Genomic DNA, 288,358 nt, shown 5'->3' on the forward strand with positions numbered 1-288,358 from the left:
TCCAGTGAAAAAATGCACACCCAGTGCCTGTCCTCTCTTTCTTAGAGATCTTCAGATCTGGAGCAAATAAAACTTGGTTCTCCTTTGATCATGGCTGGCGGTGGGTGGTGGGGGAAGATGGGGGGTGTGGCAGGGGTTCCTACCTTAGAGTACAGAATTTAATTTTGGATCTGGTAACTGGACTGAGTCCAAGTGAGCTAGTAATCACTCGAGACAGTGAACTAGGTTGAAACAGAAAACTAGGATAAAGCCCAGAGAAAATTAAAATTATTAAAATTAGGAAAAATTACTGCCATGAGAAACATCAAAGAAGTTTGTTGCTTATCCTAGGAAAAGAAAAAGGTTCATCATGGAATATGATATATTTAATAAAAAGTATCCACCCCATAGAAAACTGGTGGTTGATATAAAACAGGTTTTGGGTTTCATTTAAGAATGCACATGGCAGGGATTTTCATAAGGCACTAAGCATAGATTCTCCAATGTAAAAGTGAGTGAAAGCAATGTTACCAACAAAGGTCATGAAGGTTCTTTCTCTGAAGACTTTGGGGAATAAGAGAAGAAAAAGGAGAACTACTTTTCCTTGAGCACCTATTCATAATGTGGCAAGACAAGATAAGGGTATAGATATAGGTTTGCTATGTAAGATGCGGGCATGGATAGATAGATGATAAATATACAGTTAGAGAAGAAGACACAATGATTTCTGAACAATCATTTGAGAATGAAGAATTATCCATCCCATTTTATTTACAATCATTTGAGAATGAAGAATTATCCATCCCATTTTACACTAGAGAAAACTAAGAATCAGAGATATTTAGAATTTTGCCTAAAGTCATACTACTATACAATGAAGGAACTAAGACTCCAGTTTAGGGCTCTCTGATGGCAGTTTCTCTGCTCTTTACTCTATCCCTACTTGCAGGTCTGTTTGAGCTGATTTCACTGAATGCAGTCCTGCCTCCAAGTGAGTGGTAGCATGGTAGACAACCCAAGCTTTTCTAAACTCATACTTAAGATTTTTTCAGTACAGAAGTGGCAAATATTCTCTGTAAGGATCAGAGAGTAAGTGTTTTATGCTTTGCATGCCATATGGTCTCTGTCACAACTGTGCTGCCATTGTTGCATGTAAACAGTCATATATACCATAAATGAATGAGCATGGCTGTGTTCCAATAAAACTTTACTTATGGACACTGAAATGTGAATTTTATTTCATTCTCAGGCATAACAAAATAGTAATCTTCTTTTGATTTTTCCCCAACCATCTAAAAATGTACAAAATATTCTTAGCTCATGGGCTTTACAAAACAGGAAAGCAGGTCAGATGTGGCTGATGGGCCATAGTTTGCCAACTCCTAGAAAAATCTACAGGAGGCCATTGGCCTCTGTGGCTTTTACTGCCTAGTTTGCAGAAAGTGAAAGCAGTCTTCCTTGATTAGGCAGCTGAATAAAATCTGGGCTGGAATCTGCTCGAAAACAAGTAGTTTTAATGAATGGTCTTCCTTTGTCTATGCTTGGCAAGATTGTTTGCAATCAGGCATGTTCTTTGGATTACATTTAGCAGTTGGAGGTAATCACACTAGGCATTGGTTCATTAGCTTCACAATCAGAAGCTTTTGGCATCAAGGATTTAACAGTCCAAAAAAGGCCACTGGTTAGAAAGAATGTGAATTCAGTCTTTAATCCCAAATTCTCCTGGAAAAAAAACAAAATATCTGAATAAATATTATTGACAAGTCACTTTTCAAAAATAAATATATCTGGAGAAAATATGAAGTTCATAAAAATGAAAGTTTGACAAGTATGGGCATGTCTTGAGCTCCTGGGAATTTAAAAGGAGATAGACCATTTTCTTAAAAGGTTTAGGGATTAGGAAAGAGCACATATCAGATCTGAGGTCTTCAGTGGTTTTCAGTTCTTTCAGTTCTAATTCAAACAAAACTTGAGACTAATTATTCTGGCCCTATGGGGTTTACAGCAGGAAAATACTCAGTTTTAGGTTTACCAGTTTGCTTATATTGCAAGTATTTTAGGAGATAATTATTGCACAAATCCTCAACTCCTATTTATATCTCTACCTGTTGTATAAAAGCAACCACCAAGGACAGCTTGAGATTTGCTTCTTCCTCTAAAATCAGAGTCCTGGACTCAAATTAAAGTTTCTATTCAATAGCTGTTGACAGGAGCAGGGGCTACCTACTTTTTATTCCTTCTGGAAAGAGATACCAGGCCATTATTGGCCTTAAATATTCTTGCCATTCATCCAACAAACACTTGTTGAATGTCTATTTTGCTAGTATACACATAAAAATGGATAATACATTTTATTACTAATGTACACATAGCTCATTCTCTTGCATTCAGCAGGTGTCTAATAAATGTCTAAATGAATGATTTAATTTAATCAGTGAATAAGTGACTTTTCAACAAAAGGGATTTTGTCGTCCAAGCTGAGTATTCAGAAGGGGTAGTATCCATATTCTTATGGATCTTTATTTTATAGAAATTCTTATTCTTATACATTTCCAGGAACTATTGGACACTTCCTTTGTGCCAGTAGCTCATTTTCCCTATGAAAGAAGTGCTAATATGATTCTTGTTTTACAGACAGGCAACTGAGACTAAAAAGATAAGTAAATTGGCCAAGGTCATGCAGGAGGGACCAAACTAAGACCAAACCCCATTTCTGTTTGACTCATAACTCTAAGCACTAACTACTACTCAATGCAGCCTCTTAATCCACAAGCTTCCCATTTTTTCCCATTGGAAAGCTGACAAGAGAATGATCACTTATACCCACTCTACTGCACAAAGTACCTTCACTTCCATTCTGCTTCAGAACATTTCTGAGGAAAATGGGAGATTCTCAGAGGCATATACAAATTCAAAATCCAGGAGAATAAAAGCAGTTGGACTGGGCTTCAGGTAAACAAGTCTCAGGAATGCTTCCCTTCACTTTTATTTTTTCCAACCCTGGTATTAACCTATACATGGATTCTATTTGCCAATTTTCAATCCTGTCTTGTCCTTACAGAATGCCTTTCACTGAGTTTTTAGATTTTAAGTCTTTCTTTTGGGTGGCAGAGAATAAGGAGGATGAGCAGTGATTTATTATGCACTTAGACAAGAACCTGCCAAGCCTAGGATCGAAGATGCAAACTGTGAATTAGCCAAATACACAATACATTTTGAATGTAAGAACAATTTTTTATGTTGGGGGTGGAGTATGTAAAAGACAGTAAATGTCTCCTCTTTTCTTAAATATTTTTCAGGAAATAAGCTCACTTTTCCACAGAGGATGGTTTGATTAATGGTGTAGGGTGAACATACTCAAATACAGGTAAGCTAGTCACAAAAGATCATATAGGTTCAGCCAAATAAGAAATCAATAGAGCTTCAGTGAAAAATAAATTTAAAAATATGGTTCCCTACTTCAATTTGTATAAACTCTGAATATCTTTTCTTTGAAATATCTGTTGTATAGAATCTGATTGTGCCTGTATATTCTGAGTATGGATCAAGTATTAAAGGAAAAAGAAAAAAAACCTTCCCCAACAAAGTCAATAATAGTATAACAATTCACCATGCATTAATTATGTAAAACAGAGACCACAAATGTTCAACTTACAGGCTTGTTTAATCTACAGACACATTTTAGCAGGAACAATATTATTTTCAAATATCTGATTTTCTAATGTTTAAACATTCATGTAAAAATGCAATTTGGAGTTTTTAAAACAACTTCTCAATGATAATTTATGTATAGTGACAGTCAGCTGCCGCTGAATAGAGGCTGGTCCCAGTAGACAGATTGTGCATACTCCAGTAAAATAATGTACATTATCTGCCAGGCCCTAAAGAACTTGAAATCTCAACCCACTGATGCCAAAAAGTTGACAACTTTTCATTAAATTATACTCTGTTTGAGGAGAAAAGATAAATCCTTAAAACTTTAAGTTGAGATTTTACACCATAAAATAGTTTCTTCCCATCTTTACCCTTGTCATATTAACTCCCTTCTATGTTAGAATACTTCCATAAAGAACAACTGCTTCATAGGCTGGGCACAGTGGCTCACCCCTGTAATCCCAACATTCTGGGAGGATAAGCAGGGAGGATCGATCACTTGAACCCGGGAGTTCAAGACCAACCTGCACAACATAGCGAAAACTCTGTCTCTACAAAAAAATATAAAAATGAGCCAGGCATGGTGCCATGCACCTGTAGTCCCAGCTACTCCAGAGGCTGAGGTGGGAGGATCAACTGAGCCCAGGAGGTCGAGGCTTCAGTGAGCCATGATTGTGCCTCCAGCCTGGGTGACAGACAGAACGAGATCCTGTCTCAAAAAAAAAAAAAAAAAAAAAAAAAAAGAACAACTGCTCTTAAAGCAAGTAGGTCATACCCTGTGGGTTTATGTGAAGAAGCTGAGAACATCTTTAGATACTCAAAGCAACTGAGAAATGGGAAAATGTGAATGCCTGTTCTATTACATATTTGATATTCGCCTCAGGGATTATTGAACAGAGTTCAGTTGGCACTATTGGTTTACACTGATCAAAGTTAGTTAAACTGATTATGAAGCACCTTTTGACCTAATTATAACAGAGCAAATAACTTCCATACAATAAGAGGGTGACTTTGGGTGGTTGTTTGAAAACTTTTCTAACATAGATGAAATCTTTTCTCCTACAGAATCTTACATAATCTAAAATGTAAAGCAGATAAACTCAATGCTGCTGCAGTGAGGAGGGATTTCACATTCTTTTGGAACAAGTGCACAGCACTTAGGACACAAGAAGTAATTTTTTGTGTTTGTTTGTTTAAGAGACTGAGTCTCAGTCTGTCTCCCAGGCTAGAGTGCAGTGGAAAAATCATAGTTAACTGCAGCCTCAAACCTCCTGGGCCCAAGTGATCCTCCCGCCTCAGTCTCCCAAGGAGCTGGGACTACAGGCACACACCACCATGCCCACCTATTTTTTTTTTGTTTTGTTCTAATTTTTTGTAGAGACTGGGTCTCACTATGTTGTTCAAACTGGTCTTGAACTCCTGGCCTCAAGTGATCCTCCCTCCTCCCAAAGTGCTAGGATTACAGGCATGAGCCACCATGCCCAACCCAAGTAAGATTTTGAAAACCATGGAAAAAGATTGTACATTATAGTTGTAAGTTACTTTCAATTCTAAATATCTATAATTCATTGACACTAGGGTAACTCCTGTTTCTCATAAAGTCCTCTTACTAGCCATATGACCTTGGCAGGTAACTTAATGTCTCTGAGTGCTTTTTTCATACAATAGGATAATAAACGTGACTGTAATATACAGAAGAAAAGAGACATATGTGTGTGTTTCTGTGTGCATCTTGGGTCCATTCCTTCTCCATCACCAACATAATAGGTTCAGATAAGGTTGATTCCATCCCCTGATTCCAAAAGTGACACAAGACACAGGCTGAAGCTAGAAAAATCATATCTAGGAGCTGTCAGCAAAGTGCTGCTTTTCCGGGGTTGCTGAATCAATAAAATGTAGATGATCTGAAGCTATTTGCAGGCATATTTACCACTGTGTGAATAAGAACCTACCTGAGAATGATGCCAACAGAAATAAACACAGAAACAAGGAAAAAAGAGGGAAACCTTGCTGACTGTATTGCTTAAGCATCTGGATCCGCCCATGCCCAGAACTATCGCAGATTTTGTTACATTACATGAGTGAATTTATTTTCTTAATTTGGAGAGCTAGTCCATGTTGATTTTTCTTTCATTTGCAATCAAAAAAGGCTAATAACAGGATCTTAACTATTAGGTAGCTCTCTTAAGAGTGAAGCAAGTAATGGAGATGGAAGCAATGTGTATTTTAAGTGCTAGCTTTGTTTTCCTCAGATTAGGTATTTTATGACCCATTATCCTAACTCAAAGCGAATTTGTATCTATTACCATCAAATTTTACAAATATTACTATTTCTGATTCAAGATGAGTAAAACAACTTGTGTCTACTTCTTAGTTATCTGTTTTTGTTCACAGGTCATACTTATTTCATCTTCTACTAAGCCTTTAATGTGTAACTATTTCCAAACAGCAGCAGTTCTCCCAATTATGCTGTGAAAATTCACTACCAATGTTTGCCATCAGCAAGTAAATCACAGATGACAGATCATTGGAATTTTTCAGATTACTTTTGATTTTCTGAATGCCACGGCCCTCTCCATTTCTAGACTGTGAATGGGTTTATGTTAGTATTCTAATGTATTGTAAAACATAGAAATGGACAAGATCAAGAAGAAAAGCTTGGGATGTAGGACTAGAAAAACACTAAGAAAAAGTTTGATTACCTCAAGGGTAGAGAGAGAACAGTGAAGAGTATTTGAAAAGTAGAAACCTAGTGTTATCATAGAAACTATGGGAGAAGACTTGCGAGTATTTCAAAAGTTACATAAAATAGAGAGAGATGAAGATGGGAAAATGTCCACTGAAATGGTGATCTAAGCTAGAGCATTTTCAGTACAGTTACGGAGGTGGAACTAGATTCAATGGAAAAAAGAATGAAGGAGAGAAGGAAGTGGAGGTAGTGATTACTGACTATTTGTTGAACGTCTGCAGATGGGAAAGAAGGCTAAGTTAAAAGGAATTTTTTAAAAAAATTAATGAACTGATGGAAATTGACCCACTACCATATATTAATCTACTTTCTTACACGTCGTGCAATTAAGTTAAAAACTGAAACATCGATACAGCCTCTGGATTGTTCTGATAATTCATGATTTCAAATAGACTATTCTTCTTGAAGATAGAGATAATTCCTTCTAATTATTCGAATTTTCCACATCACATAACTCTGAATGGAGCAGAGTGGCTGGCTATGGGATTGAAATAACCATGTGAATAAACCAATTAAAAATGCTAATTCTGTCACAATTAATTAAAACTGTTTCAGATTATCTTATGCCTACTATGTGAGAGTTCTTTTAAAGGAAGAAAATTCTGAGGTAATGGAACAAATTTGAAGGATTTTTCTTCTTTAAGCATCCAGGGAATAATAAATTTATAATCAGCAAGCATTAATTCACAAAATATGTTTGACTAGAGAAAACAATGTCCATTCTTTTAATTGAAACACTAACTTTATGCCTGAAGGAAAAGGTTATATGGATTGCATATTAACAGTTTTAATAAAGCAGTATGTGAGGAAACAGTTACAAATCTGAGCATAAATCTTTCTTAGCTACATCATACATGATGTCCATACTGTCTTAGGTCTAGTTTTTTGGAAGCAGAGCCTAAGGCAATAGTATTTGTGCCAAGTATTTAAGGACGTGCTCCTCAGGGAGCTGGTAATGGGAATAATGAAAGCAGAATAGGGAAAGGGGAAAAGCCAAGAAAAGACAGGATTTCAGGCTGACTTCCAGCCTCACCTGGCCTACTTTACTCTTATACCAGCCAATCATTGGTACAGGCCACTGCCCGATGGGCAGTCAGGCAGTCAGTAGGTAAATTCCCAGATGGAGGTTGCGGGGGAATTCCTGGTGGGAGGGAGTGGCTCCAATAGCTCAAGAGTAACCCTCTAATGAAAGCTGAAGCTAGTTTAGCAGCAAAGCACAGAATTAGGGTGATGGGTGCATAAAACCAGTATAAGGGATCAGAGAGGATCTAGAGAGAGCATCAGCACTGCTCATGCTCTGGAACAGCTACTTTGGAGTGGCTCACTCAGCCTCTCTTCTACTCTCATTCTATTAGCTCACTCAGCCTCTCTTCTACCCTCATTCTATTAGAGAAAGCGGAAAGTCAAAAACTTAATTTTGCTGATTTCCTTGCAGCTAAGTTTCTGTATCAGATATAGGTTCTATGAGATGTGGAAAGGGAAACAAGGTGGAGAAATCTTCCTGCAGATTTTGGCTATTGTTGCCATCTAGCAAGGTCATAAAAAATGTGAGTATTCCTGAGTAGTGTTATGATGTGCATTCCCCAGCATTGTGCAGGTCAAAAAGCAGTGATAGAGCACCAGAAAGAATAAAATACTTAGGAATAAACTTAACCAAGGAGGCAAAAGACTTTTACACTGATAATGATAAAATATTTTTAAAAGAAATTAAAGACACAAATAAGTCAAAAATCATTCCATATTTGTGGATTGGAAGACTTAATATTGTTAAAATGTTCATATCAACCAAAGTAATCTGAAGATTTGATGCAATCCCAATAGCAGTTTTTGCAGACTAGAAAAAAAAAAATCCTAAAATTTATATGGAATTTTAAAGGTCCCTAAATAGCCAAAACAATTTTAAAAGAACTAGCATAACTGAGGTATCAAATTTCCGGATTTCAAATCATATTACAAAGCTACAGTAATCAAACAGCCTGGTAGTGGCATAAAGACAGACATATAGACCAATGAAACAAAATGAAGATCCCAGAAACCAATTGTCACATATGTGGTCAAATGATCAATCATACCAAGACTACACAAGGGTGAAAGAATAGTCTCTTCAACAAATGGTGCTGGAAAAACTAGATCTCCACATGCAAAAGGATGAAGTTGAACTCTTACATTGCACAGTATGCGAAGATTAACTCAAAATGGATTAAAGACCTCAACGTAAGACCTGAAACTACAAAACTCCTAGAAGAAAACATAGAGGGGAAGTTCTGTGGCGTTGAATTTAGTAAAGATTTCTTGAATATGACACCAAAAGCACAGGCAACAAAGCAAAAATAGACAAATAGGACTACATCAAACTTAAAAACTTCTACACAGCAGAAGAAACAACAGAGATAAAAGGCAACTTACAAAATGGAAGAAAATATATGTGAGCCATATATCTCATAGGGAATTAATATCCAGAATATTAAATAACTCCTACCACCTAATAACAAAAAAGTTCAATTAAAAATGGGCAAAGGATTTGAATAGACATTTCTACAGAGAAATACACAAATGGGCAACAAGCATGTGGAAAGATGCTCAACATCACTAATCATCACAAATCAAATCTACAATGGGATGTTACCTCACATCTATTAACATGTTCACTAGCAAAAAATAAAAAAAAAATAACAAGTGTTGGTTAGGATGTGGAGAAATTGGAACCCTTGTGCACTGTTGATGGGAATGTAAAATGCTGCAGCCACTACGGAAAACAGCATGGAGATTTATCCAAAAATGAAAATGGAAGTACCATGTGATCCAGCATTCCCACTTTAGGGTATGGATCCAAAAGAATTGAATACAAGGTCTCAAACAGATATCTGTACTACCATGTTCGTGGTAGCATTATTCATAACAGCCAAGAGGTGGAGTAATCTAAATGTCTATCCACAGATCAATGGATAAATAAAATGTGGTTTATAATACAACAGAATATTACTTTGCCTTAAAAAAGAAAAATCCTTTCACCTGCTACAACATGGGTAAATCTTGATGACATTCTAAGTGAAATAAATAAGCCAGTTGCAAAAAGACAAATACTGCATTATTTCACTTATAAGAGGTATCTAAATAATCAAACTCTTAGAAATAGAAAGTAGGTTGGTTTTTGCCTGGGGCTGGGAGGAGAGGAAAGAGGGAGTTGTTGTTCAGTGGGTATAAAGTTTCAGTTTTGCAAGGTGAAAAAGAAATCTGATGTATAGCAGTATGCATATAGTTAACAGTACTCAACTGTACACTTTAAAATGATGGTAAATTTTATGTATGTGTTTTTTACATTTTTTTAAAAAGGCATTGACAATGGTAGAGGCTACTTGTGCTGACCGTCTATTACTAAATTGAATCTCTGAGTGTTCATTCTCCAGGTTCTGGTAGTGACAGGTTGGTGGTATAGCTCTAGCTGCACCTTAGAAGGGCTCCTCTAGAGCAGTGGCTCTCATATTTTAATGCAGCATGCACAAATCACTGGGGATTTTACTAAAATCAGATTCTGATTCAGTTAGTCTGGGGTAGTGCCTGAGATAAACAAGCTCCCAGGTGATGCAATGCTGCTGATGCTCAGGCCAGACTTTGAGTATCAAGGCTCTAAGATCAATTCTGTCATTCTATGCCAAGTTCTATTCTGGGTTAGTGCTAGAATGGTAAACTCAAGGCAAGGTGTGTGTTTTCACTAAGCTTACATAACGTCAGTGAGAGACAGTCAACAAATAAATAAATAATAAATAGGTAGTGAAAAGTGCTCTAAGGCAAGAGGTTGATAGGTTGATCAGGGATGCAGGTTTAAACAGTCACTAAATTTGATACATTTACTAAATTTGATACATGCAATGTATTTGATACATCATTGCATACATGCAATGATGCCTGGGTCTTAGAGAAGGAACAAAGTGAGCAAGGCAATTGTGGTTCTCATGATGGGAAGGCCAGTCTCGCACATGCGTGAAAAGCCCAGACAGGGAAGCAGTGGAGAAGGGTATCTTCTTCACCCTGAAGGTGCTAGTTAGGAGAAGCGAGTCTTAGGACATTTGCCTTAAAGAGCCAGCCAATCCGATAGACAGATGACAGGACTTTGATGTCTAAACGTTTACAGTTGTAGAATATAGGCAGTATGGCAATAAAGTCAATGTGAATCAAGAAAGAAGGGTGAAAGGACAGAAGAGAAAGAAGAAAGGAGGAAGAAGAGGATGAGTTTGAAAAAGAATGGATGAAGAGAAGATTCAGAAGTAATAGTAAAGAGAAGAAAGTGGCTGTCTGCAAGTCACAAAGCTCCACCTACTGATAGGAGAAGTTTCTGCGTTAAACATTAATAGAATCTCTTGCAGGAGATAGAAAAATGATCCAATAAAGTAAATTGAATGGGTGTTAGGATCCCTATATTTCACTCCTAAGTGTGTGACCTCAGGCAAGCCACAACATCAGGGAGCCTTGGCAGCACAACCTGTATAGCCATACTTCCTAGAGAGGGCTTCAGAAAGTATTAGCTGAAGTGGCAAGTGTGGAACCAACGACAAATAAGAGAACTCACTAGGATTTAGAGGCCATTCATTCTCCTCTTATTTACCATTCTGAGTTGACACACTTTTTGGGCCCTATTGGCCCCCAGACAAGCCTTTCCCTGAAGTGGGAGGGTTAATTTTATACTTTGATCAACTGTAATACTGCAACAATCCACATTGTTTTCATTCTCTCTCATCTGAAGTCCTACTTCAGCTATAGCTATGGCACCGTGTAGCACTTAAAACCTTTTTTTCTAGTTTCAAGTAGATGATGTATAGTTAACTTTTATTCATTGACTATATTCCATCTTGTTTCATAAGTATTTCAAGATTGCTTAAAAAGGCATATATAATAAATGAAAGTGTTAACTTAAAAGTAATGTTCTGAGAGTAGAAATTAAATCAAGAGTACGAACACATCAGATTCAGGAGTGAGATTAAAAGTTAATATCATCAGAGCCCTCAGGCTTTTGGCTCTGAGCTTTCTGACAGCCAAATGTATGGCTCACCATTTTCCAAAATGGGAAAGCTGTCTATAAAATGACAACTAAACAATTACTTACTAGAAGAATAGCAGCTCTTACTTCCATGAAAATCTTGCTAGAAAGGACTCTGTGAGAAATAATGATCTACATCCTTAAGAGACACATGATGGAAATTCTTTCTTATACTCTTCAGAGTAGCCTGATACATCATGTTAAAATTAATTCAATAAAATCAATTCTGGGATAACTGTGGATATAGGAACAATACTTCCATTTGTGTTGAGATTTTGTCACACTTGGCTAATTCTTTTAAAGACTGTATAATGGCATTTAATGGGGAAAAGAAGAGTCTAACAGTGAGGCATTTCTGGATTTAAATACCATCCCCACTGCTAAATAACTTTGCGGTCCTAAGCAATATTTTAATGCTGCTGAGTCTCAGCTTTCTCACTTTCGAGACTAAATGATGAACAGGAAAGCAGCTAGCATGGGGCCAGGCACATACTAAGTTCATTTTCTTGCTTCCTTCTGTAATCTTCGCAATGGCTAGCACAAGCCTCTAGAATTAGTAGGCACTCAATAAATATTTGCTCAACTGCATTCTGGCCTCTAGTATACCCTGGCCCTATTAAGTCCCTGAGGCCCAAAGGGACTCAAGGCTAAGTCCCTTGGGCCATCCTCAAAATGTAGATATCTCAGTGTGAGATTCTCTGATTTTTCTTAAAATCTGATGCCATGTAGGCAATGCTGTAAGATTGTAGACGCCTTAGAGTGGGCAGTTTCTAAAAGGGTTTCCAATGACCCCTGCTTCTGGTATTCATGGCCCTTTGTGTAATCCCCTTACCATTGAGTGTGAGCTGTATCCAGTGATTCGTTTCTAATGAATAGAACGCTACAAGGTGACAGGATGTTACTGCTGAGATTAGCTTACAAATGGCTAACTTCCATCTTGCTAACATTGCCTGCCCCCCCACCCTTCTCTCTCTCTCTCTCTTTCACCCCTCCCTACACACACACACACACACACACACACACACACACACACACACACACTCACACAGTTCTTCTTGCCTGCTTGCTCTTACAAAGTTGCCATGTTGTAAACTGCACTATAGGGAATCTCATGTGGGAAAGGAGAGCTACCTCCAACCAACAGCCAGTGGTACTGAAGCCTTAAATCTAACAACTCTTGAGGAACTGAATCCTGCTAACAACGATGTGAGTGAGTTTGGAAATGGATCTTTCCCCCATCAAATCTTTATATGATTGCAGCCACAGTTAACAACACCTTGATTATACCCTATGGGAAAAGCAGATGGCCCAGTTAAACTGTGTCCAGATCCCTGGCTCACAAAAACTATGACATAATAAATGTGTATTGTTTTAAGCTGCTTAATTTTGGAGTATTTTTATGCAGTAATAGATAACTAATATATATATTCCTTTAGCCTAGTGGGCACAAAGCCCCATCTCTGCTCTGACCTAGATTTCATTGTTTCCTAATGAGTACAAGATAATCACAGACAAAATAGTAACAATGGGAAAACAATATTGTACGCAAAGCTAATCTGAAATTTGCAATCCTCTTGATTTTAGCTGGTGTTTTAGGCAGTAAGGGAAACTCTGTGGTTAAGTTTTGAAACCCTGACCTTGCATTTGTAAGTGACTCCCAACTGGATTAATGAAATTTGAGCCTTCATTCCATTTCTGAGTGGTCTTCCAGCTATTCTCCTCCATAGAGCTTCCTGGAAAAGTCCTTAAAATGCAGCTTTAGTGCCACAGGCATTAAGAAAATAGTATTACTATTAGCCTGTCAAATGCATAGAATTACAGATATTAATAAATCAATCCTCAGGACCAATCTATAGAATAATGCTGGAAATAAAAATGCTTCCCATTGAGAAGTGTTGTGCATTCATTAATAAGCAGATTTTCCCTACCACTCTTTCTCTCTCTCTTTCCCTCTGTGAGCCCTAGAAAGATTCACAAACTTGGTTCTCTGGTGACTCTTTCCTACCCTATCCCAGCTACATTCCCCCCAACACACACACACACACACACACACACACACACAACTGAGATTTTACATGTGGGCAAATAACCCTTAGGAAAATGGTGGCATTTTTGACACATTGACAAATGTTTAAAGAATGCGCATTCTTATAGGACGTCCCGGTGATTTCTATGCACATCATACTTGCGAAGCATAGCCCTTACTTCAGTCTCACAGTTCGTCATTCTTTCCTAGTAGACTTCCATGAATTGTCCAGACAATATAGACTCACGAGATTGATTTCTGAATCTTCCTCCATGTTCTTCTTTCCCTATCCCCAAATTGAGAAGGGTTTGAGTAAACACTGTTCCCCTTGGGTGCAGGGGTAGTCAACAATCATCTAAGTTAGGTTAATCTTATGTTCTTAATACGTACCATATATTTTGAATTATAACTAGTGCATGTGGAAAATCTTTAAAAATTGAGAAAGTATTTGGAAAAAAACCTTGTAACTTCCCAGCTAAGCAGTTACCGTTTAGCTATACTGTCTTTGTCTTTCCTTCATGCATATGCATAATATATATTGAAATAATAAACAGTAAATATACAAATTCAGTCCTTAAGGTAGAATTCAATTTATACTATTTACACTTTTGTTTCAACTAATAATAAACAATAAACATTTCCACCTGCATTAAATCATCAAAATGTGACTTTATTGTCACATGGTACTACATCATAAGTTATGTCAGGTACATACTTTTGATTTAAGAGAAACATGCATGTATCCTCCACAAAACTGAGACATTATTTAAGCATTGTCATATTTTTCTTAAGGATAGAACAGTGCTGAGCACGTAGTAGATGCCTTCAGTAATATACCTTGTACTGAAGACAGGATGTCTGGGCACCTTATAAATATTTAATTGAATTTTCCCTCATAAAGAGTTATGTTAACAAAGGTCTTCAATCTACATATAATAAGTAATTTCAAAAAGGTTCAATGACAGATTGTATTCTTCTTTGATATAGGTGTATTTTTCTTTCATATAGGTTTCATGTTTCAAGAAGGTTTGGGACTATTGTGGTAATTCCCAGGGAACTTCTGATTTGGTATAAGTTCAGTACAAAGAGATGCTTTGAGGTAATATCACAAGTGGCAGTGGTATCACTACAATTTGGGTGATTTCTAAATAAAGTTACATATGGTTTGGCTGTGTGCCCCACCCAAATCTCATCTTGAATTGTACTCCCATAATTCTCACATATTGTGAGAGGGATCCAGTGGAGGATAATTGAATAATGGGGGCAGTTTCCCCCATACTTTTCTCATGGTAGTGAATAAGTCTCATGAGAGCTGATGGTTTTATCAGGGGTTTCCTCTTTTGCCTCTTCCTCATTCTCTCTTTGCCTGCTGCCATCTATGTAAAATGTGACTTGCTCCTCCTTGCCTTATGCCATGATTGTGAGGCTTCCCCAGCCATGTGGAACTGTGAGTCCAGTTAAAACTCTTTCTTTTGTAAATTGCCCAGTCTCGGGTATGTCTTTATCAGCAGCATGAAAACAGACTAATACAGAGTTCATCAGATAAGCCTGCTAATTGCTCTGTACAAATTTCAAAGTAAAGTCTTGTCTCTCCCAGTGTCCTACATTTCATCATTTCACAAAAACTCATCTCTGTGCCATCTAGTGTTAAGGAATCTGTTTCATATCATAATGCCCTTTCAATGGCAAACATTTAAAAAAGAATGAGTATCAGAAACCTAGCTCCAACTACTGGACTTGTATCTAGAGAAAGGTATCTCAACCTCAGCACTATTGGTACTGTGGGCCAGACAATTCTTTGTAGTCAGAGAATGGGGTGTCTTGTGCGTTGTAGGATAATTAGCAGCATCTCTGGGGTTTATCCACCAGAGGCCAGTAGCAAAATCCCTTCTCCCCCCAAATTGTAACCAGAAATGTCTCCAGATATTGTCAAACTTCCTCTGGGTGGACAAAATCATTCTCCTGTTTAAGAACGATTGATCTCATCACACCTACCAGGAATGCTAGCATTTTTTTTTTTTTTTTTTTTTGAGACGGAGTCTCGCTCTGTCCCCCAGGCTGGTGTGCAGTGGCATGATCTCAGCTCACTGCAAGCTCCGCCTCCCAGGTTCACGCCATTCTCCTGCCTCAGCCTCCTGAGTAGCTGGGACCACAGGCGCCAGCCACCACGCCTGGCTAATTTTTTGTATTTTTAGTAGAGATGGGGTTTCACCGTGTTAGCCAGGATGGTCTCCATCTCCTGACCTTGTGATCGCACGTCTTGGCCTCCCAAAGTGCTGGGATTACAGGCGTGAGCCACCGCGCCTGGCCTAGCATTTTTTTAAAAAAGGAAAATAACAAGTGTCAACAAGGATGTAGAGAGATTTGAACCTTCATGCATTGCTGGTGGAAATGCAAAATTGTGCCGCCATTGTGGAAAATAGTCTGGTAGTTTCTCAAAAAGTTAAACATAGAACTACCATATGACCCAGCAATCCACTTATGGGCCTATATATAAAATAATTGAAAGAAGGGACTCAAACTAATATCTATAGACCAACGTTCAAAGCAACTTTATTCACAACAGTAAAAGGGTGGAAATACCCAATTGTCTATCAACAGAAGAATGAATAAACAAAATGTGGTATGTACATACAATGGAATATAATTCAATCATAAAAAGAAATGTAATTTTGATATATGCTATAACATGGGTGGACCTTGAAAACATTATGTTTAGTTACATAAGCCAGAAGGATGATATTGTGTGATCTCACCTATATGAAATATCTAGAATAGCCAAATTCATAGAGGCAGAAGGTGGAATAGAGGTCAATAGAGGCTTCAGGGAGAGAGGAGGGGGAATTATCATTTAGTAGGTACGTGTTATGGTTGGGATGAAAAAAATTGGGAGGTATAATAATGGTGATGAATACATAGCATTGGGAATGTATTTAATGCCACTGAATTACAAACTTACAAATGTTTAAAATTATAAACATTGTTATATACCTTTCACAATAAAAAAAACCAAACGAAAAAAGAATTACCGATCTAGAGTAATCATTTACATTTAGGAAAATAGAAAATAAGCCAAACATATACATAACTTTTCATTCTTAAATGTGCACAGCTTTTAAAATTTATTTATTTATGTATTTATTTATTTTAGATAGAAGGTAAATGGGGAGAAAAAAGAAAACGCTAGCCTAGGAAGTTAATACACCTATATTTTTGCCCTAATTCACTGTATAAAGGAAAGCATGTTATTTCACCTCCTTTATCCTCCTTCTCATCTATAAATTATAAGATTTACATTAATAGCACAATGATCATTTGTAGTTGTACATTTCCAGATTTAATAATTCTATGTATGAGCCTGTGAAAATCAGCATTGAATAAATTATGAGAAATCCTGATAAGAAGTATCATAACCTCAAGATACAATTTTAAAGCACTTCTTTACGCAGAAGTATCAGAAAATGGTTAGGCATTTCTGCCTAACTCTATTGAAGTTTACAAAGTGTAATGATCCGAAACCTACAATCTTAAAACAATATTTCCAATGCACAAAGATTTCAGTGTTTCCTGGGGGGAAGTTTATTAATTCTGCTTTCCAACTTAAAGGTATAAGATTATTTAAAACAGCACCCCTGTTTTCTTCCTTTCCCCATTTTCTTTGTCATACACCTTCTTTATTACCCACTTCTCTCTCATGTAACAGAAAGTTTAAATTCCAAAAGTTATATGAGAATATCATTAGAAGTATATTTATTTAGGGTATGTTTAGCTACAGTACTCACAAATAATAATAATGGTGATAATTACTATAAATAATAGCTAACATTCTTGAGTGCTTCCCTGTGTGCCATCTGCATTATTATCTTTAATGCAATATCCTAAGTCTTGCAGCCATCATATTAGTAGATACCATTATGCCTTCCATTTCATAGATGCAGAAACTGGTCTCATAGCTATTGCACAATGAAGCTGGGATCTAAAAACTAGGTATTTCTGAAGATAGAGTCTGAACTCTGAGCTGAGTCTAATGGTTGCCTTGTCTCAAGCCCACGGCCATCATAAGCAAGGAATCAAGAGCACTTATCATAAGTGGAGAGGAAGTGGTATGTTACCCTGTCTGTTTGCAGGGAATGAGTAAATTCATTGATAAATTGATAAATTAATGAATAATGGCTGACCAAATCCCAACACAGGTAATATCTTTCTCAGCTTGAAAAGATCTGTTATGAGAAGGGGCCACACTGAACACCCACTCCCAAGCTTCTTTCTATAACAGAACATACTAAGAGCAATTGCTTTTTAAACTATGTTTAATTGCTCTTAATACTTTAAAAGTATTAAAAATAATACTTTTAATATTTTTGCTTTAATACTTTAAAAGTATCAAAAATAACTTCAGACAGAATAAATTATTTTTAGATCCTTGGCAAAGAAAGGATAGAGTCATTTCATCTACTACACACAAAGCTGGGTGGTTTTTGTTTGCTTTTTTGGTGACTTACAGAAACCACTGCCTTGAAAAAGAATAGAGACCATCACCTTATCATACCACATTTCTTCCTCCTCCCAACTCCACTGGCTAGTTCTGCCCCAGCCTGTAAAACCAACAGACAGAATGCTTCTTAGATACATCTTTTGGTCTCTTCATGGCCTCAAGGTTGGATGTCTTAGGGTCTCTCTTTCCTAATGTCCCCTTGAGCCCTTGTGTAAAGATGGTTTCTCACATCTGAGCAGATATTCTAGTCGCTTACCTTTCTCATCAGTACTCCATCAAATCCTTCCATACTACCTTTTGAATATCAGGAGGATAAGGTTTTTAAATGAATCAGAAAAGCCTGATGACTTAAAGTCTTTTTGAAATATTTTATATCACCAAGTTGCCTGACGACTTACCAACTTACCAGGTTAATTCATGTGTATTTCTGAATCTTTCCATTTCCCCCTAACAGGGAGATAGATATTCCCATGAACACAATTGTATGCCTAGATTGAGATTGGATTACTTTTCAGGCACTTATCCACAGCCTGCAGATGTAAGTAAAAAATATAGACACAGAAAATCATATTGTGTCAGTGGGGTACTTATAGCCTTGGCAGCCTTGATCTTTTAGCACACCTCTAAAAGACTGTTTTTCTCATTTAGGAAGGTTGAAAAAATAGATGCCTTTGAAGCTAGAGACAGATGTAAAACTCCTCTACATCTAACAAAGTTGGCTCAGACCTAAAAGCAATCAAAATAAAATAGAATGAAAGGCTTTAAATTCCTCACCATTTTAGCTCTTTGTTGATAAATCTCTTGGAATGGATTATTTTCCAAGCATAGATATTTCTTCCTATTTTGCTAGAGTGCTTTTTGTCTGTGATTTCAGAAAAGAAGAAAGAAACCCAAAATTAGAAGGAAAAGAATAATTTTCCATTGTATCCAAGATTTAGGCATTTTCTTATTTTTATTAATTTTTATTTTAGGTTCGGGGGTACACGTGCAGGTTTGTTATATAGGGAAATTGCATGCCACAGGGGTTTGGTGTACATATTCTTTCATCACCCTAGTATCATAAGCATAGTACCTGATAGGTAGTTTTTTTAATAAAAACTCACCCTCCTTGCACCCTCCACCCTCAAGTAGGCCCCAGCGTCTCTTGTTCCCTTCTTTGCATCCACGTGTACTCAATGTTTAGCTCTCACTTATAAGTGAGGACATGTAGCATTTGGTTTTCCACTCCCAGGTTAACATGCTTAGGATAATGGCCTCCAGCTTCATCCACATTGCTGGAAAAGACATGATCTCATTCGTTTTATGGCTGTGTAGTATTCCATGGTGTATATGTACCACATATTCTTTATCCAGTCCAATATTAATGGGCACTTAAGTTCATTCCATGTCTTTGCTATTGTGAATAGCACTGCAATGAGCATACACTTGCATGTGTCTTTATGGTAAAATGATTTACACTCATTTGGGTATATAACCAGTAATGGGATTACTGGGTTGAACGATAGATCTTTTTAAAATTATTTGAGAAATCTCCAAACAGCTTTCCACAATGGCTGAACTAATTTACACTCCCACAAGCAATACATAAGCCTTCTCTTTTCTTCACAACTTCTCCAGCATCTGTTATTTTTTGACTTTCTAATAATAGCCACTCTCACTGGTATGAGATGGTATCTCATTGTGGTTTTGATCTGCATTTCTCTAATGATTAATGATGTTGACCATTTCTTCATATGTCTGTTGGCCGTGTGTGCATCTTCTTTTGAAAAGTGTCTGTTCATGTCTTTTGCCCACTTTTCAATGGGGATGTTTATTTTTTGCCCGATTTGAGTTACTTATAAATTCTGGATATTAGACCTTTGTCACATGTATAGATTACAAAGATTTTCTCCCAGTCTAGGTTGTCTGTTTACTCTGTTGATAGTTTCTTTTGCTGTGCAGAAGCTCTTTAGTTTAATTAGATCGCATTTGTCAATTTTGGGTTTTGTTACAATTGCTTTTGGCATCTTCATTGTGAAATCTTTGCCAGGGTCGATGTCCAAAATGGCATTTCCTAGGTTATCTTCCAGAGTTTTTATAGTTTTAGATTTTACATATAAGTCCTTAATTCATCTTGAGTTGATTTTTGTATATGGTGTAAGGAAGAGGTCCAGTTTCAATCTTTTGCATATGGCTACCCAGTTACCCTGGCACCATTTGTTGAATAGGGAGTCTTTCCCTATTGCTTGTTTTTATCAACTTTGTGAAAGATCAGATGGTTGCATGTTTGCAGCATTATTTCTGGGCTCTCTATTCTGTTCCATTTGTCTATTGTTATACCAGTACCATACCGGTTTTGTTACACTAGCCTTGTAATATAGTTTGAGGTCAGGTAATGTGATGCTTCATGCTTTGTCCATTTTCCTTGGGATTGACTTAGCTATTTGTACTCTTTTTTAGTTCCATATGAATTTTAGAATAGACTCTTCTAATTCTGTGAAGAATGTCATTGATAATTTGATAGGAATAGCATTGAATCTATAAATTGCTTTGACAAGTATGGCCATTATAGCAATATTAATTCTTCGTTTACAAAGCATAGCATGTGTTTCCATTTGCTTGTGTATCTCAATTTCTTTTGGCAATGTTTTGTAATTCTTATGGTACAGATCTTTAACCTATCTCATCAGCTGTATTTCTAGTCTTTTTACTCTTTTGTGGCTATTGTGAATGAGATTGCATTCTTGATTTGGCTCTCAGCTTGGATGTTCTTGGTTTATAGAACCAAGATTTTTGCACATTGACTTTGTATCCTGAAACTTTGCTGAAGCTGTTTATCAGCTCTAGGGGTTTTAGGGCAGAGACTTTTGAGTTTTCTAAGTACAGAATCATATCATCTACAAACAAAGATAGTTTGGCTTCCTCTCTTCCTATTTGGATGCCTTTCCTTTCTCTTGCCTGATTGCTCTGGCTAGGACTTCCAGTACTATGTTGAATAGGAGGAGTGAGAGTGGGCATCCTTGTCTTGTTCCTGTTCTGAAGGGGAATGCTTACAGGTTTTGCCCGTTCAGTATGATGTTTGCTGTGGGTTTCTCATAGATGGACTCTTTATTATTTTGAGATATGTTGCCTCATTGCCTAGTTTGTTCAGGGTTTTTAACATGAAGTGATGTCAAATTTTATCAAAAGTCTTTTCTGCATCTATTGAGATGATCATGTGGTTTTTGGTTTTGCTTTTGTTAATGTGATGAATCACATTTACTGATTTGCATACATTGAACCAACCTTGCATCCCAGGGCTAAAGCCTACTTGATGGTTGTGGATTAGCATTTTGACAAAGTTGCTGGATTCCGTTTGCTAGTATTTTGTTGAGGATTTTTGCATCAACGTTTATCAAGCATATTGGCCTGAAGTTTTCTTTTTTTGTTGTGTCTCTGCCAAGTTTTGGTATCAGAATGATGCTGGCCTCATAGAATGAGTTAGGAAGGAGTCCCTCCTCCTCATGACCTTCGGAATAGCTTTACCAGTTCATTGTTTTGCCAGCTCTTGTATCTGATAAAATTCAGCTGTTAATCCATCTGGTCCTGGATTTTTTTTTTTTTTGGCTAATAGGCCCTTTATTACAGACTCAATCACAGAACTCATTATTGGTCTCTTCAGGGACTCAATTTCTTTCTGGTTCAATCTCTGGAGGTTGTACGTTTCCAGGAATGTATTTATTTATTCTAGGTTTTCTAGTCTCTGTGCATGCATAGAGGTGTTCATAGTACTCTGAGAGTTTTTTGATGTTTCTTTTGGGTTGATGGTAATGACCCTTTTGTCATTTCTGATCATGTTTATTGGGATCTTCTCTCTTTTTTTCTTTATTAGTCCAGTTAGCAGTCTATCAGTCTTATTTATTTTTCAAAGAAAAAACTGGACTCAGATCTTTTTTATGGTTTTTCACATCTTAATTTCCTTCAGCTCAGCTCTAATTTTGATTATTTGTTTTCTGCTAGCTTTGGGGTTGTTTGCTCTAGTCTTTCTAGTTTTTTTTTTTTTTTAATTGCAATGCTAGGTTGTTCAACTGAGACATTTCTAACTTTTTTATGTGGGTGTTTAGTCCTGTAAACTTTCCTCTTAACACTGCTTTAGCTGTATCCCAGAGATTCTGGTATGTTGTATCTTTGTTCTCATTAGTTTCAAAGAATTTCTTAATTTCTGCCTTAATTTCGTTGTTTACCCAAAAGTCATTCAGGAGGAGGCTGTTTAATTTCCATGTAATTGTATGGTTTTGAACAATTTTCTTAGTATTGATTTCCATTTTTATTGCACTGTGGTTCAAGAGTGTGGTTGCTATAATTTCTATTTTGGGTTTTTTAATTTGCTGAGAATTGTTTTATGGCTGATCATGTGGTCAATTTTAGAGTATGTCTCATATACAGATGAGAAGAGTGCACATTCTGTTGTTTCTTGGTTAAAAATTCTGTAGATATCTGTTTGGTCCATTTGGTCAAATATCGAGTGCAGGTCCTAAATATCTTTGTTAGTTTTCTGCCTTGATGTAAAGGGGGTGTTGAAGTTTCCCACTATTATTGTGTGACTAAGTTTCTTCATAGGCCTCTAAGAACTAGCTTTATGAACCTGGGTGCTCCAGTGTTGGGTGCATAGATATTTAGGATAGTTGTGTCTTCTTGTTGAATTGAGCTCTTTACCATTAGGTACTTCCCTTCTTTGTCATTTTTTATCATTTTTGGCTTAAAGTCTTTTTTCTTTGAAATTAGAATAGCAACCCATGCTTTTTTTTCAGATTGCTTGGTAGATATTTCTTCATTTCCTTACTTTGAGCCTATGGCTTTTATTCCATGTGTGATGGGTCTCTTGTAAACAGCATACAGTTGTTTCTTGCTTCTCTATCCAACTTGCCACTCTGTGCCTTTTAATTGGCCCATTTACATTCAAGGTTAATATTGATATATGCATATTTTATCCTGCCATCATGTTCTTAGCTGGTTACTTTGCAGACTTGATTGTGTGGCTGCTGTACAATGTTGATGGTCTATGTACTTAAGTGTGTTTTTGTGGTGGCTGGTAATGGTCTTTCCTTTCCATACTCAGCACTCACTTAATATCTCTTAAGACAGGCCTGGTGGTAATGAATTCTCTTAGCATTCATTTGTCTGAAAAGGATCTTATTTCTCCTTTGCTTATGAAGCTTAGTTTGGCTGGATATGAAATTCTTGGTTGGAATGTATTTTCTTTATAATTACTGAATACAGGCCTCCAATCTCTTCTGGCTTGTAGGTTTTCTGCTGAAAGGTCTGTTGTTAGCCTGATGGGGGTCCCTTTATAAGCGACCTACCTCTTCTCTCTAGCTGCTTTTAACAATTTTTCTTTCATTTTGTCCTTAGAGAATCTGATGACTATGTGTCTTAAGGATGGTTGTCTTGCATAGTATTTCACAGGGGTTCTCTGCATTTCCTGAATTTTAATGTTAGCCTCCCCAGTGAGATTGGGGAAATTTTCATGAATGGTATCCTTAGATATGTTTTCCAAGTTGTTGCTTTCTCTCCCTCTCATTCAGGGATGCCAATGAGTAACAGATTTTGTCTCTTCATATAATCCCATATTTCTCAGAGGTTTCTCACATTCTTTATTGTTTTTTCTTTATTTTTATGTGACTGAGTTATTTTGGAGAACTAGTCCTCAAACTCTGAAATTCTTTCCTCAGCTTGGTCTATTCTGCTTCTGAAATTCTTGAAGTGAATTTTTCATCTCTCTCAGATCAGTTTGGTTCTTTCTTAAAATGGCGATTTTATCTTTCATCTCCTGTATCATTTTATTGTATTCCTTAGATTCCTCAGATTGAGTATTTGATTTTCACCTGAATCTCTATCTTCATTCCTATCCATATTCTGAATTCTATTTCTGTCATTTCAGCCATTTTACCCTAGTTAAGAACCATTGCAGGGAAACTAGTGCAATTGTTTGGAGGTAAGAAGACACTCTGGCTTTTTGAGTTGCCAGAGTTCAAGCTCATGAAAACAGCTAAAATTCAAACAGACGAGAATGTAGACCTACTCATACATTGCTAATGGTAATATACATTGTTAAAAATTATTGTATGGTTTTTATTTCTCCTTCACAACTAATAAGCAGTTGGGAGAAACACTTTATAAGAATGTAAACATGCTGCTTCTTATAAAAATTTCTGCCTCGATTAAACATTTAACTGATAAGTTTTGCCTGAAACACTCTTCATTATAATGATTGTAAAATGATTTTCCATACCCCACATTCTCTCTACATTTACCAGTTAGCAAGAACTGTGAGCAGTAACTCCTTTCACCCCCATCTTCCACCTATCTACCTATTTATTATTAAGATAAATTAGTAGATTACTGATTTTTTGATGGTTGACCATTTACTACTGTTGATTATTTTGCACTCAAATTGTCCCAGATTTTGCCAGTAGGAATCCCTTTAAGTTAGCACCTGTGTCCTTGGGATATGCCTCAACATTATTAATTTTTTCAATTTCTTCACCTTTTGACTCTCTTTAAAATGTTTAGCAGCAAATCCAGCAGGAACGCATTTCTTCTTTTTATGAACTCTTTAATATCTAAATCTCCCCAAGCTCTCTTTCATACCTGTCGTAGCCCTCCTACTATACCAACACATTCCCACAAAGGAGAAAATTATTATTGCAGCTTTATCACCAGTACCTATGGCATAATATGCACCAGGTGCCCAAATACACACACACACACACACACACACACACAACACACATTTCCTTCTCTCCCTGCATCATTATCAGTCCCATAAAGGTAGCCATTAACTGTCACATTTCTATTTCATTGGTTCCCAGGACAGTGCTTTTTCATACAGCAGGTACTCAATAAGCATTTGTTGAATAAACTGAGAACATCGAGAGAGAGAGAGAGAATCTTCAAGGATAAATTCAAAAATGTTGGCAATGTTGGGCAATGAGGTGTAGAGTATGATGTGAAAAGACCAAAGCTCAACATGTTGTTTTTCCAATCAACTGTCCATTTTCTATGTGGTAGTGACACTGATTTCTGTGACCAATGCCCAAGTTTCTTGAGTGACTCAGGCTTGTGGCCTGAATATGCTGCCAAGAGCTAATTGCCTTTCATGCTGCTCTAACAGTAATGACAACCACCATTTATTGAGTGCATGGCATGCTCCAGGCAGTGAGATGGGTGGTGACCTTCCTTCAGTCAGTTCCCTGGACAATCATAGGAGCCAAGGAGTACACCATTTATGACTTCAAATTATTAACATTAAAATCAAATTTTACCAGAAAGTAATTTTCTTATATGGAGTCAGTTGTCTTCCCTAGTTATAAAGTTAAAGTCAATGTGGTAATTTGCTGGATGTTGTGTACTAATATTCAGTGTCTTCACCACCCTTCTATGGTTGCCCTTACACCATGGGATCTGAAAGCATTGAAAATGCGTAACTCAGTCTTCCCTTCCAACAGGGAGCTAGATTCAGACAATGACAGAGAATCTCTGGCATGAGTCCATTTTCATGCTGTCGATAAATACATACCCGAGACTGGGAAATTTACAAAATAAAAAGATTTAGTGGACGTATAGTTCCACATGGCTGGGGAGGTCTCACAATCGTGGCAGAAGGTGAAAGGCACATCTCACATGGTGGCAGACAAGTGAAGAGTGAGAGCAAAGTGAAAGGGGTTTCCCCTTATAAAACCAACAGATCTCATGAGGCTTGTTCACTACCATGACTACAGTAGGAGGGAAACCACCACCATGATCCAATTATCTCCCACTGAGTCCCACAACAATGGGAATTATGGGAGATACAATTCAAGATGAGATTTGGGTGGGGACACAGCCAAACTATATCAGTGGCACAGAAGAAAACTTCATCCCTATCACCCAGCACTACTATCACACAAGCACATACACAAGCACACACACCAGCACACACAAACATGCACACAAAACAGAAACAAATGCATACGCATCATCCCATTACTTAAGGGCAAGGCTTTCATTGGCTTGACTTCTCCTAACAGGGCCAGGCAGCAAAGTAGGGTCCTAATTATTACTGAATCAATTGATCTACTTTACTTATCAGAGCAAATTTACTAAATCAAACCATTATGCCAGCTGGGACAAAGTGACCTCTAGAAAGTCATTTTTTTTTATTCAGGACATGTTTTAAGCATACCCAGTCTCACTATTTGATTCTAAATGTTAGTGTAAATTTTATATTTTTAAGGGGGAAAAATCATCACCAAGGTAATTTTTAACACAAATGCTATTACCTGCCTTACTTTTTTCTTCCACAATTAGATAATCACCCAAATCCCAAAAACCTTAAAAGTTGGGTAGATAAAGATGGAGAAGAAAGACTTTTCAGGTTGAGAAACTATCCTAAATAAAAACATGGAAAACAAGGAAAAGAATATAGAAAGGGTTTTTTAGAGGCAGAGAGAAGACAGTGAAACATTTAAATACATTCAATTCAATTCAGATAGGAGTTCTGTTCTTTTAACTTATAGCTCCATTGAATATCCCAGCATTGTGAGAAATAGAAAAGAGATAATACATTCTTCTTGAACTCTGTAAATCTGAAATCTCACTTGTGCAATAACAGCTGCAGTTAGGATGACAAACTCTCAAATTTTGCCTGGGACAGAGGGATTTCCCAAGACATGGGATTTTTAGTATTAAAACCAAGAAAGTTCTGGGCAAACTGAGACAGCTTGGTTCTTCTACCTACAGGCATGAAAGAAAGATTTTAGAATGTCTTCTCAGTTTTACTTTAATAAAAACTCTAGAAGTAAATTATATTCATATAATCCTTTTCAGTTTATCAGAGTGTTTCTATACACATTAACTTAATTATCACAATAGCTCTTGGGTTAGTAATCCTCAACCTCAACTGTGCATTAAAATCACTTGGGGAGCTTTAAAAAATCTAGATGCTTGAGAATTACTTCATACAAATTAAATCAGGCGTCATATTTTGTGAAACTCCCTGATGAGTCCAATGTGCAACTGAGATTGAAAACCGCTGACTGGTTTAATTCTAAAGAGCTCGATTTTACAGAAGAACATAGAGTTTTAGAGTGATTGAGGTCACACAGTTATTTTGTAACAGAGTTGGAACATAATCCCTAATCTTCTACAGTAATAAAGAAGTTCTATTAACAACTAAAATTACTGTAATTCAGATAAATAATTAAGAATCAGAATCCCTTCCATGCCAAACTACAATTTGTCCCAGAGGTAGATTAAGAAGCCAAAGAAAGAAAATGAAAATAATTGGAGGAATATTATGGTTGAACCTCATTGTTCCAGCAGTAGAATTTCTCCTTTGGAAGAGAATTTACTGGGCATATATAAATTGTATGCTTGAAGTGAAAATGTTACCCACACAATGGGTGAGCTTTATTGCTTGTGGGTGACAGTCCAATGACCACAACCAAGGAGGACTTAACAAGGGGATTTTATTACTTTCAAAAGTAAGGACATCACGATAGTCCCCTCAAAGCAGTGCCCTCCTGAATAATGGTGAAAACAGGGCTTTTATTGGGCTGGTTGGCTGCATCATTGCATGAAGAGGTGCAGTAAAGTCGGTATAGGCACAGTCGCAGATCATGCTTCTACATATATTGCATATACAAAGAATGAAGAATAAGCTCCTCCCTGGGCAGGGTTTTTAGTATGGTAATGAGGGGAGTTCCCCAAAATTAATTTCCTACTCAGGTATTTTTGGATCCAAATGAGATGTTTTTGTATTTCCAGGGCTGAGCTTCTTCCTGGAACTTTTTGAAACAACTGGAACTCAAGGTGCAACAGTTACAAATAGGTACTTTTTCACAGTGTATACCCCAAACTGGGGACTATGGGTTACAAAAAGATGAGTTTCCCACCTCTTGCCCTGCTACCAAAGAGCATACTTAAGAAAAAACAAGGAGTCACAGTTTGGCTAATGACTACATTTATGTTTTACTGAGTGAAGTTCATAAGTTGAATTCAAAGCTGACTCACCTACAACAAAACTGGAATTTCTAGAAAGAGAGGCATCAAGTAAAAGCAAGATAAGAGCTATGAGAAAGAATGAAGATGAGTAACAGTCATGGGAAAGGAACCTTGTGAAGGAAAATCGGATATATTTATTGTAAAATCTGATTCTGCTTGCTCATTCCCCCAGAACACTTCAGTAAAATCTTCTTTCCTTTTTATTGAGTGTGGCATTAAACCAGGTTTGGAAGATGCAATTGTGTAGATGGGAGAATTGTCCCACCTGAGCTATATTAGGAATATTCGAACATTTCTATATTCACATAGTATATATTCATTAACCAACTACTATGTACTAGGTACCAGGATAGCCTCCAGAATAAAAAGATGAAAAAAGTGCCTCTTGCCCAGGGGAAGGTTACTTGCAATTCAGAGTTTGATAAGTCAGTCTTTACTTCTTAGTATTCCAATAGAACAAAGGTAGTGCTTCATAATTCCTTGTGAAATTAGAGACTTTTAGGGACTGTGCCACAGTTTCTGATAAATTAAAACTCATACCTCAAACAAAACATTCTAGGTGATACTATGCTTACACAGTGCTGCACTACTTTTATGTGCTTACAGTGGAACATTGGAGAAAACTGAGACCTCAGAAAAACTATCCGCTGAGATGAATATTGACCCATTGAACCTGAAGCTTACATTAAAGATGGGAAACATGTGAGTTACACTCAGCAGGTGGGCAATATTCATGTCCTACATGGTAGGATAGCCAAGGAAAGCTTTGCTGTCTGTGTACTGTGCAAATGCTTAAATGCAGCCAGTCCTCTGCAAGTCTCTGTTTGTTCTCAATAGTTCCTATACCCTGGCTTGATATGCTATGGCAAAAATCATCTAAGCATCTTTCTTCAAAACATGGAGCAGCACAGAAGAGGCACTGTTATGGTTAATGCTGTGTGTCAACTTGATTGGATTGAAGGATGCAAAGTATTGTTCCTGGGTGTGTCTGTGAGGGTATTGCCAAAGGAGATTAACATCTGAGTCAGTGGACTGGGAAAGGCAGACCCACCCTCAATGAAGGTGGGCACCATCGAATCAGCTGCCAGCATGGCCAGAATAAAAGCAGGCAGAAGAACATAGAGAAATTAGGCTGGCCTAGCCTCCAAGCCTACATCTATCTCCTGTGCTGGGTGCTTCCTGTCCTCAAACATTGGACTCCAACTTCTTCAGCTTTGGGACTCAGACTAGCTTTCTTGCTTGTCAGCTTGCAGATGGCCTATTGTGGGACCTTACGTTGTGATTGTGTGAGTTAATATTCCTGAATAAACTCCCCTTTATATACATACATATGTATATGTATGTATATATCCTATTAATTCTGTACATCTAGAGAACCCTGACTAATATAGACACTTAAGGAGCATACTTTCCTGTGTTAGAAACACATTTTAACTCTACAGATCATATCCAGGAGTTTGAATTAAAGGTTATATGGAAAAAACTAAGAGGGAGAATAATTCTTTTCTAATACTTGCAAACATCATTACCACAAAGGAAAATCTTTAAAAAGAAAAAATCATTAAGAGCATTTAAAATAGGGCAACAATAACTGTCAAAACTGTGAAATTAAGAGCAAGTTTAAGAGTTATGGTCCTCAGGAGTCGCCCAAGAGACACAAACCTACTATTTTTGAAGATGAATTTACAAGCCTTTAGTACTTAGAAATGGAACCTGGAACTGCATGCATGAACTTCAAATTTGCCCAGGAGTCACCAAAGGGATCATTCACTTATACACCCCTTTAATTCAGAATTCAGCCAAGATCCTGAACCACGATGATCACGTATGTTTTATAGTCCAACCACAAAGCAAGAAATCCTGGAATTTATCAATTTTAACAAGATGTATTAGTTCATTTTCACACTGTTGATAAAGACATACCCAAAACTGGGAACAGAAAGAGATTTAATAGGACTTATAGTTCCACATGGCTGCGGAGGCCTCAGAATCATGGCGAGAAGCAAAAGGCACTTCTTACATGGCAGCAGCAAGAGAAAGATGAGAGAGAAGAAAAAGTGGAAACCCCTGATAAACCCATCAGATCTCATGAGACTTATTCACTATCACGAGAATAGCATGGGTAAGATCTCATGAGACTTATTCACTATCACGAGAATAGCATGGGTAAGACCAGCCCCCATGATTCAATTACCTCCCCCTGGGTCATTCCCACAACATGTAGGAATTCTGGGAGATACAATTCAAGTTGAGATTTGGGTGGGGACACAGCCAAATCATATCACAAGAATATATTCATGATTAAAAATAAGTCATCACAAAAAACTAGATACCAGAGAGGAGAATTTGGTAGTCAAACTTTCTTTGTGCTTTGTTTAGAATAAATTGTTAAAGAAAGTGAGGGGAAGAGAAAGAGAGCCCATAAAGGATAAGAAACATTAGGGGATTACTTGAAAAGTACTGGAAGAAAACTTATTAAGTCAGAAAATTCTTCTACATATTAAGAAAAGTAGAGCATCCTCAGCAACATACAAAAAAAAAAAAAAGAGTGGGGTGGTTAAGACAATGCATCTTATGGGAATGAGCTTGAGCTTCAAGTTACTTTTCTTGCTGGGAGTGTTGTGAGACAGTTTTATAATCACTGGGTCTCAGTTTCCCTATTGTAAGTGTAGAATAAAATATATAATCAGTCTCACATTCTTTAACTCAGCTCTGGATGAATTTATAAATGAAACTAGAAGCCCTAAGCCACTGAAACAACTGTCACATCCAGTACCTAATAGTTAGCTTAGGTACTGGAGGGGACAAAACCCTGAGCTGGTTGTTAAAATTTGTCAGTAGTTAAGGAATGGGTGAGAAAATATTTACATACAAAACAAATAAATTCTATCTATAGTTATTCTATACAATGTCATCAGAGAGGTGAACAAATCTAAAACTTACAGAGATTTGGTTTAATAATTACAAGGACTTGTAACCTTGGAGAGTTTTTTAAAAAAATTATAGGAAACCACATTTATTAAATTATTTGTTGTAGAAAATCATGTTTGTCCACTTCAAGATGAAAGTACTATCATAGCAAGTTGACTTCACACTCAAGCCACTAACCATAACCTTATTTCAATTAGTGTGCATACATTCCTAAAATTAGGAAGAGAATTAAAGACATAACTTTTTGCAAAAATTTTGTTTACAAGTAAAATTAAGTGACTGTAAAAGACAAGCTTTAAAACACAACACAAAGTCTCGGTTTGCCACTATAAACAGGACTCTCCTTATAGGCCATTAAAAGGATTAAATGAGAAAAATGTGTAAAGTGCTCTGTGTCAGTGTGATACACACCAAGGACTTAGTGTTCTATTACTATGTTAGCTCAGCAACTAGGGTGTGTTCCTAGTATGGACTGAATTGCCCCGCCCCCTGCTCAAATTCATATGTTGAAGCCTTAACACCCATGTGACTGTATTTGGAGACAGGTCTTTCAGAGATAACTAAGGTTAAACGAAATCTTAAAGGTGAGGCCCTGATCCTATAGGACTGTGGCAAGAGAGAGATCTCTCTCTTTCTATCTTCCAGATGAGGACACAGCAAGAAGGCCCCTTTCTATAAGCCAGGAGAAGAGCCCTCACTAGAAACCGAATCAGTAGGCACTTTGACCTTGGACTTCCCAGCCCCTAACATTGTGAAAAATAAATTTCTGTTGTGTAAGCCACCGAGTCTATGGTATTTTTTAATGGGAGCCCAAGCAGACTGATACAGTTTCCATACTACGATACTCCATATCACCAAATTCTCTTTCCTTACACCTATCACCCTTCACTATCATGTGTTTAATCAAACGGTGGAATGAAATAATCTCTTCACAGTAGGAGAGATGCATGGTTTATAATTAGTCCAATGCTTCAGGTCTGTACAACTCCAAGTCTCTCTATCTGAAATGGGCTGGTTTCAAACTGCCTTTCTTTCTTAAGAATCAGTTTCTCAGGTGCTGCTTTCATATTTGAATTCAAGAGCATCCTTCCATATGTGTCTATAGCCCAAGTCTATGCATTGCGCCTCTTCAGGTTGTAGTGAAAAAAAAGTTATTGCTCACTTGGGGTATTAATCAGGGTTCTCCAGGGAGACAGAACTAATAGGATATATGTATATATGAAAGGGGAGAATTGGCTCACACAATCACAGGGTGAAGTCCCACAATAGGCCATCTGCAAGCTAGGAACGAAAGAAGCCAGGAGTGGCTCAGTCTGAGTCCAAAAGCCTCAAAAGCAGGGAATAGGGAGGCTGACAGTGTAGCCTTCAGTCTGTGGCCTTAGGCCCAAGGGCCCCAGGCAAACAAACCACGGGTGTAAGTTCAAGAGTCCAAAGGCCGAAGAACCTGGAGTCTGATGTCCAAGGGCAGGAGGGTGGGAGGAACAGAAGGAAACATCCAGCATGGGAATAAGATGAAAGCCAGAAGACTCAGCAAGCCAGCTCATTCCACCTTCTTTCACCTGCTTTGTTCTAGTCACACTGGCAGCTGATTGGATGCTGCCCACCCACATTGAGGTTGGGTCTTCCTCTCTCAGTCCACTAACTCAAATGTCAATCTCCTCTGGCAACACCCTCACAGACACACCCAGAAACAACATTTTACCAGCTATCTAGGCATCCTTCAATCCAATCTAGTTGACACCTAATATTAACCATGAGATTTGGTAACCTATCAAGAGTTTCATTTGGGCTATCTAAGCAGTTACCACCATCCCTACAAGAAGTGGATCTATCCTGCCTTAAATAATACATCTATTCCACAACAGGCCCCGGTGTGTGATGTTTCCCTTCCTGTGTCCAAGTGTTCTCTAGGAGATATACCTAATGTAAATGATGAGTTAATGGGTGCAGCACACCAACATGGCACATGTATACATATGTAACAAACCTGCACATTGTGCACATGTACCCTAGAACTTAAAGTATAATAAAATATATATATGTATGTATATGTATATATATATATAAAATACATCTATTCATTCAGAGCTTGTCCCTCAGATGCCTCATGATTAAGATGAGAAAGTTCTTGGGAAGAATCTCTAGCTTCTTTTTGCCACTTTGTAGAAACCTATGCTATTTAATTCTGCTCATGTGCTGAAGTTATTTGTTCATCCACTCATTTAGTTATTCTCATTGTTTATTGAATATGTTTTAGGTATAAAATCCATGACAGAGGAAATATTTTTTAATTTAGTCTTGGGAACAAACAAAAAAGTTAAAAGGCAAATATATAATTTAGAATTGTAATAAATATTATAAAGAATAAAGGGCATACTATGTGTGATGGTTAATATTGAGTGTCAACCTCATTGGACGGAAGGGTGCAGTGTTGTTCCTGGGTGTGTCTGTGAGGGTGTTGCCAAGGAGATTAACATATGAGTCAGTGGACTGGGAGAGGCAGACCCACCCTCAGTCTGGGCACCATCTAATTAGCTGCTACCATGAAAGCAGGAACGGAAAGGACAGATTTGCTGAGTCTTCCAGCCTTCATCTTTCTCTCGTGTTGGATGCTTCCTGCTCTCGAACATCAGACTCCAAGTTCTTCAGCTTTTGGACTCTTGGACTTACACCGGTGATTTGCCAGGGGCTTTCAGGCCTTCAGCCACAGACTGAAGGGTACACTATCAGCTTCCCTACTTTTGAGGTTTTAGGACTCAGACTGGCTTCCTGGATCCTCAGTTTGCCGATGGCCTATTATGGGATCACCCTATGATCCTGTGGGTCAATTTTCCTAATAAACTCCCCTTCATATATTCATCTATCCTATTGTGTCCCTTTAGAGACCCCTGATTAATGCGCTATGAGAAATGATGGAAGTTTCTTAGTGGGTCAATCGGAATGACCTCAGAAGAAAAGAGAACACGTGGACACATAGAGGGGAACAACACACACTGGGGCCTCTTGGAGAAAGGAGGGTGGGAGGAGGGAGATGATCAGGAAAAATAACTAACGGGTATTAGGTATAACACCTGGGTGATGAAATAATCTGTATAACAAACAGGTACATGTACCCTTGGTCTTAAAAACGAAAGTTTTAAAAAGATGTAAAAAAAAAATAATAAAGGAGGAAACAAAAATTTTCATGCAAAGACCTAGGCTGAGATGAGAATATGGGGCAGTGTTCAGGCAGACAAACAGCCTATCCAAGTTTCTGCATCAGGAAGAAGCCTGGGGCGTTTGAGGAGCTGATTGGAGCTGAGTGGTCTGGGAAGGAATTAGCATAAAACGATGTTTGATAGATCATCTCGGATTTTGTAGAACAAGATGAGGAGGGTTTTTTTTTTTTTTTTTAATTCTAAGTGCAATTGATAACATTTTGAGACTGTAACCAGGAACATTTTGTAACTACATTTATGTTTTTGAAAATCACTCTCACTCCTCTGCAGAGAGTGAGTTGTTGGAATAAGAAAATAATTCTGTTACCAGACAGCAAATTTGACTGAAATTCAGTAGAAACAGCAAGCTGAACATGTGTTCCCATCATTAACTAAAAAACAGTCAGGCCTGAGTTCCAAATGAAAAAGGAATTGACAGAAACATAAACCCATGGGTAGCTAATGTCTACATCAATGTGTGTATTCAAAAACTGTTGAATAAAGGACCAAATTCCTTTGGTTCTGTGGGGCAAAAAGACACCATTTCCTCTCTATGTTCAGTTACCCCATGAGAATTGGGGAGGGGTGGACTGTTGCCATATTCTTTCCTTTGAATTCCAGAATAAGAATAAATGCGGATTTACAACAGTCACACGTGCCCTTATTAGCAGATGTTTCGTGTATGTTCCAGGGCAACAATGAGTAGTTACATTGGATACAACTGAATAGCTTATTCATTATAATCACCAGAGATTCAGACATGTATGTCTCAGGATTAACATCTTTAGTCTCCAGTTTTCCAGCACATCATAATAACTGTGTTTCACAACTGAGTCAACTGAATAGTTACAGAAACTGTTTTACACACACACACACACACACACACACACACACACAACCATGCAAGTTTAGGCAAACATAACTAAAATATGCATTCAAGGGCAAAATAAACTAAAATATTCTCCTCAATAAGTCTTGAGTAGTTCTTTAAAGTTTGCACTTTCATCCTCTGGGTCATAATTTTAATAACATTCTTGAGAATCTTCACTTTTGAATTTGTATTTATGTTTATCCTTAAAAAATCAAGAATTCTTTTGTGTTGGGGTTTATTTTGATAAATGTATATAACACTGATTATTATGCAAGCAACACTAGACAATGTTTGAACATTAAACTCATTATAAATTCTTTCTTCTAGACCTAAATATCTGTTTGAATACCATAACAACTTTCAAAATATCTCTTCTTAGTGGGCAAATAGCAAGCCATATTTTTAAATATTTTATTAGTAGAAGATTTGAGGTTGACAGAAGCCAGCATAAACAAATTTACACTTACAGTTATGCCAAAAAGAAAATCAACCTCTAAATTCTTGTAACTGTTTTGGCAATTTATTCCCATGATTAACTATGGAGAAGCATCATAAATAGTGTTTTTTCTACAAAATTCCAAATCTTATCAATAGTGTTTAGAAACCACAAAATTTTTAATTAGTACTTAAACAGGTCTTTGAACTCTTCAACTATTTCTGTGTATAAAGCATGAAACCTAACAAAAAGAGACCAGCATAAAAGGTTCAAAAGAATCAGAATCTCCATCAGTTTGACTGCCTGTTTTCTTTCTTTTTAATTAATTTTTTTAAGCTAATATATTAAGATTATATTTCTCTTCAGAGTCATTTTTACCTTTTCTCTGTTAATTCCATCAACAAAATGTGGGAAAAAATGATGACAATTGACAGTACACACCCTCTGGGTATTATTGTCAAGTCATTTTAAATTTAGGTTTATTACAAAAGTTAACTTGAGGGTCTAAATTGTTTAAAAAATATCTAAGAAGTAGCTCTGATTTATCAGTTTCCTTTTATTTAGTGGCTTGGGTCACATATGAAAGCATAGGGTATAAAAGGAGAGACAAAAAATGGGAAGATGATAGAATATGGAGGTGAAAGAAAAATTAACAAAACTATATAGAAACTTTGTGGGGGGCAGAGACAAAAAGAAAGAAAAGAAGAAAGGACAAAGTATTTGAGGGATGTGGTTGTCTAGGACTACCCCATAAATATTTGACAAAAAAGAACAGTGGCTTCGATACCAATTACGCCTAAGAATAAATAAAACATTTAAAAAGAAAAACTCAGGCACAATGTGCATTTAAAGACATCAGTGAAATTATCATTGGTGCTAAAAAACAAACTTGCCAAATTATTAGGTTTCTAAACTACTAACATTCTGCACATTCTAACTTGGCCTTACTCCTTTGGAGACAAAAATTAAAAACCCAACTTAATGAGTTAGAAATAACCAATTCTAAGTAAGAACATTTCACATCTACATTCTTACAGCATAGCTCATCATGGGAGAGGAAAATAAGATCAATGCAAATTATTTCCAATTAAGTTCACCTTGAAGACTTGTCACCAGGGGCTATTTTACTGTCTATCATTGGCAGTTATCATTGGCAAGTGGTCAGTACTTCCTTCCCAAACAATCTTGAACCTATTCAAGAGCTCTCTTGCTTAGAAGGATTAAATCAATGTTATAACAAATGTTATATTTTAATTTTGTAACTAAGTTACTCAAATTAGCCAAAAAAATCTAATTTTTGAGACCCTCATCTGATGGTTACTTAAAAAAAAGTGAGAACTCAGAAAGAAATTCAATATTGAAATGAGAAAATCATTTATTTTCATAAAAATTTTGGAATGACCATGTTTTCATTACGTCTTGCCAAGCTTTATTCTCAAGATAAACATGGCTGAGATTAGAAGGGCAGTGTGATGTATAAGGCAATTGCCTAAGAGCCGGAGGACTGGAGTTCGGTCCATGGTTCCTATGATGACTTGGTTTGTGGCCAGAGCAAATTTCCTCATGGCAGCTTGGACATCACCAATAGAGTGGAGGTCCAAGAGAAATGCCTCTTAGACTTATTCAGTGTTAGTCATAATCATATCAATCATGAGTGGGTTCATTTTCTATCAGATGTGACATGATAGGTTTTTAACGAATTTTATTGTATCAAAATGAGAATTTTTCCCATTGAAATAAAAGTTTACTCCTCATATTGCAATATATTTATTCTTTCTACAAGATAATTGTCCCTCCACAAGTAGAAGGGCATGGTTAAAATTAGTCGCAGGACAAAGCAGTTTGACTTTGACCTTTTCAAACTACTTCAGTGACTAGCATTTCAAAATATGTGCCACTTGGACAATTTCTCTATATTCAAAGATAAGATGTGGAAATTGGACTTGTCAGCCTCCCTTTTAAGCTTCTTACACAGCTATTATTTTATGGGTGTGTTGGGTAAAAGAAGAAATATCTTCTAATTAAAGTTAATACAAGAACCCTTTGAAATAATGACTCCACTTATATCTGTTAAAGGCTTTCCTGATATAAGAAAACAATGGAGGAAACACCCAGAGCCTCAAAGTTGCTTCATTATCATTGCCTTTCACAAGAACTGTAGGAAAGTTGATCAAAACGTCCTCAAAGCACTTGCCCATTTGTCTTTGTTGGTAAGTTTCTAACCAAAGACTTGCTAGCCCCCAGTACTAAGGTGGTTGTATAAGCACAGCAGTGTGAAACCCATATAGCATGAGTAGTACAATCTTGGTGGTGTAATAGAGGGGTACCACTTCCTACCACTTGTTTATATTATGCTTTGTAGTGTTTTCATTAGATTGCATAGTCAACAAGCACTTTTTGGATTTCTGTTATATGTCAAGTGCTGGGACAGGACCTGGAGAACAAGAAGAATAATAGAGGAAACTCCCTATTCTCGTATATTATATACTGTCACAGGGTAGGAGGATAATGAAATAGGCAATTCCAATACTGTATGATAAAGGTTATAATACAGGAAGTTCAAGAGCAACCAGCAGGAATATGTAACCCATTCTAAGAGTAGCAATTGAGGCTTGCACAGTCAATTCCGACTATTAGCAGATTCTGTATTTGCAAAATAATCTATCACTAAAATGTGCTTGGAACCCCAGAATCAATACTTACAGCACTTTCCCATCATTTACAGACATGCTCAAAATGGCGTGCATTTTGACTGCCTCAACTCACATGTTTGCAGGTGAGCATGAACCAGGTGGAACCCTTCCTCTTTGTTTCGGCTCTTATATATACATGAGTAGAAGATGGAGATGTAAGGAATGCACCACCTGGTGCAAAGAGCTCCAACACTGCTCCAGCTGAATCGGGTTTCAATCTCAACTCCGGCCCCTGTTAGTAGGGCAGCTTCAGGCAAGTCACTTAACATTTCTGGACCTTGTTTACTCTTTCGTAGAATAAAGAAAACAGAATCCACCAGGATGAGTTATTTTTAGGATTTAAGATTATAATCTTTACATACATATCCTCTAGGAGCAATGGTTTAATATCTGCTAATGCAGTGTTGCAGCAACTTTATAAAACATAAATACCTTAAATAACAAGAATCAGCTTTAAATAAATAGCTATTAAAAGCCTGCAAAAGACATTAAAATAGGGGCAAAAGATTTCAAAGGCCAGTGGTAGCTTCTGCCTTTGAAGAAATGAAGATTCAGAATGAAAATTAAGCTTCATGCTCAAGGGAGAAAGTGGTAAAATATAAAATCCCAGCAAGCAGGGACAAATTATAAAGAGCTTATTGTGATCTTGAAATGAAGAGCTTGGAATTTATCCTAATGGGCATTGAGAAGCTCAGTTGAAAGATTTTTATTAGGGGAGTTCCACAGTTAGATGTAACCCAAGAAAATTGTACCAAGAGATATAGGTCTGCCATTGAGGAGTTTTGAGGTCTGTTGCTACTGATGGCACCCTTTCAGGAAGAAAGGGGGACTTTTTTGTCTTAAACATTATTGAAGAGAGAAAAAGAAGAAAAAGTAGAACAATAACTCTGAAGAGAACATAATGGAAACTACCAGAGAATGGAAAAGTAGTCTTTCTTCTAAGAAATCATTCCAGGTTCCACATGGTAAAATACAAGGTGAACATAAACAATATGGTATTACACAAAGCTGAAAAATCAACTTCTGGAGAAGCAGAAAATATTTTAGAAGGGCAGGAGAAAGGAAAAACCTGAATAATAGCCCAATTATGTCAACCAGGGTAGGCAAGTGTCTTATTTATTAAAGCACAGTGCCTGACTCTTAATATCTTCTATATATGCTAATGGTTTGCTCAAAAGGGGAGCTGTAGATGAAGTCTAAGTAGCAAAGGTCTTCACATTTTACGTATCCCAACCTCACCAAAAGGCACACATAGGGTCCAAAATTTGTGTGCATTTTGGAGAAAGAAAAGGAGAAATGAAAATACTTTTAGCTTCAGAGACAAAAAGAAAATTAATGTTGCTAATAATTTCTCAATATTAACTTTATACAATGGAGCTATAGTTTTATTATAGTTATTTCTCTGTTTTATTTCTCTATTTTATTTTCTCTGTTTTATTTTAGTTACTACAGGATTGAAAAAAGAGATATGTCAACCTATCTAGATTAGTTGAAGCTTAGATTAGAGAAAATTCGTTAAAGTTTATAATCTGTTAAAAACAGTAAAAATTTGAAGAATACTCTTTGGTCTTCCCCTATAAAACTATGAATTTCTTGAAGGTGAATACTATGTATTGTTAATGTATTCTAATTTTTGCCACCTAACAGTCCTGGCAACGTTGAGAACGTTGTCTAATTTCTCTGAGCCTGAGTTTCCTCATTCTAAAACGGAAATATTACTTAAATTATATGACTGTTGTAAAGATTAAGTGAAATAATGAACTAATGTAATCACTGCATAGTTAATGGTCAGTCAACTTAGATATTGTATAATGATGATGTACCTTTAACACTTGATATAATGTTTAATCCACAAAGGAAACACATGGTAGGTGGAAGAATGGAAGGTTGGATGACTGATATATTATGTTTACTCAACTAAGAAGATCCTTAAGGAATGCCTTAATGTACATTTTGTGAGTGTTTTGAATGAGTTAACTGGTTAATGTCAGCAGAAAATCAACATATTTTAGCTACCATCAAATTTGTCTGATAAGCAGATCCAAGCAATATATTTATTCTATACCAGCAGTAAAAATAAAACCTGGATATGAAATGTGTAAATAACATGGACCATTAATACCATTAATAAAATTCCATTTATTCTCCTAAATTTCCTACAAAGTATTATTCCTCCTCCTCTTAGTAGACCTACTCCACTTAATAAATGAAGAAATTGAGTCCTGGAAAGAGGAAGAAATTGGGCTGACCGTGCACCAGGCAGGTGATATATATGAATGGAGTAGGCTGAGTGTGGAGGAATGACGAGAACTATTGTTGCATGAAATGACAGTCTTCCAACAGAACAGGGCTTCAAACTTTCCAAGAGATTCTGGAAACTGCAGTTTTAATGTGAAATAGCCTAATGTGTACTCTTTGTCCATAAGCCAATGCGGCCACTCAGTGTAGAATATTTGCCTTCAAAAAGTAAGTTGGAGGCTGAGCACAGTAGCTCATGCCTGTATAATCTCAGCACATTAAGAGGCCCGGGTGGGAGGATTACTTGAGCCCAGGAATTCAAGACCAGCCTGGGCAACATAGTTTGACCCTGTCTTTACAAAAAAAAAAAAAGAAGGAAAATTAAAAATTAGTTGGGCATGGTGGCATGTGCCTGTGGTCCCAGCTACTCAGGAAGCTGAGGCAGGACGATCGCCTGAGCCCAGGAGGTCAATGCTGCAGTGAGCTATGATCACACCACTGCACTCCAGCTTGGCAACAGAGTGAGACCCTGTCTCAAACAACAAGAACTAAGTTGGAACAGACCCAGGCACCTCAGACCCAAGCCTTCTGCCTCTTTATTTGGTGTGCTCTTCTTACAACACTCTCCTGGATAAAGACTATATCACAAGTGTATATAGGATACATATAGGATACAGATAGGGCAGCCAGATGGCAAAGGGACCTAACAAGAGAGCTCTATCAACAAGCAGAGAGAAAATAGGTGCTTATAGAAGAAGACATTTTAGACATAACTGTCATCCGCAATAAGATTAACTCCTAACATTTGCTCTCAGGAAGACTCTTTCAATTCGATTTACTTGAAAGGAAAAATTACACAAGAGAAAGCTCTCCTTTCAGTTTCACATCTGTTAAAGTCTACAGCAAAAGGCATTTCAGGATAGAAATAGAAGTAAACAGCCAGGTACCCCAGGGCTTTTTATTATGTGTGTTTGGAGTCTTTATATATTCATTTAATAAACAGTTACTGGGTATTTCAATGAGCGTGGCACTGAGCTTGATGCAGTCAGGCCATGACTTACTGTTTAAGAGGCTTGTGTTTTATGAGGCAAAAGACTTGGTTATAATACAATGAAAGCCAGTATAAAAGAGGTTTGTGCTATGACCAAAACACCACTAAAGTTCTCCCCAGCTTGATTCAACTTTAGAAAGATTTCTTCCTGACTAGAGGCCCCTGACCTCCTTTTCTTAGACCATTTATGGTAGGAAACTTTTAATTGTAAATTCTTTCTTGACTCTTTGAGATGCAAATCTTCTCCCAATCTCCTGCCAGTTTTACAACCCAAGAATGTCTTTCTCAAGGACCTGGGAGCTGTCCCTTTGAAATGTAATTATCAAGAAAGAGAGAGACCCCATCTCCCAGTTTCTATGAGAGAATAGGAGCTTAACTTAGACAAGCAACAGTTAGCAAACACAGATGACCTAATCAAATTGACTAACCACCCTGCTAAAGTCTTCCAGGACTTTTCCACTAGCTCACCCAGTGCTCAAAAATCAGCCTGCTTTTGTTTGAGCAGAATTGAGTTCAATCTTCATCCTCTATTGCAAAAGTCTTAAATGAAGTCTTCCTTACCTGGTGTAGTTTTCTTGTCAGCTTGGAGAGGGAGAACGGAGTCCTTGATAACTGAAGAGGAAGTATACAAACTTCATATCAGAGGCTATTAAGCAGGAACTTTTGAAAGATAAACGTGAATTGCACTCATCGAATAATATAAGATACTTCAAGCACTAAATGTCCCTAGAAACATCACAGAGGCATGAGAGAGGCATGCTTGGAAAATGGCTTGAAATGACTTGTGGGCTGTGAAAAAGCTGACGCTCTTATTGTGAAAGTTTCTGCGGCTCTTATTTCTGCTCTACTTCCCAATTCTGGCTTGAACTTTTCATTTTAATGTAATAGTTATCCCAATTTTTTAAAAAGATGGGATCTGTAATGGCAAGCATTCCCAACAAGAATTCATGTAATTCCATAAATAAACTAATGTTTATTGAGTGCCTACAATATGCCAGGCAAACAGATACAGGTACTCTTGTTATAGAAAGGGTTAAGAGAATGGGCTCTGCAGTCGGTCAATTTGGCTTCAAAGCAGTACTTTGTGCCAGTTGTGTGACTGTGTGAACTTGGGCAAGTGACCTGGCCTCTCACGACTCTTCTGTTTTCTCATCTGTAAAATAGTTGTATATAATTTTCTTAGTTGTTAAAAAGACCAAATGGATTAATACAGTAAAATAATATATAACAATGCCTGGTACACACTAATTGCTTTAAATATTAGCTATCATCTAAAATTTATTAAAACCAAGCTTAAAACTATATTTATGACTAGCTAATGCTCATATCATGAAAACACTATTGCCAAAAGTGAAAACTTAGGAGAAGTCATTGCTTTAAAAAACTGCCTTTTGTATACCTTCTTTCTGAATATTCTCACATTAGAAAGAGAGAGAGAGTTTTCTGCCAATGGATATCCCCAACTTCTACTCTCTCACTATAAACATGCATGGTCCAGGATCTTGTGCTTAGTATAACAATTTCACCTCAACTCTGCTCAGGGTTTTTCTCAGCTTCCACTAAACTGGTTTGCACTTGCTGCTTGGCCCATCAGAGTTAGTTAAGGAAAGACCTGAGTTCACTTTGTCTTCTCATGATCTATGAAATGTGACGTCTTTATCTCCTTTATATTCTATTCCATTCTACAATGGAAAGAGAAGGGAGAGGTAGAATGGGAGAGCATGAGCAGGAGAGGGAATGGTGTGCAGAGAATAAGCATGAGCAAGCAAAGTCAATCCTGTGACTAACCTGGAAGCCAGTTTTGCAACATGGCTAACCTCATAGGTTCCAGAGGTAGGCTACCTGGGTTAAAACCCAGCCCCACAAGCCATGTGACCCTGGGAAAATGACTTACCTCTCTGTTCCTTAGATTACTAACCTGTACATCATGGGTAATAACAGCACTCGTGTCATGTAGTTGTTGCAAAAATTAAATGAGTTACAGTATAATATAAGGCACCTGGAGCTGAACCTGGCACCTTCAGCTCTAATCATTAATCTAATTAGAGTTCCCTGCTGACATTCTTCTCTTCTTCATAAGTTTCCTAATTTTTTTCTGACAATTTTTTTATTTGAAATTAATACGCTGAGTACTGTGCACTGAATGGAAATCTTTGATCATCTTACAAATCATCACACAGACCAAAATGAGTGTTCCGTTATAGTTGTTGTTTATCTCACTAAACCTTAAGTTCTTCATTAAACCTTGCAGTCCCATATCCAGCACAAAGTTGGTGGCCAGTAAATGTTTGTTGATTTAATGATACATACTAAACATACTATGAAAATTTAATTATACATAATACATACTATACTTATTTATAATAAAAATATTAGTTCACAAATACTTTAAAACATCACATTTATTTTAAAAATAGACAAAGTGCATAATAAAGCAAAATAATTCATTCCAAAAAGTATTTTAAACAGAAACAGTATACCTGAATGTCATTTGCATATGAAATTAATTAAAGGATACTATACACTATAAAATGCATAATAATGCTTATTAGTTTATAACATAATATGGGAAGAGAAAGTTTATATCTTATTGTCCTGCCTTTGTTTTGTCAATTCCAGAATTATTCACTGTATCTAGATATTAATGAAGGCTTTCTTGCCAAAGCTTTGGAAAGAAGAAGGGTGAGTTATCCCCTCATGAACTGGTTAAATAACAAGTACTGCTCACAGAGCTGTTCTGATTCCTGTGGAGCCCAAGAGGTAAGCTTGTTACAACACTAAAGCAAGAATGTCCAGTCTTATATGAGAGCCACTATCTTGGCTATGAGGAGTCCTATCTAGATAAGTACTCCTTGAAATTAGATAGCGGCATCTCTAGGTAAGTACTCCTTGAAATTAACAGAAGGTCAGAAATGTGTGCTATTATTAGAATTGATCAAATAGGCTCAGTTGGCAAAGATGAAAAAAAGATTTACAAAATCAATTGCTTCCTCCTAACTCTCTATTGAGTTGGGACTTTGGGAGGGATCAGACAGATAATGGGAACTGGAGAAGTTTTGAAGTGTAACAATAAATAGGTAACTGGAAAGATGTGCCTATGAAGAAAACTTCAAAAGGGTGACATAGAGATAGCACAAACAACCAGCAAAAGTTGTTGAGTCCAAACACGTGGATGAAAAGTAAAAACTAGAGCCTGGCAACTGAAAATTATTAAAGATGAAGATTATATTCAAGGAGACAGAAGTTGCCTGTTTGCGAGAGACACACAGGGAAAATAAATAGATATAAAGTTTACTGGGACTCTGGACCATTGGATCATGCAATTATTTTCTATAAGACTCATGAAAAGAGTAGATGCTCTTTTTCACCAACTTACCTTAACATAAATAGTCTTTCTGAAAATAAAAAATTAAAGAGTCAACATAGGGCATCTATTATTTGCTGTTTACTCATTCTCTTAAAAAATACAATGAGAGATATAAAGAGATAAAACTACTATATTTAGGTCATAAAAGTCATTAAAGAAAAACCTCAAATTCAGAATTCAAATCTTCTAACTATTAATCTATGCCTTTTAAGACCACAATCAATGACTAAATTTTTGTTTTTCACTTAATTTTTTGTCTTCCTTTTCTTTTTTTTTTTTTTTTTGAGACAGAGTTTCGCCCTGTCACCCAGGCTGGAGCGCCGTGACGCAATCTCGGCTCTCTGCAAGCTCCGCTTCCCGGATTCACACCATTCTCCTGCCTCAGCCTCCCGAGTAGCTGGGACTACAGGCACCCACCACCATGCCATGCCTGGCTAATTTTTTGTGTGTGTTTTTAGTAGAGACGGGTTTCATCATGTTAGCCAGGATGGTCTCGAACTCCTGACCTCCTGATCTGCCCGCCTCGGCCTCCAAAAGTGCAGGGATTACAGGCGTGAGCCACCACGCCTGGTCGTTTTTCACTTAATTTTTAACAGCAGTTTTAAGTTCACAGAAAAACTGAGCAGCAAGTACAGAGATACTGCCTCTATCCCTTGCCCCTCCATCAGCATAGCCCCCTTCATATCAACATCCCCAACCAGAGAGGCACATTTGTTGCAATTTAGAACCTACATTGACCATCATTATCACTAAGTCTACAATTTACATTGGGGTCACTCTTGGTATTGTATATTCCATAGGCTTGGAAAAAATACATAATGACATATATCTACCATTATACTATCCTATTATACTATTCCACTGCCCTAAAAATCCTCTGTCCTTCACCTATACAGCCGTCTCATCCCCCTAAACCCTGGAAACCACCGATCTTTTTACTGTCCCCATAGTTTCACCTTTTCCTGAATGTCATATAGTTGGGATCATACAGTATGTGGCCCTTTCAGATTAGCTTCTTTCACTTAGGAAAATGCAGTTACATTTCTTCCATGTGTTATTGTGGCTTGATAGCTTATTTCTTTTTAGCACTTAATAATATTTCATGGCCTGGATAGACCACATTCTATTTATCCATTCACCTCTGAAGGACATTTTTGTTGCTTTCAAGTTTTGACAATTATGAATAAAGTTGCTGTAAACACTCATGTGCAGGTTTTTATGTGGACGTAAGTTTTCAACTCCTCTGGGTAAATCTCAAGGAGTATAATTGCTATGTCATTTGGTAAGAGTATTTTTAGTTTTGTAAGAAACTGCCACAGTCTTCCAAAATGGCTGTACCATTTTGCATTTCCACCAGCAATCAGTGAGAGCTCCTGTTGCTCCACATCATCATCGGCATTTGGTGTTGTCAGTGTTCTGGATTTTGGCCATTCAAATAGGTGTACAGTGGTATCTTATGGTTTTAATTTGCACTTTCCTTGATGACAGATGATGTGGAGCATCTTTTCATATGCTTATTTGCCATCTATCATTTTTGGTGAGGTGTCCATTAAAGTCTTTGGCTCATTTTTAATCAGGTTGCCTATTTCCATATTGTTGAGCTTTAAGTGTTCTCTATATACTTTGGATAACAGTCCTTTATCAGGCACATGTTTCCAAGTTTTAAAATGTCATGTTTTGTATACTTATTGAATTCCTATGACAAGCCCTGTGCTTGTCATAGAAATTGAGCATCATTTATGAACAGAAAGGATAGTCCCTCATAGAGCTTAAAGCATAATGAGAAGACAGATAATACAAAGTAAATCAAGAAAAACCCCCATAATTCAAACTGTGTAAGTGCTATTTATATAACACAGTTCTGAAATAGAGAACACTGAGGTAGATATCTATTTAGATAGAATAGATAGAATAGTCTGGAAAAGTCATTACAACTTAAGCTCTACCCCCTAAAATAAGGAGAATGTAGGCATATGAAGGTGAGAGGCAAGAAAATTCTAGGCAGACAAAAAGCTTTGTAAAAATATTCAAAGACAAGAAGGAACTTGGCCTTAGCTTGTTGGAAAACTAACAAAAAGTATATGTGGTTAGAACCTACTGAGCTAGAGCCAGCCCATGCAGTCCTGTAGGCCAAGTTAAGGGACGGGGATTTTATTCTATGATTTGGGTGTCAAATGATTTGAAGCTTGGAAGTTGCCTGGTCCAATTTTCTTCTGTAAAATAACATTCTGGAGCTATATGGAAAGTAGATTAAAGAGAGCTAAGAGTGGAATTGGGGAAACTTATCAAGAGGCTATTGCAAGAGTTTGGGCAAGAGAATAAGGTAGCCTGAAGTGAGGGTGGCTGTGGTAGAAATGGGAAAAATAAATATACAGATTCAATAAAGATTAAGTAGATAGAATCAAAGGAATTGATGATTGAACAAATAACGGGTGTAGAAGAGGGAAAGTTCAAGGATGTTATCTAGATTTCTGTCTTGTGTCTATGAGCCTATGATGCCATTGACCAGAGATAGAGACTGAGGAGCAAAAGATTCCAAAGAGAAATCAAAGGTTCCAATTCAGAGGAATTAAGTTTGAGGTGCCTGCTATTCACTCAAGAGGAAATGAGAACACATGAGGGCTGGAGCTCTGAAGAAAGGTCCAGGCTGAAGACTGATAATGAGACCTATGTAATGTAAAAAGGCTTGCAATGGACGGAATCTCCTCGGGAGACAGAGTTCAGAGAGGAGAGATCTGCTTTGAGCTTAAATGACCAACAACATTAATGGCTTGTTTTCACTTTTTTCAGATATGACTTCTATTGCCTCTATCCCTAATTGTTTATGTAACCATATCTTTCACTATGAATTTTGCTTTAAAACCAAATTCCCTTTTTAATTTGGATTCTATTAATTCAGAACTCATGATAACTAGGAAATCTGTGGTAAAGAAGTTTACTTTTGCATTATATAATGCAAATAAGAAATGTTTCTCCTATTTAAGTATTTCAATCCTCTTTTATAATTATCTCTAGGCATATAAATTGCAATTAGCCTTTATTGAGGACTTATTTTTGCACCAGATGCTATGGTAAATGTTTTCCATGTATTGGTTTATTTTCTTATCATATTAATAATTTTGTTAATAACACAATGCTATTATCTGGAGTTTTATATGCACAGAGATTAAGAAATCTTACTTACAGTTGCAAAGTTAATATGAAAGCAACTGAAATCAAATGTATAAACTGTAATTCCAGGATCCCGTTTCACCACTGCGATAAGCCGCTTTTATTTAACTCTTATGTCTCAAAATATTTTCAATGAACACTTACAGCTTCCCAGAGAAGTTGGAAATACAGGATATAGATTTTAACATTTTGAGGCTCACAGACATATGTGACTTGCCAAATGCATGATGTTAGAACTGGAGAGGATATTTGCCATAGTGATGCTGTTCATTTATACTTGATTGGGAAAGACTTTGGAGACATCGAAAAGTGATCGGAGGCACGTTGAGGACAATGAATTACAATTGAATACATGAAGCTTCATCTAACCCCCTTTTTATTACTAAAAACTCAAAGCCTAGCCAAGTGTCTTAGTGGTATAAACAAAAATTTTCTTATAAACCTAAATATTCACCTCTCTCCCTAGATTACAAAGCACTATTGTATTCAAATGACTTGTAAATAGCCTCCCTCTCCACAATGGAAGGAATGAAGGAAGAGATGGAGGAAAGGAGGAAAAAAGAAAAGCTCTATTTGCTTCATTAAAAGATTCCTTTCTCATAATAATAATTCACTCTCACTTTTCATTTAATACAACAGAATGTTTCTCAAGGAAATATAAAAAGTTGGCATTGTTCAGTTTTTAAAAAGCTCACCAAAAGGGCTATGTGGTCTGTTGAAGTCCAAATAACCAGTGGATTAATGAATTCTTTCGATCCCCATTGTTTACATGGGCCTTGCATAGATGGGTGATCCTTACTCCTTTTGAAGTTTTCATTTCAAACAGCATCTTTTCTTTTTCTGTTCTTTATAAAATATATTTACCTTAATTTGTAAAAAAAAAAAAAAAAAAACAAACCAGTGGGTGAAATTTTGTAACACGCCTTGAAACTACTGGAAGCAACAACACATTGGGAACTCCCTGGTGTAGCTGCAGCCTGAATCACTCAATTGTTTTGCTGTTGTGTAGACATCGCTTCCAGGGCCAGTGATGGATGAGCGATGGGGTCAGCCTGATTCTTCACAAAATCCATTTTTGACGTGGCAGCCAAGGTCAAAAGACAAAGCTGGCTGGATCTCTGCACCTAATGTACTATTCCTGTTCTTTCAAGGGCTCTGGGGAGGGCCTTCAATGTAGGGGGGCCAGGCCTAATATCAATTCACTCTTTTTCTACTTCCCCACCCAAGGTATGTTGTCACCTCATTTCCATGACAAACTCATATGTTCTGGCCATCGTGTCAAAATGCCACCCATGTTTAGTGCCAAAATAGAAAAGAGGGATTTTGTTTGGCTGAGTTAATATGAATGTATTAAAAATTCCCACATAACAAATGTCTGATTCAACCATTCCATTTCTTCCCAATCCTATTTACTGAGAAGTATACTTTGGCTCAAATGAGTATTAACAAGGAAATCTATGTTTGTGGTGACTGCTCTGAATGGGCCCCATTCTTACAGAAAGTCTTCTATTATACCAAAAGAAGAAAAAAAGCCTGATAGGTTGGGGAGAGTAATTCATAGAGAAAGATGTGCTGACAGCTCTGAATTGAACAGCTTTCCTCCTCTAGAGCTTCAACTCCAGTTGGCCCCCAGGCTCGGGGAACTTACTCACTCACCAGAATCCCAGAACAGCAGTTACATCCAACTAAGTCCTGGAAGTGATTAGAGAAGAGACCTCCTTCCTGAAAATGCAGCTTTCAACTAGCTACATGTGGTCTTTTTTTTTTTTTTTTTTTTTTTTTTTTTAACTAGTGGGTAGAATAAGATGAGGTTTTCAGACTCCAGGTTTTAATAAGTCCCTGATTTCTCTATCTACAATGGCCTCTTGTGTTTGGTGCATGATATGTCCAATGGAGCCACCATGTTGAAATAGTTGTGGACTATTCAAGAGCAGACTAAAAGCATGAAGCCTATGATGAACTGGGATTAAATATTATCAAGTTGTTGTTTATCATGACGACAAAGCAGAGGGATGGAAGATGAGAGCATAATGAGGGTTATTTCCTTGATGTGCAGCATGATGAAAAGCAAAGAGCCATGGTTGAGAGAAATAACCATGTTGAATACAGAGGACTGTATTCAAGTCCTAGGTTGTTGATAAATCTGGATGTCACTTGAAAATGTATTAAGATTAGCTAAGTCTTAGTTCAAGGGAGAAAAACAGGTGCTCCTTGCTGAATTTAGGCACCTGAATTTTTATTTAATTTCATTTAATAATTTCATTCGTTTATTAATTTTTGCCTTAGATATTCTTTACAACATATGTTTGAATGCTTTAGGCACTGGGCATTCAGCCATCCAAAAACAGACAAAATCACTTCTGTCATAAAGCTCAAATTCCATTGCAGGGGATGATGGTTGCAGACAACAATTAAATTAAGCAAGTAATGTGTCAGGAATATAACAGTTATGGCAGAAAGAGCAGTAGATGAATGCTAAATACCAGGATTGTAATTTAAGATCAAGTTATTAAGGAAGGCCTTACTGATCTGGTGGTATCTGAGCAAGACCTGAGAGAAAAGAGGCATGTCATGGGCATATCTAGGGAGAATATGTTGTCAGAAGAGGGGATGCTGAGAGCCAAGGCCTGAGTGAATAATGCATTTGGAGTGCCCTAGAGCAGACTGGAGCTTGGGGAAAGTGGTGGGGATGATACTGGAGAGTTAGAGGAGGGAGGCCAGATGACACAGGGCCTTGTGGCCCATGGCATGGACACTGGCATTTACTCTGAGTGCAATGAGGAACATTTAAAAGGTTTTCTTCAGAAAAGTACAAGACTTCCCCCTTTTTATTATGATAAATACACACAAGATTTAGCATTTTTATCATTTTAAGTGTAAAGTTCTGTTGCATTAAGTATAATCACATTGTTGTACAACCATCACCATCGTCCATCTCTAGAACTGTTTCATCTTCCTAAACTGAAATTCCAATCCCATTAAACACTAACTCCCTGTTACTCCCTCTCCCAGTCCCTGGCAACCACTGTTCTCTATGAGTTGGATTACTCTAGGTACTCCACAGATATGGAATCATACAATATTTGTACTTTTGTGAGTGACTTTTTCCACTTACCATAATGTCTTCAAGGTCCATCTATGTGGCAGCATGTATCAAAATTTCCTTCCTATTTAAGGTGAGTAATATTCCATTGTATACATATATTGCATTTTGTTTGTCCATTTACCCATCAGTAAATTCTTGGGTTGCTTCCACCTTTTAGCTATTGTAAATAACCCTGCTATGAACATGGGTGTGCTACAGTGACTTGGTGTTACAATTTATAATCATTCCATATATTTTGACAATCCTGACTTGTGTCTGACAATCTAATCCCATTCTTCCCATCCTGACATGTAGACGCTATATTAATATCCTTTTCCTACCAATCCCCTCTTTCCCCTTTACCCCTTAAGTAACTCTTTAGGAGATACTTAACCTGAAGTATCCCTGAGCAGACATTTCTCCTGGCTCACCACGGTGCTACAGATGTACTGTTGTCAACAATTAACACTGAGACTCTTATTTATAATCTTTTGGAATCTGGGAAATTTTTTAGCAAAGAATTATTTCCATCACTATGACTACTACTACTACCATTCATGGGAACTGACACATATTTGTGAAATACTCAGTAAATAGATAAATGGTAACCTGGATCTATTCCCTCAATTATATACATGGAACAATTAAGCAAAATTTGTCTTAATTTGCTCCTTGTAATTATTGTCATTAGTAACAAGAATCTCTTTTTATTATTTTTCTTTTTAACTGACACATAGTATTTGTACATACTTATGGAGTAAGTAAAATATGATATTTCCATACATGTGAATAGAATAGCAGTTACCAGTAACTGGGAAGGGGAGGGGGAAGAGGGGCATGGTAAGAGTTTGGTCAGCAGATGCAAAGTTACAATTAGAAAGAAAGAATATGTTCTGGTGTCCTATTGCACAGTGACATGATTATAGTCAACAAGAACCTCTTAATTTTACAGAATCACTTTGACTACTGTGTTGAAAATACACTGGAGGTTGATAAGTGTAGATGCAAGAAAGTTAGAAAGGCATGGCTAAATCCCAATGAGCAATAATGGTAGCTTGGATCAGGGTGGCAACCATGGAGGTGGTGAGAAGGGAGCAGATTATAAAGATACTGTGATGGTAGAGCCAACAGGTTGCTAAATAATCATGTGGGATGTGGGAGACATTTCCAAACTTTTTAGCCTGAGCAACTGGAGACATGGAGTTGTTATTTACTGAGAACAGAAAAACTGAGAAGTTGGTATGTTTGGAGAGAGGAAATCTGGAGTTTCTGACACATCAATTTTGAAGTAATTATTAGACATACAAATGGAAGAGTCAAGTAGGCAATTGGGTATTGAAGTCTGGAATCCAGAAGAGAGGTTTAGGCTGGAGACTAAGTTTAGAAGTTAGTATTTTTAAAGTATTTGAAACTGCCAGACCAAAATAAGATCAGCTAGAAAATGAGTGTAGATAAATAAGAAAAGAGGTCTAAGGACTTTCCTAGGGAGATACGAAGACAACAACAAAGAACTCCCTGTTATCTACCCAAAGACATGAAAATCTATGCCTGTGTCCACACAGAAGCCGACATGCAGACAGTCGTCACAAATTTACTCATAATTGCCAAAAATTGGAAGGAACCAAAATGTCATTCAATAGGTGAAGAAGTAAATAAACTGTAGTACATCCAGATAATGGAATATTATTCAGTGCTAAAAAGAAATGAACTATCAAGCCAGGATAACACATGGATGAAACTTAAATCCAACTTAAATTACCAAGCGAAGGAAGCCAATCTGAAAATGCTACGTACTGTGTGATTCCAACTCTATCACATTCAGGAAAAGGCAAAACTATGGAGACAATAAAAAGATCAGTGGTTGCCAGGAATTGAGGGGAAGGAGGAGTGAAAACAGAGAACAAAGGATTTTTAGGGAAGTGAAACTACTCTGTATGATGCCATAATGATAGGCACATGCATTATGTTCAAATCCATAGAATGTACAATGCCAAGAATGAACCATAATGTAGACTATGGGACTCTGAGTGATATCAGTGTAAGTTCATTGATAACAAGTGTATCACTCTGGTGGGGAATGTTGACCATAGGGGAGGCTATGCATGTGTGGGGCAAGTGGTTTATGGAAAATCCTTGTACTTTCTACTCAGTTTTAGCTGTGAACCTAAAACTGCTGTAAAAAATAAAGTCTACTTCAAAAAAGAGTATTGAGAAGTGATCTGTGAGTTAGACCCAGGTGAAAGTGACATCCCAGAAGTGCAGTCATGGAAGTGACTAAGATATCCAGCTTCAGTGTAACTTGCCTGACTCCCACTCTATTCATCTAAATCAGAGTTTATCAAACCTTTTCTGTGAAGGTCCAGAGAGTGAATATTTTCAGCTTTGTGGGTTATATGGTCTGTTACAACTGCTCAACATTGCCATTACAGTGCAAAAGCAGCCACAGACAATACGTAAATGAATGAGTGATATGGTTGATATGGTTTGGCTTTGTGTCCCCACCCAAATCTCATCTTGAATGAGATATCTCCACATATCCTCTATAGTTGATAATCCTCATGTGTCACGAGAGGGACCCAGTGGGAAGTAATTAAGTCATGGGGGCATTTACCTCCATGCTGCTGTTCTTTTGATAGCGAGTGAGTTTTCACAAGATCCGGTGGTTTTATAAGGGGCTTTTCCCCCTTTGCTCAGCACTTCTCCTTGCTGCCATCATGTGAAGAAGGACGTGTTTGCTCCCCCTTCTGCCATGATTGTTAGTTTCCTGAGGCCTCCTAGCCATGCTGAACTGTGAGTCAATTAAACCTCTTTCCTTTATAAATTACCCAGTCTCAGGTATGTTTTTATTAGCAGCGTGAGAACAGACTAATACAATGAGCATGGTTGTGTTTCAATAAAACTTATTTAAAAAAACAGGTAGGATGCTGGGTTTGGTCACAGGGCTTTAATTTGCCAACCCGGATTTAAAATGGTGGATTTAGGCCAACTGATTCATAAAGCATTAAATTATACCCTAAAAGTGTGCAGGGTCTCTGTTTCTATCTAAGACAGCCTAAGAGTAGTTCTAAGCAATTTACATTTGGATTTAGAATGTTGTGAGAAACAGACATACACATCCAAACACACATTTGCTCTTCCTATAACAAACCTCAAACTCCTCTTCTATCAGTCCTAGCATCAGAAAATATATAAAAAAGATCCTTTTCCTATGGGTGACAGTTACAGAATTTTCATTTTACAGCTCTATTCATTTGGCAAATAATCCAGCTGATGTCCCACACTTCCCAAGAATTTATCATGGAAGACACATTTGTACTATCAGAGGAAGAAAGGTGAGAGGTAGAAAGGTGAGAGCCAGTGCCATATACAGATCTCTGCTTTGTTATTTATCCTTAGGCCTTAACTTATCTGAAAGGAGACCTCTCTATTGAAATGACACATTTTCTTGTGAAAAACTCGGATATAAAAATGATATGTTCTTACTTACTCCAATCTCTCATCTAAATGATATCCATTTTCAGGAGACTCTTTAAGGAGTCTCAAAATTTCCCCAAGCTTCTACTTAGGGTTTGGATAAAGAATCTTTATAACTACAGCAATGCTTCAAGTTCTGCTCCTACCTGTCTGTCATCAGTCCACTACACTTTTTGTCTTGGGTTTTACTTGGGCTTCCTCTCTTTGTTCCCTTGAACAAGTAGCAATTTCACCAGGTCCACCTGGCTCTGATTTAGTTCTTCCTGCTGGAGATGCTCTGTGTGGTAACATTACCTTGGCTCCAAATGAGACCATGGCAACATATCCCTACACTGTCCCAGGTCCCCCAGACATGCTTCCAGGACTTATCTGAAGAGGATATGGGGCAAAGTGCCAAACACAGTTCAACTCTTCCTGGTACTCAAAACACAGTGACGCATTGCAGCATTTCAGTAGGCTTCTACACATTGAAATGTCCTTCAAATCATCTTACAGTGTTATTCAACCTCACCATCCATCCTCCTCCCTACATGATAAATAATGGAATTTCAAATTCTCCTTTCTGGGCATATGTCTCTCTCATTAACCATGCTGTATAGACCATACCCAAGGACAGGGCCAGGGATGGCCATGTGAGTAGCAGTAGTAAAATGACCCCTGGTGGACACAAGAACTGAGGAAGTGAAAGAAATCCAGAGAAGGTAGATCTTGGAAATAAGAACTCACGTGGAGAAAAATCAAGGCTCTTAATACTGTTTCAGTTTCAGTTTGTATCAGCTGCACAAAAAGCAGACAGATGGCTTTTGGCAGTTGGGTGTCCCAACTGAGTTTAGGCCAGCACTTAGAGTGTGATGTACTGGAAAGGATGGTCTCCTATTTCTTTAAGATGGAGATGATAAATGGGTCACATTGAGGGGAGATGCTCTCCAGGTACTTCTCCAAATAATTTAAAGACCACTACAAAACAGCCCTAGATGCCTGTGGTGTCTCTCATGTTTAGGTTTGTGTTTGCGAGGCTAGTGCTCAAAACCAGCTTCCTCTTATTTGAGCTTCGGTTGGGAGTAAGCATCCCCAAAGTGGTATCTTGGTTGGGGCAACAAGGTGCATGGCTAGGAAGCCAGACCTGGATTCAAATCTCTGCTCTGCCACTTTCCATATCTGTGGTTCTGAACAAGTTGCCTAACTTTTCTGAGCCTCAGTTTCAACCTTCCCAGGAAGGGGATAATGTTGTCCACTTTGCAGCAGTTTTGAAAGACCTGCAGGCAATATGGATGAGATTCCTGTCCCATTAAAGGGGGCTATGTATTACATAAAAGTAGTACTATTTACAAGGACAAAATTGTATGTAAATATTTATATCTCGATCTTAAAACGTACATTTGAGAAATGCACATTTTAGAACAAAATATAAATAAATGTCACTATGTTGGCATTCATTAATAGACACAATATTTGCTAGATCCAAACAGTTTCATTCTCTGTTTAATGAAACATGGCTATCTCCCCAGCTTAGACAAGAATTACCTTACCAGGGATTCTCTGACTTAGAGTTGAAAAGTCCCCAAAGTATGTTCACACCTCTGGCATGCTTCTAAGTATCAAAAAAACCCAGGCTTCCAGCACACAAAGAAAGGGCCTTCAATCAAGGTTAGAAGCTTATGAGTTATATTTTCACCTTTTTTTTTTACCTTTTCCTTAGTAATGTATCCTTCCCCTCCTTACATATTTAGAAAACCATAACATCTCATTCCTATTTTCATTACTATTCTCTTATAATTTTCCTTCCCTTGACTTACTACTTGCATAATGCATTCTTGTAAGGATGTGTTACCTAAGGACTTATATTATGCAAAGCTCACATCGCTCAAAGCATGCTGAGTATTTCTGTTTACCAGCTAAGTGGGAGCAAGGAAGTAAATACATTTTACTGTCTACTGAGTCCTTTAACCTTGGAATTCTCCTCTTCTCAGTGAATTTTTAATTTGAAAGGTTTCACATTATTTCTAGTTGTATACATAAAACAAGGCTTCCCTAGGGCTTTTGTAATCTCACCATTTCAAATAACATGATTCAAATTAGCATAAACTTGATTGTGTTGATACTATTTGGAGAAATTTCTTTCCAATGACCATCCCCTAACTATGTCAGAGAAGATAAGGGTAAAAATTGCTGGACTTACAGAGACAAAAGGAGCTATAGTCATGACTCAAGTTGTCACCTTTGAGCAGACACAAGGCAAGAGGGAAGAGAACCCTTTGAGGTGTCCGTAGTTTGTTCCCAAATCTTGCCCAGTCGTGCTCTTATTTTTTATTTAACTGAGTTCGGGTTCAACAAACATTTATTACGTGTTTACTATATGCCAAGTACCCACCAATTACTTTCACATGCATTAGCTCAGACTCTATTATTCTCATTACACAAATTGAAGAAAGAGAAAACAAGGCAAGTTGAGCTTCATAACCAAGATCACACACGTTATAAAAAAGCAGAAAGATATTTAAAACCCATGTTTTCTAAACCCAGATCTTTTCAATATTCTACATACTCCAGCAGCATTTTTTAAAATCTACACAGGAATGAGATGTCGGAGGAGGGAATAGAAGGAGAACAGGGGAAATTATAACAGAATGCAGTTTTGAAATCAGAATAATTTATAGTTTTGAATAAAGTATTAGTTGAGAGGAGAAAAAAATCAAGTTGGTTTTAGTTGTTCAGTAGTTGTGATGAACTATGTAGCTCATGTTCCAGCATGAATGTTTTCAGTGTTCATCTGGTGGAAAAACACTATCATTCAGTATTTAAGTCAGATATTTATTGTTTTTTATTCATTGCTCATTGGGTCAGTTGGATGATCAGCTAGCTGGCTGGCTGCCAGGTGACTTGGTGTAAGTCATTCAATTAAAAATAGCTATCCTTAATGCCCAGGGCTATCTCAAGATCTTAAGGATTATTACAATAAGAGACCCAGTCCTGGATAGCACACTATGCCCACATCAAATAGGTAGATGATAGAGATAGACAGATGATAGATAGATAATAGATAGATAGATAGATAGATAGATAGATAGATAGATCAAATAAAACAGCCACAGGGCTCAATGAAGTGAAACATTCTGTGTTTCCTTCCTTCTTCACCTTTTGAATATAGTCCTGCTTAGTTAGGACAAAGTTTTAATAATGATACCATGCTCTTAAAACCCGCTCATTCCAAATAACTCTTCTAGCCTGGCCCCACACGTTTCACGAGTTTCACAGCCATATCCGCTCACCCAACAAAACCACTCCCCAAGAAACATATGCAGGAGGACAGTGAGGAAAGAGCGACCCTACCATATGCACAACTCCAGAGGGCAATGTTAACATTGCAGTCAGTGAATAGGCCCCTAGAGTAGTGAAGGACAGAGGCTGCATTACCATAGGCATCACTATAGCTTCCAACTGGTCCCCATGGCATGACTCCAAGAGAACATTACAAACTGGATAGAATCTGAAACCTAGAAAGGATCTAAGCAATCGGTCCAATTACCAGACTAAATAGGTGAGGAAATGGTGGCGCTCAGATAAGTTGGATGAGATTTCTAAACACCGTATACAATGGCAGTGCAAGGGCTAGAACCTATCCCTCTGTGTCATATTCTTCCCAATTCAGACAGTATCTAAAGGGGCAACAATTAACATGCAATTCCTGTGTGTATAGTTTATCGACTATTTCATTCATTTTATCATTCAGGATGCCTTGTTTATTAAGTACTAACATACTGGCAATTTAACTTGAGGAGCTGTGAGGATCTTCTATGCACCAAGGACTGTAGCATGGCGTGATGGTTAAGAGTGTGGGAAATGGAGTCATACAGACCCGTGTTTGAAACCCGCCTCGACATTTACTAGCTCTTTGACCTTTGGCAAGTTCAACGTCTGAGTCTTAGTTTCCTCATCTGAGGTCTTGATGAGCAAGCAGACATTCTGTCCATCCTGTCTGCATGTACATGTATATCCCATCTGCTTCATCATTCCAGCTCTACTTCCAACCAGTTCAAGCCACAATTAACTCTCATCTGGACTCTTCCACCGGCCTGCATTCTATACACAGAAGCCATGATGCCCACCAGATTATATAGTTTCATTCTAAAACCCTTCAATGAATACTGCACTCCGAAAAAAATACAAATTCTATATTGGCTTCTAAATCTTGCATGGCCGGAAAATTTGCTTCCATCTCTGTCTTCACCCACTGTTTCTGCTCACTACCTCTCATTTCACTGGTCTTTCTTTGTTTATTGATTTTACAACAGGCAGAGCACTTCTCTGTCTTAGGGGTTTTGCATATGTTGATTTTTCTTTCTAAAACTCTCCCTCCAATTTTAAAAAGCTAGTACGTTTTCATCCTTCAGCCTCAGCATCCTCTCCCACCACATTATCTAAAGTTGTGCTCTATCTTATCACCATGGTTGCCACATACATAGTGCAGGTTGTACCTACACAAAGGATATTGTACAAGTTTTACCTATACAAAGGACATTATGTAGGTCATACCTACACAAAGAACATTGTGCACGTTGTACCTACACAAAGGCATCCAACCAAGGGAGGTCAGCAGGAATTGAGCTCTAGCCCTCTGCTCCCCAAACTCTGCAGCATATGCTCAGAGAAAGTGTCATATTCTAATTTCATTGAAGAGGTATACCATGGACCAACAGTGGCACTGTCCATCACCTAATTTATTTCCTCCTTAGAATTGTCCATATTATTTCATTTATGACTTTATTAGTTATTAGATTGCTTTCTTATTTATTGGTCTGCCTATTTGAATCCACTGCAGGCAAATAATGATAGGTCCTATATGTTTGTTTCATTTACCATCACTGAGAATGAACACAAGGGAAATGGTGTTTGACAGAAAACACCAACAGACACAATGAAACTCCTCTGATGGAGGAAACAAATGGGACAATGATGGCTACACAGAGCAAGAGGCACAGACGCCTAGAGCTAGTGAGAAGAACAAGTTTCCCTGACTTCCATGTCTCACGGAAAACATGAAGCTGACAATGAAACTGCTTGAACAAAAACAAGATCTCATTAAAACAATTGCCAAATATAACAGTACATTGTGCTCTTATTTATTAAGTGCAGAAAACTGTGTTGTTTATCACCACCAACCCTTAACCAACCTCCTCGTAGAGCCACAGCTCCCCTACCATGGTGTTTGCAGGGTGTCCCAGCATCCCCACTCTGCTGTAAGGCCACCCAGTGGTTCCTCTTTTTTGTTGCTGTGGTTTGAGCCCTCCCACTTTGATATTAGCCTCATTAAAGCAAAGGAAAATAAACCCAAGGTCCTTTTAAGTCTTCGTTTGAGATCACCACTCTTAACTGCCTCCTGAGACTGTCTTCCCAGCTTTTCTAAATTAATCTCATTAAGATATACCATGTCTTCTTTGGAGAAACATCTGTTCAAGTTCTTTGCTCATTTAGGAAAAGCCAGTCACTGAAGGACAAATATTGCATGATTCCTCCACATGAGGTATCCGTAATAATCAAACTCATGAAAACAAAGAATACAATAGCGGTTGCCAGGGGTGGGGGGTGAGGATGGAAACAGAGAGTTGTTGTTCAGTGGATATAAAGTTTGTCATACTAGAAGAATAAGTTCTAGAGATCTGCTGTACAAGACGGTGCCTATAGTTAACAATAAAATATTGTATACTTCAAAATTTATTAAGAAGATAGCTCTCAAGTTAAGTGTCCTTACCACAAAAAAAGAGAAGGTGTTGGATATATCTATTACCTTCATTGTGGTAATGGTTATCACAAGGATTTGGAACTGTCCAAACTCATCAGATTGAACATATTAAACATGTGTACTTCTTTGCACATAAATTATACCTCAATAAAGCTGTTAAAAGTAAAGATGTACTATGAATTTGTCAAGCACCTAGAATTGGAGGTGAGGGGAGTTTTGCAGATAAGTTTTTATATTATTTGCCATTAAAGAAACTTTATATTCTTAAATCCTGCCTATTGACATCCTTTTGACAACAGCATCACTTTACCCACTTACAAGGGCCTGGAACATGGTGGACACTTAATAAATATTTGTGGAATGAATAGACCGTAAGGTGCTTTTAACGCCTAGGCCTGGAAGTGGTGCACATTACTCTACCGACACTCCATTGGTTAAAACTCAGTCATAGGGACACATTAACTGCAATGGGCATTGAAAAATGTGTCTGGCTTCATTCCCAAGAGAAAAAAGAAATTCATATGGTTACGAGCTAGCCAATCTTTGCCACATCCATGCCCCCTGGTTTCACCTTCAAAATCCCAATTGGCAAAAATATGTACAACTGTTAGATATCAGAGAAAAAAAACTCCCCTTGAATGTTATTTAACTCTATTTAATTCATCAGGTTTCATTCAAAAAGGTGTCCTATGCAACTTAAATGTCATCAAAGAAATTGAAATTCCCTATTCTATTAAAGGAAATCACATATAGGTCAACCATATTGGGAAAACAAGCCCCCGCCTTGTTTGAAGAAGTCAAGGAAGTCAAGGGCTGGTGCAAAATCAACTATTAACATCTTAAAGAGCTAGAGGAAAAAGAAAAGTAGATAAAAATAATCACCAAATATAGTTTTAGAATTTGAAAACAAAGAAATGGCATAAAAATCACTATAAATATTCTGTTGTCCCTCTGAAGAAGATGCACACAAATATATTTATGAGGAAGATCCATATGTTTTGCAAAAAACAATGAAACTAACAAGCAGTGTGGCGATTATGTTGTTTTCCTAGGCTGTTTCTTAGATTGTTTTCCAGTGTATGCATCTGAGCAAGGATTGGCACATTTAAGCACGGAAAATAAGACAAAATAAGGATCAACTCATAAAAAACAGTTATTGTGAAAAATACCAAATGAGTCAAGTGGAAAAGTTAAACTCAGAGTCCAATGATGGGATCATGAGGCAGCCTACGTGACTTCTGTATTCCCTAGGCTTTCCCAGCAGAAACTAAGGTGCAAAGGGGAAAGCATCACACTTCCCATGGGGTATTAAGTTAAAATTACCTCGTGGAATGGATCACACTGGAAGCCTTAAGGATGACAGAAATCATAAAGTAAGAAGTAGCAAAACGGTGACGAGAGAGAGCACTGGTCCAGGAGTGAGGAGACGCAGATCCTAGCCCTTATGCCTACCTGATGTATAATGTTGAACACATTACTCACCCTCTCCAGGTTTCACATGTGGATTTAAATAACTTGAAAGCATCCTTTCAGCTTGACCTTCCATGATTCCAAGAAAACTTTCAACCTTCTCAGGTTGCTCTGAATCTTGAAGCAACTATTTTAGATGAATAAACAAGTGAAGTCATTGTTGAGACAACTACTTTAAATAAACAAATGAATCAAGCCATCACCACTGTAAACATTGCTGCTTTAAAACGATGTTTTTGTTCAAATATATTATTAAATAGAATGCTTGAACAGAGGGAGCAGGACAGAGATCAGCTTGGAAATATTATAGCCTTATGAAAATAATCTGGAAGGATTTGCTATTTATCCAAATAGGAAAAAAAAAATAGAAGTTCAGGTAAGCAACACCAAAAAGAAACAAATGAAAAAAGATCCTGATTTTGCTCCAGATAGTGACCTATCATATGAACTAGTTTTGTAGACTAATGGCAGTCTCTTACCATCCCTCATGCTTAAATTGGTGAAAGGGAGGAAAAAGAGGAACACAACCATATCCAAATTAGCTGTGCATCAGAATCACCATGGTGTTGAGCATACAACCGTTTGTAATAGTACTTTTGTGTTTGAACACTTGAAAATCACTGAGCTAAAGTAGAAATGTTAAAAAGACTTGATAGGCAGATGTACTGTTGGGGAATTTTCTGTCTTTTAAGGTAATTATTAAATCTCTAAGGAAAGTTAAAAAGGGGTGGGTAGTTTTAAATTGTTCTTGCTCTCCTGAAAGGTTTACCCTGTTCTGCTTTTTTGGCAATAATAAAGCTTTGTAATACAAATAATTTAAAAGATATGTTGTTTTGTGAAGATGGAACAGCTCTAGAGACTACATGTGTTTCAAGTGTCTGTACATGTATAATTGTATATGTATAATTCTGGGGAAGAGGCCATTGGGAAGTCTAAAGTCTAATAGTGTAGGGCATAAATAACTATTTCATTTAAAATTTTCAGGAAACCTTTAAGGAAACAGAGCCTCAGAGATGTTAAACTAGCCCAAGAGCTAGTTTTAACATCTAAAAGGTTTTTGATACCAAGCAGGTGCGTCCTCAGCAGCATCTAAAGACATGGCTGCTGCTGAGGATGCACCTGCTTGGTATCAAGAACCTTATCAGCTGCAGGTAAAACCAATGAATGCCCCTTGGAGAAATGTTCCAATCTCTCTCTCTCTCTGAAACTCTGGTGCTAAAGCTTACCAAAAAAAAAAAAAAAAAAATTCCAGAAACTTTCCAAACACCCAATAGTCTGATTCTATCAAAAGGCCCTAAAATTACCTTACCATTCATTCTAGGGATTTCTTGATTCCTAAAATAATAAATAAAATCACTATTTGCAAATCTCATTTATAGAAGAGAAATGCCTCATCTACTACTTCAAAAAAGGTTTGGTTTAAACACCACATGTTCTCACTCATAGGTGGGAATTGAACAATGAGAACACTTGGACACAGGGCGGGTAACATCACACACTGGGGCCTGTTGTGGAGTTGGGGGCTTGGGGAGGGATAGCATTAGGAGAAATACCTAATGTAAATGACGAGTTGATGGGTGCAGCAAACCAACATAGCACATGTATACCTATGTAGCAAACCTGCATGTTGTACACATGTACCCTAGAACTTAAAGTATAATAATAAAAAAAGTTTGGTTTTAGTAAAATATAATTTTCTTATTAACTACTAAAGGAAAGCCTCTATTCTGTCTTAAGTGGTTCACGGTGAGGGTCTCGGAAGGCCTAGGCTATCAGAAATTACAGCAGTAAATCCCAGGAATTAAAGATAATTTGTAACTTAAAGTACAAAGTTTTTGTACGAATAGGTTTATCACAGTTGTTCTTTCTGAGATGTATTTCACAAAAACAAACTCATTTCTTTTTGGTAGTATGTTCATAATTTTGTTCAGAATGACTTCAGCAAAGAGACTTACAGCTGAAAATGTGCTGAAATTATTTATTACATGAAATGAAGAAAAAAACTAGATGGAGAATAAATAATTCCATTATGAAATTTTCTTTTTACTCCTCAAAGTCAAGTCAGTGAAGTACACCACATCAAAAGTGTTAAGGTTACTCTTTGAGTTTTGTTTGGGAGACAACCCAGATTACATAAAATGCAAAAGCAGAAGAACCAAACGAGCAAGAATGAAATTAAGTGGAAACTGTTACAACATAAATAATGACTGACTCTGCATCTGCACAAAGGTTCGATAAACATAGGAGAGTTTCGATTAAGCTGAGGTGTATAAACACTGGGTTTTAGTCCTACGTTCTTTTTTCATAATAGATATGTCACTTTGAGCTGGTCACATAATCACTGTATTCCTCAGTTTCTTTATTTGCAAAGGAAAAAAAAATCTTCCTATGTGATAGCCTGTTTGTTTGGACCAAATGTGGACTTAAGAGTGCTTTGTAAATTCTAACACAGCATAAAACTGTTCTCCTTGACCACACAGTGTTTCCAAAAATTAAAAAGTGAATGAATTGCTATCATTTAAAAATTGGTAGGATAAATCTAGAGATTTAATGTGCAGCATGAGGACTGTAGTTAATAATATTGTACTGTGTACTGAAAATTTGCTAAGAGTAGATTTTAGGTGATCTTAACACAAGGAAAAAGAGGTAATTATGGAAGATGATGAATATGTAATTTTGTTTGACTGTACTAAGCATTTGACTATATGTATATGTGTATATCAGAACATCATGTTGTAACACCTTAAATATAAGGCAATAAAAAAGCGAAAATAGAACAGTGGGATGATATCAAACTAAAAAGCTTCTGTACAGCAAAGGAAAACATTAAGAGAGTGAAGACAGAACCACCCCCCCCAATTGAGAGAAAATGTTTGCAAATCATATATGTGATTAGGAGCTAATGTCAAAAATATATAAGGAACTCAAACTACTCAATAACAAGAAAACAAATAGCCTCATTTAAAAATGGGCAAAATAAAAAAGAATGAGATCATATCTTTTATAGGAACTTGGATGGAGCTGGAGGCCATTATCCTTAGCAAACTAACGCAAGAACAGAAAATCAAACACCTCATGTTCTCACTTATAAGTGGAAGCTAAATGATGAGAGCTTATGAACACAAAGAAGGAAACAACACACACTGGGCTCTTCTTGAGGGTGGAGGGTGGGAGGAGGGAGGACAGCAGAAAAGAGAACTATTGGGGACTGGGCATATTACCTGGATGATTAAATAATCTGTACAACAACCCCGCGTGACACGTTTACCTGTGTAACAAACATTCACATGTACCACCAAACCTAAAAGTTAAAAAAAATAGAAATTAAAATTTAAAAAATAAAGTGGGCAAAGAAACTGAATAGATATTTCTCAAACGAAGATGTAAAAATTGCTAACAGGTAAATGAAAAATGTTCACCTTCACTAATTATTAAGGAAATGCAAATTAAAACCAAATGAGCTATCAATTTGCACTTGTTAAAATGGCTATTATCGAAAGCACAAAAGGTAAGCGTTGGAGAGAATGTGAAAAAGAGGGAACGCTTGCACGCTGTTGGCAGAAATGTAAATTAGTACAGCCATTTTGAAAAACAGTATGAAGGCTCCTCAAACAAACTAAAAACAGAACTACCATATGATCCAGCAATCCCACTTCTGGGTATATATCCAAAGGAATTGAAATCAGTTTGTCAAGGAAATAACTGCATTCCTATGTCCACTGCAGCATTATTCACAATAGTCAAAATATGGAAATAACCTAAGTGTCCATCAACGGATGAGTGGATAAAGAAAATGTTGTGTGCATACCTCATGGAATACTATTCTGCCTTAAAAAGAAGAAAACTTGCAATAACATGCATGAACCCAGAAGACATTATGCTAAATAAAATAAGCCAGGCACAGAAAGACAAATACCATATGGTCTCATTTACATGTAGAATCGAAAAAAGTCAAACTCATAGAATTGGAGAGTAGAATGGTGGTTACAGAAACTGCAGGAGGAGGGATAGGAAAACAGGAGATGTTGCTCAAAGGGTGCAGAGTTTCAGTTAGGCAGGAGGAATAAGTTTTAGTAATCTATAGCACAGCTTGCTGACTATTGTTCATAATAACATATTGTATATTTCAAAATTACTAAAAGATTTTAAATGTTATCACCACGAAGAAAACTATGTGAGGTAATGGATATGTTAGTTAGCCTAATTTAATCATTCTGCAACATATACATGTCCCACAACATCACATTGCACCCTATGAATATATGTAATTATTATCTCTCAGTTAAAAATAAAATATAATTTGTAAGTGAAAAAAAGAATATTTTAAAAATCAGAATATTTCATATAAAATGTGTATTTCAGCCTTCTATTAAAAAATCAGACATTCTAGCAACACTGGCACCATATTCCTGTATAGCACAGTTGTCTGGAAGTGAGTATTAGCTGCTCTCTGGGAACAAAATTCTCTTCAGTTTCCTTAATCCCTAAAGTTCCCTATAATCTTACTCAGAGGCCATCCACATAACCTGATGGGGCCTTCAGGTATTAAGTTTACCTGCCTCCCCAAACCAAATAAATAAATAAATAAATTGCAAAGGAAGATTAGATGTTAAGGCAAATAGTTAGTAGATTTCACTATCACTACTTATTTGGAATTCTATTGCCTGGATTAGAGTTTGAGTCTGGGCTCATTAAAAAAATATAGGAGATGATCCATATACCACCCCTATACAATGAAAGTGTGTGCCAGTAAAAACAAACAAACAAAAAACATGCTGTTTAGAATGTAGTTATTCAGGCTACCAATATTAGGAGACAGATGACTCCTAATGACTCCTAATTAGGAGATGGATGACCAATATTAGGAGACAGATTACAATATTAGGAGACAGATGACTTTGCCAACAAGCATTGCCACAACTTTCCCAAATTTAACTGCAATTGTCTTTAGAGAGAAAATGTTAAAATCTGAAAAACACACACTATGTAGTTGGGAAATTATTTAAAATCTCTATGCAAGAAGGCTTAAAGCAAGCATCAAATTTGAATCAATAAGACATTTTAACTTGAGAATCTTAAAAATCACTAGATATTGTTCTAAACAAGCTAACCCCCCAATTATAACTTTTTAAACTGCAAATAATATTTTTATCTTGGAGGTAGAAATTAATTATTCAAGGCCCAAGCCAAGCCCTTTTGACTACTTCAGTGACCAGAAGAGGTCAGGTTGCTTAGACACAGACAACAATATGCCATCCAAAAATGGGAATGCCATTAGGAAACATTTCAAATTCAAGAGCAGAAATTAGCCTACTTTCTTCTTTTCTAGTGGGGAGGACCCTAGTCATTGTGAGGCAACAGACTTTAAGTAGAGGACCTTAAGACTATGTATAAGATGAAGAAGGAAATAGAAGACTATAGGATGATGGATGCCCTGGATAAGAGAGTTACCAGTTTAAGAAGGCAGACAGGCAAGAGTTCCTAGGAGCACATTCATCCAAGTCTTATCTGACTTCAGATAAGACAGAGTGCTTCTGGCTTATGGGACCAAATGGAATCAATTAAAGGGAAACACACATATACGTGATACTAACTTATCTAATGGGATTGACTGATTGATTTTCTTTCTTTCTTTTTTCCCTCCCTGCCTCCCTCTCTCCCTTCCTTCCTTCTTTCTTTTGTTTTTTGCACTGCTCATTTTCAAATATTCTTGGTTCCAAATGTTAGTTTCCATTTGCATAGTCAGGCCATGGGACAACACAGATGATCTACCTTCTGTGTGAGCCTCTCTGTCTCTGACACCACTTAATGCCAGAGAAGCCACAGTGTGCAACTCAACCCTTTCCTGCAACTGGACAGTAGGCTTCACCTGGTCATTGCTTTTTTTTTTTCCAGTCTAAAATGGATGGACACAAGGCCTCAACCACTTTTCTGTTCTCAATTCTAAAGCTTGTTTGTCCAAAAAAATCAGCTCCTCTACATCTAGGTACAGCTCCTGGATCTAGTCAAACAAATCAGAAGAGACATTGCCACAGACCTCATGATTTCCACAGGCTTACTTCAGTAGAGTTTGATTGTCTGTCAACTGTCTTTCTAGCTGGTGGTTGGTTGCTTCACCAGTTGGTTGGTTCGGTTAACAAGAGATCTTTTCTGGTTATACATAACCTGAAAGTTATTTTCTAGAGAGAAAATCGAGAAGGGAATATAAAACTTTTCCTACCACTAATGTGTAGTCGGGAGAGTGCAAAATAGTGAGAAGTTCTGATTAGCAAGGGGGAAGAACAGAGACATCAGTTTCAAGAGATAGCAGCTTTGAGTTTATTTTGTAGAATACAAAGTAGTTCTTAAAATGTGGGGATCATGGACATCCTCTGAAGACACTAAGAAAACCATGAGCCTTCTCTCTCTAAAAATGCACAATATTAGGCAGTTAAGAACTCTCTAACCCAATCCATATACTTTAAGACATACATGGACCTCAAATGAAAATCCACAGTGAAGAATATAAATAAACATGCATCTGTTTTCAATCAAAATCTTGGTAGAAACATCAGTTATACTATCTAGTTAACAGAAAATCTGTAAGAGAGACGTTTGTCATATCAAAATATCATTTGGCATACTACAAATATATATAATTTTACTTATCAATTAAAATTAAATTAAGAAAAATCTTAAAAGAAAAATGCATCATGATCAACCAGGAGTGCAAGGAGAGCTTAATATTTTAAAATATATCCAAATTTATCACATCTGCAGACCAAAGGAAATAAACCATATGAGCACCTTGATTACTGACATTTGATAAAGTTAAACAATCAATTCTATACATATATACTTAAAAAAAGAAGTCTTAGAATCTAAGAATAAAAAAATCCTTCTTTATCATGCTGAAGAATGTCTATTTCAAATGAACAACCAACGTAATACTTACTAAGTGTTCCTATGCTTTCAAGAATTAGTCAAATTTTCCACTACAACCACTATCATTAACTATTATTTAAATTTTGGAGACAGTCACATCCAATACAGAAAGATAATATAAACAGAGAGAGAGAGAGACTTTTGGGTAATTACCAACTGAAAGATTAAAAATTTAGTGCAACTTGGATTCAAAATGCTCATGCACAGGAGGGATTATTATTTATTTTTCCTATTTTACAGATTAGAAACTGAGGCCTAGAAAAGGTAAGTTGCCCAAGTTTACTGGCTAATAAGTAATAAAGCTAGAATTCTAATGTACCAAAAATCTATGTTAATGGTGGCCTACTTGTGACTCACCTCAAAATACATTAATGTATACTCAGCAGGGTTCATAAGCAGTAAGATTTTTTTTCTCTTTACTTTGTAAAATCACTTAATCTACATAAATAATTCATATCTTGATTGACGTTCACATGACATCAAAAAAAGTGAAAAGTTCTATAAAAGGCAGAAGAAGAAGGAAGACTATTTTGTCTTCAATCAAGATAAGACTATTATTAATTTATTTTTAAGACACTGACTAAATATGTGATATAATAATAAAAAAAAGCATAAGGGTGTCTGGATCCTTGCATTCTTGCTAAATCTCTATCAGCTACTAGCCAAATAACTTGCCTGAGCCCTCATTTCCTTCATCTGTATACTGAAGGTGCTGACATAAATATTTTCTAAGATTCTATGAGCCTGTGACTCAAGTTAGTGATAGAGAACTTTGGAAGGCAACCTAAAGTTTAGGGTTCTGCTAACATATCATTCCAAGGACTTGTCCCTAATGGACCAAGACTGGGCTGGGTGTCCCCTCTGTGTTCCCTTGGAGTCCTCTACTTCTAATACAACACTTGTTACACTATTTATGTGATCATCTTTTTATCTTATTAAAATGTAAGTTCTTCATATGGACACAGGGAGGGGAACATTACACACCGGGGCCTGTTGTGGGGTGGGGGGCAAGGGGAGGGAGAGCATTTGGACAAATACGTAATGCATGCAGGGCTTAAAACCTAGATGATGGGTTGATAGGTATAGCAAACCACCATGGCACATGTATACCTATGTAACAAACCTGCATGTTCTGCACATGTATCCCGGAACTTAAATTTTTTTTTAAAAAAGTAAGTTCTTTGAACACAGAGGCCTGAGTCATTTTACCATTTGTTGGAGAAGCAGAATAGCATATGGGGCAAGAGCACATACTCTGAAACAACACTGCACTGCCTTTCACATCCAGATCCACTGTCTCTAGCTTTGTGTCCTTGGGAGAGTTAGCCAACCACTCTTTGCCTTGAAATCCTCATATGCAAAATGGAGATAATGATGACACCTAACACACAGAGTTGTTGTGAGGTTTATGTAAGCTACGGCATGCAAATCATTTACAAGAGGAATTGTCACGTAACAGGCAATAAAGTCAGGTATTATTATTATCACTGGTGTCTGACTTTTCTGGTATGTAGTAGATACCCAGATATTTCTTAAAAAAAAGTGAAAGATTAACTGTTTTCACAACATTTAAGATGTGAAACCAAAAGACTTCAAATTAATAACAAATGCCTATGACTTTGGTTTAATACAAAATGAGGTACCTCTATTACCTAGACTCATACTTTATGTTATTTTAGGATGTATTTAGGAGCACTGTTGAGTAGTAACTCAAAATGTTCTGTGGCTGCTTTAAGGTTTTAAGCTCTGGTAAAACCCTGCCCAAACTTCATAGATGAGAGGTTATGGCAAAGGGAATCATCCCACTTGCCAACCATCTACCTTGGGATATATACATGAACAAAGACTCCAGTGGGATTTGCTCAGATGAGAGACTTGGAAGCGCTATGAAAAATATCTATGGCATGACATTTTCTGACGGGAGCATGGCCTCAACTCTTCTTTCTAGTTAATGAGCCTTAATTTATGAAAGCTCCTGTCTTGGTAGGTTTTGCATCATTCTTCACTGCAAATCCCTTCATTCTGTTTCCACTCTGTGCCTGGGTATGTGATCATAATATTGCCAGTTTTCCTAATACAATGCTGCTAACTCACTTATCACAATAAGCCCCTTTAGAATAAATTAAGCTTGCAAAGCATGTTTTGGTGTACCACATCTTTAGCTAAATAGACATATATATATATACCCAAAATAACTTTTAGAAATCTGTTACCGTGTCACTGAGATAAATAGCCCCATATTTTAGCTTCTCTGTGCTCAGAAAAAAATAAAATCCTAATAGCAAGTTCTTATTAATTATTTCATGAACAGGACAAACATTTAAAAGGGAGCATTTTTTAAAGGTATCCAAGAGATATTAACTGCTGTTTCTCCAAGAAATAATTTCTATGCTTCATAAAGAAAATTCTGTTTCATACACATTTAAGCTCGATTTTCTTCAACAGATGCTGGAGTAGAAAGGTACCACCCTGCTCCATGTAAGCATAGATTCTTAACTGTGTACTCTCTAGAATTTTGACCTGAAGTTAGGGGAGATAATAAAAGTGGGGGGTTGGGACTCACCTCCTTGAGCAAGTGTCTTGACCTCTCTGAGCTTCAGTTTTCCTGTTAGGTAACCAGAGGACTGCCAACTTACCATTCCACTATAGTATCCCATAATCCTATAATCTCACCTCTGTTGACCATTAGACCAAGTAAAATGATTTGCCTTCTTTCACTCAGTAATAAGCAAACTATACTGACAAAATACATAGCATACATCTTAACTTTGAAATATTTGGCTTCCAATGTGGTTTCTTAAAACAATAATGATGCTATGGCAGTTTTATTTGTCAGTAGGTTGACATTAAATTGTTTTCTCAGCTGTGTTAAGCAACAAGAATCAGTTCCCACATGTTTATCACATGGACTATGATTTATAATTCCCAAAATAAACTTGATATTTTCTTTCACTTATATATTTTTAAATTTTAATTCGAATGCCATTTGAAGTCTTTTGGTTTCACATTTCGAATGCCAAGTATTACTCCTTTAAAAGCTTTCTTAATGACTATATCAAAGTACAAGAGGAATCTTCAAATATACTCTCTTATGCTGCTTCAAAATACATTCTTTCCAGTTGTAGAAAATGAAGCAAATAACAATGAACATATAATGCTGCATATGCACTACGATGAAAGAACTGGCAAAGTTGCTTCAAAAAAAGCTCTTAACAATTGGTCTGTACACTGTCACCAAGGCAACACCAAATGCTGACAGACAAAAATGCATTAACTTTCAGTGTGAACATATTTTAGGTAAGCTTAATTGTGAAAGAAATTAGATCAGAGTCTGATTTTATGAGAAAAGGCAGAACCTTACCCAAATTTCCTCCTGCAATGGGATGTGGTCTGTTTTCAGGGGTTGAACAATCCCTAGACTTCCGTTCAATAACTCACCATAATGTCCTGCAAGACATATTCATCCCAGCATCATTGCCACCACCAGCTACCACAATGCATGACTAGTCCATCAAGAAATAAGAGGCCTGGTGAAATCAGGTGGTTAGCTAAAAGAAGTAGAATATTCCCAGGCTCTTTTACACATATCTTTTAAACTAGATTTCTTGAGATTTTTCCCAAGGCTAAAATGGAAGACCGTATCATGTTTTCTAAGGAGAGTTTCTTTATTAATTTGATTACTAATAAATGTAGCAACTGAAAATAGATTATAGAGGACAGGGGTTGACACTTTTAATAAAATAGTACTTTAGAATAACCCATAAAAAATGACAGGGTCAGATAAGTTTGTTTGGGGAGAAAAGTATTGTTTGGGATGAAAAATACTGTTTTCGAAAATAATCTACACGTGTAGCGCTTTATAAAGATGTTCTGTGTCCTGTAGTGTAATGCTAGCATGAATTAATACAAGCAAATCAAAAGGTTGAAAGATGATTTTATCATTGGATTTGCTTCTAAATGTACAGCTAAAATTTGAGTCAGAGTTTCAGTTATTCTGTTAAAACTAAAAGCAGTGGTTCTAACCTCATATGTTGTGAACATGCATTAGATTATCCACAAGTGTTTCTTGAATGAATGATGAAAAACTGAACATTGTTTTTCTATTCAAGTTATGTCTAGATACCTCCTGCAGTCTGAGATTGCAGTCAAGGAGCAAGATGCTGATAAACATGCTGCTTACATAAACATAGCTGAGGCCCATGAGAAGATTTTTTTTAAAATTATACTTTAAGTTCTGGGGTACATGTGCAGAACGTGCAGGTTTGTTACATAGGTATACAAGTGCCGTGGTGGTTTGCTGCACCCGTTAACCTGTCATCTACATTAGGTATTTCTCCTAATGCTATCCCTCTCCTTGCTACCCACACACTGACAGACCCCGGTATATGATGTTCCCCTCCCTGTGCCCGTATGTTCTCACTGTTCAACTCCCACTTATGAGTGAGAACATGCAGTGTTTGGTCTTCTGTTCCTGTGTTAGTTTGCTGAGAATGATGGTTTCCAGCTTCATCCATGTCCCTGCAAAGGGCATGAACTCATTGTTTCTTATGGCTGCATAGTACTCCATGGTGTATATGTGCCATATTTTCTTCATCCAGTCTAACATTGATGGGCATTTTGGTTGGTTCTGAGTCTTTGCTATTGTGAATAGTGCTACAATAAACATACATATGCATGTGTCTTTCTAAATTCTACCACAGGTTCTGTAACCAATTAATTGCATAAGCTGAAATTTGTGACATAAAATCACAAATGCATGTTTTACCTCTCTCCGCAAGCCTTATCTCCATCTCTACACTTAGATAAAAATTCAGGAAGCTCCATAACTTAAACTTAAAAATCTGCATCTTTGCCTGGCATTTTACTTTGATATTTCATATCTATTGGATCCAGTTGCCACAGTTGAAATTTTGAATTCAATATCTCGTTACTTACCCAGAGCTTGTGTTTCACTTTGAAATTTTTGTTATGGAAAAAAAAAGTGATGCCTGCATTCTTTGGGGAAAATGCAAAACTTGAGTGAGGAGCACGGGGGAACAGAAGAAATGAGTGGAGAAAAATTTTTTAAAAATAGAACAGAGTACAGTGAGTTGTCATTTTTGGTGTCATACCACAATCACATGGATTACTTTGACTTTCGATAATTGTAAAAATAGACCAAATATATGTATGTGCTTGCACACCCACAACCATATACATACATTCTACTTACTCTTATAGAATTAAATAAGAAACTTGTCTTCCATAATTATTTATGTTTTCAATATGAACTAGATCAGTGATGTAAAAAAGTGAGCATCAACATACCAGATAAAACACAAACAAGTGATAGACTCAAATTTTTAAAAAATGAATGACGTAGCTATTTCTACTTTTATTCTATCTCCACAAAGCAAACTTAAGAATTCATTTAAAGTGTGTTCTACGGATTTTATACCAAAAATATGGGTATAGAAAATAGTGTGTGAGGGCCTACTATTCAATAATAATGCTGTCAGAGTACTGTTGCCTGGACGTTCTCCATGGTGGCTTATTTTCTTTATGTTAACATAGGATTATCTGACAGAAAGCAAAGCTTTTAAGGAAAGCAATGCATTTAGCTGTTAATCAGACAACCACATCTTAGTGTGCACCAGAGTACTGCCTGTGTACCACAATTGTTTTTAGTTTTTTTTTTTTTTTTTTTTTTTTTTGAGACAGAGTCTCACTCTGTCATCCAGGCTGGAGTGCAGTGGTGCCATCTCAGCTCACTGCAACCTCTGCCTCCCAAGTTCAAGCCATTCTCCTGTCTCAGCCTCTAAAGTAGCTGGGATTAAAGGCATGCACCACCACATCCTGCTAATTTTTGTATTTTTAGTAGAGTCAGGGTTTCACCATGTTGGCCAGGCTGGTCTCGAACTTCTGACCTCAGGTGATCTGCCCACCTCGGCCTCCCAAAGTGCTGGGATTACAGGCATGAGCCACTGCACCCGGCAAGAATTGTTATATTTTAGATAGCATCCTGTGTAGAGAGCTATAGCATTAAGTGCTGAGCACTGCTTAGAATGAAGGTCTAGGAAATTAGGAGTGGAAAAGTACAAGGGATGGATGAAGATGATGAAAGTGGATCCTAAATATTTCTGTATTTAGTAGGCATCTCAAAATGATTAAGATTAAGCTAAAATACTTAATTTCCCCTACAAAACTCTTCCTCCTTCATTCTTCCATCCTTCTTAAGTGGCACTATCAGTTACTCACCAAGTTACTCAAGCCAAAAAATCTGTGAGTCCGCCTAGATTCCTCTTTCCTTCAGCCTCCACATCAAATTCCATAGCACATCCCGTTGTTTGACACCATCTCCATATAATATCTGAGATCCATAAACATTTGTTGAGTCAATCAATGAATTCATTTTGGTCTGGCTTAGGCTATGCCTATATGATGCTAACATACTTAGGAGCAAAGTAAGAAACACAATCAATCGCCCAGATATTTTATGCATGGAAGATTTAACCTTGAGACACTTGAGGATGTGTAAATAACTTGGTTTTCTACTGAGTAACCTGAAAACACAACAGCAGAGATATGCAAACTTAGATTTTCAAGTTCTCAGAGACTGAGTCTGTGTAAGACTTATTCTTCTTAGTCAATTCTAAGTATAGATCAGTTCATACATTGAGTATTAATTGTAACTTATTGAGTGTCTGCCATGTGCCAGGCACTTTGCTCAAATGTTCTTGAGAGCAGTAAACAAGACACAGCTCTTGCCCTCATGCAGCTTACATTCAGGTGTTTACTTTGTATGATGAAGCAGTTGGAGAAAATAAACACAGTAATAAAAGTAAATAAGTTAACATACAATTATTTGGTTTACTAGAGCCTTTATAATTAACCGAGAATTTTTTTAAAATGAGATCCATTAAGAGTTGTTTTATTTGTTTTTAATATGTATCTTCTATGTGCCAGGTACTGTCCTTGGTGCTAAACATACAGAAAGAAATGAAGTACCATTCTGCCTTCTAGATGTTCACTAATAAGGGAAATTGTATGTATATAAATAAGCATTTTACACTCAATAAATTAAGAGAAATACACATCCAGGATTAACTAGATTGAGAAGTCATCTCTTCCTATTTGAATATGAAGAAAAGATTATGAATAACATTAACTATAAACTAATGGATATCTGCCAATAAAAATTGTGGATTAGCATGAGAACCTAATAATCATTTTGCTAATAATAATGATTTACATGTATTGAGTGTTCACACACAGTGTCAAGTGTTGTTCATATATTATATAACTTGATTCTCATTCATTTTCTATGAGGTAGGTATTATTATCCCCAGCTTACATATGAGGAAACTAAATCTAAAAGAACTTAAGTAATATGCTGACACTAAACTTACACAATCTTTAAGTGGCTGAGCTGGGATTACAAAGATAATTCAGGCATTTTCCCCACAGTAGGGTCACCTGAGGTGGTCTTCAAAGAAAAAGTAATTTTAGACATTCAGAGATTGAAAGGAAAGGCATTCCAGGTATAACAAATAGTTTTTACTTCTAACTATGGTTGTGTATGGGCCTGGCCCAGAAGAATGGAAGACAAATCTTCAGTAATCAGTGCTGAAATCAAAACCACGTGTATTTACCTACATGATTATAAGCCCCTGTTCAACAAAGAAGAGAAATATACACAGGATTTTACATAGATTTTGATAGATATTATAGTTTTTATATTGAAATTGGCTTTGGATATCCAATTCTTGTCCTAGGTTTACCCAAAGCCAAGACTGAAAAGTAATGACATTGAGGTAAGAAGGAGTAAACATTCTGAAAAAGAATTAATCAGAAAACAATGGGGAATACATTTGGTGAGGAAACACAAAGGAAGCTCCACTTGCCAAAGAGACTTAAAAGTAAAAATATGTTCCCACAAGGCATAGCATAAAATTGACAAGATTTTACTCAAGATTATGAAATACCTCAAACCACAATATCAACACTGAGAAATACACAGTTGAATCATCTGCTTTTCTCTTAGGAAAAAACAAACAGACTAGGCTTGGTACATCAGGAAGAAAATGCACAAATAATAGAGAAGATTTCAGACAGACCACTTATGGCTAAGGCAAAACTCATTGACCATATACAGAAAATTATGAGACATACACAAAATTTCAGTATCTTAAAAGATTAAAGATTTTCACATGGGGATGGAGTGTTGTATAGTTAATTACTCATATATTTAGAGTTTCTACATCATAACATTCTTGTAGTTGGGTGAGAGTCATTTTCATAGGTAATCCGATCAACTATTTTGGCCAAAACTCAGATGATTATTTTCTTTTCGAAGAGACCATTACCACATCTTCCAAGAAGGAGTTGCCCAACATCTCAGAAACGAACACAGATTAAGTTGCAGACACCTTCCAAACATCCATGTAAATTATGGAATTCAGTCTTGGTTCCCTAAAATGGGAGTTTTCATCTCTGAAAATGTAATAGACAAAAAGCTTCTGTTCACATATATAATACCTTGCTCTCTCCTACCCAAGGGAAGAGGGCCAACTTAAAACCTGATTGGTGAGCCTGGCAGACAAATATGAACATGTCTAGCTCAGCAGCCTTTTCCCTTCTGTTGTGAAATCTACCTATTCATGAAACTAATGAATTTGGTTCTGGACTTTACACTGGAATGTAAGAACTCATGGGTTAGGGCTCATCTGCTGAGCATTTTATTTCTGTGATTACAATATTGGAGTTTCTGTACTAAATTTAAGGTGCTGTTTCTGCTTGTCTTCTCTGCAGAACTCAACTCCTTCTACTGGGTTAACTCTATGTCTAGAATTAAGGAGGTAACAATGGAAGGCTCCATCTTCTTGGTGAATCCAAGGAGCATTCTACAATTCACTTTTACCAATTATAGAGCTAACATTTCTAAATCTCTATCTCTGTGACTCTTGTATCTTTTTATTAATTTGTTCCAAACACAAAAGGAACAGTCAGAACCATAAATAATTATCACTCCCCTAACCCCCAAAATAGTTATCCAATACAAAGATTCATAGTTAGACCCTAGCAACTTTAAAAATCAGGCAATAGGAAATAAGTGCCCCTTGGGTTTTGCCACTTGTTCTGGACTCTTATTTTGGTGCCATCTCTTAAAAATCACTATAATCTCAAGCAAAGACTCACTCCTCTATAGTTTTTTCCTCATCTCTACCAGTAGGATAATAATACATCAAAAGTTATCACGGGGCTTAGTTGAGCTAAGTACAGTGGCTGACACATAATACATACTGGAAATCTGTTATTAATATTAAGAAACTGTGTTTCTGTTACCTGAACAAACAAAAATTCATCATTAGTCTCGGGGATGAAAGAGGTAAAGAACAGGTACTAGAAGCATATTGAAGGAAAACAAGAGTCAATTTCTAAAATTGAACTCAATAATTCACATATAGACCATTAAGAGTACTACATTTACACCAGAAGAAATGTATTTATTTTCAAAGAAAATTTGAGTTATTTCAGACCCATAGATCTAAGTACAGCTGAATATTAAATCAAAAGACTTCGTTAAACAAAACAAATGGAATTTATTAATTCGTCGTATAATTATTGTGTCTCTCTAAAGTGCCAGTTACTGTTTTAGCTGCTGAGGATACAGCAGTGAACATGACAAATATGAGTGTAAACACGCACAAAGTTAACTGCTTGTTAATGAGCTATTCCCAGTACAATACAATATGCTTTATCTAATGTCATTCTTATCCATCAAACTCTAAAGTTGCCTCTAGCTTGTAACAAAAATGTGTTTATACAAATCTGTTCCTGCCCTTCCACTACTGCCAAGGAAACACTTTCCAAGGCCATGTATTTTTCCTAGCAGTTATTTAATGGTTACAACTAACTGGGGCAGATCACTACAACTACTGTGCATACATGGGTTTTTTTTTTTTTTTTTTTTTGCTTACTTCAGACACGCTGCCCTTTTTTTATTCCAGCAAAAATTTTATTACAATTAGCATGACTAATTAAAGTTCAAGAAACAGTATGCTTTCTTTTTCAAGTTCCTAAGATGACAGCATCCTGCATCCACTAAGGAAAGAATCATCAGAAGCCAAATGCTGCTACCCAAGTTGCCTTGCTCTGGCATAATTATTCCAGCTGTGAGTTTAAAAAAAAAAAAGGACTTTAAAGGGGAATAGACATAAGGAAGCTCCTGGGTCTATTATCTGGAGACATAAATATCTTAATCTTAATATCTGTTTTGTGTAACAAACTAATACTTAGTGATTAACACAAAATAGCATTATTGTCTCCCATAGTTGTGAGATTGATCTCATCTGGACCACTTGTGCAGTTGCAGTCAGGGGTAACCTGAGGCTGCAATAATCAGAAGTCTTAACTGAGTTAGACATCCAGCCATTCACTTAACTGGAAATTAAGGCTGGTTATTGGCTGGCAGCTCACCTGAAGATGCAGACTAGCTTGCCAAAACATGGTTTCTCCATGTGACTTGCACTTCTCATAGAACAGTGGCTTGGTTCCCGTAGTAAGCATTCCAAGTGATCCAGAAAGAAGATACAAGACTTCTTAAGATCTAACCTCACAAGTCGCAAAAGTCACTTCTGTGGCACATTATATTGGTTAACAAAGTTGCTAATTTCATCCCAGTTTCAAGAGTACAGGAGAAGTAGTATGTGCGGATAGAGGAAAAAAAAAATAATGGTGGCCATCTCTAGATGTTACCTACCACAGCCATGCTCTGGCCATTACAATTCATATCCATCATATGCAAATCACACTTGCTTTACTCCCAAGACCTCCAAGGTTTCATCAACTCAAAGTCCAGGATGATGTCATCTAAATCAGATTCGAGTTTAGGTGAGACTCGTGAGTGTAGCTTCTTGGTTTCAGCAACTTGAATACAGTTTCTCTCAAACTCTGTGAACTAAAGACACAAATTATTTCCTACATATCTATCTAATGGTGATAAGATAAATACAATAAACACATGCATTCAAATTCAGTGGTGGGAGGGGAGCTGAAAGCACATAGAAGTCACTGCTTCCTAGTAATTCTGAAGTCCAGCTAGGCATATATCACCATTTCTTTGATGATGATGCAGTCCTGCTGCCTGGGACTTTGTGATTCTTGACTTTTTACTCTGTCATCCTTCCTTTTTTTTAAACAAATAGCTTGTGTTTTCAGTTGAATAGGTTTTACAGCTTTCTTCTTATCCAAGAAAAGTTTGGAGTCCTGAGAGCTCTTTTCATTTTGAATTGTCATTGTCCTTTTAAGTTCAATCTGATAGAACTTCAACAATATGGTTCTCTTACAAAGTGCGTGGATCTCCTATGAATCCTGTAATTTATTTCAACAGACAAAAGTTATACCCACAAATCTCTTTGAAACTTTACCCTCTCTGACCTGGGTTGAGAACTAGGTTGTTGAGGGTCAATACCCTTTATGATGTATCTAATTGAAGAGGGTCTCTAAGGCATGTCCTTAAAACTTTCTGAAGTCTCAGTAAAAGATCTTGCAACTATGCCCTTAAGTTAATCTTTGCTTTCAAGTCATCTCTTATTTTAAGAACCTTTTACTCTGTGAAAAGGCTGGGAATAGAAATGGTTGTATTTTAAAAACCATAAAGCCATGGTTCATTTACACTTCCCCTAAATTCTACTTGAAAACTAAACAGTTCCTTTTGTTAGTCCATTTCTCTCTAGCTTTACCTTATCATAGGTGCCTGAAAGCAACCAGCAATGCCTTGAATAGTCTGCCTGAAAATCACCTTAACAAAATTCACCAGTTCATTAGGTATGTTTATATTTTCCATGTTACTTTCGAGGACAGTGTTGTGACACTTTCTGCCACACCATAACACAGTCCTTTCTTCTCAATTTTCTAATAACAAGTTCTTTGCTGTCTTAAAACCTTCACTTATGGGCTCCTCAAGGCTCTCCAAGCTTCTTCCAGCCACCTGGCTCCAAAGCTAATGCCAATATGACTTAGATTTCTGTTACAGCAGTATCCGGTTTTCAGTATAGCTTCTGTTGTGGCTAACAATTGATACATAATAAATGTCTCATAACTTAGTAACTTAAAAATATTTGACTATCTCTCATGGTTCTGTCAGTTGAATGGCCTCAGTTGGGCAGAAGCTGCAAGGATGCTTATGACTTTGGACCCTAGAAATCCAAGTATTAATTCCTTCTCACTTGATTGCTCAACAAAGTCACTAAAACCAGCACAGGCCTGGAACAGTGGCTCACACCTGTAATCCCAACACTAGGAGGCCAAGGTGGGAGGATTGCTTGAGTCCAGGATTTCCAGACAAGCCTGGGCAACATAGGAAGACCCTGTCCCTACAAAAAATAAATTTAAACAAAATAGCCAAGCATAGTGACACACACCTATAGTCCTAGCTACTCTGGAGGCTGAGGCAGGAGGATCATTTGACCCCAGGAGTTTGAGGTTGGAGCAAGACTTTGTCAGGTAAAAAGAAAAACAAGCCCAGATTCAAAGGGAGAAACTAGGTCCCACCTCTTAAGGTAAGAAGCAGAACATACACACAGATAGAGAAGAGACTGATGACAACCATATTTGTAGACCATCTACCACAAAATTCCTTTATTATAAACACATTTTATAGCATAACAAATAGAGCATAGAAACTAACTGTGGAATTTTTAAAACCACTACAATCAAATCATATTTATTATATTGTTTTAATCTGTTTCCCCAAGCTCTGTTATTTCCCTTCCCTTGCTTACTCATTATTTTACAAATGCTATTATGTAATACTCCTAACCAGATTATTAGACAGTAGAAGGTAGAAATTTGTCTTGTAGTGTTTTATATCTCTGGCACCTAGTAACCCTCTGGATGTAGTCATTCTTCAAAATGTACTCAGTAATTACATGTTCAAGCAATAATTAAAATTTCCTAGTTTTATATATAATGTTGCAAAACATTTTCAGGTACATTAGATTATATACATATATATCATGATTGATATCCATAGCAATAACCTGCAGCTACCAATTCTTTTGCCAAATAGAGATGAAAAATCTAGTACTGGAGGATATTGCAGCAGCAATGGAACTTAGGCTTATCCTGAGCTCTATTACTGCTCATAGCTGTTTTCTTCCCCAATTTCTTCTAGTTGATTTCAACCCCTAAAGTTGGTTACATACATTGCTTTGTGACATGATACTCTAAACTTGTGTAAGCTATAAAGCACAATCAGAAAAAGAAGATGAGGATTCCTTTACACAGTCGTTTTTCAAAGAGTGACCACTGCCCATTTTCCTCAGCAATATAAAAGCAGGAGTTATCATAGGGAAATTGCTTCTTAGGGATCCCTTCCACAATAAAAAATGAATATTAAGTTTCTCCTTTAAATTTTTATGTATACATGACTGTATCCACACAGTCCCCCACTGGTGTTTTTAAAAGAGCAGCTCTATATGAGTCAATACAACAGGGACAGAAGAAGCCGTGCCATTTTCAAAGCTGAACTATCAAAGTAATTGCACAATTGCTTTTGCACCAACCTAATATTAGAGTTCACCATCACCTCTCTGCCCAGTTTCCTGTCACTAGATGATCAGCACTGACTGTTATATGCCTTATCAACAGCAGCTTCTGTACAGCACCATGGTATTCTTAACCTTTGCTAATTATTTTCTGCAAGATATTGTCCCATTTTCAATTTTTTCCATGTCAGCCGCAGCCAGGGCAGGGGTTGAAATGATTGAAAGGCTTCCTTGGAAGCAGAACGAAGTAAGCAAAGCTGTAACTAGATGATCTTCCTAGTAGAAAAGATAGCTCCTCACCAGAACAAAGATGGTTTTTCAATGAAAATACTTTTTCTGCCATTTTTTATGACTTATTAAACATATAGTGATAGAATTCTGGAAATTCATTCATTATCATTTACCCAATCACTTGTTGGTGCTAAAGATAACAAATGTCCCTTCTTCTAAGTTCCAGGTATTTCTACATTTCCTTAGGCCCCAAGTTTGTACGCTTCTCCTTGATGCTCTTCCCAATCTTAGAATGTATCTAGATAGATAGACAGGGAGATGATAGATAGACGATAGATAGATAGGTAGGTAGGTAGATAGATAGATAGATAGATAGATAGATAGATAGATAGATAGATAGATGATAGAGATACATACATATATACACACACTTGTGTGTACGTGTGTGTGTGTATGTGTGTGTGTGTGCATGTGTGTGTGTGTGCTTGAGAGAGACAGTGGGATATACACATATTTTTTTCTAGGACTTCAAGGGACCACAGCCTTCTATTTGTGATTTAATAATATTAAGCTGTACATAAGTAAAAAGGTCTTTGACCTTTAAGTAACAGAAAATCCAATTCAAACTGGCATAAACATCCTGAAAAAGCATTAGCTCACAGAACTGGAAGTCCCAAAGTTAGATGACTTGTTTTGCAAACTTAACACAAAGGCCCTGCCAACTTCTGTGTGTAGTCTTTATTGTCAAGCTGATAAAATGTCCTCAGCTGTTCCAGACCTCACATTCTGACAACATCCATGTAAAGGAAGATCATTTCTTCCTTTAATTCCTCCTTTAAAAGCAAATAAACTTCTTGAAAGCTCCAGCTACCTTTCTTATAAGACTCACTGGCTTGAATGGGGTTATGGGTCCATCCTAAATGCATCCCAAGGAATGCATTCAGGCAACCCAAGGAATGTCATGTGATAATTGGCTTGGCCCTGTATTCCTGAACCAATCATTGGAAACAGAAGATGAGATTATCCTAAGATCACTCAGATTCACCTATAAAGCTGGGCAAGGGTTGGCTTCTCCTCAGGCATGAGACCTGAAATCAAACCAACATTTTATGATGGAGAAGAAAGGAGAATAAAGTCAACATAAAAAACAAAGTCTACCAGAGCTTGGTTGGGCTAAAAACTGATTTGCAATGGATTTCATAAAAACATCCATTCAATCACAGAAACAGTGGACATATGTCTATTTTCTCATTAAAAATGGTTGGACCCCAGCCAAGTAGGTCTGTACTGGAGACAGTTTCAGACTTGATCAGGAAGATAGTTACTTGAAGCTTTAAATAAAGGGTGGATTGGGGGCAGGGAGGACAGAGGGGGGAAGGAAAGGGAGGAGCCCCAAAGGCAAGACCAAAGAAGTCAATATCCAGGGAAAAAAGAGACACAAGTTTTTTAATTAGATATATCCAGAAATGGAATGGCAGAGTGAAACATAGCTGGGAGTGAAAACAAACTATCCAGGACTACATCCCCTTATAGGACTGGGATGTCTTCCTACAGCTTGTTCCTTCTTGGTCCTTGCTCTTAATATATGTGAACTTCAGGGTAGGTCAGACAGTTTCGTGGTGAGCAACTCCTCCTATTCCTCCTCACCCTGTTCATTTCAGGACCCAGGGTAGAACACAGAGCACCAGGCTTCCTTGGGGTCCACAATGTGCCTAACTGAATTCAGCTCCAGATAATGAGACTCATTATACAATAATTAAAATTCACTACTGAGCAGCTCTTTGGCTAAGACATTAAAACGCAAATACATTAATGCCTTCATTCATACCAAGCCTTTACTAGATATCTGCCATATGTAAGATGCTCTGCTGGGCACTAGAGATCATGTGACAGTCATAGGAGTGTGCTTTTCAGCTCCTCCTTCAAGAGAGAACCTGGTGTGAGGACTGGAGTGAGTGGACAGTGTCTAACTACTGTGCTCTGTGATCCACTGTGGTGTTCATGCTGAGGACATGCTGTCATTGAGCTGCTCCCAACCAGTGACCAAGTACAGCAGGGGTACCATAGCCAAGCCATTCCCACCCAATGTGGGACTCCTCTAGCAGGTGATCTTTTCTCTGGAGCTTGCAATCAGCCTGGCTGAGACTTTCTCAAAGGCACCTTGTAGCATGAGAATCTTTCTACTCAATCTCCCTTCCTTTCCTCTCTCCCCTCACAGGAGTCAGACCTGCCTAACAGTCAGAGGCTCTCTCCAACAACTCTGGCTGCTTCTCTCCTTTATCCTTCACAGGTGTTTCTAACTCTACATTGGTGTCTATTTCCCAGAGGATCTGAACTGACACAGATCATAACAGGTGTTAAGATGTGCTCTTCAGGCCCTTAACATCTATAGATGTTAAATCTTAAGAGCTTGAAGAACCTTGATGTTATTTAGCTCAATCTCCTTATTTATTCAGCATCTTTTCTATAGCATTGTCAAAAATTTAAGCAGCAACTGTTTGAGCACTTCTGAAGACTGGAAGTTCCACAATCAGTAGGACAGTCCACTCTGTGCCTGCACAACTTAGCTTCTCCCTTTGTTAAACTGCCTCCTTGTTACTTCTCCCCACTGTGATTAGTTTTGTCCCCTAGGACCACTCATAATGGGCTTATGTTTTCTTCACATAGTGACATTGAAGGGCAGATGCCTACTTAACCTTCAGATGCAATATACCTGGTTCTTCCCACTGTTATCCATTTGATATGATTGGCAGAGTCATAATCATTATGCTTGTTCCTCTTTTGACACACCCAATTTCTCTATGCCTCTCTGATAGTGTATCACCCACAGCTGCAAATAATCATTGTTTGTGTATTCTGCAAAATCCACTTACTCTAAGCACCACAGGGGCAGATAGCAAATCCCTGCTCTTTATCACATAGTTAATTCACGATAGAAACTCAATGTATGTTTATTGAATGAAGGAGCTTATTGAGCAGTTTATTGAGCAGAAGTAATTGAAAAGGATACAACGCAGGTCCTTTTGGTTTAGTCAAGATGAACCCTCCACATTCTGTCTGAACGTAAACTGTCTTCATGGTAGCAAACCTTCTATCTCCTACTTGGCTGAAGGGTACAATAATCTGAAGAAATTCCTATCCTTCTAATCAAAGAGACAGAAAGAATGAAGGCAAGATGTTAGAATCATTGAGGGCAAGCGAGCCTGATTACTAGTAAATATACCTCAGAAAATATTCTGAAATCCTACCAGTTTTGAGAATCATTATTCCCTCTGAGTGTAGACTGAGTAGAATATGCAATTAAAGAGGAAAAATATTTGATCTTAACTTTTCTGGATGTTTTCAGGATATTTCATTTCTATTTCTTTCTGGGAAGACAATAATTAGAACATCATTTATCTTGTTCACCATGACACTTTTATATTGTTAAGAGTGAATTATATGGGGGGATTTTTATGCCATCTTTTGCACATGCACGATATACTTGTACAGTATTTTATAGTAAGCTACACCAGACAACATGACTAGGTATATGTTAAATGGAAGAGTAAATAGGGAATTTTTTTTTCTATGAGGTACAGGGTGAGCCTAAAGTTAGTTTAATTAACATTCTTTTTGTTCTTTTATTTTAGATTTAGGGGTATATATGCAGGTTCATTGTATAGGTAAGTTGAATGTCACAGGGGTTTAGTGTTCAGATTATTTTGCCACCTATGTAATAAGCATGGTACCAAATAGGTAGTTTTTTGATCCTCACCCTACTCCCTCTCTCTGCTCTCAAGTAGGCTCCAGTGTCTGTTGTTCTCCTTTGTGTCTATGAGTTCTCATGATTTAGCTCCCACTTATAAGTGAGAATATGTGGTATTTGGTTTTCTTTTCCAGTGTTAGTTTGCTTAGGATAATGCCTCCAGCTCCATCCATGTTGCTGCAAATAATATGATCTCATTCGTTTTTATGACTGTATAGTATTCCATGGTGCATATGTACCATATTTTCTTTATGCGCTCTACCATTGATGTGCATTTAGGTTGATTCCATGTCTTTGCTATTGTGAATAGTGCTGCGGTGAACCTAGGCACTCATGAGTCTTTATGGTAGAACAACTTATATGCCTTTAGGTACATACCCAATAACAGGACTGCTAGGTCGAATGGTAATTCTGCTTTGAGTTCTCTGAGAAATCACCAAACTCTTTTCCACAGTGGCTGAACTAATTTTTACATTCCCACCAGCAGTGTGTAAGCATTCACCTTTCTCTGCAACCTCTCCAGCGTCTGTTATTTTTTGACTTTTTAATAATAGCCATTCTGACTGGTGTGAGATGATATGTTATTGTGGTTTTGATTTGCATTTCTCTAATAATTAGTCATGTTGAGCATTTTTGCATATGCTTGTTGTCTGCATGTATGTCTTCATTTGAAAAGTGCCTGTTCATGTCCTTTACCCACTTTTGAATGGGGTTGTTTGTTTCTTGCTTGTTAGTTTGCTTAAGTTTCTTATAGATTCTGGATATTTAACCTTTGTCAGATGCATAGTTTGCAAATATTTTCTCCCATTCTGTTACTTGTCTGTTTACTCTATATTTACTCTGTTGAGTAAACAGACAAGCTACAGAATGGGAGAAAATATCTAGTTTCTTTTGCTCTGCAGAAACTTTTCAGTTTAATTAGTTCCCATTTATCAATTTTTGTTTTTGTTGCAATTGCTTTTCACATCTTTGTCATAAAATCTTTGCCAAGTCCTGTGTCCAGAATGGTATTTCCTAGGTTATCTTCCAGGGTTTCTATAGTTCTAGGTTTTACATGTAAGTCTTTCATTCATCTTGGGTTTATTTTTGTATATAGTATAAGGAAGGGGTCCAGTTTCAATCGTCTGCATATGGCTAGCCACTTATCCCAGCACTATTTATTGAATATGGAGTCCTTTACCCAATGCTTGTTTTTGTCAAATTAGTTGAAGATTATATGATTGTAGATGTGCGATCTGAGCTTTCTATTCTGTTCCATTGGTCTATGTATCTGTTTTTGTACCAGTACCTTGCTGTTTGGGTTACTGAAGCCCTGTAGCATTGTGTGAAGTTGAGTAATGTGATGCCTCCAGCTTTGTTGTTTTTGCTTAGGGTTGCCTTGGCTATGTGAGCTTTTATTTGGTTCTACATAAATTTTTAAGTATTTTTTTTCTAATTCTGTGAAGAATGTCGTTGGTAGTTTGGTAGCAATAGCATTGAATCAGTAAATTGCTTTGGGCAGTATGGCCATTTTAACAACATTGATTCTTCCCATCCATGAGCATGAAATGTTTTTCCATTTGTTTGTGTCATCTCTGATTTCTTTCATCAGTGTTTTGTAATTGTTGTTGTAGTGCTGTTTCACCTCTCTGGTTAGATGTATTCTTAGGTTTTTTATTCTTTATGTGGCAGTTGTAAATGATATTGTATTCTTGATTTGGTTCTAAGCTTGGATGTCATTGGTGTATAGGAATTCTACTGATTTTTGTACCTTGATTTTGTCTCATGAGACTTTGCTGAAGTTATTTATCAGAACAAGGAGCTTTTGGGCCAATACTATGGGGGTGTTCTATATATAGGATCATGTAATCTGCAAACAGATAGTTTGACTTCCCTCTTCCTATTTTGATGGCTTTTCTTTCTTCATTTTTCTTGATTGCTCTGTCTAGAACTTCCAGTAGTTGTTGAATAGAAGTGGTAAGAGAGAACATCCTTGTCTTGCTCTGGTTTTCAAGAGGAATACTTCCAGCTGTTTCCCATTCAGTACAATGTTGGCTGTGGGTTTGTCATAGATGGCTCTTATTATTTTAAGGTATGATCCTTCATTGCCTAGTTTGTTCAGGGTTTTTAATACGAAGGAATGTTGAATTTTATCGAAAGCCTTTTCTGCATCCATTAAGATGATCATATGGTTTTTGTTTTTAGTACTGTCTATGTGATGAATCACATTTGTTGATTTGCATATGTCGAACCAATCTTGCATCCTGGAGATAAAGCCTACTTTATCATGGTGGATTAGCATTTTGATAATGCTGCTGGATTCAGTTTGCTAGTATTTTGTTGAGAATTTTATTAGTATTATTATTATACTTTAAGTTTTAGGGTACATGTGCACAATGTGCAGGTTACTTACATATGTATACATGTGCCATGCTGGTGTGCTGCACCCATTAACTCGTCATTTAGCATTAGGTATATCTCCTAATGCTACCCCTCCCCCCTCCCCCCACCCCACAACAGTCCCCAGAGTGTGATGTTCCCCTTCCTGTGTCCATGTGTTCTCATTGTTCATTTGTGTCTATGTTCATCGAGGATATTGGCTTGAAGGTACATTTTTTGTTGTGTTTATGCCAAGTTTTTGGTATCAGGATGATACCAGTCTCATAGAATGAGTTAGGAGGGAGTCTTTCCTCCCCATTTTTTTTTTTTTTTTTTTTTGGAATAGTTTCAGTAGGAGTGGTATCAGCTCTTCTCTATACGTCTGGCAGAATTTAGCTGAATTCATCAGGTTCCAGGCTTTTTCTTTTTGGTAGGCTTTTTATTACTGATTCAATTTGGGAGCTCATTATTGGTCTGTTCGGGGATTCAATTTCTTCCTGGTTCAATCTTCAGAGGTTATGGTAACTCCAAAGTACCTTCTTACCTGCAAACAACCACACTAGGTCCCCAGCAATGGTTCTTAATCAGGCTGAAATGATTGAAATAAAAGAAATAGAATTCAGAATGTGAAAGGAAGGAATATAACTGAGATTCAGGAGACAGTTGAAACCCAATCTAAAGATTCTAAGAAATACAATAAAATTATACAGTAGATGAAAGGCAAAGAGGCCATTTTAAGAAAGAACCAAACTGATCAAACAGAGCTGAAAAACTTACTTCAAGAATTTCAAAATACAATCACAAGTGTCAACTGCAGAATCAACCAAGCTAAGGAAAGGGTCTCAGAGCTTAAAGACTGACTCTCCAAAATAACTTAATCTGACAAAAATTTAAAAAAAAAACAGTAATAAATGAACAAAGCCTCCGAGAAATATGGGATTATGTAAAGAGGCCAAATCTAATTAATATTCTGTATAATGCATTTTAGTACCTTCTTGGGGGCAAAAGCTAAACTTTCCAATGGCCATAGAAGACCAAAGGTATATATGAGGTAAACAACCCCAATAAAAATAAGACTGCAATTGCAATGATTCAGTGCAGGCCCTTTCCCCAAGTGGACAGCTACTCAGCCCAAATGGCTAAAAATACAAATTGTTGGAAAGTATTGAAAGAAGGAAACCTTTACTTTCTTATGCTGTATTTTGTTACAAATGAAAGTATACTCAGATAAACTTTTTGGTTTCTCTATCTATTTTTCCATCTCTTCAGTGTAACAGGAGCAATCAATGTGATTTCTGAGAGTCTAACCACCTTGACACTGGTGAGCAAAGTTTCTCTAACTCAAGTGCAAAGCAACTCCCAACCCCTGTCTTTGGTTCTGCATGACTCCTTAGATCTTTAGGAAGTCCAGAGGTGATAATACTTCCAGAATCCAGGTAGTAAAAGCACAGGACTATGGTGTCTATATCTGTGACACTCATGGGCCTGGTTTTCTGCAATTCAGTAAGGAAAAAGAATAGGATATCCTATACTATCATCCACATTCTTCAACAGAGCTTAACACAGTCATAAATTTGGAAGTATTTTGGCACTGCCTAGCCATTAATTAAAATAACACTTTGACCACTATTGCTGCAAGTCCTTTGTATGCATACTTTATTAGCTAGAAACTGGAGGGCGAGAGCTAAAGAGAACCCTGAATTACTTAGTTTAATTAATAAGTGAATTGACTCAATAAGTGACAATATTCATTCCCTAGCTCTTTTGTAAATAAAAAATTTAGAATAACATTTCCTAAACTGTGGCACAGAAAATACTATTAATAATTCCAAAAGACAGCAATATATGCTGTTTTTAAAAATAAAATCTATAGTCAAATATGTTTGGGAAATAAGAGTTAACAAAGTTAAGCAGGTTTGTTTTCTATAGCTTTTGATATCTAAAGCCCACTACAAATATCCAAGATAGAAGTGCAGTTTGTAATAGTTCCCCTAATTATTTGCTCATGAAACTTGTTTGTTTTAAGCAGAGAATATTGGAGAAAGAACCTCACAGAATTTTCCTTACTTTGGAAAATTCTGATTTAGAGTACTTCTAAATCAGAGCAAGCACCATTTCTTAAATAAAAAATAAAATAAAATAAAAACTCAGTAAGAACCTACTATATGCTTGGCATTGTGTGTGACATTGAAAAAATTGAAATAAGAGAAAGTATCTGCTTTCTAAGAGCTTATGTCCTGATGGAAAGGTAAGACCCAGAGAAGGCAAGACAGAAAACCAATCAAGGGTTTAATGCAACAGACCTGATATGAAAAGCAGCTCTGACTTAAGGCTGTAGGAGAAAAAGAGAAGTAGCATGGGAGAAATTCATGAGAATTGAAAGATGTTTCTGGAATGTATATTCCATGCAAGACAATGTGTTAGATACACAACATATTACATTTCATATAAAAGTTCAAAAAGAACCTTACCAGAATGTGAATATCCTTTAAACAGACTTCTCTTGAAGTGATTGCAGATTAAATTGGTAGGAGAAAGGAAAAGAATGAAATCAGAAATATTATGTTATGGGATAGTCACGGCTGATCCCAATGTTTGCAGCAAGAGTGGCATTGCTGTGAATTTTAGTTTTAGCTAAAATCCACAGCAATGAGGAGCTCATCATACCTCACAGATGAACATGATTCATACCATGGAAGTATTGAAAGATAAAGTTGTAAAGCCACAAAGAGGGAGCTTTACTGCCAACTTGGAAGCTAGGCAGAAGGGATATTTAATTGGGAGAGATTTTTTAGAAATAAAGATGAAAGCATTTTGAACCAAGAAGTATTTGAGACATCTACAAAAATAAATTATTTCCACATTATAAAAAGTGATTTTTGGAACTCCTAGCCAGAGAAATCAGGCAAGAAAGAGAAATAAAAAATATCCAAATAGGAAAAGAAGAAGTAAAACAATGTCTCTTCACTGATTATATAATTCTATACCTAGAAAACCCTTAAGACTCAACCAAAAGGCTCCTGGAACTGATAAATGACTTCAGTAAAGTTCCAGGATACAAAATTAGTGTCTAAAAATTAGCAGCATTTCTATACACCAATAATGTTCAAGCTGAGAGCTAAATCAAGAATACAATCCCATTTACAATAGCAACACACACCAAAAAAAAAAATACCTAGAAGTATATGAAAGCAAGGAGGTGAAAGATCTCTACAAGCAGAACTACAAAACATTGCAGAAAGAAATCATAGATGACACAAATAAACAGAAAAACATTCCATGACATTTTTGGATTGGAAGGATCAATATTGTTAACATGGCCATGCTACCCAAAGTGATTTACAGATTCAATGGTATTACTATAGATCTACCAATGTCATTTTTTGCAGAACTAGAAAAAAATTATCCTGAAATTCATATGGAACCATAAAAGAGCCCAAATAGCCAAATCAAGTCTAAGCAAAAAGCAAAGCTAGCAGTATCACATTACCCAACTTCAAACTACACTACAAGGCTACGGTAATCAAAACAACATGGTACAAAATCAGACACATAGATCAATGTAACAGAATAGAATAAAGAAACTAGAAATAAAGCCACACACCTACTGCCATCTGATCTTCAACAAAATAAGCAATAGAGAAAGGACTTCCTATTCAATAAATTCTGCTGGGATAACTGGACAGCCACATGCAGAAGAATGAAACTGGACCCCTTCTTTTCACCATAAACAAAAATAAGCTCAAGATGGATTAAATATTTAAATGTAAGACCTCAAACTACAAGAATCCTGGAAGAAATCCTAGGAAACAACGTTCTGGACATCAGCCTTGGAAAAGAATGTATGACTAAGTCCTCAATATCAATTGAGACAAAAACAAAAATTGCCAAAGGGGCCTAATTAAACTATGGAGCTTCTGCATAGGAAAAGAAATTATCAACAGAGTAAACAGACAACCTACAGAAGGGAGAAAATGTTCACAAACTATGCATTTGACAAAGGTCTAATATCCAGAATTCATAAGGATATAGCCATTCTCACACCAGTCAGAATGGCTACTACTGTAAAGACAAAAAACAACAGATGCTGGTGAAATTGAAGAGAAAAGGGAATGCTTAACCACTGATGATGGGAATGTAAATTAGTTCAGCCACTGTAGAAAGCAGTTTGGAGATTTCTCAAAAACCTTAGGACTACCATTCGACCCAGCAATCCCATTACTAAGTATATATCCAAAAGAAAATAAATCATCCTATCAAAAAGACACATGCATGCATATGTTTATTTCCACACTACTCACAATAGCAAAGACATGGAATCAACATAAATGCCCATCAATGACAGATTGGATAAAGAAAATGCAGTACACATACACCATGGAATACTATGCAGCTGTAAAAAGGAATGAAATCATGTCCTCTGCAGGAACATGGATGCAGCTGGGGACTGTTATCCTAGGCAAACAGAAAACCAAATACCAAATATTCTCACTTATAAGTGAAAACATGGGAGCTAAACATTTGATACTCGTGGACATAAAAACAATATATACTAGGGACTACTAGAGGAAGGATGGAGAGAGGCAAGGGTAGAAAAACTAACTATTGGGTACTATGCTCAGTACCTCAGTGACTGGATCATTCATACCCCAAACCTCAGCATCACACAATATAACAGGTAACAAATCTGCCCATATACCCTTGAATCTAAAATAAAAGTTGAAAAGTGTCTTTTAAAACAAAAATTATCCCATAGAAGTAGCAAAAACTGTAGAAGGCATTCATGGGCACAGGGCATTTCACTGAGACCTCTGCAGCCCTGAGAGTTGTACACCCAAGGCATTCACTGTGCATGGGTTTGTGCAGTAGCAATTCAGATGCAAATAATTAGGCAAGTACAAGTATATGGCAGAACTTAGATAAGGTAGAAATTTGGAAAGATTGAGCTTTTAAGTGACTACAGTTGAAGAGAAAGAAAACTCTGTAATTAACGTATCGTCAGCTCCAAAACAAAAGTCTTGCATAAATCTCATTATGGACACGAATGGAGCAACCTAAGAAATGGAGTTATAGATATAGACTAAGGAAATGAAAAGGAAGGGGACCCAAACTAGACGTATGACCAATGCTCCCAGCAAAGGGCTTCAGCCGAAAATAAATACAGTTGGCCCTCCATATCCAAGCTTCTGCAATGGCAGTTTCAACCAACCGTGGATTGAAAATGTTTGGGGAAAAAAATAATAGAACAATAAAAAGTAATACTAATTTTTAAAAACACAGTATAATGACTATTTACATAGTATTGTATTAGATATTATAAGTAATCTCCAGATGATTTAAAGTATATGGGAGGATGCACATAGGTTTTATGCAAATACTATGCCATTTTATATAAGGGACTTAAGTACCCATAAAATTTGGCATGGGGGGCATCCTGGAATCAATCCCCTGTGGATACTGTGGGATGACCATAAGGACTTCCACAGGCCCTTACATGGCTATCTTTACCATAGCTATCTTTCATTCAAGGGTTACAATAAGACACACATACAGCCTATTGAAAGTAAATTCAAGATTTTACAAGAGATGCACTTCAGACTGATCCAAACCAGATTTACACAGTTGATTGCAACTGCCAAGGACAATCATTCTATCGAAATGACTGTGCCCATTCTGGAAGCGCTTCAAGTTTGTCCATCTTTCCTCTTCCCCAGTAAATGTTTTTATGTGGAGTGCTTAATTTTTCTTCTTTATTTTTCAGGCTACAAACCCCATCTTTGGTAAATTAACACATGACAATTTTCCAACATTGGTATTTCTTTATAGGGTCTATGCAGGAAGAGAAGCAGAATGAATTGATCTCCCTTCTTCTTACAGCCTTGTCTCATGGTTCTGATCCAAATTCGTTCCTCCCTTCCACAACTCCTTTTGCAATAAGTGTATATATACCACAAATTGTTACTCCTTTGTATGTGGTAAATCAGATTGTTCTTCTCCACTGCTCAAAACCTTCCCATGACTTCCTTCTCATGCTAAATAAAAACAAGACGAAAAACTATCTGAACTCCCTACAATAGCATTATAGACCCATAGGAATGACCTCTCTGACCTCAGTCTTCCCTGGCCTGCCCTGGCTTCCTCCACTCCAATCTCCCTGGCCTCCTCACCCTCCCTTCAGCCAGCTCGCTACCCTTAGCCTTTATACTTAATATTTCCTGCCTGGCACACTCTGCCTCATCTCCCAGATAGTTTTAAGCTCATTCTCACCTCATTTGGGCTCCTGTCAAAAGTCATCTTATCAGAGAGCCCTTCCTTGACTGCTCTATGTGAATAACATGCTATTTGAATCCCATCTTTACCACTTGATATAATGTATATTTATTTGTGTGTTTATTGTGTCTCTCTGCCCAGGGATCACAGTGTTTATGTATAATGCCATGACTGTTCAATTAAATGGGTTGTATTAATAGATTGAAAGGTCTCTAATTATTTCTTCTCTGTATATCTTACCTGACTCACTTATGCGATCCCCCTAAGACACACGCAAAGCAACCTGCCTGCGCCTTTCGTCTACCCCCACATGGGGACAGGCCACTGGAAGTTAGTCTGCCCCAGGCATTATTCAAAAATCCCATCAGAAGGCTCCTGTCCAGACCCTCTCTCTTATCCCAGACAGCAAAGTGCCTCATGCTGGCTGATCCCCTTGCCCAAGGACTCCCCTCATCTTACCTATGTTTGCATGAGTAATATACCTTTGAAATGCTTGAGGTTACTGACTCTGGTGTGGTGTGTACTGACATGCAATACCTGAAATGGGATGGAAGGGCAGCCCTGACGAGAGGCCAGGTGAGTCTGTAACACCTGCCACTATCACAGGGCACCTCCAGGTAGAGAGAGACAGAAGACTCCACCCTCATCACCCTGATTCAAAGTGCTTCTCTTGGAAACTTCCTGAATCTGAACTCAATCTGGCTTTCAACCCTCTCAACTGCTAACCTTATTACTCATCCTACTATTTTCCTCTTAGTGTCTCCCTGGGATGCCATGTTAGGGCTTATTGACTCCTCTCAGGGAAGGTCTCAGTTTCAGTCTGATTCTACTGCCAATGACCACATGTCAGTGGAGGTGACAAGTAAACTGACACCCAAGACTTGTCTCCAAATCTTGGGTGTCAATTTACCCAACACCCCAGGAACAGCTCTTTGCTCTGAAGGGAACTCTGCCATGGGGAGACAATGATAATCTATGGTTCCATAAACAATAAATATTTTCATCTTTAAAGCATGTTTAGTCATTTTCAGTTAATCTTGTTATTGTTTTCATATCGTTTTCAACTAAAGAACTCCTTCAGATATTTCAGGACTCACAAAATCAAATACCTGTAGGAGCCAGACAGGTATCCTCAATGTGAGAAGTGGCTGGATATAACACAACAGATTGTTGATACTGCCACTGTGCAGTGCAGAGCTTGTCTAGGGTCTTTCTAATTCAATCATATTTAACCTTTTCTGTGCTGGTCAAACAAAAGAGGATTCAGCTCATGGGCTACTAGATTAGAACCCCTGAGACAGAGTTAATGAAAGGTATTAGAATCAGATGGGACAAATGAACCATTTGGACCAAGGTAGTGTTTTTCAACTGTGTCCACACATAATCACCCAGACACTTTAAAAAGAGCTGATACCAGGATCCTGTCCCTAGAGATGCTGATAGAATTACTCAGGGTTACCCAGGGCATCAGATACTTTGAAAGATTTCTGAATGATTCTAATGTATAGCCAAGTAAGCACTACTTCTTTCAGGAGTCCATTTTAATACAACTGACTATGCTTCTGGTAACACAGGTAAAGTCTGTCCACCCAATCCTTCTTTCCAAAGTAGTCAATATTTTATTTAATAACAGATATCACAAACTTAGAAGAAAAGTCAGTTGCTTATAAAAGAAACATAAACAGTAAATATTTAGGGAACTAGAGATTTCAGAGAAATACAGGGCATTATTAAAGTTGGAACATAACAGCCAATTCCTAACCCAAAGTTTTCCCAACAGAACCTTAGTAGAACAAAATGCTTTAAGCACGTAGTGTACACCCTCATTGCATGTCAAAAAGAACTGGTATTATTTCAGGAAGAACAACTCATCTCTAAGGGCTTGAGCAACATTTCTGGAATATCTTAAGATTAAAAGAAACCATGTTTTCTTTGGAAGACTTGAGGGCATACATACCAGGAGGTTCATTTCATTTCAAACCCATGGATTTACCCACAGATGTTGTAAGCATCAACCCCCTTACCACCTTGTGGTGAGAGTGATGAAACTGAAATCCTGCCACATAAGGAAACTGTGCATCTTTACTAGAGTCATTGGATGGGATACTGGATGAAGTCAGTTTTGAATGGGTTCACTTCTTTTTTGTTTACCCATGAACCACATTCTTTGAAAAAAAAAAATGTCGTTTGTAGAAATGTCATCCATAAATAGTCGGGACTTTACATTTTTGAAAATTGCTACATGGAGATTCCTGGATGCCTTAACTGTGGATTGCAGTGCCTTCTCAAGCAAGCTAACCTCATCTAGAAGCATGGAGTTCATAAAGCTTGATGAGCCTGCAGCTCTCCTTGGAAAGAAATGCAGTCTAAGAGAGAGAACGGTATCTTGTGTTGCTTCTAATGATGGGAATCACCACCCTGCCTGTATTCACACAGTGCAATGATCATTAAAACTCTTGTTTCAAATAAAATGAAACAGAATGTCCCATTGTGCTCTGTGAGAAGTTCTCAAAATAAGGAATGTACAGTAAAATACATTGAAGAGAGGTGTGCAACGTATCTCCCTTGCATAGATTCACGAAGCTCATTAGTAGAGTAAAGCCTCAGGGTGGTGGGGGAGGGGAAACAGATTTCAAAAAAAGAATATCAGAATTCTTTTTTCTTTTTTCTAAAACATTTCATCAAGCATTATTCCATGGAATGAACATTTAGGGGTGTACTTTTTTAAAAAAAATTTGTGTTTAGTGCAGAACACTGTGCTCCACAGCAGAAAGCCAAGGATCTGGTCCCTTATTTGGCATGAGCACCTGTGTGACTGTGAGGAAACCACTTAAATTCTCTGTTTTCAGTTTGCAAAACTATAAAAGGAAGAATTTTGGCTCAAAATTCTAACCTGGAGCTTGGAAATTTCTGGATTCCAAATAATTTATCTACCACTCAATATTAATTCAGATCCACAATCCCTTATTCACAATTTCAAAATATGAAAAGCCTCTGGAAATTGAAAGGTTTTTGTAATTACTTAGTGACTAAATCTGGCCTGAATTTATGTAAGCCTATTTATATCTTCTTTTTTTTTTTCTCACTTACCACGATCATTCATCTATTGGGTTGCAAACTGCCAAAGTGTTTGATTATGGGGTGCCCCTGACCCTGCTGTAGCTGTTATGTAAAATAGTATTTGCTTCATATTACTTTTCTAAAATCTGAAAAATTCTGAATTCAAAAACATATCTGTCCCTTAGGGTTTCAGATAAGAGACCATGGATCTATTGGAATACTCTGATCATCCTTATGTATCAGGCATTGTTCTAAATGCTTGAAAAATATTAACTCATCATTCTCCATTACTATATGAAGTAGAAACTATTATTCCTATTTCCGTATATGAACACTGAGACACAAAACAGATAAGTAAGTTGCTTAGCGTAACACAGATAGTGATGGAGGCAGTTTTCTAATACAGGCAGTCTGTCCTACAGCCTGGCTTTTGACCACTGTGTTGGTACTTCCGAATTTATGAGTCTTATGTAAATGCCTTTGGTTTCCTCATGTGTAATATGGTATTAACAACCACCTTTCAGGGAAAACTTACAGCCAACTCTCAATGGCCTTTGCAAAGGAGAATCCACTTTGAACATTCGGTAACTTTGCTATAGTATTTTATCAGTTATGTACAGGAGTGCAAGGGGTGACACAGCTGTCTGAAAGAAGATCCTACGTGAAGCTGGTTACTCCTTTTCATCTAAAGCATTCCCACTCTCCTGTGTAATTTAGACACCAACATTAAAATAGTGTTACGCCCAAAGGCACATTACAAATTACCTAAAAGCACATTGCAACATGCCATTTAAAATTTAAATGAAACACTATAATCTCCAATCAAAGTAGTTTAATATTAGGAATTGTGAAGTTTGGGAGCTGATGCATAATGAAGGAATTGAGGGTCCTTTTACCAGCAGCTGTTCTAGCAAGGCACCCCATGATAAACACCTAAAAATCAGGCATATGAGCTGCCTGCTCAAACTGGGGTAACAGCTGGACAAGCCACCAGGGAAATGGAAAGGCAATAAACCAAATAAGCTTGATTTATTTTTATATCTCCCCAGGGCTCTGTATATTTTAGGGTTCATATTTTGCCTTCCAGGTGCATTTGGCTAACATCTTTGAGTCTAATCTTCGAATCCACTCTGGTCTTACCTTCTTCCTTATTTCCATGCTACCTTTACCTCCAGTCTGTTTAGCATTACCCTCCTGACCTTACGCTGATTGTCTTCGATTAAGCCTAAGGATTTCCTCTTCCTGGACCAAAGTCAGGTTACAGAGCAGGAATAATAAAAGACTGAATGGAACCGTAGTGTCATAGCCAGAACCCCAATGTCAACCTTTTGAAAACAACCTGACTGCAGATACCCCATCCCACTGGGAGATTCAACACAGCGGCATTGCAATCCACCAGTTTCAGAGAATTGGCATCTGTGCCAAGGAATGTTTTTTCTAGGAATCTGGTTTCTCATTAAAAGAATTGGGCGGAGGGAACCAAGAAGAAAAAAATGCTAAGTTAAATCAAAATATGATATGAGTTCTTAAAAAAATCAACTCTGATTAATCATACTACAAGGTGATTTAATATGTTTGGAAGAAATTCAGAGCAAGTGAATTCACCAGCACTTTCAACAAATATGTACTCTAAAAAATAATTAATGCACAGCACATAAGTTAGGAATGTTTAAGAGGCTCCATGATATTCACCTTAATAGGTATAAAATGCACATGTGTACAGAATAAAAGAAATAATTGTAATGAGAGTCACTTATTGTCATTGAAAGTAGAATCTTATCTATATTTTAATACAAAAACAAGCATGGTAAAACATCTGTGCTTTACCAAAGGCAATGAAAGGCTAAGAAGGCAATATTTTAAACAATGCACATTTGGATTTTTTGTATAACACTCTCAACTATCTCATCAGTAAAAATCCTCAGAACATGCCTGGGAAATAGGTAAACAATACAGAATAGTTTCTACTGCAAAATTAAATCCTATCCTTGTAATCATAACTCTCTCCCCTCCCCCACCTCCATAATCAAATAGCCATGGAAAGCCTGAGGATGAGGAGTTGAGAGCAGGAAGGAATGATGGCAGAACAGCAGCAACCTTTAGACCAGTAAATAAGTATGGGTGACTTTCGCTCATCAACATCTTATTTTTTTTTTTTTTTTTGAGACAAAGTCTTGCTCTGTCGCCCAGGCTGGAGTGCAATGGCGCAATCCCGGCTCACTGCAACCTCCACCTTCTGGGTTCAAGTGATTCTCCTGCCTCAGCCTCCCTAGTAGCTGAGATTACAGGTGCACACCACCACACGTGGCTAACTTTTATGTTTTTAGTAGAGACAGGGTTTCACCATAATGGCCAGACTGGTCTCAAACTCCTGATCTCAGGAGATCCGACTGCTTCAGCTTCCCAAAGTGCTGGGAATACAGGCATGAGCCACTACATCTGACCTGCTTATGAACATTTTATATGCAGATCTTTCCCCATTCTTTCATTCATTCCAACACATTAGGCCACCTACCACCTTCATGCCCTTACCCTTTGCTGCTCATCTCAGCATCATCCCAGTCCTAACACCACATATGTAAATAAACTGAAAATGTAACCAATTTCTTTGTTGCCAAATAAGTATATATTTAGCTTCAGCTATGACTTATTCTGCCCATCCTGTACAGTTCCTGTGATAAACCAGGCCTTCCCAAGCAATATGGCCCTAGACTGCAGTACCTCGCCACTACTAATGGTGTCAACACACTCATCTGTGGCATTCCTGCAGGTTGTGTCTGTTTGACTGCTTTGTGCCTACTTACCCGATGCATTGGCCTTCCCTGCTTTGGCCCTACTTTGTCAACCCTCTTTCTTAACTGCTGGACAGGCAGCCTGATTTTGAACGTATTATACTGACTTGGACCCTGGCACCTTTTCAGTAGACAACTTCCAATCTGCGCCTTTACAGGATGAGAGGCAGTCTATCCCCATGCCAGTCCTGCCCTGTGCACTACTATCAAGCAGGCTTTTCCTCACCAAGGCACTGTCCAACAAAGGAAAGAGATTGGGTACAAATGTTGAATCTTACGGCTATAAGAAATACTCTTTGCAATGGACTGAACTTTTCAGTTTCCGATAAAGCTGCTTGGTATCATATAGTTCATACCTAACCACTAGTCTAGAGTCAGGAAAACATATCTTTACCAATCCATTTGCCCTTACTTCTGTGGTAGGAATTCTGTATTTGCATTTGTATCCTCTTCCACTTTCTCCTGGCTTCTAGCCCACACATTCAGATGGTTTAATTGCAATATTGGTAGAGTTTGTTTAAATTTTACTCAAGAGTTGAAACATGTGCACTTGTCTAACTTCACGTGAAAGCAGAAATATGAACAAATATTAAAATTGATTTGCAGCCTAACAGAGCCAACCTGTCTCAATAAGTAGATTATTTTAAAACTTTCCAATGTTCAGTTTAAAAGACCCTTGTATTTTGAAGCCTTTTTAATCTTTCCATTTTGAATTCTTTCTTCATCTTTTTGTTTACCTCAAAGAGTCCAGGAGGTCAATTCATTTGGATGGATGGATAATGAAATTAATAGACAATTGCTAAAAACAAACTCTCAGGTACCTCTGCACAATTTCTTCATTATCACTAGGGTAACATGAAAACATGTACAGTGTACTCTATAATGTACAGCTTTGCCTTGTCAGGATAACTATACACCTTTACTCCACCATCTAGATGGTATAGTGTGAGCTTCCATAGTTAAAGGGTGGATGCCTAGCCACCTTGGGGGCAAGTCATAATTACCTGCCTCACCACTTCCATTCCCTCAATCACAGTTCACTGGTCAATGGGTGGACACCAATCCCAAGTTAGACCAATAATCTCAAGTCTTTTCTTGAGATTTCAACTGGAAGTGAAGGATTATTCCTTCTTTGTGGTGGTAACTCCAAGATGAAAATCTTAAAATCTATGAGGTGGAGGAAGATGATGAGAAAGAAAAACCACATGCAGAAAACAGCAGAGATGAGAGAAACAGTGTACCAATAGTGCTGAAGACCCCGGTTTCTGTTTTTCTCAAAGCAGATGTTCCCAGAGTCCTACTGATCCCACACTCTGGTTTTGAACACTACTTTGATGCTGTGAACCTATGACTTCTTCACTTTGTCCTAAGCAAGCCTACATTTGGCTTTGACTACTTATGCCCAGACAAAAACTTACTATATAGTTTATTGATTAGATACTGCTATATAACAAACCATTTCAAAACTCATTATTCATAAACTGGAAGGGTCTTCTGCTCTCAGTCGAGCATTTCAGGACATGTTGAGGCAATGGTTTTTTAACCCCAAAACTGAGAAATGGGTGAAACAGTAATAGACAGTAAAAGCTCAGTCTCCTAGAATGCACAAAAGTAAAAGTAAGGCCCCCACACTCACTGTCACAATATCTGACGGGATTAAGGCAGTGATGTCTGGAACCAGTTCACACCAGCTCAACAAGAGCCAATGGTTAAATTTTTAGAAATTTGTAAGACAACTGTTAAATACAAGTATCTATAGGGCTGAAATATAGGGCAATGAACATTTCAATGCAGATGTTGATGGGATAACTACCTCTAATGCATGCTGCTTAATTTTTAAAAAATAACTTATTTTTGAACAAAGGTAATAAATACTCAAAACTCATTGTTTTCTAATTATTTTATAAGCTCTTACTATCATCTATGCTATTGAAGTTATTCATGTCTATATTATCCCTATGGTGGGTATACTATATAATCAGTAATTATATCAATTACATTCACAGCTTAAAACGGGCTATGGTGGGAGTATTTATGCCCTAGAAATCATAAAATGCTAGGAATCAGGGTTTGTTTGTTTGTTTTCGGAGAGCTGGATTGTAAACATTTACCATCCCATCGCTGGAATAAGCCATTTCAGATTAAGAATGGCACAGCATAAGGCCGAGGCAGGCAGATCACGAGGTCAGGAGATTGAGACCATCCTGGCTAACACAGTGAAACCCCGTCTCTACTAAAAATACAAAAATTAGCCGGGCATGGTGGCACGCGCCTGTAGTCCCAGCTACTCGGGAGGCTGAGGCAGGAGAATGGTGTGAACCCAGGGGGGCGGAGCCTGCAGTGAGCAGAGATCGCGCCACTGCACTCCAGCCTGGGCGACAGCGAGACTCCGTCTCAAAAAAAAAAAAAAAAAAAAAAAAGAATGGCTCAGGATAAACTTTTTCTAGTAAACAAAATGTGTCAGGGAAAATAGACATCTTCACAATTAAGTGAAGACAGGAGAAATGAAGAAATCTAAGAAGTATGTCTGTAAGATAACTATAACCTCCCTTGACACATGAAACTGACCAAAATTAAACAGATAAAAAGCTACAATTTGGGGAAAATTACACTGTCTAAAGAACCACCAGCCTGGATTAAACATCAATGTACTATTTGAGACTTAAAACCAACATTGGATTCCCCAGTTATCTACATGTAGATAGTGAGCTACAATCTCCGTCAGCTCCTAAGTAAGGCATATTCGCCACTGCCCTCTTCAAGCATTGTGGCCAGAGAGAATAAAGGAGAGTAAACTCCCAAAGGGTGGACCTAAAGTTCACAGTGAACAACTGAGTAGGGAGATATACCCTCCCAGCAGACTTATCAAGGAAGATTCCTCACTCAAGATAGGAGACCTTGGTAATGCCTACCCAATGGAATTTCAAAATTGCTTCAGAAGACTGACTACTGTGTGTCTCCCATTCTTACGCTCTGTGAATGCAAGTGTTGGTAATGATAAAGTCCCTTTTCTACCTTTCATATTAATTGTGTGGCATAGGGAATTGGTGAGAAGAACACAGCAAATAGCCTTCTTAGTCCATAGGTCTCTGGATCAAGAGAAGCAACATTCAAACCCGATATAGAAGCCGCTGCTTACCACCTCCTAATGCAGAAATCATCTTACATCATCAGATATCCTGTTTTTAAGCTGGATGATAAAAATGGATTGAATTTGTGAACAGATTCCTTCGAGGAGGCGATAAGTATGTTCAGCGTATAGTAAAACAGTGTGAACAGGATATTGTGTGACCAGAAGTGTAAATGGTGGTAGCCACTATTACTGTCTACCAAATATTTCCACCTCTTCTCTCATGCATTTGGTGTGGCTACATTTCCCCAAATCACTAAAGATGGGTGTGGACCAAATAACATGCAAGAGAAACATGAACACCAGTAGCATGGGTACATTTAAGAGCAGTGAGAAATTTATTTCTTCTTTTTTCCCTCTGCCGCAATGACCAGCAATGTTCCAAACAGTGGCTACTTTCTATCAGCATGGGTCCTAGAGAAGAGAATATGGAGAACAGCTCCCAGCCAACCCAGAAAACTGTGTCGTATGAGCAAGAAATAAGCCCTGTGGTTTTAAGCCACAGATATTTTGATATAATCTAGTCCATCCTGACTAGCACAACCACAATTCCATATTTTCTGGCAAAGCATCCCCAGAAGTAGATAAAGCTGTGTTATAGTTGATTACTGAAATATATGCCAAGGTATATTGCACACCAAGAAATGCAACTGAAGGGAGGAAAAAGTTGACAAGTCCAACAAAAATAATTTAAAGACATTTCAAAGCAATGAAGTGCTGGTGTGACCGAGTTATGCATCATTCAGGACTGCCATTACATTGTCAAATATCAATTTGTCTAAAGTTCACTATGACTCTGAAGAAAAACTGCTTAACTTCTGAGGTCAACATGAGATTCAACTGAAAAAAATTACAAATAGGAATGTAGCAACATCAAAACTGAAGAGTGCATCAGCAGTTCGAAAGATAAAGAGGATAGTAGTGGTAAGAAAAAAAAAAAGAATTCTGAGTTTTAATGATTAAAGACATTTGAGTGTGGAATATGAAGAAGTTCCTTCTTATGTAATAAAAAGTGAATGTAATACAATTCATAAATCTAAATACGTCAAAAAGAGCTCTTTTAACAAGTATGACTCAAAATTCAAAATGTCAGGAAAATATCACTCACATTTCCATTTGTAAGATCGTTTCTTCATCCTTAGTGATACATAAAATAATAATGTCTTAAAATCAATGTTATCTTAGCATTAATAAAGTAATAGAAATGTAATAATAATCACTAATAATGATTACAGGATACAGCTGAATGGTAACATCATAATTTATATTCAAATGAGCCATTTACTACAAGAGAGTAAAACAATTAGACTTTCAATACGTTTTTCTTAATGAGAGAGAACAAGGCCCACCCAACAATAAAATACCTTTTCCCATATGACTGTGGTTCAAAAATATGTATACACACACACATACACATGTACATAATAGAATTCTTTTTTGGTTATTTTGTAAGTGAAGAAAGAAGAAAAATGTTTTGCTATAGAGATACTTCCTTGAAAGTTCCAAAGGAATGACATATTGGATGGATAAATATGGCACCTTGACTTTCCCAAAAACTAAACAGAGGCATACATAGAAAATAAATGACTGTAATTCTTCCCATGGAAATTTTTAAGTAAATGTGATGAAATGCCTATGAAAGAAAACAGACTGTGAGGAAATACCTATGACAAAGCATCACATGTATAGTAGGTAAAAGGCCCTTATAGATAATCCAGAATGTCCTGCATGAGCAGACACACAGTGTCTATATTTTTTCATGGGACATTTACTTTGAGAAGTGGCCCCAAGCTCTGGCAGTCCAATACATTGCATTCTCAATCTGCCATGAAAAGTGTGAGCTGATTTAGTTGTTCAGAAACAGGATGCCCAATTAGTTTTCAAAGACACATGCATCAAATCACAGTCACCGTAGAATTTTTTCTTACCACTGCAAGTTTCTCTGATTCCCTTCTCTGAAATTTTGAGTCCTTAAAGTTGTGCCTGGTCCTTTAGCACTTAATCGCATACTCTCTTGTGCTGGTCACAATCCTTGATTATTTTCTGCCATCCTCCAATCATATTATAAGTTCTTGAATGTTAAAAATACGGCTTATACTTTTGAAAACCTGGTAATAAGAGTAATAATAATAATAGCTAGCACTTATGAAATGTTTACTTTGTGAGATTCACAAGGCTAAGTGCTTTACATGTGTTCTCTTTATAATTTCCACAATAATCTGGTGACTTAGTCATGCAGCTAAGTTAGAGACTCCAACCTATGTCCCACCTCATTATACTGCCACCCATGCAGCTCCCTTGAGTGCATATTAGATCTTCATTAGGGCTATGAACATTCTGATTCAGACATTGATTAGCATGAATGTCTATCGAATAACCTTCCCTGACATATACTACTTATCTAATCCTCCACTCTGGACACTGGTCACCTGGTTTAGATAGCTCTTTTCCAATATTGGAGGTGTCTTTTAACTCAGAATTGCATAATCTTAGCAATTAAACCCACACATTTCAAATGGACTCAACTGTCATTACAGAGCTAGAATTATATCAAATATACAGTATACAGGTATATTTGACTACACTGCAGAATGTAAATACAATTAGAATGAGAAAGACAAACAGAAAGAGATTGATATTGAGATTAAGAAAACCCTGGGAAGCTGGGTGATAAAACAGAATTAAAACCTGAATTTACAGACCCAAAGAGTTAAACAGTTAGTGAGTGTGTGTGTGTGTGTGTGAGAGAGAGAGAGAGAGCATATGTGTGTGTGTACTCATTATGATGATTCAAGTGCAAACTTCCAATATATTCCTACTCTTTACAAGGAATTTATGAAAATCTGAGCTAGATGAGGCCCATGATTCATCAGCATCAGAATCATCCCAAGTTGCTTATTAAACTTCAGATTCCCAAGCATCATCCAGTCTTGAGTTGGAGAGTGAGATCTGGAGACTTAACTTGGATCCCTTAATAGCAGACGCTGAGACCAGAATGGGTAAGAGAAAATGAGGCAAGGATATAAAGGTACCAACACTGAATATGTTAATGAGCAGGTCACTACTTCACACACCTGGGGCTGAATCTCTGTGTGGGCCTGGGAGATGGCAGAGAACAGTCGTTCTCAAATGTTTTGGTTTTGGAATCCCTTTACGCTCTTAAAAATTGTTGAGGACTCCAAAGAGTTTTTGTGTGAATTACAGCTATTGATACCTACTATGTTAGAAATTAAAACTAATATTTTTTAAACACAAGAATTCATAGGGCTGACATTATCACCTGTCAGGTAGCCTCTGGGATACTTCATTGTACCCTTGTGATCGAATGGGAGTGAAAGAGGCAAGTGATATCTTGATAGTAGGTCAAAAATTGTTTTGATCTCAAAGACCTTCAAAGAATTTTAGGGACCCTCCAGAGGTCCCCGGAGCACACTTTGAGAACCACTAGTGTAGAACCTATATCAAAGTTGTGCAATTTGAAGAATAAGGACGCTGGGGTATTTGTGTCCCAACTCTCATTCCTGATTGTTTGAGGGTGTACTAGCTCCCTGGAACTTCCAGGCTGCCACGCACAGAGGTCGAGCATGTTTCTTTCTAGGTCTAGAGGGAAAGTCCCCAAGCAGAGAGTTAGAGATGCTTGTTGTATAGAGTCTTTGAGATATACAGGAAGATGAGATGCCCGGAATATGTGCAGTGCACTGACAGCAGCAAACCTCCATGATATTTAATTTAATGCACACTAAAGCTGAAGCACCATTGTTTTCGGGTCTAGAAGAATTATCTCTGACTCCATTCAACCAGTATTCCTTTTTGTTTTCATCTTTCTAGTCTGCACTGTGACGATTACACTTTTACATAAGAGCATTTGATATTGCTTTTAGAGAGGATGTGGAGAAATAGGAACACTTTTACACTGTTGGTGGGACTGTAAACTAGTTCAACCATTGTGGAAGTCAGTGTGGCGATTCCTCAGGGATATAGAACTGGAAATACCATTTGACCCAGCCATCCCATTACTGGGTATATACCCAAAGGACTATAAATCATGCTGCTATAAAGACACATGCACACGTATGTTTATTGCGGCATTATTCACAATAGCAAAGACTTGGAACCAACCCAAATGTCCAACAATGATAGACTGGATTAAGAAAATGTGGCACATATACACCATGGAATACTATGCAGCCATAAAACATGATGAGTTCATGTCCTTTGTAGGGACATGGATGAAATTGGAAATCATCATTCTCAGTAAACTATCGCAAGAACAAAAAACCAAACACCGCATATTCTCACTCATAGGTGGGAATTGAACAATGAGAACACATGGACACAGGAAGGGGAATATCACACTCTGGGGACTGTTGTGGGGCGGGGGGAGGGGGGAGGGATAGCATTGGGAGATATACCTAATGCTAGATGACGAGTTAGTGGGTGCAGCGCACCAGCATGGGACATGCATACATATGTAACTAACCTGCACAATGTGCACATGTACCCTAAAACTTAAAAGTATAATAATAATGAAAACAGAATTTAATAAAAAAAAAAAAGAAAACTATCAGTCTCTCAGTCTACAATGGTTCGAAGTTCAGACTTTACTAATTATGTAGTGGTTCTCAAGTGTATTTCTTATAAGGTTTCAATTTCTACCAATATACTTTACAAAAATTCCATCATCTGTAATTTATAATTTTAGAATTGACTGTTTTATTCATTTACTACTAAAACTCAACCCTGTCTCTCTGTCTCTTCAATATCCAGTAATCCATGTCTCTATATTTCTGCTACAGTAGTAGAGAAATTTATAGCCCCTCATATTTTGGTACAAATAATATCTTCCAGATTGGATCCAAAAGGAAAGCAGATCCTCGTTATAAAGAAATAGTTTTGTTGGTCACTAACATACCACTGCTTGTCCCAGAGAAAAGAAGGGAAGGTTTCTAAGATCTTTCAACTCCATTCTCAAAAATACTAAAGGAGACAAGATTCAGGTCAGGCTTCTTTGTCCAGACACAGGAGTGGTTATCTGGATTCCACTTGCCTTGTGCTGGCTGACCCATAGTCCCTGAGTACGGAGGAATGTGCAGGAGGGTTAGAACCGTGGTATGCTGGGGCCTCTTTGCAGCAGCTTGCAAGAGCGCAGTGCACATTTCTTTCCAACTCTGCATCAGCAATGTCTAATTTGTAGCTTGAAACCACTCATGGAGGAAGTACCAGGGATATTTACACCATGAAAATTGGCAAACACTAAAACTCAGACCCTTTTGTTTTCTATTGGCCAGTTGTTAAACTTTTACCTGCACACCACAGGTAAGGAGTTCCAGTAATACGAGGCTCTACTGGCATGAGCAGCTTTCTTCTCGTCTAGGTGTCTTCTCCAGGCTTATGCTCTCTACTGTCTATCCAGAACAAATAGAGCTCCTTCTGGGATTCTGAGATATTGGAATGGGCTGGTCACAAATCTTTCAGCAATGGCCACATAATACCCTATTCTTATGTCTAAGTGATCCCTAAATATACAGAGATGTAGTTGGAGTTACCTCCCAGAGTAGCACAAGTCTTTCTTTCAGGAGCTCTCCTCACTGCTACGGTACAGAAAGGTTAATGAAAAATGAAAACATTACCCTATTTACCATATTTTCATTCTGTTGGATGAAGGGGTGCCCCTTCCCTAAAGAACTCCATCCTATGGAGCATCTAAAGAGTCCCCCGTGTATTCTCACAGACACAGAGGAGAAGGAGTCAAACCACTGTGCTTATTCTGATTAATGAACTTACCACTCTCACCCCAGGTCAAGAGTCTACATCTTTGCAAATTCTATCACACAGCTCCTCACATTGCTGTGATTCTTTTTTAAGTAGTTAAAAAGAAAGGAAGACCATAACTTAGAAACCTGACTATTATCAGAAAGGTTTTATACTATATGCCTTTTTAGGTTCTCACCATGACTAAGAGATACTGAGTCCTGCAGACGTATCATTATCAGACAGGAAGGTGAAATATAAAGAAAGTAATTGACCAGGGAGGTGAGCAGCCATGGAATACAGTAGGACAGAACTAACTCCAGCCTCAAAATGAACCAGCTTTACCACTCTTTTTTTTTTCTTTCATGCAGGATTTCTCCTTTTAACAGGAAAACAGTTGGAGTTTAAGGATTGTTCTGCAACTTGCTTTCCTTTGGTTTGTATCTACTCACAGAATGGAAGTTTGAAAAGTTCTGAGAGACACCTTAATTTTTTCTTCAAATCATGATTTGTGGTATGCTTGCATGGTTGTGTGATTCAGGAATAGCTGTCCTCTGTTGATCTTGCTGTCGGATATATCAACCATGAAAAATAACTGCCTCGGCCAAGTAGCCAAAACAGTTTTTGAAATATTTCCATCGGCCTCAATCATTGAAACAGCCTCTGTCTCCCTCTATAGGCCATGTATCTCATACCCAGTTACTGATCAATAAATAGAAATCTATTATAAACAAAGATGGTTAAAATGTGACAAAATTAATGCCTGCCCCCAGGAAACCATGTAAATACAAACCTTGAGTGACAGAGGTCTCCAGTATCCCTTTCATACAAAGCTGTGATTTGGAGAAAAAAATACCTTTTCTATTGATGGGCAAGATCAGAATGATCAAAGAAAGTACTAAGTTTGACTCAAGAGGAAAAGGAAGGAAAAAAGTAATAAACGCCCAAGAGAGCATAGACCCAGGTGGGGTGGCTCACTGGGTATGACTGTTAAATATTCATTCCATCCTCTTACACACACGCGTGCACACACAAACACACACACACACACACGAAGAAATCCACAAGTTCTGGGTAAAAATGATGTTTCAATAAGACACTCTGTTCTCTGATCACACTCCTATTGGCTTGTTACATATTGGATGAGCTTATTTTGTTCCACACCATTCCTATCATGCAAAACATAATGCTACTTGCCTCCTCCCCACCTCAGCTATCATGGTACAAGCGGTCCCACATTACAGAGCCTTCTCTTGACAGCTGTAATTAGAAAGTACATAAATACAATTCTGTGGATACTTTTCACTTGGTATTGAAGGGAAAGTCTGCCTGGGCTTTTCAGCATCAGGACTGAGAGATGCACCCACCAAGTCTTCAGAACTCAGATCTCTTCCTTCTAATCAGCTCAGACAGAACAAAAGGAACCAAGCCCCTTGGAGAGTTGCTCTAATGTGCAAGTGTGTGTCTACACATTTAATGACTTGACGTTGAAGAATTAGAGAAACAAATTGTTCTGATATAGATAAACAGATTCTACCCTCCAATCTCTTCTGATGGCACCACTCTCTCCATCATTTCCACAAATAACCTCTTGACAGCACAGAATATATTTCCAAATATCTCACTCCTTTCAAATGTATTTAGGCAAACAAATTTCTCCCAAAGGGAGAATTTTGGCAGCTTCTTGGAGTTGACTAAAATTTTAGGGCAAAAGCAGTTAACAAGAATATATTGAGCCTCTGCTAACAGCACAGTAAGAGGCAGTGTCGTGACAGTTGAGAGCCCAAGTAGAAGTGGGTTTGAACATTAGCTCTGTCACTTACTAGCTGTGGACTTTAATCAAGGCATATAATATTTTTGTGCATTAATATCTCATATAGAAACTGGAAACATAATACTCACCCATTGGTCAGCTATATGAGGATTAAATATGATAATGCATGTGAAAGCTTAACACTGGACCTGAGAGCGTTTCATGAATTATCAATATTGCTGCATGCCATGCACTTAAGATCCAAAATGAATAGAAAAAGATCAGTGCTCTTAAGGATTGCAAGTCTCATAATGAGGGTCTATTTCATTATATGAGGTCGGGTGGGAACCATGAAAACCGAGAGACAGAGTGGAGGAGATTTGTGAACAACTTTTGGGGTACCTTCCCAGTCTCTAAGACCCCACCCCACTCACAGGAGTGGCTTCCAGCAGTCACATCTATGCCACACAACCCTTCCCTCTAACTTTGGCTTAGTCGATTCAATCAGGGAAGGACATTTGACTAAGGCCAGAACAATGAGATTCTAAATATTAAACTCCCAGGACTTTAGAATTTAGAATCTCAACCAAGAGAGTTGAGCGAGTCCTTGTGGGTGGCCTACAACAATAACACACAGGCCTAGGAACAAGCATGTGGAATGAAGGAGAGAAATTTGGTCTTCAGAGAAAGTGGGTCACTCAGCAGATTTAAAAAAAAAAAAAAAAGATGAGAATAGAGAAAAACTAGTCTTTTTCACTCCTGAGGCCTAACTACTTTCTGCTTTTAAATTATTTGAGACATTCCTATACACACATGATATTGTCCCCTTTCATGCTAATGCTAGAGGAGGTTGGTTTCTCTTATTCTCTAAAAAATAATGTCAGGTGGAAGGTTTGCTTTCCTTTTGGCCAAAAAATGACCGCTGAACAGAGGACTCCAGGAGACAGCATAAGGGCCACAGGTTTCAATGCTTCTGGTCTTAACCAAATAGCTTGTTCACTAAACTTCCCCCAGTAGATATATTAGGCCTTATTATGCTCACATCTCCCAAATCCAGCCCAGATTGCTCCTCTGAACTCCATACCTATAAATGTAATTGCATACTAAAACTAATCATCATCATCAGTGAAACACTGCTTTAGGCATTTTGCATACAATCGTTTTATATAATCTTTACAACAACATTACATTATTCCCATTTTACATATGAGGAAACTAAGGCTTGCAGAGTTTAAGTGACTCACGCAAAGACTTAGGGAAGTAAGGGAAAGGATTGAAGAGTGTTGGACTCCACCCCAAGCCTGAACTCTTTTCTCTCCACTGTGTTCTGTTTGTTTGTTGTCGGGTTTTTTTGTATTTTTTTGAGACGGAGTCTTCCTCTGTCGTCCAGGCTGGAGTGCAGTGGTGTGATCTCAGCTCACTGAAACCTCCACCTCCTGGGTTCAAGCAATTCTCGTGCCTCAGCCTCCCGAGTAGCTGGGATTACAGGCATGCACAATCATGCCTGGCTAATTTTTTTTTTTTTTTTTGTAGAGACGGGATTTCACCGTGTTGGCCAGGCTGGTCTCAAACTCCTGACCTCAGGTGATCCACCCGCCTCTACCTCCCCACTGTTTCGTAATAGCTTCTCAAGGATGTCCCATAGCTCCTCATGATCAATGAATTAAAAATGAATTCACTGGACTGGATGTGGCATGGAAAGAGTTTAAATCCTGGTTCCATTTCTTAACATTGCATGATCCATAGCAGTCATTTAAACACCCTCAGGTTCAATTTCTTCATCAGCAAACTCAGTCAATAGTAGCTGTCCTACCTACCTACTCAAGATTGTGGGGGAGATGAAGGAAGTTGATACACAGGAAAGCGCTATATAAATACGGAAAAAGTATGCCAATGATACACCATTATTATCATTTAGACTTCATGGTTTCAGCATTTGTACAATTCAGACAAAAACACCTAATCTACATCATTTTCAGAATCTTTGTGATACCTAAAGACTTAAAATAAAATGTGTGTGAAAACACTTTATAAACTCTGAAATGCTATGTAAACTTAAGAGATTAGCATATTAAGTTAACCTTGAATCATTGCATGATCGTATCAGATGGTCCCTGACCTCCAAAAGTTTGTGATTTCTTAGAGAAGGCAGAAAGTTTAAGAAAGTAAAGACATCAAGCTTTAAATATGATATGCAAATTCTCCAATGAAAATGTCTTTATCTGCCTCTCCTACTATGGTCTCTGACTTTACCTTTACCTGAAACCTTCTCTAAATCCCTTGTGCAACCACTTCCTGTTGTGCTATGTGACTGCCTACTTAGCCTTATGTATAATTGCCAGGCAAGTATTTGTTTACATGTCCCCAGTCTCCTCTAGACTATGCTCTGGTTGGCAGCAAGGTTTATGGCTTATTCTTCTTTATATTATCAGCACCTAGCCATGTTCACTGGACTCAAGGTTCAGTAAATTCATTCATTCATAACAAATACTTTCTGAGCACCTACTAGGTACAGATACTGAATATGCATTGTTGAATAAAATAGAAAACTCCTCCCTCCAGGAATTTGCATTCTAGTTGGGACGGAGCTGGAGAATAAACGAATAAGTAAAATATATGTTATGATAGATGGTAATAAGCATTGTGGAAAACAATAGATTAGAAAAGAGAAACATGGAGTATGAGATGGGGAAATGGTTTCAATTTTAAAGAGGGCTGACAGGGAAGGCCTTAGGTGGCTGTATTCATTCCTATTACTGTCATAATAAGTTACCACAAACTTAGTGACCTAAACAATATAGATCCATTGTCTTAGAGTTTGGCAGGTCATAAGTCTAATAGAGGTCTCACTGGGCTAAAATCAAGGTGTCATAAAAGTTTTATTCTTTTCTAGAGACTTGTATTAGTCCATTCTCACACTGCTATAAAGAAATACCCGAGACTGGGTAATTTATAAAGGAAAGAGGTTTAATTGACTCACAGTTCCACATGGCTGGGAGACCTCAGGAAGCGTACAATCATGGCAGAAGGGGAAGCAGTCACCTTCTTCACTAGGCAGCAGGAGAGCATGTGAGCAAGAACAAGGAAGTGCCACATTTTAAAACCATCAGCTCTCGCAAGAACTCACTATCACAAGAACAGCATAGGGGAAACTGCTCCCATGATCCAATCACCTCCCACCAGTTCCCCCCCTCAACACGTAGGGATTATGGGGATTACAGTTGGAGAAGAGATTTGGGTGGGGACACAGCTAAGCCATATCAAGGCTCTGAAGGAGTATCCATTTTTTCCCCTTTCCAGCTCCTAGAAGCCACTCACTTTTCCTTACTTCCTATTCCCCTTCTCTCATCTTCAGAACCAGCAATGTTGCAGCTTTCTGAATGTTATCCCGTATTTGTATCTCCTGGCGCAGCTTCTTCTACTTCCCTCTTCTTCTTTTAAGGGCTCATAATTACATTGAACACACCAGAATAAATCCAGGCTTCTTCCCCTATTAAAGCCAATGGATTAGCAATATTAATCCATCTCCAACCTTAATCACTCTTTGCCATGTAACATAACATCTTTACAGGTTGCAGAGCTTCTTTTGGGGGCCATAAGAAGGGGTCTTATGATGGGGTCACCTATCATAGTGACACTTGAGTAAAGATGTAAAGAAGGTAAGGAATGAAGCCTTGTGGATATTTAGGAGGCAGAGCTTTCCAGGAATAGGGAAAAGTGAAAACTGAGTCACTTATGGGCGTGTATTCTTGGGATGTTGGAGGAATAGCAAGGAGGGATATATAACTTGAACAGAGCGAGAGAGTGGAAGGAGATGAAGTCAGAAATGTAAAAAGGGAAGATACTACAGTGTCTTGTAGGCCTTGTAGATGACTGAAGGACCCTGAGTAAAATGGAAATAACGGAAGGAAGTTTACCAGGAGAATGGCATGACCTGACTGAAGCTTTAATAGAATCCTGCTTGCTACTCTGTTGAGAATTTACCATAGTAATCAATGTCAGAAGCAGGAGACCAGTTAGGAGACCAATAAAAAAATAAAATGGTGAGAGATAATAGTGACTTGAACCTGAATCCAGCAGTGGATATGGCGAAAAATGGTCAGATGCTATAAATATTTTCAAAGTAGTGCCAGCAGGGTTTTCTGACAGAATTAGTTGTTGGGTGAGAGAGAGAGGGCTTGATTGGCCTAAGCACTTGGAAGGATAAATTGCCTTTTACCTGGATGAGGATAACCACAGGAGGAACAGATCCTTGGAAAAAGATTAGGAGCTCAGCTTGGGACATAGTAGATTTTAAAAATTTATCAGGTAATCAAGTGGAGATGTCAAGTAGGCAGTTAGAAGAAGCAAATATATGTTATTTAAATCTATTTGATACCCAAGGAAATGAACGAAATACAAAAAAAAAAAGGTTTAAGGGTTGAATAAAAATTAAAGGAAGGAGAAAAGGAGGAGTCAGCTTTTTTACAAAATCTTTTTTATTTTTTATTATACATTAAGTTTTAGGGTACATGTGCACAACGTGCAGGTTTGTTACATATGTATACATGTGCCATGTTGGTGTGCTGCACCAATTAACTTGTCATTTAACATTAGATATATCTCCTAATGCTATTCCTCCCCCTCCCCCCATCCCACAACAGGCCCCAGTGTGTGATGTTCCCCTTCCTGTGTCCATGTATTCTCATTGTTCAATTCCCAAATTCCAGTGCCTAATGCAATTTGCTAGAGTATAAACAAGAATGGATTCCCAAACGTTAGCTGTAAGGCCCTGGAAACAAGTGACAGCATAACGTGGAGAAACCTTATCAGTAATAACATCCAATCTAATTTGTCATCCTGAAAGCCTTGCACATAGTTAGTGTTAGTGTCAGGGATACGTAAACCCCAAACGCTGGAGAAAAGCAGTTGGAAAAAAAACAAAGGCTCTACATAATAAATTGGAACTTAAAGCTTTGTTTTGTCCAAAGAGCTTAAACTACTTATTTCCACTATGGAGAAAGAGTAGTAAACCTGAAGATAATTATTTAAAATGTAAAGGTATTACAACAGTTGGCTGTCTTGTCATTCCATTGTTAAAATCTCATAGAATTGCGAACATCATTTTTGGAAGAGTCATTAGTAGACATCTTATACCTTAAGCACTCAGTACACAGTACATAGCAGATGCTCAGTAATTATTCTCTGAATGAACTACTGATTCTAGTCCAACACCCTCAGATTATATGTTAGAATAATAACACTAGCACCCTTTCACACACACTTCTGGGATCCACTCCCCCATTCCTCAGTTATTTCACAGAAGCTGCCGTATTCCTACATGACCTCATGCTTCTCTGGCCAGAGTTGATTTATTCCACCGTAAGTATCTAGCCCAAGCTGGGCCAACCAGACCGTTTTCCTAGGATTTTGTTTAATTTAATTTTTTAAAATTAGAGATGAGGTCTAATTATATTGCTCAGGCTGGTCTTGAACTCCTGGCCTCAAGTGATCCTCCTGCACATCTCCCTTGAGTCTCTGTGAGCAGGACTGCTCTCAAATCACAGCTGAGAGATGGGTGGTAATGGATGTGTTACCACTAATTTGTAGTAATCATTACACAATGTATATCAAATCATCATGTTGCACACCTTGAATATAGTCCATCTTTACTTTTCAATTAAATATTTTAAAATTTAAAAAGAGAAAAAAGTCAGTGAATCAGACCTAGTATCATTGATCACCTACTTCTACTTGTTTCTGAGGCTCAGATGGGTCCCCGTCCTTGAGTTTTGTTGTTTATTGGAATCTATGAGTCAGTTAATTCCCTTTAATTAGACTTCTCTCATTTACAGCCTAATGACTTGCAACCTAGAACTCATACAACGAAAACCTGAAAACCAGAGAAGTGAAGTCTTTTATTCACAGGTGATATCCATAATTAGTGAGAGAGTCAGGAATCAATAGAGGTTTTATTCCCCCACTGAGTTCCTTTTGGAATCTCCCCACTGAATAATATAATCCAATTGATGAATTCTACCTTAAACTATTTCCCATGTCTACTCACTCCATTTCCACTGCCACCTCCCTAGTCCAAGCAACCATCATTTCTCACCTGCACTACTGTTTTCATTGTACCAAGAATAAAACCAAAACGCTTTAAAATGTTATGCAGTGCTTTACAATGCTTTTCTGACCTCAGTTAGCTGTCTCTTCACCTCACTCAATGTGTTCCAGCCATGCAAGACTTCTTTCAGTTTCTAAAACTTGAGTTCTTTCTCCCTTGGAACACCTGTATAGCTATTTTATTTTTCTGCAATGTTTCTCCCTTGACTCTGCATGACTAGCTCCTCAACTTTCACTTCCCTGGCTGCTTGTGAGGACATCCTCCACCACCTATTAAGTAGGCTCCCATCCTTTATTCACTATCTCAGCACTTCATATTTTTTATAATGCTTTACTTGTTGTACACAATTTTGAATTTGAATTAACATTGTGTTTGCTTTAAAAAAAATCTCCCAGTAACCTATAAGCTCCACGTGGGCAGGGAATTTATTTATGTTCCTCACCACTACGTACCCATGTCTCAGCCAAAAACATAGCATTCAACTTGACTCCTTAATAATTCTCACACACTATATCCAATCCATTAACAAATGCTCTTGGCTCTAGTTTAAAAATGTATTTCAAATATGGCCACTTCTCTTCATCTCAGCCACTACCACTGTAGTCTACATCAATATAATCTCTCACATGGACTGAAATCATTGCCTCCTAGAAGGTCTTCCTACCTCCTCTATTGATCTCCTAAACCCTGCTACTCCCAAATAGCCTAGAGATTCTCTTAAAATATGAATATTGTATCATTCTCTTTAAAACATTCTGTTGTCTTTCTATTATTAAAAAAAGTATCCAAAACTTGGAAATAAGAGGGTGATTTTATGTTCTTTCAATATGAGGCATTACTGAGGCTTACCTAAGAATTGTTTAATTATCAAGGAGAATACAGCTTAATTTGTCCTTGATACTTACTTTTCACTTAAAGCCCAGATTTTAGGAAGTGGCATGTTAAATCATAGATTTCTGTCTGATATAAAAGATAAACCCGAAGGTTACAGTTATATTGTCCTCTATGATATTAACCAGTGCATATGTATTAGCAAATTTAAGTTCAACATTATTTTATATGAAAATTTAAATCACCATTCCTCCAATTCTCTTTTGAACCAGCTTTGCCATCTTACAGGTTACCTTATTAATTAATGAGAAGCCTAAACACATTTAATACATGCTTATTTTATATTTGCATAACAGTCATCATTCCAAGATTTTGAAAATTAAACTTGACAGTTTTGGGTTTCTCACCAAGATGTCCAAGTTGACTTAACTGTTGGAACCAATGAAACTATATTTTTCCAAAAAAGCATGTGATAGACATTTTAAGCTCAAACACATCTCTTTTTTCTCCTCAAATGATACTGAAAACACACTAGAAATTTATCTTTTTTAATTCTTCCTCTGACTCTTTGTTTTTGTTTCTGGTTCTGGTTCTTGGCCGGGTTTGATTCTGGTTTTATGATGCCCGACTCATTTTCAGACGGATTATTTTATACTGTAAAATATATAAGACTGGACCTCTCTGGACTATAAGTTTAATAAACTAATTATTAGACTAATAATAATATTATCTGACATTCATCAAATGTTTATTATGTTCCAGGTGCAAACACAAGCACTTTAAATCTATGAATTATTTAATCCTCATATCAACTTTATAAAGAGGTACTATTATTTCCATTTGACAGATGGAAAAAATGCATGCACACATATACTTTTCTATTTTTAGTTGGTTTATAAAGCAATTTCCACATACATTACTTCACCTTGATAAAGATTCTATATTCTATAAAATGGAAAGTGTCATAATTCTTATCCCATTTTACAGATGGGGAAATACAGATCCAGATATTAGATGGCTTGTCTGAGGTCCCAAGTTTTCTGCTTTCAAATATAGTATTTTTGCTTCCATACTATACTCTCTTAATATAAATGAGCAAAAATAGAAACAAAGACATCACAACAAAACCTCAAAAAAGTAAATACAAAGAAGTTGATGACTATACTCAGGAAAGAAATTACCTTAGATAAATTTTAGATAATTACCTTAGATAAATCACCAAGAGCCAACTGAAGTTTTTTTTTAAATGCTAAGTCTTTATTATAAAAATGTCTGCTACATTTAAAATAAATAAACACAACATACACATTAAAGCCAGAATATTAAACAGAATCTTTTTATTTTACTTTGGACAGCACAAAGTTTTCTAAACTGTTATATGTTGAACATATCAGCAGTTGTTTTTGGTAACTTCTGAAGTGAACCAAGAAAAGTCAATTTTAAAAATATAAATATTTTGACAAGCTACCACTAGTGTTCTTTTTTTTATTTTATTATTATTATACTTTAAGTTTTAGGCATGTGCACAATGTGCCGGTTAGTTACATATGTATACATGTGCCATGCTGGTGTGCTGCACCCATTAACTCGTCATTTAGCATTAGGTATATCTCCTAATGCTATCCCTCCCCCCTCCCCCCACCCCACAACAGTCCCCAGAGTGTGATGTTCCCCTTCCTGTGTCCATGTGTTCTCACTGTTCAATTCCCATCTATGAGTGAGAACATGCGGTGTTTGGTTTTTTGTCCTTGCGATAGTTTACTGAGAATGATGATTTCCAACTTCATCCATGTCCCTACAAAGAAATTATGGCTCTAACTTGATCGAGCTCCAAAGGGGCTTCAGTTAAAGTTAATCTCTCTTTGCAGGATTTAAAAATTAATGTTCACCAGACTTCTTGCCAACTCCACAGGAAGGAGTAACTTAAAGTCCAAAAATATTCTTAACATTAGATTCAAGTTACATGTCAATCTGAATGGAGTGAATATAATAAACCAGCAAAATTGAACCTGAATTGCCTAAGAGAATCTGTAGATTCACTAAGGAATTCTACTCCACATTGTCATCATAATTGAGATTTAGAGATTCCTATTAAGGGCAAAACAAGACAAGATTTCAGAATCATGACACTGAAAAGTGCTTCTATTGATCAAGAATGGGATTGAAGATTACTAAAATTGAAATAATATCAAATGGTTATGAACTTCTGAATCTACCCAACTAAACCCTCCTACTCTCTTAAAGAAAATAGTGGATGGCTACATATTTGGATGGTGATTAACCTTTTATTTCTTCCTTCTTTCAAATTATATCCTAAAATACTTCTGCTACTTCTACAATATTTTTTTGCTTGTGATACTAAAAGTTCCTATTTCAGTTTCTTCTTCAAATTACAAACCTCCTCATTCTGCTTTAGTCATCCAGAAAAAAGTATTGATGTATTGGGCACTCACTCTATGCCAGACTTTTCTCTTTTTTCTTTTTTTGCTAGATTCAATATATTTCAAAAGACAACCTATTTCTGCTGCCAGTGTTTATTGGTATATTGTAAAGAAAACATGCATTTACACAAATACACTCTCACACATATACAGTAATATGTGACAAATGCTAACTTGTATTCCTCATAGAGGTTTTCTCTGACCTTTTTATAAGGCAACCACCACCCCTCTGCCCTTCTTGAAAAACACCATTAGCCACACTTCTACGAGATTAATACTAATCAGACCTGTAGCCATTTTTAGGGCTTAAAGTTTACATCAACCCCAGGGAGGACACAGTGGAAACAGTGGGTGGAGGGGAGTGATATAAAAGAAATCAAGGCATCACCGAGACCAACATCAAGAATTTTATTTTTATTTTTATTGAGGATGGGGGAAAACTGGAGATAGGTTGATAAATCTGTTTCATGTGGCTTTACCTTCCAAACTTCAGAGACTGAGATTTGTATTCAAACAAGCCTCAGTTCAAATTCTGTCCTTATGAGTACTACAATCTTTAAAAAAAATTTTATTCTCTTAAGCTTCAATTTTTCTCACTTGTCAAGCTGAGATAATAGTACTTGCCACGCAATGCCAAAACCCCCAAAATTGAGATAATACATGTAACAGACTTAGTGAGATTCCTGGCATGTAATAACTATGTTGGAAATGGTAGATAACGGTTATGATTATTCATGGCGGTTACCAAGTATTTATTCATCCATTCAACAAAGAATAATTAAGCTTATACTAATGTATTTTCTCAATTCTGAGACCAATCTTTTTTCACATTTCAGCAATCAAAGCGCATTTAATATACATAATGGCTTTTTTCTTCTGCAAAGATGTCTATTAATTTGCTAATGTATCATAAAGTGACAATGTCCTAGGTCTAGCCACCATGCTAGAAAGTGGAGGGTGACAAAAATAAGTAAGAAAGCCCCTGCCCTTTTTACAGACCGTGATACCCGGCAGAGAAGCCACATGACTTCAGCCTTCAGCTTCAAAATTCTGAGCTACCACTACATACTTCCATATGCTGTCCCAATTGTTCCAAAAACTGGGGGTATCACAGACCGCTTTGAGAATGTCATGAAAGTTGTGGGCTTTCTCTACAGGACAAAAGTACACATACATATGAGTTTTACAGAGAATCTTAGGAGTTTTGTAGACTCTCCAAAGACAATCCATGGTGTTCCCTAAAAGAATTTATAAAATGTATGTAAGAATCCCTGCTTGCCCTCTTAGGAAAATTCCCCAGTTATTCTGCAGGTCACTTCTATGATACTCCAACCCCTGGAGTTTAAGCATAAGTATGCCCTGAAGATGAGGAGTGGAGTGCAAAGCTAAGAATCACTGGCTCAGAGAGTCCTTGACAACAGTTTATGTTGGGCTGGTAGCCAAAAGAATTCAATATAACAAGAGAGAAAAGGGGGTTTACATCAGCCTTAGGAAAAACAATGTACAACTCATTACTTTCTTTATTCATTTAGCACAAGTCAACCAACCACAGTATCAATGTTTGATTTACTCTCCCACTATGATCACCCATCTTCATAGCCTCATGGTCACTGCTCCAAATCTAGACTTGTGGTTTGGCTGCATCTCAAGACTTGAACCATAAATGTCAATATAAATGCACATTTTCTAGAAGGATGACAAAATTCAAAACATTCTATTTTCAGGAAAATAATGTGCAAACATATCATTATAATATCCTTTTATCTACAATTTATAAAACTCTGGTCAAAATGTTTGTCTAAAAAAATTCCTGGCAGGATGCTGATATGAGCCTCCAGGCTCTCTCTTCTTTAACATAGGCAATTCATCAGGCTACACACAAAAGCACCCAAAAGTCTGCAATGGTTCTCTTTAAATAAAGGCTTGAAGCACGCAGGGGCCTTTTGTAGAAAGAGAAATAGAGGAGATCCCCAAGGTCGGGGTGCTGTACACAGAAGAAGGATCTTAAAGCAGGAACAACTCATTTGTGACATGGTCATTGCAAGGTCAGAAACGAATAAAGCCAGAAACCAAACCTGGACTCCAATGTCTAATTATTAAATACAATCAAGAGGAATGAAAAATCTATAGAAGACTAGAAATGGACATTGAAGTTGGGTATTGAGTCAAAATCTGAAACAAAGGAAGAAATGTCGTAGTTTAGAATATAAATGGTGGGAAGAGACAGTGGTGGGAGCCTGACTTGAGAGATGATCTCAGACACCATCTGGATTTTGCAGCTTGTTTTAAGGACTAGTTGAGATGTGTTGCTTGTAAGGATGGACTTGGCTTAAAGACCTGAAAATGGGGTCATAAAAATGCTTTTTTAAATATGCATAACTTTTTAAATAGCAGGGTACTTTTAAAAGCTATAGAAAAATCTCATGATACATTGAATTCTTAAACAACACATTGAATTTGGAATATCTTGGCAGGTTCCAACAAAGCTGAATATTTCAGTTATATTCATGATACTGCGTCCTGTCTAGTGATTATTTCCCAGCAGCTCATAAAGCCAGGGTGTGTTTTTAAATAGAGCCACATTCTTTCATTTGTGACTCCTTTCTCTGTACATATATATATATATATATATATATATGTACATATATACGTATATACGTATATATGTACATATACGTATATATGTACATATATGTACATATATCTGTATGTAGTCTTAATGTGTGTATATATATAATGTGTGTATATATATAATGTGTGTATATATATATAATGTGTGTATATATATATATAATGTGTATATATAGATATATACACATTAAGACTACATACAGATATATGCAGTCATATATTTTCTTCTGATTTAAAAATAATAATAAAACATGTTGCCGGGCCCTAGGCATCTCATGCATAATTGTAGTAAATTGACCCTGGTTGTAAACACTTTTTCAGTTCTTGGTGGAACCCAATTTCTGAAGCTGAGGCTGAAAACAGAGACTCTAGGATCTAAACTCAAGGGGAAAGGGTTATGGAGATAAGACATAATGTGGAGTATTATCTACACCTGCCACAAAAGGGAGACGGAGCATGTCAACTTTTGATGTAAGATTTTTGGCTAAAAATGTACCGTATTTTAAAACAACTAAAGAACATATCTCAAAAGCAAATGCACAGACGATACCTCAGTGATTCTCTACCAGAGGTGAAATAACCCCACCTAGGGGCTCCTGAGTAAGAAGGAGGGGGCTGGTTGTCATAATAACCAAGAGGAATTTGCTACTGCCCTGTAGGGGGTGAGAGCCAAGAAGGTGAAATGCCCTACAATGAGTGGACAGTCCACGCGATGAAAAACGGCCCAACCCAAGATGCTAATATTACCTCTATGAAGAAGTCAAACAGATTGACTTAGAAGACAATGTTTAATAAAGAGAGAAAGAACAAAAGGCACTATTATCTCTCTAAGTTACGTATGAACAAACTAGGAAATAAAATGTTCTGTTGAAAGATGGCTGATGATTGAAAGCAATGTTAATTGTCACTTAACCTCTTTGTGACAATTCCTTCATCTCTAAGTGGGAATGGTAGTAATTATTTCATAGAGCTATTAAGATTTCATTGAGTTAATATATTTAAAGCATGTTCAATAATACCTGGCACATAGCAATCCCTAAATAGGGCTTATGTATTTTATTATTTCTAAGAAAAAAAATTGAACTGTAAAGATTTCCTTGGAAGAAAAGTAATTTTTATCTTTGCTTTTGAACAGAAGGCAACCAACATCTGTTCAAATAGCCTTGCTTCCATAATGAAAAGGTTTTCATCATTACCGTAGATGTTTTTCTCCTCTCTAGCTCCCAAATCCCACCCATTCACAGAAATGTGCAGGGAATGTCCTTTCCACCAGACCCCAGTGCTTCTCCAAGCAGAGACGGCACAGCCCAAGGGGATTGAGAAAGAACAAGCTGTCTCTGCTAAAACCTGTCTCCCAGAAATCATCAGACCTGCTCTGGCCCCAGCTGTACTCTGAAGCCACAACTTAGGTAATTAGCAGTGGCCTCTGCCAACCTGTTGAGTTCACAACTCCTGGTTCTGCACTGCTCCAGAACCTCCTGAGTCAACTCTGATGCCATGGCATATGGTCTGCAATTTTGCCTGGGATTCTTTGTTGGGGATGGCTCCAAGAAGTTTATAGGGGGTGCAGCCTATCGGTACCACAGGGCCTGACATCTCCCACGTTGCGGACTGGTCCCTTAGCATCTCCTAGGACACTGCACAGATGGTGCAGGTATAGCCATTTGATATGACAGGACTCTCCAGCTTCATTTTACCATAAACGAAGAGACTTGGAAGATTTTCAGAGTACAAAGCTAATGACAGTTTGAGGAATCCCATAATTTACATGCTGATTATGTCTTAATCCATTGACAAAAACAAGGCATATAAACAAACACCTAGTTTTTAATCCCAGGAGCCTAATTGCAAGTCAGTACATCAGTCTTAACAATGAGGGGGTTAGAGGGAACTGAATCCAAGGTGAAGAATGTTTTCTAAACTCTCCTGCGGGCTCCACATCCACCTAAGGAAAAAAAAGTGTCCTGACTCTGTAGAAAAAATATATTCCCTTTTAATAGTATGTACCAATAAGAAAAAGTAATTAAAATTGGTTAGAATCTTGGCTCTACTACTTACAAGGTATGAGATTTATGCAAGTTTTTGGGCTTCTCTGAGGCTCAATTTCTTTCTTGTTAATTAAGATAATAGTATTGACTGCCTGATAAGATTGCCATGAAGATTAAACGTGATAATGTACTTCAGCATTTAACAAGTACCTGGCACACAGAAAATCCTCAATAAAAGCGGCCATTATTATAACTATTATTATTTTCATTAGCATCATGTTCATTACTTTTTTTTTTTTTTTTTTTTGAGATGGAGTCTCACTCTTGTCGCCCAGGCTGGAGTGCAATGGCATGATCTCAGCTCACTGCAACCTCCGGCTCCTGGGTTCAAGCAGTTCTACTGCCTCAGCCTCCCAAGTAGCTAGGATTACAGATGCCTGACACCACGCCTGGCTAATTTTTGTGTTTTTAGTACAGACAGAGTTTCACTGTGTTGGCCAGGCTGGTCTCGAACTCCTGACCTCAGGTGATCCAGCCTCCTTGGCCTCCCAAAGTGCTGGGATTACAGGAGTGAGCCACCGTGCCCAGCCTCATTAATTTTTTTATTACATTGCCTCTCAACCAAATAATTGTGGGTTCACTATTTTTTAATTTACCAAATATTGACTGATCACCTACTATGTGTTAGGGACTACACATGATGGAGACAGACAAGTTCTCTCCTCTAATGAGGTTTACATTCTTCTCTCTCTCTCTGAGTGTGTGTGTGTGTGTGTGTGTGTGTGTGTGTGTGTGTGTGTGAGATAATACAAAATATATATTTGGTCTTTGTCCCTAATCTGGTTCCTAGCACACAGCTCCTAAAACACAATTTCCTGAATGATAAAAGTATATTTTATTATTAATGCCAGGAGCGGTAGCTCATGCCTGTAATTCCAGCACTTTGGGAAGCCAAGGCAGGTCGATCACCTGAGGTCAGGAGTTCGAGACCAGCCTGGCCAACATGGTGAAACCCTGTCTCTACTAAAAAATACAAACAATTAGCTGGGTGTGGCAGTGGGCACCTGTAATCCCAGCTACTCTGGAGGCTGAGGCAGGAGAATCGCTTGAACCCAGGGGGTGGAGGTTGCAGTGAGCTGAGATTGTGCCACTGCACTCCAGCCTGGGCAACAGAGAAAACTCTGTCTCCAAAAAAAAAAAAAAAAAAAAAAAAAAGTATATTTTACTATTCGTAATGAGTTCGATTTGACCATACCTGAGCTTATGCTAAGGAGATGACTCATGGTGAGAGTGGGAGAGGAACAAGGAAGGAGCTAGACAGCTTCAGGATGAGGGCTGGTCACACCACAAAAACCAACCACATGATTAGAGGGTTAGAATGTTCAGTCCCCAGCCTCCAGAGAGAGGAAAGGGGCTAGACATTGAGTTCAATCACCAATGGCCAATGATTTAATCAGTCATGTTGCCTACATAATGAAGCTTTCATAAAAAATCTGAAACAAGGAATCTAAGGAAATTTCTGGGTTGGTGAACTCATTATTATACAGGAGGGTGGCACACCCAAAGTTCTATGCTCCACCCTCCACCCCACTTCTTACTCCCTCCCTATTACCTCCCTCCTCTGTGTGTGCACGCACACACACACACACACACATCTATCCCGAAACCTTGCCTTATGCATCTCTTTCACTTGGGTGTTTCTGACTTGTGTCCTTTATGATAAACCAGTCATTGTGAGTAAAGCCCATTCTTGAGTTCTGTGAGTCCTTTTAGTGATTTATGGAACCAGAGAAGGGTTCCATTACAAATATGGGAACCTCCATATTTGTAGCCAGCTCAGACAGAAGTGTGGGTAGCCTGGGCACCTTCTTTGTATTTGCATTGGAAGTAGGAGCATTCTTGCAAGACTAAGCCCTTAAACCCTGGGTAGTTAGTGTCAGAATTGAATTGAATTATTGCCCACTCTATTGCTGTCAGAGAATTAGAGAATTGGTTAGTGTTTGGAAAAAAAACTACACAATGTGTGTATTGGGGGTGGTGGCAAGAGACAATCAACTAAGAGATAGATAGGACTCTGCCCTTTTACAAAATGATAAATGCTGTGATGAAAATGATAGAGTAGTACCAATAAGAGTAACAGATGTGGTGGCCATATTTGATAGGTTGGTAAGGGAAGCCTCTCAGAAGAGGAAACACCATGCTAAGTGCAAGGAGTATATGAATCATTGAAACCCTAAGCACTACGCAGTACATTCTTCATTTTATGGAAAAATATGCTGACGGAGAGTGAGATTAAATCATTTGCCATAGTCACCCAGCAAAAAAAATGGTAGAGCTAGAATTCTAACTTAATCTGTCTCATCACCCCAACATCCCTTACCTGTTTCAATCTGGTCCATGCTGTCCAACAGAACTTCCCAAGGACGGTTCAATTTCTGTGCTATCCTCTGGTGCATATGTGACTATGGAGTGCTGGAAATATGACTAGAGAGACTGAGAAACTGAATTTTTTTTGTCTTATTTAATTTTCATCATTTGAATTCAAACAGTAACATGTAGCTAATGGCTTCTATCTTCCACAGTGAAGGTCTAGGATTTCTTTCTTGTGTGACACCCCCCATCACTTGGGTTTCTTCCTGACGTTCTGAAGCTTTCTGGACTCCACTTTCTAAGAAAGATGTCATCTGGCAGCAAACACACCTGCTAACGATTAGCTACATTCAACCCCCCACAGGCCTGTGTCACTATAATTAGTCACTGTGTTCCAAAAATGGATATTAATTATGTCTTTATTTCATTTTATATTTTACTTACATGTTTTTTAATGTTAAAAAAACTGCAATATTTTAGGCACACCCAAATGCCGGAAGCTTATTAAACCAAAGGTGCAAGGGAGAATGCTGATTGAGACCACATGGGCATTTTCTTAGAACAAACCTTAGAGGAAAGAAAGGCAGTGTGAAGGGAAAGCCTCTGCCTCATCAAATGGCTGCAACTTTAATTATTAAGAAGTAAGCGATGCTGTTAGGCAAACCTTACAGACAGTGACCATGGGTGGATTGACTTATTTTACTCTTTCTGCATCAAGTCCCAAAAGCAAAGATCAGCATTGCAAATAATAAAACAATGCCACAGTCCAAAACCATACTCTGGAACCTTCTGTATTCTGATTGACTGACATGAGTCATGCTCTGTGAACAGAACACAGCTCATGTGTGATTCAAAATCCATGAGTTTCAGACCCAGCACAGCCACCCAAATTTGCTAAATGACTTGGGAAAATCATTTACCTCTCTGAGCTCAGCTTACACATAATGTAGAATGAAGATAAAAACAGAACCAGCTGTTTTGGTGTTTGTTGAAAATTAAACAAGATAATAATTGTGTAGAATGTAGCATGACATTTGATATTAATATCGAATATGCAAAAATGAAGAGATTAAGAAGGGAAGGTGGCTGACTAGACACAGCCAGGTGGAACAGCTGCCACCGAGAGACTGAGACAACTGGTGCACTCCTAACAGATCTTCAGAGGGAAGGCATTGAGAGTGCATGGAGGGAACACACACAAGCTGGGCTGAAGGGGGAGGAAGCTGGGAACCCTGCACAGGACTACTGCGCACTGGGAAACTTGTTCCTGGCCCCCAGTGACCCCAAGGGAATGGGTGAATTGAACTGGCAAGGACTAATTTGCTCTTGCCACTGGCCTCTGGAATCCCAGCAGAGGAAATTCCTTAACCACCATAGACACTTGAGTTGGCAGAGAGGGCTGCTTAGAGAAATGATAGGAGTAACACACCAGCTAATGCAGAGCCCAGAGGTTTCGTGTGGGAGCATCTGTAGTGGAGCACAGCCAAGGAAGCCCATCTCTCTAAGCTTGACTTGCTCCCATAAGAGACTTTAGCCCTAGGGGAACTGTCCTATCTGAACTCTGTAGGGTGGCCTTGCCCATAAGATGAAGCCAGTCCTATCTGAGCCCCCTTTGGCCTGCTGGCCTCTCCCAGGGCCTCAGCCTGACTGCACCTGCTTGCAGGGCAGCCTCAGGTGGGAGGAAAGGGGAGGGACCTGCATTATAGCTCCTGCACTGGCAGACTGTGCCTGACCAGTGAAGAGAGCTCCAGCAGGATGGCCCCCAGCAACACAACAACCCACCCACTCCCTCCCCACACTGCAGCTTCCTCCAGGCCCATGGCAAGCCCTCACATTGCTTTGCCAACATGTGTATGTGCTTGTGGGTTTTGCCTTCCTTGCCCAGTCAGCACGCCTAATGTGCATTCACTCTGCCCTGTCACTGCTGAGAGAGTGCACTCCACCTCCCACACACCTCCCCGACCCCCAGACCACCATTGCACTTGGAGCCTTGGTAGGCACAGAGCTAGCCAGCCCTGACCCTGCCTGCACCCAGCCCTTGCAGGAACTAGGCACAGGGAACAGCAGACCCTCCCCCACTCTGAGCTACCTTCTCTGCCTGCCTGTGGTGCACAGAGAGGCCTGCTCCCACCTGCACCCCGCCCTCATGCTAAAATCACTGTTAGCCCATCAGTTAACACAGTTACCAGCAGGGGGCTCCCACCCACTGCCCCAGCCATGCTGCCTCTGCCACTGTGGTGAACGTCCATATAGCCCCAGGCACCCTGGCATCAATTAGCACCCTGCTGCAGCAAAAGAGCATGCACCCTGACACTCTGCCACTACCGCTGCTGCTGGCACATGTAGATGAGAACAGATCCCACTGCCATAGCATGACAAAATGCTTTGGATGACACCACCCATCAGAATGTAGTGACCACCAGTCTGGAAGCACCTCAGGGGCTATCCCCATTGCAGTGGATTCCTAACCTTGAGAAGCCAGAGAGCAATGTCGGAGCCCGATACAAGTCCTCTATAGTCAGAGCACACAGTCCAGGAGTCAAGAGCTGAGGATTGACCACCTAAAATCTTTCAGAAACAAAGCCAGTTAGCTGAATCCACCTTATACCACAATCACATCTTCAACATCATCAAATAGGATAAAAGGAAAAAAAAATTCATCCAAAGTTCTGCAACTTCAAAGACTGAAGAAACATCAACCTACAAAGATGAGAAAGAACCAACGCAAGAACTCTGACAACACAAAAAGCCAGAGTGCCTTCTTTCCTCCAAATGACTGCACCACCTTTCCAGCAAGGGTTCTGAACCAGGCTGTGAGGGCCGATATGACAGAAATAGGATTCAAAATATGGATAGGAATGAAGATCATTGAGCTACAGGCATACATTGAAACTCAATTCAAGCAAGCTAAGACTCACAGTAAAATGATACAGGAGCTGACAGACAAAATAACTAGTATAGAAAGAACATAACCAACCTGATACAGCTGAAAACACACCACATGCATTTTATAATGCAATTACAAGTATTAATAGCAGAATAGACCGAGCTGAGGAAAGAATATCAGAGCTTGAAAAATGGCTTTCTGAAATAAGATAGTCAGATAATAATAGAGAAAAAAATGGAAAGTAATGAACAAAACCTCCAAGAAATATGGGACTATGCAAAGAGACCAACTCTATGACTTATTGGGGACCCTAAAAGAGATTGGGAGAGTGTAAGCAACTTGGAAAATATATTTCAGGATATCATCCATGAGAATGTCCCCAACCTAGTTACGTGCCAACATTCAAATTCAGGAAATGCAAAGAATCCCAGTAAGATACTGCACAAGAAGATCATCCCCAAGATACATAATTATCAGTTTCTCTGAGGTTGAAATGAAAGAAAAAATGTTAAAGACAGCTAGAGAGAAAGGTCAGGTAACCTACAAAAGTCAGGTAACCTACAAATAACTATCAGACTAACAGCAGAAACCCTACAAGCCAGAAGACATTGGGGGCCTATATTCAATATTCTTAAAGAAAAGAAATTCCAACCTAGAATTTCATATTCAGCCAAACTAAGCTTCATAAGTGAAGGAGAAATAGAAACCTTTTCAGACAAGCAAATGCTGAGGGAATTTATTACCAGACCTACCTTACAAGAATTCCTGAAGGAAGCACTAAATACGGAAGGGAAAAACCATTACCAGCACTACAGAAACACACTTAAGCACAAAGACCAGTGACACTATAAAGCAACCACACAAGTCTGTATAATAATCAGCTAATATCATGAGGATAGGATCAAATTCACACATGTCAGTACTAACCTTGAATGTAAATGGGCTACATGCCCCAAATAAAATGCACAGAGTGACATGCTGTATAAAGAACCAAGACCCATTGGTGCGTTGTCTTCAAGAGACCCATCTCACGTGCTTAGACATCCATAGGCTCAAAATAAAGGGATGGAGAGAAATCTACCAAGCAAATGGAAAACAGAAAAAAAAGCAGGGGTTGCAATCCTAACTTCAGACAAAACAGACTTTAAACCAGCAAAAAACAAAAAAGGCAAAGAACATGACATAATAAATAAAGGGTTCAATTCAACAAGAAGACCTAACTATGCTAAATATATATGCACCCAAGACAGAAGCACCCAGATTCATAAAGCGAGTTTCTAGACACTTTCAAAGAGACTTAGACTCCCACGCAATAATAGTGGGAAACTTTGGCTGGGCATGGTGGCTCATGCCTGTAATCCCAGCACTTTGGGATGCTGAGGCAGGTGGATCACAAGGTCAGGAGATCGAGATCATCCTGGCTAACACGGTGAAACCCTGTCTTTACTAAAAATACAAAAAATTAGCCAGTTGTCATGGCACATATCTGTAGTCCCAGCTACTCAGGAGGCTGAGGCAGGAGAATCACTTGAACCCAGAAGGCAGAGGTTGCAGTGAGCCAAGATCATGCCACTGCACTCCAGCCTGGGTGACAGAGCAAGACTCTGTCTAAAAAAAAAAAAAAAAAAAAAATTGTGGGAAACTTCAACACCCCACTGACAGTATTAGATATATCATTGAGGCAGAAAATTAACAAGGATATTCAGGACCTGAACTCAGCACTGTATTAAATGCACCTGATAGACCTCTACAGAACACTCCACCCCAAAGCAACAGAATATACATTTTTCTCATCACCATATAACACATACACTAGAATCAACCCCATAATTGGATACAAAACACTCTTCAGCAAACACAATATAAGTGAAATCATAACAATCACTCTCTTGGACCACAGTGCTAGTAAAAGAAAACCTTCAGGTGAATTAAATTTAAAGGAGTTTAATTGAGCAATGAATGATTCACAAATAGGGCAGCCCCCAGAATCAGAGCAGATTCAGAGAGACTCCAGCACAGCCACATGGTGGAAGAAGATTTACAGACAAAAAAAAAGGGAAATGACGTACAGAAATTGGAAGCAAGGTACAGAAACAGCTGGATTGGTTACAGGTTGGTGTTTGCCTTATTTGAACATGGTTTGAACAGTTGGTTACATTTGATTGCCCAGTGCTCAGTAATTGGCACAGGTGTGGGCTATGGTCAGTTTTCACTTCCACTTGTTATAGTTCATGATGTACTGAAAAAACTTTTAGGCCTAACTTAAATATGTAAGGAGGCAGCTTTAGGCTAAACTTGATTAACAGCACTATCAAATTAGAAATCAAACTAAGAATTTCACTTTAAACCATAGAATTACATGGAAATTGAATAATGTGCTCCTAAATGACTTTTGGATAAATAATGAAATTAAGTCTGAAATCAAGAAATCATTTGAAACTAATGAGAACAAAGACACAACATACCAGAATCTCATGGACTTAGCTAAGGCAGTGTTAAGCAGAAAATTTATAGCACTAAATGATCATATCAAAAAGTTAGAAAGATCTCAATCTGACAACCTAACATCACAACTAAAAGAATTGGAGAACCAAAAGCAAACATATCACAAAACTAGCACACAACAAGAAATAATCAAAATCAGAGCTGAACTGAAGGAGACTGAGACATTTAAAACTATTCAAAAGATTAATAAATCTAAGAATTGGTTTAAAAAAATTGGTCAAATAGGTAGACTGCTAGCTAGGCTAATGAAGAAAAGAGAGAAGATTCAAATAAACATGATTAGAAACAACAAAGGGGATATTACCACTGACCCCACAGAAATACAAGTAATCATTAGAGAATATCATGAACACCTCTGTACACATAAACTAGAAAACCTAGAAGAAATGGATAAATTCCTAGACACATACACCCTCCCAAGACTGAGCTGGGAAGAAATTAAATCCCTAAAAAGACCAATAGTGAGCTTCATAATTGAGTCAGTAAAAAATAGGCTACCGACCAAAACAAATCCAAGACGAGACAAAGTAACAGCCAAATTCTACCAGATTTACAAAGAGCTGTACCATTGCTAATGAAAATATCCCAAAGAACTGAAAAGGAGAGATCCTTCCCTAACTCATTCTATGTGGTCAGCATCATCCTGATACCCAAACCTGGCAGAGACACAACAAAAAAAGAAAACTCCAGGCCAATATCCTTGACGAACATTGATGCAAAAATCCTCAACAAAATACTAGCAAACAGAATCCAGCAGCACATCAAAAAGCTCATCCACCATGATAAACTAGGCTTTTTCCCTGAGACGCAAGCTTGGTTCAACATATACAAATTTAAAAATGTGAATCATCACATAAACAGAACTAAAAACAAAAACCACATAATTATCTCAATACATACAGAAAAGGCTTTCAATAAAATTCAACATCCTTTCATATTAAAAACTCTCAATTAACTAGGTGTTTAAGGACATACCTCAAAATAATAAGAGCCATCTATGACAAACCCACATCCAACATCATACTGAGTGGACAAAAGCAGGAAGCGTTCCCCTTGAAAACTGGAACAAGACAAGGTTGTTCTTTCTCACCACTTCTATTCAACATAGTACTGGAAGTCCTTTTCAGAGCAATTAGACAAGAGAAATAAATAAAGAGCAACCAAATAGGGAGACAGAAAGTCAGACTAACCCTGTTTGTAGACATGACACTATATCTAGAAAACTCCATAGTATTGGCCCCAAAACTCATTAAGCTAATAAACAACTTCAGCAAAGTCACAGGATACAAATCAACAAACAAAAATCTGTAGCATTTCTATACACCAACAACATCAAAGTCAAGAGCCAAATCAAGAACACAATCCATTCATAATTGCCACAAAAATAATAAAATACCTAGGAATACAGCTAACCAAGGAGGTGAAAAACCTCTACAAGGAGAACTACAAAGCACTACTCAAAGAAATCAGAGATGACACAAACAAATTTGTAAAAAATTCCATGTTCATGGATAGGAATAATCAATATTGTTAAAATGGTTATACTGCCCAAAGCAATGTATATATTCAATGCTATTCCTATTAAACTACAAATGACATTCTTTAAAGAACTAGAAAAATCTATTTAAAAAGTCATATGGAACTAAAAAAGAGCCCAAATAGCCAAGGTAATCCTAAGCAAAAAGAACAAAGCTGGAGGCATCATGCTACCCAATTTCAAACTATACTACAAGATTACAATAACCAAAACAGCATGGTATTGGTACAAAAACTGACACATAGACCAATGGAAGAGAATAGAGAGCTCAGACGTAAGGCTGCACACCTACACTATCTGCTCTTGGACAAAGCTGACAAAAATAAGCCATGGGGAAAGGACTCTCTATTCAATAAATGGTATTGGGGTAACTAACTATTTGCAGAATATTGAAACTGGACCCCTTCCTGACACCAAATGCAAAAACTAACTCAAGATGGATTAAAGACTTAAATATAAAACCCAAGACTACAAAATCCCTGAAAGACAACCTAGGCAATACCATTCTGGACACAGGAATCCACAAAGATATCATGACAAAGACACCAAAAACAATTGCAACAAAAGCAAAAATTGACAAATATGATCTAATTAAGCTAATGAGCATCTGCACAGAAAAAGAAATTATCATTAGAATAAATAGACAACCAATAGAACAGGAAACAATTTTGCAAACTATGCATCTGAGAAAGGTCTAGTATCCAGCATCTACTAGGAACTTAAACAAATTTACCAAAAAAAAAAAAAAAAAACAAAAAAAAACAGAAAAACAAACAACAAAAAACAACTCCATTAAACAGTGGGGAAAGGACATGAACAGACATGGTATTGGTACTTTTCAAAAAAAAAGACATACATGCAGCCAACAAACATATGAAATAAAGCTCAACAGCACTGATCATTAGAGAAATGCAAATCAAAACCACAATGAGATACCATCTCACACCAGTCAGAATGGCTACTATTAAAAAGTCAAAAATAACAGATGCTGGTGTGGTTGCAAAGAAAAAGAAACACTTATACACTGTTGGTGGGAGTGTAAAAATTAGTTCAGCTGCTGTGGAAAAAGAGTCTGGTGATTTCTCAGAGAACTCAAAGCAGAATTACCATTCGACCTAGCAGTCCTATTATTGGGTATATACCCAAAGGAATATAAATTGTTCTACCATAAAGACTCATGCACGCATAGGTTCATTGCAGCACTATTCACAATAGCAAAGACATGGAATCAACTTAAATGCCCATCAGTGCTGGACTGGATAAAGAAAATGTGGTACATATACACCATGGCATACTATGCAGCCATAAAAAAGAATGAGATCATGTCATTTGCAGGAACATGGATAGAGCTACAGGCCATTATCCCTAGCAACCTAATGCAGAAACAGGAAACCAAGTGCCACATGTTCTCACTTATAAGTGGGAGCTAAATGATGAGCAGACATGGACACATAGAGGAGAACAACAGATACCAGGGCCTACTGGAAGGTGGAGGGTGGGAGGAGGGAGATCAGGAAAATTAACTAATGAGTACTAGGCTTAATACCTGGATGACAAAATCATCTGTACAACAAATCCCTGTGATAAGAGTTTACCCATATAATAAACCTGCACATGTAACCCTGAACCTAAAATAAAAGTTTAACAAAAGAAAGATAGTAACAACCCTCACCTCACTAAAAAGTATCATCACTAAAAAGTAGTAAATGTTCAAAACAAGTGTTTTGATGATAATTAAGAAATTATCGTTTTCATTCCATGGCCATCCTTCCTTCTGGATTTTAATAAATATTTAAAAACAAAGGCAGAGCACATAATTCACATGAGATACTCAGCTAGATGTTTCAGTATGGCATACTGAGTTCTCACGACAATCCTGTAAAATACAGGGGGATCTCCACAAGGATACTGAAACTGAAACACAGGAAGGTTAAGATATTATGCAAAGACACACACAACCAGGTGGTCCAACTCAAATTTCTGTCTATTCTCTCTCTCTCTCTGCATTACCAATAATTCTTGATTAAGGTCTTCACTAGTGTTCTTGAATCTTTTAACCTTATCTTAAAAATGATTTTATCTTAATGAATGTATTTTTTTCTTTATATGGACTTTAAGTCACAATGCATATTTTTGACAATTCTTGTTCTATCTCTGTCTCTCTCTCTTTCCAATTTAGTCATCTTTCTCTAGGGCTTACCACTATATTGCATTAGGCTCTGTTAAAAAATAAACTTAGGTACATTAACATTTTAAAGGTTTATTTGAGCAAACAGGAATGCATGAATTGGTCAGTGCCAAACCACAGGCAGTTTGGACTCCACTGAGAAAATGACAGGGTAAAACTTTTATAAGGTGCTGGAAGAAGTGAAACAAAGAAAATATTTGATTGGTTAAAGCAGAAAGTCCCTAGTTAAAGATTGCTTAGTCGTTTCTGATTAGTTAAGCTTGTTTTGTTTTACTATTTACAGTGAGATGAGTTTCAGTTTGCTTACATAGGAACTCAAAGCATTGAAGTCGGCTCAGCCCAATGACCTCCCAATTAATTATTTTCACAGCTCCACCTTCTTTATTTTAATTTTTGATACAGGGTCTCTCTCTGTCACCCAATCTGGAGTACATTGGCTCAATCATGGCTCACTGCAGCCTCAACTTCTCAGGCTCAAGTGATCCTCCTACCTCAACCTCCGAAGTAGCTGAGACTAGAGGCCTGCGCCACACCTGGCGAAATTTTTTTTTTTTTTTTTTTTTTTTTTTTTTTTTGGTGTTTTTGGTATTTTTTGCAGAGACAGGTTTTGCCATCTTGCCCAGGCAGGTCTCAAACTCCTGGGCTCAAGCGATCCTCCCCATTTGGCCTTCCAAAGTATTGGGATTATAGGCATAAGTCACCATGCCCAGCCCATCTTAATTTTAGTATCAGCCACTGACTCTAAATATGGGACTAAAAAACTAAGGCCTCTCTTTCTCTAACTTGACTCCAACAGTTCATGCGGTAACAGCTCCCTTAAAAGTCTCAACAAATATTTCTGGATCTTCCTAGCAGGTATCTCTCATGTACTCAGGAATATAATAGATGATAGACAAATAGATGATATACAGATAGATGATAGATAGGTAGATAGATAGATAGATAGATAGATAGATAGATAGATAGATAGATAGATAGATATGGAGATAAAGCTTCCCTGTGGAGTCTTATTTCCCTCTTTGTCCCATCACAGTGGGTGTCACCATGTCAGCCTGCCATCCCTGTCCTTTGGGCTGTGTCAACCTATAATAAGAACATCTGGATGCGTCAGGCATGACCAGACCCTGCCATAGATGCACGGGAACCCTCGGGAGGGCAAGCCTGGCAGTGCTGTGGGAACATGTGGCTCATTTTTTTCTGAGAGGGCAAAGCAGAGCCACTGGGTGACTTGCAGCATTTTAAAATGAGAGAATGTCTCTTTTGCTCTGACTTACACTGCTAACTGCATCTCCCTCTCCATCTCAGTAGGACTCAATCATACACAGATGCTCCCCAACTTACAATGGGATTATGTTCTAACAAACCCATCATTAGATGAAAATGTCCTAAGTCAAAAACGCATTTAATACATCTAACCTACTGAACAGAGTAGCTTAGCCTAACCTATCTTAAACATGCTCAGAACACTTACAGTAGCCTACAGTTGGGCAAAATCATCTAACATGAGCCTATTTTATAATAAAGTATAGAATACTTCATGTAATTCACCAAATATTCAAATACAGCTTCTGCTGAATGCATATCACTTTTGCACCATCCTGAAATCCAAAAATCCTAAGTCAAACCATGGTAAGTCAGGAACCATCTGTATTTATGGGAACCTAGTTTGAAAAACTAATGTCAGTGAAAAATATTACAACAGCCCATGAATTTTGCATCCATCCTGAGGAGGAAGGTAAACTGGTCCCCTAGAATAATTTCCCCAATTCTTCCTTATGTGTCTCATCAGATCCTGAAGTATCAGGGGTTCAGGGAGACTCACATCTCAGTTATTCAAACAAGCCCAGGTAAATTTTCCCCAGGCTCAAGCCAAAGCTTGCCTCTTAAAAACTGCTAAAAAAAATCTAAAATTCATTTCTAGGACCAAACACATACAAGGAATTCTGATTTGCATGAGAGAGAGTACAATTCACCCTCAACCAACCCAGCACAGAGATGTCTTTCAACACCAACGCACTTTAACATGTATACCCCACTCACTGTTTAATTCCTGTACCCAGAGTCATACAGTTCTGTCATCATAGAAAACACCTCTGGGCAAACTAATTTTTCTTGAAGCCCAGCAAATAGTAACAACCTCCCACACCCTTTCAAAGACCTGCTCAACAGGCAGGTTTTTGTTGCGTGAAGTGGGAGTAGTGGTTGACTATGCAAGCATCATCAACCTTCACGATGCACAATCTAAGCTTGTGGTGGATCAATGTAGCCCCCAAACACCTCCATAATAGTGATAATTGTAACAGCTCTGTATAATACAACATAGTTTTCAAAATAAATGAGAGATATGCTGAGACAAAATACGAGAATGCTGAGACATGGGTTAGGTTATTTGTCCAAGGCAAGCTGGGATGCAAAGCAAAGTCTGGGTGCTTGCCATTTATTCACTGTTCTCCCCATTCCCCTCCCACCTCCTTCTATCTTCTATTGAAATTACAATTTCAGGCCTGGCCCTGATTTCTACTTTGGGAGGATCCCATGGTTTTGTACTTTTAGCACTAATTTTTCAATGTAGGTTTCCTAATCATTTACCCTGAGTGATTCAAAAGAAACATAAGGTAGATTCTTACCTTTGAAAAGCTTTCCCAAATGTCCATTAATGATAGACTGGATTAAGAAAATGTGGCACATATACATCGTGGAATACCACGCAGCCATAAAAAAGGATGAGTTCATGTCCTTTGTAGGGACATGGATGAAGCTGGAAACCATCATTCTCAGCAAACTATCGCAAGGACAAAAAACCAAACACCGCATGTTCTCACTCATAGGTGGGAATTGAACAATGTGAACACTTGGACACAGGAAGGGGAACATCACACACCAGGGCCTGTCGTGGGGTGGGGGGAGGGGGGAGGGATAGCATTAGGATATATACCTAATGTAAATGATGAGTTAATGGGTGCAGCACACCAACATGGCACATGTATACATATGTAACAAACCTGCACATTGTGTACATGTACCCTAGAACTTAAAGTATAATAAAAAAAAAAAAAGAAAATCTTTCAGTCTAGTTGAGGCTGTGACCAATGTCCAAGAAACAAACTGAGAGTAACGTTTATTGACATCAGTGTGGGCCAGCAGAAATAGGCATTTTAAAAAGGAGAGGTCACTGCCAGAAGGAGACACTTTAAGAAAATAAATCTCTTGTGTTTCTCTTTTTACCTTAGTTTCCAGAAAGCTCAAAACCAGATCTGAAGTTTAATTATCTCAATTTATAATTTCCCTTGAAGTATACATAGCTGTGATATTTTCATGCTCTCACGGCACTAGGGTGTGGCGGGGCAGGGTAATTTGTTATTTCTATTTTATATCTTTGCTGTTATTTTTTCTACTGACATCATAATGAAAATATCTGAGATAAAAGCTAATAATAATATTATAATAATAAACTAAAACTGTTAAGGAATACCCATTATAAATTTATATATACTTATACTAACTTATAAAATTTTTGCAACAACTTGTAAAAGTGAATACACCACAAAGTCTGACAATTAGGCAAAAGCATAGACTAGAAATTAAGTTAAGAAGCAACAGCAAATTATTCCAAGTGCTTGAAGTTAGCTGATTACTATAATCGACCATAATTTTTTTTCTTTAAATTTGATAACAACTGATATGTGGGAAGAAGGAGAAAAATAAACAAATACATTATATTTATTTTCTGATGAAAGACCACATGCCAACGTGACCAGTTCATACTAAGCTCAGCAGAAAAGCTTTGAGCATGTATTGAGTGCCCAGGACATATGCATAAATAAAAAAGGTTAATTTCCATAGTAAAGTGTTTCCCATGCAAATATGGGCAAAAGTTATATTGAGGTAATTCACAGACATACCAAAAGCCGGCTAATATATTAAAATATGATCTGCTTTATTGGTAATCATAGAAATTTAAAATAAAATAATTAGAAATCAATTTTACCTAGTAGATTGACAAGAAATTTAAGGATTGTTAATATGTTAGTAAATGTTGTGAAGAAAGGGTCACTTACTTTCATTGTTAGTAAAAGTATAAACTAATTCAATATTCTGGAAGGTGATTTGACATCCATTAGAATTTACAAGGTGCATCCACTTAGATGAGTAATTCAACTTCAATTCATCTGTGAAATCTCTCCTACCAAAATAATTGCACTTGGGCACAAAGATGTTCATTGCAGTATTGCTTATGATAGCAAAAGTTGGAAAGGATAGAAATCTCCATCAAGTCATTTCATAGTCACACTAGGTAACACAATGCAGCCTTTAAAAGAAAGGGACTTTTAAAATGAGGAACTGAATACTGAGGAATTGAATACTGAGGAACTGAATATTGCATTGTCATGGAAACCTCTCCATGATTTAGTGCTAAATGAAAAGTTAATGAATAGTAGTCATAGTATGATCCCATTTATGTTTTCTGGAGGGCTGAACGAGTGTGTGTACATGTACATATGTAGGCACAGAAATTAATAAAAAATAGGTGTGGATGGATAGGTAATAAAAGATAAAGTCATTATGTCTGGGGAGGGAAATAGGTGAATAGTGATATGAAGTGAGGAGTGGGGCTGAGAGAGGAGTAAGGGGAAGGGTGGACACAAGACTCCATATGCTTTGGTAATATTTAAATTTTCAATAATGAATACTCATTCACGAATACTATGTTATTTTTGAAATAAAATAAATTGAAAGTAACTAATTATATTGCAGTATGAACATGTCACCATCCTGGTCTTTATTGATAAACTAGACAGCTAAATTGCCCAGATTAACCATCCTGCATTCTGATTTGGCCACCCCCAAGAAGTGCACCTAAGCACTTCCACTCCCTTATGATCTCAGATTCTCAGCATTTTAAAGAATCTTAAGAGTCATCCAATCAATTATTTATTCAGTGCTTGAAGCCCCTCTTAAATATGTGTGCAATTGATCTTCCAGGTTTTGCTTGATAACTCCTCTCACTAGACAGTCATTGCTTCCCAGGGCTTCCTACTCTCCCTTCCAGCAGCTCTGCTGGGAAGGACTCCCTTGTCTTAAGACACAATATGCCTCTATCCCTAATCCTACAGACTCTTCTTTTTGTTTTTTCTTTTTTCTTCTTTTTCTTTTTTTTAAACGGACAAATAATAATTGTGTATATTTATGGTGTAATATGTGATGTTTTGATCTATGTATACATTACAGGAAGATTCCATCAAGCTAATTAATATATACATCACCTCATCAATTTATTATTTTGTTTGTGTGTGGTAAGAACATTAAAAGCCTATTGGAGAGTCTTTAAAAAGGCAGTCTCATAGAAATGGAAAGTAGAAAAGTGGTTACGAGGCAGGAGAATGGCATGAGCCCAGGAGACGGAGCTTGCAGTGAGCCGAGATCGTGCCACTGCACACCAGCCTGGGCCACAGAGCGAGACTCTTGTCTCAAAAAAAAAGAAAGAAAAGAAAAGAAAAGAAAAGTGGTTACCAGAGGCTAGCAGGAGAACGGAAGATGGGGAAAGGGGAGATGATAGTGAAAGGGTACACAGTTTCAGTTAGACTGGAGGAACACATTTTAGTGAACTATTGCACCGCATGGTGCCCTTGCACCACCCTGAGTAGAGCTTACAGACCCCTCTTCCTCCCTGAGAAGGAAGGTATTCTCAGTGAACACTGCCCCCGACCCTAAGTGAATTAGAAAGACTTTCTCTCTACCTAATGTCTGTCACAGCACTTACCACGCACTTACCATAATTATCTATCTACAAACCTAGACTGTAAGGCTTGAGCAGCAAGTACTTTTGTATCCCAGTACCTAGATCAGTGTCAAGCTCATAGGAGGTTCTCAGGCCCCATGGTGTAGTGGTTAAAAGTATAAACTTTATAATAATCCATCCAAATCTCAAACCCCTTTGCTAAATATAAGTTCTCATTTAGAGTAAGCAAAACATTTGAGGCTTCATTTCCTTAGTGGTGAGAATGAGATAAATATAGTAATATCTACTTCATAGTTTCCTTAAGAATATGAAATAAGAATAATGAATGAATGAGAAAAAGAATGAGTGAGCGAACCCATCCACCAACCAACTTCTCAAAGAACCCCACTGTCCCCAAAACTCTCCTTGTGTTCTGGAATTCTGTTAGAGCTTTTGAAAAAAGAAAGCACAGCTTAGATTTGGCTAAGACCAACCTGAATTCAATCAATTCTAAAACAAAATCAAGAAAGAAAAAAAGAAAGCCTGCATCAACCAGTCACTACTTTCTATTTTTCTAGGAGGTGGGAATATGGACAGGACTGATCTCTGTAGCTCCTTTTTTGAACTTGGGACGATCTCAGATCTCACCTGTGGCGATTTCACAGCATAGCAGTAGAGGGTTAAAACTTATATGAACTTCGTTTGAACTTTGTATGGGCTCCTCTCTTACTTTAAAAAGTTTTACATTAAACTTTGTAATGTAAGGAGAACATGCAATTTAAATTAAAGAATTGGAGGAGATTTGGGTATTTTTAAGCCTGGGTCAGCAAACTCCAAAGGCCTATAATTAGGTTTTCCCTCCATTTCTTCATAATCATTAAAACCATGAATGAGAATAAAGCTTAATCAGATAGATTGCCTACTCTTCCCTTAAGATATGGATCTATTATAGAAGCAAAATATCTTTAAGGATGTTTTGTAAATAACTCCCAAATATGCTGGGTTGGCCTAGCAGATTTGGTTGCAATATGAGATGATATATATAACAGATTAAAGCAATTCACCACGTATTTATCAGTAACTTTTATAAGCCTATGTTCCACATAAATTAAGAAAAATTATTTTTATAAACTGTATTATTTAAATGCTCTATGATAGCTACCTCTTCAATGGATCGTATCTTTACGATCTTGTTATATCCAGTACTTCTTCTCCAATGCCAATATTCTGCACCTCTCCCCTTGTCATGAGATAATCTGCTCATGACGCTATTCACCCGGGGAAGACTAGAACCATCCCCGCCTGCCACCACTGGCTTTTAAAAAGTTCTAAGGAAGATCAAGTTTGATGTTAATGTCTCCAGCCTGTCTATTCTATATTGTTTTGCTATTCTTTCAGCTCTCATTTTTTATATGGAAAAAGTTCAGACTTATTCTGGTCTGTCCCATCCTTATAAATGATTCTAACCACAAAAATATAAGATCATTCTTATTTTTTAGCTAAAAATGCACAGATTCCAACTTGAGGAAAGTGGCTCTTTATTTCTGATAATAGTTTCTCAAAATACATTTCTAAAATATAAGAAGAGAAACGATTGCCCAATTTCAAGCCTGTATTCTATCTGATAGTAACACCAAAAGGTACATTTAGGGCAAGAAATGAAAACGATAGTTTGGAAAATCACCTCTAAAGTCTATAATTACTCTTAATAAGTCATCATTTTTAGGCTATGTTCACGTGGCCCATACACATCTGACTTTCTCTAGTATGTGCAGCAGTCTGATTTATCTAGTGGGAAATACACAGGTGGGATCTTGGTGCTTCAGATTCTAAGTAACATTATAGAACTCAGACGATGTGTTTATGCATCATTTTCCTTATCTATGAAATGGAACCTTAATGATGGCCAGCCACACACTGTGTTACACTGGAAAGGGGAAAAATCATCAAGCTGGCTTCTGAGATCAGAGAAGGAGAATTTAATCAGCCAATTACAGATGTGCCTGCCTCTGTATAATATATATAACAGATTAAAGCAATTCACCGTGTATTTATCAGTAACTTTTATAAACCTATGTTCCACATAAGTTAATAAAAATTATTTTTATAAACTGTATTATTTAAATGCTCTATGATAGCTACCTCTTCAATAGATCGTATCTTTAAAAATATTTAAAGCAAATAAGATGGTCAAATTGTAATATATCAATGTCAAACACCCCTTTGTAGCTGGAAAGTAATGTAACCACTAGGCGAAGAAGAGAGAAACAAACTTCCCTAGACACAAATTAGTTTTGTTGGTAAAGATTTGGTTTCTTCATGGCAAAAAACAAAAAAAGTGATTATATAACAAATTACATGACCCAGCATATAATAATTTACAACATAGCATTTTCTCAGTCGATCAATTAAGACTCTCAATGATGTTGTATAGTTACATAAAGCAGGTGTATGTTGTACGGATAAAGATACAGTCTCTAGGTATGTCACAGTGATTAAGAGTCTTGCACGGGTTTACTCAGTTAGCAAGTGGAAGAGTAAAAACTCCACTCTTGTTATATCCAGTACTTCTTCTCCAATGCCAATATTCTGCCCCTCTCCCCTCATCATGAGATAATCTGCTCATGATGCTATTCACCCGGGGAAGACTAGAACCATCCCCACCTGCCACCACTGGCTTTGAAAAAGTTCTAAAGAAGATCGAGTTTGACGTTAGTGTCTCCAGCCTGTCTATTCTATATTGTTTTGCCATTCCTTCAGCTCCCATTTTTTAGAGGAAAAAATTCAGACTTAAAAATAACAACTTTCTGGAGATCTCATACATACATCAGTTGATGAGCAAATCTATGCCCACCTTACTTCAAGCCATGATGAGTAAAATATAGTAGTGAAGAACCCTAGATTTGGAATCAGAGGAGTCTGTTTCAAATGCCAGTTCCATCAACCACCAACTGTGTGACTGTGAACCCCCTAGGAGCCTCAGTAGCATAATTTCTTGTAGTTATTCAATTAAACTATGCATACAATATAGTACCTTAAAAAGTAGCTAAGATACAATTGTAATACATCAAGCTGCTTTAAAGAAATGTACTATGGACTACAGGATTTTAGGCACCAGATTTGTGATGAAGCTTAGGGGGTCCTCTCAGAATACCAAAATTCACATCACATAGAAATATATATTTTCTGTAGGGAGCAGAGCCAGGGATGGAACCACAATAGGTCTTCAAGTCCATGAAGCCACCACCATGAACCACCATCTCCTCCCCTAGAGCCCTGCTCCCTTCCTTCTGCAGCTGCCCAGTGATTCCCTCCATCCTGAAGTCACTGCTGTAGAGAATGTTGGGAAGCAGCAGGTTTGAGAGGGTAAGCATGATAGTGGAAAGCAGACAGGTCCCTCCAGGTACTCTAGACTCAAAGATGGATGTTTCCCTTTGAAGAGGTCACCAGGATGGCTATCAGTGCTAACTATAAAAGGATGGCCTCATAGTATGAGATTTACACAAGGACAGACACCTTCTGTCACAACATAAGAAGGCTCAAGAGGAAGAGTGAGGTTCCCCTAAGGTCTTCAGAGTCCTAGTCATGTTCCCCAAAGTAAGGATCTAAAAACAGGAAACGGGTTTCTTATGATCATTTGCTCTTCCTGCCTCCTTACTGTCTAAAGGCAACTGATGCTGATTCATAATGCCAGGACAGCCATGCCACAGTCACCATCCAGCCCGTGATGGAAATGGAGTGGACTCTCGTAGGACAGATGTGGGTGTGAATCCCAGGCTGTGTTAAACTGAGTAAGTAATTTAAGGTCTCCAAGCCTCAGGCTTTAGCTTATGAAATGTATCATTAAAATGTACTATTATTATTACCATCCATTTTTATTATGCTTGTTTCTGTTATCCGCACTAAAAGAGACACATTAATTTTCTTGCTACATTTATGAGAGTATATTCTTTATTTCCCATTTGCACCTCAAGATCCACTTTCCACCCATCTACTCTGTGCCCCAGAAAATCTTCTATAATCTGTGTCAACATGTTCCCTTGCCCTCTAGTTTTCAGTTTTGTTCAGCTGAAGTTGGGGAGTGGATATTAGAGATGACAGAGAATGGGGGTGAGGTGTCCAGACTCCTGCTCTGCCAGGCTACTATGGGTTAGTTATGTCCCTTTACCAAAAGCCACAGCTCCTATAACAGTATCCTTTTAAAGCATCTCTCTCCAGGTTACAGTAATTGTTCCCTCTCCTTGCCTCTTCCGTCCTGGGGATGATAATGGCTCCACATTCTTGGTGCACTACGGTACTGCAGTATGCCTTGTTGATTTCCTTAAACTCTGCCTACACCTTTATAAACAGTCTCTATACTAAATTCTCTGTAATTACCCAATTTGAGTGAGCCATTATTTTCCTATAGGGGCCTTGACATGTATATCCATAAACTACATAATTAGATCAAAGTAGCATTCCAGGTAGCCATGACCAAGACACAGAAGCAGAAAATCAATGATTAATCTCTGCCTTTTTCTACTTATAATTCCCTCTCCTTAGAATCTTCACCCTAATTGTTCCTTTCCATCATAGTAGTCAACCTTCTGTCCCTAACAATGGCCCAGACTCTAAGCATTTGTTCAGTCAACTTCAGCCTAAAATATCGCTTAATTTATTTGCAGTTAAATTGTGTTTAATTTCCCTTTCCTTCTTTTAAGAATGGCCTTTATATTTCCTTTTTCCTGTTACTGCCAAAACCAGCGCTTCCCCCTTATTAACGGTGTCTTGGTTTCATGCTACTGTGAGGCACTGGTATACACAGGGAGATGGCTCCAGCCCCAGGGATAGATCATGATTGACCTTCTCCAGTCACTGCAATCACCTCTCTCACCCAGTGATGGTTTAAGGTGATAGCCATGTGTGCAAGATCTAGACTATGATAAATGAGGGGAAATCTGAAGAGGGTCAGGGGAAGCAGGATGTTAGGAGAGATTTTCCTTCTTAAGAAAAAGATACAACAAAGAAAAATGTTCTCTTCCTTTCTTCTTTCTTTCCTTCCTCCCTGACTTTGATGTTGTTATTTGAAAATGTGGCGTTTGAAGTTTAGTCAGCCATCTTTTTGCCAAGAGGAGGAAGTCAAGAGAATAAGAAGGAAGCTGACCCAAAGTCCTGACATCACTGAGCTTCTGTATTAGCCCCCTCCAATGTACTCCTCCAGATTTCTCGTTGCATGAGATAAGAAAGCCCTTTGCATTAGCCGCTTGTCTTAGTTTGGGATGTTGTAACAGAATATCATGAACTGGATGGTTTTTAAAAACAGTTATTTATTTCTCACAGTTCTGCAGAATTAGAAGTCCAAGATCAAGGTGTCAGCAGATCAGATGTCTGTTGAGGGCATTATTCCTGGTTTGCTGATGGTCATCCTATTGTGTCCTCACCTGGTGGAGATCAGAGAGGAAGCAAGCTCTTCTTTGTCTTTTCTTGTAAAGGCACCAATCCCATCATTCTCTACTGTCATGACAATTACCTCCCAGAGGCCCCATCTCTGAATACCAGCCCATTGGGGATTAGGGTTTCAGCATATGGATTCAGGGGACACATAAACATTCAGTTCATAGCACCACTTTTTTTTTTCATAGCACCAATTTTATTTGGATATTCTGTTACTTGCAGCCAAAAGAATATTAAATGAATCACTACCCAAGGCTAGCTGCACCCCCACTATGCAGACATATTCCTCTCATTTATTTCCCCTATGCACGGCAGCTATCAGCTCTGTAAGATATCAAATGTGTCTTGAAATCCCTGAAAAAAAGAATGAAGATGAGAGTCTCATTAGGTGTTCTTTGTAGGCTAGGGCCCAGGGTCCCACACAGGTAAGACTCTGGCTTCCTAATCCAAAGGTTAGAGGCTTCAAATCCTTTCTCTTTCCTTTTGAGAAAATACAGGTAAGACAGTTCTGCCTTGTAAATATTCATATTAGAGACTAAAATTGGGGGCCAGCAGTGTCTTCGTGCCATTTTATCCAGACCTAGCATACAGAAGTTGTTAAATAACTATTTGATGGATAAACAGATACATTCCATACATTTTCACACAGAAGAAACTCATTGCAATAGGTAGGATTAGGTTTGGCAGCAAATGGCAAAAGAAATGACAGTGGATTAAACAAAATGGAAATATGTTTTCCTATATTCATGTGAATATAGGTGAGTGTGGAGCCTTCCTGACCCTTCCAACCTCCTTCTCTCTTATTGCCCCACTATTCTCAATGTGTGTTTTCACCATGTGCTGTAATATTTCTGCTCCAGTTCTCTCCATCACATCTGAATTTTAACCAGCAGGAAAGAGAAGAGAGGAGTGGGCACACCACTTATATTAAGGATACTTCATACAGTTGCAAATCCACCGACCAAAGCTCCACCCCATTGGTCAGAACTGAACCTCCAGGCTTTCCCTTGGTGCTGGATATTTTCTGTTTGTCCCTTCACCACATCCAACTTCACCCTTTTCTACGCTGTCTTGTGCTGTCAAGGATTTACCTGAATTGATGACATCAGTGGGCCCCCTGGCTTTCTGGCTTCTACTGAGTACAGCCAGTGGGAGACACACTCAGGAACGGAGGAGGTGAAGGACGTTAAGACTGGCCCTCCAGCTTGCTCTCTTCTAAGTCTATGTGGGTTGGCACTATCCCTCTATCTAGTGCATGAGCAAGAATGGTCTACTTCAGGTTGCAAACAATAAAGGCTACATTGCCTGTAGATAATTTAAAAGCAATAAGAAAGCCAAATAAAAGTCTACCAACTTTTTATTATCACCATCCACAGACAATTCTAAACAATGTCAATAATAAAACACTCTTCCTGCCAGGAACAGACCATTCCCATCTCCACCCCTTCCCCAGGGCAGCCACCACATCTCCCAAGGCAATTCCTGTCACTCACCCCTTCCTACTCAGTTACTCTGGAGGTTTGGTGACCACTTCTTCCCCTGGCTTCTCAGGCCTAGGGATGGTAACAGCTCTCTGCATATGCTCCACTGAGTTTCTAAAAACCCTGTACCGCACACACCTTTGTAAATAGTCTCTTTATTAAACTCTGGTCAATTATCCAGTTTAAGTGTGCCACGCATTTCTTACTGACATCTCAGCTGATACTATCCAGTAGCAAGGAAGTTTTTATTCTGAAGTGGCCACGAGCCAAAATAGAGATGTTATTATTGAGAAAAAAAATGGATAAAATAAATATTGGAAAAAATCAATCTCTGCCACCCTCTTTTATTATACTTTAAGTTCTGGGGTACATGTGCAGAACATGCAGGTTTGTTACATAGGTGTACATGTGCCATGATGGTTTGCTGCACCCATCAACCCGTCATCTACATTAGGTATTTCTCCTAATGCTATCCGCCCCCAGTGCCCTACTCCTCGACAGGCCCCAGTGTGTGATGTTCCCCTCCCTGTGTCCATGAGTTCTCATTGTTCAACTCCCACTTACCAGTGAGAACATGTGGTGTTTGGTTTTCTGTTCTTGTGTTAGTTTGCTGAGAATGATGGTCTCCAGCTTCATCCATGTCCCTACAAAGGACATAACTCATCATTTTCTGCATGGTATTTCATGGTGTATATGTGCCACATTTTCTTTATCCAGTCTATCATTGATGGGCATTTGGGTTGGTTCCAAATCTTGGCTATTGTGAACAGTGCCGCAATAATCATACCTGTGCATGTGTCTTTATAGTAGAATGATTTATAATCCTTTGGGTATATACCCAGTAATGGGATTGCTGGGTCAAATGGTAATTCTGGTTCTAGATCCTCGAGGAAACGCCACCCTGTCTTCCACAATGATTGAACTAATTTATACTCCTGCCAACAATGTAAAAGCATTCCTATTTCTCCACATCCTCTCCAGCACCTGTTGTTTCCTGACTTTTTAATGATCACCATTCTAACTGGCATGAGATGGTATCTCATTGTGGTTTTGATTTGCATTTCTCTAATGACCAGTGATGATGAGCTTTTTTTCATATATTTGTTGGCTGCATAAATGTCTTCTTTTGAGGAGTGTCTGTTCATATCCTAAGTATTGATGGAACGTATCTCAAAATAATAAGAGCTATTTGTGACAAACCCACAGCCAATATCATACTGAATGGGCAAAAGCTGGAAGCATTCCCTTTGAAAACCAGCAAAAGACAAGGATGCCCTCTCTCACCACTCCTATTCAACATGGTATTGAAAGTTCTGGCCAGGGCAATCAGGCAACAGAAAGAAATAAAGGGTATTCAAATAGGAAGAGAGGAAGTCAAATTGTCTCTGTTTTCAGATGATATGATTATATATTTAGAAAACCCCATTGTCTCAGCCCAAAATCTCCTTAAACTGATAAGCAACTTCAGCAAAGTCTCAGGATACAAAATCCATGTGCAAAAATCACAAGCATTCATATACACCAATGATAGACAAACAGAGAGCCAAATCATGAGTGAACTCACATTCACAATTGCTACAAAAAGAATAAAGTACATAGGAATAAAACTTACAAGGGATGTGAAGGGCCTCTTCAAGGAGAACTACAAACCACTGCTCAACAAAATAAAAGAGGGCACAAACAAATGGAAAAACATTCCATGCTCATGGTTAGGAAGAATCAATATCGTGAAAATGGCCATACTGCCCAAAGTAATTTATAGATTCAATGCCATCCCCATCAAGGTACCATTGACTTTCTCCACAGAATTAGAAAAAAACTACTTTAAATTTCATATGAAACCAAAAAAAGAGCCCGCATAGCCAAGACAATCCTAAGCAAAAAGAACAAAGCTGGAGGCATCATGCTACCTGACTTCAAAGTATACTACAGGGCTACAGTAACCAAAACAGCATGGCACTGGTACCAAAACAGATATCTAAACCAATGGAACAGAACAGAGGCCTCAGAAATAACACCACACATCCACAGCCATCTGATCTTTGACAAACCTGATGAAAACAAGCAACGGGGAAAGGATTCCCTATTTAACAAATGGTGCTGGGAAAACTGGCTAGCCATATGCAGAAAACTGAAACTGGACCCCTTCCTTACATCTCATTTTTTTTTTCCTTTTTCAAACTTGGAATTTACAAATCTACCAAATGAAAACACTCTTCTGATTGTTCCCAAAGCTTTCACTCCTCTAACAGCTTTTGCCACTTCCCTCCAAGGAAGCTTTCAAGGAAACTACCTCAATGGGTGCAAGTGAATGATACATCAAATTTCTAGCCCTAAAGCCAAGTAAAAGGAATTTGACTATGTCCTGATCTTGATTCAGATGTGTCCTTCAGTACAGATTGTGTTTGTAGCACTGTCCAACTAGCCAATCAGCATGGGATCCTAACCAATTAGAACAGACATTCTCCAGGGTGCCATTCCAGCCCCTACCAGCTGGATATCTTCCCTGCCCCTAGGAAAGCTGAAAGTAGAGCAACTTGACCTCATCCCTGTACCCACTAACTCTGGACACCTCTTAATATCCATGTCTTTATCCATGTTTTGCAAAGTCAGGCCTATCTACACCAACACAACCTCGCCTCCTGGGCTGGATCAGTGTCTCCACAGGAGGGCAACTTGACAGATCCTGTTTCTTAACTTTCACTCCAGCTAGCACTCACTTTTAGCTTGTCATTATCCACATAGCTACTGCCCTGGAGTATGAGTTTTATTAAGGTGAAAGCAATGTTTAGAGGCAATAACATGGTTTAGGATGAACAATTAATTGAAGAATTTTTGTTTCCCTCTCAACCTCCAAAATAAAGTACCTAGTAAATTTGGATTTCATTGTCTGGTTGCAAAACAACCTGCCCTGGGGGAGCCTCTGAAAGGAGTCACCAGGCAGCGATGAGATGTGCTTTTCAAAGCCATGTCACGGTCATGGTAATCAGCAGACAGATCCCTATTGTGCAGAGCCCTGCCGCAGGGCCCACAGGGCAGGGCTTCCTGTGAGTGGGCTGCTGGTTGTTTGTGGTTGCTACAACAAAGCCTTAGAGAGAACTTTCTGGGGGGCCAATGTTCAAAGTCCACACAAGGCTGAAATCAGGTCTCAGTTCTGCTCCTTGTGTTTGACTAGAAATGCCAAGCTCTTCAGAAAGTGAGACAGAATATTATCCAAGGAAATGTGGAGGGTGAGTTTTGTTTTCACTGGTTATTTTCATGACTGTGCCAGACACTTCACACACACACACACATCACCTCTAATCTTCACAAGAGCCCAGTGAGATAAGTATCACTGTCCTTGTTTGCAGAAAAGGAAACTGAGGCTCAGAGATGTAAATAACTCTGTGGCCCCTCAGCAGCTGGGAAACAGAGCAGTGATTGGAACTCAGGTTGACCTGACTCCAAAGCCCCATCCTACAGTCCCCACCCACCTTTCCCAGAACTGTGCAGAGGGCCAGAGGTAAGGCCCGATAGATACAAACCTTCAACCATGGCCTGCAGGGGTTGAAGTGGGCTGCACAGCAGACCAAGTTGCTGCGCTGGAGAGGAAGATAATTGTATTATCATGGTAGCATCACAGCAATGCAGGCCAGCTTCCTGAGCCAGGTGGACAAGGTGGTAATCAGCAGAGGATGAGAAAATAAGACAAGATGGGGCAGGACGAGGTGGGTGGATCACGAGGTCAGGAGTTCAAGACCAGCCTGGCCAAGATGGTGAAACCCCATCTCTACTAAAAATAGAAAAATTAGCCAGGCACAGTGGCAGGCACCTGTAATGCCAGCTACTCGGGAGGCTGAGGCAGAGAACCACTTGAACCTGGAAAGCAGAGGCAGCAGTGAGCCAAGATCGCGTCACTGCCCTCCAGCCTGGGCAACAGAGCGAGACTCCATCTCAACCAAAAAAAAAAAAAAAAAATAGACAAGATGGGTTTGTCAATTATCTTTTGCTATATGACAATCCACTTAGAAACTTAGTGGAGTAAGAGAGTAAAATATATTATTTCTCATGATCTGTGCTTGTGCTGGTGGTTCTGCCCCACTTTGTATCACACAGGGGTCATTTATGCAAGTGCATCCTGCTGAAGGCTGGTATATTTTGGAAGTTTAGAGGCCTCTCTGAAGAGTTTGGGCCTTGGTGCTAGCTGTTGGCTGAGGGGCTTCAGTTCTTTTCCATGTGGTCCTTAGTACTGTGTGGCATTTTACCTCTCAGTGTCTCTCCATATGTCCTCTCTCTTCAAGAGGATAGCTTGGACTTCCTTACATCATGGTGGCTGACTCTGAGCAAACAAAAGCAGAAGCTTCCAGGCCTCTTAAGGGCTAGTCCTGGAGCTGACACAGTATCATTTCTGCCACATTCCATTAGTTAAAGTAAATCACAGGCCAGCCTGGATTCAAGGAGAGGGGAAATAGACTCCATTTCTAAGTTGGTGGGGCAACCTGTGCACCGAGGGAGGTGGGAACTTGTTGGCAGTTATCTTTGGAGAAAATCACAGTGGATATGCCACAGATTCCCTCAGGCAGCATATACCCTGCAGAGGCTGTGGGGAGAAGGGTATCTCTGCAGCATGGTGAAGGGCCTTGTCTAGAATGCCAGCTCTAGTGATAGGGTATGGCTGCCCAGGGTATACAATGAAAAGGCTTGTAAAGCAGCATCTGGGACCAGCAGGAAAAAAGATTTCAACTGAGTCATTCATTAATTCATTCCTCCTTTGTTTGAAAAAATATTTATCAAGCACCTCTGTTGTCCTACTCTTCCAGGCACTGGGGATAAAGCAATGAAAGCTTATCCTTTCTCAAGGAGTTCACACTCTAGTAAGGGAACTAGACAATAAATAGGTAAATAAACGTGTAATGTGTTAGGTAAAAATTAGTGCTAAGAAAGAAAATAAAATGAATAAGTGAGTAGTGATAGGAGACTGCTAGGGTGTGAATGTTTGTGTTCCTCCAAAATTCATGTGTTAAAATCTAATCCTCAATGTGGGGATATTAGGAGGTGTGGCCTGTGGAGGTGACTGAATGATGAGGTTGGTATCCTCATGAATAGGATGAGTGCCCTAATAAAAAAGGCTTATTAGTGCCCTAATAAAAAAGGCTTGAGCCCTTCCACTATGTGAGGACATGCAAGAAGCCACCACCTATGAGGAATAAGCCCTTACTGGACACTGAATCTGCCCACACCTTGAGCTTAGACTTCCCAGCCTCCAGAATAGTAAAAATAAATGCTATATATAAATTACCCAGTCTAAAGAACTTTGTTACAGCATGAGGAACAGACTAACACAGAGGCCTCTCTAATAAGGTAACATATGAACAGATGCATGAATGAAGAAAGAAGACTGGCTGTGTGGGTAAGGCAGGGAAGAACATTCCAGAGGGAACGGTTAAGGCAGAGGCCCTAGTGCCTCAGTCTGCTCAGGCTGCTATAATAAATTACCATAGCCTGGGTGGTTAAACAACAAACATTTATTTCTCACAATTTTGGAGGTTGGAAGTCAGAGATGGTGGTGCCAGCATGATCAGGTGCTGGTGAGGGCCCTCTTTCAAGTTGCAGACACTCAGCTTCTTGTATCCTCGCAAGGCGGAAGGAGAGCAAGAACACTCTCTTCCCAAGGGTTCCCTGTGACCTTATTATCTCCCTAATTGTACCAGCTCTAATACCATCACCTGAAGGAGTTAGGAATCCAAATATGAATGTGGGGGGACACCATCATTCATTCCATAACACCTAGGAAGAGCATTCCAGGCACATGTGAGGAATGCTGTGGCTGCAGCAGAGTTAGCAAGGGGGAGAGTGCTGGGAAAGGAGATGGAGGCACCAGGGGCTGGAAATGAGGTTCTGTTGTAGGTGGGTGAAGATGGTCCAGCTATGTTCTATGTTGCCACTGTTTGATAGAAACACAATGTGAGTCACGAATACAAATCACATGTCATTAAAATGTTCTTACAACTACATTTTATTTTGTCTTTTATTTTAGCTTTGAGGGTATATGTGAAGGTTTACTACATAGGTAAAGACATGTCATGGAGGTCTGTTGTGCAGATTATTTCATCACCCATGTATTAAGACCAGTACCCAATAGTTATCTTTTCTGCTTCTCTCCCTTCTCCCACCCTCCCCCATCAAGTAGACCCCAGTACCTGTTGTTTCCTTCTTTGTGTTCATAAGTTCTTATCATTTAGCTCCCACTTATAAGTGAGAACATGTGGTATTCAATTTTCTGTTCCTGCATTAGTTTGCTAAGGATAATAGCCTCCAGCTCCATCCATGTTCCCACAAAAGACATGAACTCATTCTTTTTTTATGGCTGCATAGTATTTCCATGGTGTATATGTATCACATTTTCTTCATCCAGTTTGTCATTGAATGAGCTTTTATGTTGATTCCATGTCTTTGTATTGTGAATAGTGCTACAATAAACATTCACTTGTATGTGTCTTTATGGTAGGATGACTTACATTCCTCTAGGTATATACCAAGTAATAGGATTGCTGGGTCAAATGGTAGTTCTGCTTTGAGCTCTTTGAGGAGTCACCATACTGCTTTCCACAATGCTTGAACTAATTTACACTCCCACCAACAATGTATAAGTGTTCCCTTTTCTCCACAACCTCACCAGGATCTGTTATTTTTTTATTTTTTAATAATAGATATTCTGACTGGTATGAGGTGATATCTCATTGTGACTTTGATTTGCATTTCTCTAATGATCAGTGATATTGAGTTTTTTTTCACATACTTATTGGCCACGTTTGTCTTCTTTTGAAGAGTGTCTGTTCATGTCCTTTGCCCATTTTTTAAAGGGGTTGTTTTTTTCTTGTAAGTTTGTTTAAGTTCCTTAAAGATGCTGGATATTAGACCTTTTCCAGATGCATAGTTTGCAAATATTTTCTCCCTTTCTGTAGATTGTCTGTTTACTGTTGATAGTTTCTTTTGCTGTGCAGAAGCTCTTAAGTTTAATTAGAGCTCACTTGTCAATTTTTCCTTTTGTCACAATTGCTTTTGGTGTCTTTGTCATGAAATTGTTGCCAGTTTCTATGTCCAGGATGGTATTGCCTAGGTTGTCTTCCACAGTTTTTATAGTTTTGTGTTTTACATTTAAGTCTTTAATCCATCTTGAGTTGATTTTTGTGTATGGTGTAAGGAATTGGTGCAGCTTCAATCTTCTGAATATGGCTGGCCAGTTACCCCAGCACCATTTATTGAATAGGGAGTCTTTTCTTCATTGCTTGTTTTTGTCAGCTTTGTCAAAGATCAGATGGTCATAGATGTGTGACATTATTTCTGGGTTCTCTATTCTGTTCCATTGGTCTGTGTGCCTGTTTCTGCACCAGTACCATGCTCTTTTAGTCACTGTAGCCTTGTAATATAGTTTGAAGTTGTAACATGATGCCTCCAGTTTTGTTCTTTTTGCTTAGGATTGCCTTGGCTCTTCAGGCTCTTTTTTGGTTCCAAACAAATTTTAAAATAGTTTTTTTTCTAGTTCTGTGAAGAATGTCATTGGTAGTTTGATAGGAATGGCATTGAATCTATAAATTGCTTTGGGCAGTATAGCCATTTTAATGATATTAATTGTCCTTATCCACGAGCATGGAATGTTTTTCCATTTCTTTGTGTCTTCACTAATTTCTTTGAGCAGTGTTTTGTAATTCTCATTGTAGAGATCTTTCACCTCTCTGGTTAGCTGTATTCCTAGGTATGTTATTCTTTTTATATATAGCCACATTTTAAAAAGTAAAAAGAACTAGGTATAAACAAGTTTTAGTTTATACCTAGTTTAGTAATAGATTTTGTTTAATATAATATAGTATATGAAGTATATGAAAAATATGAAATATATGAAAAATATTATCATTTCAACATGTAATCAATATGAAATTATTAATAAGAAATTTTACATTTTGTCATACAAAATCCTCAAAATCTAGTGTGTGTTTTACACTTAATAGCACATCTCAGTTTAGACTAATGGTATTTCAGGTGCTCAGTAGCCACCAGTGGCTAGTGGCGACCACATGGGACAGTATAGATCTTTAGCCTATAAAGCAGTATTTCTCATACAGAGCTACCTCAGAATACTGGCCTTGATATGTTAATAAATACACTGGAAAGATAGGCAAATAATGTGTTCTGTGGTCAAATAAATAAAGCTGGAGAAATACTAGTTAAACAAATTGTAAAATGTTTTCTTTCAGCAGAACACCTCAGAACTATTAATAGGATAAGTTATTCTAGGAATCTCCTGGAGAGGCAAAAACTAAGAATAAAGGAATCAATTTTTAAGAGCTGTGTTCTGGGGAGGCCTAGGAGCTTTCACAGAGAGACTTTGGAGAGACTCCTACCCTACTCTGGTTACAAAGCAAGTAAGCTCTGAATTCCCCCATTTCCAGTTCAGCAGCTCTGCTATCATTTGTATTTTTTTCCTTGTTTATCATTTAATATACCTTAATTGAAAAAGGGTTGTAAATCTTTTCTTAAACCCTTGGGTTCTCTAAACAGCTTTCACACATACCTCAGAAGGTGGCCTTAGATGCTGAAAGTGTTCTTTAGGAAACAGCTTTGCAAAGGAGCTTGGGGGCAAACCTCACCTGACACAGCCTCCTCTTCAGTGCAGACTCACCTCGTCATTGTTGTAGCCACAAGAAGAGCTGTGAGCACAGCCTGGTGGCACCTCACCTGAAACCTTTATCCTCACCAGCATGTGGCTGCGCTGATCTGGGCTGTTTATTCATGAATGACCAGTTCCTGGTGCTCCCTTCATACAGGAGTGTTCTGCAGTTTTTTAAAGCAAACCTGAGGCTGGGCGCAGTGACTCAAGCCTGTAATCTCAGCACTTTGGGAGGCCGAGGTGGGCAGATCACAAGGTCAGGAGATTGAGACCATTCTGGCTAACATGGTGAAACCCCGTCTCTACTAAAAATACAAAAAATTAGCCAGGCACGGTGGCGGGCGCCTGTAGTCCCAGCTACTCGGGAGGCTGAGGCAGGAGAATGCACGAACCCAGGAGGCAGAACTTGCAGTGAGCCAAGATCGTGCCACTGTACTTCAGCCTGGGCAACAGAGCGAGACTCCATCTCAAAAAATAAAAATAAAAAATAAAAATAAAAGCAAACCTGAGACTTGACGGACAAAGGCCGTAATTTCTGTTTGCACCTGCAGTGGAGCCCAGAGGTCTCCTGATGGCAAATTCTCTCTCGTCCATTTCAACCCTTGAGCATGGACAATACTCTGTTTAGTCCCTAAAAGAAAAGGCATTCCATGAGGCATTAGTGAGAAATGTATATTTAATTAAAGACTTATACACTATTGGTGGGAATATAAATTAGTACAACGATTGTGGAAAGTGTGTGATGATCTCTCAAAGAGCTAAAAATATGGAACTACCATTTGACCTGGCAATCCCATTACTGGGTATATATACCCAAAGGAATATAAATCACTCTACCATAAAGACACATACATGCATGTGTTCATTACAGCACTATTCACAACAGCAAAGACATGGAATCAAACTAAATGCTCATCAATGGTGGACTGGATAAAAAATATATGGTACATGTACACCATGAAATACTATGCAGCCATACAAAAGAATTAGGTCATATCTTTTGCAGGAACATGGATGGAGCTGAAGGCTATTATCCTTAGCAAACTAATGCAAGAACCGAAAACCAAACACCACATGTTCTCACTTATAAGTAGGAACTAAATAATGAGAATACATGGACACATAGAGGGGAACGACAGAGGATGGGGCCTAACAGAGGATGAAGAATGTGAGGAGGGAGAGGATCAGGAAAAATAACTAAAGTGTACCAGGCTTAATACCTGGGTGATGAAATAATCTGTACAACAAACCCCCATGTCACGAGTTTACCTTTGTAACAAACCTGCACATGTGCCCCTGAACTTAAAATTTTTTAAAAAAGAAAATTTAAAAAGATTTTTTCAAAGACTTTTGTAGAGAGAGCAGAGTTTAACTAACAGTATTTCACTTTAGAAAAATTCCTGTGAGGCATGTTTCTTTTCACAAAATCTCTCCAGGATGCTCCACCACCATACTGACTTATCCATTTCCCTCCCTGTCTGTCTGAGTCTCTTTGTGTCTCATTCTGTCTGTTCTGTATCTCTCTTTGTCCTTCTCAAGCCCTGTCTCTCTATCTCAATTTCTGTCCCTTTGTCTCTCTCTGTTTGTCTCTCTGTCTCTATCTCATTCTCTACATAGCTCTATCTCTCTTCTCTACCCCACCCCAGCCCCAACCTTCCCCACAGACAGCCTTCAGTCTCCTTCCATCTCATGGTTTCTGAAATGCCTACTTTTCTTAGGAAGAGCCATTTAGCTCTATCCCAGATTCCACACTCTCATCACTCAATACTCTACCCCATGTGTGGTACTAGAGATGATATTAGGGTCATGATTTTGATTGCACATAAAAGAAGACAGTCATAATGTGTTTTTATTCTTTTATCCATCTCAAGTATCACTCCCCCTTGACACTTAAATCTATGAGTTAATTATATATCCCTTCATTCACTGTGCATTAGACAGCCCCAGGATTGAAGTCCAGCTCAGCCACTCTTAGCTTTGACCTATGTCATCCACTTAACCTACTGAATGGCACTTTCTGTATATCTAATACATGGGTTGTAACAACTCTGTCAACAAGTTTTTGTAAGGTTATATGTGAAAGTGGTTCTTTCATCTCAAAACATTTTACAAATGTAAAAGATTGAAATCGCTGCAGCTATTGCCTCCAGGTAAGAGCAGGAGCTTGTAACAGCAACAGACAAGCTATGCACAGAAGTGAAAATAAGTGAGGTAAAGGGGGAACCAGTGAGCGGCGGAAGGTGTGAAGGGAAGAAGCATCTGAGCCCCGGTGCCTAACTCATGTGAGTGGCCTCCACACATTCTGATTGCTTGCTGCATCCATCAGCGTCCCAGCAGAAAACAGCACGTTGAAATTAATTTGATGACAGTTTATTAAAAGGACTATTTTTGAGATGTAGCATGTGGAGAAACTACATGAGAAAGAACAGTATCCCAGGACTAGTAACTGTGAGGACTGGTATCACTGCTCCTGGTCCTGAGGTGGCACAGAGAAGAAGCATGGACCAGAACCTGGAGACAGAGTGCCCTATGGAGAGGGCTGCTAGGCAGTCGCTGTACCTTCCATTGAGGAATGCAGCCAACCCATGGGAACATCTCGGAGAGACAGCTGAGAGAACAAATACCCTAATCCCACTCTCTATCCTCCCTTCAATATCTTGTCAGGGCCCCACATTGGCCAAACCCATTTAGAAACCACAGAGGACAAGGAAGACACTAGTGTGGTCCATGCAGAACAAATAGCCTCCCAAGGCAGAAAGCAAAGTGAAGTGTCCTCCCCTCTGGAGCATGGATTTGAAAGGAAATAAAAAGATGTATATCACACTCACTCCCACACATAGATAGGTCATAGACATATTGGGAAAGCCACTTGCAATTTTTATGAGTCCATGAGCTCTGAGGAATTTGGAAATCCTGGAGGCACCTTGCCACAACATGAAAAAAGCCTATCTGACAACAAGAACAAGCAAAGGTAGATAGGAAAAACCAAGCAAGGGAGAAAGACAGAACCGTGATGAAGTACTATGGAGTGCTGAAGCCAGAGAAACCCACAGCCAGCCATAACTGAAGCTAGATTGTGAGCTGATAGATACCATTTTCCTTAACCTAGTTTATATTGCCTGTTATCAATCCACTTTTTATTATAAATGAGGAAACTGAGGTACCAAGAAATCAGTTAACTTAAAAAAGTTCACATGTACACTAAGTGGCAGAGCTGCAATTCTATTCTGATTTTACCTCCAATGTCTGTGCACTCTCCACAACACCCCATGATGCTCTGGAGTCTCTTGTTCTCCTGAATCCTATTGTGGACAAAGATTTTCAGACATGCTTGTTTCCACTTGGGCCATAAATGCCTTTAGATGACAGATGCCCCTGGAGACACATTCCCATGGAAGTCTTCCACTGTCTTGCACTTTTTTTTGTCATGCATCTACACTGTCCTAATCTCTAAAAGCCGTTCTTCACAATCTAAACAACGAAAAGAAGTAAGAGCTGTGACTGTGTGGTAAAGAAAGGAAAATAAATCTTGCTGGTTCGGGACACAGCTACAAGACAAATTTCCACAATAGCGTTTGGAATAAATGACAAGTCCCACTCTGAGCAGTGGCAGGATGCCATATTTCGACAACAGTTTCAACACGAGAAGCCTGCTGGGAGGGCAGTGTTGGTGATGCTTCCTGAAAAATCCTTTTAAAAGATGCAGCACGCTTTTCCACTTACAAATTTGTTAAGAAAAGGGAGAAAATGTCACACAGGAAAAATGATAGGACTTTTGAAAACTTGAACAATGATATCCATTGATAAAATCATGAATGTCGTTTTTTTTGTTTTGTTTTGTTTTTTAAAAAAAAGGAAAGAAAAAAATAACACTTCTTTCTCCCTTGGTAGAAATTTCAGAACACTTAGTAACTGGATCCTCACCTTGTGGCCAAAAGAGTCCAACAAGGAAAAGACACAATGCACAATGAGGAAACCCCCAACAGCTCCTCCAAACACATACGTACACACAACATACACATACACACACAAAAAATACACATACACACAACATACACCTACACACCACACACACAACGTACACACACATCACACTTATCACACATCACACAAAACACACATGAACACACATTATACACATTACAACATACACACACATCATATACACACATATCACACACACATCACACACATCACATACACATCATACACACACATCACACAACATACACATACACACATCACATACACACATATCACACACACATCACACACACATCACATACACATCATACACACACATCACAAAACATACACATACACACATCACACACACACATCACACACAAAACATACACACAGACACACATCACACACACACCACACACAACATATGCACACGCATACACATACACACACATCACATCACACACGCAACATAGAATGTACACACACAACATATACACAACACAACATCACAAACACAACATACACACATCACACATATCACACACACACAAAATACACACACATACACGCACATCTTACATACCCAGTAGGTTTTTGGCCTGTTAACAAATGAACTCAAAAGAAGTCAGTCTTAGAGGATGAACTCTGGCAAGCCAGGGAGCCTACCCAAATGCAGCAGGAGCAGAGAGTGCATTGGCTTAGAAGATCAAGAAACATGGACATTAAGTTTGGCTCTACCCCTTCATGTTCCTGTGATTATTGGGAAAATTGCTTAACCTCTCCAAGCCTCATCTATAAAATGGGGATATTAATGCCTACTATGTTGGCTTGCTACAATGATTCAATAATATAACATCACTAGTGTTCCATAAAAAGTAGTGGCTGGGCATGGTGACTCATGCCTGTAATCCCAGCACTTTGGGAGGCCTAGGTGGGCAGATTGCTTGAGCCCAGGAATTCGAGACCAGCCTGGGCAACATGGCGAGACTCAGTCTCTACAAAAAAAAATACACAAAATTAGCTGGGTGTGGTGGTGTGTGCCTGTACTCTCAGCCACCCAGGAGGCTGAAGTGGTAGGACCACCTGAGCCCAGGAGGTCAAGGCTGCAATCAGCCATGATCTCATCACTGCACCCCAGCCTGGGCAAGAGAGTAAGACCCTGTCTCAAAAAAAAAAAAAAATGCAGTGACTGTTAATTACTCTCCTGTAGGGACTGCTCAGGTCAGGTCTCTCTCGTAAGCTTTCAACCATGGCCCAGTGGTTGAAATCCTGGTGTAGTCAACTCTTAGCTCTGCGACTTAAAGACAATGAATGCATCAGTTAGATTTTGCCACACGAGAAATGACCACAAAATCTCAGTGGCATGCAACAATAAGCACTGATTTAGCCTGAATGACCATGGGTCAACCAAGAGTCGGCTACTCTAGGCGAGGCTCAACCAGGTGGCTCTTCTGATCCCTGTTGCCCCTGCTCACACATCTTCAGGTTGGCCAGGAAAGCTTGCCTGAGGTGGCTTTCTTCACATGTCTCCTATCCTATTCCTGGGATCAGCAAACTATATGTCCCAGCCCCTGGGCATGTTTTCATGGCAATGGCAAAAGTAGAAGTAGGTGAGCAAAAACATTCCAGGCTTCCACAGCCGGGTCTTGGCATAGGCACATCATCACTTCTGCCATACTCGATCAGCCAAAGTCAGTCTCAGAGTCAAACCTGAAATCAAAGACCTTCAAAATATTCCCCACCCCATTAGTGTGAGGAGCTGCAAAGTTACATAGGAAAAGGTGTGCATTACAGGGAGGCTAAAGAATTGGAAAGGATAACATGATCTACCATAGACTAGCTACATAATCTCTTAGTTGCTTTATCTATAAAGTAGGAATAATTGCTACCTACATCATGGGTTCTTTTAAATATTAAATAATATATTTATGTGCCCAACACACTGCTTGGCTGATAAGAAGCACTCAAGAAAAGTAAGCTAATATTTTTAGTCAGTGTAGTGGTAGCATGAGTAGGGTGGTGCTCTGTCATGCATTTTTCTACAGTGTTTTGGCATGCTTCATTCATTCATTTGTTTACTCATTTCTATAATATTAACTAATCACATAATTACCATGCACCACATGCTTTATCATTGTGCTGACCACACAAAAGGCTGAAATCAATTGATATTTGCATAGCATTTTTATACCCAGAATCAAACTGATCATTACAATTTTCCTTTAATATAGTTCTTATTATCCCTGTTAAATAAAAAATGAAACAAAATCTGGCTCATGATCTTAGTGATCTCTAGCAAACAAGCAGCAGGCCATAGATCAGAACCTCTTAAGTCAAGATTCTATATCCAGGTATCAGAGTTACTTCAAGTTGGGACCCTCCCTTCATGTCTCCTTCTCACTCCAAATTCATGGATTCTAAAATATTTGAGTGAAGCATCACAGTAATCCCATGCCACATTGAATGCTTGGCTCTGTCCCTTCTCTTTTTTATTTACTTATGACAGAGTTGTATTAGTCTCTTCTCACATTGCTATAAAGGACAATCTGAGACTGGGCAATTGATAAATAAAAGAGGTTTGATTGGCTCACGGTTCCACAGGCTGTACAGGAAGCATGGCTGGGAAACTTACAGGAAACTTACAATCATGGTGGAAGGTGAAAGCAAAGCAAGCACATCTTCACGTGGTCAGCAGGAGAGAGAGTGAAGGGAAAAGTGCTACACACTTTTACACAACCAGATCTCATAAGAACTCACTCACTATCATGAGAACAGCAAGGGAGAAATCCACCCCATGATCCAATTACCTCCTACCGGGTCCCTCCCCCAGCATTGGGAATTATGATCCAACAGGGATTGGATGAGACTTGGATGGGAACACAGAGCAAAACCATATCAGGAGTTCATGTCTGGCTTGTATCCTGAAGGATGAATGGGTATTTTCCTGGAGAAAGAAAGGGAAGATCAGAGAAGGGAGGGCATTACAGGCAGAGAGACAGTGTAAGCAAAGCCACATGGTGAGAAACCTCAAGGCACGTGTGAGAAAGTAAAGTTCAGTTATAAGGCATTAGTTTCAAGGTGGAGATGGAGGGAGATAACGTTGGAGACGCAGTCAGGCATTTTATGTAGGATGACTTTGTATGTCATCTGGAGAAGTTCGGATGTTAGATTATAAACAGTGAAGAGTCATTGGAAGGTTTTGAAAAGGGGCAGGATAAGGACTACTCTGAACTGCCTAATGGACCTCCTGCTAGCTGTGTGGGAAAGGGTTCTGAAGAGCATCACATCTTCACAAGGACACAGCCAGCAAGCATCCTTCCACCTGGCTTTTTTGTAGAGGTGAATTAGATGGAAGGGCTGAATTTGTTGGGGTTTGGCCTGTCCTTAGGAACAAATCAGATGAAGGGAGTCATTATACCAGCACAAAAGCAGGGCCTGATAAGAAGATCTGAATAGAGCAACACTGAATTACTGAACTGCAAGAAATCTAACAGGGTGTTTCATCATCCCCCTCATTACAGATGAGAAAATCATTGTCTACCTTACGAAACTGAGCTGCTTCAGGTCATATAGGAGCCTCCTAAATCCCAGACCTGTTCTTTCCTCACCCCCATTCAGATATCCCACCTCCTCTGAGGTCATACAGGGTACCCGAGTACCTGCTCTGTGCAGGAGCTACAGAAGTCAAAGGACTGGAGACCGCTATTTTTGTCTCAGTAACCCCAGAATACTATGAGTGGCAGCATCTCTGCTCCTCTTTCTAGGCATGACCCTAGGAAGCTCTACTCACCTCACACTCCTTGCACTCTGTGCCCCTGTGGAAGCCAAAAGGACACAGACATTAAGGGCATGCAGGGCCAGTATTAGCTATCCCAAGAGAAGAACAGAGTCCTCAATCCAATAGAATGTTTGGGAGTGACATGAAAGCTAGTGTTATATTAGGAGGTGACCGAGAAAAGAGAAGGTGGGATCTGTGGTTCTGAGAGAGCAAGATCAGTATTAGAACACATCAGAGACACCAGGAGACCAAATGAGGAGTCAACGAGGCAGCCCACCCTCATCTGTTAATCTGTCCAATGGACACTATCTTCATGGTGCAACCTCTATTGCAGTTTCTATTGCCCAGATATCTGAAAAGACTGCCAGCCCCTGCCTTCTACCTCTGAACTTAGTCTTCGCTAAGTTGAAGAGTCTTCAGCCTGAGTCCTTGGTTTGCACTTAGCGATCAGTGCATGTTACCTTGACCTTGCCATTCAAGGTCTCTGGGACTATTTCTCATCTAAAGGTCATATTAACATCGCCAGCCTACTCCTCACTTTCCACTTTAAATGTATTCACAATTATCCGATGTTCCAAGCAGAAACTGCACTTAAAATATATGAAAGGGAGGCACCTTTGCTATAACAAAAAAGTGATTGTTACCATGAATCTGAGGAAAAAGAGGGAGGATTTAAAGGATAAGTCCAAAGAAATACATCTGGGGTTAACAGACTGTTGGCAAATAATCTTTTCTTGTTTCCCCCTAAGGTCTATGGAAAGAAGTAGTGTATAATTAGAGGAAAAGCTCTTTTTAGAGAAAGATTAGCTGTGAAACAGGTAGTTCAAAAGGTAAAAGGCAGGAAACCTGCTTGTATTCCAGTTGAGTTGCCCCATAGGGTTTGTGCCAACTCTATGGGCTTTGAGACTCTGCTCTGAAAACAGAGGGAATTGGGCACGGTGATCCTCCAGCTCTAGGAGTCTATGATTTTAACCCAAAACCAGGTTGAGGAAGGTTACAAATCAAAGTTCATGACTGCAGAGGAACTCAGACTGTCTAGGTTTTATTTAGTCTCTTTATTATTTCTTTTGTAGCTTCTTTTTCTTTCCTTATGGTCAATCTGTCTTCCTATAGCTTAAAAAAAAAGCCACTCCCAGAGGAAGGTCTGCAAGTCAGTGGTAAAAAAGGAGATAAGAAAAATCTGTCCGAGGGTAACAAAGATGGTGAGAATCTAAGCAAACTCATGCCCCCAGCCCACTTCCTAGTAAGACATTCAGGGCAATTACAGAACTTCTCAGAGGAAACCAGGGTTCAGAACCACCCACAAATCAGCCCCAGGACTGCTCTGGCCTGTCTCCTGTTGCTAGCTGGCTTCACAGCCACTGTGTCAAGAGCTGCATCACACACAGATGCAGAGCCAGGCTGCTGCTCATATTCTGAGAGGGTCCCTTGGCATAGGAGTTGCATTGCAACAAATGAAAAATAAATGCTTCTGCTGAGAGCTTCAGTGGATGTCAGATTTCCTGCAGCTAGCTTTAAAATAAATCTAAAATCATTTTTCCACTGCTCCTCTTAGACATGTGAGTTTAGAGAATTTGGACATTCTAGGGCTAACTATAAAAACCCAGTGACTGTATATTACCTAGATACAACAAAGATTCTCCTTATAGAAAAGGAGCTCTTACTTATAGTACAATTTTATGTTCTAGGTACTAAGCTAAGCATTTGATCCTCACAGCTGTCCTCTAAGGAAGCACTTTTTTTTATTAACAGACTTTTTTTTTAGCAGTTTCAGGTTTATAGAAAAATTGAGTAAAGGTACAGATATGTTCCCTACTCCCACCTCCCACCTCCATTTCCCCTATTATTAATATCTTTCATTAGTATGGTATGTTTGTTACAATTGATGAGTCAATCTTGATACATTACTATTAAGTAAAATCCATAGATTATATTAGGATTCACTCCTGGTATACATTCTGTGGATTTTGACAAATACATAATGTATAGTCACATGTATCCACCATTACTGCACTATACAGAAGAGTCTCACTGCCCAAAAAAATCCTCTGTTCCCCACTCTCCACTCCGTCAAAACCCTGGCAACCACTCATTATTGTACTGCCTGAAGAAAGCATCTTTATCCACTTCTAAAGAGGAGGAAGCCAGATCTTAAAGAGGTTATGAAATTTACTCAAGTGGGAGAGCAAAGATGTACCTGGCACTGGCCGACCAGAATCAGTCTTCCCACTCTGCATTTATTACCCAACAGCCTATTCCTGAACACCGCCAAGGGGCCAGCCAGGTACAAGTGCAGGTTGTGGGAGCAATACAATGACAAACAAAGCAGCACAGATTTCACTCTCACCAAATTCATAGACTAGTGGAAGGCAGGCATTAAGTGAATTAGCACAAAAATAAATATCTAAATATAAATTGTAATAAACGTTTGAAGGAAAATAATAGGTCCTAAGGTATAATGACAATGCTTTCCAGGGAGACCTGGTATGTGTTGGGAGGAGGTGGTGGAGGTGAGGGATCTCAGGGAAGACCTCTCTGGAAAAGGATGAGAAGCTGTTTCTCTGAGTTAGGGGTGAGTGTGTTCCACAAAGAGAGAGCAGTTTTCATAAAAACGATGATGTAGGGTAGAAATTGTCTGTTCAAGGAAACCTTCACTCCCCCATACAAAGTGGTTTAAAGTCAGTTTTCTCAATTTATAGCTAGTCAAGAACACTTTTGAATAGGAAAGTTCATATAATGTAGAAAGTTCCATGAAAATTCACCCCCATTTCTCAGCACTAATAACTAATATTAAGTGTTTCACTACAAGTTTGATAGGTTTGAATTTAACTTTCACTACACCCTCCATCCCATTTTATAGAAAAAGAGACAGAGGCTTGGAAAGAAGTAACTACCAAGATGGCAAAGCAGGCTCCATACCATGCTTCTGCCATGGTGAAGGATAAATGTCCCACTCCCACATCAAAGAATCAGGGAGAAGCACAGTGCCTGGGCACAGAATGGTCATTGAATCAATATTTGAAGAAGGAATGGGTGAATAGCCAGTCAAGGGCTGCTGAGGTAGCAGCTCATTAGAGTAGACAGGGCAGTGGTTTTGAACTCAGACACTGAGGCCTTCCATTTCTACTCCAACCCCTCATAAACCAAATGGCCTTGTTTGTCTCCCTGGCCTCAATATCCTCTTCTGTTCATCAGTAAGCACAGAATACAAAAATTGCAAAGATAACCAATAAATCAAAATATTAGACATAGTAATACAATGGAAAAACAAAGGAAAAAGGGAGGGAAGGAGGCTAAATGTTATCTAGACTCCATTTGGTGGCACACCTCTGGATTCATGACTCCCTCAAACTGGCAGGTCAGTTGCACGCTCCTCCTTTTCTGACCATGACAGACATTACTATCTGATCACGGCACACTTTCTCAATGAGCCCACATGAGCCTCAGCACAGTGCTCCAGGCAGCAACACCAACACACCACCAATGACCCTCAAGATGAAACCTATTTGTGATCACAACATCATAAAGAGTCCTTCTTGAATATTAGCAGCTTCCAGTAAAAATTTGAGGAAAAGACTTAGATCTCACTGAAACAGTCTCAGCAACTCTGAAATTCTCCAGCTGATGACATTGCCTCAGTCTTTATAGGATGTCTCAACTGTACCTAGGGTCTTCACTGACTTGGCAGCACTCTCTTTTCAACTGCTTGTTCTGTTGCAAACACAAGTAGGAACTTATATGATCAGGACTTTTTCTAAGGGTTTTATAACTTCCTGACTAGGAAGCCTTTCCAAATGTACCAAAACATATTGTTCCCAGCTTCCAGCTCTTCATTGAGGCATCATGGCTACATTTAAGGAGTGGGAGGAGGAAGCATGAAAAATTCTGATCCCTGCCTTAAATCTTGTTCCTGGGCTTAGGGTAAGGAAGGAATCAGAAAAGGCATCACACATTCCACCAGCTTTCAGTTGCCAATGACTGTCTTCAGGAAGGGTTTTTTGTGGTTCACTTTTCCAAAGGCATAGAATATATTTTGACATCTATGAATATAGTGCATACCAATGTTTCTCAAAGCATAAGCCAAAAACTTTCTGTCAGAATCACCTGTGAGGCTTGGAGGGAGGGGAAGTGCTTGTCAAAATGCACATTCCCAGGTCTTGCCCCAAATCTACTAAATAAGACTCAGTGAGGGTAGGACTTGTGATTCTGCTCTTTAACAACTACCTTTGCTCACTGGGACTCAAAAGCCACCAGTTGGAAAAACAGCAATTCTCATGAAGACCAATGTCAGGACTACTTAGGATTAGGAATGAGTTCAGCTTCTACTCTGACTCTTACTAATTAGGCCTCCTTGGAAAAGTCAATTAAATTTTCTAAATCTGTGCCTCTGTACAAGAGACAGAATACAATGTTCTCCAAGGTCTCTTCAGCTACAACAGAGACAGAGAAAAACAAAGGTAGACCTCTAACTTCAATCCAGAAGAGATCTCTAGATCATCCAGTTTCAATTTTACAAATGAGTATTCTTCAGACAAAAGTAATTATGTAGATGCATGTGTGTTTCTTTTTTTAACAAACCCAGTATTTTTATAATTGAATTTTTTTTCCAAAGTTAAAATTGTCACATAAAAATCCTATTTCTGACTTTTCTTGAAAAACCATAAGGCCAAGCAACATGGCACCCCCATAGTACTCTTTGGCATTGGGACTTCTGGAGGGGAGTGGTATGGACTTTCCAGAATAACATAGGCTCCATTCCACCCCTACATTCCACAGACCTATTTCACCTGCTTACAGTACCTGCTTGGCCATGTGAGCACTGGGTTTGAGTCCCATTCCTTGTTTTACAGGTAAGTAAACATGGACTCAAAGTAGCTTGGTCAATGTCTCACTATCAGCTACAGGAGGCAACATTCAAACTCTCAGAAATTTCTTTTTTTTTTTTTGAGATGGAGTCTCACTCTGTCACCCAGGCTGGAGTGCAATGGCACAATGTCAGCTCACTGCAACCTCCAACTCCCGGGTTCAAATTCTCCTGCCTCAGCCTTCCGAGTAGCTGGGATTACAGGCATCTGCCACCACACCCAGCTAACTGTTGTATTTTTAGTTTCACCATGTTGGCCAGGCTGGTCTCGAACTCCTGATGTCGTGATCCACCCACCTTGGCCTCTCGAAGTGCTGGGTTTACAGGCACGAGCCACTGCACCCGGCCCAAACTCTCAGTAATTTCTAAAAACACAGTTTAGGGTTCACCTCCCCTATGAAGGTTTCTTTCATCCCCAGAAAAGTTATCCATGCAATGGTTAATGGACTCATCATAGTGTTCTGCAATTCGTTTTAATGTAAAAATTGTTAAATGTACAGCATAAGTGAGAGCTGCCAGCCCAATAGTCACTCTCTCACCAGTTTTATTTAAAGTAATGACATAAGCACTTACAATTCTACATTTCTCAGCTTCCCTTGCAGCTAAGAAAAGCAGTTGATCCAATTCTGGCCAGTGAGACATACGTAGAAGTTGCTAGGTGGCAATTTGGGGAAAAATCTTTAAAGAGAGGAAGTTTCACCTGGATTTGCCTTTTACTTTCCTCTTCCACCTGCCTTGATAGAGTCTGTTGGTAGGAATACAGTAGCCATTTTGTAACTGTGAAACCAAAAGCTTGAGAACAAAAGCCAACATAAACATGTCTGAGTGTAAAGAGAGACCACCTGGGTCCATGATGACATATAGGTGAAACCACTCAACTTATGGTCAGATAAAAAAATAAAACCAAAATTTTTTAAGACACTGTTTAGTTGAGTTTTCCATTAGACACCCCTGAATGCAATCTCTACCTATTCCATACAGAAAAATAAAAACATGCTCATTACCCCAGTGAACATGCATGAATCAACCATCCAGAATTAACAAATGTTGTTTTGTTATATTTGGTCCTGTTCCTTTTATTGATTTGTCTTTGAAATAGAATAGATACAGTAAAAGTTCCATTTGCTTCCCTTCCTAAGACTATTCCCCTCCTTCCTTCCCTGGAGTCAACCACAAACAGAGTTATTGTGTAAGCTTTCCTTCCACATTTTATATTTTATTGTGTCTATCTCCCTAAACAACTTGAGCATTACATATACCTGTGTGTGTGTACAAATGTATAAAATATCATTCTTCCACTTGAATTTATCACTGAGCCTCATGTTTTCTAGATCTAGCCATATGTAATCATAATAGATCAAATTCATTTCCATTTTTGTATAAATGTACCACAATCTACCTCCCACTGTTCCACTGATGACTCTTTTATATTGTTTCTGAATTTTCTTTATTATTGATAATGCTGCCCTACACCTTGAACATGTCTCTGTGAGGGTTTTCTAAGGTATGTGCCTAGAAGTGGAGTACCTGGGTCACAGGATATAGTTTCAACTATTCTAGAATTTGCTCAATTGTTTTTTTTTTTTTTTTTACAAGTCTGTCTCCTCTTCTAGACTGTAAGCTCCTTGAGTGTCTTGAATATAATGGGCTCCCAACTACTATTTGATGAATGAAATGATTTAATTTAGATAGCAGAGCATCAAGGAGTGGCTGAGGCTGATTTTAGCTCCACCCTGAATCCCTCCTCTGCCCAAGTCACCCTGGGTATACAGTGTTATGGGCTGGATTGCGTCCCCCACCCACCAAGCTCATATGTTGAAGCCTTAGCCCCCCAGTACCTCAGAATGTACTGGGGGATTGGGGCTTGAAGTAGGTGATTAAGTTAAAATGAGACCCTTAGCGGGGGCCCTAGTCCAGTCTGACTGGTGTCCTTATAGAAAGGGGAAATTTGGACACACACACAGACTCGAGGGATGCACATGGACCAAGAAAACACCGTGTGAGAACACAGAGAGAAGGTTGCCATCTGCGAGCCAAGGAGAGAGGCCTCAGGGGAAATCAAGCCTGCTGGCACCTTGATCTCAGACTTCTAGCTTCCAAAATTGTGAGAAAATAAATTTCTGTTTTTTAAGCCTCCCAGTCTGTGGTATTGTGTTGTGGCATCCCAAATATGTTAATATATAGACATAGTATATAAGCTAAAGTAATGCATTGTTTCCACAAACAGAGCTTCCAAACTCATTGCCACTCCAATGCCCTTCCTCTGTATTAATGCTGAAGTCTTCCTCAAACTCACATATCCAAACTTCTAGTTTAGTAGTCTTTCCACTGCACCACTAAGCTTCAAAACTATTCCATGAAATTTCAACCTCCATGTAGCTGGAACACATTCTAAGATGTTGATAAAAGGAAGACTGAAAAGATTAAACTTTAGACTCCCTGACCAGAACAGCTTTTAAAAATTGGGCTTTCTTACTAAATTGTCTGAATGAAGGACTTTATTAGTTCAAAAAAATTGGAAATGGCCCTGAAGACGTCGTAAAAATGACTTTCCAAGAAATTTCCAAGAGATTCAAGTTTGGAGGAAATAAAAAATGCACAACAAGGCAATTTTATTCACAATAGCCCCCCAAATTATAAACAACACAAAAGCTCATCAAAAGGGAAATGAATAACAAATTATAGTTTAGCCTGAAAATTGAATACTACTCAGCAATAAAAATAAATATTCTAAAATAAATAAATAAATATTCTACTTGTACACACCAAAACATGGACACATCTCAAGAACAATTTGCTGAGCAAAAGAAGCCAAATAGAAAAGAGTACATCAGTATGATTCCATTTATATGAAGGTCTAGAAAAGCCAAAACTACTCTATAGTGACAGAAAGCAGATCTATCGTTTCTGAGGCCAGGGGCAGGAGGGGAAGGACTTGCAATGGGGCCTTGGGGAATTGCGGGGGATAATGGAAATGTTCTGTATCTTGACTGTGGAAATGGTTTCACAGTGTACATATCTGTCAAAAGTCATCAAACATTACACTTAAAATTGGGCCATTTTAATCATGTAAATGTACCCCGAAAAGCTGATTTTAAAACAGTCAACAATTAGTATGCAACTTGCTCCTGATTACTCCATTATTCCTTTTTTTTTTTTTTTTTTTTTTGAGACGGAGTCTTGTTCTGTGGCCCAGGCTGGAGTGCAGTGGCGCGATCTCTGCTCACTGCAAGCTCCGCCTCCCGGGTTCACGCCATTGTCCTGCTTCAGCCTCCCGAATAGCTGGGACTACAGGTGCCCGCCACCATGCCCGGCTAATTTTTTGTATGTTTAGTAGAGATGGGGTTTCACCATGTTAGCCAGGATGGTCTCGATCTCCTGACCTCGTGATCCGCCCACCTCAGCCTCCCAAAGTGCTGGGATTACAGGCGTGAGCCACCGCTCCCGGCCTATTCCATTCTTAAATATATTCATATACATATATTTTTGGCATGTGACTTTGCATGCTTCAGTAAGCTCAGGAGCAAAATACTTCTTCTCTATTATGCGCACATTTTCTATCTTGCTGCTCCAACACATTTCTTCCCTCAATTCCCAGGTGATGTCTCTGTGGAGCTTCTCTTTACCAGTTTCCAGAGCTATTACTTCTACTTCTGCCTCCTTCTTCATTTAATTTGCTTGTCTTTATGTTGTTTTGGAACCCCCAAAACGCAGAATTATGTTCATTGTAATCCTTGCTTCAAGATACACTATCACCATCAGTCTATGCATAATCCTCTTTCATTCTATTGTATTTTTAAATGACATAATAAACACCCTGAACCTATTGCCCAATCTAAGAACTAGAGCATTACTTCTAATTGAGGTCTTTCCATGTGTTCTCCCAGTCCCATTTATTTAAGTCCCATTTAATAATATAATTGTCCCATTTAATATATATAATATATAATATATATAATTTATTATATTTATATATTTAATATATAACTTATATATTTAATATATAATTTAATATATTATAATTTAATATAAATTAAGTCCCATTTAATAATATAATTGAGATTATATTCACAGCATTTATTACCACCTTGCTTTGCTTTTTCTTTTTAGTTTTTCACTAAAAGTTTTCAAGTTTTTTCTTGTTCAGTTATCTAATTTTACTTATGTTTGACTTTTCTAAAATGGGTATCATGCTTTACTGGATATCCTGGGGTATAATGTCAATGTAACATAGTTAATCCACTGTAACAGATGCATTATTGTCCATTATGTACACACCCACAATATTTGGACCATCTTCTTTCTTGGACATTCAGGATGCTTCCAGGATTTTGCTATTATAAATAGTTCAGATATGAACATTCTGTGTTTGTCCCCTTGTGCACATATATATGGGTGTCTCTGGAGGATGTATCCTAAGATTAAGACTAGTGGGTCATAGGGCATGAGAATGTACAAATTTACAAGCTAATGCAAATTGCTTCTCAAAATTCTAAAGCTATTAGAGGAGAAAAAGTCACTTTTGTGATGAGGGAATAATAACCTTTTAGAAAAGTGTATCATACCTTCTGGATATATATAGTCATTTGTTAACATAAGAAAATTAGCCATATGCTATGTCTTACTTATCTTCTTCATAAAATTACATTTGGAACATTTGTGAATAAGAAAAACATTTTTTCATATTTTCTAGAAAACCAAAAGCTACCATCATTGACCTCCTTTAAAACTTTTAATAAGAACAATATGAGTAATAAAAACAAGTTGAACACTTTCTATGAGCCATGCCATGCCTTATTTATTGCTTTACAGGTCATTTAATTCTCATAACAGCCTTATTAAGAAGTTCCTATTACTGTTTCTACTTTACAGAAAAGAAGTTTGGGATTCAGACAAATAATTCTATTGAGTAACTAAACTAGCACTCAAATCCACCATCTTTTTCCATCGCATACCTGGTCTTCTCAAGCCTTACATATATCATGAAATTGGCATGTCCACAAGACACTTCAGACAGCTTTCTCTCAGGGTTTCATCTGGGACTGTGTCATCTTGAGATCCTGCTGATTATTTACTCATAAGCATGCCAAGCTTTGTGTACCTCTTGCTTTTCAACATAGCTGCCAACTATCAGCCACAGAATCTCCCTTGGAACCATATGCTCTCCACAGTGAAAACTCCTTCTGGATTTAAGACTCAACATACTCACTCACACACACACTCGCCCACTTTTCCTCCATTCCACTGAAGTCACTGCATAATCTTTATAGACTTTTCTTGGCTTGGTGTTATAGAACTGCACATTTTGGACAAATCACGTACTCTCTTTGAAGCTAAATTTTTGTTTTTGTGAAGGTCAAATGAGATGAGTGACAGTCCTTCAGATAATATCAAGTACTAAATAAAGCCAAGCTATTATTGATGCTGTCATCCCCCTTTCTTAGACCAATGTTACTTAAGCCCTGAACTAAACGGGCTTTACCCTGACATTTACAAATTCTGTCAGGACAGTGCAGCATACTAAAGAGAGGAAAAGCTCGAAGTAAAACACGTTTGAGTTCCAGCTAGCTCTTTAGCTTACTAGATGTGTGACTTTAAGCCTTAACAACCCCACCTTAAAAATATGCTTAACACTATCTAGCTCAGAAAGCTTTGTGAAGATTAAATTGTATGATTTATATAAAGCATCGATGGTAATCAGAATTCTAAGATGGTCCCCAAGATTGTTGCTGCCTAGTATACATGCCCTATACAATTACCTACATCGAATGTACACAGATCTCGTGAATATGATGGGATCTGACTCCTATGACTAGGTTACTAATAAACTAACTTTGAGTTAATAAAAATGGAGATTATCATGTGTGAGCCTCACCTACCAGATGAGTCCATAAAAGAAGTGTTAGGTCCTTTATGAAGGAAGAGGTTGAGAGAGAGGGAAAGACTCTGACTCTCCTGTTGGCCTTGAAGAACCAAAATGCCATGTCATAAAGTGGGCCACACAGGTAGGTCTGAAGGTGATCTCTAGGAGCCAAGACAGACCCAGCCAATAGCAAGCAAGAAAGCAGGGACCTCAGTCCCACAGCTGCAAGGAACTGATTTCTACCATCAAGCACAATGAGCTTGGAAGCAGATTCTTTCCAATCCCACCCTCCGGATGAGTACACAGCCTAGTCAATGTCCCCATTCCAAGGTTGTAAAATCCTGAATAGAGAACCCTGTTGGGCCACATCTAGACCCTGGGCTACAAAACTGTGAGATAAACAGGTGTTGTTTAAAGCTACTAAGTTTGTGGTTATTTGTTACACAGCAAGAGAAAATAAACATAGCACCTAGTACATGCTGTTTGCCAAGCAAACAGTACATGCTCAGTAAAAATAACATTTATCAATGCCCTCAAAAATATATTTGCTGTATCCAAAAGTAAATACGTTCTGTCTTGCTTCCTCATCTTCATGCACGTTACTTTACTGTACCTGGTATTCCTTTCTTCTTTACTTCTATCCAATTCTTCACCTAGCCAGCTCTTACTCATCCATGAGATCACACCTCTGTAAAGCTCTAGGTGGCTGAAGAGACTAAATCACAGGTTTTCAGTGACTACACTGGGATCACATACCCAGTTGCCAATAGAGCTGAGATCATAGCCTCAATTTCCTGATATCTACAGCACCTAACATCCCTTTGCCTCTCATTTTCTCCAGTGTCCTCCCAGCTGTATCCCTGAGGATGCCTGGTTTATCTTATACACCACCCTAGTTTTCTCCCTAGTCAACTTTTCTCAATAATTCTCTTAAAACAGGCATCTTTACCTGTTCTAGACTGAATGTTTATAATTCCACTCCCCCTCCATTCATATGTTGCAGCCCTAATCCTCAATGAGGCTGTATTTTGAGATGGGGCCTCTAGAGAACTAAGGTTAAATAAGGTCATAAGCGTGAGGCCCTGATCCAATAAGACTAGTGTCCTTGTAAGAAGAGAAAGCAGAGAACTCCCTCACTGTCTTGGTGTGTACACAAAGATGTCATATGAGCACATAGTAAGATGGTGGCCATCAACAACCCAGGGGGAGAGCCCTCGCCGGAAACCAAATCTGCTGGCATGTTGATTTGGCACTCCCAGCCCCCAGAACTGTGAGAAAATAGGTTTATTTTGTTTCAACCACCCAGTCTATGGTATTTTGTTATGGCAGCCTGGGCCAACCAAGACACTACCCCAACAGTGAGAGAAATAAAAGTCCAGTCCAAAGAAATCTCCATCCATACAATGTCAGAGTGTACCAGTGGGTCAAAGTATTCCCCATCAACATTGGTTGGTCTGGACCCGAAGTTATAAACAAATCACATCATTCATTCTATATCTCACCACATATCCACAGGAGGTATTTGTTAGCAAAACAACTTTTCAGCCTGGAAGGTGACTTTTATTTTCACAATTTATGGGAATAAAAACTAAATGGCATAGTCAGTTGCCCCATTAAAAATCCACTGCTAGTTCTTGTCACAAGCAAACATGATTTTAAAGGTGTTTGGTCCAGGTGGTCCTCAAATATGATTTAGATATCAATGTTGTATAAGCCAAGTCACTGTTTATTGTACCATGCAAGCTGGCTATTGAGAAACTTTTTGTGAGGAAATTCAGGTTCCTGACCAGGTACTCAAGGCTCTCTAAACATTCCCTTACATGAGTAACCAGGAAGTGGTGCAACACCATGGTTGAGGGAACAAGAGATGCTTTCTCAGGAAAGGGACCACCCAAAGCTGTCATGATTATTATTTCCCAGTGTATTTGTTAGACATTTATTTTGTGTTTGTTCCCAGCATATTTATTAGACATATATTTCGTGACAAACATTTTGTTAAACCCTAGGGCTATAGACACAGTCCCTATCCTCAAAAACTGAAGTTCTGATAGGAAGTGGAGAAGTACACCATCATTGCAATATGGGTAGGGTGTACAGTGTTATATTGAAAGTGGGTTTGACCGTGAATAATGACACTGAGGGAAGACTCTCACTCTGATGAATTATATTGCTTTTTACAATGCCAGTAGGTGGAAACGCCAAAGTAACAGACTCCAGTTGGAAAAAACAAAAAGACTTTGCTAATTGTCAGAGCTGTCCAAAAAGGAGATGGACAAAAGGAAGTGAGTGTCTCTTCCCTGAAAATACTCAAGCTAAAACTGAAACCCTATGGATACAAGAGAGTTTAACATAGTACTCAAAAGTGTAGGTGTTAGAACAAAATTCTCCATCTTGGAACTATTGATGTTTTGGCTGTTTTCTTTGTGGGGGAAATGTCCTGTGCCTTGCAGAATGTTTAGCAGCGCCCCTGCCAGTAGTACCCACCTATTCCCAGTTGTGACAAACAAAACTATCTCCAGACATTGCAAAATATCTCCCAGGGCTGAATTGAGGAAGGCAAGGGAGTGTCCCTCCTGGTCGAGAACCTCTGGAATAGAGGAAATCAGGAATGAGTTTGAATGTTGGCTGTAAAATTTTCTTGCTGTGTAATCTTGCACAGGCCACCAATCTCATTAAGCCCCTGTTTTCTTTTCAATAAAAATGAGATACAGGGCACCACCTCACAGCTTGGAGGGAGGAGTTAGGAAATATTGAAGGTAAAGTGCTCAACAAATTATAGCTACAGTTATTGTCGATGTCAAGTTGGCAGCCGCTGAAGGCAGAGGAAGAGTAGATATCCCACATTTAAGGTTTTTTCCAAACTGAGATTCCCTAATTCTAAGTGGAAACAACAACTAATTCTTTTATCTAGATTCATATTTTTCTTAAATACAGCTTCTTTGAAAAATATGTAAAATGTCTCACTGCAAGGAGACAGAGATTTTTCATTACATTCGGGTAATGAAGAAACATTCGCTGAGTTAACTTGAAAATCCAAATGCACTGTATTTTGAATATATTGTATATTCTGTATATTGCTAGAGCGGAGGTTCTTATCTCCCATTCATTCTTCCTAATTCCACCCATGTTGATGTTCCCCACGTTGCAATAAAAGACTGTAGGAAGTGTGCTCACAAGCTGTCCACTGCATGCCAAGCACAGTGCTGAATATTTCACACACATCACCTTGTTTAATCCAAAGAGAAGAATCACTTTCTACCTAGCATCTAGATGAAGAAGAAAAAAAAGCCCATCTTTGATGCTCTTTGATATAGTTTGGATATTTGTCCCCTCCAAATCTCATGTTGAAAGGTGATCCCCAGTGTTGGAGGTGGGGTCTAGTGGGAGGTGTTTGGGTCATAGGAGTGGATCCCTCGTGAATGGCTTGGTGCCCACCCTGCACATTACAGTGGATGCTTGCTTGGTTCGTTCACAGGAGAGCTGGTTGTTTAAAGAGCCTGGCCCCTCCTTTCTCTCTCTTGCTCCCTCTCTCACCGTGTGACATGCCAGCTCCTCCTTCGCCTTCTGCCAGAAGTAAAAGTTTCCAGAGGCCTCACCAGAAGCTGAGTAGATGTTGGTGTCATGCTTGTACAGCCTGCAGAATCATGAGTCAAATAAACCCCTCTTCTTTATAAATTACTCGGACCCAGGTATTCCTTTATAGCAACACAAATCAGACTAACACATGCCCTCACCTATTTGCCAAACTTATTTTCCCACCTTTAGGATCCCCTTCTTGTATAGACATTTCTCTTTCATAAGCTTTAGGGCCATTCATGGAAAGATTTAAGTCATATATAAGAAGAATTTTAAAATGTTTACTTCAATGACATTCATTTAATCACCAAATATGTGTTGTGCCTTTATGAGCTGGGCACTATACTAGGCATTACGGTTTTAGGGAAAGATTCTATATAATCCTGAACTTCAAAGAACTCACAGTGGAGTTCCCAACCCCTAGATTCTAATTCAATTGGTTGAGAATCAGGCATTGGGTTTTTAAAATTTTTCAGGCAATTCTAACGAACTGATAGATTTCAGAACTACTATACTGTATTGAAGCTCTCTGTATAGCAGACAGACCGCACTTAATCAGCTAGACATTCAAACACAGCAGATGCAGTAGTGTCTATAAATATTGGCTTCACTCCTAAACCATGGATGTATCTGTTTCAGAGATCTCTGAGTTCCCACCCAGGTCAGAGAGTCTGCAGTCAAACCACTGCAGCAACAATCACAAAAGGATCTGACATTTGCTCTTTTATTGTGACTACTTAAAATACTCTTGCGGAAAATCTCTGTCACCGATCAAGCAGCTAAACTTCCAAATTCAGCAAATTTGAATTATTCATGATATGAATTATATGTAGTCATTTGGGAGAAACATATCTAAAGTCATTTTCTTAAAAGCAATGTTTCGACAAGGACACAGAAACTTTTTGGGTAAGTCATAAATTTCACCAAATGCTATATAAGGTTATTTTATTGGCCTTATTTCCCCCCAAACAATTTGGAGGGTAGGCTCCCTGAAGGCAATCAAGATAGCTTCTCGCATGTGCTGGGAAATGAAAACTTGAATTACAATTCTCATTGTCAGGAATAATTTTTTTCTAGTTGTGATTTGTGGATGGTTCTGGGGATCAATCACTGTCTAGCAAAACGGGCCAATTCAGAGGAGTGGGTGTTTTTTCACGTTATTTCCTCCTTTCTGTCAGATAATTTAGATAGTGATGGAGTGGAGGTCAGAGAAAAAGGTATTTTATTTCTTATGAAAGAAAAATGCATCCCTCCATGTCTTATAACCACAGTTAAGTATATCAGCACTACAAATAGCAACTAGCCTATAAACTGGGTAGTGGTTCACCAGAAAAGAAAGTTTGGCCAGTGTAAGCTCATTGGCTCAGAACTAAGAAAACCTTCATGTTTGTATACTGTTTGGAGAGCTTGTTTAATTATACCTGCCTTTTGTTTGTTTCCCCAGATTGGACAGGACAAAGTCACATAAATAAAAATGAATACCATCAATGCACATTTTAATTCTCTTCTGTCTTTTTTCTACTTTTGACATCTGTGTGTATTTCAGAATAGCCCCAGTCATTGCCTCATAAGAATGACAGAACATGGATGGAGAAGGTCCAGGAAAAAATAAATGAATGACCAAAAGATTTGGCAAGCTGCCATATGAAGACAGAGAGTCAACAAAACAAAACAAAATGCCACGGGCTGAAAAGGGATATGGTTGAAATCTATTAAACTATTACAGATGTGGACGTATAGTTGGTTCAGCAAAAATCCCAAATACCAGACTTTGAGAATACCCACCTTGAATTCCCGAGGAAGAAATTTATACAATGAACTGTATAGTGATTTCTGATAGACAAAGCAGGAGTCCTATGAGACTAGATTTTATTTCAAAACTAACAACCCTAAAGCTTTTAACTGACCTCTGCCAAGGTTGCTTTGCTAGTATATATGAATATAAATCATAATAACACCTACCATTTGTTAGGTTTTTACCATGCACTGGCTACTATGTTAAGCATTTCCATGCTTTATTTTGCTCTTTTAATTTCACAACAACTTTTGAAAATTCAGTACTGTTATTATCTCCTTTATACAGTGAGGAAGCTTAGACTTAAAGAACCATGTGAACATCTCAAAATTACATGGCTTGTGTGTAATGGAAGGAATTTTGTAAACCAGGCCATCTGATTCCAATATTCATGCTGATCAGGCCAACTAATTCTAAAACCCCCAAGCCATTTTACTTCAGTGTATATGTGTGTATGTATGTATCCTAAAAAAGGATTTGATTAGAGCAACACACACTTAGTAAGTGGCAATTTTGAGGTTAAAATTTAAGACTTCTGAATACAAGCTTATGATTCTTTCCTCTAACCCACAGTTACTTTATTTCAGACAAACAAAGGGGAGTTTTTACATGGTAGGTAGTAAAGTAAGTAAGCCTTGTTAACTAAAAGTAACAGTTCAGGCTAAAATATTAAGTAGCTTCATGAAGTGTTGAGATATGTTTATGCTTGACATGGGTTATCAAGAAAAGTTGGGACATTGGAGCACATCTTCATCAAGGAACATAGCTGTCCCTCTCATACCATAGCCATTGCCAGAGACAGCTGTCCAGCTCATAGGTACAGCATACGAGTTGTTCTCACAGTTCTGGAGAACAAAAAGTCAGAATTGCCCAAAGCAAAATAGAAATATGGTCCAATAGAGTTGCTTCAGCCTTTAGATGGGACCTGGTTACCAAATTACCATGAGCAACTTTATCAAGGCCCAAGATCTATCGAAATTACACAGTCCTCCATTTCACTCTGGCTATAAGACTTCCTTGAGAAGGAAACATAAAGACCTAGAGTCCAGCGTTCCTTACATGGACACAGTTTCCTCCAGGTATGTACCTGTGCTTACTTGCTAGTCATGGACAACGACCCTTCCTACTTCATGCCTTTACCTCTGTTGTTCGGTTGGCTCAGGTCTACTCTTTCTTTTTGAGATGGAGTCTCGCTCTGTCACCTAGGCTGGAGTGCAGTGGCATGATCTCAGCTCACTGCAACCTCCACCTCCCGAGTTCAAGCGATTCTCCTGCCTCAGCCTCCTGACTAGCTGGGACTACAGGTGCTCACCACCACGCCCAGCTAATTTTTTTGTGTTTTTAGTAGAGACGGGATTTCACTGTGTTAGCCAAGATGGTCTCGATCTCCTGACCTCGTGATCCTCCTGCCTCGGCCTCCCAAAGTGCTGGGATTACAGGCGTGAGCCACCACACTCAGCCTCAGGTCTACTCTTTACCTCTCAGTCTTTGCATGCTTCTCTCCATTCTTGCTTTCTTAGAAATTTGGATGGCTCACTCTGATTCATCTTTTCCCATATCCACAAGGATTACAGAATTCCAAAGGATTAATGAACCTAGAAAAATCTAATAAATACAAAAGCTTCAGCAAAATAAGCTTCTTTCATCTGTGGCCTTGAATTTAAGACTTATTTTGGCACAGTTTCATGGGATACATTTGTTCTCTGAAAATATTCATTGTTTTTAGAGCAATGTATTGCCATTAACAAAAATATAGAAGAGTATCCTCGAAGCCATTTAGTTATTCAGCAAAAATCTAGGGAACATTTATTATGTGTCATCATGAGTGAGGTATTATGGGAAATATGAAGATGAGCAAGACATCACTCCTGTCCTCAAGGCAAATTCTATCTGGTAGAGGAAACAAGTCTCCTTAGTGTTCTAGCCACTATAACGTAGAGTAGAAAGTCAGCAGGTGAAGAAATCATATTACCATTTTGCTGTTCTGCTTATTAAATAAGATCATGTATGTAAAATTAAGTGCTACAGGAGGCCAAAGACAAGCTTCCCCCCACAAGATACAAGGACCACAAGCCACGTGGCAGTGGAAGTATGAATGGCTAGGAGGAGATCTCAAGAAGCTATATGTGACATAATATTTCAAAATGCATTCAAGACAAAAAGCTGATAGTTTCCTAAAAAAATGACATTTTTTCCTACCCTCACATCTCTCCTTACTCTCCTGCAATGAGTCTGAAAGACCTTGCTGTTTCCTAGAAACCTGGCCTGTAACACAGTTAAGAATCCATTTTATGGGAGAAGTCTAGAGTCAGAAAGTTTAAGAAAGGAGAAGATTGTCCCTTTGAGAAGATAAGGTAGTAGTTTTGTGTTTTTGCTTGGGAGCCCAGAAATGTCAAATACTACCTCTGCTTGTGGCCCAAAATGCACAGAACAGGAAGGAAAGATGTTCAACAAAACTCAAACTCCAATAAGCTCTACCCCCACAGCCCAGGATAAGAGCATCTTGGGATCAGTGTTCAGCAAACATTATTCCATTCAATGTGTGTTTCCTTCAGCTGCTGGGTGGAGTTTATTGATAACAACGAGCCCTGGGCAGAGGGCCAAGCTACAGCAAGCAAAGAGGAGGAATTGTTTGAATGTGACACCCAGTGCCCTCCCTGTCTTCTCATCCCTCTTCTATCTACATGCAAATTCTGACTTTCAATATTCAGGCAGGGGACCTGAACCATTTAGTTGTATTTGTTCTTTTTTCTTTGTAATTTCCACACTTCTGCATTGAAAGAAGGAAGCTCTAGAGATAGCAACGAGCATTTCAATAGGGCTTCATCTATCAAACATTCTTCACATGCATTTCACATCTCCTGTGCTCTTGGCAACACTCCTGTGGGGTCCATTCCATCCATCCAATTTTATGGATGAAGACTTAAGACTCAGAGAGAATAAGCGACTTGCCCACACTGACACCATAATGGATGATGTGGGATCCATTGCATCCATCCAATTTTATATAAGAAGACTCAAGGCTCAGAGAGAATAAGGGATTTATTCACCATAATGAGTGATGTGGCAACACAAACAACCCTAACTCCAACCTTTACATTCCCTTTTCTATACCACAAGGCCTCCGCTGTAGTTTGAATGTGGCATGTCCACACCAAAACTCATGCTGAGACTTGGATCCCAATGTGGTGGTGTTGGAGGGTGGGTCCTTTAAGAGGTGATTAGGTTATTTAAATGGATTAATGTCTTTCCCCCCAGACTGGGTTAGTTCTCTTGGGACTGGATTAGTTCCCATGAAAGTGAGTTGTTGCACAGTGAGATTGCCTCTCATGTTTTGCCCTTTCTCATGAGCCCAGCTGCCCTTCTGTTTCTCTGCCACATTTTGATACAGCACAAGGCCCTCACTAGAAGCCACCAGATGCAGCCCTCAATCTTAAACTTCCCAAACTGCAAAGCCATGGGCTAAATAAACCTCTCTTTTTGTAAACTACCCAATCTCTAGTGCTCTGTTATAGCAACACAAAATGGATTAAGGGAGACTTTCTACTGAAAACAGCATGATTCCAGTTGTTTGAGAAAGCAAATTGAGCAAGCAGGAAATAAATTCCTCAAGGTGAAATAACTCAATAAGTCAAAAATTATGTACTCCTTAATGTAGTATCAGTCAAAGGAAACAGCAAAGGAGGAATATAGGAAGTCTTTGGGGACAATAGGCTTCAAAAAAATTCAAAGAAAATATAACTGATTCTAACTTATTTATTCCTCTCACTCCTATCTCAAAGACCTTGGTTTTTCCTCAAAAATATTTGTACAAAAAGCATGCTTAGCTAAGAAAATGATTGCAGGCAGGCTGTGTAATTTCATGCCTCTCAAAGTAATCATCAGAAGGTCATCCTTTATAAGAAAAAAAACAGCCTTCTGGATTATTTATGGTAAGAGCCACCATGAGCTGAGAGCCTGCTTGGGGCCAGGCACTGTTAGAGAGGTCCACAAGTGGCTCATTTGTTGAGGAATGCAGATGGTTTTTTGCTACTTCTCAGTAGCCTTTCACACTGTGAGATGGCTGTGATTAGGAGCATCACCTAAGGGATTGCAGGTCAGAACAGAAAAAAAACAACTGACTGTAGGCTTCAGCCTCACCAACTTTGCCCACCAGGTTGCCTCTCCAGCTGTAGATACCCTCCCGCTTGCAACTTCTTCAGAGGAGAAATCCTACACCAATGGGCAGTGCATATCTACAAATTCAGAGCCCCCAGTCTTACAATGAAAAAAATAGAGAAACCCAAATTAAGGGATATCCCTACCAAATGTCTGACCAGTACTCTTCAAATCTGACCAGGTCATGGAAAACAAAGCAAGACTAAGAAACTGTCACAGACCAAGGGAGACTAAGAGGACATGATGACTAAATGTAAAGTGGTACCCTGGGTGGGCTTCCAGAAAAAAAGAAAGACATCAGTGGAAAAGCTGGAAACTCCAAATAAAATCTGGAGTTTACTTTAGAGTAATATATTATACCAATGTTAATTTCTTAGTTATGACAAATTACTATGGTAATATAAGATACCAATAGGAAAACAAGGAGAGGGATATATAGAACTCTCTGGATGATCTTTGCTACTTTTCTTTAAATCTAAAAGTATTTCAAAATTAAGAGTATATTTAAACAAACAACAAAAAAGGCAATGCAAATATTTATTCAACACCTACTAACCACCAGGCACTGTTCTATACACTGGGGTTACAACAGTGAACAAAATGAGCTTTGTCCCTACCATCATGGGACAGAATCTAGTAGGAAACAACTACCACCTGAGCAGCCCCAAGTGCCTGGGCCCTCTAAGGAAGACTTTCCTCTAATATCAATGTAAAATTACTCAAGCCCTATTCCTTACCAGCCAAGAGAAATTCAGTCCCCTCATAACTATTTCTGAAAATTCCTTTGGGTATAAAAAGATGGCGATTATCACCTCTTGTTAGTTGCTCCAAATTCCAGCTCAGGCTACTACAACACCATCTATGGCCTTCTGGACACCTGCTCTTTCTGGCTCTTGTCCCACTGCTCTACATGGACACAGCCTAATCCCACTTCCTTCATTCCTACAATATTATTAACTCAAGTAGTAATCGCCTAATATTAGACTGCAAATATCACTAAGCTTAGAGTCCCCATCTCAGATGAAGGGTCCCTCTCTGACATTAGGCCATCTCCCTCTTAGGGCTTAACCCAGAACTGGGACTGGGTCCCTTCTCCCTGTACCAACTCCTTCCCTAATGTGTTAGTTAATATTTTAAGTATTTCAAGTATCAACCTGACTGGGCCATGGGGTGCCCCAGATACATGGTCAAACATTATTTCCAGGGTGTCTGTGAGGGTGTTTCTGGATGAGATCAACATTTGAATCAGTAGACTGAGTAAAGCAATTGCCCTCCCCAGTGTCGGTGGGCTTCATCTAATCCACTGAAGGTCTAAAAAGAATAAAAAATTGGATAGGAAAGAATTACCTCTGTCTCTGTCTGACTATCTTTAAACTGGGACATTGTCTCCTTGCCTTCAAACTCTGACTTGGACTAGAACTTACACCATTCAGTCTCCTGGGTCTCAGGCTTACAGATCCTGAAACTTCTCAGCCTCCATAACTGCTGAACGGTTTATGATAAATTTCCTTGCACATCCTTTAACTTATCTTAATTTTAAATAAATAAGTAAATAAATCTTGTATTGTTTCTATTTCTCTGGAGAACTCAGACTAATGCACTTATCTAGTAAATCTTCTCCTTTCTAACCCCCTTACCTCTTCTCTCCTGTGTCTGCCTATTGCAGGGCAGGAGGAAGGACACAAAAATTCCTATAGCTTCATTATGCAAAGGAATTTTAACATCTTCTTTGTTTCAGCCATTGGCATCCAGACCCTCTCTGGGCCTTCTTATGGAAAACAAGGTGTCTACTAGGCTGTTTTCCTGAATAATTGAGTGATTCTCTCTCCAATCATATTTTTGCCTTTATCCTAGTCTTAATCAGGCAAGAATATAGCAGTCTTTAGATTGGTTGATTTTTGTCTTTCAAATTAGCACCACTTATTCTCCACTGTTAACATCACTGTGTCAGAGGTAATTAATGGTAGCTACCTCTTCCTTAGAATTTTATAAAATGCTTTTATAAACATTGTTTCAGATGCTCCTCACATAAATTATTTGGAGCAGGTATTACCATCTCCATTGATTGAGTGATGGCTAAGCTATTGCAACTGGTAAGGGAGAAATCTAAGACTGACTCTGGGATTTTAGATTATGAGGCCAATGTTTGTTTCACTATGTATAAGCGTATTAGTCACACACACACTAACACAGAAACTTGGAAATCTCAGAGTTGGAAGACATGGTAGAGACAACAGATCTGGATCAGCTACCAATACAGGAAATTTCTCCACAGTGTCCCAAGTCATACAGGAAACATCAAGGGGGCCAGTGTGTATGGAGTTCAGTGAGTGAAAGGGATAAAGAGAGAAAGAAATCAGAGAAGTGGCTATGGGCCAGATTAAGTAGGAAAGGCAGTATTTGAATCTTCCTGAGTTCTCCCCCAGAGTGTATGAATTTCACCTCTGCTCTCTGCACCCTGCAGGCATGGAGAGAGAGAAAGGACCTAGACAAACAAGCATCAATAATCTCAGAATACAGACAACCTGGATATTCAGCTATTGCAGTCAGAATTTTAAAGAAAATTGGTACATCCATTTTTTTAATGTCATCTAAGTGGAACTTAAAATGTAGAAATCTTGCTGTTTGGATATGTGATGTAATTCAGAACTGAAGAGAAAAACGATGTCTCCCTGGGGTCAAAAGAAAATCTGATACACAAGTTATTAAAAGCCATCCCTTAAGTCTAAACTAAATTTTTCCTGCTGTCGTTTAGACCATTTATTCTCATTTTATTCTAACAGAAGGTAATAAACCAGGGTATTTTCCTTGTAAAATACCCTCCAAGGAACTGCATTTCCAGGAGAAATTCTGCCAGGTCACATATGACAAAAGAATAGAGCAGCCTGCTCCAAATGCACATCCCCAGCTGCTCACACAGACACACACATGCATACACACACATGCACATGCATAGACAAGCAACAACGACTGCCGGGCTGTCAGGCTGGGCGCCACGCGCTTCTCACAGCATGTGTTCAATGCTGCATGTAGTAATCCAAAAAGGGGAAGAGCTCTCTTCCAAGCCCAAGCCCTGACCTTCCCCTCCCCCACACACCTACCCTTACACTGCTTCTCTGGCAGCACGACCCCTGCTCCAGGTGAACAGCCCAACTGCTCAAGGTCACCTGACCTTCACAAACACCATGAGGGAACAAATCTCCGCATGCACACCCCACCCATGGCCAAGGTCACAAGGCCCCATTGGACATTATCCTTGGTGCAGATGTAAAGATTCCAGAGTCTTACCCAAGTCATTGAGAATGTTCACTAGTCCTCCAATCATCACACATTTTCTTCTAACTCCCACACTTAGAGGCATTCTCTTTTCCTACTAGTTTTCTCTCCTTTCACAACCAGGTGTGCTGGTTCATTTGTGCCTCCAGATCTGTTTTCTGTCCTATGAGCCTTAAGAGATCAACACCTCTGGGGGAGCTGTGCCACCCAGGCTCCCTTGTCCTCAGGTTTTACATTGAGTATGACTGAAAGGGACAGCAGCAACAGGAGAGAGACCAAGGTGTTTCTTCCCTGTCCTGGTCCTGCCTGAACACTGCAGCTCCTGCTAATCATCCCCTCCATGTTCTTGTTAGGTTTCTTAACACTATTTCCTCTCTTTGTTCCTTGAGTCCTAGAGGTGGAAACAGCTTCACACTGTTCCTAGTCTCTGGGAGCATCAGCATCCTTTATTGATTTCCTTAACCCCAACCACATGGCTATGGGTAGGTCCTTTATTAAAAGCTTTTTCTAGAACCTTACTAACATACCAGACCTAGTCCATTTTCAGGCCCTTCAGTAACTGAATAAAGATGATCACTTTTCCTTCGGGGCATGAGTCCAACCCAATTTTCTCATTTCTATACTGATTTACAGACAACCGGTCAATGTTCTTGAGGCTCCACCCACATGATTTCTTTCCCTTGGTCCTGACACTCAGCTTCTTCCTGAATCTCTCTAAAATTGTTCATTTATTCAAATAAGATTTACTGAGGACTTAAGGATATTAGCCACTGTAAATACAATAGTGCAGAAGACACAGTCCTTGTTTTCAAGTGCTTGCTTTCCAGGGAAGGAAACAAAAAATGAATACACCAGAAAAACATTAAGAAGAAACAGAAGAAGAACAATGTAACTCAATATAAGGGACAACTAATTTAATCTTGGGGAACCAACAGAAGTAATGCCCAGCGTGAGATTTAATGAATAGGAAAGTACTCCAGGCACAGTGGCTCACGCCTATAATCCCAGCGCTTTGGGAGGCCAAGATGGGGGGATCACTCGAGGCCAGGAGTTCGAGACCAGCTTGGGCAACATGGCGAAACCCCATCTCCACTAAAAATACAAAAATTGCCAGGCGTGGTGGCAGGTGCCTGTAATTCCAGCTACTCAGGTGGCTGAAGCAGGACAATCGCTTGAACCTGGGAGGCAGAGGTTGCAGTGAACCGAGATCCCATCACTACACTCCAGCCTGGGAGACAGAGTGAGACTCTGTCTCCAAAAAAAAAAAGAACAGGAAAGTATGATGCAGGAGAAAGGTAACTAGTAAGACAGAAGGGAACATGAGCAGATATTCTGAGACAATGTGGCACAGAGAACTGAGAGTGCAGAGCAAGGATAGTGCAAGAGAGAGTAAGGAGAATGAGCTGGGGAGAGATGAGGCAGATCACAAAAGCTTGTAAGGAGCTGGACTTTATCCAAAGAGCAATATGAATAATGATTAATAGCAATGTGATAGATCATTGAAGGGTGTTAAGGTGAAAAATACCACAATCAGATATTTTGGGAAGAAATCCAACACAGTTGTAAAGTAGAGAATAAACTGGAGGGAGCAAAACTAATCTAGGCACAAAACGGTGGTGGCCTGACCTAGAGAGTTTCAGTGAAGATTGGAAGAGGTGGGCAGGATTATAAAAATATTTAGACATTGGGGTTAATAGGACTTGGCGATGTCCGAGTTGAGGATGTGCGAGATGAGGGAGATGAAGAAACCGATAGTCACACCCAGAAATGGTTTAAGCAAGAGTGTGCTGGAACCACTCCCAATGATAGAAAACACAAGGGGAGCAGAAGGCCAAGGGTTAATATTCCCTAATAAATAAAAGTGATCACTAATAAGTAAAATATTCCCTAATAAATAAAAGTGATTCTGGTTTGAGGTCCAGCCAGATCTCAAACTCAACCTCCTTGAGTTTGAGATTCTGGTGGGGATGTTTATAGAGTCAGTTGAGTGTACAGGTCTAGTGCTCAGGAGCGACAGCTGGACTGAGTTTTCCTTCCCTATTGCCCTGTACTGAGATCTGACCCTTCCATTGCCTTTGCTTGCTTTGAGGGTATTTCCAGTGGTTATCCCTAAGCTTTCCTCTCCCCTTACTTTGCTCAGAGTCTTCATTACTTTTTAAAAACCTGGCTTTCTTTTATTTATTATACTTTAAGTTCTGAGGTACATGTGCAGAATGTGTAGGTTTGTTACATAGGTATACACTTGCCATGGTGGTTTGCTGCATCCATCAACCCGTCATCTACATTAGGTATTTCTCCTAATGCTATCCCTCCCCTAGCCCCCACCCCATGACAGGCCCCAGCCTGTGATGTTCCCTGCCCTGTGTCCATGTGTTCTCACATGGCTTTCTTTTAAAATACCTTAATAATCTTTTCCAGAATGTCTAAGTTTTAATTTCCTTGTAATGTCAATCATTGACATAACCAACTTGCCTCATCAATCCAGAATTCCTATTCTTCTTACCCACCACCAACTTCCACCTCTGGGCTGACATTGAACGCCTGCCTTCCAAGGCCCAAGAAGCAACCATTTCCCCATATAAATGTAATTCAAGTTCAGTTCCCGACTCCAGCCAAGGTGGTGACCCCCAAGTCCCCTTTGACGTTTGAGTAGGGATTATTTTCAGTAAGCTGTAGCCAGATGAGTAAAGATAAATGTTCCCACCTGGAGGTGAAATCAATCATTTATTTAGCAAGTGAAGGGGTCCTGCTTGGAGAGTAAAACATGATGGAAAGAAACAGCATCTTCTGCTAAGAGCAGGTGTACCTAAGCTTACAAATACTCCCATCCCCTTTCCCATTGAGTTTGCAACCCTTTCCCAAGGCCCAGGAAAAATCTAAATCAACCTTCCTTCAGCCAAAGCCAAATCCCTGCCAAGACAGTGACAAACATGTTCATGGGCCAAAGCTAAGTCTTCAGCTCTGCTTTTCTCATCAGCTACACCTGTGGCTGAGCCCTTGATCTCTCCCCAGTGACAGCAACCAGCTAAGGAACACACAGGACTCATTAGGAACTGGACATCAGTGTTCTCTTTCCTTGTTGGCCAATACCTCTTATTCACTTCACTTTGGTTCAACATACATTCACTGAACACCTATTATGTGCCAGGTTCTGTGAATAGCTCTTCGCATACAAAAAATATGAGCAAAGTTACCTCTGCATTTAAAGAGATAACTGTTTGGAGGGGAATAAAGATGTACACTATGTCATCATAATATATTGTGATAAGTAGTGTATTCTAAATGCTAGAGGGATATATGTGAGGAAGCAATAAATCCTTCCTAGGATGATTACAAGTGAGGGAGGGAACATTAGGGAAAAGTAAAAGGAGGGATGGAATGAAGAGTATGGCAAAGGAAACAGGAAACAAATGTGCTGTGGCTGGAGCCTGGGGCTTCATTTGCCATGGTGAGGAATGAGCTTCAGTCTGTAAGCACAGAGGAGCGCTGAGCGTAGTCAGTCTCAGTTTATAATCCTTAGACCATGGAATGGAGCCACTCAAAGTGTGGTCCACAGACCGCAGCCACAGATACCAACCCACCAAAGTAAGTAGCAGAATTGAAAATGAGCCTTTAGAAACTTCACAATGACATGACATTCAAGCACGTGATCAGTGGGCTCATAGCAGGATGCAGACCAGGTCGAGTGTGGTCACACTTCTTGGGTGAGTCTCACGTGGTTTGAGCTGGGAGCCAGTATTGATTAGTGGCAGATTGAAATTTTGAAAAAATATGTAAAGATTGTCCATAGGTAACTCGAGAAGCACTGTTGCAGAGGTTTCTCAGTTGGACTTCAAAATGTCCTTGGCATCATATGTAAATGTAAAATTGTGTTTGTGTGTTCTTTCTTTCTCAAAAGACAGCCCATAGCTTTCATCAGATTCTCACACAGACACCTGACCAAATATTTTAAGAGCCTTAGAGATCATCAAGAACACGGTGGCTCACGCCTGTAATCTCAAGACCAAGGCGGGTGGATTGCCTGAGGTCAGGAGTTAGAGACCAGCCTGGCTAACATGGTGAAAACTTGTCTCTACTAAATAAAAAAATTAGCTGGGCATGGTGGTGGATGCCTGTAGTCCTAGCTACTTGGGAGGCTGAGTCAGGAGAATCACTTCAACCTGGGAGGTGGAGGTTACAGTGAGCCGAGATGGTGCCACTGCACTCCAGCCTGGGCAACAGAGTGAAAAAAAAGATTTCTTCTTTTCTTAGAACCTCCTGGACTCTAAGAGTAAGGAATAGCCCACACACAAGTGGACAGGAGTTTCATCCAGCCCTTATTCAGCAGATAACGCTGCTACCACAGCTACCTAGACATCACGCCACATGAAGACTACCATGGAATATCCTCTACACAACTGCACTCAGAAGAGAGCACAGTTGCAAGATGCTCTTCCCTGGAAAAACAGCAGAAAGTCCACTTGGAAAACATTGATCCCAAAGAATTCAATCCAACAATATTTATTGAGCACCTAGTATAAAGGACACTATACTAGGTAAGTGGGATCACTCAGAGAACAAATAAGGGAGGGTGGACCTGCCCCCAAGGGGATGGCATTCCTGGGAGCTATATTCTAATTCACAGTGTTACTTAGAGGTGATCTTGGTTTGAATTTCTCCAGAATAGGGTTGAGTGCAAATCGTGATCCCAGGAAACACCACGAGTGGTGTGGAGAAGTGAAACATGGAAAAAAAGGCAGATCAAGAAGGGTGCATCATCAGGGCAGTTTTCACTGGAGCTTAATTCTACTAGGGACTCCAGAAGTCAATGTAGACCAGCACCTCTGAATTATCGCAACTAAGGACAAAGGAGATAGTTATTTACACACCAGCATGCACCAACCATTAGAAAGGGCTGCTGAGCATGCAGGTAATTGGAGCTCCGGCCTTACCCAGCAGAGATTGAACAGTCATTCACTACAATGGTAAATTCCAAGGAGATATGGGCAGAGCCTGGATAGTATTTGCTATAGGGTTCTAAACCTTTGAATGCCTAATCCGTTCATTTGTTCACTTATTCATTCATCCATTTAGTCATCATCCATTTAATATGTCTCCTCTGCCAGGCAAAGGAAACTGGCATTATGTAAACACAGAACTTTAGAAAGGAAACTGACCTCAGGACTATTTAATCTGAAATGGGATATGCATAAAAATCACTTGAGGAGCTATTTGAAAATGCAGATTGTTGGGCCTGACCTACAGAAGTTTTAACAGATATGCAATAGATACAGCATGGGTCCCGGGAATTTGCGTTTTACCAAGCACCCCAGTAATCCTTGGACTACACTTTAAGAAACTTAGAATCTAATTCCAATTCTTTCCATTTATAAATAAAGAAAATAAAAATCATAATGATAATAATAACAGTTGTATAGTTATAAGGTTTTCATGCCTTTTTGTGCCTTTGCTTTCACTCTGCCAAGATCTTTCTTCCCTTATCTTTTGGTTGCTTATCAAATTATTACTTATCCTGAAAGACCCAGTTCTGGCATCTCTACCTCTGAGGAATTTAATAACACATCTCTTTGCTTACTAAACTCCCATTACATACGTTTATTGTAGCTACCACCATATTTCCTTATAATTATTTTCATATATGCCTATATCCTCCACTAAAAGTTTTGAGATTAAGGTTTGTGACTCACTCACCTTTCATCTCCAATAACTGGCTTAAATGCTTCCTTCATCCCAAGAAATTAGATCTGATTGAGTAACCTGAATCATAGGACTTTATACCCACCAGAGAGCACAGGACATGACTTCCATTAGCTGTTCCAAAACTTGAGTAGCATAACCAATTTTACAGCCATGAGGGGTGCAGGAGGAGACACGATGATTGAAAATCATCTGGACTCCATGGAAGCTCCCTACAGGAAAAGTGACATGCTGTCACTGGAAAAAAGAGGCAAAACTCTTGAAAAGCAGCAGCTGTCTACGAAACTGTTCTGCCACTTATAAAGTGAGACCATCAAAGAATTTTTCAATCCATAAAGTTTTGTATGAATCTAAGTATCAAGCTGTCTTCATGTTTCCTTTCCAAAGAAACTAGATGTAGCATTACCAGGGTGGTGAGAACAAGGAGGGAGCTACAGAAGAAGCCGTCTGAAACATTTTTTCCATGGGTGGAAGGTTGCAATGCTTTAGAGCACATTAAAAAAAATTGTAAAAATCCAGATTGGGCTGCTACCCACCCAACTATAAAACTGTCAACACCATGATATCACTTATAGTAACTTTTGAAATATCATTTATAATTGTCTATATAGGCTGGCCAGTTTCTTTTTATACTACTAGTTCCAAGGTTTTATCATTTATCTTTCATATTTGAAGTTTCTTTGGAATACCTAACAAGTGCCATAGTGGGTAAAAAGAAAATCCAGTTAATTCTCAGAAGATTACACATAGGGAAGAGTTAATTCTCAAAAGATTGCACACAGGTAAGAGCCTGTAGCTGCTGCTTTGCCTTCCTTTCCTCATAATATGTGCTTGTCACGCTCTGTCTTAATTATCCTGTGAAGGGTGGGACTCCCAGGTGGAAATAGGCAACACAGAAAATACTATAAAATAAGGTCTTACCTCTCTTCCTTTTCTGAACACTGGGATCTTAAAGAAAAAATGTTACTTAGTCCTAATATGTTCAAGCCATTCCCTGAGAACAGACACTTTGTCTCTCTGGTTTCCTTGTTATATCACCAGTTTCTTACATAGTCTCTGAAACATAGAAGGCACATATTAAATATATGAATAAAAAAATGGGTTAACAATTTCTAAAAGAGTTCTATTCTTTCTTTACAAAATGATTAAGAACGAGAAGCATTCTACAAAGTTAACGAACTTCAAGTAATCAAGAGCAGCTATAATATAAAACTCTACAGAACCATACACACACACACACGCGCGTGCGCACACACACACACACACACACGATACAGATGCAGCTCTAGGATGACTGGTAAACCACTTAGGGCAGGCGTCCCCAGACCTGGTCTGTGGCCTGTTAGGAACCAGTCTGCACAGCAGGAGGTGAGCACAGGGCAGGGCAAGTGAGCAAATCTTCATTTGTATTTACACAGCCCCCTTGCTCTCATTACCGCCTGAGCTCCACCTCCTGTCAGATCAGCGGTATTAGATTCTCATAGGAGCAGGGACTCTATTGTGAACTGTGCATGTGAGAGATCTAGATTGTGTGCTCCTTATGAGAATCTAATGCCTGATGATCTGTCACTGTCTCCCATCACCCCCAGATGGGACCCACAAGTTCAGGACTCCCACTGATTCTACATGGTGGTGAGTTGTATAATTATTTCATTCTATATTACAGTGTAATAATAATAGAAATAAAGTACACAATAAATGCAATGTGCTTGAATCATCCTGAAACCATCCCCCTTCCCAACACCCCGCAATCTGTGGAAAAATTGTCTTCCATAAAACCAGTCCCTGGTGCCAAAAAGTTTGGGGACCACTGTTCACGAAATCTTAACTAGGAAGGAAGGTAACATGTGGTGGATATGCATGTCTGTCATCTTCTAATCTATCGTGATCTTCTCTGCTGGTCTGGGTGCCATGCTACCTCTCACAGGCCAAGTGAGACAGGTCACCCACCACCTTGAATCAGAACTGACTGCAATGTGCATTGATGAAACTTCCCAGATAATAATCTTGTCACAGTTCAAAATTTAGTCTTTTTCTAAAATGAGTAACTTGCTCTTTGGAGAAAATTTATTATTAAATGGAAATAAATAAAGATAGGAAAAGCACTATTTATTTGTTCTTTTGTTCGCTCAACAAATAGTTCTGAGGACTGTTCTAAGAACAGTCCTCAGATTAGGATATCTTATTTTCTGCTGTATCCCTAGCAGTTAGAATAGCCCTCAGAATTAATGAATAATTAATAGATCTACTCATCTATTCTAATGGATTAAAAACTCTGTCCCCAGGGAGCTTATATTCTAGTGGGAAAAGGGGGCAATAAACCAGTAAACAAATCCAGGTGTAACTAGGGCTAGGAGGACAAATCCTGAACTTTAAAAGGCTTGGGTCAATTTAATAAAGGGTCCATGGGGGAGGCCCTTCTACTTAGTTGACACGTAGACAGAAAACTGAAGGAAGTCACAGCTAGCTGAGCTAATTTCCAGGAAAAAGCATTTCAGCCAGTGGGAACAGTAAACACACAGGTCCAGAGGCAGGAGAGTTTCTGACACACTTGAGAACCACATAGGGGGCCAGAGTGACTGGAAGTTAGAGGCAAAGTGACTAGAGATCAGTGGGGGAAAGTGGGGGCTCCTAGGCCACTGGAAGGACTTTGGAATTTACTGTAATAGAGACCAAAAGCTGCAGGAGGATTTGGAGCTACAGGATGATCTCATTTTATCTTTAAGATAATCACTTTTGAAGTTATACAACTAAGAGATTGTAGAGGCCAAAGGCAGAGACAGGGCTTCCAGTTTGAAAGCTATCAGCATAGTCCAGACGAAAGGGCAATCGTGGCTTGGACCATGGGGCAGCAGGGAAAAATTAAACTTGGAAATGCACATAAAGCACTTGGCACAGTGTCTGGGACAAAGGAAATCTTTGATACCCACAGCTGCTATTATTAATACTGTTATTATCCTATTTTACTGCATGCCAAGAACTGGAGATACAAATCTCACAAGTGGATCATTGGCCTTCTGGGCCTGAATGAGCCTGCCACTTGGTCTCCCTTATAGAATTCTTAGATATGATTTTGGTTGATTAGAAAACTGCTTGATAGTAACCTGGTACTGACAACATTCTTGGAAAGGATGAGGTCCTAGTGTTTCTAACACAAATCAGGCACAGGAACCCTAAGGATCTGCAGTTTTTCTTCTGGGCTGTGTGTTTGTGTGTGTGAGTTAGTGTGTGGGTTCTGTCTTAGGCAACTCGAGCTGCTGTCAAAAAATACCATAGGCTGGGTAGTTTAAACAACAGACATTCATATTCTCAGTTCTAGAGGCTAGAAGTCCCAGATCAAGGTGCCTTCAGATTCTTTTTCTGGTGAAGACTCTCTTCTGGCCCGTGAAAGGCCAGCATCTCACTGTGCACTCACAGTCTCTCCTAGGTGCATTTGCACAGGGAGAAAGAGAGGAAAGCCAGCTCTCAGGTGTCTCTTTTAATAGGAGTATTAACCCCATCATGGGGGCCCAACCCTCATAATCTCATCTAGACCTAGTTACTTTCCAAAGATCTCATCTCCAAATACCACCATATTGTGGGTTAGAGTTTCAACATGTAACTATAGACACAATTTCGTTCATAGCAGGTGCGTATATCCAGCCAAGGACTGTCACGAACACCCAGTAACTAGCGACACCTGCTTCTATATGCGCTTGCCTTTGCCGGTGCTACCATCATCCCTGACTTCTCTGTCCCCTTTCCACCTGTGGAAATCCATGGAGTTTCACTCTCCACACACCTCATTATCCATTTGCCAGACTTGCTAATTTAGACCTGGATAGCCGGAGAAACAATCCACTGCCCTTTCCCACTTCTCCTTGACTTCTTAGTTGCCCCGTTAAGGTGGCGATGTGGTTCTACCTATCCACTGATTCACTTTGATGTCTTCCAAATGTTCTCATAAGTGTTAGAGAACCCATCTGGGGTCAGGAGAAAGCTCTCTGGGTTGAGGTTGTTTAACTGCATGTCATCTGCAATTAAGGAAGATTGATGACTTGCAGAAGTACTTGCTGGAAGTTAAGGGTCTCTGGCTCTGGGTGGGGTGGGAGAATGGTGTTCCTTTTAATCTGCCCATCTTTTTCAAGCAAGTTCTCTTCCCTCCCCCCCAACCCCCCACCCTGAGCTTTCTAAAGGCCGTCACCCTTGTGAGCATGTTTGTTTGTTTGCTTGTTCTGCAGCAAGTCTTGCATGGAGCCTTTGAGACACACCATGAAATGGGAATGAATACAGAATGAATCTATATAGTACTCCTCTCTGAAGCCAGCTTCCAGCACCCATCTAAAAGCAGAGAGGAGGAGAATGCAATCATCAGACGACAGAATGGGATTCATCTATTAATTGTGACATTGCAGCTGGGGAATTGTGAAATATCACGAGATTTGAGTCAAAAATAACTGAGCTGCAGTCCTGGTTTTATTCTGCAATCTTTTAGCTGAGTGATTTTTATTACTTGAGACACCTTGAGTCTCGGTTTCCTGATCTCTTTCACAGATCTTCATATGCTCTTCGTGTGCACGCAGTGCATTGGTGCAGGATTCCATGCGCAGCGTGTGAGGTGGTATCAGTAGGCTGGTGGGCGGTCTTATCCAGGGGGACGCCACAGCAGTCTGTCAGCACTGGCTGGCTGCTTGGACTTCAGGCTTATATACTCCTCTACTTGGTTCTCAGTAGTGACAACATCAAATTTGTTATCAAAATTGTCCCCACAAAGAAGACTTCAGGTTTTATTGCTAAATTCTATCAAATATTTAGGAAAGAAAAAAATCAACCTTACAGAAACTCTCCCAAAAAACACAAGAGGAATAAATATCACCCCACCCCCACCCCCAACTCATGCTATAAGGTCAGAGTAACTCTGCTACTAAAACCTGAAAAGAATGTGTAAGAAACTGTAATACACACCAGTGTTCCTCATGAACTGGCTGTAAATGTATGGGTCAAGCTATTAGTCCCTTTCACAGGTGGGGAAAGTAAAGTGTAGAGGAGATACAGAACCTTCCCAAAGGCAAATAGTTAACAAGTGGCTGGTCTAAAATATAAACCTGGGTCTCTCAGACTACAGAATGCTTGCTCTTAACCAGTATGTTAGCAGGGCCCTCCTTCTACTCTGATGCTTAGTGAACAAGCTTGAGTCCAAAGGAATAATTCCTAAAATTTGACCTTGGAAAGGTGAATGAGGGAGGTGGCCTTCTTAGGCCATGCAAGGGACAGCCTCCTGAACTTCACCATGGAGGCTCCCTCCCCTATTTTAACTCCTGACCTTCAAAGTCACTTTATGTTCCCCTGCCTGGTGGGCACTTGCTCACCACCAAAAGCTACACACTCTGCTTTAAGATCCACAGTACCAGCTCAGTTAAAACCGCCAAAGTCACAGTTGTTTGAGTTTTAATCCCCCAGAGGCACATATGTTCTAGAAAGACCCAGCTTAAAGCCAAATAAATACTGAGGCGGTTTGACACGTGGCCAGTGCACGTCTTGCTCATTAATGAAATGGAGCCCTGCAAGCAGAGAAACGGGTGTGAGCAATTAAGTAGAAGCAGCAGGAGTCCCAGGCCCATGGCAACCTTCCCAGCCTGGCCCCTCATCTACTCTTCAGCAATCTCCCTTGAACCTCAGAGGGAGAAGGGAGGGATACTGGCTGAGGCTTCTGGGGCTTATTTCACAGACTTGCCCTTTTGTCCAGAAGTCTGTTCCCTGGTTGGCAGCCCCAACCCAGACCTGAGCCCAGGAAAGGAAAGACTCTTATCTGCTCTACCCAAGTCTGAGGCAGTCCCTCCCAAGAACAGCTTTCTACCCTCAACCACATAAACTTCACAACATATCAGAAGTGACTTCGAATTAGTAACCCCCAGCTCCAAAAGCCAGCCTCATTTATCCACTCACAGGCAGAGGTGAGAGGGCACTTCTTTTATACCAAGACTAGAAATTGTTCCTAGAAGATGAGCCCCCTGAAATCTAAAACCAGAAGGGAATATCAAACAAAATACCACTGAGATCCTTCACCTCCTTGGTTAGGTATATTCCCAAGTTACAAATGTCTAACAAACATATGAAAAAATGTTCAAAATCACTAATTATAAGGGAAATGCAAATTAAAACCACAATGAGATACCACCTTACTCCTGCAAGAATGGCCATAATTTAAAAATTTAAAAATTACAGATGTGGGCCTGGATGTGGTGAAAAGGGAACACTTTTATGCTGCTGATGGGAAAGTAAACTAATACAACCACTACGGAAAGCAGTATGGAGATTCCTTAAAGAACAAAAAGTAGAACTACCGTTTGATCCAGCAACCCCACTACTGGGTATCTATCCAGAGGAAAAGAAGTCGTTATATGAAAAAGACACCTGCACAAGCATGTTTATAGCAGCACAATTCATAATTGCAAAAATATGGAACCAGCCGAAATGCCCATCAACCAATGAGTGGATAAAGAAAATGTGGTATATATACACCATGGAATACTACTCAGCCATAAAAAGGAACAAAATAATGGCATTCACAGCAACCTGGATGGAGTTGGAGACCACTATTCTAAGTGAAATAACTCAGGAATTGAAAACCAAACATTGTATGTTCTCGCTTGTAAGTGGGAGCTAAGCTATGAGGACACAAAGGCATAAGAATGATATAATGGATTCTGGGGACTTGTCAGGAAGGATGGGTGGGGACTGAGAGATAAAAGACTCCACATTGGCTACAATGTACATGCTCGGGTGCACCAAAATCTCAGAAATTACCACTAAAGAACTTATCCATATAACCAAAAACACCTGTTCCTCAAAAACTATTAAAATTTAAAAAAAAACACTGAGTATCCATGGAATTCTACAAGATCCCAGGAAAAACTTTTCATTCACTTATGTATTCCTCTTATAAGCATTTACTAAGGACTCATGCTAGAGCTTTCTCCAAGCCTTTAACTTACCTTTGTATCAATTCTTAGAAAGCACCCCTTTCCTCAGGCAGGCGCAGCCCAGCACAAAGGCTTGGCCAGAGGAATTGGAACTCACTCCCTAGTACCTAAGAATCTCATTCTACCACCCTCCCCATCCTAGGCAATCCTAAGCAGCTGCGTCACCCTCCAGCCACTTTACAATGGAAAGCATCTGAGCCTAAAACACCTAATCAAACAGCAAAGGCAGAACCTCATACACCCACATTAACAGTTCATTGAGAAAGTATTGAGGAACTTCAGAGAAAAGAATATCATGAGGTTGGAATTTAATAACAAGTTGAACAGAAGAAATAGGAACTCAACTGGATATGGTAACCAGCCTCCAAGAAGGCCACCACTGATTCCTCCCTCCTGGTTTTCAATGACCTTTGTAGTCCCCCTCCTCATTGAACAGGGCTGACTTTTGTTGTCAATAGGACACGCAGAAATGATGCAGTGTGACTTTCAAGGCTAGGTCATAAAGGATATTAAGGCCTCTGTATCACTCTTTCTGAATTCACTCACTCTGGGAAAAGCCAGCTAACCTACTGTGTCAGGAGGACATTTAAGCAGCTCTCAGAGAGGCTCACATGGCCGGGAACTGAGGCTTCCCACCAACAGCACATGAGGGTGCCATCATGGAAGGGAATTCTCCTGCCCCAGGCAAGTCTTCAGAGGACTGCAGCCCTCACCACATCCTGGTTGTCCTGACTGCTACCTCAGGAGAGACCCTGAGCCAGGGCAACAAAGCTGAGCCACTCCCAAATTTCTGACCCAAAGAAACTGTGAGACAATAAGTACTTATTTTAACTAGCTAAGCTTTTTGATAATTTGTCGCATAGCAATGGGTAACTAATGCACTGGACCTTAAGGAAGTCAAAGGATTTCAATGCTCTGAAGTGGTCATGGGAAGGGTCCTTAGAGAGGAGAAGACTGGCAGCAAAACAAAGGAGAGACAAACTCACAAGACCCACCTGTTGGAATAGAAACATGCCTTGCACAAAGGATCAGAAGTCCTCTACTTTAATGTCTCTTTATAGGGTGAGAGTTCTCCTGAGGGAGCAGAAACTTGATTTCTAACCGGAGCCTCTTCAGACCCTCCCCCAGGAAATTTGGGCAAAGTACTTCCATAGCACACCCAGGAATCTCCTGCCTCTAAGTTCACAGCAGCACCTAGAACAGGGAAGATAGCTTGACAACTTCAAAAGAAACCCAAGTGTAGAAAAAAATATGCTCCATACTACAAAGAGTGATCAGCCCTTGGTACTAGGATGAGGCAATGAAGGGTAGGAACAGGATGGGGACTAAGATATTTACCATTTGCTTCTAAGAATCTTTGTTGTTTCAGTTTTTATAACAAAGGAATAAAAAGAAATATATTCAATTCTACTCTAGTCAGCACGTATGATTCTAAACTTGTTTTAAGAATGCCAAGTCAAGAGTAATGGGTAATTTGGTCAGTATCACTAAGACTGCCTGTTTCTTCTCCTTTATATTTAGGAAGCCTGTGTAGTTTTTTCTGAATGAGAAAGAAAAGTCCCTCTTGCCTCCACAGTAGGGACTCTCCAACCAGTTTCCACATTAATGGAGGAAGTATAAAAAGAAGACATTCTGTCCTCCAGAGATGTGCCAATGGGCAGAAAGGGGAAAGGGGTGTTTGCTTCTTACAGGGTCAAAATGTAAGTTTGCTTTGCTGATTCTAAGTTATCTGTGGGGGATTCCCAAAACCAGCTCCCCAGCTGGGCCAATAAGAAAAGCTCCTCTCTCAATTCTCAGGGGACCTGGATTCCCAGGGAACTATTCAGAAATCACTTCTTAAGTCCTATCAAAAAGCCCTTCAATTTCATATTCAAATATGTTTAAATATGTTAATATAAATATACGTAATATGTTTAAATATATTCAGATTAAAGAGTATAATCCCATTTTTAAAACTGCACGACACCAAGACAAGAGAGCTGAAAGGTCACTCTAGTTATAACTGAAGAGATGTGCTTTATATAAATGTAAGGGAAATTTCAGGATGAAAGCTATAACCTTAGGACAACTGATCCTAGTTACCAGAAACACCACTAAAGGAAACTGGAATCACAGAAATTCCTTCTGAAGTCTGTAGGCACACAGTCCAATCTAAAACTTTATTTTTCTCTGCTTTGACATAAGGAAGTAAGAAAGTGGGGATTCAGAGGTGGGGTCTTAGGAATGCTAATATACTGTTTCCACTATGAAATTGTTTAAGAGTGTTCTTAAAAGACAGAATAAAAGGATAGAAGAAAAGCTGCCATGGCCCAGGTGCCCAAAGCACCATGGCCAAAGTGTGCCTGAACTTGTATCCCCAAGATATTTAGAATCCAAAAGAAATTTAGGTTGACTTAAGCTACACAAGACCTAAAGTCAAGCAAACATTAGCTTAGAGTCTGAGATGGAGAACGTGGAAAATACTGAGGAAAAAATAATCCAAGGTGACCAGATTTCTTTAAAGCATGCCCTCAATCATAGATGCCTTTAAATATATAACTTAATGTTTTATTCATGTTAACTTTTTTTTTTTTTTTTTTTTTTGAGACAGAGTCTCTTGCTCTGTCGCCCAGGCTGGAGTGCAGTGGCGCGATCTCAGCTTACTGCAAGCTCCGCCTTCCGGGTTCACACCAGTCTCCTGCCTCAGGCTTCCGAGTAGCTGGGACTACAGGCGCCCGCCACTGTGCCCAGCTAATTTTTTTGTATTTTTAGTAGAGACAGGGTTTCACTGTGTTAGCCAGGATGGTCTCGATCTGCTGACCTTGTGATCCGCCCGCCATGGCCTCCCAAAGTGCTGGGATTACAGGCATGAGCCACCATGCCCGGCCAACATTTTTAAGTTAAGCTAGACTATCGTATGTTTTTAGTTTATTATTACAGAAAGTCAGGTTTATTTAGATCACACATTATTGCCTAGTCACCCTTGTATACCTGAGAAGCAGCTAAGCAGGGGAACAACAGACTACAAAATCCAGCAATGTAAATACGAAACTCTGGAGAATCAGCACAGGTCACCATAATGGAGAGCAAAGGTATGGGAGAATTTACCAGCCATACCCCAGCCTTGTTCTTCTCCTTCCCAATTATGCAAAGGCAGAAAAATCACGTTAAGGCAACTCTCACCCCTCAACCATTCTCCATATCTGCACAAGCTTAAAAGTACTTAGTAGCCTCAGAAGCCAACAGAGAGACATTCAATTGCCTTGTAGGAATGACATGATCCTCAGTAGACTTATACATAGAGGGAATTGTGGCATCAGCTATTTCACTACTGTCCCAATATACAAAGCTGTTGTAAGTAATTCTCAGTTCCTGACATGTGCTCTTCACTGAATGGTTTATTACTATTAAGTGATGATTGTCACCGTACTCAGTGCCCCTCCCCACTGGGCCCATCCCTATAGGAAGGTTACACTGCCCACCCAATTGCATCATCTGTGGAGATGTGACCTGCTTTGGCCAATGAAATGAAAGTAAAAGTGATGTGACTCCGGCCACTTCTGAACAGAATTTTCTGGCTCTGCTTCCCTCTCTCCCATCTGTCATGATACCAGCAATACTTATCGTAGAGGCTGCTCATCAGCATGGGTCTCCACATGTAAAGCCAAAACCAGGCCAATGATGGAAATACATGATGAGCCAGAAATAAAACTGTGATTATAAGTCACTGAGATTTTTTTAAGTTGACAAATAAAAACTGTATGTACTTTTGGGGTACAGCATGATGTTTTGATCTATGTATATGTTGCAGAATAGCTAAATCAAGCTAATTAACACATCGATTACCTCATATACTTAACTTTTTGTGGTGAGCACACTTAAGTTCTACTCTCTTAGTGATTTCAAGCATGAAATACTTTGTTATTAACTGTAGCCACCAAGTTATACAATAGATCTTCTGACCTTCCTCTTCTTATGTAACTGAAATTTAGTATCCTTTAATCAGTATCTTCTCAATTCCCCAACCCCCACACTCAGCTCCTGGTAACCATCACTCTATTCTCCGCTTCTACACTTTCAGTAAGTCACTGGGATTTTGAGATTATGTGTTACCCCAGCATAGAGTAGCCTAACCTGCCTGACGTGTAATCATAAGCCAGATGGATCCCTGCCTTAGCACACTGAGAAAGGGATCAAAGGGAACTGAACACCTGCTAAGCCAAGTTCAATTATAATATGAAATGTGTAGTTCCCTCCTCAATAACAAGACACAGTGTATCAAATACCAAGAGCCTGTGGATTCCTTAGGGAATTGTGTAGCATCTCCTAAACTTCAGATACTCTTTTGCAACTCTAATCATTGTTGCATAGCTGCATACCAACTGTATTACTTTTCAATACTTTCTAATTTGCTCATGATTATATTCTAAATGTATCAATTTCATCAAAAAAACTTTGTAGCACTACAATCAATGAAAAGCCACTATCATTTATCTTAGAGTTGGAAAAACACAACCTTTTTTTTTATAACTCACCTGTATCCCATTTTGACTCTGTACATAGCACCCATGCAAATCTTCTTGGCACCTGAGAAACACTGCTGCAGTGGGCTGGGCTAAGCACTAGGGTGAGACCCCAAGGTTCTGGTTTAGGCTGTGTCACACATTGTGTAATCTTGGACAACTTTCTCAGTTTCCTCAACCATTAAAAGAATTTATACTAGAAGGCCCTATCCAGCTTTAACATTATATCATATACAATTCAGAGCTGTGGGTCCTACTCTTCCTCTCTGCTACTGTGGCTGATAACAATCTGTATTTGTAAAATCACTAATAACCTAAATGGGAAAAGGAGAATTCAGCTAAGCTACAGGACGGTTCCCATTTATGCTCTGTATACATTTCCCTGCCAAAGAGATCCTATCAAAATTATAAAGCCCAAACAAGAACACATATTATTTCATCTTCCTTTATGTTTTGCCAACAACTTCTTAGTATTAAAATTTTCTCGTAGTTCCAAAATGATATTTCTTCTCTCCTCCCCATGGGGTGACTTTATTTCCCTCTGTGGCTTAGGAGTAAGGAAAAAGGAAATCACAGTTCCACTTAACAGGCAGATGCTGGCTATTAATCTGCAATAAATACCATATCGGTTATGCAAAGCAAAGGAGTAGCTGTCTATTAGAAGAATGATCCCCCTTATACTAATTCCAGGACTTCAGATCCTTTCATTGTCCAAGTTCAGAGAACTCCCACTCTTCAAAAAATGAACATATGAACATATGTAAAACAGGCTTACATTAAAATGAAAGAGTTTGGAACCTGCAAGTAACCTCGGAGATCATCTGGTTCACTAACATGTTATACAGATGAAGAAATTAAGACCCCCAAGTCACATAGCTAAGAAGCAGCAGAGCTGGGATATGATTCAGATTCCAAATTCACAGGCAAGGTGATGATGTACTGTAGAAATAGTCTCTGCCAGGTTCTATTTGTTGTTCTTTATGCAAGTGAATTACCTCTCTTGGCCTCAGTTTTTACATCTGCAAAATGAGGGCCCTACTATCTACATTGTAAGGCTACTCTAAGAATCAAATGAGATATACTAATGGGTCTCAAATTTGAAGGTGCAGATGAACCCCCAAATTTTAATTCAGTAGTGCAGGGGAGGAGCGGAGGGCAAGGCACAGGATTCTGCATTTCTGTCTCCCAGGTAATGCCAGTTCTTGGAGTAAACAATCATGTCCTGGAAGTGATTCAGCAGTAAGGGCCATGAATTCCTGGTCCTGCTGGTATGACTATAGCTACTGCTGCAACTGGGGTTAGGGCTGGGGACAAGGATGGGACAGAGGTGCCAATGGTGCCATATAAGAGATGTCACAGGCCATGCAATGAAGGCATCCTCAGCCCAGATGCCAAGCAAAAGACTCTTCCTGCCGATGGGGCTATAACACGTGTGTGGCACCACAATAGCCAGCAAAGACTCTGATCTACATTAAGAAAACAGACAGATAACAACAAAAAAAAAGCACAAAAAAAATGAAAACACTACAAAAGACTCGAGACTCAAGTGAGAGAGAGAGTGACAAAAGCATTGCTAGTAGCACTTTGCAACAATTTCTAGAGTGCACCATCACCTTGCCTGTGAGTTTGGAGCCTGAATCATATCCCAGCTCTGCTGCCTCTTAGCTCTGTGACTTGGGGGCTTTAATTTCTACATCTTTATAACATTACCTAATGGAAAGACAGCCACCACGTTGCAGGGGAGCATTATTGGAGGGTTTTATGGACTGCATGTTTATGTCTCCCAAAAATTCCTATGTTGAAGCCTTAGCTCCAAGTATGAGGTATTAGGAGTTAGGGCCTTTCAGGGGGTGATTAGGTTTAGATGAGGTCAAGAGGATGGAATCTTCATGATGGAATTGGTGGCTTTCAAAGAGAGAAAAACACAATGGAGTCTCTCTCTCTCTCTCTCTCTCTCTGTCTCTCTCATTCTTTCACAGCCCCCACCACCCTACCATGTGTGGATTTGTACTTCCCAGCCCCAGAATTGTGAAAACTCAATGTCTGTGGCCTAAACCACTCCATCTATGGTATTTGTTACAGCAGCATGAGCTGACTAAGACGGAGGGAAAAATACTTCTTTAGCCATGAAATAGATAAAAAGTCAAGGCTTAAATGCGCTGCTATAGGCAAGTACAAGCTCTAATCTGACCATCATCATATTAGTGCCCTCAGCCATGGAACACATTTGAGAGTGAAAGGAATTTTATTGAATAATTATGTCATGACAAGAGGAGCAATCCAGTACAGCCTGTGACAATCAGGTCATATGTTACTCTATATAAAAATACAACTGGAAAGAGGACTTCTAGAACGTTATGAAGAAGCAGGAGGATTTTATAAGTATTAGAATTTAACTGATATCTATAGCTATTAGGTCTAAACCCAAGTCTGAAATGAGTATCATATCCATCAAGAGACATGACAGCCTAATTGTTAATATCAGCATGGGTCAGAAAACCTTTTCTACAAAATGCCAGATACTAAATATCTTAGGTTTTGTATGTTATACACAGTATCTCTTGCACATTCTTGTTTTTAATCATTTAAAAGACAGACAAAAGCCTCTCTCAATAGGCTTCACATTACCCGAATTCAAATTATACTATAAAGCTGCAGTAAACAAAACAGCTTGGTAGTGGTACAAAAACAGACACATAAGCTAAAGGAATAGAAAACTCAATATTCCCATGTAACAAACCTGCACATGTACCCCCAGTATCTAAAATAAAAGTTGATCTCAGCACTTTGAGAGGCTGAGTAGGATAAGTTGCTTAAGCCCAGGAGTTTGAGACCAGCCTGGGCAACATGGTGAAACCCCATTTCCACAAAAAATCTTAAAAATTAGCCGGTATGGTGGTGCACACCTGTAGTCTCAGCTACTGGGGAAGCTGAGGTGAGAGGATCGCTTCAGCCCAGGAGGTCAAGATTGAAGTGAGCCATGATTGTGCTACTACACTCCAGCCTTGGCAACAGAGAAACACGCTGTCTCAAATAAATAAATAAGTTGGAATTTTATTCAAAAAATAAAAGGCAACTCCAGCTTCTGAGAACGCCATTTTTCAAGGTGATGATTTAATCACCAAAGAATTTGAGATTGAGGACACTATGGTCTTTACCACCCATAAACCTGGATGATACCAATCATATCAAGAATAGGCCACTATGCAGTGTTAGGAAGCTATGAGACTATGACCTTCATGGCAAATAACTGACTAACAAGAATGCTGGGGGTGGAATGGGAGAGGGGCTGTCTGCTTCTAATATCTCACAAAGTCCTGCCATAACTCTTAGGACCTAAGCTCAAAAATAGCCTCACCCTTACTATTCATTTTAAATCATCAAATGAATCTAACAATTACTGAGCACCTATTATGCGTTGGGTACCATGCTAGATGCTCTTCGTATATTAACCCAGCATACTCGTAACAAACGTCTGTGGCTGATGCCATCCCGTATTTTACAAATTATGAGCCAGACCCAGAGAAGTTAAGCACATCACTTGAGGTCATACAACCACAAATAGTGGAGAACAGATTTAAACTCAGGCCCACTCAACTTTAACCCCCATATTCTTTCCTCTACACTACCCTTTCCACTCCAGCATGCTACAATTCTGAGCATTTCCTGAGTATCCCTGGGGGGTGCAGAACTGTCCTAAGTACTAAGTGAAGAACAGAAGGAGCTTAAGTATGTAAAAGTATGAGGGTGTTCAAGAATTTTTATTGTTTTTAAAATAGAAAGCTAAGTACGCAATTAAGTGAAGTGAACTCTTATGCTCACCATAGTAAACAAGACAGAATTTTTAAAGGGTCCTTTTATCAATTACATGTCCCAGATATGTTTTAGGAGATATGATCAGCCTAAGCATCTGCCGCCAAGCAGTTTTCACTTGCCTGCTTACATGAATGCAGACATTAGGAATGCCTATGCACAATCACAGCAACTGCTGAACAGTTTTAGTTAGGGGCTCAATCCTTTGGTTCAGATACATCAAGATTAGACTAAATTAGACTAGATAAAGAAGCTGAAGGAAGTAGCTAAGAATGTGCACTCAACTGACCGATCACAGCTTTGGTCAGATTGCCTCAGGTGTGTCCTCAACAGCCTCCTGTGGGTGTGTTCTGCCTATTAAGAAGGTTAACTTGATTGACAGTGGTGCACTTCAGACTCTAAGGAACACACTCACAAATCACCTAGGAACCTTATTAAAATGCAGATCCTGATTCAGGAGGTCTAGGTGATGCCAATGCAGCTGATCTACAGACCACGCTCTGATGAGCAATATCCACAGACAGCTTGCTGCTACCAAAAAAATAAACATATTGGTCTCATTTATGATGAGTCTTCTAACTATAATTAGGTTTATTATAAAAAGTTGTTTCTTAGGCATACTCCTTTCCTGAGGAACACATTATACTTCTTCATACAGATTTATGTTTTCTCATATATCCAGGGAGCCTAGAAATTTCTCCCAGACAAATTTAAAAAGCTTTCTGCCTTCCCATTCAGTGGTCCTTTCAATTAATGAATATTTTATTATTTTATTGAGTGCCTACAACATACCAGGTATGTTGAGGTATGTTGAGCTAGGTGTTAAGGACACAAGATGAGCAAAAACCAATGCCATCTTTGTTTTTATGGAGCTTAATATTCTAGTGGAAGGGACAGAAATAAATCAGCACAAAAATAAAATTGAAAATGCTATGAAAGAGATATTCTAGATACAACAGGGAAGAATTTTCAGAAAAAGCAATGATCAGGGTGGCATCTGAAGGATGAGAAGGAAATAACGGCATGAAAGAGCGGTACAGGGTAGGGAATAAAAAGAGATTTCTAGGCAGAGGCATGTAGAAAAGCCCCATGGTAGAAAAAAGCAGAGAAAACTACAGTGCCTGAGTGCAGAGACCCAGGGAGAGTGTTGCACAATGAGGCTGGATTGGGAGATAAGAGTTGTAATATGCAGAGTCTCATAAGCCAAGGTAAATTTCCTCAGTGTCTACCAATAAAGATATGGGAGCCTTTAAACTGTTTTTAACATAGGCAAATACACAATCAGAGATGTTTCTAAAAGATCAATCTGGCTGCTGTGCAGTTTATTGGCAACACCAGTGTTGGTCATAAGTACTCATCTCAATTCTACGTCTTCAGAAAATGCACTAAATTAAAATTATGCCCCTTGGGAATGGTGAGACATAACTTAGTATACATGTGCCAGTTACCATAATTCCCTCTCAGCTCTAAAACTGTCCTTCATTACCTGATGAGATAATGGAGATGGGCTCTTTAATCATTTGGTTTTTTCAAGGAGCATAATGGTATGCTTTGTCAGCAGAAGCCACTGAGGGACATTGCAGGAGGATGAGACTTCCCTTCCTAGTTGGACTCATCTCCAGTAGGCTTCTGCAGCATGTGCAGTTTTCCCTGCAATGTCCAGTAGTTGGCAGGATGTGGCATCTTCCCATGGGCAACTTCCTCTGCAACCCCTTATGCAGCTTTTCAATGCATCCTGCAGCACTATTCAGTGGATGGTTTTCCCCGCATGCCAGGCGGAGATTTCCAGCAAATCCTGCCAGTGTGATTCTTCAGCAAACTTCTCCCCCATCTTGTAAGCCATGGCCACACTCTCTCCAACTGGGTCTGAATCTCAGCCCAGAGTGGAGGTGAGGCCCTTCCATGGGTATTCTGTCCCATCCCCAGGGATTGTGGCTGCCCCTACATCTGCTATTCATCTATTCTTCACAGTTCTCTGTACCTCTTATAAGCCAATTCTCCTGTTCTTCCAATCTACTATTAAAATCATTTATATTAAACTTTTCCTATTCACATTAGTGTGTGGTTTCTCTTTCTTGATTGAACCCTGACTGATACAATATTCCATTCTCAGGTTTCAAAGTATTGAAGAAATAAGTCAAATAAATGTTGATGGATTTGTCTATGGTGGAATAATTGGGACAGTAAAATAAACACTACTTATGGCATTTCTGTTGGGCTTTAGGCTAAAAGGAGTGAAAGAAAGCCAAAAGGGCAAGAGGAAGAGAACATCTTACTCTTTACCAATCTGCTATGTGCCAGGCCCTTGCACATTTTAACTCACAAACCCTCACCATTAACTCTGTGAGGAAAGTAATATAATTACCAATTACATGTGAGGAACGTGAGGCTCAAAGAGGTGATGGCACCTGTTCAGAATTATACAGCTGTGTGAAGCAGAGCTAGAATTTGTCTCATTCTACTACCTGATGCTGCCTGTCAATTCCATTGTCTCATTTTAAAAATATTTGTTTATACACTGAGTCTTTCTTATTTAGAAATCCAAAGTCTTATTTACCTGTGCAATTTCCATAGCACTAAGCAATATTAAAAGAGAGTCAACACGGAGAAATACACACATACATGTGCACACACACACACCCACACACCCCTTCACCTAGCCATGTCCCCAGATTCCACTTCAATCATTACTTCCTTAGGTTAATTTAACAATCCTCATTAAATACTTTGTGTCATCCTTCAAGTTTGCATTTAATATTGATTTTTGAGCACCTGCATCATTACTTCCCCTCTTCATAACCTCACTACTCATGTGTGTGTGATTATTTGATTCATATCTGTGGTTTTTTATTTTATGTATCTATTTTTATGCCATTATTTTTCCCATAAAGTAAAGATGGTTATGGGCACAGATAAGGCTGCTGATTCATCAATCGCTCAACAATTCAACAACCACCCCTCTGCCATGCCCAGTGCTAAGAGCCAGGCATATAGCTATAAACAAGTCAGACTTTGTTTCCACTCTCCAAGAGCTTTCAAATCAACTGGAGAGACTGACTCTGCACAAGCTATTACTTGTGTGATAAGCGGTAAGAAAACTGAAGTTGAAATGATCATGAAAAGAATAGTCAGCTTTTTGTGCACAGAATCTGTTTCTGACCAGAATCTTCCAGACAAGATGTACCATAGTGGATGCCCACCATTAAGTCATTACGCCAGGAGAAGGTGCTCTGTCTCTATAGGCCTCAAAGCTCCCACCCTTAGCGATCTGTGGAAGTGCTGAGACTATGGGCATTTCTTCTAACCCACTTTCAGATTCAGAGAAGAGGTAGAGTTATTCTCCACATTTCTCAGATTCTTGACATTTCCATCATCCAGCTTGCTCACCGTCTAAGGCCTCCCTGCCTGCTGAGAGGTTAAAGATAGGGGGAGGAAACTAGGGAGCAAACCGTCAGGACCTTGAAGACTCATCCTCTGCCTTAAATTGGCTCATAGCTCCAGCCCCAGGATCCAGGGGACACTGAAGTGCTTGTTGAAAAAGTATGTGGTTGTTTCAGGAAAACAGGACCCTGAGAGGTGAAAACTTAAAAGCAAAAGACTGAGTGTCCAATTTATATTTCAACATATATCAGGCCAAGAGCCAGGTAATTTTCTTGAATTTGACATTTCTTCTCAGACTCCTAAACCCTAGCCAACAAGAATTCCTGTTTTGAGTATCATCCCGATTTCCTTTTGGAAGTGGAAGATTTGCCGCCAGTAAAGATAGGATGCAATGTCCTTGGCTCTGTCAGCTCAAGCAAGAACAGGGCTATATAGGTTTATGTCATAGGTCTAGCACGTAGCAAATGTATAGATTACAGAAAATCTATGTCAGAAATCAATGACTGGACTCCTGCTGAGAAAGAGATCAAAGGGGAAGAAAGACCAGGATATATTCCCCACAGGTTTTGTGCCATGTACTCAACTTTCCGTTAATGAGAAGAGCGTAAGCAGGAAATTATTAGTCCTCCAGCTCCCCAATTCAATCACTGCCTAATATTTATCACGTGCCTACTATTAACAAGAAAAACCAAAGAAGCAGAAATAGGCTAAAAACAGCAACATAAGAAAAAGGATAATGGACACGATGCATGCATTACTAAGTTATCTTACACATTTTACTTACATTATTATATTTAATCCTCATCACAATAATTTCACAAGTGAGGAAACTGAGGTTCAGAAGTGCTGAGAACTTACCCAAGCTCACACTGCTCATCAGTGTCAGAGATGGGAACCTATCTCTTGCCTTTTGATTCCTTTGCCCTCACTCTTTACTGCCACACAAGGCTGGCTTCCTATCTCTCAGATGAAAAAGGGTTGAATGTTGTGACTCTTAATTATACTCAAGGGCCAGAAACACAGGTTATTAAAGTAGATGGGAAGATCCTGAGTCCTGGAGATCATGAAAACTAGAATTGGTGACCTTAGGTGTGACCTATGGTCATAAAAGTCAAGAAATGTACAGGAGAGTAATGAGAAACATACACTACAGGTTAACTGCACTGCAGCCTAAAACACAAGGTTGCTCATGGTCTCTCCAACTGACCTCCCTTCCAACCGCAAAGCCTCTCACCCTGGACACTAGCTACTCATTCATTTATTCATTCAACAGATATCTAAGAGCCTATAGATATTTGGGATGTGGATCTGTTTGCTGCTTTTGTGGAGTTTACTGTTGGTTAAAGCAATAATGACACAATTAAATACATTAGATGCAAGTGGCAGTATGCAAATGGCTATGAAAAAAATGTAAAGGGTTTGATGAGAGCTTAGGCTAGTGGGCCTGATTTAGATGGTGCATCAGGCAAAGTCTCTTCAAAAAAGTGACATTTAGGCTGACTCCTGAGGGATGAGTATCATTTTACAAGAAATATGGGAGAAAGAATGTCCCAGACAGAAAAAACATGGTCCCAGATGGCTCTCACATGTCTGGCTTACCAGTTGTCCACTAGGATTGCAAGGGCCACTGAGCCGTATTTCTCACATTGTGCAATAATCTGGTCTGGGCTTACTCACATAGTGGGTGTGGCCGTCAGCAAGAGAGGACAAACTCCAATGTGCAAGCACTTTTCAAGTCTCTACTTGCATGACATTATCTATTTCTCATTGGCCCTAGCAAGTCAAATAGCCAAGTCCAGAGTCAATGTGAGAGAATGCTACCTAAGGGCATGGATGCTGGCAAGTGAGGACAAATTGGGCGCCAATCGCTGCAGGAAAATACCATACAAGACAAGAAGGGAGGTGCTTAGCCCACCCTGGAGAGGACGGGTTGGTCTTCCCAGAGTTAAGCAGAGTCATCCAAGTGTAACACTGAAGAATGGTTAGGAATTAGTCCCATAGGATAGGAGGCCTAATGGATAGGGGTTGTTCCTATCTCCTGTGGATAGGAGAGGAAGGAAAATATTCCCAGGATGAGCATGCTCAGAATGTTGGAAGTGAAGTCAGAAACCCATGTAAGGGAATTAAAGATGTTTGGTATTATTTGGTAGTAGAGTTAAAGTCAGAAGTGATTGGGAATAAAACTGGAAAAATAAAAAGGAACCAGGTTATAAAGAGCCTTGTAAGTCATGTAAAGAAGTTTGAGCTGTATACCGTACGTAACATTATCAAATTTATATTCTAGAACAGTAGTCCCCAACCTTTTTGACACCAGGGACCAGTTTTGTGGAAGACATTTTTTCCTATGGACCAGGGTGGGGGAAGGAGGGGTTGAGGGGGAATGGTTTGGGGATGAAACTGTTCCACCTCAGATCATCAGTCATTAGATTTTCATAAGGAGTGCACAACCTAGATCTCTGGCATGCACAGTTCACAATAGGGCCCGTGCTCTTATGAGAATCTAATGCCACTGCTGATCTGACAGGAGGCAGAGCTCAGACGGTAATGCTTACTTTTACACCACTCACCTCCTGCTGTGCAGCCCAGTCCCTAACAGGCCACGGACTGGTACCAGGGGTTAGGGACCCCTGTTCTAGAAGGATCTCCACTGTTTCAATGTAAGAGGTGGGGACACCTATTAGGAAGTGTCCCAATGCAGTAGAAAGATAATAATGGCCTCACCCGGAATAGTAGCTGTAAAGATGGGGAGAAGTGTCCCTGTTTTAGATATAATCAGAAGTAAAATCAATAGGACCTGATGGAATCACATATGTGGAAAAGTGGAAGCAAAAGATTGATTCAGATTTCTGCTTGGGAAAACTGAAAAATGGCAGTGGCATTTATTGCTAAAGGTAGCATGGGAAACCTTTAGCATATATAGTAGAATATATGGGTGGGAGATGAGTATCATTTTGGATATTTTGAATTGGAATTTCTCATGAGACAACCAATTATTTTGGAAAAAACTTAGGCATATAAGTTTGAATCTTAGCAGAGAAACAAAAGCAGGGTTATGTGAATTGTCAACATACAGCTGGCAACTACAGCCATGAGAGAAGATTAGTTCAACCAAGGTGAGTGTCTACACACAGAAGAGGGCCAAATACAGAGCCTGAAAACATAGCAGTCTTTGAGGTATAAGTTGAGTAAAATGGGCCCGCCAATGATACCGTGCCTTTACCAAAAAGGTGGTAAGAATCCAGAGGTGGCATATAACACAGGTGGCAGAGGAAAAGAACATTTCCAAAGGAAGGTGTGGGCAGCAGCATCTGATAGGGCTAATTAGTCCCATAAGGTTAAGACTCAAAGGAAAACCCCTGGGCTACAGACCTTGGGAAGACCAGCGAGGGTTGACATTTAGGGGTACCGGCAGATTGGAGTGGCTACAGAAGGACCGAGAACTGGGAAAATACAGAAAGCAAGTTAGAGAACTATTTTAACAACTTTGATGATGAAGGGGAAAAGAGAGATGCAGAACAAGTAGAAAAAGGAGTATTAAAAAATTGTTTTTTGTTTGTTTGTTTTTGAGATGGAGTCTCGCTCTATTGCCAGGCTGGAGTGCAGTGGGGCGATCTTAGCTCACTGCAACCTCCACCTCCCAGGTTCAAGCAATTCTCCTGCCTCAGCCTCCCAAGTAGCTGGGACTACAGGTGCCCGCCACCATGCCCGGCTAATTTTTTGTATTTTTAGTACAGATGGGGTTTCACCATGTTAGGCAGGATGGTCTTGATCTCCTGACCTCGTGAGCCACCCGCCTTGGCCTCCCAAAGTGCTGGGATTACAGGTGTGAGCCACCGCACCTGGCCCCAGCTTCTTTAACCTTGCAGTGTGAACTTGGAGAGAATGATGAATTGCCCAAGGAGACCCACCATCCCAGAAAAGAAAACAACCCCCTCCCTCCACTCCCAACACATCTCACCCCCCCATTATCCCTCCTGTTTTTATCACTGGAAGGCAGCCCTACAGAAACCACACAGCAGCATTAAAGGACAGGACAGGAACATTTTGTTGTAAACAGGGTACAGATGCCAAAATGTGCTAAACCCATTTGTATATAATGAATGAAGACCAGGAACAGTCGTCATTATGGCCTCTGAACACAGAAAGCAAAGAAAAGGAAGGAAGAAAGAAAAGGCTCTTCCCAATATGCGTTTGTGTGGTTTGATTGTAATGGTTGTTTCCCATTCCGGTTGTTTATGAATAATAGTGACCTTTGTTTCCTTAAAGATGAGCTGAACAAAATGATGCATCTTGAAATGATCATTCATTCTGCAGGAAGGGAACATAAGTGAAACCTAAAAGCCTGTTCGGCTGCCTTTCTTCCAATCTCCCTTTGTATTTACAGTATTTGCCAAAACATATTTAATCCTACAAAGCCCCAAGATGTATATTTTTTGGCTCATGTATAGACAGCCTTATTCTATTGGAAAAAGATGCTGTATGTCTTCCATTTCCAAAGCAAGCTTCGCAGAATGGTCTGGATGGGGAAGAGCTGGAGAAAAACCACAGAGGAAGGTCTATAGATCTGTACCAGATGGTCAGTCACATAGTGCGTGCGTGTCCTGGGAGAGGGTCACGAGAAGCTGAAAGAAATCCTGAAAAGTGGCAGTGGGCTATATTCGCATGATGGCCATGGGACCTGCTGGAGGAGATCAAGGCTCCAGGAGGGACTCTGTCCTGAGGAGCGATCCAGATCACAGAGATGGTGGTCCCTGCCTTGGGAAGGCCTCTGTACACCTCACATAGACCTGCCAACAACCCAGAGGTTCAGATTCCTTAGGCTGATTAACGCTGTTCAGATTCATCCAAAACAACAAGCAGACATTGTCATGGCTACAATCTCCAAATCCTACCCTGCAGAAAATCACTTTAAGGTCTCTCCAAAAGGCTACTGCAGAGCAGGGCTCTTCTCAAGCCCTACTGAGTCGCTCTAGAGTTTCATTTTTCTTCGTTTTCTATTTTATTATTTTTAATCCAAGGTTGCAACTGCTTGGAGATGGGGGAGTCCACTGTCAATGTGCCAAAGTGACCTCGGGATGTAGACTCTACCCTTCCTTCCCTCAGCCTCATGTACAGATCTGTGTGCCCCCACTTCCCTTCTGTGTGACCTTGACCTTGAGAAACAAGGAGAGGGAACTCTTTGTCTCAAATTCCTCATCTGTAAAATAGGGAAATAATGCTTACAGGATCGTGGTCCAGTTTAAGTGAGTTCATGTACCTAAGCCCTTAACACAGTAACTACTGACCCACAAAGTGTTCAATAATATTAGCAGCTATTACCCTTTTGGGTTTTTTTTAATGTTGTTGTTTTTGCTATTTTCCTCAGATGGTCTTCAGGCCCCTTGAAAGCAGAGATCTTATTTTGTTCTTATCCATCTCCACAGTGGCAAGCATGGTTTCTTGTAAATTCACGTGCAATAAAAGCTTGTACAAAAGAAAAGGAGGAGGATAAGGGGACAAAGAAGAAGGAAGGGGAAATAAATGAGAGAAGAGAGAGGATGGGCAATAAAATCAGCTCCCATGTGCAACTGGGATAGCAGTAGAGAGAGAAAACCCATCTTGACCCACCGAGGCAAAATACAATCAATAAAACTGATATGACAAAGTCACCTATGAAAGGGAAGCACACAAGAGGTAGAAATGTTCAGCTTAGCTCTGCCTCTCACCAACTGTGAAACCTTGGACAAATCCCTTATCCTCTTTAAGCTTCAGTTTCCGTATCTCTAAATAAAGAAGGCTGAGAGGCATGATTGCTAAGCTTCTTCTCGCAAGCAGCATAAATATCTCTACTTTAATGTTAATGTAGCCTTCATGGAGTGGACCATTAGCCTAGCAGAGAGTTAACTCAAGGATGAGCGGGATAGGAAAAATGATGGTGGGCAGGTGCACAGGCTAAACACAGGGAATCAGAGTAGAGTCAACCCAACTCTAGGAAAACAGCAAACTGGTTTATGCTGAACACAGATGATGTTCCAGGAACTGGGCAAGATTTGTTTATGTGTATTCTTTAGATCATTGAGTTGAAAAGCCCGCCTGAAAGAGGAGAGCAGCAGAACTCAGACAATTTTTCAAAGCCAGTAACTCAGATGGGAAAGAAAGAGAAAAGAAAGAATCCAAATTCGAACATGACTGACAGCTTGGAGATATAAGTGAAAAAGAAGGGGCTGCTACAGGTATCCTATTATGGAATCATAGCACAAGAGAGTATCTTCAGGTTATCATCAGGAAGGGGACTGTTGGTGGGGCCTTATAAACTGAATTGTGGAGCTGGAACCCTTAGTAGAAATGGTTTACTGATAAGCTTTGCTGCCTAGAGCCAAGAAATAAAAAGAAGAGTTTGATTACTGAAATCATGGTTTTTTTCTTGTTTTTGTTTTGTTTGTTTGTTTTGAGATGGAATCTCGCTCTGTTGCCCAGGCTGGAGTGCAGTGGCGCGATCTCAGCTCACTGCAAGCTCTGCCTCCCAGGTTCACGCCATTCTCCTGCCTCAGCCTCCTGAGTAGCTGGGACTACAGGTGCCCGCCACCACGCCTGGCTAATTTTTTGTATTTTTAGTAGAGATGGGGTTTCACCATGTTAGCCAGGATGGTCTCGATCTCCTGACCTCGTGATCCACCTGCCTCGGCCTCCCAAAGTGCTGGGGTTACAGGCGTGAGCCACCGTGCCCTGCCTGATTACTGAAGTCATGTTTTCTTCCAAGAAGAATCCAATTACAATTCAAGCTAAGCCTTCACACTTGATTTTTGCATCTCCCTGCCTCTTCCAACCCCTACCAGGGGCCAAAGACACCCTCTAAAATATACACACATCCACCTCTCTGGCTTTTTTTTTTTTTTTTTGCCAGTCCTGATCTCCCATCCTTTGCCTTAAAACTGTGTACTAAGGCAGCAGTCCCCAACGTTTTTGGCACCAGGGACCAGTTTTGTGGAAGAAAATTTTTCTGCGGACTTTGTGGGGGCAGTGGTTCAGGATGAAACTGTTCCATCTCAGATCATCAGGTATTAGATTCTTGTAAGGAGCACGCAACCTAAATCCCTCACATGCACAGTTCACAATAGGGTTCGCACCCCTGCGAGAATATAATGGCACCGCTGATCTGACAGGAGGCAGAACTTAGGCAGTAATGCTCACCCACGACTCACCTCCTGCTGTGCAGTCCGATTCCTAACAGGCCATGGACCAGTACTGGTCCAAGGCCTGGAGGTTGGGGACCCCATATCTCTGAGATATTGCAGATTTGGTTCCAGACCACTGCAATAAAGTAGATATCACAATAAAGCGAGTCACATGAACTTTTTTGTTTTCCAATGCATGTAAAAGTTAATTAAGAAAATTTGGTGGACACGTACCATGTTTAAAAACTACCATTCAACCCAGCAATCCCATTACTGGGTAAGTACCCAAGAGAAAACAAATCATTCTACCAAAAGATACATGCACTCACATGTTCATTGCTGCACTGTTCACAATAGCAAAGACACGGATTCAACCTAGGTGCCCATCAACAGTAGGTTAGATAAAGAAAATATGGTACATATTCACCGTGGAATACCACAAAGCCATAAAAACGAATAAAATCTGAAGTGGGCAGATTGCTTGAGCCCAGGAGTTTGAGACCAGCCTGGGTAACATGGCAAAACCCCATCTCTACCAAAAAAATAATAACATGAAAATTAGCTGGGCATGGTGGCACACACCTGTAGTCCTAGCTACTTGGGAGGATTGGTTAAGCCTGGGAGGTGGAGGTTGCTGTGAGCTGAGATTGCACCACTGCACCCTAGCCTGGGTGACAGAATGAGACCCTGTCTCAAAAAGAAAAAAATAAAATGAAATCATATCCTTTACAGCAACATGGATCCAACTGGATCCCATTGTTTTGAGTGAATTAACACAGGAATAGAGAACCAAATACTGCCTCACCTCACTTATAAATAGAACCTAAATATTGTATATTCATGGACATAAAGATGGCAACAAGAGACACTGGAGACTACTTGGGGGGAAGGAGACAGGGAGGGAAATAAGGGTCAAAAAACTGTTGGGCACGATGTTCACTACCTGGGTGGCAGGATCATTTATACCCCAAACCTCAGCATCATGTAATATACTCAGGTATTCATAGTTAAGATAAGGGGGGAAATATATATATGCATACATACACACACACACACACACCCAAGTAACAAACCCGCACATGTACCCCCTGGATCTAAAAATAAAAATTGAAAAATTAAGAAAATTTGGTTTAAATATACCATAGACTACTACTCAGCCATAAAAAGGAATGAAATAATGTCTTTTGCAGCAACTTGGATGGAATTGGAGACCATTATTCTAAGTGAAGTAACTCAAGAATAGAAAACCAAATATCACATGGTCTCATAAGCGAGAGCTGGCTATGGGCACAAAAAGGCATACAGTGGTATAGTGGACACTGGAGATGCAGAAGAAAGGAAGGAGGGAGGGGGTGAGGGATGAAAAATTATCCATTGGATACCATGTGGACTATTCAGATGATGGGTAAAATGAAAGCCCAGACTTCACCACTATAGAATTTATCCATGTAACCAGAAACCACTTGTACCCCTAAGAATTCTATTAAGTATTCAATAGAATTATGTCAAAAAAAAAATACAGATCTTAATTGTAAAATACTTTATTGCTTAAAAAATGCTAATGATCATCTGAGCCTTCAGTGAGTCATAATCTTTCTGTTGGTTATTGCCTCAATGCTGATGGCTCCTGACTGATCAGGGTGCTGGTTGCTGAAGGCTGGGGTAGTTGTGGCAATTTCAATAAGACAACGATGAAGTTTGCCACATTGATTGACTCTTCCTTTCATGAAAAATTTCTCTGTAGCATGCAATGCTGTTTGATAATATTTTACCCACATTAGATCTTTCAAAATTGGAGTCAATCCTCTCAAACTCTGCCACTGTCTTATCAATAAAGTTTATGGAATATTCTAAATCCTTTGTTGTCATTTCAACAATGTTTACATCATCTTCACCAAGAGTAGTTTCTATCTCAGGAAACCACTTTCTTTGCTCATCCATAAGAACTAACTCCTCATTCGTGCAAGTTTTATCATAAGGTTGTAGCAAACCGTCACTTCTTCAGGCTCCACTTCTAATTCTAGTTCTCTCAATAATTCTACCACGTCTGCAGTTACTTTCTCCAGTAAAGTTTTCAGCCCCTCAAAGTCATCCATGAGAGTTGGAATCAACTTCTTCCAAACTCACTAACATTGATATTTTTGATCACCTCCCATGAATCATGAATGTTCTTAGCAGCATCTAGACTGGTGAATTCTTTTCAGAAGATTCTTAATGGACTTTGCCCAGATCCAAAAGAGGATTCACTATCTATGGCAACTATAGCCTTATGAAATGCATTTCTTAAATAGTAAGACTTGAAAGTCAATTACTCCTTAATCTGTGGGCTGCAGAATCAATGTTTTGCTGGAGAGCATGAAAACAACATTAATCTTTACATATATCTTCATCAGAGCTCTTGGATGACCAGGTGCATTGTCAAGGAGTAATATTTTGAAAGGAATATTTTTTCTTTTTTCTTTTTGAGACAGAGTCTCACTCCATTACCCAGGCTGGAGTGCAGTGGCATGATCTCAGCTCACTGCAACCTTTACCTCCTGAGTTCAAGCGATTCTCATGCCTCAGCCTCCCAAGTAGCTAGAATTACCCAGCTAATTTTTGTATTTTTAGTAGAGATGGAATTTTGCCATATTGGCTAGGCTGGTCTTGAACTCCTGACCTCAAGTGATCTGCCCACCTCAGCCTCCCAAAATGCTGGGATTACAGGCGTGAGCCCCCATACCCAGCCAGGAATCACTTTTTTTTTTTCTATGCAATGGGTCTCAACAGCAGGTTTAAAATATACATCAAACTATGATGTAAACAGATGTGTTTTTATCCAGGCTTTGTTGTTCCATTTATAAAGGACAGGCAGAGTAGATTTAGACTAATTCTTAAGGGCCCTGGAATTTTTGGAATGGTAAATGAGTATTGGTTTTAACTTAAAGTCACTAGATGCCTTAGCCCCTGACAAGAGAATCAGCCTGTCTTTGAAGCTTTGAAGCCAGGAATTGACTTCTCTTCTCTAGCTCTGAAAGTCCTAGATGACATCTTCCTCCAACATAAGACTGTTCTGTCTACATTGAAAACCTGTTTCTTAGTGTAGCCACCTTCATCAATGATCTTAGCAGGGTCTTGCGGATAACTTGCTGCAGCTTCTTGCTGTACTTGCTGCTTCACCTTGCACTGTGTTATAGAGTCAGTTTCTTTCCTTAAACTTTATAAATAAATATCTGCTAGCTTCACATTTGTCTTCTGCAGCTTCTTCACCTCTCTCAGCCTTCATAGATTTGAAGAGAGTTAGGGCCTTGCTCTGGATTAGGCTTTGGCATAAGGGAAGGATGTGGCTGGTTTGATCTTCTGCGTAGATCACTAAAACTTTCTCCATATCAGCAATTAGGCTGTTTTGCTTTCTTGCCATTTTTGTGTTCTCTGGAGTAGCACTTTTAATTTCTTCAAGAATTTTTTCTTTGCACTCACAACTAGCCTGTTTGGCACAAGAGGCATTCTTTTCTGCCTATCTTGGCTTTCGACATGCCTTCCTTACTAAGTTTAGTCATTTCTAGCTTGTGATTTAAAGTGAGAGATGTGTCACTCTCCTGTCCACTGAACATTTAGAGGCCACTGTAAAATTATTAATTGGCCTAATTTAAATATCCCTGGGTCTCAGGAAATAGAGATGCCTGAAGAGAGGAAGAGAGAAAGGGGAAAAGCCAGTCAGTGGAGCAGTCAGAACACACACATTTATGTATTAAGCTTGTCATCTTAAATAGGCACTGTTCGTGGTGCCCCCAAACAATTATAATAGTAACATCAAAGATCCCTGATCATAGATATAATAATAATGAGAAAGTTAGAAATATTTCAAGAATTACCAAAATGTGACAGAGACATGAAGTCAGCACATGGCACATGCTGGCAGAAGAATAGTGCCAATAGACTTGCTGGACATAGGGTTGCCACAAACTTCCAACTTATTTTTAAAAACGCAATTATCTGTGAGGTGCCACAAGTGGAGCACAATAAAGTGAGGTATGTCCATGTTCCTCAGTTTCTTCCCAGCCCCTCTGAACTGAAGATTCATTTGAACAGTCTGTCGGAGGCCACCTCAAAATTAGCTGAGGGCACCACATCCTGCAGTCCAACCCAAGATCCTAGGAAATTCTTCATCAGCTGAAGCTCTAAGTCCCAGGCCCCTGCCAGGTGAAGAGTGTTTCACACAGTCTTCTCATGGGTATTATCATCTAGTCTGGGAGTGTGAACAAGTGCTGAGTGGATGAACTGGGAAAGAAAATCCTCACCTAGTTTTACAGGATCCTCGCCAGGCATCCAATAGCAGGAACAGAGACAGGATTTCCAGTGATTCTTAGAGAAGGGTAACTCACTCTGGGAGGAGGGAGGCATGCTTGGAGCCCACTGGCCTTCTTTCAATTTGTTGCCATCTTTGCTCATGCTCGTCCCTCTTTCTGGAATATCTGGAAGGTAGCACCTTCAGCTAGTTTTTACCCCTTATTTATCTCTTCAATTCCAGCCTAAGCATTCTCTCAGGGAATCTTCCCTGACCACCCAGTCTGAGACAGGCTGCTTTCCAGTACTGTATTTCTTTATTTCAGAAAAACTGAAATACTCAGTTTACAAATATGAAAAACTGAGTTTACAAATATGCATTCATCAATGTAATTCTCTGATATCTGTTTCCTCTACTATAACGTAAGCTCCATAAGAACAAGCAGCTGTCTGTTCTTGCCCAATATCTCGCACAATGCCAGATGTATACAGACTTAACAAATACTTGGTGAATGAAAAAATGAGCTCAGAGAGACAGAGAAGAAAGTGCCTAGATCACCGCAAAACTGCACAGAGTTGACAGATATTCTGAGGTTGAATGCACCACCATCCTGGCCCCAGGATTTTGAAGCTGAAGTGGTAATTGTGGTTACTCGTTCCACGCTCCAACTAGCAGGAAGCCCAAGCACTGCCGCAATGACGGCCGTCTAGACACTACCCATTCGCTCAACCCCAAGACGCATGTTGACTGCTATCTAGACACTACCCATTCGCTCAACCCCAAGATGCATGTCGACTGCAATCTAGACACTACCCATTCGCTCAACCCCAAGATGCATGTCGACTGCAATCTAGACACTACCCATTTGCTCAACCCCAAGATGCATGTTGAAATATTTATCACTTAATATCCAAATGGCCAGGGAATCCTTAGAAGAACTGTCTAAAGATAAATACAAATCCATTTTAAAATGCTATAAACCAAGTAACCTGGGCCATACGACATAACATGCCTACCTTAGAGAACGTCAAAGTAGACTATTAATGTAGAACAAAGGACTCCAATAATGCTAGCACTGCACATTCTGATCTTTCCCAGACATCCAACAAAGAAACAAGATGTCTGCAAACATTAAAACTTCCTAAAGCGTTTTCATATTAGTATTAATAACAGATGAAGTGCTGTGCCAGAGGAAACACTTGATTCTCGGAACTCTTGAAATGATGGCTGGATTGTGTGATTCATCGATAGCATAGCAAATCACAAAAGAGATAAAACATTACCAAAGAATGAAAATAATACATATTGCAAGATAAATACACATGGAATAGTCTGTATAGAGCCTGAGGAGTACTTAACACCCACCATTTAGCCATTCCTTCCAGCCACTGTTGTTGGCAGGGTAGTAAAATGTACTGGGCATTTTTGTGATTGACAGTTATATGGCTCTGCTGTTCTGATAGAAACTTTGAAAAGATATTTTAGAAAGGAGGTGCATACTATGATGAAAGAGCACAGGTTTGGAATTATAATGAACTGGACTTTCATTATAATTCCAATTTCAGCTCTGCTGCTTACCGGTGCTGTGCTATTAGGCCTCCATTTCCTCATCTATAAAATGGAAGTGATGTTACTTGCTTCACGGGGTTATAGCAGGAGTTGATTAACTATGACTCTTGAGCCAAATCTGGCCCACCACTTGTTTTTGCAAATAAAGTTTCATTGAAACACAGCCATACCCATTCATTTTCATGTTGCCTCAAGCTGTTTTCATGCTACAATAGCAGAGTAGTTATGACAGACCACAGGACCCACAAAGGCTAAAATATTACCTGCCTGACCTTAGGCAGAAAATGTTTGCCATCCCTTGCTATAGACTACACATGTGCGTTTTTCTGCCTAAAATAACATTTCCCTGTTTCTCCTCACCTAGCTAACATCTTCTCACCCTTCAGAGTCATTTTTTAGAGCAACTTTCCTTTACCTCCTAGATAAAGTTAAATCTGTTCCTCAATGCTCCCATAGCAACACTTTGGATAAGACTCATCACGTTTGTCAATACTGTTCTCCATCTGCCTTCTTAACTAACCTGTTAACTCCATAACAGTAAAGGTGATGTCTGCATCCTATATCCTTTCTTAGAAGATTCCAGTAAGTATTGCAGTTGGTTTCTACACAATTCTACCCCTTCATACTACTACCCCATCTTTGGCAGACGTTCTTGGCAGTGGTCAAAGTTTTATCTAATACAGAAAAATTCCAGTTCAAATGAAAGGTATTCAAATGGAGAAGCCTTCAAAGTCCCTATTGCAAATTAACAATGGTGGATTGTGGCAATCAATCAACACTGTCACTGTGAATCTGCTTAAAGGGCTCTTTCTAGGACCTAACAAATGTTACCAACCAATATTTATCAAACATCTACTCTATAAAGACATTATTTAGGTACTTTGGTGAATACAAAGAAATATAATCCATTCTGCCCATTTTATCCTAGGGCTGCATTCTGAATTCAGATCATAAGCCTAATATTTCATATTGAACTTCTCTTTGGAAAGCAGCATACTAAAGATTAGCAAACCATCTCCCAAAAAGCCCAACACCATCATATTTTTTTTCATTTAATAGCAGATTAAAACTTCCATGGTCTGGAATACTATACAGCCATAAAAAAGGATGAGTTCATGTCCTTTGTAGGGACATGGATGAAGCTGGAAGCCATCATTCTCAGCAAACTATCACAAGGACAGAAAATCAAACACCACATGTTCTCACTCATAGATGGGAATTGAACAACGAAATCACTTGGACACAGGGTGGGGAACATCACACACCGGGGCCTGTTGGGGGCTGGGGGGCTGGCGGAGGGATAGCATTAGGAGAAATACCTAATGTAAATGACGAGTTAATGGGTGCAGCAAACCAACATGACACATGTATAACTGTGTATCAAACCTGCACGTTGTGCACATGTACCCTAGAACTTGAAGTATAATAATAATAATAAAAAAGAACTTCCATGGTCAAGGACCAGATAAAAAAGCCAGCCTGCTTTTAGGGGGCACTACATGTGAAAATATTTAATTTTGAGTGCCAGAATCATGTCCAGTGTGGCAAGGGGGGAGACATGTAATAACTGAGACCAACTCACCAAAAAGAAGATTCACATCATCCATGTGACCTTCACTCTGGGAAAATTTCCACTAATAGAATGAGGAGTGGAACTGTCCACACAACTTAAGTTGCTCAGTCAAGTGCTCTCTCTCTCTCTCTCTCTCTCTCTCTGCACCCCGCAAACACATACACAACCAAATGTGCATACTTTAAATAAATTATATGTTTCTATGGTATGACTCCAACTCTGCTCTACACATCTCTTCCTTCCTCTTCTAGTTAGCTACCAGTGCAGAACAAGTTACCCCAAAACTAGAGACTCAAAGCAATGCTATTATCACGTTCATGATTTTGTGAGTCCACAATTCAGGAAGAGCTTAGCTTGGGGTTCTGGCTGGGGATCTCTCCTATATTGCAGCTGGATTTTGACTGGGGCTGAAGTTGTCTGAAGGCTCAATAGGGCTGATGTCCAAAATAACTCACTCATAAGGCTGGCAGTTGATGCTGGCAGTAGGCTGAGAGCTCAGCCAGGACTGTCACTCAGAGCATCCCCACATGGCCTCTCCATGGGGACTGGGGTTCTCTCAGCATGGAAGCTGGATTCTGAGAGAGGAAGTCCAAGAAGCGTGTCCAAGAGCAAGGGTTCCAATAGACTTGTTAGGAAGCTGCAGGCTTCCTCCTAGCCAAGCCTCTGAAGTCACACAGGACCACTCTGCACATCCTACTGAATGCAAGTAAGCAACACCAGCACAAACCCAAGGGGAGGGCAATTAGACCTCACCTCTCAATGGGAGAGAAAATTGTGGCTTTTTTTTTTTTTTTTTTTTTTGAGACAGAGTCTTGCTCTGTTACCAGGCTGGAGTGCAGTGGCGCCATCTTGGCGCACTGCAACCTCCGCCTCCCGGGTTCAAGCAATTGTCCTGCCTCAGCCTCCCAAGTAGCTGGGACTACAGGCATGCACCACCACACTCAGTTAATTTTTGTATTTTTAGTAGAGATGGGGTTTCACCATGTTGGCCAGGATGGTCTCGATCTCTTGACCTTGTGATCTGCCCACCTTGGCCTCCCAAAGTGCTGGGATTACAGGCGTGAGCCACCGTGCCCAACCATTTACGGCATCTTTAATCAGCCATCTTCCACATGGATAACGCTGTTCCCACTCTCATCTTTCCCAGTCTCTTAAAATAATTTGTGACCAATTACCCCCCAATACACACACATAACAAAACCAAATTTATGTATACACCATCATAAAAGGATTTTTGATCAAAAATATCTAAATAATAATGTATCTAAACCACACTTAGAACTCAGCCAAAACCTCCACACCTGCAATGCCCATGCATGCCCAATTCAGGCCTCAAAAAGAGACCCATGCTACAATTATATCACCAGCTGTAACCAGTTGGTTGCAGGGTACTTAGAAATTTATCTGTAGGTGATGCTGGCTGAATAATAACAGTAGCATACAGGTCTGTAGAGATGGAATGAATGTGTGTGGAGAGTGTGTTATCATTTTCAAGGTGCTTTCACATTTCACTACCAACAGCAGGCATGAGTCAGAGGCCTCCCAAAAGCATAGCCTGAGATAAGGATTTGGTTACAGAGTTTATTTGGGATGTGATCACAGGGAGCATTTTAAGGGAGAGTAAGACAGGGAATAGAGGCAAACCAATAAGAGCACATCGATGAGGAGCTACCACTGTGGGCAACTGGAGCTCATTCCCACTGCGTGTCTCTGAGATACTGCATGGAGCACATCTCAGGGTTCCCCACTGAGCAGGGAGGAGGCTGCCCCAACTCCCTCCCCATGTTAGTTGGGGTAACTCATGGTACATTAAATCCTTGGCACTTCCAGTTATTAGTCTGCTCTCATACTGAAGTGAAGAACTGCCCAAGACTAGGTAATTATAAAGAAAAGAAGTTTAATTGACTCACAGTTTCACATGGCTGGGGAATCCTCAGGCAACTTGCAATCACCGTAGAAGGTGAAGGGGAAGCAAGGCACCTTCTTCACAAGGCAGCAGGAAGAGAAATGAATGCAGGAGGAACTACCAAACAAAAAACCATCAGCTGCAATGAGAATTCACTCAGTATCACGAGAACAGCATGGGGGAAACTGGTCCCCATGATTCAATTACCTCCACCTGGTCTCTCCCTTGATGCCTGGGGATTATGGGGATTTTGGGTGGGGACACAGCCAAACCGTATCACCCAGCTTTGCAGCCTGCCATACACATACACTGAGCACCCTCCCAAGGCAAGGCCCCCCCTTCCCGCCACAGGAGAAATACACAGATAACTGTCAGTGTACGGACAATGGGATGAGGGGTGGAGGGACACCCACAGTGTCTGCTATGCTGTGTTAAGAATTCTGAATCTTATCTTTATTAATTCCCACAAGGGTTCTGTTGTTATACGTTGTTGCTATCTCCATTTCACAACTGAGACTCAAAGAGACTAATTAACGTGTCCAAAGCCACACAGCAGATACTGGTTAGCCTAATTCCACCCTCTATACTAAGCTGCATCTGAAGGCCCAGAGAGAGTAAGTGACTTGGGTGGAGCCACCCCATACCCATCCACACCACAATCAGAAATAAAAAGCATCATGACCTCCGGCTTGTCACCACACTGTGTCTTTTGGTCATCTCACACTGAGCTCCATGCCCTCCAAATGCAATGTCGTGAATAGCTTAACCAAAAACTTTTACATATTTTTTGACTCGGCAAAGCAGACAATACATGCTGTAAGTCAAAACACATGTCATCTGTACTATACATTAAGAATTGGGGCTGCTCTTGGTACCCCCAGCAGCATGGAAACAACCCGGAAGGAATCTCCTCAGCAGAATTAGAATGTGCTTTGGATGCAGAGAAGAGAAGGGTTACAGAGCACAGATTCAGCCAAGTAGAGATATCTCGAGGGCTTTGCCTTTCCTGGAATTCTACTTACAAGTTGTAGTACTGGCTCCACACAATGGAACTGCAACCGAAACAGAATTTCTAAGCAGCAGCCTGAGTCAGGGAGATGAATGTTTACTAAGACAAGGCTGGACCCTGGGCAGGGATGGGCATGGAGCTGTTGGGGCTTGTACAAGAGAGTCCTGCTGGACCAGAACAAAGTTGAGCAGTTGTAAAACGAATGAGTAAACAGTGGTGGAAAAGAACTAACATTTTTTATGCAGTGGCTAAGTATTCAGTCAACTCCCCTGGACAGACTTCATATCACACCCACTGTAAAGGTGAGTCTGTGATGATGAGTCATTTGAATGGGTCACACAGCTAGTAAGATCAGAGTTTAGATTTAACCCTTCCCAGTGTGCCAGACTCCAAATTTCATTCCATTAGGCCTCATGACCTCCTTCATGTGTTTAATGAGCTCCTACTGTATACTAGATTAAGTAAGCCACACGGTGCATGCCTAGCAGATAGGACAGCAACTTGTTAAATGTTTGTACTCAGGGACTAGCACAGTGCCTGGCCCTGAGAAAATTCCTTTGGGGTGGCCCAGGATTTCATAGGGGAACAAAACCTGCATGCAGAGGGAGATGTATGTAACTGTCATTGGAGTGTTTTGTACAAAGGGTTTCCAGGCATGAGTAATCACGTGGGGGCTTCCACAGAGAAGCTGGATCTGAAAGGAGGTATGGCAATTGCTGTGCTAAGGAGAGAGGAACTCTCAGTAGAGGGACAGAGACGCATACTCAGGAATGGGCATGACATAGGAGACAGCAAGCAGACGGATATGTCTGGCTACAGTTTGTGGTTTGCGTAAAGGAGAAGCAGGAGAGAAATGTAGGAAGGTCAGCTTTGTTTATACCTATCCTTGAGTGTCAGGTCATAGACTTTGGAAGTTTTAGGAAATAACAATGAAATTGAACAGATGCTTCATGTGTGCCAGACGCTGTTCTCATAATCTACGGCAGGATTTCTCAGCCTGGACATGACTGACCTTTTCAGCCAGATAATTCTCTTTTTGTGGCGCCCTGGGCATTTTGGAATGTTTGGTAGCATCCCTGGCCTCTGCCCACTAGATACCAATAGAACCTTTCCCCCAGCTATGACAACCAAAGCTGTCTCCTGACATTGCTAAATGTCCGCTAGAAGGCAATATCACTCCCTGTTGAAAGCCACTGCTCTACATATATTCAGTCATTCCATTTGTATGACTCTGTAAGGTAGTTAGTATTAACTCTATTTCACAAGTGTGGAAACTGAGGCATGGAGAAGCTATGTAATGTGCGTAGGTTCAACAGGCTTATAAGCAGCACAGTCAAGAAACTCTGCCAGAACTGATTAATTTAGAGCCCATGACCTTACTCACTATGCTGTGTTTAACATGTCAAAATATTACATTTTAAAAGTGCTGCTGGGCACGTTGGTTCATGCCTGTAATCCCAGCATTTTGGGAGGCCGAGGTGGGCAGATCATGAGGTCAGGAGTTTGAGACCAGCCTGGCCAACATTGTGAAACCCCCTCTCTACTAAAAATACAAAAATTAGCCGGGTGTGGTGGCTCACACCTGTAATCCCAGCTACTCCAGAGGCTAAGGCAGGAGAATTGCTTAAACCCATGCGGCTGAGGTTGCAGTGAGCCGAGATCCCGCCACTGCACTCCAGCCTGGGTGACAAAGCAAGGCTCCATCTCGAGAAAAAAAAAAAAAGAGTGCAAAATGCAGTAAGCCCTCGGCTTACAATTATGTAAAATTTGTATGAAGTTGCATGACAACCGGTGACAGTGCACAAAAACATCGTCATCATCAGCATCAAAGGTTTAAAATCAGAGAGGTCGAATTATGGGAGTTTCATTTTTTCTTTAATGGTGTTAAAGTCATATTTTTAAAATATAAAAATATACACTTTAAATTTTTTAAATGTATTTTTAAATATAAGTGAAACATTTGATGGACCCTAGGCAATACCACTAACCTTATTTCTCCACCCGTTTTCAAGATTAATTGGCTAAAATCAGTTTGCTGCCACTCGTTGTTCTGAGACTCAGCTCAGGCATTACCTCCTCCTGCAGGAAGTCCTCTCTAGCTACTCCACTTCTACCTCTAGAGTGGCTTCATGTGCTCATTGTTACTGCAGTCAGAATAGCATCCTAATTTCCTTAATTTCCTTAACACCCTAATTTCTTTTTTTTCTTTTTCTCTATTATACTTTAAGTTCTGGGACACATGTGCAGAACATGCAGGTTTGTTACATAGGTATACACGTGGCATGGTGGTTTGCTGCACCCATCAACCTGTCATCTACATTAGGTATTTCTCCTAATGCTATCCCTCCCCTAGCCCCCTGCCCCCCCGACAGGCCCCAGTGTGTCATGTTTCCCTCCCTGTGTCCATGTGTTCTCCTTGTTCAACTCCCAGCACCCTAATTATTTCTTACTCACTATGCCTTTCTCCCACAAAACTGTGAGTTCTTTAATGCTAGAAAAAAATTCTTTCAATAATTTAATCTCCAACTACCAACATGTCTGGCATAACAGTGAATGTGCTTGAATGAATGTTTGTCAAATGAATAAGCAAGCACAGTTTTGAGGAGTCCAGGGTGACAGGCCCAATCCACTGGACAGCACAGTCACTGAGCTCTGCTCCCAGGCCATGGCTGAGCCTCACACTCCAGCCTGAGGACAAAGCTCAGTGAGTACCATGAACACAAGTGACATAGGGAAGGAGAATGGGGAGGTGTCGATATCTTTCTCCCAACAGCCCTGCATGGCCTCTCATTCCATTAGATTCCACACATCTGCCTTTGGATAGTGTATTAGTCCATCGCACTGCTATAAAGAACTACCTGAGACTGGGTAATTTATAAAGAAAAGAAGTTTAATTGACTCACAGTTCCACATGGCTGGGGAGGCCTCAGGAAGCTTACAATCATGGCAGAAGACAAAGGAAAAGCAAGCACCATCTTCACAAGATGTCAGGAGAGAGTGAGCGAGGGGGAAGCTGCCAAACACGTTTAAACCATCAGATCTCATGAGAACTCACTCACTATCACGAGAACAGCATGGGGGAAAAGACTCCCATGATCCAATCACCTCCCACCAGGTCCCCCCCTCAACACGTGGGGGTTACAATTCAAGAGGAGAGATTGGGTGGGGACACAGAGCCAAACCATATCAGATAGAAACAGAGAAAAAGCAAGAAAGTGAGACTAAAAGGGGAAAAAAATTCAACCCTTTGTTTAATACAATACCTGTGTCTGTGAGGTCCTCTTCAAACATTCAGAGCAGTATGTCCTGTGTCTCTAATGAGGAGCACGTCAGGGTCAAGAAGTGGGCTGTTCCCAATTAAACAGCAACGAACTCTAAAACCAAGTTCTACAATGACAGATTCTATTTCTCAAACAACTATAATTGATATATAAGTAACAGCTCCTTTTTATCAAATATATAATTCCCCAAATAATTACACTCTTTGTCTTTAATCCTCACAACAACCCTATTATTATCCCAGTGTCAGGCATCCGTCTGTCTCAGTTCCTTTATCTATCAAATTGGGATAACAATGACTGCTTTGTAGATCTCCACAACCATTAAATGAATTTATCCACATAAAGAGCTTAGAACAGTGTTCAGCATATAATAAGCACTCCATAAATGGTAGTTATTACTGTCTCCTATTTACAGATCAGGAAACTAACACAATCGGGATTCACACCTCTCTCTATCTTTGTCTGCCACTCTTCCCCCAGAATGATTTACCCATCAGGTTATGTATCAAAAGGGAAACTAGCAAAGGCTTGTGTCCAAGGCAGCTGGCTTCAGGGCCCACCTGGATCCCACAGACAGAGCTAGATTAAGTGCTGGACACCCTTGACTCCAGTCCCCTGTGCTTTGGTGCCCTCTGCTGGTCTGAAAACTCCGCTGTTGGGAATTGGTGTGTGCATGGGGGCAGGAAGGAGAATGAACCAGTGTCCATCTGCTTTTTGCAATAAAACTGCCCTATACCTAGGTCCATCCAAGCCTTGTTTTCTTACTTTGTATATAAAGGAACAGGAATGGCAGAGTTTCTGAGACTAAGCAAAACAAAACTTTTAAGGGAAGAATATGAAAAGTCAAAAAGAACTTGTGTTTACTGGCAGCCTGCTATAAGCAAGGGATTGCCATATATAGTTTCTCATTTAATCCAATTTAGGCTGGCAGGGCAGCGGTGTAAGCAAAAGAGCAGCAGACTATGAGGCAGAAGAGGAGTGGGGATCTGGAGTACAGAAAGGGTGGTTATTGCATGCAGGGGTGCAGACACACCTATTTTGATATACTAATAAATAGGTTCATTACTTTTTAGGAATATCTGTGTTCTAATATGATTTATGTTTGAAGTTTCCCATCGAAATGCCTGGAGGGTTCTCAACAAGGTCAGAGGAGCATTCTAACGGAAGAGGAATTCACATCCATTATTTGAGAGTCCACCATGGGGCAGGCACTTCATAGATGATATTTCGTTTAAGACAATAAGGAGGAATTTTCATTGCCATTGTGTAAAGTTCTGAGAAGCTGGATAACTTGCCCTCAATCACACAGCTGGTGCATGGCAAAGCTGAGCTCTCCTGCATGCCTCACCTCACTCACTTCTCGCACGTGGAACGCTTCTCCCTCAGTGGGTACAGGCACACCGGACCTCAGAATTCCTGGCCACGCTAGGGAGGGAGCAAATGCTGACCCATACTGTCGGTGTTTCTGAACCAGACAACACTCTCTCAGCTCCTAAGAGGCAGACTTCACTGCTGCCAGTCAAAGGGAAAGAGAAGAACACATCTTAGAAGGGGAAAAGCTTGATTCTGAAGACGAAATCAGATTGGCTTTCCCGGGGTGACTCGGTTGCTCTGAATCATCCAGTGAAAACAAGCACTTTGCCATCTGGTAATTACCTTGGGGCCGAGGTGTCAATCCCTTCTCCTTTATCCTGCCCTCCGTAGGAAAACTCTAGCCCCTGGGTGGTCCAGATGGTCAGAGGCCTTTGCACAATGAACAGAGGCCGCTGCTCCATATGTGACTTCTTTGCCACGGAAGTCATCCCATGAAAAACTACAAGCAGGAAGATTTCGCTTCTCGTAAATGCCTCGTTAGAGAGTCAGCAACTTCTGGGAAGGAACTATCTGTGCCCTGTCCCCCACCTCCATCTCCTTTCAATTAAGGAGCCCAGAGTTCTGTGCTTCCCACCACTGTATTCATGCCTGCATAGGAGGCTCACGGAACTATCACCCTCACCAGAAAAAAAGAGAGAATCTGTTAATAACAGGCTTTGTTCTGTCTCAGCGGTTTCTACCCTTCCTCCATTCCTTCTTGACCCCTGACAGTAGCTGTCCAGAGAAACACCCCCTTGTTGGATTTAATACAGCAACCCAGGGATCTCCAACTCACTCCCACACCAGAGAGTCCCCAACAGCCCTTGAGAGGGGTGAAATCCATTAGTAGAGGCCAGAATTCACCAGTAAGTAAGAGAGGGTTTGATTACCCTGATTTTCCAAATCCCATAGCAGCTGGTACTTGTTTGTTTGTTTGTTTGTTTTTCATTTTGGTTTTTTGTCTGTTTGTTTGTTTTTGAGACGGAGTCTCACTCTGTCACCCAGACTGGAGTGCAGTGGCACAATCTCGGCTCACTGCAACCTCCGCCTCCCAGGTTCCAGCAATTCTTCCACCTCAGCCCCCCGAGTAGCTGGGGTTACAGGCACAAGCCACCACGTCCAGCTAATATTTTGTATTTTAGTAGAGACAGGATTTCACCATGTTGGCCAGGCTGGTCTCAAACTACTGAGCTCAGGCGATCTGCCCGCATTGACCTCCCAAAGTGCTGAAATTACAGGCATGAGCCACTGTGCCCAGCCAGCAGCTGGTACTTCTAACATGCTCCTGGAAGTCCTAGACAGCCTCCTGCTGATTGCTTTGTCCCAAACTTCTTTCTACTCACATCAAAAATTGAGAGACAACATAATACAGTGAAAGGTAGAACAGAGTAATATTTAAGGGCCTCAGTTAGACAGGGGTTCATACTCTACTATCTATGACTTGGGATAGTCACCTAACCTTTCTGAACTTGTTTCTACTCTATGTAAAAAAATAAATAAATAAAAGTAACTATGTAAAAGATTTTATTGTGATTATTTACCTATTGATGTATTTTCATGGCAAATAATAAGTATTTAATAAACTTTTGGCTAGTACATTAATACTGATATTGATATTAACACTGATTTTGTTGTTGATATACAGATGTTAATATTACAAGGTCAAAACAGTAGTCATATATGCCTCAGAGCCCAAAATATACAGTTGATCATCCATAGTAGAGACTTGAAACTTGCCCAGTATTGACATGTGCAGTCAGATGACTCTTTGTTGTATGGGGTTGTCCTGAGTATTACAGGATACTTGGCAGCATCCCTAGTCTCTACCCACTAGATACCCAAAAGTACCTTCCCTCCAATTGCAACAACCAAAAATGTCTCTTGACATTGCCAAATATCTCCTGGAGGGGGGGCAAATTGCTCATCATTGAGGATCCCTGCTCTACCATATCCTATGCCAGTCACTCAACTTCTTAACTTTAACTTTCTTTAGTGGCAAAGCAAAAAAAAAAAAAATCTATCAGTCAAATGACTACTAAGTGACAGATAATTTTAATGTTAACTCATTTCATTCCCCACGATACTGTGTGCTATGCCCACTTATAGAGGAAGAAAATGAGAAATCCAAGCCCACCTAATTGCAGAGGTGACTAGCAGTGAGTGAAGGCCAGGGAGTGCGACACCACCTAAGAAAAGGGAGGACAGAGGCTGATTCACAGGTTAAAGAGAAGCCAGAACAAAAGTAAAGGCCAAGACTCACAGAAAACAAACAAGAGAGAATGACTGTGACGAAACTAAGAGATGAGACCAAAGGGTCTAGGCCTAACCGTAGTGCTTTAATGCAGGGTAAGGGGTCTGCAGGCTCTGACCAGAAGCCAAGCCAGAGAAGCAAGTGACCAGCCCTGAGGTTTTGAGGGGTTGTTTAAACCTGCAACTGCAGAGTCGCATCTTCACCCCCACAAAACGGATCTTTCTGGGTCAATAAAGATGTGCATGGTCAGCTGGAGAAAAAAAAAACAAAGTAGGAACTGAGCATAAATGTCAGATGAATGCTAGTGACTTTCCGAGAGGACTCTAGATCTAAGCCAGGTACCAATGGTTTGCCTGTTTGTATGGTATTTTCACCCTGAAATCTGTTCTGCTGGAATAAAGCAGGTTGTAAACACTAGCCTATTCACTAAGACTGTTGTTATTAGATGACTCACCAAGCAGGAAAGACAGGGAAGAGGAAATGATCAGTGTGACTGTCTGAGGAGGAAAGCCCTGCTCCCTGAGCTCAGGGGAGAACGGAGATGAAAGCAGGGATGCTTCATGCTGGTTGACTCACAGCTTCTTGAGTGCTCAGCCGAGCCAACTGTGTGACTGTTTGGGAATCGGGGCTCAGATGGAATAGTTCTGAGGCCTAGGTCTGCAGTCGACTAGCTGGCAACCCTGGGTGGATCATTTTTCTCCTCTGAGCTGCAATTTATCTGTCGAAGCCAGGTAATAGCACCTGTCTTGAGTAGCTGGTTAAGTAGCTAAGGTGTTAAGGAGAGAGTTGTGTGGAAAGCTACTTTGGTTGAAGAAAAGAGTCTTGGGGGACTTCCTCTATCATTAAAACAATAAGACTGGGGCTCATGGGCCCGGCATCCAGAGTCCCAACTATGAAAGAACCAACTGGTCAACTACTCCATCTGATGAGAACCCACATACACAAATTCTTTTATTGTCTTCTGGTTCTGAGAAAGTCCCTCTATCCCATTGGTTTCTTGGAAATTCATAGTTCCAGAACAGTTGCTTAAGTACAATTCCACATTAAAGGAAGAAATAAATCGTAATTATAACTCAACACTCACTCCTTTCATGCCTTGAGAATCACACTGCTGTCCAGTTCTAGTCTCCCCACCCTGATCCCCACCCCTGGCCAAAGACATAGACATAGCAGGGGCTTCCACCAGCCTTACCAATATGTACTTTTAGGGACAGAGGAGAAAAACCAGTCTTCCCCTGGCTCCAGGAAATAGATCCAAATACATTTTCAAACATGGTGTATAGAAAAATATGGTGTATTTGGTTACGCACGTCCCCCTTCCATCTCTGAATCCAGCAGTAGCCACAGGGGACATTTTATCCATATGTTTCTCATTCATTCAAATGTAACTCACTAAAGCACTGCTAAGAAGTACAAGGCCAAGACGAGTTTGCGTGCTATATCATTTATTAATTTTGCTTTTACCCCAGAAGCAGTAAATCATATTTTCCTGAGAGCAAGCGATGTCAACCCTCAAAATATTTACACTTGAGCCAAGCACAGAACTTCCACACTGTACCATGGTTGACTCTTGCAGAAACACACACCCCAGCTGTGGGAGGGCAGGATTCTCTACTGAATAGCTTGAAATAAGCATATCCAAAAATTATGGTGGAATTTTACAGTTAAAAAAAGTATATTTCCGTAAAACATACAAAGTACAGAACATAAAATGTGACAATATCTTTTTGATTGTTAGAAATATACAGAAGATGCCATGATTCTCAAGTAGGTGGAGGAAATACATCAGAGTTGTTATGGAGTGTAAAGTGTTCATGTTGATCAAAAGAGGAGTTGAAATTTGAAAAAACCTGCTATAAGAGAGAAATATTACCTCTGTCTTGCTTTAGAAATTTTGAAAACATTTGATATTGATTTGTTTGTTTTCTGTTTCTTATTTTCATAGTTAAATCTGTTTGAATTAAAAGTGGAAAAATACTGACCCAAAAGTTTACCATTTTTAGCTAGTCAGTTTGAATGTCTTCCTATTTCTGCATTTGCCATTTTTTAATAGTCTGATATCAGATTGACTTTTAATCTGTGCTTAAGTATCAGTTTTCTGTCTCTTCCTTAAAATTGAATGTCTTTGTTGGTAAAAGAAAAAGAACATGAGCTTTGGAGCTAAGGAGAAGGATTCAAATCCAGCTCAACCACTCCCTAGCTTAGATAAGTTGTTCCATCTTTTGAAACCTCAGCTGCTCTATTTGTCTAGTCCTTATCACCCTCTATCTTGCTTCTAGTGCTAGAAATTCTGTCCATTTCTTATTACCCCTAACCATAAAGCTTCCCAATAAAAGAAGTAGATTAACATGAAAATAGGTCAGAACGAAGGTTTGAGGGAAGGGCAATGAGCACAGACCTAATAGATCCAGGACATAAAAGCCAAATGTCCCCAGTTTTACATGGTCTCTCCCAGAGTTGATGCCTCTTAGGTTGTCCCTGCAGTGGCTTATTAAATAAGAGGAAACCAGGAAGCAAAAAACAAACAAACAAACAAAAAAATCCTATCTTGGAGTAGTAGACAAAATAATCACACACACATACAAATATACGCAGATGTCCACGTTGTAATCCCCAGATGCTGTAAATATGCTACTTTACATGGCAAAAGGAATTTGCAGCTGTGATTGAGAATCTTACATAAAGTGATTATCCTGGATTATCCACCTGGGCCCAATGTAAACAGAAGGGCCCTTATAAGTAAATGAGGGAGGAAGGGGAGTGAGAGATTTGAAGGTATACTATTGCTGGCTTTGAGGACGGAGAAACGGTCACCACCCAAGGAATGCAAGTGACCTTAAGAAGTTGAAAAAAGCAAGAAAGTGGATTCTGCCTTAGAACCTCTAGACAGAGCACAGCCCTTCCAACACCCCGACTTTAGCTCCATGAGACTCATTTTGGACTTCTGACCTCAAAAGCTGTAAAAGAACTGTTGTTGTAAGTCACTAAGTTTGTATTAATAGTAATGTGTTACAGCACCGATGGGATACTAATGCAGTTGGTACTGAAAGCTGCATGCTGGGTGGTCAAGCTACTTGGATATGCATTCACCAACAGTGTAGGGGTATCAGAGGGAGCAGAGAAGCCTAAAGAGTCTGTCTCCCATGAGAAAAGCCTTCGAAGTAGGACCTGACAAGCTTTTCCCAATCTGGGTTCCTCTCTGTGTTAGTTATCTATCGCTGCATATCAATTTACCCCCAAAACATAGCAGCTTAAACCAATACACATTCATCATCACGCATTGTCTGTGGGCCAGGAATCTCATCTGCTTCAGGGCCTCTCACGAACTGCAGTGAAAGTGTCCACTGGGCAGAGTCATCTGAAGATTCAACTGGGAAGCATCTACTTTCAAACTTATTCAGTGATTATTGGCAGGATTCAGTTCCTCCTGGGCTGTTGAATTGGCTGCCTCAGTTTTCAGCTGACTGTTGGCCAGAGGCCACTCCTAGCTTTTTGTCACTTGGGCCTCTGCAATATCATAGCCTCCTTTATCAAAGCAAGCAAGAGTAAGCAAGAGTGAGAATTTGCCAGCAAAACACAAGTCACTGTCTTTTTTAACCTAATCACAGAAGTAACACCCAAGACCTTTACTGTATTCTGTTCAGTAGAAGTAAATCACTGGTGCCACCAACAATCAATGGGAGGGGATCACAGAAGGGCACAAATACCCAAAGATAAGCATCACTGGGACCATCATGAAGCCTGCCTACCGCACTTTGGTTCTGGCAAAGCAAGCCTGACTACACTGCCCAGTTCCCCTTTGGCGGCCATTTGACCGACTTCTAACCAATATAACATGAACAGATTAATGTACAACATTTCCAGAGTCCTTTTGTCCCCTGCCACTAGCAGGATGCAGACAGGCATGATGACCTTGGAAGCCATGTGTTGAAAATGGCTGAGTTTTCTTTTTTTAAAATAAATATTTTTTAAAAAAAGAAAAGAAAATGGCTGAGCCAGGAGATGGAAGGAGCTTGAGAGGCTGAATCAGCAATTGAACCAGGGGTGATAGGAGGGCAGGAGACAGGGGAAGAGAGGGCATTCCCTGATCAGAAATATCATTTTGGACCTCAAATCAGGAGAAAAAAGAAAAAACACTTTCTATTGTGTCTGAGCCATACAAATTTGAGGTGGTTGCTTCTAGTTCAATGTTACCTAATATATGGCTCCAGAAGGCTATGAAGCAGAAAGGGCCGTAAGGGATGAAGGAGCTGCATTATGCAGAATTGCAGAGAGTCAGCATGATCCACATGGTCAAGGGCTGTGCTGCAGGCAGTGAACTTCTCCCAAGGATACATATGCAGAATCTACACATAGCCTTTATCCAAATATTTAGAATAAAATATATCCAACAAAACTACATAAAATGGTTATCGTGAACGTATTTCTTATGGAAAATTATGATGGGCAGAGTTTGTCATCCCACATAGAAAGAATTCCATCCAATATGTAGAAATTGTACACAGAATACATGTACAATACCTACAACATAGAGGTAAATTCTATTCAATATACAACAGAACAAAGTAACACCCAGTGCAGAGAAAAGCAAGATATTGAAGACAAAGGAAGAGAAAATAAAATCCAGGAAGTCAGAGAAATTATGGAAAAGGTTTCAGATTGTTACCAGCCATAAAAGTGGGGTTTGAATCAATTTCAACTAAATCTCCAAGGGACAACATAGTCCTAAACCGCATCTGCGCTTGATGTGACAGAGCTCCAACAGAGGAAAGAGGAACAAGGACAAGGGCTCAGGTTAATTCTAGGAACATGTGCATATACAGCCATCTGTGCTTAAGAAATGAGAAATATGGTAATAAGACTTGGCCCAGATTGACCCAGGGTGATGACTTCTTAAGTGTCCCTCCTGAAAAGTTCAGTGAATGAGCTTAGAATTAATAATCACAGAGTAAAGAGAGAACCTCAGTGGACAGGGTTCACTCCAGGAAAAGTCCCTCAAGAATATATCAGCTCCTGACTGATTGACTCTGGTCCATCAATAGCTTTATTCATCTTAGCAACAATTTTGAACGCATAAAACTTGACCATGTCATTTATCATCTTATAATCTCTGGCAAATACAAATGTTCATATCATACTTCAATCCTCTGTTTCACCTGAATTGTCACCTCATAACTTCTGGCTGATCCTCAAATTGAAACAGACCATGAAAAGAAAGACATCTGACACCCCAGCAACCATCAGATCCAACCAACAGATTGTTTGAAGGCAACTTCAAAAGATGAGTGTCAGATATTTTTCAACAAGCCGTGCTGACATGGCCATTGTGTAGGGTCTGAAGGGAAAGCCTTGGAAGGGGATTAATCATGGAAGGGTTCATTGTTCAACCAAATATATTAATTTTATCAGTCATCAAACTTTTGTTAATCATGCCCATGATAGGAGGGAGCTAATGAAAGGCAGGAAGCGTTGCTTATTTGAGTGAAAAATAACTCAGTCGAAGCAGATTTCATCTACTGACTTCAGAAAGGCTGGATCCCAAAGACTTCACAAGGAACCACATGCTGGTTTTGGTGTGTATGCTGTCTAGTCCTTCTGTGTATCCTCTATTTTACCCAGAGACTAGAGATTAGACAGATAGGTAGGTAGATGATAGATAGATAGACAGACAGACAGACAGACAGGTAATAAACCTGGGTGAGGAGCCTTCATCCTGTTAACACCTTAACTTCTCTTAAACAGAGAGTTTTATTACAATATATTTAGCTAAAATCATTACATTTAAAACCACTCTCACGCCAGCATCACCCAGTTTACTAATATGCCCTGCACTTCTTCAACTACCCCCTTCCTTACTAACTTTTCCTGCTTTTTTTAGCTGTGGGCAAAACATAGTCTTCTCTGCTATCAACCTTCTTCACCCTTTCTCCACTACACCTGCAATCCATAAAAACGCAATTGAAAATGGATAAGGCATTCCATTTGTCTTCAGACATTGTCTGATATCATCTTGATATGTCATCACAGCTGTTTCAGTTTGCAACTTACATCCTTCCTCTTTTCCTTTGTCTTAATGTCAGATTTCTGTTTTATTCACTTCATAGTACAAATGTCCTTTGTCTTAAGATGCCTCAAATCCATTTGGAAGAGACAATTGAACAATTGATTAAGTTTCTTCAAAAGATGGTCCTTGGAGAATGTTCTTTAGCCATCGCAATTTTTTTTTGGTGTGTTTCTTCAGTTTGGTCTTACAAGTTTTAGGTGTCTGTTTTCTCTCTTCCTGTATCTCATATATCTCCTTAAAGAGCATGAATACTAAAGACCAGACCACTGTTTCATGCCCCTGACCCTGGTCACAAGGCTTTTTTCCATTCCAAGGGCCTTAACTTAGTAACAATTACATCCAGCATTCATGGGGCATTTAATGTGTAAAAGATTTGGGGCTTAGCATTTTTACACAAGTTACCCCATCTAATCCTCATCAGGACCCTTTAAAGGAAGTACTATTGTTATTATCACCCAACATTAAAGATAAGGAAACTGAGGCAAGAGAGGCTGAGTAAATTTTTGAAGGTCTTAAAGCGGGTCAGTGATGAAGCCAGGATCTAAAGCCTGCTAACTCAGCCCCAGGACCCTTGCTCTTAGCTGCCACACCACGTGGCCTTAAAAGAGGAGGAGTCAAAATGAGCCATCCCAGAATGTTCTCCCCTTCCCAGACTAGCTTCTCCCATCACTGACTCTTTCCATGAGTGGAAAATGTTACATTTCACATACCCAGTGACCTTGTACTTTCTCCTCCACCCGTCACCCCATCGAAACTAGTGATCCTGATATGTGGGCTTTGTTCATTTGCCCTAGAACTTTTTTTATGGTCCACTAGGTTTTTGTTTTGTTGAAATATTCTATCACTGGTTACTTAAAAATATATCACATAGGAAAGCTAAGCATGGACATTCTATAATTATTCTATATTATTCTAAGAAGTTTGAAAACTTCAACTGCGATATCCAGCTGGACAATAATAGTCTCTCCCTCCTTCCCTCACATCCTACCCACTTGAGGACATTGTGTTTTCAGTGAAAGGTCATCGCTAGGCCTGCTGTAGTGAACACTCAAGGATGCCTGAGAGGACAATGAAAGAAAGAAATAAAAAGACTTTTAGTTATATAACTATGATGTAGCAACAAATTATGAACCAGACCATTAGGTCCACATGACATGGGTTACCCTGTCCCCAGTCTTCTCCCCATCTTTAAAGGACAGAGGCACTAAGTGCCTGAGATCCTGTGATGTGGCTGATCTCTCACTCTGCTGAGGAACTAAGGTGGTCTCTAGAAGCCACATCCTCTTACACCATCACATGTCCTGGATCTCAGTCGGCATCATTTGGACCGCTGGTATGCTGTCTGGAATACAATGAAGTAAAAGGACTCCGGTCATTGTGTTTGTCAATCTAAACTCAGACCAGTCGTTACAATGCACCCAGCTCTGATGCATAAACACCCACACTTTTGTCAATATGATTCAGACTTACATACACATATATAGCCTTTTGTTTTTGTTTTCTCTCTAATTAAAATAGAATCACACTAAATAATAATTATTGTTTTGTGAATATGATGTTAGGGCTGGCTTAAAAGTAATTATACTAAATTTCTCATCCTTTGTTGGACTTTCATCTCATATTAGAACAGAGATTACAAACTGGCTCACTCAGTCCTCCAGCCCCTGTGTAGGATACCTTCCCATACACCAGGCTAGAAAGCTGAAAACTACATTTTCCAAACTCCCTTGCAATTAGGGCTTTCCACTGGCCCAGCTTCTCTCAAGCAAACATACCCCTGCAAGACCTGAAAGGCAGAAAAGGCCATTACGAAGCAGAGCCCCACAGCTCCTCTTACTCTGTAGTAGACACATTTAGTTTTCCTATAGCCAATTTCTCAGGGATCCTGATGTCCACTGCCCAGCTATGTAGTAGCAAATGCAATAGAGAGGTCTATTTGTATCCTGCATACCTTCAAAACTTCTTTACTGAGTTATCACTCTCCATCACAAAGTTTTGCATCAATTTTCTTGATCTGGTCAGTTGTGTCTAACTTGACCTTTTTGAAGCTAAGTGCATTCTGGGGCCTATAGGCCCTGGAGTGTTCCTTTGCTAGGATTTCATCTCAGAAGCCATCACCTCTCCAAGAAGCAGGGCACAGAGATGAGTTGAATGCCAATGAGAAAAAACTAAATTTTTTTTATTAATCTCAAGGTCACTTTAGAGTTGATTCTGTTGAAGTTCAGATTTGCAAAAGAAACAAACTGCATAGTGGTCACTTAGACATCATTCATTTTTCACTCATTCAAAAATATTTAACGGGTGACTATATTAGGTGCAAGGGAGGCAATCCCTGCTCCCCAGGAGCTCACAGTTTAGTGAGAGAGACTTACAAGACAACAGGAAATGCCGAGTGGGAGGAGCAGAGTGCAATGAGGGGGCACCCAGCCTAGTGTTGGGGGCTCAGAACAAGTTTTCCCTGAGGAAAGGACATCCAAACTGACACTGAAGGCTACATAGTGGTAGCTGCAAAAAGTGAAGGAGGGCTAGAAAAATAGTTCTAGGTGGCCGGGTGTGGTGGCTCAAACCTGTAATCCCAGCACTTTGGGAGGCTGAGGTGGGCGGATCATCTGAGGTCAGGAGTTCAAGACCAGCCTGGCCAATGTGGCGAAACCTTGTCTCTACTAAAAATACAAAAATTAGCCATGCATGGTGGCGGGAACCTGTAATCCCAGCTACTTGGGAGGCTGAGGCAGGAGAATCGCTTGAACACAGGAGGCAGAGGTTGCAGTGAGCCAAGATTGCAACGCTGCACTCCAGCCTGGACCACAACGTGAGACTCCATCTCAAAAAAAGAAAAGAAAAAAGAAAAATAGTTCTAGGCAGTGGGGACAACAAGTGCAAAGGCCCTGAGGTGAGAGGGTTAAGAGAATGACTCTCTTGGTGCCCAGTTCAAACTGTCCTAAAGTGTATTATATTAAAGCCAAGGCCAACAGGTTAAGCACAGTCCCAATTACAGAACTTATTTGACATACTTGGATTAAATTTGATCTATTTCAACTTGAATGAAGAATTTTCTGCAGAATATATTTTGGTAAGGAAAAGAGCATGTATAAGTATAATACACAAGCAAATAAGAAAGCCAAGTACAAGGATGTGGGACACCTGAAAGGCAGGGAAGAAAATATGGCGGAAGAGATGAAAACTGCAAAACAGAGTTACTGGGAGTCAGTTTTGACAACCATACAAGTTTACACATACTCCCAAACTTTTGGGGGTCCAGAGTCTGTGCACAGTTTAAGAGGAGCCAGAATGCCCACCATGGCTTCATAGATCTGCTGTGTGATGTTGCCCTAGGAGAGCAGGGGATCTGGTAAAAATTCTCATTGCAGAACTTGCCTGCTGCAGGACAGAAGGGCAGTGTCTGAGACAACAGGAAGGGTAAGATGTTTTCCCAGTAGGAAGAGGTGGTGCTGCCTCCCAGGTGTGGCTCGTGTGCCTCCAGAACCTCTCTAGGGCCCTGCTGGCTGCAGCCTGTTGTGAGTGAGTAGACAAGGGAGGGAAGCCCTCATCTGGAGCTCCGAGAAAGGAAAGCCAACACGGAGTACTGATTGGGAGAATTTATGGCTCATCAATTCTCCATTCTCTATTGAGATCAATGCCCCCCACCCCCCCACCCCACAGCCGACACAAAGACCTAGTCCACGCCACTGGTTTGAAGTGATGTAAAATTAAAAGGCCCTTTTTCAAAGATCTCATTCCAGAAAGCCAAAGCCAAGTAAAATACACAATTACTTCCAAGCTGAATGCCTCGCCTGGCAAGCTTTCCCACTCTCCAGCTGTATGTTAGAGTTTCTTGTCTCAATGCATTAATTGACTTTTAAATCCAAACTTTATTGTTACTTCTATGGGGAAATGCTTCCAAAATTTAAGAGAAAAAATTAAAAGCTTTCTCACATACAGAACGCCGTCACATCTTGGGGTCTGAGAAGGTCTAAAATCAAAAGACTATTTTCTTGTAACCCTTGGCAGTTCTGAACAGAAAGAGTAGGCTCTATTCCCTAGCTAGGATGTTTATCAAGAACACCACATTTGCAGGGAAGTTGCTTTGGGTTTGAATTCCAGTTCTGTCACTTACCAACTGTGAGATCTTAGAAGCTCACTCCCTTTTCTGAGTCTCAATTTCCCTGTCTTTAATGGAGATAACAAGCCCTTCCTCTTGAAGTAGTTGTAAGGCTTAAATGAACAAAGCAGTGCTACTGCCAAGCACAGGACTCAACTCACAGTAAGGGCTCAACACACAGCGGCTGGCTGTTTAGTTAATTGGTTATTTCTCTGCCATAGGGAAGCCCAGCTGACAAAAGCAGATGCAAGCAGAGCCTGGAAGGTCAGAGTTCTTATTGGATTCTGATTTCCATTGGCCACTAGGCTTCAGAGATGCCTCCCTGACGATGCTCAGGGAAAGGTAAATGAAAGGAAAGTCCAAGAGCAAATGAAAATAATATCAATCAATCAATCGATACTAGTCAGTGCTTTCCATACATACATTAATGTATTCTTTCACTGCCTCAACAAATCCCAAGCTCGCTTCCAAATGTCATAAAGATTAATACAAGGAGAGGACAAGAGCTTGGCGCCTTGCTGTGTGATTGCCCACCTGGGCTTCTTCTCCATCCCTCCAACAGGGAGACATCCTGGCAGTGAGTAGATGGGAATCTCAAAGGCTGTTGAGAAATTCTTATTTTCATTGCCTTTTTTTCTACGTCAATTCAACCCTGGGAAGTTATCCTGATGTAAATCTTACCTCCTCCCCCATCCATCTCTATCTGCTCCTGGAATATTGGTAAAGAGATGACAAAAGTTCCTGGGACAAAAATCATGTACAGATTTGAGGTGGGTTGCGAGGCTAAGCTCGTGGTTGTGGGGTTCATGAGTCTGGCACAGGTTCCTGAATGTAAGCAAGGGCCCTCAGATTCATTCTTTCTCATCCAATAACCATGGCTACCAAGAAAACAAAAGAGTGCCTAGCTTGGTACCCAGCATGTGATAGGCACTCAATAAACATTTCCTCAACTAAGCCAGACTGGAAAATGGTTTCCAAATGAGCTCTACTCGTGCACGCACACACACACACACACAGTCTTATGCTTGCACCTACTCCAATATATTATTTAAAAGGAATGAAGCACTAATATTGCTATAATGTGGGTGAACCTCAAAAACATTCTGCTAAGACATTATGCTAAGTGAAATGAGCCAGTCACAAAATGTCATATATTGCAGGATTACATTTCTATGAAATATCCAGAATAGGTAAATCCTTAGAGACAGAATGTAGGTTGGTGGTTGCCAAAGGCTAGGGGAGTTGGGAATAGGGAGTGACTATTCAATGGGTACGGGTGTCCTTTGGGGGGTGATGAGAATATTTTGGAACTAGATAGAGGTGGTGGTTGCACAACACTGGAAATGTTCTAAACGCCACTAATTTGTGTACTTTAATAACTAATTGTATGTTTATGAATTCCACCTCAATTTGGAAAAATGAAGTCTCCTGCCTGTATTTTTAAGATCTTCTCTGAGTGTTCTTGGTCTGCCCAACCATCTTTCTTACCATCCCCCACACTGCAGCCACACAGCTTCCGAATCCCTACCACATGTTCCACATGAAAAATAAACAGCTCTCCATCAGGGGTGAATCAGGTTTTACAGGCCTGAACCTTATAGAAACTGGGGAGCTCACTTAAAAATGCAAAGCTATATAAAATCAAATACAAAAGTAAATATTTAATTCATGTGAAAAAAGAAATTATGACAAAGTATAAATTTTTAAAAGCTAATACTATAAACATTATAAAATCCACCCAAAATAAAAGCATGCCATCTTTATTAATTAATTGCTTGGCATGCATCCACAATAGATTTTTGTACATTTTTAATCATTTTGATCGCCTCTTTAACCACCTCAAATATTTTATAATATTATCTATAGAAGAAATAGAAAAATCCAGTCTTCTTGTAGCGCGGCTGATTAAAATTTGTATTTTTACTGATAGTTTAGAAAAGTTCCTTTCAGCTTTACAACTCAGTATTGGTAATGATATACAAATTACAGGATTGTTGCAAAATTTAAGGACACCTCTACTAAATTTATTTTATATACGAATTGTAAGATTGAAGAGCTTTGAAGTTTTCTTGCATGTCATTTATGTAGTTACTACAATCGAATATTCTCACACACTTTCTGTGCCAGGCACCCTAGAAGAAGTTCAGTTGCCAGATTAGCTCTGTCCCTGAATATTGTGTTGGGACACTGATGAGTCAGCCCAGTGGATAGAGGAAGTATTCCTGGAAGCCATCTCAGCTACAGAACAGCCAGTAAATCCGAAAGTACACAGAAGTGACTTCAAACCACATAAATATTAATATACCGCACTAAACACAGACCAAATGTAACTCCAACTCAGGTTCCCCCTAGCAGGATGCCAAGAATGCCTGTGACCCCTTAAGCAAGAGAAGCAAATATGACACCCTGAGGAGGTATGAAAGTGGAAAAAAACAACAGTCCTAATCTAGCTTGATTCAAATATCTTAACTTTGCAAATTTTAAAAAACAAATGACCATATGTGATATAGTTTGGATATTTGTCCCTGCCCAAATCTTATGTTGAATTGTAATTCGCAATGCTACATAGGTGAGACTTCGTAGGAGGTGTGTTTGGATCATGGGGGCAGATCCCTCATGGCTTGATGCTACCTTCCTGATAGTGAGTTCTCTGGAGATCAGGTTGTTTAAAAGTGTGCAGCATTCCCAGCAACCACTACACTCTTTCTCTCTCTCTCTCTCCCCTGCTTTCACAGTGTGATATGCCTGCTCCCACTTTACCTTCTGCCGTGAGTTAAAAAAAAGCTCCCTGAAGCCTGAGGCCCCCCCAGAACCCAAGCAATGTTGGTGCCATATATGTACAGCCTGCAGAACCATGAGCCATTTAAACCTCTTTTCTTTATAAATTTCCTAGTCTCAGGTATTTCTTTACAGCAACGCAAGAATGGCCTAATACAATGTGAACATTGCTGGAGCCCCTCCATGCTTGCACAGGTGAGAGTACAGAGACTTAAGCTTCACTGGCTTGGCTGTAGAGAGGGGGAGCATGTAGCATCTTATCTTGTCTTTATTCTTTCTTAAAAATAAGTGTTTAATTTTTAAGAAAATAAAACATGCATATAGAAATTTAAAAGTCAAACAGTACTAAAGCTTATTATGAAAATAGCATAATTTGTCCCCCTCCTAACTTAGCCCAATTCCTGATCTTCACAAGCCCCTACTTTCAACTCTTATAGTTACTTTTTCTGGTGTGTATATCATTATTTCAAAGTAATATGCTTTTTCTGATGTCTTTGGAATTACCCACTTTAGACATTATCTATTTGTTTCCTATTGTTGGAAATGAAAATTTTATTCTCTTTCACCAATAATCCACCCTGTTTCTTCCTCTTTCCCCCACCCCATACCAATCATTTCTCACCAAACTTAGAATAGAATCCAAGCAACTTTCTCTGGATGACAAGGCCCTGCTTGATCTGACCTGTGCCTTCCTCTCTGGCCTCATCACCCACCACTCTCCCCTTTGCCCACTACCACCCAGCCACATTCACTGTCTTCTGGTATCTCAGATATGCCAAGCTTGTCCCTGCCTTGAAGCATCTGCTTATTAGCTTTCTCCATGGTCCTATCATCTCATTCTCATTCCCAAACATTTGTTTCTCTACTCTTTGTTGTATCTTGGTTGCATTCTTTTCTTTTATTCTACTCCTTTTTTTTTTTGAGACAGAGTCTCGCTCTGTTGCCCAGGCTGGAGTGCAGTGGCACGATCTCGGCTCACTGCAAGCTCTGCCTCCTGGGTTCACACCATTCTCCTGCCTCAGCCTCCCGAATACCTGGGACTACAGGCGCCCGCCACCATGCTCGGCTAATTTTTTGTATTTTTTTAGTAGAGACGGGGTTTCACCGTGTTAGCCAGGATGGTCTCGATCTCCTGACCTCGTGATCTGCCTGCCTTGGCCTCCCAAACTGCTGGGATTACAGGCGTGAGCCACCGCGCCCAGCCTATTCCATTTTTTTAATAAGTTGACCCCAATTGTTTTATTTGAAGAAGTCAACATCCTCATTCATTCATTTAACAGTTATATTTGCTGGGCCTTAAACTAGATGCATGGGATATAGTTAATGAATAAGGGAGGTACTGTGTTTATTTGCACAGGCCTTACAATCTTGTGGGGAAAGCCAACAGAAAGAGGAATTAGCATGAGGTGTGATGAGCATCATGATATGAGAAGTTCACAGGAAGAGTAGAAATAGTCTTACCCAGTCCAAGATACCAGTGAAGGTATTCCAGAAGAAGTGGCATTTACACTGAGACTTGAAGAATGGACAGAGTAGCCCAGTAGAGTGGGTGGGGAAGAGCGTTCCAGGGAAAAGCAAGTTCAAAGACATAGAAGAAAAAGATAGAGAGTGGTGCAATCGAGGTACTAAAACAGGTCCAGTTAAATTTTCAGTCTGAATTTCTGCCTAGGGAAATGAGACATCTGCTGTTCCCACCTTACCTCTGGTAGCAATAATTTATTATTGTTGAGCTTTCAGTATATAACAGCCTTCATTATTCATACACTATGAAATAAAGTAGAAGACATTACTAGTTGCCAAGAATATACACCTGCAAGGATGAGACCTAAATCCAACTGAAATCATGATCCTACAAATTAATCATCCTGACTACTTGCCTTTAGGAAAGAAACCATCATATTGGCTACTCCAGACAGTGGGTCAACCTAGTAGTTTTGACTACCAGGAATTCTACCTACCAGGAATTCTACCTATGATGCAAGAATACCAAAATACTGATAGTAGTAGAAGGTACCAAATTCTGAGTACTTACATACCATTTTTCTCATCTTCACTGTAACTCTCCAAGGTAGGGGTTATGATTCCTTCTGTATACTTGAGGAAACTTGGCTCAGAGAAGTTAAGCAATTTCCTTAAGGTCACATTGCCAAAAAATAACCAAGTTCAAGTGTTCTTATTCAAAGCCCAGTGCTGTGTCCACAGTACCACACTGGCAAAGTGGGCCTTCTAGACCCTTCCATTAATCTTTCTTAAGATACCTTTATGACCCCTTTCTAAGCAGAGAGTGGCTTCATTCTGATCCCTCTTGCTATATTTTAGGTAATTCTCCAAGCTCTGAAGGTGTTTTTTATTTTGTTTTCTATTTATTTTCTCCCTTGCATCAAAACTTACCTGTCCTGATCCTTCCCTTAGGACCCTGCCAGTAAAAGCAGTATGTATAGTAGAATAAGGGTCAGAATACTAGTCTGGATACCTGAATTTGTTCCCTTCTAGACATTTAATTTCCACATCTATAAAATAAATTATTGCACATATTTAGATGGGATCATAGATATAAAAGCTCCAGAGAAATCACTGTGAAGAAACTGATAGGATGAGCTCATTCACATAAAGTTTTAGTAGCCACTAATGATTTAACGAGGTTTACATTTGAAGTGAGGACCTTCAATGCCTTAAGAGAATAACTCAAACTAGCATTTCAGATCTTCAACAAGCCATAGTAGAAGGTACTCCTTGGAATAGGATTATGGCATCAAAGGGGTTTGAGACAGCCTGGACCGTACAGCAAGACCCTGTTTCTATTAAAAAATAATGAGTCCCGTGTGGTATCACATGCCTGTATTCCCAACTACTCAGGAGGTTAAGGCAGAAGGATCACTTGAGGCCAGGATTTCTAGACCACAGTGATTTATGGTACCACTGCTCTCCTGCCTCAAAAAAAAAAAAAAAAAAAAGGAAACAAATTTTTTTCTAAACAGACAAGTACGTTTATTTAAAAATTTTTAAGGATAGTCACTCCCAAGTCATGGTAGAGGATAAAAGAAAGGAGAGCCTGTTGACCAAAAGACCAATGAAGCCTCTACCGCAGGAGTCCAGCTGAGTTCATTGCTTTCTAACTCCCAAGCTAACGCAGGGGAAAAGAAGTCATTATATGAAAAAGATACTTGCGCACACGTTTATAGCAGCACAATTCATAATTGCAAAAATGTGGAACCAACACAAATGCTCATCAATCAATGAGTGGATAAAGAAACTGTGATATATATATATATCAATCATATATATATCATATATATCATATATATCATATATATCATATATATCATATATATCATATGATATATATCATATATATCATATATATCATATATCATATGATATATATCATATATATCATATATCATATATATCATATATATCATATATATCATATCATATATATCATATATATCATATATATATCATATCATATATATCATATATATCATATATATATCATATCATATATATCATATATATCATATATATCATATCATATATATCATATATATCATATATATATCATATCATATATATAATATATATCATATATATATCATATCATATATATCATATCAATCATATATATCATATATATATCATATCATATATATCATATATATCATATATGATATATATGATGGAATACTACTCAGCCATAAAAAGGAATTAATTAATGGCATTCACAGTGACCTGGATGGGATTGGAGACTATTATTCTAAGTGAAGTAACTCAGGAATGGAAAACCAAACATTGTATGTTCTAACTCATAAGTGAGCTAAGCTATGGGGATGCAAAGGCATAAGAATGACACAATAGATTTTGGGGACTCAAGGGGAAAGGGTGGGAAGTGGTTGAGGGATAAAAGACTACAAATAGGGTGCAGTGTATTCTGCTCGGGTGACGGGTGCACCAAAACCTGACAAATCACCACTAAGGAACTTACTCATGTAACCAAATACCACCCGTTCCTATGGAAATAAACCTATAGAAATAAACCTATGGAAATAAACCCGTTCCTATGGAAATAAACCTATGGAAATAAATTTTTTAAAAAAAAGATAGAGGAAGAAAGACTGCTGGCTAAGCATTCAGATGTGACTGATATAATCCATGAACAAGATCTAATGATCACTTGGAATGGAAAGAGAGAAGAGAAGCAAAAGAGTTGCAGGTATCTCTAAGGCTTGGGAGACTAAATGGATGATGATCCCATTAGCAGAGATTGGCATTACCGGTAGTTTATTATTCCAAAGCCTTACTCCACTCAGTGTGTTTTATTGCTCCTACAATGACCCTGTGGCCTTACTAATGTCTTTCCGTCTTACTCATCCCTGCCATCTTCTGTTGACTTCCCCACCCCTTTCCTTATACGCAGATAGAAAACTCATGTGAAATTCTCTCTCTCTCTCTCTCTCTCCTACTAGCAACTCAGCTGCACAGTGCCTTACTCGTGTGTATTGACTGTAAACCTGTAACTGTCCACCTCAGTTCACAGACAGGTTCAAGGACAGCTGCCCAAGAATCAGCCAGAAGAACTTATTAAAATAAGTTAAGTTTCCGCTGGCCACTCCTGTGGATTCTGATTCAGTGGGCTTGAGAGGTCACCAGGCTTGGGGACCACAGTGAAAAATAACTTATTTCACTAGGTAGGAACAGCAGGTAACAGAAACGTATCAAAGATGCTCATGGAAAGCGAGGCCAGCCCTGTTTGAACGCTTCTAAACATCCTCCGGTAACACAAAGCATTTGAAAATTCAGGGCTTGGTGTTTGATGAGAAACAGGATGCTGTTGCACTGGTGCCTTTCTAGTCTTTTCTTTAAATGTGATCTTTTATCAGAGGCACATATGTTTTCAATACCTTCACATGTGGCTGCAGTTAGACCAGGAAACAAATTCCCTACTAGTTGAAAGGTTTGGCCTCTCTTTCACGCCCACTGAGCATCAATTTCTATCCTCTGTTGGAAAGACCCCAGGGAAATAATTAATCAGCCTGCCTGCTTGCAACACTTCCAGGGCTTGGGTCACAAGAAGTGCACTGTTCGCAACAGATGGCAGAGCAACAGGCTGGAGACCCTCTCCCTCCTCCAGCCGCCACCGCCTCTGTGGTCAGCAGTGCCCGCCTGGTTACTTCCATAAACCTTCTCCCAGCACAGCCCTGTGACTCTAAGGAGAAATCCTTCCTCCACACATCCCTAGGACTTTCCTCTGATCCTCCTGGGTAATTTGTGTTTTAGTTCAAGGTCTTGGCCAAGGAAGTATGGTGGGCAATTTCATTTACAGCCTGGAATTAGGCACAGAGTTGTCTTCAGGTGGTCAGGCCCCATTAGCTGCCTTGGTCTTGTCTATTAACAGATGACTGGCACCTAAGAGCTCCTGAAGCAGGAGCACCCAGACCCAGGCCCTGTTAGAAACCAAAGGAGGCCTCAGATGTTCTCATATTTTTAAGATCTCAGGATATTTTAAAAATGAATAATTCCCAAAACAAAGTGGTATATTTAAAGTTGCATGAGGGATGCCTCCTTCTATTGATCCTTTCAGTATGCCTGCCCATATAACCTCATTTGGAATGACTGTCAAAAGTCTAAATTCAATACTGTTTGTCAGTTACATAAATGCAAAGCCTAGATCAAGTAGTTCTCCTCTCAAGCCCTCCTCTCACCATCCTAGACCCCACCTACAGCATCTAAGAAGCCCTGTAACCAGGAAATTGGTGGTACAAGAAGAGAACGCACTAGGTAGATGACCAGATGACCTGGGCTTGATTAGGTGTTCGGCTGGGAACTCCAAGCCTAACCTAAAGTGATCTGCCTTTCATTCTCTTCTTTTTTTTTTTTTTTTAAAGAAAGAGTCTGAGATATATTTTTAATTATAAGCTATTGTAAAATGGTCTGTGTTCAGCACCTCTTGTGCTTGGTGCTCTATCAGCAGTTCAAGAGCCTGGGGCTGCCTCTTCAGGCAGAGGTTAGCATTTAAGTTTGCTCCCCTGCTCCCTTTTCTCATCATCTCACCCCTTACTGGTGGAAGCCCCGGGTGCCAAGTGGGTTATGGTGGTTATTGTTACTCCCATTGTAGAGATGAGGAACCTAAGCTTCAAGAGTGTGCATAACTTACCGAGGCCACAGAGCTTGCAGGTAGCCAAACCAGAATTCACACCCAGGCCTGCCTGACTCTCAGTCAGCGCCCCACAACTGCCAGAGCTATGGCCATGGCCTCCTAACTGGCCTTTTTGCCTTCTACCTTGCCACCCCAACTTCACTCAATATATTATTTACACTGGAGCTAGAGTGACATTTTCAATTAACAGATAAAATGGTGTGTATTTACCATGTACAGCATGATGTTTTGAAAGATATATACATTGTGGAATGACGACATCTAGCTAAATATAGCTATATACTACCTCATAAAGTTATCATTTTTGTGATGAGAACACTTCACATTCATAGAATGACTTTTCTAAAAGCAAATCAAATCATGTCTCTCCTGTGTTTAAAAGCCTACTGTAGCAATTCTCACCCTTTGCTATATACAAAAATCACTCGGGCCAGGCACGGTGGCTCCTGCCTGTAATCCCAGCACTTTGGGAGGCCGAGGCGGGCAGCTCACAAGGTCAGGAGACTGAGACAGTCCTGGCTAACACGGTGAAACCCCGTCTCTACTAAAAATACAAAAAATTAGCCAGGCATGGTGGCGGGCGCCTGTAGTCCCAGCTACTCCGGAGGCTGAGGCAGGAGAATGGCATGAACCCAGGAAGCAGAGCTTGCAGTGAGCTGAGATTGCACCACTGCACTCCAGCCTGGGAAACACAGTGAGACTCTGTCTCAAACAAAAACAAACAAAAAAAATCACTCGGCCTGACGCAGTGGCTTACTCCTGTAATCCCAGCAATCTGGGAGGCCAAGGCGGGCAGATCACCTGAGGTCAGGAGTTCGAGACCAGCATGGCCAACATGGTGAAACCCATCTCTACTAAAAATACAAAAATTAGCCAGGCATGGTGGTGGGCTCCTGTAATCCCAGTTACTCAGGAGGCTGAGGTAGAATTGCTTGAACCTGGGAGGTGGAGGTGGCAGTGAGCCAAGATCACGCCATTGCACTCCAGCCTGAGTGACAGAGTGAGACTCCATCTCAAAAAATAAAAATAAAAAGAATCACTCAGCAAGTTGGCAAAAAAATGCAGGTGCCCAGCAAGACCCCTCTCATTATGATTCAGCAAAACATTATTGGGTTCAGGCATGTATGTTATTGACATATATGTTATATGTACATATGTATATTATACAACATGTATGTTACCGTCAGTCACACCTGATGGTCCTAAGGCAGATGGTGTAGAATGAATTGAGTGTATCAAAGGCCCCAGTCCTTTGCCCTCCTTAGAACCACAGCATTGGCCATATGAATTTATAGTTCCTCCCACTAACATCTTTGAAAAAGGACTGACCTTGGCACTAGCTCTGACCAACAGTATATTAACAAATGTGGCACAAGCAGAAACATTAAACCACACTTGAGTGATTGGGCTTGCGCCCTTCTGTGCTCTTGCATCATGTTTGGGTAAGCTTGGTGAAAGATGGAAAACACTGAGTCACCCAGTCATCTCAGCTGAGGCCATCCTAGATTAGCTGACATCCAGACAACACCCAGACATGGGAATGAACCCAATCAGTATCAACAGAAGACACCTGGCCAACAATCCTAAACATGTCAGCAATAAATGCTTACTGTTATATGCTGCTGAGGTTGGATGGGTTGTTATAGGACATTATTGTGGCAATATATCATTGATCCATGGTCCAAAAATCAAAGAAAACACTAATCTTATGGTATCAAGTCCAAGCTTATCAGCAGAGAATGCAAAGCCTTCATATTCTAACCACACACATTTCTCCTCCCTCTTGGCCCAAGACTACTTACATATACCTCTGCTCCAGCCATGCCAAAATACTGTCAGTTCGCCAAATGGACAGGCCTATTTCATATTTCCATGCCTTTTCTCATGCTGTTCCCTTTGCTTGAAATGCCCTTCCACTCATGAATCTCTTCATCTTTCGTAGGTGTTCCCTGAACATACAACTTGCACCATCCTATGGCTAATGCACAGTCCTATTGTTAAGTTTAACTCTTGGTGTAATATTCATTTACATAAACATAAACTTTTTATATAGTCGTACATATGAAACAGAAACTGGGTCATATGCATCGTTTGGTCACTGGTGCTCAATAAAAAATCATTTGATGAACAGTTAAATGCAGAAGATGCAGAGAATTGGGAGAGAGCTGGAAAGGGCCACCAGGAAGTGTGGTTGGCCATGGGATTGAGTTGGAAAAGCATTAACTTAGAACCCACTTTATTTGTCATAAACTTCAACTAATCCAGAGAGATGATCCATAGAGTAGTTTGGATCCATGAGAGGTGAGTCTATGACCTGCTGCTTCCAAGCTATGTATCTTGAGCAAGCTTTTAATCTCTCCGGACCCTTTTATTGGATTTGTTGGATTGTTTATTTGTTGGATTGCTATGAAAATTAAATGCGATAATGAATATAAAGGCTTTTTCAATCATGTTAAGTGGGGATGTTGGTGTCTTTATTGTTATATCAAGCTACCACTTTCAGAATAAAACAATTCCATAAAAAACCTTTGGATGTGTAACAGTGTAACAGTACAAGAAGATAAAAAACAATTTGCTTCTTCTTCGGTGTTGACCAAGTTCTCTAATTGTCTGAACATATCTGTTTCTTCTCCTCTGGCTGGCAGCCTCTCCACAGCCCAAAAGAACCAGGACAATCTGTCCTCCCAGAGCCTTAGCCTGGCCTCTCCAGGGCCCCAAGACCAGAGCTCAATGTGGAAAAGTGACTCCTCAGCCATAAATCCAAAGTACCTCTGCTCCTACATGTGAGGTTAAAGAATGTTCCCCCTAATGATTTTATTTAAAAATATAAAAACAATATGCACTTCTGTCTTCCAGAGCTATTGCAGAATAGACATACAGAAATACTCCCTCCCAAAACAAAATACCTAAAGTTCTAGAAAATTATTTGAAAGGATCTTTATTTAAAAATATGGGGCTGGGCACAGTTGCTCACATCTATAATCTCAGCACTTTGGGAGGCCAAGCTGGGCAGATCACTTGAGTCCAGGAGTTCAAGACCAGCCTGGGCAACATGGTAATTCCACATATCTACAAAAAATACAAAAAGTTAGCCAGGCATGCGGGTGCACACCTGTGGTCCCAGCTACTTCGGAGGCTGAGGTGGGAGGATCACTTGAGCCCGAGAAGCAGAAGTTGCAGTGAGCCAAGATGGTGCCACTGCACTCCAACCTCGGCGACAGTGCAAGACTCAGTCTCAGAAAAAAAAAAAAAAAAGTATGCCTTTGTTGACAATAATGTGAGAGTTTCTACCAGGAGTCACAAACAGTAAGAAAATACAGTTCTAAGCAGTAAACACCAAAGCTGGGGTTTGCTCTGAGGGCATCTGCCAATCCCTGGTTGCTAAAGCTACCACAAAAGTAAATTCTCCTTAGGTAAATGCACTGTAAGCACAAGCCTCAGAGAATTTCCACAGAAAAAGTTCCAAGATGCATGAGCTCACAAGAAAAAGTTAAAAAGAAAAAGAAAAACATGCAAGAAAAAGTCATCAAGAACAAAAGTCAACAAAATTAACAGCCTGCAATGTAGACCTTGCAGCCTCAAAGACTCCAGATAATTTAACCACTGTTAACAAGATATAACATAAATGTCTTGGTTTTTATGGAAAAAGTACACTGCTTGAGGGCAGGGAGTTGTGTGTGTGTGTGTGTGTGTGTGTGTGTATTGTTGTATATGTTTTGTATATTGTTATGACGTCATAGTGACTGGAAGATCATTGGTTCATAGCAGGCCTTCAGTACTTATATATATTAAATATAGGAATGATAAGGAAACAAGAAAATATCAAAATTGAGAGGCAGATGTAAAAGCAACAGCTACAAATAAAACTTCCAGAAATTAAAATAATTGAAGTTAAAATTTAATGAATTTCATTCTAGTGGGAGGTATGGCTAAAAGGAAGACTTGAAATAAGCATTGAAGAGAGAAAAGACTAAGAGAAAAAGATCCAAATAGGAGAAAATGCATCATAGAGAAAAATATTATTGAAATGAAAGTCAGCTGGGGGCTGTGGCTCACACCTGTAATCCCAGCACTCTGGGAGGCCAAGGCAGGCAGATCACTTGAGGTCAGGAGTGCGAGACCAGCCTGGGCAAGATTTTGAAACCCTGTCTCTACTGAAAATACAAAGAAATTAGCCAGGCGTGGTGGCATGTGCCTGTAATCCCAGCTACTCAGAGGCTGATGCAGGAGAGTGGCTTGAACCAAGGAGGTGGAGATTGCAGTGAGCCGAGATCACGCCACTGCACTCCAGCCTGGGTGACAGAGTGAGACTCCTTCGCAAAAATTAAATAAATAAATAAAATAGAATGTCATCATTTTGAAATATGAGAATTGTTTCAGAAAGGCTAGTTACTAAAAATATGTGGACTGGAAAGGAGAAGTATTGAAAGGAAAAAATACATAATGTTAGTAAAAACAAGATTTGTCATTTGTCAAAACAGGAAAACAGGATTGAAGAGAAGGCACAATAGACAATATTCTATGATACATTCCCAAGGGAATTATGATATTATATAGGAACGCCTGCCTGCCCATCATATCAGACGATTGATGTCATGTCTCTCAGAAAAAGCCATTGGTTAATTTTCACAAATACAACAAACAGCTTAACATGACATTCAAGACCCTTTGCAATCTGAACCCTAGTTTTCATTGCTGTACAGAGTATTGAGATGACTATTTTACAGCTGGGCCACAAGTGCCCAGATATTTGGTCAGTTTTGAGTTGGTCCAATAATGGTGGGCTCTGAGTCAAGCGGATCATCCATAATGTGGGTGGGTCTCATCCAATCAGCTGAAGGCTTTAATAGCACAAAGACTGATCTCCTCTGAGCAAAAAGGAATTCTGCCAGCAGACAGTCTCTGGACTTGAACTGCTGTTCTTTCATGGGTCTCCAGCCTGCCAGCCTACGCTGCAGATTTAGGACTTATGAAGCCTCCAAAATCTTGTGAGCCAATCCTTAAAATAAATCTCTCTACTAATATATGCACATCTTGTTGGTTTCCTTTCTCTGGAAGACCCCAATACTGGTATTGATAAGATTATGGGCCCTGTAATCAGAAATATGGGTTCAAGACCTGGATCCAACATCTACCAATTGTATATGTTGGAAAAGTTACTTTCTCTCTCTAAGCCTCAGTTTCGTCTTCTTTAAAATGGTAATAACAATAGCCTCCTCAATTCTCAAGCCATAGATTGCAAGGCATATAATCTGGTATCTCTATCCATTTGCTTCTGCTACTTCCTTGCCTGTCATCATTTTTCCTTATCTAATGTCTGCTTAGATAAATGTTACTTTTCCTTCCATATCTGTGGTGGTTTTAAAAACATGTCTACAAATTATTCGATATTTCTTCCTTCAAGTTTAATTCCCCTCCTCTTCAGCATAAGCAGAAATTAGTGTGTTGCTTCTAATTAATAGAATATGACAGAAGTAATAGAACATCCCTTCCCAGATTAGGTTGTACAGTTACTGCCATTTCCATCTTGGTCTCTCTCTCATCAGTTACAATGGGAGAAGCCAGCTGCCTGGCCATGAGCAGCCACCTGGAGAGGCCCGTGACAAGGAACTGAAGCCCCCTGCCAACAGCCATGTGACTGAACTTGGAAGGACATTCTCCAGCCCATTCATGACTTCAACCTTAACCAACAACTTCACTGTAACCTTGAGAGGCCCTGAGGCAAGATCACCCAGGTAAGGTACTCATGGGCACTTGAGCCTAGAAACTGTGTAAGATAACAAATATTTTTCATTTTAAGCAAAGAAAAAAATTCAATGGATAGGCCATCAGTGGATGAATGGATAAACACAGTGAGGTATATACATACAATGGAGTACTGCACAGCCAAAAGAAGAAACGAAATACTGACACACACTACCACAGAGATGATGAACCTCAATAGCATGATGCTAGTGAAAGAAGCCAGACACAAAAGGTTACATATTGTATGATTCCATTTATATGAAATTCCCATAATAGGTAAATCTGTAAAGACATAATGCATGTAAGTGATTGCCAGGGAATGGGGAGAGAGGGAAATGGGGAGCGAGTGCTTAATGGTAATAGGGCCTCCTTTGGGACTGAACATTTTTAATGTTTTAGAACTAAATAAAGGTGGTGGCCTTTATCTAACTAAGGTGGTTTATGGAGAATTACCAAATACCACCCTAAAATGACATGAATACCACCCTAAAATGGTTAATGCTATATTATATGAGTTTCATCTCAATTATTTTAAATGCAATAATTATCTATTTGGTTAGTGAATAGAGAACTATTAGTGAATTTAAAATAGATAACTAGTAGTGAATTGAAAATATATACGTGAAGGAATTACCTAGAATGCAGAACAGAGAGAGAAAAAGTTGGGAAAAGTGAGCTAGCAGTTAAGAAACTTGGACAATAGAATGAGAATATCTGACAAATATCTTATCAAAGCTCCAGAAGAAGAAAATAAAGACAAATAAAAATCTTACAGAAAATGTGATAAAAAGAAAAACTCACTTCTTTTTTATTCTAACCACAACTGCTTTCATTGCTTATATTCTAGGATGTATTTACCATTTCATGCCCTATACTTTTTATATATTATAAGCATAGTTCAAGTTATTACATGGTTCTCTTATCATTTTACTAGTATATAACATTCTATTATATGGTTTTATAATAATTTAATAAACTATTCTATTGTTTAGACCAAGGGTCAGCAAACTACAATTCATGAGGCAAATCTGGCCCATCACCTTTTTTCATATGGCTTCCAGGCTAAAAACAGCTTTGACGTTTTTAAATGGTTATAAAGGACATCAAAAGAATAATATTCCATGATGTGGAAATTATATGAAATTCTAACTTAAGCTTTTTAAAATAGAGTTTTATTGAATTACAGCCATGCTTATTCATTTACATATTATCTATGGCTTCTTGCACAATATAGTAGAAAACCTGAGTATTAGAGAAAGATGCTGCATAATTCAAAAAGCCTAAAATATTTACCATCTTGCCTTTGCAGAAAAAGCTTGCCAACTTCTGGTTTATACAATTCCAATTTTTCACCACTAGAAAACAATACTCCCATGACACCTTCATGAATAACTCTCTCCTTCTTTCAGATTATTTTCTTGGGATAAACTCCCAGAAGTGGGTGTGAGTCAGAGAGTATGAGTACTTTGCTGGCGCTCTATATGTCATGCCAAATTGCCTTCCACAAGGATTGTACCAATTTTCACTGGCCCCAGAGGTGTTTGAGAATGCCAGTTGCCATGCACAGTACTTTGAAGACACAGTACCTAACCCTGGAATGTTCTGAAACCTTAGCCGCTCCCATTCTTAGAAGTGGCCACATGTATGACTGTGCATTTTATCACAGTCCAATCTAAAATCCAGACACATCCCGCAGACAGTTGCTTTGTGAAAGAATGTACCCACAACTTAAAATTCTCTGGACTGAGGCTTGTCATTTTCATTTTCTGAGATAACAAATACTTATTTGCATCATCATTATCTTTAATAGGACCAATTCATGAGTAGGCTCATAAACTCAGTTTCTAGATGCAAATTAATAAAGTCTCTTCATTCCGGAGATGAGCATGACTTAGGAAAAAAAGTCAAATGTTCATCCACCTTTCACATTTCCAGTCTATGTGTTTCTCTGCCCTGGACTGAATTGTATGAATCTCCCCAAAATTCCTATGAGGAAGCCTTAGCCCCCAATATGATGGTGTTAGGGAGTCAGGCCTTTGAGAGGTAATTAGGTTCAGATGAGGTCATGAAGGTGCAGCCCTAACAATGCAATTAGTGCCCTTATAAGCAGGGACATTAGAAGGCTCTTATTCTCTCTCTGCCATGCAAAGACACACTATCTGCTAGCCAGGGAGAGGGCCCTCATTGGGAAACAAATCAGCTGGCACCTTGATATTGGACTTCCAAGCCTCTAGAACTGTGAGAAATAAATGTGTATTGTTTAAGCCACATGAGCAGGCATTTTATTATAGCAGCCTGAACTAAGACATTCCCCCACACTCTCATTTTCAACACAAAGAAGCAAATGTTCAATGTGATATAGTTATTGTACAAAATCACTTGACTAATTAATAATACATGTATGACAGGAATCTCCTTCAGGAGTTTCTGCCATTGTCCTCTGTAGTTCATCAGTGTAGGAAACAATACTGAATAAATCAAGCTCCCCAGTTAGATTTTCCTTGGTTATGCACAATGATACATTAACCTAATAGTGATCACATTTGAAGGACTGAAGTTCTGATTAGCCTCCATTTTATGGATTTGTAACCACCCAACAGGTTTTCCTTATCTGCTGCCCACATAGAGCCGATTTATCAAGACAGAGGAATTGCAATAGAGAAAGAGTTTAATTCACGCAGAGCCAGCTGAATGGGAACCAGAGTTTTATTATTCAAATCAGTCTCCCCGAGAATTCAGAGACTGGGGATTTTTAAGGATAATTTGGTAGTAAGGGGCCAAGGAGTGGGGAATACTGATTGGTGGGGTCCGGGATGAAATCATAGGGCATCAAAGGTTCCTCTTGCTGTATTCAGTTCCTAGGTGTGACCACAAGACTGGTTGGGCCCGGTTACCAGTCTGGGTGGTGCCAGCTGGTGCATCAGAAGGCAGAGTCTGAAAAATATCTCAACCACCAACCAGGTTTTACAATAGTGATGTTTTCCCTAGGAGCAATTGGGGAAGTTTAGAATCTTGTGGCCTCTAGCTGTGTGTCTCCTACACCGTGATTTCTAATCTTGTGGCTAATTTGTTAGTCTTACAAAGGCAGTCTGGTCCCTGGGCAAAAGGGGGTTTGTTTTGGTAAAGGGCTGTTGTCATCTTTGTTTCAATGTTAAACTATAAATTAAGTTCCTCCCAACGTCAGTTTGGGCTATGCCCAGGAATGAACAAGGGCAGGTTGCAGGTTAGAAGCAAGATGGAGTCAATTAGGCCAGATCTCTTTCACTGTAATTTTTGCAAAGGTGGTTTCATATCCACATACTATACTTGAGCAGTCATAAATGTACAGACAAGAAACTGTTCTTCAACAATAAGAAGGCAATAATCTCTCACTTTAAATCCTTGCAGTTATTGGCATGGCATAGCTAAAATGATGAGGGGGCGCAAAGAGGGGGAGCAGTAAGGAAGAGGCAACCCAAATTACTTGAATATGCAGCACGTGTCCCTTGTGAGATGGTGCTCATAATTTTTTTTCTTTTCATCATCTATGTTGAGGACAATCGACAGTTTTGTTAGTCACAGAATGGTAGAAGCAATCGCTTAATTTTTTCAACTCATGTAGCTAGGCTTGTCATGTCCTCCTGACAGTTCTGCCACATTTCCAAAAGTCGCAAATGCTTTTCTAGCAGGAAAATGAGTGGGTTTTTCCTCCCTACCCCACCTCCGCAGGCCTGCTGTCACTAGGCTCATTCCCACAGACTACCTTGACAAGTTCTGGAAGCAAATCAAAGGAAAGAAACCCCTGACCCCGGCCCCCAGCGCTTGCCAGCACATATCCTGCCAGCTTCCGCAGGCTGGCGTGAGCAATCACAGGCATGTTTCTGCTTTAGCGACCCCTGACTCCTGCACAAATCTCCTCTGAAATTTGTCCAGGAAAAAGAGCCGGAACTATAGACTTAACTTCTGTCCCTACTGTACAGATTTCATTAGAAAATCCACTTGAAAAAACCTCCCCTCTCCATGATCAATCTGTACACAAAGGCAGCAATTGAGCCTCATGCCTGGAAATCAAAGTGTGGATTATTGAATATCAAAGCGCACCATGGGGTACCCCAGCCCTCCGGCCTGCTCCTCTCCTCCCTCCCTAGGCTTCCCTCCCTTTCCTCTGACAGCTTCTACCTGGATGCCCAAACCTCCTGGATTGTTTTCTCACTCATAATTAAATTCAGAATGCATCTGGTTCACAAACGATCCTTGGTAACAATCAACAAGTGCTTACTGAGCACCTACTATGCGCCAGGCATTCTGTCTATCTCTGAGGATTTAAAAATTAATAAAACCCAGCCCTTGCTTACAGTCTTGAGACTGAGAAAGAAATAGAAAGAAAGCAAACAAAATTGTATATACAGTTTTAGTGCAACCAAATAAGGGCTATAACAAATATCTAAGTTGTATTTGTTTTTCCTAACTTACTGTGTATGTGACCCAAAGACTTGGGTTTTTGAGATCTAAAAAGAAGCATTGAAATCTCAGCTCTGCTATATAATATTGGGGAAAATTACTTAGTTTCTCTAGGCCTCTATTTCCTCATCTGTGAAATGGACATTAAAATGATACTAAGTTAAAAGAATCTGTGTGAAACTTAAATGAGATAATATTTGTGCTTGCCTCCTATAAATCCTAAAGAACCTATGGAGGAGGTTTAGGAACCTCCAGCTTTGTGCAGTGTCTGCACAAGGCCCTGCTCAGAATGTCTGTTACATCGAACAGAAAGGGGAAGACAAGAACATGCTCCAGAAATGGAGGAGAGGCTGAGCCTTCCCTTCTTCACCCTGGAAAGATAAAGTCCTATGTCAGTCCTATGGGGGAGGGTCTGGCAGTCTGTTGCTCACAGCAAGTAAAAAGCCAGAACTGTGTGTACCAGAGGCCCTAGGTTAAGCCTAAGCTGTTCTCTTCTCATAGCTGGTTAGGCCTAAAGGATGGATTGCGGTGAGGAGGAGCCACGAGTCTATTTCGTGGCTTGTACAGCAAGAGAGCCAGGAGCTAGGCACACGTTGGATCCACACAGAGCCCATTCCCAGGTCAGAGGAGAGTCTGAGGCTACCCAGGAGCCTTTTCTGTGTTGGGCTGCCACCTCGGCCCCCCGCACCTGCCACCTGAGCCTTACAGAGAGGGCGCTTTAAGAAACAAAAGAGCCACTTCCACAATAAATCTCACTGAGCTACAACACAAGGCAGTCCTACACTGAGACAGAAGCAATGGCAGGTGACCCAAAAGTGGAGGAGGGGTCTCCCCACTCCACTGAGGAGCATGACAAGGCTTCTGCAGCACAGCCATGGCAGTGCTCAGTGATCTGGGGCTGGCCCAGCTATGGCTTGGTGGTGAGGCAACTTAGCCTCAGAGGCCTGGGCTAAGGACATCGTCTCAGGAATCCAGAGCCCAGACCAGAGCAGGAGACCAGGAAAAGGGCAGGTGGCATGGCGACAGAGCCGAGGTTCTAACCACACAGAAGCCACCATCTGAGCTTCCCAGAGACTGGGAGAGAACTCTCAGGGGACCTGGTGGGAGGGAATCAGAGCTACAAAAAAAGCAAAATCCCTGCTGTTACTGTGACTTTGTTTTTGTGCCCTCAGGTTGGAGCAGCCTGCAACACCCAAATTGCAGCTATTTACTCTGAGGTGTGTTAAAAGTATATTCCTAAGAGCAAATCTGTTGTCATGTAAATTCCATCTGGGGAGTAAAGGAAAAGCAAAGGAAACCCTGCGCCTCATCTCCCTGCCTTGCCGAGGGTGTTTTACGGGTGAGGCTAAAGGTCAGGAGTCTATTGCAGTGACAGAGGAGGGACACCCAGAGGTGGATGTGGGCAGGAAGGGAGCAGGAGAAAGGATGTCCTGAGATAGGAATGGGGCTATGCAGGAAGAGAACATGGAAACTATTAACTGGCAAAGAAGTGCAGGGCAAGGGCCTGGATGTACTTGCTATTCCAAAACTGCCCTGAAGAAATCCAACTTTATGTCTTTAATTAGGACCGTGGTGCAGACAGCCTGTAGGGTGAGTGGATAGCCATACCACAAAGCACAAGCTCTCTCTGTCCATTGCTGAAGGACGTGAGGCATTGCTCTTGTGGCCGGGATCATGATTAGGCTCCTGCTGGCTGGCTCCCGCTGGAAGCACAGATCTGAAGGAACGCACATCACAACCTCCAAAGTCAAACATCTGGGCCTTTAGAAGAAGATAGGCTGTCAAGAAGAGTTAGCTGGGAAGCTTTAATAGAGCAAAAAACTGAAAAGCCCAGCTGTGGAGCCAAGCATCCAGTTAGCTCTGATTCTTGCTTGAAGCCTGTTCAAACAGAAGCCCTTTCATTCTTGATGTAGAAAGGACAGCTTTGCTCGAACTTTCTGCCATTAATTTATCTGCACTGTTGAAAAGAGGAAGTCTTTCTTTCCCCAACAAAAACAAAGCATTCTTCCTCATATTTGTGCAATAATGGAGCCCAGATCAGGCAAAGGCTCACCGTGGGCCTGGGATTGGAAACCAGGTACTCACAGATGAGTCTACGCTGCTCACTGCTGAGTAGCTTCCCTGAAATATTTTCCTTTACTCCCAGAACAAAGCCCTCTTCCTCTGAAACAGCAATTTCACAGAGTCCAAGAGCCCAGAGAGCAACTGGCCTTATCCACTTCATTTCCCCACTGCGCTCAGCACAGTGTCTGCACAAAGCCCCACCCACAATGTCTGTTACATTGAAGAGAAACGGGAAGTCAAGAAAATGCTCCAGAAATGGAGGAGACACTGAGCCTTCCCTTCTTCACCCTGGGAAGGTAAAGTCCTATGTCAGCAGTCAGCAAAGTATTACTGTTAACTACACAGCAAGTGCAAAGGCAGAGCTGTGTGCAGCAGGGGCCCTCGGTTGAGCCTAAGCTGTTCTCTTGCAGGTCTTGTTATGCCTGGAGGAGGGACGGGGATGGGTAGCCACAGATCTATTTCCAGAGACATGGGGATTCAGCATGTACCCCAAAAGAGCCAGGAGCCAGGCATACACATTGGATCCACATAGATCCCACCCCCAGGTCAGAGGAGATTCTGAGGCTACCCAGGGGCCTTTTGTGTATTGGGCTGCCTCTTACTGTAAGAGGACAAAGCGAATATGTTAGGTTTTATGGGCCAAAAAGCAAAATCAAAGATATTATCATATGTGTACATAACAAGAATGAAACATATTTTTATAATTTTATCCAATCATTTAAAAATGTAGAAACCATTCTTAGCTCTTGAGCACCACATAAGAACAGGCAGCTGGCAGATTTAGCCTGCAGGTCACAGTTTGCCAACTCTGGCCTATGTCCTCAGCTACTTCACCAAGGTCCCCCTGCCTTTTTCGTGTTTTAAATGTCTGACTTACTGAGTTTTATTTGACCAAGGCAGAGTAGAATAAGATGCAATGACTTGACATCAATTTAATTTCCACATCATTAAATGCTCTTGTTCAACTTATGTTCAAACAGCCAATACACACAAAATGAAATTTAGCTCCTTATCCACACTAGCTGAGCCTCTTTTAAAATGCAAGTAGAATGTTTGGAAAACCACAGAGTTTTCACCTAAGGAAGGTTACCAAAGTTTTTAAAGTTCCTGAGACATGATAAAGTATCGGGGAAAGGAATTATCCAGAACCACATCCGTAAACTATTAGAATAAACAATAATGACCAGATAGAGTGATCATGCTCTTTAGAATCATATTCACCTCAGTTCAAGAGCCAGCTCTGCCTCTCACCACCTGTGTTACCGTGGGCAAGTTACTTAACCTCTCTGAACCTCACTTCTTCTCTGGTACAAAGAAAATAGCCCGTAATCCCAGCACTTTGGGAGACCAAGCGGGCAGATCACCTGAAGCCAGGAGTTGGAGATCAGCCTGACCAACATGGTGAAACCTCGTCTCTACTAAAAATACAAAAATTAGCGGGGCATGGCAGCTGGCACCTGTAATCCCAGCTATTTAGGAGGCTGAGGCAGGAGAATCACTTGAACCCAGGAGGTGGAGGTTGCAGTGAGCCAAGATCTCACCATTGCACTCCAGCCTGGGTGACAAGATTGAAACTCCGCCTCAAAGAAAAAAAGAAAAAGAAAAATAGCAAAGCCTATTCTCTTGCAGGATTAAAAATAACACGGGAAAAGCAGAAGATCCATGGATATTTACTAAATGATAGCTATTATTTCCAATAGACTTTTAGCGGCAAGGACGCTGGGTACTATATGGCCTATCTCTTGGCAGGTTACACCTTCCATGATGGAATGTGAGAAGTGGTTGGGCAGCCCCACACTCCCCACAAAATATATTTCTCCACGAGCATCCTATGGTATCATAAACTTCTGTTTTTCTCAATCTTTTGGGAAAAGGTATTTAAAACAAACTTTAGCTAAGCGTCATTGATATTAATACTATCTAAGGAAGAACTTTATTTATACAATTTCATGTAATCCTTGCTGCAACCCTGGAAGGTGATCAAGGCAGATGTTGTCTCTAGTTCATAAATCAGAAAAACAAACAAAAAATTGAACTTGGAGTCAGAGAATCTAAGGTTGAATCTCAAGTGTGTCAAGTTTTGCAACATAAAACTCCAGCTTGTTATTTTACCTCTTTTAGCCTCAGTTTTCTTATCTGTAAAATGAGTTTCTGGCATTATGAGAGATTTTTATTTGAAATGTCTGCCACAGCATCTGGAACACGGCAGGGGTGAATACATACTAGTTTAAACTGTATTGCTGAATGACAAAATCAGATTGCAATGGAGTGCATTGACATACACTTCTTCAGGCCATTGCTGATAAGAAATGTATCAGACAAAATGACCTAAAAGTCTCATTGTCTGTGCAAAAATGATTCTCAGGGGTCTGGTAAATTCTTTCCATCTCTGAATGCACAAAATTGCTGCCAAATCCCAGAGTCTGCTGACCTGTTTGGAATGCTTTGGTCAGACTAATAAAGACAGTCTTGGATTCTCAATACTTTCCCCTTTTTGCAGTCAATCTGGAGAACTGATGCTTCTCTACCACACTACCCGGTGTGTCTCACTCTATTAGTGAGTGACCTGCAACTTAGGGAAGATGCATAGAACAAATACCTGATCTCCTCCCAGTAATGCCTTATAGGAATGCATGTTTAAAAATTACCCATTTAGCAAAATTTTCCTGAACACCTACTACATACCAGGCATGTGCTAGACACAACAAATACAAAAATGTGTAAGACCAAGCCACGCCCACAGCCTAGTGGGCAAGACAGGTTTGTAAACAGGTACAATACAATGTGGTAATGGCTATAATAAAAGGAAGATTGAAGTGCTAAGAAAATAACTAATTTTTCCATGGAGATTTAAAGAAGATTTCACGTAGAAGAAAGCATTGACCTTGGATGTTGACATGGTTTGGCTGTGTCCCCACCCAAAATCTCATCCTGAATTGTAATCCCCATAATCCCCAAGTGTCATAGGCAGGACCAGGTGGAGGTAATCGGATCATGGGGGCAGTCTCCCCCATGCTGTTCTCATGATAGGGAGTGAGTTCTCACGAGATCTGATGGTTTTAGAAGTGCCTGGCATTTCCCCTGTTTGCACTCACTCCATCCTGCCACACTGTGAAGAAGGTGCCTGCTTCTTCTTTGCCTTCTACCATGATTGTAAATTTCCTAAGGCCTCCTGAGCAACGCAGAACTGTGAGTCAATTAAACCTCTTTCCTTTATAAATTACCCAGTTTCAGGTATTTCTTTGTAGCAGCGTGAGAATGGACTAATACAGTTGCAAAGGATGAATGAAAGTTTTTGAGGTGAAGCAGAGGGTCTCCAAGGAGAGGAAATAATGCTAACGAAGGCCCAAAGTGTTTAGTGAGATGAGACTGGGAAAAGTCAGTCCCTACCACTTGATTTGAGAAGCAGGTGATTTTGGCTATAAGTAACAGAAAACCGTAGCTCACAATAATGTAAATGATAAGGACATATTCCTTGATGTCTGAAAGTGCACACTGAGTATCCTGAGTGGATGAATTCAGCTGCTCAGCTTGTTTTAGTAACTCTCAGTAGCTTATTCTGTATAATAAACAGAACAATTTTGAAATTTCAGTTGCTTACAGTAGCATATGTTTATTTCTTGTTCATGAAATTTTTCAACTGGGCTTGACTGGGCTCTGCTGGACTCAGCTAGGCTTAACCAGGCTCAGTGAGTCTGAGGTTAATTCAACATTTATTTCTTCTCATTTTGGGGCCTGGGCTGCAGGAGTTGACAACAGAGCATGCTATTGTCAAAGAAGCAAGAGGCCAGCCATACCACACAATCACACTTAAATCTTCTGCTCAGGATGGGCAAATGGAACATCTGTTTACAGTCATTGGCACAAGCATGTCACCTGGCCCATGCCAAAGTCAGCAGTGTGGGTCAGTGTGGCAAAGGTGGGGCAGGATCAAAGAACTGTAAAATAGTGGTGATGATGATGATGATGATGATGATGATGATACAATCTGTTACTGCTGTTATCTGAATGTTGGTGTTCCCCTTAAAATTCACATGTTAAAACCTAATACCCAATGTAATAGTAGTAAGAGGTGGGCCTGTTGGAAGGTAATTAAGTTATGCAGGCTCTCCCCTCACAAATGGGATGAGTGCCTTTATAAAAGAGGTTGAAGGGAGCTGCGTTTCCTCTCCCACCATGTGAGGCTGCAGCAAAAAGACACCATCTATGAGGAAGAGGCCCTCACCAGACACTGAATCTGCTGATGTCTTGATCATGGACTTTCCAGCCTCTGGAACTATGAGAAGTAAATTTCTGTAAAACAATTACCATCATCAAAAATCTTGACTCTCTCTGCCTGTCTTCTCAGCCATCCACAGAACTGGCTTCATCCTGAGGCTGCTAATAGAAACTGGGACTATAGTCTTCCTGGTTCACCTCCAGCCCAGAATGGAATTCTTGGTTTGGGTCTGATAGAACCATTTTAGGTGATGTCATGTCAGGTCCCTGAATCAGTGACAGCCACCAAGGACTGTCATGTTCTGATTGGCTGAGACTAATTAGGACCTATCCGTACAGCGGGGGTGAGGCTAGCCTCCCTTGAGTACCTGAGAAGCGGGTAGATACATGAGGGAATCAGAATTCTGTTAGGAAGAAAGATGTAAAAAAAAAAAATGAATTCTGGGTCAGCAGCTTGCAATGTGCCCCATGTAAGCATGTTAATGACTCAAAGTTTAATTCTGTAGGACGTAAGGAGCCTACAGAGCACAGACATGACAAGATCTGATTTTAGGAGGTGTCACTCTCTCTTCATTTTTCTCCCACCTCTCTGATCACCTCTCAGTGTCCAAGGTAGATTCTACTCTCTCTCCACTTACAGGTGTTGCTACTTTTCCAAGTTTCTATCCTGAGGCCTCTGCTCATCTTTCTAAGACTTCAACTAGCATCTTATGCTAATGATTCTAAATCAATACTGTTAATACTGACTTCTCTCTAAAGCTCCAAAGGTCTGTTTGTAACTGGCAGTGGTCTTCTCCACCTCCCCGTGTCTTTGTTATTGGCACCCTATTCACCTGGATGCAGAATCCTGGGAGTTTCCCTAGACTTTCTTCTCTTGGACCTCAAAATCGATCAGTTATTATGTGCTATCTTTTATGCCCCTGATATCTGTGTCTGTGCTTGATTAGTGATGTCCTCAATGGTCTCCCTCCTCCTTGTTTTAATCTACTTCAAGCCATTCTCCACCCTGCAAACAGGGAGATCTTTCTAAAATACAAGTCTCATCTTGACACTTCCCTACCGAAATGGCCTGTCGTCATATTCACATCATAGTCCACACCTCTGAGCATGGCATTTAAGGCTCTTCATGATCTTGATCCTCTACACCTCTTTATCCTCATCTCCCATTGTCCCCTCCCCCCAACAATCTGGCCGTGCTAAATCATTGCAGCCCAGGCTTCTTGCACCTGCATGCTTTCATTAATGCGTTCCCCAGCCCCTTGTCTTCCTGGCTCACTTCTACTCAAGCAATAGCCCTGGCTCCGGGGTCACCACCTCTGTGCTGTTACTATTCCTTTTGCTCTTCTTCTTCATAGAAATCACCCAAATGTGTTGTAATTGTATGCTCACTTGCCTATTCCCCTCAGTAAGCTCTACTTGAAGGTAGGGTCTTTAGCTTCACCATCTCTGCATCCTTAGCACCTGATGTAGGATCTAGTACATGTTTGTCATATGAATGAATGAGACCTAGAGAGATCAATTTATTCTTTTGAAGTTATTCATTCATTCGTTCATTCATTCAATAAATATTAGTTGAGTGTGTACTCTATGCCAGGTATTATTCTGGGTATTAAGGATGTAACATTGAATAATACTGCTATCACAAAGCAGACATTCTGTGGGAGAAAGGGAGTTATACTCTAGTAGAGTTTACACTGATACAAAGAGGCAAAGATGGAAATGGAATTAAAAAACAGAATGTCCAGTCTGTTCACTTGTTTCCTCATTTATTTAGTTTAATGAGCAACTCCCTGCCAGCCATTTTATTCTTTTCATTACACACACACACACACACACACACACACACACACATATCAAATACTGGTTTAGCATCTGTGTCTTCTCTCCCTACCCCCAGCCACCGCCCCCCACCCTGCCCGCTGACAAAATTATAAGCAATGTGAATTACTTAGTAAATATTTGTTGAATTCATGATATTTGAACAGATGGTTAACTATGAAAGGCTGGGAAGCAAGGGACAGAGTCTGCCCCTTCAATATGTTCTGATATGTCTCAATTTGTGAAGAATAAGTTAGAAACAAAAGTAAAACTCAAACTATAACTGCCATTCTTCACACACTCTTGTTTAGAGGACAGTGAAGCCATTTCCTAGGTCAGATTCTCTTCCATCAAGTTGGGCACCTGTGAATTTTGCAGAGCTTTGACCACCTCGTTCCTGAGCCCTGGAGCCAGTCGCATCCTCCGACCTTCCCTCTCAGAGACAAGAGCCACAAAGGACGTGATGAGCCAATGAGGCTCCTTTCACATGGAATGCAGGGATTCCCCTACGCCTGGAATGGTGCATCCAGCCAGCACCAAGGGGACTGAAATTTCCCCATGGGGCCCCTCGGGCTCTAGTGAACTCTTTCCAAGGAAAAATTCTTGACGTTCCATCTTCTCTCTGGAAACTCTGGCACAAATTCTGCCTGTCCCCAGTGGAGACATGCACGCCATTGTGATCTCGCAGAGTCCCATCTGGAGTTTTAAATCCCTCTTATGTGGGAGCAGAATGACTGGGCTATTCTCCCAGCCTGAGCCCTCTTCTTTGAAATTGATGGAAAATTTATATCAAATTCCAAGTTCCTCCCAAGGGCTCTTCTGTTTCCCGTCAGGACTGCTCTGTCCTTATTCTCTGATTAAGGGACACGTAGCTAAGGCTTATGGGGTGCAGGTAGCCCCAACACTAAGCCCATGTATTTCTTAGAGTCAACAACTCTTAAAACTGGAAACAACCTAAACTTAAAGATTCACAGCTGCTTCTTATTCAACAGATAAGAAAACTGAACCTCAGATTTGCTAGTCAGCTCAGGACACTGGCACAAAATACCACAGGTGGGGGGCTTAACAGAAATTTATTTTCTCACAGTTCAGGAAGGTAAAAGCCCAAGTTTTCAACAGTCTTGGTTCCTTCTGCCGCCTTTCCCCGTGGCCTCACATGGCCTTTCCCCCATGCTCAGGCATCCCTGAGGTCCCTTTTTTGTGTCCAAGTTTCCTCTTCTTGAAAGGACATCAGTCCTACTAGGTTAAGTCCTACCCTCATGGCCTCAGTTTACTTTAATTACCTCTTTAAAGGGCCTATTTCCAAATACAGTCATATTCTGTGGTTGGGGTGGTGGGGGGGTTAGGGCTTCAACATATGAATGGTGGTGGGGACACAACTTGGCCCATAACCCTAGGAAGCTCGTAGGTTTCCCCAGGCCATCCCACAACTGTCTGGATCTCAACATCCAAGTCTCAGAGGGACTCTCTCTCTCGCCATCAAATTCAATGTTACACCCTCTCACACACTTTGTCCCCAAAACCCTATTTTGTTTTCTTCATAACCCTCACCATTTTTCACCCTGAGAAAAGCTACATGTAAGGCTTTAGAAGAAAACCCAAACTCCTTATCTTAGCCAACAAAGCCCTAATCAGACGGAGTCCCTGCTACCCTCCCCAGTATCAGCTCCATCACACTCTCCCCCTCTGCTGCTACCTTCCGAACATCTTGACCTGCCTTCTGTCCCTTGAAAGAACATGCCAACCTCTTTCCCACATGAGGGCCTTTGCACTTGCTGTTCCCTCAGCACAACATGCCCTTTCCTTGCACAGTTTCTTGCCATTCAAATGTAATCTTAATTATCACCCCTTCAGAAAGGCCTTCTGTGACCAGCAAACCTAAAGCCACCACCCGGTTACACGTAATTGTGCCAACACACCTGAAATTTCTGCATAGCAGTCATCGCCTCCTGACAATTTCCTTGTTACTAATTTGTTTACCTGTTAATGTCCAACTCTGCCTCTCCTCTGCCCTCCACCCCACACCTAGAATGGAAGTGACAGGAGAGCAGGGGCTTTCTCTGTCTTGTTCGGAACCATATCCTCTGTGCTTCCAACTGTGCCTGGCCCCTTGTAGGTACATTAGTACGTCTAATAATTCAGAAATATTATTTTAAAAATGATACAATACATGAATGAATGATGAGCTAGGCCAGATTTTCTCAATTGCCATACTGTTGACAGTCTGGGTGAGGGTTACACACTGCAGGTTTGTGTCCCCAAAATTAATGAGTTGAAACTCTAACCCCTAATGGGATGGTATTTGGAGGTGGGGTTTTTAGAGGTAATTAGGTTTAGATGAGATGATCATGAATGAGATTAGTCTCCCCCGTGGACACAAGGGGAAGGCAGCTGTCTACAAGCCATGAAGTAGCCCTTTCTAGACACGAAACCTGCCAGCACCCTCACTTCCCAGCCTCCAGACCATGAGAAATAAATATTGTTGTTTGAGCCACTTGTCTATGGTATTCTATGACAGCAGCCCAAACTGACTAGGACAGCTGGATTGCTCCCTGTTGTGGGCGCTGTCCTGAACTTTGTAAGATATTTAGCAGCATTCCTGGCCTCTACCCCCTAGATGTCAGTGACACCCACTCCCCAGTCATGACAACAAAAATGTCTCCAAACACTGCCAAATGTCCCCTGGTGGGGGAAACATCACCTCAGTTGAGAACCATTCATGAGACTGTGAGCTCCCAGATAGAAGGAACTGTATCAGAAACCATCAGATACCTAGTATGTACACATAATAGGTGCTCAATAAATGTTTATTGAAGAGGGAAACATTGAAGTTTCACAGTGGCTATAAAAACAGACTGGTCCAAATCCGTTCCTTCAAAAGGATTTAGCCACTTACTATTTACATGACCTTAAGTAATTCACTTAACTTCTCTAAGCCTCTGCTTCCTCATTTGTTAAACAGAAATATCAAAAAATTCCTACATTGTGATCCCGCTTTCTAAACCATAAAGTATAATATAAAGGTACTATTAGTTATTTGTTGATTCCCAGGCTGTGCATTTTTACTACCTCTTGTCAGCTCTTGCCTGAAGTAACTTCAAAAGAGCATATTACCTCCTAATTACCAAGACCCTGCTCTAGTATTTACCTGGTCCCTCTTGTCTCCAGAAGTTGGGGGTACTTCCTAAATTTTGTCTCTTCTTCTTTTCTTTAATTTCAGACTCACAAACAAGGTCTCTGTCTCAAAGGACTCTTAGGAAAAGATTTTCCCTGGACAACTTTGTCACAGGGAGACCTGAGTTGTTTGTGGTGTCCCTACTTCCCAGTCTTCAGAAACAGTATGTTTCACCTTAAATATTAAGCTGCATCTATGGCCTATTAATGTCCCAATCTTTCCTCAAGGAGATGCCACACAGAATTAGTCTTTTTCTCTCTCGTCCAATAATGGCATCTTGTTTTTATCTCTAGCATAGCACATTTCATCGCCTCTTGTATCAGAAGAACAGATGGATCTTTACTTATAACGACTGTGAGCTTCTCAGGGAGAGGGTAGGATCCAAGGGTGTCAGGGTAAGAGATTATAACCTATGCCCTGCCTCCTTCTGTCACCACATCCCAGAAGGAAAAACAAATAACTATCAGAAATATAATCCCCTGGGAATCATGAAAGTACATGAAATCTGCTTTTGAGATTAGGAAAGACAAGTCATATTTCTATGAATTCTAAAACAGTACAATGCAGAGTATGCATTATTTTTAATCAAAGCAAGAAAAAAAAGCACACAGAAAGATAAACTCTGAGCGCCATCTCATGGGGAAATCCACCACTGCCCCATCAGTGCCACTCACACAGGGATGAGGGCCCTATGCAGTCCACAGTGATGTCCACACCACTCTCAATCCGCCTCAACCCCATCCCCTTGTCAGTTTAAGTCAGGGCAGCAGCCTCAGCAGCAGCAGCAGGCAACGTCTAAGGTGAATCCTGCTGCCTGTGGTCTGGATTCCACGACACCAGGATCAACTAGGGCTCACCATGTGGCCTCTAAACCACAGAAGCCTTCACTCTAGCCTCTGTCATATGCCTTGGCCATTCCCTACACCTGGGTCCTAGCTCCATTTCCTGCTAGAGCTTAACACTTCCCTGAACCTGAGCTTTTTGAATGAGAAACCTATAACCAAGGTAGTTCACACTGCCTTCCTCCTGGCTCAGAGCCTGTTGTGAAGAAACCAGTTGCCCCAAGCCTGAGAGTATTGCCAGCCTCCTGGACCCTCCCACTCAAGGGAGGCCTCACTTTTGGATTGGACCTCACTGCCCAAACACAAACCCGCCCAAACACACAGGAACATGTCACATCCTTTGGACACTAGGGGTCAGGCCCCTAGGCCGCTCCATGGGGCATTTGCTCCTGCCAATTAGTTTTCCCAGCCTGCTATCTTTAGCTTTCTCTCCATCCAGGGCCATGCTGTTGCAATCCCAACATGCCTCACACCTAAGCTCATATAAGTTTCAGCACATCCACCAGAGTCAAAGACCCCCCAACATGCCACACAGTGGTCCTTTAGCCAGTTCATAATGATAGATGGGGGACGCAAGACCAGCAAGTCAAATTGCATCATGTAGTGTCTGATGATGCAATCTGATACATAATCATGAATAAGGAAGCTAGAGTAAAGACCACAAACTCAAACATCTATCAGAGTCAGGAATATAAGTAAATGAATGGCATGGGTCAGGTGTTAGGCAATCCAGGTTGCAGCCAACTGCCACGGGTACCCACTAGGATAGTTATTTGTATGTGTCCATTTGTCTGGGCCATGGTGCACAGACACTTGGTCAAACATTATCCTAGATATTTCTGTGATGGTATTTTCTTGGACAAGATGAACATTTAAATAAGTGGACTTTGAGGGAAGCAAATTGCTGTCCATAATGCAAGTGGACTGTGTCCAGTTAGTTAAACAAAGACTGGCCTCCACCAAGCAAGAAGAAACTCTGCCAGCAGAGGGCCTTTGGACTCTGACAGCAACTCTTCCCTGATCTGGCAGCCTACCTTGTAGATTTTCACTTGCACCTCCACAATCATGTGATCATGTCAGCCAATTTCTTAAAATAAATCAATCTATATATATATGTGTGTGTGTGTATATATACATACACACACATATATCTTATTGGTTCTACTTCTCTGGAAAACACTGACTTACACACCCACCTCAACAGAGCAGCTATTACTATTCAGATCAACTAACTCTAGAGACCAAACGAAAACGTTTTTAGACCACTGCCAACCTCTGGGCCATCAGTTGGGATGTTTCAGCGAGAACTGAGACAAATCAAACCAGGAGCTGTTCTTAGTCAAAACTGCAGCATCTCTGCCGATCCAACTCAGGGACATCAAATCCTCCACGCCACCTCTATATCCACGTTCCTTTTCTCTGCTTCCTCTAACCATAGTTCTCTCCACTCTATCCTCAGCACTAGTTCAAAAAGGAAAACAGATAGTATAATATTTATACAGACCAGGAGCATAATCATCACAATAATCCTGTAAATAGACACAAGGATCCTTCCCAGTTTACAGATAAAGAACAGGCTGAGAGATGTTCAGTAATTTCGCCAAGAAATTTCGCCAAGTAAGCAGAGGTGTGGGAGATCAGAGCCTGGACCATCTGAGACCAGAGCTCAGAGTCTACCAAGCCGGCTTAGTGAAGAACCTCTTAAAAATATTCATTTTAAGAAACTCAGCCTGGTTTGCTCATCTCCAATAAAAGATGACGAGACAACAGCTCCTGCCGCAAGCCATAGAGGCCATCAGGGTTCACCACATCATACAGGAAACACACATGTAAAACCCATTGGAGTTCTCCAGCAGAATAACAACTTTATCACCACAGTGTAACCTGAACATCCTCCACACAGCTGCAGTCAGAGCAGTAAATCGAAAACTGAAACCTGAGCCTGGCACACCCCCGTTTAAAACCTTCCTGAGACTTGGGGACCTCCTGTCTCTTGTCAGTATTTGCCCTGAGAGGCAGAGTGAGGCTACATCTTCAGATGGGGACCAAGTAACCACACTGGAGGGGGAAGGAGGTGACACAAGGGCTGGGAAGCTGCTGAGCCAGGTGAACCATGGTATTTGGGAAGGTTTGAAGGAGAAGTGGGGGCAGCCATATTCCTACAGTGTCCTTGCTAGTTAGGAGGATGAATGTGTCCTGGCTTCTCTCTGCCCTACCCAACTCGCATGTGTGACTTGTCATCAGGTCTTCCCAGGGAGATAGAGCCACTAAGCTTCCCCTTGCATTTTCCTCAAATGCAGGTAAAGAGGGGTTCTCTACCTCTCCATGGATTTTTTTCTGACTGTAGTTGAAAGGGTTACTCTCGCCCAGGCCGTTTCTCAACCTGGCCTCACAGGGGACATCAAGAGGCCTCCAAGCTGGCTTCAGAGTGATTTTTGGCAAAAGGAGGACTAAGAGAGGCCAGGCTTTCTGCCAAATTCTGTTCTTGTGAAAAATCAGTTAGCCCATTCTGACCAGACACATAAAATAGCCTGTAATAAATGTCTCCTGAAAATGTTGGGGGAACTTTTCCATCTCTACGTACTAAGGTTATAAGAGAGTCATTGAAGCACAGAATTAGTCTTGCAAGCTGTGGAAACCAAATATCTAATCAAGCCATAAAAAAAAGGAAAGGAAAGAAATGCCTTAAAGCTCTGTTCTCTTCGTCTATGTTCCTTTCTGGTTGTTGCAAAGGTCAAAGATTACTTTCATAAATCTGTTTGATATGTTGAGATGGGACGGCTGCAGAATCTAATTGCTTGGAAAAGATAATTTGGTGGATACAGTCAGTAGCAAGTACAGCCTACATTATACAATTAATTTCACCCCCAGAGGGATACCTGGGAATCAGCATGTGGCCGCCAAAGTGGCTCCAAATTCTTTGAAACAGGAGACCAGGTGCCTTGAGGTGCAGTAACTTATTTAGGAGAGCATGGCCAGCTATGAGCGAAATGAGGTATCCACACTCTAGGGCCATTTTTATCATCCATACATTAGCAATCTTCAAACTGAGCTACATCCTCATAAAGACCTCCCTAGGCATATGTGGGCACAAATATAATGAGTTCCAAATCTATAATTATCAAAGGTGCATTATTTTATAAAATTGATCTGTGTGAGAAAGTACCTTAAGCCAACAAGCCGGGTCCCTTCTCCCTTCTTTCATTCTGCAAAAAAACAAAACAAAACAAAACAAAACAAAAAAAACTTCTCAGCCATATAAGTATGTAGCAAGCCCAAGGTGCCAAACAAAGAGACAATTCAAAATTTTGATATCTGCAGAGCATTCATTAATAAGCAAATATAGTCCTCACCCATGTTTATCATGAAGAAAAGCATTTCCAATAAAAATATTTTACTTTCATGACTTGTAATTGTTTACTAAAATGTACAGTATATACACATGTTATTTTGAATAATTTTAATGATAGCTCAATCCAGAAGAAATTTGTTTTACAACTTGAAGCCTTGGAGTCACAGGAAACAATTTTTGTTTCAACTTTTAAACATATTTTCTTTTTCAGAAATGTTTCATAGGTTGATCAACAGAAGACCCTCCAAACATAAAAATACATTACAATAAGAGAAAACTCTGTCATGGGCATAAAGTAGAAATATGATTTTCATGGTTTCAAAAACATGTAATGTAGATTTCCTACTATTAAATAAAAACCCATTCATGTGATTTTTTAAAAATTAGATAGTGAATGTCAAGTGACTATGACATCTTTATGCCACTAGATTAATGTTGAAGAGTGATGCATTATTTTATATTAAAACATTCAATATTTATAACATGTGAGACATTTCATCCTTTGATACTATTTAAATTTATGAAGAAAAAATGCATAAGTCAATTTAAGAAACACGTAAGGGAGTACATAATTTTTCGTAATACATTTAGGTTATATAGAAGCAAGAACTTTGAGGACCAGTGCCTCTTACTTTCTTTTTGGATGAACAATAGAATTGATGATCAAGAAAAAACAGTTCTGTACTTGGAACTCTCACCTGCTATTGGGCCAGTATGTTAGTCCGAGTAGTGTGTTAGTAAGCAGAGACTGCCTAGATGCTCAGCAAACCCATTTCTTCTTCCTGGAAACACTGTTAACATTTCCAACACTCTGCATTTGGATGAGGCCATGTGATTGGTTTTAGCCCAAGGAAGGTGAAAAAAAGTGATGTGTCCTTCCAGGCCAAAGTGGTTAAGAACAATATCGATATACCTTCTCCATGCTTCTGTCTTCTCATCTGTCAGCTGATGACACCAGAGCAAACTTGAAACAATGTGTTAAACATGGTGGAGCACAAGGTAGATGGATTCCTGAGTAACCGCCTGGAGGAGCTTCCCGGAAGAACCTCCTGACAAAGAATAACTGCAATAAAATTGACATAGGCAAGAAATACGTGTATATATGTGCATGTGTGTGTGTGTGTACATGAAACCATTAATTATCCTCACTTACACATCTACTAATATCCTAACCATGATTTGATTCAGAAGTGTGCCCTTGCTACATTGGAAGGTGTCCTCTTATCACACATGGATGGCTTCATTTAAACCACCACTTCCATTTTGATCAGTCTGAATTTCAAAGGAACATCAAAACCATGGCTGTAATTAATTCAGTTAACTTGTATATTGTCCAAACTGGTTCTACTTAAGTAATCAAACATTCATTTTAGTTTATAACGAAATCTTAAGCTTTGTTCTTTGAAGACTCCAAACATGATGACGGGAAGTGTTGTGATCTCTAAACCCCATGAAGTCTAATCCAGGTATTCATCTTTTTAACATTACATTATTGAGGCAAATCTATGCAGATTGTATTCACAGTGTGACAGTAGTAGTATTCTCTCTGCCTACAACATAAAATCCAAACATTTTAGCATGGTGTGATGGTTAATTTCATGTGTCACCTTGAATGAGCCATAAAATGCCCAGATATCTGATGAAATATTATTTCTGGAGGTGTCTATGAGGGTGTTTCTGGAAGAGATTAGCATCTGAACTGGTGAACTGGGAAAAAGCAGATGGCTTTTCCCAGTGTGGGTGTGGGCATCACCGAATCATTTGAGGGTCTCAATAGAACAAAAAGGCAGAGGAAGGCTGGACCTACTCTCCGCCTGACTGTTGAGCAGGAACATTCGATCTCCTCCTGCCTTTGGTGCCCCTGGCTCTCAGGCCCTCAGACCCAGGCTGGAATCTACACCATCAAATCTCTGGCTCTCAGGCCTGCAAACTACACCACCAGCATTCCTGGGTCTCCAGTTTATAGGCAGTAGATCATGGGACTCCCAGCCTCCCTAATCATGTGAGCCAATACCTTATAATTTATCTCATAGATAGATAGATATACAGATATCTACTATTTGTTCTGTTTCTCTGGAGAACCTTGACTAATACACGTGGCACTCAAGATTCTTTACAATCTGATCCCAATGTGCCTTTCCAGCATTGATTTCTCAAGACTACATTTATGCTCCTTGTATTCCAGCAAAAATTAAATTTTGCTATTTTATTACCTTCAGTATAACTATGATTGTTAGGCAACATTTCTAATGATCCTAAAACCATTATGCCAAGCATATTAGTATTTCTCAAACTAATATTATAGGAAAGCTTTCAGGAAATACTAGTTCCAGGAAAAGAAAAAAAAAAAAACAACAACTTCTTTCCTGCTCATGTAAATTGGTTTGCTTATTTAACACAATTAAATAGATGTCAGTTTGCCTTTAAAAAAAGTTCTCAATATGTTAACATTTAATCAAAATCTCTGGCATTTCCCCAAACTTATTGCTTTTAGGGCCCTTTTTCCCATATTGACATCCGCAGAGCACAGCTTGATTTCTCAGCAGTTTCTGAGCCGCCCCAGGACACCTTCTCTCCAGGCCCGTCTTCATGCTGTTCCTTTTTGGGCAAATCCCCCTCCATTCTCTCAACCTCTGTCTCCATGGATCTGGGGCTAAAGCTTCCCCAGCCTTCAAGGTTCAACTCTTTACCTCTCCTGTACAGCTTTCCTTGGAGTCCCCACCCCTCTGCTCGGCTTCCCACTGCTTCTCCATTAGTGTCCTCCTCACATTCTACCTTGTTTAACTCTACCATTCACCTTTTACCTCCCTCACTAACTGGTAAGGTCTTTAAAGCAAAAACCAAATATTAGTTCTTTGTCAGTGTGCCGGCATACAACATTATGACACAGTATATGCTCAATAATTTTTTTTGCTGTAATGATTGACACTTCAAAGCATAAATCAACCAAGCCGAACTTCTAGTGATCTAACACATATGGTTTGGCTTTTGCACTTATTGAGTGACCCTAAAAGTTTGCAATATTCAATATAGACTGGTATGCCATGTCAAGGCCAAGTTTCCTTAAGCAATCACTGGCAAGTGATGCCGTGGGATATAGGTGAAAAAATAATGTCATTGCCTCATTATTTTAGCTTAATATATTTCTGGCTAAGAAGTAATTTCATGAGTCACCAACTTCTTTTCTATGGCACCAGTAGCTATCTTACACAATATAATAATGGAAAACTGTCATTTGAAGCAGCAACAAAGGAAAGATCAAGTTCTGACCCATGCTGAGGTTTTGGAACAGTTGGGCTTTCTGCAAGCCAGGTTGACATGGTGGGGAATGTTTTTTCTGGCCCTGACTACCAAGTCTTCAAAAAGAAGAGCTCACATTTTCCCCTACCCTTCAATCAGGATAATGATTTAACAGCCGTTCTAATTCAATAACCCAGTTGGTATTTATTGAGCCCAGCACAATCACCTGTGTTTGCCAGTTGCTTTTAAGAAAGGTAGTTCCAAAAAAAAAATAGTAATATGAAGAGATATGCAAAAGGCCCCTGGGGCAAAGCCTGCTATTTGTCTATAATACCCTTGTTCCTGTTCCTTATTGGAAACAACACTCTAATTTTATTGGCGGCAGGAATGCACTCAGCTAAAATTCCAAGTTTCCTCATCTCCTTCTTAATTAGACATAGCCATGAGACAAATGTTGGCCAATGATGGGTAGCAGAGCATGAGGGCCTTCCAGGAGGATTACTTAAAAAGAGCAGACTCAGCCAGGAAGGTTCATTCCTTTTGCCCTTCTTCCCATCCTCTGTCATGTTACCTGGGATGCTGCTCTTATAGTTGGAGCTCTGACAGCAGTCTTGAGCCATGAAGTAATCTTGAGATGGAAGCCCTGAAGCAGAAAGATAGAAGGAGGCTGGCTTCTTAATGATCCTATAAGGCTATGCCTACTCCGGCTTTCTTTTACATAAGATTTAAAATAAATTGTTGCTTAAAGGTTTCTATTATAAAAAGTCTGTCTTAGTCTATCCAAGCTGCTGTAACAAAATACCACAGACTGGGTGGCTTAAGCAACAGAAGGCTAGAAATCTAAGGGCAGGGTGCCGGGATGGCCAGGTGCTCACAAGGGCCCCATTTTCCTGCCATGCAAAGAGCTGCCTCCTCACTGTGTCCTCACATAGCAGAAAGAGAAAACAGATCTCTCCTCTCTTTGTCTCTTCTTCTTCTTTTTTTTTTTTTGAGAGGGACTCTTGCTCTGTCGCCAGGCTGGAGTGCAGTGGCACCATCTCGGCTCACTGCAACGCCACCTCCTGGGCTCAAGCAATTCTCCTGCCTCAGCCTCCGGAGCAGCTGGGACTACAGGCACACGCCACCATGCCCGGCTAATTTTTTTTTTTTTTCGTATTTTAGTAGAGACAGGGTTTCACCATGTTGCCCAGGCTGGTCTCGAACATCCTGAGCTCAGGTCATCTGCCCACCTCGGCCTCCCAAAGTGCTAGGATTACAGGCTTGAGCCACTTGTGCCCGGCCTCTTTTCTTCTTCTTGTAAGGCCACCAATACTAATAGATTAAGAGCCCACGCTTATGTCCTCATTTAACCTTAATTATCTCCTAAAAGCCCTATCTCCAAATACAATCACATTAGGGTTAGAGCTTCCACATGAATCTGGGGGCAAACAAAATTCAGTCTGCTTCAGAGCCCATCCACGTCAGAACCTGGCAGGTTTATGGTCCACACATTAAAGTAAATCTCAGACAAATACTGTCTTGTCCAGAAAGTTAACTCAATGCTCCCTGTGCATTCTGTCTACTTACAATTGTTCTTTTCCCTTGTTCTGGGGTTGCTCATTTCTCCCCCTAACTGCATCATACCCCTTCATTTAGGCAACCACCTAGATTTACCTGCTTGCTTCTAGATTCCAGTCTCCTAGATGTCAGCCTTATTCACAGTTCTTCTCTCTACATGCTGCCATGTGTTTGGAATCTCCTGATATCTCAGATGAGAAAAACTGTCTAACATAGCCTCTAACATTGTACAAACCCTACTGGCAAAGCTGGAACTGTGGCCTAAATACCGCTCTAAAGGGAAAAAATTCTAGATGTCTGTGGATGGACAGGTAGATGCCAAGGCTTCCACATACAATTGTACAAGTTGTGCACTGCACCATTCTAAGTGGTGCCATTCACATCATAAGCGAACACTCATCTCACTCATCTATGCATGATCTATGCTGTATAAGTAGCCTGGTACCCACTGCTAAGCAGTCAGAAGTCAGAGTGCAACCAGCTGTGCTGCTGGGCCCTCTGGACCACTGAGAAAGGAGGAAAAGAGAGCAGAGATGAATTATCAATGTCTACCATGGGAGCACTGATAACTGAGAATGGGAGGAGTGAATATAATCAGCATGCAGGTATGAACAGTTGTAAGGTAGGATATGGAAGAAAATCATTGTCATTCTTACTGATAATAACAATTGTATGTCATTATCATAGCACATTCATCTAAGTTTTCTCACTTAACACTCACAATCTCCTTTATAGAAATTATTATTAATATAATTTAATAGATGAGGAAATGAAGACTCATAGTTAGATGACTTTCCTAAAATTTATTGGCCCAGAAGAGGAAGAGCAGTGCTTA

At 39.6% G+C, this 288,358-nt stretch overlaps 3 long non-coding RNA genes across 3 annotated transcripts, besides 5 other annotated features; all 3 read right to left on the bottom strand.

The window, feature by feature from the left end:
- Positions 1–1,193: 1,193 nt before the first annotated feature.
- LOC105375733 (uncharacterized) lies at positions 1,194–42,498 on the bottom strand. Its single transcript, XR_928599.4, has 2 exons — positions 41,919–42,498; positions 1,194–1,701 (listed from the first exon to the last, which is right to left on the bottom strand). It is a non-coding gene; the product is annotated as an uncharacterized LOC105375733 (long non-coding RNA).
- Positions 41,309–41,979: an enhancer, noted in NCBI's record as "OCT4-NANOG hESC enhancer chr8:123391043-123391713 (GRCh37/hg19 assembly coordinates)". NCBI's record gives its function as "activates a minimal SCP1, AML or CMV promoter by ChIP-STARR-seq in naive H9 embryonic stem cells {active_cell/tissue: H9 hESC(naive)}" and the evidence as "EXISTENCE:reporter gene assay evidence [ECO:0000049][PMID:30033119]".
- A 34,333-nt stretch (positions 42,499–76,831) lies between the features above and the next one.
- On the bottom strand, positions 76,832–231,149 carry SMILR (smooth muscle induced lncRNA, enhancer of proliferation). Its single transcript, NR_131202.1, has 4 exons — positions 231,100–231,149; positions 230,082–230,194; positions 79,330–79,527; positions 76,832–77,039 (listed from the first exon to the last, which is right to left on the bottom strand). It is a non-coding gene; the product is annotated as a smooth muscle induced lncRNA, enhancer of proliferation (long non-coding RNA).
- Positions 129,548–130,056: an enhancer, noted in NCBI's record as "H3K4me1 hESC enhancer chr8:123479282-123479790 (GRCh37/hg19 assembly coordinates)". NCBI's record gives its function as "activates a minimal SCP1, AML or CMV promoter by ChIP-STARR-seq in primed H9 embryonic stem cells {active_cell/tissue: H9 hESC(primed)}" and the evidence as "EXISTENCE:reporter gene assay evidence [ECO:0000049][PMID:30033119]".
- Positions 147,700–149,921, bottom strand: LOC107986972 (uncharacterized). Its single transcript, XR_001746069.1, has 2 exons — positions 149,892–149,921; positions 147,700–147,833 (listed from the first exon to the last, which is right to left on the bottom strand). It is a non-coding gene; the product is annotated as an uncharacterized LOC107986972 (long non-coding RNA).
- Positions 151,374–152,260: an enhancer, noted in NCBI's record as "NANOG-H3K27ac hESC enhancer chr8:123501108-123501994 (GRCh37/hg19 assembly coordinates)". NCBI's record gives its function as "activates a minimal SCP1, AML or CMV promoter by ChIP-STARR-seq in primed H9 embryonic stem cells {active_cell/tissue: H9 hESC(primed)}" and the evidence as "EXISTENCE:reporter gene assay evidence [ECO:0000049][PMID:30033119]".
- Positions 234,915–234,964: a silencer, noted in NCBI's record as "silent region_19485". NCBI's record gives its function as "represses an Ori minimal core promoter by ATAC-STARR-seq in GM12878 lymphoblastoid cells {active_cell/tissue: GM12878}" and the evidence as "EXISTENCE:reporter gene assay evidence [ECO:0000049][PMID:35858748]".
- Positions 269,395–269,689: an enhancer, noted in NCBI's record as "tiled region #11925; K562 Activating DNase matched - State 3:PromF". NCBI's record gives its function as "activates a minimal TATA promoter and a strong SV40 promoter by Sharpr-MPRA in K562 cells {active_cell/tissue: K562}" and the evidence as "EXISTENCE:reporter gene assay evidence [ECO:0000049][PMID:27701403]".

Source organism: Homo sapiens, chromosome 8, assembly GCF_000001405.40.
Source record: "Homo sapiens chromosome 8, GRCh38.p14 Primary Assembly".
NCBI lineage: Eukaryota > Metazoa > Chordata > Mammalia > Primates > Hominidae > Homo > Homo sapiens.